The following is a 288,358-nucleotide window of genomic DNA, read 5'->3' on the forward strand; positions in this document are numbered from 1 at the left end:
ATCTAGGCTGTCAAAGTGAAATAGCAAAGGTATCAACAGTTGACTTTTTCTGGCTAAATTTTCTTCCTCTGTTGAGCAATATGGTCTGTAGACCAAAAAAAAAAAAAAAAAAAAAAATTCTGAGAGCCCCACAAGAGAGTGGCTGCCAAATACAACAAAGGTTTCCTGTGCAAATCTAGAGAGCCAGGCTTCAGTCAGCCTTGTGGCAATTGCTGGAATTTGCTTACCTCTGCATTTTGTTTCACTGGGTGTCCTTCAGGCCCACAGGGGTAACCAGTTTTAACTTTGTGAATTATGAATTTTCAATTTAGATGGAAAAAAAATGTAAATAGTGTTAGAGAAAACCATATTAGATGGTTTCAGTGAAATGTGGTTTACTTTTACTTGTGCTATTTATTACTAAGAGCCCACAAGAACAAGAAGTCTCATACTGTTGTATTTATAAACTGTTTCCATAGGCAGTGCTGCAGGTTCTTCCTGTTTTGTGTTACTTGAAGACTTGAATAAACTGGTGCAAGGTGATTTCTGGTTATCACTCTTTCATGATGTGGTCACAAGGAGTGTTTGTTCCCCTCTAGCAGACCTTCCTAGCAGGCTCTGCTGGGCAGCTACCTGGCACCAGCTGCTTCGTTGTGTCATTTTCACTGTTCTCTTCCTCGGGTACATGTGCTGATGTTGTAAGAAAGATTTCTCACCTGCTTATCCCCCACGTTGTGGGTGCGTCTCTTCTGGGTTTGTGCAGGAGCTGTGGTTGAGATACCCGTGCGTGGAAGAAACTGACATGTAAGACAAAATAGAATGGAATAAACAAGAAAGTTCATCAACAAAAATATTTTTCTCTGCAGATACTATCTGCACTTCAGTTGTAAGCTAGGCTATTTGCTGCCTGAGGAGCCCAAGGGAAATTAATGTTTTATGCTTACTTTGTCACACTTGAGATTAAACAGCCTTTCAGTGTAGGCCCTCCTTTGACCCAGGATGCCCTGATGTCAAAAACCACAGTCATGTGAAACTAAATTGGAATCATCTTGAAACAAAATCACTGAAGCTTTAATTTCCTTTTTTATTTGTGGATGCATATAGAATAATAATTTTGCTTCATAATTTCAAGCTGTAAGATAGCTTTTCACATCTATCAAGATTTTCCTTCAAATACATTTAGTCTTTTATGCTTGATTCCTAAGAGGCGTGTTAATATTAGGAACAGGGGAATGAAAAAGGACCTCCTCAAGGACAGAGGAAAAATTTTTTTCATTGCTTAATTTTTTGTCTTTGTGTGACTTTGAAAGCTAGAGGACAGCTGAGTTTTCCAGCAGCAAAAGAAGCAGGAGGCATTTATAAAAAATATAGGAGGCAGAGCAGGAGAGTCAAGACAAAGAAGCAAGGTAGTGTGAAAATAGAAATACCAAGTTTTCCTTTTAACAGTATTGAAAAGGCAGTAAGTGAACAGAGAATATATTAAGTGAGGGGACAAATCTCAGTGTGATGTTACAGCTTTCTGACTTGTTAAGCACACCAGGAATTTGTAGAAAAGAAGGAAAGACAATGTTCAAAGCTGAATGTTGTGAACTATAATTAGTTTGAAAAGGCAAGTCCCCACACTGAAACTCTCAGACTTAGCAAAGAGGAGTCTATCTCTTTGTGCCCCATATGAAAGGATCTGAGAAGACTGAGATCAGGAGACAGAAGAGATATTTATGGAATGTCAACAGCTCTCCAAGAAGCAGTTTGTACTTGTGCTTGTGGTGGAGGACCAGCAGAAGTAGAAAGGACTTAGAAGGGCATGAAACTGAATTACTTTCATTTGGCCTTTTTTTGTGGATGGTCACTAGCCCAGAGTTCTGCAAATGTGTGGAGGCAGCTGAAGGGATGTGGTACTGCTGACTGTGTGCGAAATCAGAGCTTTTCACCATCCTCTCCCACTTCATTAGCCATAAAATTACATATAGTCCCAAAGAAGAGAACTTTTAAACAGGAAAACCTGCCAGCCTGGTGTTTCACAAAATAACAAAATTAACCTATTTGTGGCAGCAAAAAGAGAGGCCTTTTTTTATCAGGGGCTTTGTATCCCTCCCAAAGGTTTTGCACTAGCAGTCTTAGTACAGCACCAAGGATGAACATCTAACTTTTCAGCTTGCACTGAATAATCACAGAATTGCGTGCAATTACACTGCAATTCCATCAAAATGGACAAATTGCTTAGGTACTTAAGGCCTGTTTAGCTTGAACAGGAGGACAGAAAGATGTTTATAGAGGTTTATTTCTATATTCTTTGTGGATGATGCAGCATGCATAGAGTGAAGTGAACTTACCTGAGGGGAGCTTGGTGATAATCTTTTTTTAGGACTTTCAACATCATACAGTCCAGAGGAAAATAGCTCTTTTGGTTTGAGGATAATTTGAAAAGCATCTGTTTTCAGATGCTTTCATTAAATCATTCCATTAGAAATGGAAGTGCTGGAAATATATTTGATGGGAATTATGCAGTGGAAAAAGAAAGCAGTTGTATTTAATCTTTAAAATAGCTTTGTACTTCAAAGAAGTTTACAAGAAAAGGTGGGCTTCTGAGCATGCCAAGCAAGTTTGAAGATCAGATTTGTAAGTGGACTTGGTAATTGCATTTTCAGTTCTGATGTAAAAGTGGCATTTTGATGAGCACTTTTATTACTCAGTTTAAATTATTGCATGTGGAACTCATTCTTGTATAAAATTAGAATTTTACCTGGAACTCATATTGCTTGAGACTAACGTAGATGTGCAATGAGATGTTACCTTGAAATGTGTTTAAATGTGATTTTAATCATGATACTGAGGCCACTCTATTCTTTGAGAGCAATTTTCATAGCTGGAGCCTTCTATTCTGACTTGCTGAATGTGAGTGAAATCATGGTGCCAGTGTCAGAACTGGAGCATTCTCCTGCAGCAGACCTGGAAAGAGGAGACAGAGACGGGTCATTAAACAGCACCTGCAGAGGGTATTGCCAAGGTCTGCAGGCAGCTGAGACCAGCATCACAGTTAATGAGGGAAAGGACAGATTTTACACTGAGAAGGTATTCTGGGTCTCTGCATCAAAAGGGTCATGTCAAATAATGCCTTGTTCTGTCATGTGGATAGAACCATCTGTCACTGGTACAGCACATGAAAACAGGCTGGGGCAAATGGTGGTTGCCTGTAGGAGCTGGGAGTGATGGATCATCAGGTGACTGTGTTGGAACAGCTGGATATGTCTGTAGCTAAAAGAGCTGCCTGGTGCTTGCATGTGTGTGGGGAGGATGGTTACAATACCTGTATTTTCCTACCCTCTCTCTCTCAAGTTACTTAGTTTAAATGCATACCTTCAACTTAAAATGCTTTAAAGAAACTAAAACTAAAAGCAGGTATGATGTTGGTAAGGTTTATTTTCTTAGGTAGCTAGGGCAGTATTTACAGAGAAGACCGGTTTGCCCAAACCTTGACAGCAGTGTTATCAGTTTGCTTTCAAAGATAAAAGGAAAAAAAAAAAGGAAAATTCAAAGAAAAATCAAAAGACGAAATTTGTGTGTTCTAAATTTGTTAAAATGCTAAATGAGGGAGATGAGAGGAGAGAAGGAAGGTGCTGGACACTCTTTGGCTATTAGGGCTAGTATGAAATTAAATTTGAAAACAAAAGAAAACAGGAGGTGGACAAATAACTTCTGTGCAGCTTTTGGGTGGTTCTGTAAGTTTTGGGTTTTTTTGGTGGAGGGTTGGGGTTTGTTTTGTTTATTGTCTTGGTTGGCTTTAGGAATCTTGGTTTCTGTTCAAGCTGTTAAAGGTATGGAGTGCTAAAGCAGGGAATCCAAGTGAGTTGGATGCCGGTTTAATTGCTCTGCAACTGACAAGAGTGTGCGACCCCTTGGCAGCTGCCCTGCCTTCTGGCAGCAGGCTGAGGGACAAGCAGGCAGAGGAACAATCTGATCAGTTTTTCCACTGAGCTAACTCCCACGCCCCTAATGTTACACACTGGTGTTTAATAAATCAGCTCTCAGAACATGAGTGGGGAGAAGTTACAATTTCTGTACAGCAGTAGAATATATGCTTAAATATACACTGTGTAGATACTGATAGCTGCTCAATAGTCACCATGGCAGGTCCTAAAGGACATTGCCATGTTTGAGCTTTGGGGAGAGTATCTCTGTGATATACATTAGGGAGTCTGCACCAGATCATCCTGGTCCATGGTGTTTATTAGTTCACCTTTGTCTACTTACACTTTCAAAATCCCTTTCTCTGCTTTCTTTGTGCCAGCTCATGCTTCTGGGTTCAGGAGTCAGCCCTGATTGAGTGAGTTTACATGAAGTCAGTTCCTAAGTCATCCTCCCCACATTCTGAGAGGTACTTTGGCATAGGAATAAGGAGTGGCTGGAGCCTAATGAGTCATACCCAGCTGTTAAGTTAAATTTATGTTGATAATAATTAAAAGTTAATTGAAAACAAAATAGTGGCATTTTTATTTTGAATGCACTGCACAGTCGACTATTTTCTAGCCATGTTTTTTAGTCCCATGGGACCTTACCATAAGTAAAGAGAAGGCTGGAAAAAACTTGCCCTTTGCTTAACCTTGCTTTAAAGTCTGTCCCCTGTCAAACAGAGGATCTGCTTTCCAGAATGTGACTCATAATTTTAAAAGAAAATAAAATACTAATTACTAGCTGAAAATGCTAATTGCTAAGATATTTGGGACAGTCTTCTATAAAATTTAAGTGAATTCCTTTTAGTTCTCTCTACACTAAGAGAAGCCTGAATTGTGTGTTTCCATTTGGCCTTTGAGAGCACAGCTGAGACTTGAAAAGATACACTTTACTTCTCCAAGACAAAACATTTTTCTTAATCACTTGTTCTGAACTGAGACCTGAGGGGCAAAATGTGTATGGTGCATAGTCAGGAGAAGGGCAAAGCCTGTAGGCCACCCTAAAGAAACCAGCTCCTCCTAGGTGTGTAGGAAAAAGATTAACTCGTTCTAGGTTGAAAGGTACAGCAGTGTTAGAAGGAAGAGTGTTCAGTAGTTCGTGGTTCTCCAGCAGTGAATTTGTTGTGGTCCTTTTGTTAGTTTGTGAATGATAATGAACTACTTGTGAATTGAAAAGAAGGACCATTCTGCTACCTGTACCTTGCAGGTAGACCTTTGACATGAACAAAACACTGGGAGTCTAGAGCTACACTGGTTAATGTGTATAGTTATCAACATGTATTCATTCTGCCAGGGGCTTTCTTACCTTCATCTGTCATTGCATATCCCACATTCTCCTGGTGGTGAAACTTACCAGTATTCTATACATAGATTACTTGAGCTTCTAAACTGTTCTTTAATATTTTCAATTTAGTTATTTTTGAGCATCAAAACAGACATTTTCTTTCCAGTGTTTACTTAGAACTGACCCTCCCAAAGAGTAAAAGAAGTATCCAGCCCATGTTATTTTTAAGGTGTTGCCTAAACTCATTCCAAAGCCAGTTCTTCATATGAAAGCAGAGACATAATTCATCTGCTGAAAAGGAATAACTTTTTTTTCAAGCTATAGCAGAAAAATCATTCCCTCATTTTGTTAGACAGCCAAGCAAATCCATGACAAGTAATTAATCCAAATAATATATCAACTTTTATTAATAAAAAAAGACTAGTTTTCCTACTCTAAGAGGTGTGACTGTAGCAGTAAGGAGAGAATTTGATTGTTGTATGTTGTATTTCTGTGGGCCTATTTCCCTTGGAATAATTCAGACACCTACAGAATGCCTTCCTACATTGAGCGGGTCAGAGCCAGCATCTTCCAAGAACTTAACATAATGCCATATCAAGTGATATTTTTAGCCACCCATCTTCCTGGGTTACATGAACCACTTATTCTGAGAACCAGATTTTAAAACTTAGGATTGCAAATAGATAAATATATATTCCTGTATGTGTTCACTTTTGGCTTTTTTGTGTTCACCTTTCCTGTAGGGGTCTGTTACTTATAAATACTGTGGATTCCCCCATGTGGCTCTTTTGACTTCATTGCACTGTACAGCAGTTAGCAATGTAAATTGTCATCCAGGCTGGACTTGCTAGCAGAGATGGTGCCACAAAAGGTAGGGAGGGGAGAAACTGCAATACTCTAGACTGGAATTTTCCATTCAGGAAAACAACAGTAGTACTACAGTAAGTGGATTAGGGAGCTAAACTGAAACAAAAGTAATTTGCATGTTGCAAACTTCAGACTAGTTCAGTTTTAAAAGCAGTTTCATTGGCTATGCTTGCAGGCACACACCCCGAATAGAATCTTTAGGAGAAGTGCCACAGGACCCTCATGGTGTTGCTTTACTTCATGTTCTACTGCCCTCTTCACAAACCATATTGCAGACTCTGTATGAGCACCAAACGTTTTACTTTTTGTAGAGAGGTTTGTGATTTTCCAACAAAATGCTGTTAACACAAATATTTTTCATTCTTGCTTCCACCTTGCTTTGGTCAGTAGTGGGATACTTACCCTACATGACTTTATGAAAATGTGGCATTTTAAAAGGGGCATGTAAGTACTAGATACCTGAACGAACAGCATTGCTTTGTATTCCTGAGATAGGAATTAAAATAAATGAAAATAGATGTGTCTTATTTTGCATTTAAGGACTTTTTTTTAGCTAATAATTAAATTATCTTTTGTTTAAGGCTCTCAGGATAAAATACAAAACACAAAATATAGTTGTGCATGTCACTATTTTCTGTCATATTTTATAGGCTGGGTGATTGAAAGGTGATATACTGGGAAAATACCAGTTTATGTTTGACCTTTGCATGTGATTGTCTCCTAGCACCTGCTGTTGGCCGAGGTTGGTGTGTTGCTAAAGTAGTATTTTACCAGGCCCCCTGTCCCCAAGGACAGGTACAGCCAGAGGTAGGAAATCGTCTGTTCTTGCTGGTTTGGATCTCTTCTGACTAATCTGCTGCTGTCACATGCATCATTCAAGTAGTTTAAAGGAAATTGCTTCTGTAGGTGGCAGTAGTGAAACAAAAGCTTTCACTACTGTCTTGACAATTATTTTTCCATAACATGTTTGAGACGAATGGGAAGAAAAGCATGTGGCAAGCTTCTACTGTAAGATAAATTAGGTTGGTATGTTTCAAAACACTTGAGAAAACTTTTGTTAGGAACTTGACTTACAGATAGGTTGATTTGTTTATACAATGAACATCAGCCATAAATATTTTGAATTTTTGTTTACAAAACCAAAGATGAGTTGATAGATTTTTCCCCCCAAGATCTCTGTTTCTTTTGATTGTTCGTTTGAACACCTTGTTCAATACACTGAACAGTCTGCCTTGAAGCTGTGTCAGTGGCTGTTTGACCTGGTAGCTGGCCATGTCCAGGTGACTGCTGCATTTTTCTTTAACCTATCACTTACTTTCACTCAACCTGGTGTACTACACATTTTGAGAAAAACCAGAGTTAACTCTGCTGATTTTTCTGCTATTTACAACTGTGTTGCTTAGCTACCGTCACCTGAGTTCAAAGCACAGTTGTCCAGGCTTCTGTATGTTTGGGCAAGATATTGACAGAAATAGCCTTAATGAATGTTTTTTTCTAGAATTCTTCTAGCAACTGCTTTTGATGACAGTTCTAGTACCATGTATATAATCTCCCTTTTTGGAAATTCTACTGACCCTATGATTTGTAAATCTGTATTTTTCTGTTCTCTGGCTTTGCTGTGACAAAGTGCAAACCCTCATGTCTATGGCATGTTTTTTTAAGTTTAGGGGGAAGAAAGCATATTCATTAAGCATTTGCCAAAGCATGCCTTTGAATAATTTCTGTTCATCTCTTCTCAATTATGTATGTGCTGTGAAATGTGTGTTTTGTGCATGAAAATGGATTATTGACAACTTGTCTTCTGATCAGTATTGTCAAGGACAAGTTTTTAAAGCTTTCTTCCGCTTGGTGCAGCATTCCACAAGAGATTCCATTTTGAAGGAACACTGAAATTTCTCCTATATTTCAGTCCCAGTTTGCCTTAATTAAGCTTTTTTTTTTTTTTTTCCCCAAGCAATGGCTTTCTCACTTTTAAATCTAGCGTTATAGTGAATTCAAACTTAGCATTTTTCTCATGCAGTTCTATTTTTTTTGGTGCAGTTTAAATGCTCCTAAACTGTGCATGCTTTGGAATCTACAGCAAAACAGAATCTCAGTTAAACAGATGCCATACATCAAAATCCATTTATAAGGTGGTGTAGCTTGCCTCTGCAATCACAAGTTTCTGGTTTGGGTAACAGCTTAAGTTCTAGGTGTGTATGTTTTTTATTTTTAATGGGTCTGCTGGAGTGGCAGCCATGACATCAGTCCAAAACAGAATTACACAGACCCTGGAAAATGCACACTTTCATTAGCCAGCAGTGAAAGAAAGAAAGAGTGTTTTAGACTGTCAGAGTTTATGCTGTGGAACAGATAAAAGGCCAAGTGTAGCAACTGCCAGTTAAATAATTTCTAAAATAAGCCAGTGGATTTTTTTTCAATTGAGAGATCAGTTTTTCCATAACTCCTCTAATCTTCTAGCTACAGTTCCTGCTTTAGAAACATTACTGCAAAGCAGAGGCAGCAATACATAATCCAAGTTTTTTGTGTTAATGTAGTTTTTATTTACATATGAATACAAATTATATGTATATAATTTATTTTTTAAAATCACACTTATTGCAGCACGAGACACTATTGTTGTCAGCCTGCCTTGGTCTGGTGAATTTATTTTTTAAGCCTCTTTAAAGAGCTTTGGGAAATCTGTGGCATCTCAGATGATGGAATCAGGTAATGAAAATGAGACTGAGGGTTGTAGAGCTGGAAATAACTTCCAAGTATTGAAGACTTGGCTTCTTGCATATCTGAAAGTACTGATGTAGGACAACTGGCAACCTCTCCCCCTCTTTCTCAGTCTGGAGCTATCTGACCTTTTTTTCAGGAATTTTGGAATATTTCTTCTTCAGTTCTAAAATTTAAATTATTTTACTGGAAAATTATCAGAAAAGCATCTTAGTTCTGTATGTGATCTGTCCTACTGTGATCTGTTCTTGTTGCTTTAGCTTCAGAATTGAGACTAAAAGTGAGCGACCAAGGCATTCAACAAAACCCTTTGCATTTGAGTTTGGAGTTGAAATTTACTTCTGTCTGAATCAGCTGTGACTTGCTCACATTTTTGTCTATGTTTACAAAGCTTAGTCCAAGCAGGATAAAAAACCAAAAACCAACATTTTTTCCTCTCACCAGCCTTTGGAACATTCTGTGCTATTTATTACAGCTCTTTCCATCCACAGTGTATTCAGTGGCAAAAGACACATTACAGCTAAAAACCTACTTCTGGCTTTGTATCCCACTTCTGGTTCCAACAAAACTCTCAATACAAACGTGAATCCCAAATTTGTCCCAGGTTTGTAAGAGATCAGGCATGTGAAAATTAGCTTAATTTAGTAATTGAGCTATTTGTTCATTTAGAACCACCCTTCAAAGATCTCTTTCAAGTCAGACTTGGGAGCTATATGTTTTAAGTCATAGCCTGCTTTCTTGGGAAGTGTAGGATTTTAGGGTCCAAGATACATTTTATGTTTTGTCTTCCTCAGTGTGTTTTTGCTGGTTAAAGAACAAGGCTATGTATGATTGTCTCTGGCTTTTGTTCTTTTCTTATTACTTTTTTTTTCCCCTCCCAAAAGAAAGCTAATTGTGCACATGTAAAAAAAATGTTTGGAGCCTGATGGACCCTGGAGTTTCCAATCTTTCAACAGTTTAAGTATTCATACATTGTAGATCTAACTTTATCAGCTTTGCCTACATACAAGCAAAACTTGTTTGGATACCTACCAGCAACTTTCCAAGACAGTAAAATCAAACAAACTTTTGAACCTCTTTAAGGGGCTGTTACAGAGCAATTTTTCTTTCTATTCTATTACCCAGTTTCTGGCTCTGTGGAGGATTCATTTTCAAACTCAAGTTGCTTTACCTTACTACTAAGGCAGATTCTCTCTGTTTCAGGGTTGCTTCACAAATCATTTGGGTAGGTTTAAGGTACAGCAAGACAAAATTTGGAAAAGCTTTGTTGCAAGGGAATGAAAAATTGAGGGATTTTCCCCCACTTAATAGGAGGTATAAAACTGCAAAAGGAGAATAAATCTGGACAAACTGTAGTAGATATTCCAGAGGTTGTCCAACTGGTTTTGATGCCTCAAATAGAAATCCAGGAAACATTTCAAACTCTTCCCAGTCAAACAAAAATACCCTGAAACTAATCTTTGAGCTTCATCGATATTCCTTGGAACTGCATTGACAAAGTACATGGCATAGCAGCTGCCACTGCTTTGTAAATCAGTAAGAACTTTATTTACCAATTGATTTCAAGCATATAAGAAATTTCCTTTCTGGATCAGTTGAAAGCATGTTCATGGGCTTATGGCTCTCCTCCTATAAATCTCTCTTTAATATGCCAGCACTAGCCTATGCTTTGCAGACATGCTTACTTTTCTTCACATATCACCTTCTCTGCTGTCTCCCTTTGCCGTGTTACAACTTTAATTCCAAGTCTGAGGATTTACTAAGCAGTTTTATTGTAGGCTTGCTGTTAACACAACTGTTCTACCCCTGCATATGATGAATCTGCAACTGAGCTCAGAGTTGCTGGCACTTTACCCAAGTCTATCAAAGGACCATTTCCTCACAAAAATAGATTTACCACCAGAATTTCTGGGGAACTGAATGCTAAACTGCCACCACAATAAATGCTTTAAGAGCAAGGAAAATAGTAGGAGACCTTTAGTACATCTTTACATCTGGTTGTGCTTATGGCCCTTTCTGAGTATGAAATAACACATAGCGCTGTCACGATAGAATTTTCCATGACAAAACCTACTGGCAAAGCTTTGGTTTCTGCTTTTGGAAATTATTACCTATTTCTATTAAGTAGGCCATTTCAGACAGATAAATTATTCACATCATTGAAATATTAATTGCAGTAAGGAATCATCTCTGGAGATGAAATGTTGTAGGAGTTCAGTTTGGAGAAGTATAGTCCAAGGAGATCAGTAATTAATAGGACTTAGGTCTGTGGCAGGGCCAAATACAAAAATGAAGACATATGAATCATATCAACAAGTATTTTCTGAACAATTAATAATATTTATTGAACTGATATATTCATTATTGAGTTCTCTATCCAGCTAATTCCCTGGAAATTGTGGAGAGGAGAGGAAGTTCTATTGTATGAAAAAGTAGAAATGCCCTGGCTATAGAAAGCTATCAAAATCTGTAGGTGCCTGTGTTGCACATTGGATTTGAGAGTCCTTACAGAAAGACACAATACCTTACAGATTCCCTCAAAACACGTTTGTGGTAACTGCTATTGTAATAGGAAGAGCTTTCTGATATCTGAAGGCCACAGAAATGTAATCCAATTCTCAAAAATCTTTCCTTTCATATTTCTAAACCAAGCCCATTTTTAACAACAATAGCTTCTAAGGAGTACCTCTGAAATATCTCTCCACCCTTAACTCATTTATCCTACATCACAGGAACCACATAGATCTCCTAATACCCAGCTGAGCAATTTTTAGTCTGAAGTCTCTTTCAAACTCTTTAAAGGATTTGAATAAAGGACCTCAAATATGTATCTAATAAAAAATTCTGTCATGGCCAAAGGAAATATCTTTTATCTGTGTTCAAATATTCTGTTCTGACCCACTTTCCTAGGCATCCATTAATTGCAGTATTTTTACAGGTGTTGAAGGGTATGACTTTATTTCAGTTTTTTGCAAGCACCAAACTGAAAACAAAGAAATAATCAACAGGCTGGTAATTAATGTGGAAATAGAAGTGGAACAGAACACTTAGGAATGTTTAATATGCTCAAAAATAATCAGGAGCTGAACTTGTCTGGCCCTCTCTTGAAATAGTCAAATTTCTGTTGTCCTTTGTGGCCCTTGTGTCTGCACATCAATGCCAGATAGCTTTGTGCTTCCTTATAATTTATAAACTACCCTTCAAGTTGGTTTTAAAGATGCTTGCTTGAATTCATGGTATTGTATTGTTCTCTCATAAAACATATAACTCCTTAACAGTAGAGGATACTACATCTATGTAACAAGAAAAATACCATATGTGGTAGAGCACAGAGTATGACACACATGGTTCAAATAAGGAAAAAAATCCATTGTTTACTAGAATTTTATAATTTGCAGCAAATGCCACATGAAACTTGGGTACTTTTTTCAGGCTGCTCTGTCAAATGTCAGGGAGAAAAGCAGGAAGAATGCATGAATTGTGGCAGAAAATCTTGTGTTACCTGTCTTACCTCTTGAAATATGCCAGAAATGTGTTTGTTTTCAGAAAGGGCAGCTGTAAAGTGGGAAGGAAGGACAGAAATTCTTTTTCTGACTGTCTAGGAAGGCAAGCTTAGGACAGCCTTAGGTATTCTGTGCATGTCACTATGTTCACATGGATGTAATAAAGCTTTCCAGGCATGGATACACTCCAGACTTTCACCCTGACCATGCAGTTTACTACTCAGTGCACCTCCTGCACAGCAGATGAGTTTTCCATTGCTATCAGCAGTGTGGTGACATGTATGTGGCCACCATCACCCCACCTATTTCATGGAAAGTAACAAGAAAAATTCTATTGCATTTCCCAAGCTACTTGAAGCAGCTGCGAGGAATTTTTAAAAATTTGATTCTCAGTAGGAAACCCCCTACCTTTTATTGTAAAAATAAAGGTGCTGTTAAAAACAAAAAAATATTTTACATTGTCAGGCATGCTGTTTGTTTGACTTCAGGGTGAGAAGCTTGCAAGGGCACCAGATTTGGTGTTGCGTGGTAATTCTGTAGATTTATATGCACTTGTAACAAACTGCCCTTGAGCAGGTGTGCATTAGAGAATGCATGGTCTGTTGAGAGAAGGTTTTGGAGGCACATCTCTGCATTTTTAGGACTTGTTTTGTGTAAGTAGCCAAAAATTGCTGCTGTTACATGGTGGCTAAGTAAGGAATCAGCAGAGATCTAGGAAACAATGTTGAGAATCTAACTTATAAGTTGTGCTGAGCCAGGTGGCTGATACAGATAGGTAGTGCAATACAGGCAGCTTCTAAGTGTATGTGGGTTGGAGTTTGGCTGTTCTTTATAATCCTCATGGTATCATAGGATGTTCCAGGCTTCCACACTTGGCTGAGGTTCCTGGGTGCCCAGAGCACAAACTGCAGGCAGAGTCATAACCTGGCTTGAGGCTTCTGTGGACACATACAAGATTGGTTTGAAAGCAGATTCCAGTCACTCCTTGGGGTCTGGGAGCTGCCTTTCTGTATGTACAGCTGGAGCTGTCTTGCTGTAAAACCCATCCAGAATGCTGAGAAATTAACAGGTGTGTGTTTTCACACGCAGTAGTGTGTGGAACAGTTGATACCAAGTGCTACATCTCAGCACTGACTTAAAATCTCATCCCAGTGAAAGCAATGGAAGAATAACAATTGCAATGTTTATATTGATATCACGCTTAACTGAAATTGGTAAAACTGCTTAAAAAATAAGCACAGTAGACTGAAGTTGGTCTCAGATTATTATTTTTCCTAGAAACTTTTTTAGTTACTACCTATGCATCTTGTTTAATAACCTGTTATTCCGAAGTCAGCTGTCCCACTGCGGAGGGAGCAGCAATCTCTGTCTTGCTTTCACAGTGCCTGGGAAAGGATTCTGGTTGACAGCAGTGGAAACTCAAACCTTTCCTTGGCCAGGCCTTCATGCCAGCAACTTCTGGGAAGGGCAAACTTTTCACTCTGGCATTGTGCCTTTGCCCAGGACCAAACCTGTCCTGGTGCAGACTGCAGTTCCTGGGGCCATCCCATGGCTGTCACCTTTCCTGGAGCTGCTGGTGAGGTGTTTGCTGCACCCGGGTGAGCGGCCAGTGCAGGGGGATCAGAGACTGCCAACTTGGTGTTCCAAGCTATGCTGGATAGGAAAGGTCCTACAAAAGCAAACATTTTGTGTAAATTGCTGTTGGTAAGAGAGCAGGCTCTTGTTTTGTAGCAAACTAAGGAGGAGATACAATATGAGTGAACAAATGTTTATCCTGGTGGAATAAACATGAATATGTATTACTGTGATGAGAAGGGCTGGGAGCAGAAAACTTGGACAGCTTCTTTTAATGGAAATTCTTCAAAGATAGCCACTTGCTGGCATTGTACACAGGAATCAATTTAGAATTCATAAAATTCTTAGCTCTTGTTGTAGAAACCTTTTTTTTTTCTAGTTGGGTTATTTGAAATCTGAAAACCATGTAGTATTAGGCTCTAATGGGCCCCAAAATTGAGAATGTTTTGGAAGTGCCCATGGGATAATGCCAACTCCTCCCTAGTCCTTACAGTTGTTTTCCAGAGACCTGGGTTTATAAGAGCATGCCAGGAAATCCCTTGTCCTCACTATGGAAAGGGTGGGAAAAGGAGAAAGAGAAGGTGTATGACTGAGAGCTCAAAGAAGTCAGAAATAACTACATTGAAGTTTTACAGTCAGACAGGGAACTATTTATTACAGAGAGACTGCCCAAATCAAAAATTGCACAATGATGGGTCCTGAATTTTTACACACACTGGCAGAAGAAAAATATAAATGTTTTATTGCAAGAATATGAAAATAAATATAAATTTGTAGTTCAATGAATTATTATTGTCATGCAATAATGTTGAGTTGTGAAATTGTAAGGAGTCCTGGTTTCCCTGTGCCTGTAGGTTGTATCATGGAACCTGATTTCTCCTTGGCCATACTTTGTAGAAGATGTAAAGATATAGAGCTCAATTAGCAGTTAGTAATGGCATAATTCAAAAAGATGATCTTTGGCACAGAGTGTGCAACTGCAATATTCTGTAGCAATCCAACCTGTAAAGCAGCCACCCCAAACTGCTGTTGGTATTGCAGGCCAGTAAATAGGAAAAAAAAAAAATCCATTCTGATTGAATAAACTGTTAGTCTAATGATGAAAATCTGGAAGTGGGACAGAAAATAAACCAAAAAGGACAGTCTTTACAATGCAATGTAACACGATTTTAAATTATAAACTGCTGTGGGGACTTTATTTGCCATTGTTTCTTGCCCAACTCTCTGCTACTGTGCTTTAATTCCCTTCCCCCAGTGATTCCTTCTGTCTTATCTATTATCTAGAGAAGGAGAGTTTCACCTTGTTTTCCACATTCTTTGCTTTACAGTTATTTTTCAAAAGTAGTACACGCTCCTTATGTAGGGCTTAGAGACGAACCATAATTTAAGTGCAATTCTTGTAGTGGCAAAAGCAGCCAGTAAAGTAAGGTGCTGTAAATTGTGTGCCTTCTATATTTGCTCCTATTTCCTTAGAGCAGAAGCTGCTGCTTGCTAGGCATCAGAGAACTGAAATGTCCTGGCATCTCCTGCAAGCAGGAAAATCACAAACCTTGGTCATGCATCTGCTGAAGTAGCTGTGGTATTTAAATAAAGGTCTTGGAACCTTAAGTAAGATGAAAACTAATCAGCAACACTTGGCACTGATCAGGCAAACTGTACTTCACTTTGTCATGCCATTGCACCTCCTTCCCTGCACGTGCACTCAAAATCCTGAGTAGTGTTTTTCCCTATGAAATACAGTCCCTTATATGGTTCTGGGATTTCAGTGGTTTTGACTGTCTCAATTATAAAATATAAAAAAAAAAAAAGGAAAAAAATAAAACTGAAGGAAAAAACACAAGCAACAACTCTGTGTTCCAAAACCTCAAGACTTCACAAAACGAGTGCTTTTCCATTCATGGAACTTGCAGAGTTTATTACTGTTTCCATGTTTTTTAAAGATGTGGGGTTACAAAAGTTATTCAAAGTGCTCTATTTGGTTGGAGGCTTGATGTGTTTCTCTCAATCGGGCTTTACTTGGGTAATCACAGATTTTTGAGGCAGTGTTAAATTGGATTTCTTAAGGTAACCTAAACCTCTTTGTCTGAAACCTTCAATTCTAGAAATACCAAAGTACAGTTTAGAGAAAATAAATAAGAAACATCTGGAAAGTCAGGATGCTGTCTGCACTGGCACAACGATGCAATAATAAAAAGCCATTTTTTTCCAAGTCTGTGCTTGCAAATAACATTATTACAAGAGTTTGCTGGCTGCAGAGTGCCTTATGGGAACAAGGACATGTTGCAAAGTATTTTGCTGTATGGAACAGCTACATTTTGGAAATAGTTCTCTGTTGGCTACTTGCATGAGAGAATAGTGAGGTTGGCTTATATTTGGGGCAGGTTTGTGCATCTCGCACAGATGTATTTGAGCTAGCAGCTGGTAGCAGAACTAAGGGCAGTGTGAAATCTTAGTTTCTTACTAGGTAAGACAGTCATACTCTATTGTAATTGGTTCTTCATAGTCTTGAAAAGTCTTATAAATACCATTGGGACCATCCTCTTTGCTGTGTCAGCCTGTCTTTGATATTTGTGGCAGTGAAAGGCTGTGGCCAGTGAGGAAATGGGCATTACGTGTGCATGTAAAGATTGCACCCCAACCCCTACCTGTGCTAGACTCATTGATCCAGATTGGGCTCCATGCTCCATTGCCTAAGGACAGTTTGTTCTGGGCAAGTAGCCAAAAAGTGCTGACACAGAGGAATTCTCCTGCCCACAAGAGAGGGCATGTAGTGGTTGTAGCTGTTAAAGCTACAACCATGTAAAGCATGTAAGCTCATGCCAGCCATAATCTAAGCTCTTGCTTTCAGAATGAAACACTTGTGCTTCTTCTAGTCTGCAAGCTCTGCTCATCCTGGCACAGATTATTTTAATACTCTTCTCACAAAAATGAGGATCTCTGTTTTAGCAGCAGCTGAAATTATCGTGATATGACGGCCAATAGCACCATTTTGGAAAAAGTGCATTACAGGAAAAATACTATTTATGTTCTCTCACTTTCTTCTCCTGGCTTTAAGTATGTTCTTGGCATTTTTATAGTTTCATTTCTTTTCCCTGTAGTCAGATTCTGCTGTGGTTTGGTGCTGAATGGGAGATGCTGATTTATCTTAGCATCAAACGAGCAGCTCTTCAGTGAGGTGTCAAGTGAAACCTTTGTCCCCATGTAAGATGGCTCTGCTGGCACCAGATGTCAGTGTTGGTCTGCGCTAACCGGGCACGGGGCCGGGCACGTCCGTGTGTCCCCCTCTGCCCCGGGGGCTGCGAGGGCCTCAACAGCCTGGGGGCTGAGAGCCTACTTGAGAGGCGCCATTGCTTGCAACTGAATTAGAGATGAGAGCTGCTTTCGGCTTAGGGATTCTTTAAAATTAAATCATTGCTGAAAATAGTGATTTGACAAATTGTATCAACAAAACAACAGCCATTTTGCTCAGTTATTATGAACTGTTGTTATATAGCCAGTTCTAGCTGTATTTTACCTCTAGCTGTTGTAACTATATTGAAAGTGCAGCCTGTGGAAATCTTGACAGATTTTGCATTTATGTTGAGCTAGTTGTTTACAGGCAAATTATTTTTACTAGACACTGATCACAAAGAGCAGACTAACATAGATGTATTAGGTTTCCCAAGATGCCTCATAACTTAAAGAAATTATTGTAAGTGAATAATAGTCCATGATGTAATGAATGGCACAAATGATGCCAACTCAACCCATTGAAGTGTGTCTATGTGGGAAAAGGAGGTTGGATAAACTAGCAAAGCAGATGTTTTGAGGCCAGTGACTGAATCAGGTTTCTGGGTCGGGTTCTGTGTTTCGCCTTTGGGAGGACTGTAGAGAATTCTTGGCTTGTTGTGATCTATGGGCTGAAAGAGCTTTTGACTTAACTTTGCCAGGGAAAAGTTACTCTGTGTAATGGAAGCAGGCTGGCTTTGCTTTTTATGGCCACAGTGATGTGAAACCTTGTGCCAGCATGTTTGGCCAGCATTGCTGGTAAAGGATGGCATTCCTACATAGGGGAGAGTCAGAGTTCAGGGTTAGGGATGCCATTTCTTGACTGACACCTTCAGTTTTGAGGGGAGTGAGCAAATTTGTTTTGAAGTCATTTTAGTGAACCAAAGTAAAATCTGTCTGGGAATTGAATTGCCTCTAGAGGTTCCTGTTCATCTCTGATCACTGAGGGGAATACAGCAAGCAGTACCTTGGGTTGTATAGATCAGCTAAGTGCTTAAGATTTAATGTGATTGATATCTTGGTGTTCAAGACATCTTGGTAAATTTTTCTACTATTGCCACTATAAAATTGATATTTTCTACTATCAGCTTATACAATTGCATTTTGCATTAGGTCCTCAGAGGAGGGAGAAGGTGAAGAAAAGCAAACCAGTAACTTCAGCTTAATAGTACTGAAAAAAGAAATCACTTTGCTAAGACAGAATACTGACTGTGAGAGAATTGGAACATTTCTCTAATTAAAAGGAATGCTGAACTAATGTTTGTATTAGAAAAAATTACTGGAAAAAAAAAAAAAGAGAACATATCTAGACCACAGAGTCAAAATAGATTAAATTTTAAGAGAACATAGGAATGAACTGGAAATTTCCTTTATTCTCCTGAGTTAGATTTGTAATAGAAATAAGAAAGTGGTCTTAGCTAGGAATGTATTTCATTCTTGTCTCTCTTTTTTCATATTACCTTGAAAAAACAGGATAATGGGTATCAAAAATAAGAGCTTCATATGCCCTAGCATACATGCTTTATATTTTTGTTGGAAAAATTCTAATTCATATTTGTGATGTAAATTAGGGTATGAATGATATGAAAAAAACCCCCAACTTTTATCCCTAATTGAGAATAGAGGGTATTCCCCAGCCTGCCAGACCCCAGGAGATGAACACAGAGCAAAAGGACATGAAGGAATGTCCTGATGATAATATAATAACAATAATCCTGATGATAATATAATAATAATACTTCAATATTTTCTTAAGTTCAAGGGAGCACTTGAACTTAAGAAAATATTGAAGTATTATCATTTGTTGTATGATGCTGACATCCTCTAAAAGGAGGTAGTGACTAACAATAGATTTTAACCTTTTATGTGAATATTTATATCAGGTCCTTTATCTGTGCTTTCTAGCAGTGAGAATTCCTACAAACTTGGGCTTTTTGGCAAATATCAAGATTTCTGTCCTTTTTGGGGGGGGAGGGAAAGTAGACCAAGGGGAGACCAAGCCCAAAAACAGGCACGGCAGAATAAGTCTGTATCGTGTTAAGGACATCATTTCATACCTTTTGCAAACTCACCTCAATGACAGCTCAATTTGTCTTAAAAGCCTGTATTTCTGCAAGGAAAGTACAAAGTGTTTTATCAGTTATAGAGGCTGCTTCTGAGATGTTAGCCTCCTACCTGTACTCCATTTCACAGTACTAATTTAATTCACTTCTAAACAGTAAAGGTGTTTTCTCTGACACTCTCTTTTCCAAATGAGTTTCTGGGTTGGAATATGCAGCTATGAGTAAGAAAGGATCTGGATATGGGTATTGTCCATTTAAAATTTGTATTTCATATACTGTTTCATAAACTATCCTGTCAAGGAAAAACCCCTTACCCCTGCCCCAAACCCCAACCCCTACCTGGGGCCATCTTTATAATTCCTTTCAACCTGTAGGTGCCTCAAATACCCAATAATATTTAGCCAGGAGATTATTTCTAATTTTACATTGCTTAGTTATTACTTTTTAGTTCTGTCTGTGATTTGCAGTCCCATTTCTTACACTCATTTCTCTCTTACACTTTCCTGTTCTCACCATAATGCTGTTACAACATAAACTTTGCCTGGTACTTCTGAGGCCTTCCACAAAATAAAATTAGGTCATCAGTTGTTCAAGTATATTCTGACAGAAGTAATTTAAAATATGTTAAAGCTGTAATAACTTGGTTAATAAATGGAAATACTGGTCTATTTTAGAAGTACCTTGAAGCAAAAAAGTAGCCACAGCATATATTATAGCTTATAATTCTTGAAGAATTACAACCTGTATTTCTAGCTGTGTAGTAAGACTGCAATTTAAATACTCTCTTTACTGAACTATTCCTGCTTGGTGGTAGTAAGACCAACTGATGCTATGGAGATGGTATGTTAATAATATTTTGAGAGACAAAGTAATATTTTGAGTACTAAAAAAAATTGTCTTTCTTTAAGGATTTTTGTCTTGATCTACTGAAAGACTGAAGAGCTTTCTTTTGTGTGGATTTTGTGTTTTATCCAGGGGAAAAAAGTTGTCATCTTCTAGTTCAGTGACACAGATCCAAATCCTATTGAAGTTTAAGAACTTTCTATCTGTTTCTGTAGTTTTTTGCATCAAGTTAGAAAAGAATATCCTTTTGACTTTCATGCAAAGTGATCTACTTGTGTCTCAGATCATAAATCTAACGAGCAGTGGAAGTCAGACAGAAGAATGCCTCTTTGTAGGCACTGAGCCATTGTCTAGGATTTTTACACACACTCTTTCTCTTCTTGTATGCAAGTAATGACTGAGCAGGACCCAGCTTTCCAGGGGGGAGGGCTGATGAATCTCTTCTTCCCCATTTTTTCCTCAGGGAGCAGATAGATCTCCTCCTTCCCCAAGCTTGCCCAGCATGGTGTCCTCCTAAGAAATTAAGAATAAGAAGAATGTTTAGCACAATTCTTTCTCACATTTCTTCCTTTAATAAGTTCTGTGCTTTATTTTCCTTGTACTGGATTTACTCCAAATTTTTCATCATGAGCTCAGAGTTTTACTTAAATCGTACATCTGTTAAATTAATCTATTTGTGTGTGGCAGACTGCTACAATGATTAATATTTCCCATCTTGGTGTAGACAGTTGATGCAAAGCACAGGACAATATATTTAAAACTGCACATTTCCAACTAGAATCCTATTAGTCATCTTTTCTAGACAAAAATGAAGGGTCATGTCTACACTCAGAGTGAGGTTAGTTTAAAAAGCAGACAGAAAATATCATGTAAAAGCTCACAGCATTTTTAGACCATGCATTGATATATGTAGCTTTAAAAAATTCCAGGATGTGAGTTTTTTCATTTCTGGAAGAAAATACAGATATTCACACTCCAGCATTACCCACAGCACTAGTCATGTTTTCCAGGTTGGCTTCCTAGATGGACTGTGGCTTCCAGTCTTATATCTCTGGGATTCCTCTTCAACTACATCAACATCTGGCACAGTGATTTAATACTGTTTTGTTATTACTTTCCCCATTTAAAATACATACACCATGAAAAATATTACAGGATGGTGACATATGTTATCATACAAAGGAAAAAGGTTGTGGCTGCAAAACATCACCTCTGCTTTAATGGTTAAACATGAAGATTTAAGTCATGGGAGGATAGACACCCTGATCATAACTTTGATTTTATTTTGTTTTTCTTACCTCTGAATAAGAACTTCCAGCAAACAGTAATCAGTGATAATCTAGGCATCTGAGTCAAGCAGAGAGAGCAGTCTGTGAAACATGGAGACACCAGGGAAGTTCTCAATCACAGCCCAGTGACCTTTAGAGGGCTGCTGTGGTCCAGCCCTCTCTTTAGCAACACTGGAAAATGCTACTGAGAGCAGAAGGTTTCAAATAAGGGAAAGTCAATCATGGTTCTTGTTCATTCTACTTAAAGATCATAAAGCAGGTAAATAACCCACGTGTTGAACAAAACTGAGTTTTGAGAATGAAAATAATGCCCAAGGTGAATTTGGGGCAGATGGGATTGTGACAAAATCAGCTGACAAAAGGTGACTTCATAGAATCACAGACTTGATCACTTTGGATTGCTTCTATAAGTCTTTAGTTTGCAGCACCCAAATTGCAGGGTTCTGTCTTCAGCCTTAAATCACTCATAAATCAAAAAATTGTCATGCAATATTTCTATTGCCTTTCTCAATTCCTCATTTAAAACTATGGCTTTTATAAATTTCATTTTATACGAGGCCTGTGCTTTATGATGTCATATAAGGTAATTTCTACAATTTCTGCCCAGTTTCTGTCAGAGTTTCCTTAACATGTAGCTCCATGTGCTGCAGATACAATTAGAGCTGCCAAAGCTGTATCTCCCTGTTACCAATGTGGCTGAGCTGCACATAAAGTCATCTTGCTGGGGATCAAAGACCAGGGGCTTTGCATGACTTACTCAGAGTCAGCTTGAACTTGGTGACTTCCAGGGATACTGGTAAATAAAATGTCTCTGCCAGGCAGATTAAATGTTTCTATTTTAGATTATGGAAGAGGAAGGTAGTAGCTAGCCAAGGTTCTGTGTTTTAGTTAATTTGCAATTTATGTAATTAAATTAAATCGTCTGGTGCCTTAGAGATAGATTTCAGAAATTGATTTAAAATTAATAAGAGAACTATTAATTCTTACATTTAACTTAGTTCAGACTGTTCTATAACCCAAAGCAAAAAGGATGGCTTATATGAAATTTTATCTTCTAAGTTTTTCATCAAGTAGTCCTACATGTCTGTCTTTTTCTCTAGTCTGAAAATGGTAGCTGGAATTCACCACTTCTGTTGGAATGAAGGAGGGGAGATGAATTCTGAGTACAGCAGTAAATGTAACTTATATTCCTTCCTAACAAGGAGTACCCACTGCCCTGTAATTCCAAGAAGGGTGTCCAAAGCTGTCTATAAACACTTAGTCATAAAATAGGAGTCCCAAACACAAAACCTTGATCTTTTCTTTGATAAGAATGCATCTGAATAAATCAATTAATAAACATATTTATTCCTCCCAAGCTCTCTTAGCAGTTATGCCATTGTAATGTCTTGCTTCCTGCTCTTCCTGCTTGCATTTTCAGAACTTTCAGTACAGTTTGACTTTCTGCTGTAGCTTCTCAAGTTTGCCAGAATTTCTGAACTGTAGTCATCTTTGTAGCTGCAATCATGGCAAAGTCTCTTGTCTTGTGCTCCCCTGAGAGTGCCTCTTATTGGGATTCTTGGAAAATAAATCAGTGACTGTTTCAGCCCACGTTCTAGCAATTGCCGACCTCTGTATCCCTTTGGATAGCTCTGAAGTGACTCACAAGTCTTGTCCAATCCTGGCTTTCTTAGCATTTTTCCATTCACTTCAGTTGCAGAACAGTGTTTTTTCCTGCACTTCAGCTCTGAGAACATCAGGGAATTCTATTTAGCATACATTCAATTAGCTGACTAAATCCGTGCCCCTTACTAGCTTCTTCACGTGGCACTTCATTTCCTTTTCCCTGCCATGAGCTTCTGAGGTCAGGCACTGAGCAAGCCAGGCAGGCATCTCCTGGCTGGCCCTTGGCTCTGTGTGACAGCAGTGTGACCTTCTTCTGGCCCTCCACAGACTGCTGCCATGCTCAGCCTGATTTTATTTACCCATTTGCACAGATTGTTTTTTGGGAAAGAAATCTGGCCACGCTGATATGTGGAACAATGTGTTGACAAAACCTTTGTGCTGCACTGTGGGAAGTTACTCATCTGTTTGCAAAAGTTCATAACCCAAGTAAAGTATGCAGCCAGGACATAAGATTTTAAAGGTACAAAAACCTACCAGGAATATGGCAGACATTAGACTGAGACTTAGTTCTCACACAGCATTTCCAGTAATAACCCTTGATTGAAAACCAGTTGCAGAAAATAATGTTCCAAAGTTCCATTACATGTACTCCCTCAGCACAGATAATGAGACCTTGGGGGCTGTGGGTTCACCATGACCAGGTTTCTGTAACTAGGAAACCATGGCATCAGTATTGGCTCCCCACATTTTGGGGAGGCAATGGATTTCAGCAATCTGCTTCTATAAGACAGCTTTGTCCAGTCCATCAACAGAGTTCTTTTCAGAGCTTCCATAAACTATCTCAGTTTACAAGACCTTGTAATTTACTCTATCAAACAGCATGATTTCTTGTGAGAAGTAAAACTGAATCTTGTAATATTTCATAAACTATGAAAATGTATAATTTTCTTTGTATTTTTCTAGTTTTGGGAATTTATCATAAGTGTCATACTTTTTCAGACAAGCAACCTGAGATTTAGAATCATGGGATGATTAAACCCAGGTTACTGGAGGTATTTATTCATCTTAAGATTCACATCAGATATCCAAGGGCAGATCTAAAAGACATTTAAACAGCCAACAAAATACTGGTTTTGAATGCTTTTTTTTCTGCTCCCTCTGAAAGACTTTATAATGTGAGCAGTGTCAATTTTAGTTTTGTTCAGGTTTTGAACACAGCATCGGTGCAGTTGTTCAGGCTGTACCAGTCCCTTGCTCTTGCACAGAACCTGCCTGGGTCAGTGTGGGTAGTCAGGCCATGCCTGGGGTTCCACTGATGTCAGGTTTGGGTTTTAGTCCTTAACTGTTTCTGGCCATAGCCCAGCCTCAGTTGTTGGGCTGTCCTGTCCATATTGCAGACACAGTCCTGTCAAATCAAGTGAGATTTAAGATCATACCATGTTCCATGTAAAACACAAAATCCATCTTTTGTGTCAAAGTTCAGCAATCACAATGATGGATTTATGGTGTGATATGAAAGGAGCAGGTGTCCTGATCTGAGTCCTGAAAATCATCTTGTATGCATAAACATGTTTATGAAACAGTCATTACAGAGGAGAAGGCTCAGTTGTTTGAAAATAAAATGTAATTTTTTAAATACAATGTTGTAACTGGGAATTTTTACCAGCAGATTTGATCTACTTGACAAGAAAGATCTATTTGGATGAAAAAGATTGAATCTGAGTAATGGAATCTTTATTCTAAAAGAGAGATTGTATGCAGTAAGTAGCAGCAGAAATATTTTGTGATTCTTATTATATTCTTAAAATATTTAAGACTCCAGCATTAGAAACTATTTTATTGAGGCTGAGTTAGTGATGCTAATACTACCAGCTTCTGGAACTGCTAGAGCTCAATTGTTAATATTAATTTGGCTTTTTTCCCCCCCTTGTCCAGTTCAAATGACCTACTTTTACTAATTTAACAAAATATTGCTCTGTGACTTCACTGAGCTGAATCCAAGGGCACTGTCCTGTCCATATTGCATATTCTGTTATTTTGGTACCTACTGTATTCTTCCAACTTTCACCTCCATGTGGTGGGTGAAAGAGAAGAGTCACTGATCTCAAGAAAAAAACAGCTCTCAAAGGTACTTAAAAATAAAGATCTGAATGTTAGATTAAAAATATAAAGCTGCATTTCATTATGACAGCCAGCATTGCATTTCATGTGTTCCACTATTAAATGGAGCTTTCTGTGCTAAACCCCACCCTTTTAAAATTTGTCCTTTTTTAAACATTAGAGGTTACTTGAGAGATTGTTTTTTTCAAATAGGGTAATGTCTTAGCAAACCTATGCCAGAAAGGTATGTCTTTTTAGGAATAATTAACTGCTGAGAAAAGACAGCTTTGAAAAGGTATAGCAACTAGTAATTGCAAAATGTTAATTAAAAAGCTGGCTTTACATCTGCAACTGATTACATTTCTGTGATTATTTTTCACAGCAGCCAAGAAATAGGTGCTTACTTGTTAGCAAAAATAAATTTTAATAACAGCTCTGAATCATCCAGGTTGCTAAGAGGTTAATTCACAAACCAGGTACTAGGTGGAGTTGAAGAAGTGTGCCAGGCACTGTAGGAGCTTTTCCACAAGCAGTCAGGAGAAACCTTCTGCAGTAGCATGCAGCTGTGTCAGCTGGGGGGCCAAGGTAGGTGAATTGTAGCCTTCACAAAGAGCTTGGGCAAGTAACCCTTGAATGTGCTGTCTTTCACTTGGGCTTCTAAATGTGCAAAATATTCAAGGAAAAACCAAAATGAACCAACTGCCAAGTGGATGAGTTGATCTCTTTGTGTTCCTGAGAAGTGATTCAGGAGGCTTCATTTTTAATGTATTTCACTTGCTTTGAAAACAGCAACAACAAAAAACCCCAACAAACCAAAATTCCACACCAAATCCTACCCTCTCCTAATCCAAAATGCCCCCACCTGAATATACACATTTGTGAACCAGATTTTTGTGATGTTTGCCCTCATAGAGCTTATTTATGACAGAGTATCTGCAGTTTGAAATCCTGCCCTCTTGTATTTTCCAGGAAAAAAAAAAGATTGATATTAACTGGAGCAGTAATAGAAATTGCTAAAACATATACTTTATACTTTGATCTTTTCGAAATAATCATAAAGAGCTTTTTTTGCAAAATTGTACTTTTTTTTTTGGTGGGATTTCTTATGTGATAGGACCTGACCACTTGGTAAAAAATTACCAAATCCTCTAGATTCCAGAAATCTAGAGGAATGTGGGTGGCGTTGCCAAGTCCAGATAGCTGAAAATATCAGTTCTGACCTTGTCTGTCTTTATTAGAACCAACAGAACTCTTCAGAGATGCCAGTTTACTGCTGTGATAAATCTTGAGGAGTGGAATTTTTATTGATTTCTATTAAAGATTTTAAGAACAGGGTCTTGCAGGCCAATTCCTGCAGTTTATGAATTAGAGATATGACACACAAAATCCCACAGGTAAATTCCCCATGCCTCTGGGGCTGGTAAAACATCCAGTATTTAGAATACTAAGGGATCAGTGGTAAAAACTATAAAATCAGTAACTAGTAGAATTTTTTTTTGTATGTGCCAGAATTTTTGGCACAAAAAATGTGACCAGTTTTTGAAGGGTTATCTAAAATATCTCTTTGAATTTCTTTCTGCAGGCCTGTGTGGTGTCACTGAACTGCATTTACCCAACAAAATTGATTTTACAGGTGGGATATTTTGGATCAAAATGACAATCCTGTTTATATAGAGTTTTGTAAGTTATATAGTCATAATTGGGCATTTTATATTAGCTGTATCTAAGAATGGTTGTGTTTTATTAATTTGGAAAACAGTAAAGCTTGCACAAGTTGTTTGCATTAACCTTTGAAGTCTGTTGTCTTAACATCTTGAATTCTGCTTTGGCTTCCTGGCTTTGAGACAGAGATGCTCTCTGGAATGATTATAGAATGGTAGCAACTACACCTGAGCCCAGCTGCTTCAGTGAATCCAGGCTTTGGTACATGGTTCTTATGGCTTCCAGAAAAACTATAATTTAAAATTGGCCAGAATGAGGAAGTCTTGTTTGTAACATCAGTCATAGTAACACACTCCTTGCAACTCCTGCCAGCTAGAAAACTTGCAGAGTTAAAATTGTATGAATTTTTCCTGTATTTCTATGAAGTAGAGCAAAGAAAATCTAAACTTTATGCTCATAAAGTTTGATATCATGTTTTTTTTGTTCCCTCTCTCTTCTCGTAGGAACTTAGTAGGCCCTTACAGCATGACAGTAAGGTACTGCAGGTTTGATGCTCTTCCATGCTGCACAGATGTGCGGGTTTTTTTCTTAGCTGTGATTCTCATCAGGTAGTTTGGATTCTTTACTAAGTTATGCAGCAGAGGAGAAAAGAGAAGAGGCTTGTGAAAAGAGAGACATCGGACTTTAAGACCAAATAATAAATGGAAAAGGAGAAGAGAAACTTTTTTATCTCCAAAGGAAAAAAAAAAGGTGGGTTTTTTTCTACATTTCTTCCATATTTGTTAGGATATAATTTGCACATTCTTTCACATAACATTTTATTGAAAAGTCATATAAAACATGATTTTTTTTTGTTTTGGGAAATTTTATTCTAAAAAAATTAAGGTTTTGCTGTTTTAACTGGATGACTTCTTTCTAAAGCACTTCTGAATTCTACTGGGTTTTATGAGGAAGACTTTCACAGCTGTATGATGAGGTATTCCCATTCAAATTCACCTGTAGTTGAACACTGAACTCCAATTCTCTGGAAACTTCCCAGAGTATATTGGGAAAGGGCTGCATGGCTCCCTGCAAGCTTGTGCAATGACTGGAACATTCCGATAGCAGCTTAATCCGTGGCTTCTAAAATCACTGTTTGTGAAAATGTTTAATAAAATGTGGTGAAGGAACTATTTTAAGAATTGCACTGATGAAAAATTATGAGAGAGCTTGTAAAGAGAGCAACAGCCAAAAAAACCTAAGCAACAACAAAATTCCAAACCAACTGAATGCTGATATCAGTGTTCTGTAGTTTAAAAAAAAAAAAAGTGTACACCCCAGACCCCCAAAAAACCCAACCCAAAACCAACTCAAACCTGAGGTTTGGTAGTGTTGTGAACCCATGATATGCTATTTTCAATGTAAAAACGCAAAGTGACTGAATCATGCATCCCCCCAGTTTAATAAACATAGAAGCCAATAGAATATACTTCCTAAAACTCTGAGTACAATTGATCTTTTTAGATTAGGATGAAAAACCAAAAATTTTGCCTGATTATTAACGGTTTTGTTTTCACAGTGGGTTAAAGTATGAACAGACTATTTCTCTGAACATCCTTGGAAAAGTGAAATTTAATATATATTCTAGAGTGTATTTTTGGGGTGAAAAAGTTTTATAAATACTCCATTCCTGTAGGACAAGAACACTGTAAAATTAGAAAGGTGGGGAGGGGAATGCAGTGGAGAGCACAATGACAAATCCCAAAGAAGCAGTGCTTCCCCACACCCCTTCTGGGCTGTGGTATGGGAACTGTTGTCACCTTGAGCTGCTAATCACTTCCTGGGTGACATTTGCTGACAACTAACTTTACAGTCATCAGAAGAAAATTTCTTAAAAGGCACTTGTAAATGACTCTAGTTCCCTTCTATATACTATGTATTAGTAATCTAACTCTCAGAGTTAAACTGGGAATGAAGTGCCTTTGATGTAATGCATTGAAAACCCATATGGGCAGTGGTCTCAGGGATTTCTGATGCCTGGCACTTTGCCCTGGCTCATGTTTCCACTCATGTTTCTAGATACTCTAGAGATGAGTAAAAGGACACTTTTCCTTCAGTCTGTAGAATGCTGATGGAGCATTGCTTTGGTATGAAAGACAAAAACTTGTCTATGAATTATGCAGTGGAAACTGTATGGGAGAAATTAATACTGTAGGTATGGCTCTCCTTCTGCTGGGTCTTGGCAGCAGTTCCAGGGTATTCCTGTGCACAAATGCTGTGTGTTACTGACAGAGGGGAAGCTTCAAGGCCCCATGCAGGTCTGGAAAATTGCTTTAGGAAAATTCAGTCATGTCAGACCAAGTAAAACAGTAATGCAGGAACCGTAACAGGAACTGCAAAAACATTTGCAGTGTCTGCCTGCCTGGTCCTCTCTTGCTCCTCTTTCGCTCCTGAGCACCTGATAGCTGTCAGAATTTCTTGGTTTTGTTTGTGCAACTGCTGCTCACATTCTGATTGACTTACTGAGGAAAGAAATTAAAAACAAAAACCTTCAGAAATTAAGATGAACAGTTCCCACAGAAAGTAAGAGTGAAGTTTAAAAGTGAGGACTGGAGAGGACTTTGACAATTCCTGTCCAGACCTCATTAATGCTTTATCTGAACTTCTGTCTGAGTTTTTGTTCAGCAGTTTGGGCAAAGATTGATTTATGACACGGGCAGTTTTCATCTAAAGCTGCACTCAAGTCATGAATGGATAGGATAGGATTTGCTTTTGTGATGGCATTATAAAAATAGCACTGTCTGGAAGCAATTTGAAGAGTACCCACAACATGAACAGCACACTATAAAGGCTTTCTGACTTATAAAATATTTTCTACGCCATCAGACTTAACTCTTCAGTGACTGTAGATGTGTAGCAGTTGACAAAATGCATAGTGATGTGATCTAGCAGGACACATGCCACAAAGGACATATAAATATTATAAAGTCAGAGGTATGGGTATTCCAAGGGTGTGAGGATAAATCATTCATCTAAGTAGCATACTGCAGATTAAATGTCCTAAATACTTGTGGGGTTTTACTAAATATTATCTAAATATCATATTTACATAGATGCATAGAATTGAAATACATGTCTATTTCATGCTTTAGATACATTTTTCATTAATATTAACTGGGTTTGCAGTCCAGAAAATATTTGGACGTAAGCTGTTGAGAAACACTGTCCCAAGGGCACTTTGTTTAGAGATAGCTTTCATGTAGGTTGGAAATGCCTTGCTGTTTATGCATAAGTGCATGCACAATATGGACATTACAGGTGGGTGTGTAAAACAGCATCTGCAAGCGGTTTGTGGCCAGCTTGAGCTGCAAACTTCAATCTGTGCCGAGGGATGTCACTTCTTGTAACAACACCGAAAAGTGTTTAGTTTGCTCTAAAACTTTGGTTTCTCAATTGCATTTTTAGTATAAATAGAAGATGTGTTTTGTCTGGAAGTAGCTGATAAGATTATTATTCTTAGCTTCATGTTGTCTGAGTTGCTCCTGAATTGAAGTCCACTGCAATTTCCCTTGTAACTCTTAAAGAAAAGCGAACCGTTGGCTTGTGTTTCTTTAAAATTTTGTGTGATCTATGCCAGCTGAGATGATGATTACTGAATATTCCAGTGGCCCCAGGCAGCTGAGGCCAGTGTCTCAGCAGTTTTCCCAAGCTAAGTCATTTTTCTCTGTGGTCAGTGAACTATGGCTTATTTCTCTTTTCCAGTGTATTTTGGACTTTAATGTACAGCTTTTTGTATTCCTTTTTTCTTAAAGAATCACGAATTGCAGTGTTACTGTGCTGAGAAAAAGAATGGCTGGTGTCCCAATAAAGGCCTGGTGGCTGAGGCAGGCAGGGCCAGTGTGAGGAAGGGAAGCTGCTGCAATGCAAGTGCTCCAGACAGTGTAGCATAGAGAGGGCTTGGATGGAGAGAAATTTATTGCATGTCTGCATAATCTACATTGAGGAGAACATCTTTCTCCATTGATATGTTGTTTTCCTGTGTGATTGGATAGATTATCTTCTCTGTCTGAAAAGCAGAAGGCAGAAAAACACAGTATATTAGAGCAAACCAGAAGTTTCAGGTTCCATGAGCAGGGAAACACATTTCTGGAGGAGCATATCTTATTGCATAACCTCTGCTTAGCAGCTAAAGGAGAAAGCAAGCACTTTCTCCAGGCTAACAACCACTCATGATGTGCCTTTTGCTCCAATCTGAGAAGCTCATGAAATAACCATTTACTTTGTACAAGTTTTCCATGTGAGCTGAAAGAGTAGCTAGGCTTTATGATTGCAGCTATTGCTTTCATCCAGTGTCAAAGCTGAGTTCCAAAAGGTCTGTGTTTAGTCTCCAATGAATGAAAAAAAAAGTTCCCTGCTCCTACTGAAAACTCATCTTTTCCAAATAGTTTCTGTGTGAAACAGAGGATCTGTCTGAGCAGTAGAGGTGGCAGCAGTTATGCTATGCTTTGGCTACAACAGGAATTTGCAGAGTTCTCTCTGTCTGGAATCCAGGCTGAACAACCCTTCACTTGACATGCCCATAAGAAGGCAGGATAACAGAGGGAAACCATGTCCCCTGTGCTCCCTGCTTAGGGATGCACATGAGCAAAGCCCCAAAGTAACAAAGCCTGAGTGAATTTCAAAGTGCTTTCCTTTTATGAAATGTTTGCTGCTTTATGTATTGGCTGTTCCTCTTTATTTATATACCACTAAACAACTTGATGGAGGATATTGAATTAGGGAAAAAAACCCCTCAATATTGATTTTTATTTTAAATTAGTTTCTAAGATTAGAAGTGCAGGCATTTTAGAATAATGATTCTTTAGAGTTTTAAAGAAATATTAATTCAGTGGGATCTTTTTTTATTTGAAAGGAGTACTGAGACTTACCATATGGTTGTGAAAATATTTTTAGGTTATTTCAATCTAAAAACCAGAATCAAAACTGCATTGTGTCCTTACTGTGCTTCATACTTGTACAGAAGCAGTTTATGAAGCTGTTGTCTTAGAGAGGTGGGAGCTTTACACAGACCTCCATCAGGTAGAAATAAGTCTGCAAAGAACAAAGCACAGGGAATCAGTCTCTGGTTGCTCAGTGCTCTTTAACAGCTTTAGCATATGACATGCAAGTTCTCCATCTGCATTTCAGAAGAGAGGGGTTGGTTGCAGCAGTGCCCTGGCCAGATTCCAGCAGGGAACTCCAGAGCTCCATCTGCCAACTCCCTCCTGCAGTTACAGATGGGTAACTCTTGCCTAAATAAAGCATCCACCCACTGCAGACTTGGTCCTGAGCACAAGTACATGCAGTATGCACAGTTTAAGTGTCTTCATGCCCATGTCTAAATAATCTTCTGGTTGTGATAACACAGTAGCTCCTCATTGTTGTGTTACATGGCATGGATGTTTGACCCCCCCCCCCCCCCCCAAATTTTCTGAAATGCCAAATGATTTTCTTTTTTCCCCCTCATTTTTGAGCATGATTTTGGCTTTAGAGAAATTTTTTTTACTCTTTATCAAGTTCAAAGCTGAGGAGGGAATCGGCAGAAATTTCTTTTGGACCAATGTCTAGAAGTATCAAGTGCAAAGTGAAGTACTATTATACAGGAGCTGGTAATCTCTGTGAGGGAAAGCAGAGAAGGCCTGGCATCTCTTAGCCTGAGGATATTGGAAGGAGGGAAACTTCTCTCTCCATCCAAAAGTAGGATTTAGGTTTTGCAGCAGACTTTGACTTTTGAAGACATGCTTCAAAGAAGCAGTCATTGTAGTTTTACCTACAGGAAATCTACATTGCTTGTCATGGACAAACCAAGATGTGTGTCTTTAGCAGGATGTGACTGAGCTTCTTTTCCAGTCCTGGATCTTGTCTTTACTTGCTCCAAACTGGCTCCTTTGAACAAGAGACAATAAGAAACTATAAACAGCCTCCCAGGAAGGAAAATGTTTGTTTTAGTGGAAGAGAAAAAGAGAAGCAGTTCAAAAGAGGCTCCTGATTTGAAAGACATTAGCAGATAGTGGCACAAGGCAGTGTTAGTTTGACATGATGAACATCCTGGGCCAACAGTTGTGTTGCCTTTTCATTTTTGCTGTCTGCAAACCAGAGAAATTAAGGCAATTTACCCTGAGCATTAGTATTATGTATATGGTATATGCATATGTTTTCTGACTCCAAAATAAGTAACAAACATCTTTATTTGATGCTGAAAGTATATTTAATATTACTGTTCAAATGTATGTTTCTACTGTTACAGAAAAATAACACTTGTAGAACCATTGCCATGCTGCTGCTTCTACATTATTTTTAGTTGGATGTGAGGGAAAATGAAGTTGCTTATCTCTAGTTTTCAATAGATTTCGTTTTCCCATTTCTCCAAGGTTTAAGAAAGCAATTGCTCTTTGGCAGTCAAATTTGCAAACAGATTTCTTTGGCATCTGTGCTTCTGGCATGGCTGTATGTTGTTAATCAATTTCACAACAGAATGAAAATAAGAAATAGGTGATGGTAATTTAATATTTCTTTGATAATAGAAGGGTTATTCAGTATGTATTTTTGTACCCTAGCCCCAGACTTGCATTAATTATTGCTAGACGCCTGCAGAATTCAATTTTTTATAAACTCTTGTCATTGTCAGAAAATGGACAGTACTTAAAAATCTGGGCATATCAGATGCAAGTACAACTTCCACAGTGATAGGATTTCACCCCTGGATTATGCTGAGAGTTCTCACTCAAGAGATCCCTCAAAGCTTAAGCAATTTCTTTTTTTTTTTCCTACTGGGAAATAAAGTTGTTTCAGGCTTATGTCAGAATCCATCCGTGTGGGTATGGAAGCAGGCAAGTTCCAAAATCACTTTAAATTAAAAAATCAGGCCACTGATAGTTTACATTCCCTGCAAGCAAAAATTTCTCAGTATCCAAATATAGCTTTAAAATACATGGCCCCAAGGAAGGATTAGTACCATCTTATGATAAATATGATGAAATAGAAGAGTCTATTTGAAGTTCCTCTGGAATTTGCCACTCCTATGTTTGCACACCTTTAGCTGCTCCTGGAGGAAAGTGAGTGAAAGGAACTTTGCTGGGATTTGTATTCGAAAACTTCTAAGAGCGAAGGAGTCTTAAATTACTCTAAAATTTATTTGGAATATGAGAATGTGAGACTATTCTCTTTTTTGTATTTTATCATATTGCTGATAAACAAAATATTGTGATATTTCAACAACAAACCCAAAAAAGCTGTCAGTCTTGTAATGCAGTAGAAGGTTTGGGGAAGTATTGAGTGAATGGTTTCTATTCTGAGTGCCTAGTAAAATGAGTGTGAAGAATACACAGATTGAATTTACATTCTGCAACAGAATTTTGTGGTGAAGTGAAGGAAAAAACATACAAGGGCTATCCTCTAAGCAACAATCACAGAGTAAAAGTATGAAAAAAAATATTTCTTAAATGTATCAGTTTAATCTCCTGGTTTTGTGAGACATAGCAGGCTGTGGATCAGGGCTCTTGGCAGAAAAACTAGTGCATTTAAAACTTAATATGAAAATACAGGAGGGCATGAGACAGGCAATGAATGTTCAGGAAGTTGTGTACTGTGGTGTTTTGGTAGATGATGGCACTGTGTGGCTCAATGGATCTTCTCCCTCCTTCATTTGGTTGATTCCTCATATCCCCAGGACTTTTGTCTGACCAATTATTGTCATGGAAATCACCAGTTGAGCAGTTCTGTAAATGGCTGGTGCCACAGGATGGTCTTTGGTACAGAGGTGGCATTTTTGTGGTTGCTAAAGCTGTTGTAGCCATAGGCACACTTAAGGGATCAGGAAGTTGTGTTTCCTTGTTAGATGCTGCCCTCAAACTTCATTCTGTTTGTATGGATTCTATATGTATGCATAAATATGTGTGTGTTGAGTGTATATGTTCATGTAGAGTGAGTGAATTTCATGAATGAAAAATTCTAATTTGGCAGCATATTAGGCAAAATGGTTGGAAATTAAGGAGATTCTGTCAGGACAGTAAGACCACAGATTTTTTTCTTTTTTTTTTTAATTTAACCAGACATAAAACTTGAGAGATATGTCATGTTGATAATACTAAAAAATAAAATTTATCTTTTATGAGAACGGACTCAGTTTGAACAGGTATAGATCAAGCTGTTAATATACTTACCCTAATTCAGAGAGACAACTTTAAAGCATGTTTCAGCCTCCAGGGCATCTTTTGATGGATAGTTATGACAGTTTATGTACTAATAACACTTGTTCACTAGAAATAATTTTGAAATCATAGATTGCCTATGTAGTAATCCCACAATTTAACTATCCATCATTGTTGGAGTCAACTACATTTGAGTCACAAGCCTACCAGTCAAAATTTTTATGTTTCTTTATGAACCCTCTGGTCCCCTTTTCTCCCCAGAATTACTTTATTTAGGCACCTAAATAATCTGACATTTATTTTAACACAGTTAGGGTAAATAATATTGGTAACTTAGAAAATCAAAGTCAAGTAATCTTGGGCAAGGTAATGAGAGATGAAAGGTCAACTGGTGTGTACAAGGTGGGTGGCTTTTACAAAATAGAGCAAATTCATTTAATAGTATAGCTTTAAAAATTCATGACCTTAAAAAATTCATTCAGGTTGTGCTGGTGTGTCCTTTGCAGTGTAGGTAAATAGGCTGCCTTTGACAGCTGCAGACACCATGATAGCATACAGGCCTCATATTTACTGTGAAAAGATTGAATAAAATTTGCAATTCTTTGACACTACTGCTACTCTTAACACTATCATAAGTGCTTCTTCCCTCTTGACTGCCTGCAGTGTTCATTTTTTACAGTGGAAAACCATGGCTGATGGTGAATCATCAGACCAGCAGCTACTGGCCTTGTCTGCAGTGATGTAAGTGGTAGTCAGATGCATGTGAAAGGTAGTCATTATCTGAAGCAATGCAGAAATTACAATATTCTAGACCAAAAAAAAAAAAAAAAAAAAATCAGCTGCCACAGTAAGAAGGTTGCATTTTGAGCAGGATACTTAAGTTACTCAGGATACTCTGAAAATTATCATAGAGTGATGGGTCATTTCTTGTTTGAAGCAGACAGGGTTGTTCATACATAAGTCTCCTGAGGAACTTCTGAGGCACTCTAGACATGATGTGTCATATTTGCCCTATAATTTTACTATCATGTGCTATATTGCTGTGCAGTTGACTTTTAAGTTGCAGTTTTAGATGTGTCCCTGATGTGTTAAGTTTAGAGTGATCTATATTTAGCAAGTGCAATGGTTTTCAAGATAGCATTGCTCAAATGTTTTTTGGCATATTATTCTGTCAAAATGCAGGGCTTGAAACAGGTTTGTGCAGAATTCAAAATTCAGTGCTTGGTGAATGGAAGTTCATTCTTAGCACCCTGAAATGGCAGCAGGTCCATGAGCGCTGAAGATTCACAGCCTGTATATTTTTAAAGAATGAAGAACAGTTGAAATGGATCACATATAAACATTTTATTGTCAGTAAGGTCCTATTATTACTTTAATTAAGATCTGTTCTGAGTCTGCTCCTCAAATGCTTTTTAGACTCAAACTAGAAATGCAAAGCACTTCAATGCACTGTTAAAAGACTTATGCTTTCTGTTGAGTCACATCCTGCTCCTTTCTTAAAGGAAATGAACACTGGAGACATTAAATTTTATGCCAGCAATGTTTAATGTGAAACACTTGGCCCTAACAGACCTCATTTTCTTGCTTATGCTGATTTTGCAGATTGGTAACTGCATTTATTCCAGTAGCACTAGTGAGATTTCATCTTGGAGAGCAAAGCTGTGTGCACAAAGGGTAAAATGCAATCTTCAAAATGCATTAACAATGGCTTTGGGAAAACTAGAGTTTTTCATTTTTTACTCTTCATGAAGAGATCCATAATTCTACACTAAGCTCCTTATGCTGGCTGGGAAAGGCAGTATGAATTCATTACTGCCTGGATAGAGAAGGGTGTTCTCAAAAGTGAGCTTGGAACAAATAATTGTAATGTAATTTTACTTTATTGCCATTGGAAATTAGGCACAACAGTTGCTGTGAAGTTCTGTAGGTGTTTTAGAGACAGAAATTAATTAAATTATATATTTTCTGTGTCTCTGCAAATTATTCTACAGAGATCTGGTTTCTTTAATGAGACAGAGCTAACAATTTTTCTATCATTAACCACACCAAAATGTCACTTTGTAAGATGACTTTAGTTAAACTCTTGAATAGTTTCATGACTGCCTTGAGTTTACAATTGACTTTGTTACATGGAGTACAATGTTATTAATAGCCAAGAGAACAGTGAGCTAACATTGTAACACAAATGTCTTGCTCAAATGGAGAATTAAAAATGGGAAATGTGAATGCTGCAGTGGTCTGTGAAGTGAGTTGTTTATGGTTGATCTGTGCTGATAAAAGTAGTCAAAAAAAAATAAAGATGGGAAGGAGAGGTGCAGTTTTAGGGAATTTGATGACGGATGCCTTGAAGGTGGAGAGGTGCTCCCTTAGTCTGGAGAATTGTAAGCACCCAGAAAAGTCTGTCCAAAAGCAGCATAGGAGAAACAATCAGCAGAGTGTGTCCAGTTTGTGGCAGCTGACAGGCAGGAGGTGACTCTGCTTTGCTTCTTTCTTTCAGCAGGACAAGGTTCTCCAGCTCCTCCAGAGAAAGGGGCTGTGCCCAGAAGTTTGTTCCAAACTTTTCATTCTGGTCATGGTACAGTATTTCCCTTTAGGTTCAGGTTTCAAACTTTTGAATCAATTTTTCAATAGTATTGAGAATTTGGACACATTTTACCAATTACTTTTACCAATTTCCTTTTTAAAGGTGTGTATGAGGTTGAGCTCTTGCCCATGTTTGCTCAGCAAAGGTATTTAATTAATAAGGCAATGAAATATGACTGCCACACCTAGTTTAAAATGTTGTAAGTACTTCTAAAGTCAAGAGGTGTGCAAGATAGAACCTATTCCAATTTGTTTTTTCACAGAATCATAGAATGGTTTGGGTTAGGAGGCCCCTTAAATGTTATCTTGTTCCAACTCCTCTGCCATGGGCAGGGACACCTTCCACTATCCCGGGTTGCTCCAAGCTCTATCTAACCTGGCCCTGAGCACTTGCAGGGGTGGGGCATCCACAGCTTCTCTGGGCAACCTGTGCCAGGGCCTCACCACCCTCACTGTAAATAATTTCTTCCTAATATCTAAGCTAAACCTGCCCTGTTTCAGTTTGAATCCATCTCCCATTGTCCTATGACTAAATGCCCTGTTTTTTTCCTATATAAAGGTGTAAACCATATTTATAAATCTTAGAAATTTACATTTCTAAACCAGCAGATTTCAAAAGGGTACCATCTGCACTGTTTCTTGAAAACATATTAAAAAGGTAAGACAAGTGAACCGTTCTTTAAAGAAAAAAGGATATTTTAGATCATCTGGGGCTGCACATATACAAAATAAGGTGGTTCTTTCCTCATCTTTTTCATTTCCTTCACTTGAACATAGTAGTGGAGAAACTTAACCACTCTGGAATACCAGACTACTTTGGTAGGAACATAAGTGATGACAAATACAGCTATTTTGGGGGTCTGAAAGCTGCTAATCCATGTAATTGTAAAAGCACATGAAACTCCATAACAGTTTTTTGTACCCTGAAATGAAGATGTCCACTTGCACTTGTCTTTGAGCCTAATCTTAAGAACTCAAGGCAGTCAGACTTCCCAAGAAAAGGGGGTACCTCAAAAATAAAGTCAAAATTTTGGCAACCCATCTAGCAATAAGTGGAATAGGCAGATTGTGCTTTCCCTGCAGTGAAAATCCAGCTGTGATCCCTGAGGATGGCAGCAGGCAGGTTTGCACTGGCCCCAGGCTAGGTCTTACCGGACATCGTTGAAGATCCACTGCATCACTGCAGCCAGAGAATCACCTGCTGCTGTCTGCTCTGAAATGCCAATACTTGGTCATTTGGAGTCTCCTGTTAGAGGGCACACGGCTGTTTCCTTTTCTTATGTGTGGCTGCACATGGGAAAAGGCATCTCTTCTATAAGTATGGGTTGGAAAAAATTCCATCAGAGAATCAAACTTGTCCAACCTGTGTTACTTGGACAAAGTTTTCCTTGGAAGCACAGATTCTTGACATAATCTGTCAGTGATGGGTACAAATCCAATTCATTTGGAGATCAGAACTGTAGAAAAGCCAGTTGGCTTCCAGGTTAAAAATAAGGTGGATTGAAGTGACAGTCTATTTAACAACAGTTAATAATAACTGGGGAACAAGATGGTCTACTGAAAAATATCTGTAAAAATACAAATTATATTAAGGTAAATAAGTACTATGTATTATAAAATCCATTACACAGATTTTCAAGAGAGAGCAATGACATCTATTTTTACAGAATTATTTTGTGTAGCAAACAACAGGACACAAATTCAGTGAAATGTCAGTATAGAAAACAGCATTGCACAATTGCTACATTTTGTATTTACATGACAGGCAGATAAATTTCTGTCTGGAAATGCCCTTCATATTTGCTGCCCTTTTTGTGTCACTCAGGTGACACATCTAGCAGAGGGACAAACATAAAAAGGAAATGTCCATAGGGAAATTCTGCACAGAAGCTGGGTGTGATGAAGGAAGAGCATTCCACATGACACCCTATTATATGATGGTGGCAGGGCTGGATTGTTCATCACTGGTTTTAAAGGGCAAGAGTTTCATCCAATTGCATTTCTCCTTTCACACTAGGATACCATGAGGTAAAACTGAGGGCTGCCTGAAAGAGTTCTGTTCACTTGCAAGGACTGAAAATCATTGAAATATGATGCAACTGAGTGGAAAGACTTCCAAAGTAAAAAGTCAGTTGCTTGTTTTATACAATTTCTCAACCTGTGTGTTCCCTGTTCACTTGAGAGCATCCACAGATGCTTGGCAGTGCAGGAAATGATGCATAAATCATTACTTCAAGGTCAGTAAATTCACTACTGGAAGTTAAATGTTGCTTGTGTTCAGAGAGAAGCAGTAAAACCTTTTAAAAAGAGGCTGAAGAATTGAAATAAAATTTGAACAAAAAGGCAAATATTCTAATATTATAAATGTGTTTCTACTTTTCTTTAATAATGGGAAATTTAAATTTTTGCATATAAGGGAACCTGTATCTTTGGCTCTTTGGTCTTCTCTGAAAATGAGAAATATCACCATTAATGTGGAAACCACTTTTTTATGTTTTATGGGAAGCTTTTACTCTCTGTGTTTCTACAGAGTGATACTTCAGGTAAAGCTGTGACATTCTGTATCTGAAATTTGACTTTTCTGCCAGCAGCCCATGTGCTCCTGGCACGGTAGCTGCTCTCTGATTCTTAACCCTTTTTCTTCTGGCTGGATCTGTTATGTAGGCTCTTGGAGGTGGAAAGGAGCAATAGCAGCACAGAGGTCTCGGTGTCTCTGTTCCCCCTGCTTACATCCCTTTCGAACAGCTGTGGTTTCCCACTCCTGTGGGAGCTGCCAGAAGGGATGTGGCATGTTCCTGCCAGGCTGGATTGGTGTTTCACTATCAGGTATTCCCTGTGAAAATGCTTTGGTGAAAATGCTTTGGTGAAATGTGTCGAAGCCCAATAAGCTTATTCAAGGAGTTTCATTTAATTCAAGTGCCTTTATTATCCCTCAGTTAGCTGCTCCTTTTGTGATGTTCATTTATTTCTGGATGGCAGAGCTGCCAGGACATGGGCACAGTCCTGGGTAAGAGCTAAAACATTGGCTCAGAGAAGGAATTAAGAATTTGCTTTTTGCTTCAGCCTTCTGTCCTTGTGTAGGACAACTACAAATTGCAGCCTCCAGAACGGGCACATCACAGCACTGCTCCCCTGCACACTGATGCAGTCTGAGATCCACAATCTGGTCATTTTTTTCAGCTTTGGGACTATGAATATTACATGGGCAAATGGATGCTTTTAGGCACACAAATGAATTTCATAACTTTCTTGTCTCTCTGATTTGTAGTTTTTTTGTACCTTTCTGCTTATTCTTTTACTTAATGTTTGTCTCAGATGTCTTCTTTACTGCCTGTGGCATTTATCTGATTAGCAAGGAATGGGGTTTGGGTGCTGATTCTTCTGGCTCCAAGTCTTCTTCCATCTCTAGCTCAAATAAAAGTGAATTGCTTCTACAAAAGTAAATGCAATAGAAGCACTGAGCAGCATTGAGGACAGGAGTAATTTTTTTAAAAAGAATGGCATGTGGCCAGGGTATTTTTTCCCTGTTTCAAGACATGTAATCAATACTGCTAGCTATCCCAAAATACTGTTTTTACATTTTGAGTTTGCCCATTTAGAAATGATACCTAATTACGTTATGTAATGAATGGTCCTAGCTCCAATTTTTCCTACTGTTGGCTTGTAATTTTAACTTTGCCTTGGGTAATTTTTTAGTGTAATGGTCTGTATTGACTTCTGGACCATCATCTTCATTTTTCTGGCAAATTCAGTATTTCAAGTTTTACACACTGGCAAACAGATGAAACTCTCATCTGTTGACATTAGCAAGCTTCAATCAAGGCATTGCCAATATTGCATCTAGATCTGTATCTTGTGGTCTGTCATGACATCCTATAATGTGGGTTTTCCAATGGTTTCCAACATGCTATCTGCAACTTTTTATATGCAGTTGTTATTGCTGTCTTTCCCTTTGCTAATTTGTTAATTTCAGATTTTTTTTTTTTGTAAATTTCAGATTTTCAGAGAATTTTATGTTAGGAGCTATCTCTACATGATAACTAAATAAATTTTAAAAGCCTGAGGATTGTTATGAACACTGACTCCATCCAAGTCAAACTTTATTGTAGCTATTGATATATGGATACTGGTATTTTCAGCTGTGGGCAGAAAACCAAAAATCCATGCCCATTTTCCTGTCTGATTTACTTACTGGTTTGTCTGTGCATGTATGTGTGTGTGTGTGTGTGTGTGAAGTTGAAATACTTTTTCCTGGACCCAAAGGCACAGGTACTGAAGCATAAGAATAAAGGATGAAGCAATTCAGGAATAAACACTGTTGCATGGGAAAATGCCATTGCACAGTGTTATAAAGAAAGTTATGGAATTGGCCCAAGTATGCAAATATTTTCTAATCTAATTTTGAGTAGGTAAAAATGTGCCATCCCCCAAATACAGAATTGTTTTTCCTATTATCTGTACTTGAAGAGGAATAGGGCCTCTTAACACATTATGTTTTCTCTCACCTTAGGCAGCTGTATGCAACCTTGTATTTAAGCAATGTAATCTTTATGCCAAGTTTAATGCTTGAAGTGCCCATGGGAATCTCTCAGCTCAGCAACAGCCTCTGTGTCATAGGTGACATGATGCATCTCAGAGTGACATGCTCATCTGGGTACACTTGAAGAATTTTCAAGTCAGATATCTTCCTCTACAAAAGTAGAAGTACAAGGCAACAGGTTTGTAATTGCTTCTGTAGCTTTCAAAAAGTATTATTTTTCTCTTATCTTTTGCATGTTGTCCAAAAGTGAATAGGTTTTAAAGTCTCATTTTTAGCCATTATTAACACCTTGCATTTTAAACCATGTTGCTTTACTGTGGAACCATCTCTTCACTGGATGTTAATAAAAAGTAATTGCAAAAGCGGAAAGCAGGATGTAGTTATCTCTCTCTCCTGTTCACTTATTCTCAGGTTTTAATTCTGTTTCACACTTTTTCTTTTCATGTAATATATGACTACCAGGTTAATTTAAAATAGGGTTTCCTTTTCTAGGCAAGTAGTAGACCATGTGTTACTTTTGAGAAATATTTTGACCATCCTTTCACAAGACTTATTATTTCTGCAAATCAAAAAGGTTACTTCTTCAGAGCTTTCTTGGAGTCAGGAATACCTTAGCCATGGAGTTAGAACCTCTTCATTTTGCATTTTAATAATTTTCCAGTTGCAATGATTGTCTGTGTTGTTTTTTCTAAACCCTACATATGTAAAAAGAAAAATTCTAATTAAATGAAAACAGACAGAAATGTGACTCATCCTTCTTGTCAGGGATTGGTTTGCAGATGTAATTTTACTTTCTATAGCCAAAACCTGAGAATGGTTATAACTAGTCAAACATGATACTGTGTTTCTGCTCAACTAAATTAAATCTCAAACTTGTGAAAAAAGTTTCAATAAGAATTATTTTCTTTCAGCCCTCCATTATTAAGTAAATTTGAGCACTCCTCAAATCAGTCCTGCATTCTTGCATGTCTCACTAGAACTTAAAAATCCAGCAGGGAATTTTGGAATAAAAGAGCAGCTTTTTTGTTCCAGTAAGAGGGATTCCTGGTGAATGACTACACAGCTATAGTAACCTCATTGTTCAGGGGAAAATGAGGTATTCCTTAGCATAATGCTGAATTTCCAATCTCCCTCTGTATTTTCTGGGGATCTTTGTTCTGAGACCAAAAAACCCTCACTTTTAACATTGCATTGCTATAGAAAGACACACAAAGTTAATTTTTGATACATTATAAATTCTTTGGTTCCAAAATGCTTTAGCTCGCAATCTCTTTGCTTGCTTTATTATTTTATTGCCTGGCTGGGAAAAAAAGACTTTAAAGTTCTTATGTGGGAGGAGGAGGGAGGGGCAAATAGATTAACATCTGAGAGAGAATTACAAAGCTGGGAAATAAAAATAGCTTTTGGGACAGCACTGTGAAGTGAGTCAGACTTTTGGTTAGGGACTCAGATGAAGCAGGGCTGTGTAAAGGAGAGAGCCAGCTGTTCAGGGATGGCCTGGTGGGAGGATGCTTGGCCATCTGATGGAAAGGGGAAATCTCAGGCATGTCTGCTGCTTGAAGAAGATGGGATTTTAAAGTCCGATGATTTATTCCATGTTTCTCAGCTCTGTTAATCTGGGCAGAATTGTGTTTCTTGGAATTTGCAGACCTTTGAATGTCCTCAGTTGGGCACTTGCATGAAGCTTGCACAGAACTGTCTTTGAAGCGGTTTTTGGCTTTTGAGCTGGTTTGAAACAGTTTTGGTTCTCTGTTTGGCTCTTCCCTAGCCCTGACCTCCTTTTAAAGCCCTAGCAGCTTTCATACCAATTTAAAGGGATGTGTTTGGAACCCTAGTGAGAGATGGAAATGGGTCCTGAGGAAACAGGACCCTGCCAAACAAGGGATCAATTGTGTCCAATCCCCAGAGCTGCTGCGTGAGCCCTTCTGGAATTTCATCATTGTGAGCAGACACCAGCAGCTCTCCTCATGGCCAGGTCTCTTTCTGAGGAGTGGGAAAGCTGAGAGAACAAGAGGCTGAGTCACATGGATGAGCCCTCCTTTGAACTGGCACATGTTGGGCTGCCAGGCTGAGTCCCTTGCTGTCCCCTGGCAGTGTGGGGACAGTGGGAGGAGCTGCACTGCTGTGAGCCACAGCTGTTGGCAGCCCCAGATCCAGTGCCCAGAGGTAAGACTAAGCTAACACAAAGCCAAAGCCAAAGAAGTTGATTAGTCTGTTGAAACATACCATGGCTTTTGCAATTTTAAATTCTAACCTGGCCTACAGTCATAAAAAGCCAGGAAAATGAGCAGTCATTCCAAAGATCTGCAGCTGTAGAAGAGTGTTTTGCTCTCAACAAATGTATAAAATGTCAGTTGAATTTAATGAGACTTACACAGGTGCATGACGACCTTGGGATTTCAAAGCATTTCATTTTTTGTTTGAGTACTAGTGATTGAATTTTCCTGCCTGGCACACAGCTGTCTTTCTTACAAAAATATTTATCCTCAGTTAGCCATTTAAACCCTTCCCCAATTCTCACAGTGGGAACAGAGGATTGCACAGATGAGGGACTGTGCTGATTTCACCTGATTTCCCCAAACAAGTTCTGTAATTACTCATTAAGTTTGAGTATACACATAATTATAAAACTGAATGTGACATTACACCCTTAGGGGAGGTCATTCCACAGAAATTCTGCATTCATCAGTTCAAATGTGAAAAAGTATTATTTACATGAGTTGTTTGCTAGCTCTTTACTTTAGAAGTACATTTGCTTTTAAAGGGATACTGCGTCACTCTTAAAGGATGTGGAAAAAGTATTCACTGGGAACATTTTCCTAGATTGTTAAATCACAAACTACTGAAGTGCCTTAGACACAAATCTTCTTTCAGACATGGAGGAAATAGGTGAACTTGTAGAATTCAGGACCAACAGAGATATCTTGGAGAAGGACTAAGTTCCACAGGCCTGGTGCAGGTCATGCATGTTTGCTGAAGAAGCAGATCGAACTTCAGTTATGTCTGTCCTCAATAATATGGATAGATTCACTTTTGAATAAAAACAGGAAAAAATATTTAGAGCATGCTTGTCAGGATAAGTATTGGGCACATATATGTTTAGAGAGGAATATTGTACACAAGCCAAGCTACGGCCTTCCAGTAGTCCCTGTGTAAATGTGAGTGAACAAAAGACAGAACTACTTTTGGTATATCCTTCTTATTGACAGTGGAGAATGATTTCCATTAAGGCTGGTAAATATCAGAGAGTTAAGTTTCAATAGCACTTGCAATAATTGTTTCTGCAGTTTCTTTGACTAATTTCTCACCATCATCAGAAAAATAGTATTTGGCTTTGAGTTTTCTGACATTGGCCAACCTCTGTGTTCAGGGCATTTAGAGCTGACTTGAATCTGACTGTGTAAATGTGACACTAAATAAAGCTTGAAAATAAACAACTGCAAACAGCCTTTAGATGAATTGAAGGATTTACTGAAGCATCCACTGTTGTAGAAACTAATGGTTCTTTGGGTACAACGCACAGAGTTTTAAAACCTTACAATAGCACTGAAAGGGGTATGCTATTGAAAGGGATCCAGCTTCATGAAAATAAAGGAATCATACTATGATTATTTAGCTGTTTTTTTATTTCCTATATAACTTTGGGTAGTGACTTTTTTTTGGAGTTTGAATACTTTAGTTCTTGCAAAAAGTACATGATTCGACCATGTTCCTGTTTGTAGAGACCTGTTCTCTGCCAAAGAAAATATTTGTCTGTGTACCACTCTAACTAAGTACTTCCTCTAGTCTATGTGTGTGTTAGGTTCAGCTTGGCCTTCTGATGGTCTCTTGGAGCCTATATATGTAAGATCGTGGGCTTTTAAAATTCCTTGTTATAGGTCTAGCAGCAAATATTCAAATAGCCACTGCAAGATTGCCATAACAACATTGTATTGGGGTCTGATATACACAGAGAGTGTAAAACCTTGTTGGTTTTTTCTACCAGAATCTATGTTTTGTTATTTTGCTGGTGACAGGTAAGTTGCTTTCATTTGCCATGGTGGGAGTCCTATTCCAGGACATGCTGTAGCAGGTCAGTGGGCTGAGTTTCTTCTAGTACTGATCCTGAAGCTGTAGTACCATGAGCTCTTTGTGATCTGTTGGTCCCTCCACCACTGGAAGTGGCTTTATTCTACAATTTGAGTGATTTTTCAGGGGCCTAAAAATTCTCCTTCATAGGAATAAATAATATTTTTAGATATCTGTGGCACTGAGGAGAGGTTAGGAGTAACTTTTCCCCCTTCCCTTCTCTTTGTATTTTCTACACATTAGAAACTTCACAAGATTATTCAGAAGGGCTTGTGTACAAGCTTCAATCTAAGATTTCAAAAAGACCAAAAAAAAATAAAAAGAGAAGCTATATTAAATAAACTGGGTCCTGAAGACTGTCTAAGCCCTAGGGATATTTGACTAAATGCTGGTGACTTTTTAAGAGTTTGCTATATCTTTGAGTTAACATCTGCATGGAGCCCTGTGGCTTCAGTGGAGCTTGTGAGATTTTTGACAATTCCTAAGGGAGTCTTGCAGGTAAGACTGGGATCATTGTCAAGTTCCTGACAGGACTTTACTTCTGACATGTGTTTGCTTTCTCTTCAGAGGGACATTGTCAGAGGCTTCCTGAATGCAAATAAATTAGGTCAAGATTTTATATTAAAATTTTCTGTATTCCTAGAGGAGTAGGGCTAGAATTTCATATAAGTCTCTTATTCTTAGGTGTAATTCTAAAAAGTATTCCAAGACACAGATGGAAAAATATGAAAATTCTTCCAGCTTCAATAAACTTGTATATGAATTGCCATTTTCTATTGCAACCTTTGCCAGTAATAATAAAAATATGTTATGAAATGATAATAGCAGATAGTTAAAACTTGCACTCTAGCTGAAGGGGATAAGGTTTTTAACACTAAGCAAAACCTCTTACTTTATCCTGCTTGAAATTATCCTTCATGTAATTTAAACTTTGCACTTCATAGCAGAATTAGTGCATTGCTAAATGTTGGAAGTATAGAGAAGAAAATGAATGAGCATTTTCATCTATGTTTTTTACCTCGTGTAGGAGATGTTTAAGTATAAGGATAAATGTAGCCAATTACAATCAAACATTTAATTTACAGTATACTAAAATCCATGGAACATCAAGTACTTGCTATTCAGGCCTCTCTTCTTCCTAAATATGTGATTGGGAGTGTGTTTTAGAGACAATATAATGGTCCCATTAAACAAACAAAGCCAAACAATCCTTCTGAAAGTACCCTGAATGATTGGTAAGTATATCATGATCAAAATGATAACACAATATGAGATATCAATAAACCAGCCTGATCACAAGAAATACAAGTAACTCATACCCTATACTTGGTTTTGTGGATGTGCTTGTGCTTGGATTAAGTAAAGAAAGCTTAGTCCAGTAAGTTTGAATATATGTGACAATTAGAAATATAAAATAGTGGACATGGAATGAAGTGGACAGAGACTACTAAAAATCTGTCTTCCTACTGCCCATGTGCAGAGTGCCCTGCAGGGCCAGGGCTGTGTCCCTGAGCAGTGGGGGCTGCATTGCATGGGTGCTTTTCTGCATGGGTGCTTTTCTGCATGGGTAATTTCCCACAGGACTGGGTTTGGTTAGGGGACCCATAGAAAGCACCTTAGCTGATGGAAATAAGCATGGTGACAGAGGTCTCTGGGGTTTGCCCTCATTTCATGCAGGGCTTTTGCACACATGGCTCAGTTTGTGTGGGCTTTGCTCTGTGTAGCAGTGGTCAGATTTGACTTGCCAGCTGAGGTGATGTGGGTGTAATTTAATGTCCCAGAAGATTTGAGGGTGAGTATATGTGACATGGTCTGGTACTTTTAAAGCACCTGAATATGAATAATTTATGCAAACTCTTGCTTTCTAACAAGAACTCTCAATCTTTTCCAGATAGCAAACAGCTATTAACTGAGGGGAAAAAGAACAGTCCAGTTACCTGCTGTGGCTGTTGCTCATCTCTGGGTACGTTTCAAACCACCCCATTGCTGGATCCAGGGTTACAAGGTGAGGTTGTGTCCATGTGCTGCAGGGCCACCAGGTTTGCGTATTTCAGCTGCTGCCAGAAATGACATAGCAAGAGGTATAAGAAGAATTTGTATAGAAGTTTTTTGCCTGCCATGAGGATCTTAGGGTAGGGGGATTTTTGGAGAAGCAAATAATTTATGCTATTGTGGAAATGGACAACCATCTTTAAGCTTTAATAACAATTTTCTAAAATGACTGAGGCTCATCTAAGCCCTTTTAAAAAGGATAAGAGGCTGATTTCCTGAACTACATCATGAAGGCAATCAGTTGAGGCAAAATAAAGCATATCAGTGGGTATGGAGAGTAGATATTCTCTTCCACAATCTGCTTCAGCCCATTAACCAGATGAAAATCCTCTTGGTAATAGGTCATAACTTAAAAATAAGCCTACCTCATAAAGAGTTCTGCATTGAAATAAAAATTTCAAAAAGTTTTCTAAAAGGGCTCAGTTTGCACATTTTTTCACAGCAAAAATTAAATGTAAACTTGATGAATTGTTTCTGAGTAAACTATGTTTTCAATTAGCATTTAATGTTGAAAGGCAGTCCAAAATGTGCTCCACACATGCATTCACAGAATCTAAGTGCAATAAGGCTCATAAAAGCTATAAAATATTGGAAAGAAGACAGCATGGAAAGGAAATTGAAAAGTAAAGCAGGCAGGATAAACCTCTTTTGCATTCTCTATTTGAACCTGCACACAGCTATACTGACATTTATTTCATGTCCTGGGCTTATAGTTCTAGTAGTGACACCAACACCCCCAGTGCTAGAATTATAAGTCTGTTACAGAAATTTTTCTTTGTTTCAGCTTTGTGTGAATGTGATGCATACATTCAAGTCTTATATCCCTGACTTACACTAATTCGGATTCCTTTTTCCCTCCTTTTTCTCCATTACATTCTTCCACTGCTGTTGCTATTCTCCTTTCTTTTATTAATTATCCATAATTTTGTCCATGTTGGCACAGTTTTTCCCTGGCTGCTTAAAAGAAAGAAATAGACCATGTCAACATGGAAGATACTAAAAATATGACAAGTTTTCCTTTTTCATGATTTTTAAAATTGCTTTTAAATTGGATTTAATGAGTACCCTAGTTTTCCATGTATCAGATCTTACCACCTGATAGAGGTAGATCCTTTTTTATAGAAGAGGACTCACTTTTAAGAAAGAAGATGGCCTTTATATAAATTCCATTTTCTTGCTAGAAGAAAAATTGTGCTCAAAAGAATCTAAAAGGATCATCTCAACTATTCTAATCTTTTAAAGCAGATGAAAGTTTATGTATTAACAGAGTGATGAAAGGATGGGTAAAAAAGGGGTAGAAGCTTCCATGGCAAGAGAATACCTTTATTCAGCAGCTGAAATATTGCTGCTAACCTCAACAGGGGCAGTCTTTCACCCCTGTGTCTACTGTTTTGAGTTGGTGTCAAAAATGCCTGCCCCAAAATTATTAAATCTGTTTCTTCTTACTAATTAAAGATATTGAATAATGTATTTTAAGAGGGTTACCTTATAGAGAGCTGAGCAATTCCAGTAAGATGCTGAGCAAGATAAGTTCCTTTTGTCAATGGAGCTGAGGCCTTTGCCAATTTTAAATGGTAAGTAAGTGGAATCAAAAGCACTTCAGCTATCCAGGACAAAAGGCAACATGTTTAAAGTTGTTTTTTTTCTGGAAAATTTAAATTTAGTTTAGGGCATTATATCACAGAGTGTGTTGAGTTGGAAGGAACCCATCATAATCATCGAGTCCAACTCATGGCCAAGAACAGCACACCCCAAGAATCCCACCATGTGCCTGAGAATGTTGTCCAAATGTGTCTGTAGATACTGAACATTCACTAAACATCTGCTAAGGTTTTTTTACATGGGAAACAATATCCTGTGTAAATGGATCCCTTCAGTCCTACTTTATAATGTGTGTGAAGTCACAGGCACTTTGTTTCATATGGATGTAGTAATAAATGTGGGGTTTTAGGGGGGAAAATATATTCCTTATTTTAGTGGCCCTTTCCCTGTGAGGGAAGACACTGCTTGGACCTGTCTCCACTTTTGGCTTGCACAGTGCCCCATCTGCTCAGGACACTCCCTTCTGCAGGCCACCCAGCGTGGCTCCCCCATAGCTCCCTGCAGGCAGCAGGCTCAGGCCCAGAGCAGCTGCTGACAAAGTCTCAGTTTGAGCTCACACCCATTCCAGTGCATTGGGTTACCTTGGGGTTTATCTTACTTGGAAACTTAGTCTGTAGAGCTTGATCAGTAACTAACTTTCCTTGGAGCATTATGTATAAATTTTTCTCTAAGACTGATTTTAACATATGTGTTCTGTGACTGGCTTGGTGATTCCAAAGTCCCTTCTGGAGCTGCTTTAGCCATTCTCCAGTCACATCTGTAGGCCAGCTCTGTTAATTGGCATGTAGTGTGTACAGGCTTTTCAGCATTTTTATTTTGCTAGGAAATCAGATATAACTTGGGAGCAATGTGTTTTGTAGGACTGCTTTCTGAACTTCTTGCTCATGTTATGGTTGGTAAGAATGTTGCTACAGTCTTAAATGTTTTATTTCCCAGGTTTCAAGTAGATGGCTCCATCAGCCTTGGATGTTCTACAAATTCAATTCTAAGGCTGAAGATCAATGCTTTAAAAATAACAGTGTAATGATAGGGAAAACAATTGGCTGGGGTATTTACTATTCTTTGGTCACAGCCTGATTGTGGCCACTGGGATGTTAGTCCATGAGACCAAAATGGAAACCATGGGCTCTTTTCTTACCCACACTGAAACAATTATAAAGACAGGAGAGCTGAACACAGGCACAGGCAGCATGCTGTGCTGATATGACTATTTTGCTTCTGGTAGTTGAGGGCACACACTCTTAGGTCCATACCTTGCACATTAATACAGGTGACTATAGGGCTCCCTCTGCATGGGATTTTAGATAAGAGCATGGGCAACGAGTTTAATTGAGCTCCACATAATCTTCCTGTTCTTTCAGTAGGGTCATTGATGCTTCTTACATTTTAAGAATAAATTCTGTATTATTTCTGAGTATGTGAAACCTGCAGAAATTTAAATTTTAAATTAAAATTCACATCTGTTTAAATAAACAGCAAGAGATACAAAACTTAAATGACCATGGATGAAATCAATACCTAAGATTTTAATCATGTCATTAGTTTACACAATTTAAACTCTCAAAGACAGATACAGTGTTTTTTTTTCCTTGAAGACATTTTTTGTTATACTAGGACACGATGACAAGTTACCAAAGAGCTCATTTTGTGCTTGAGGCTGCACTGAGCGTATTAGAGCACAGTTCAGTGGTCTGAAATCCGTGTTAAGACAAAATGGTTCTACATAGTCTTGGACATGAATTTTAAGATAGAAGAATGAAAATGAAATAATACTATTTTAAAACTGTGGATAAAGTTTTGTGGTGGTGATTAAGTAATCCTGAGCCTCAACATCTTATAACAATTCTATGCCCACAAGAGAATAGGGTTAAAAATAAACTTTCAGCCAAATTCTTTCTTTACAGTCCCATTGGTTTAAGTGATTCCCTAGGTCAGACAAATTATTATGACATATGAATATGCTTGTTGGATAGGTCTTTTTAACTCCTCTTGCAGGGACTTTCAGTCAGTGAAAAAGTTCAAAGTAAGCTATCTTACGGTCCTCAGGTAAATTAATAAATATTAGGAAAAACAGTGAAGGCCATCAGCTGGGACCTATTTGAATTACAGATTAGCATTTGCCCTTGCCACTTAAGTGGGTAGCTTGCTGTGATCCCTTTATGTTCTCACTTAATCAGTTTAAATTCTTAGGCAGACAAAAGCCAGCTTGACAATGAATATGTAATAGAGAATAACATAATGATGCTGTTTTTCCTGTTCTAGGTAAAGAATAAGTATAATTTTCAGAGGATTTCATGCAAGACTTTCCCTAATTACTTCCCTAATTAATTCCTTGATCTTTTTTGCTTAGAATAATGTTTAGTTTAATTTAATGGAGACATTCTAAAGGAAAGGCTGCCAGTGCCAATAACTTACTGAGCTTACTGGGTTTGTAGTTCCTCATAGCAAAAGCCTATTTGTGGTGACTGACATTATCCAAGACTCCTCACTAGCAGTTTTAAAGCAAAGTATCATTCTATGTTCCAAAATAAAAATAAACTGGAACAACATTACACAGGTTGAATGCAACCAAGAAAGATATCTTTTCTCTATTAGGACTTGAATTCATATATTAAACCTTCCTAGGCAAAGGTTGATGGGAATATTCTCCTACAACTGGGCAGCAGTGTTACTGGTGTAGCATTGTTTAAATCCCTACCAATACTAATTTTTTTTGTGGATGTCTCTGCAGGAAGATTATGATTTTGAGGCTGTGCAGTTTGGAATCTAGTTCATTTAAAATATGATTGAAAAATAGTGTAGTATTCCTCTGTTTTCATTCTTGCTCTTTTCTGTAGTTTCCTATTACATTTTCTCATTTTAAATAGCAGAATTTTCTCTCCTTTTACTATGTGAAAGACCTTTATAAAATAGGGAAACTGATTCCTCATGCAGTAATGGTCTTAAAAGTGCAAAGTGAACACACTTCAAAGGTAGAACTATTTTCCCCTCATATATTATTTCAGTCATGTTCATTTTAATGGTTAATTCCAAGAAAGGGCAAGCATTTTATGTGGACTATATTTTTGCTAGTTAAATATATGGTGTGGAAATTTCCTGCTTTCTTTTTTTTTTAAGCTAATGGTGTGATCGAAGAAGTTATACAAGGTGGAAATTTCAAACATCACTTACTGTGGATTTAACTGCCTACATAAAACTTGATGGCAACTCTCACATTGGCGTGAGCTCCCTTTGGTGAAACTGCTCTTCTTTTGAAAATCTTGCTTGTCTTTGAACAGATACCCTTTGAATTCAGCTAGAGTTTATTTCCAGTTTCCATGAATCCACTGATTTCATATTGATCTAAAACACTGGTACAGGCTCTCATATGAAGCAGATGGCTCACGCATTTATGTGAAGATACTTTCTATCAGCTTGGCAGGGATTAGTTTAGAACAGGAGCACTGTAACACTGTGTGTAACAGTGTGAAAGGTGAGAGAGACTCTTAAACTCCGTTGGAGGGACACTCATGGAGATTGGATTTTAATTGCTCATATGTATGCATGCTCGGATGCATCTGAAGCTGCTAATTGGGTTTTTCTGGCCTTACTTTGAGATTTTGAAGGGTTTAAGTGTGTAAATTATATTTTAATATATTTCTGTGTCCTTAAAATTACATAAGAGTATTCCCTAGCCCCATCTGTCACTCACAATGTGCTTTGACTTTTGAGTAATTTTGAATTTTATATGTGACTTTTAGGTCAGATAACTTACAGTACTGACTTACTGGCTAAAAGTAAGTAATAGCAGCAAACAGGATATTAGGGAGTATTTAGTTATATATTTTTTTCAGAGTATTGTGTCTTGACATTTCTAGGAGTGTCCTTGCTTTGGGAAACTCTCATTTCACTGAGACTTTTTAGAGCTTATCATTGAGCACACACTGCTTTTGTGTGAAGACTTTGCTATTGTGTTATTATTTCCCTTCCTGTTCTATAAATATTCTTAAAACATGAAGATTGCTCTAATGTGAAGCATGAAACACCTCTCCTGTGAAGACAGGCTGGAGGAGTTGGGGTTGTTCAACCTGGAGAAGGCTCTGGGGAGACCTCATAGTATCCTGCCAGTACCCGAGGAGGGTCTGTCAGAAAGATGGGGACACGCATTTGAGCAAGGCGTGTTGCAATTGGACAAGGGGCGATGGCTTTAAACCAAAAGAATGTAGATTCAGACAAGGTGTAAAGAAGAATTTTATGATGAGAGTGATGGAATACTGGAAAAGGAGTCCTAGAGATGTGGTGGATGCCCCACGTCGGGAAACCTTCAGTGTCAGGCTGGACAGAGCTCTGAGAAGCCTGATCTATTTGAAGATGTCCCTCCTTGTTCCAAGGGCACTTGGACTAGATGACCTATAAAGGTCTTTTACAACCTTAACTATTCTGTGATTCTATTAGAAAGTGATTTTTTAATCATGTCATGTAACTTTCATGTAACTTTTTCATCTCTTGTGAGTAATCATCCACAAATTGGTAGCTGAGGCAACCCTGAATTCAAAGTGTCTCCTGCTGGTGGAAAGAGCCTGGTTTTGTTTCCTGCTTTTCAACATTTATTCCTCTACTGAGATGGACTAGACAAAGAGGATTCAGTCCTATGACTTCCTCTAGTCTCTTTGTCTACTAAATTAGTTGTTATATGCTGTAAGCTGGATGTGTAACAATGAAGGTGGATTGGGGAAGAATCTGCTCCAGGAGTTGGGGCCCAGGATTCTCCTCTCAAGGAATTTTCTTCTTGTGTAAGTTTTCCTTGGCAAAGAAGAAAAATGAGCTCCAAAAAAGGCTTTACTAGTGAATCCATGACCTTGGGCTAATTTGCAAAATTCTACATTCCTCTGTTCGTCCAGAATCCTAAAATCTATGGAAAAAAGTGAAAAACCTTGGAGAGAAGTTGCTGCATAAATATACAGTATTATTCTGTACAATGTTGGCTTCTCCCCTATTGAGAGGAAGAAGGGAGAAGTGACACTGAGCATACTTGGAATTTTTTGTCTGCCCACTCTTGATTACTTGGTCTGACTCTATTCACAGTGGTTCTACCTGACGATTTTCTCTCACTCATATCCAATGGAATGCTATCAAATGGCTTAGACCTGGAAGTGAATTTGTTTAAATGAAAAATTATAGACTTAATGATTCCATATGAGGCTTATAATAAAACTGAAACCATCTCTAAGTGCAGAACCATGATAAAAGGAAGTATTTATAAAGGGGCATAAGGGGATGGATTCAATGTGTATCCTTTTCTATTCTATTGTTTATCTGGTTTAGTTATGTGTCATAAGTTGGTGGTGGGACCAAAGCAGAATTAGATATGAAGGGCAACTTTTAGATATCACTGTAGGAGCCTCTCCTACAGTATGCCTACTGTATCCTACAGATTCCTACTGTAGGATACAGTAGGAATCTGTAGGAGTGAAATACAGGATACAGGAGAATCTGTAGGAATCTCCTAGGAGTGAAATCACAGAAGATATCTTTGAATACCTCAGAAAAATAAAGGGTCAAGACAGCTTGGTGCAAGAGAGTAGGGAACTTTGATGTTGTTCTCTTTCAGTATTTTTATGGTCATCTCTGGTTTTGCTATTCGAGTAGGTTTGATGTAGCATTGCAGGGCTGTGCCATTTTCTGGGTTACCTTTATTCTGGGCATTCTGGCCCTTTGAAGAGACAGAAGAAAACGTCACAGGCTTTAAGATTCTGCATCACTGAGAGGTGCTAAATCATCCTGTGATTAGCCAGGGAATTTCCAATCTGTATGAATCCAGGTGAAGATGTTTACTGCGTATGGGATTGTTCTTGAGCTGAAATAGCTGAACACAGAAAACCTTCCAGCAGATGAATCTGTATTTCCCTGTAGCAGGTATAGATGACCCTATTCTTAGCTAATGAGGGGATTAGTGACTGAGCTTCCTTTCAGCAGACCATAAACACTGTGGGAAGAAAGAAATTCAACATTCTATTCCCAGTTGCAAGTGATCCACAAAAGAGAGATTTGCTTAGTGCTCATGCTAGAATGCTAATTAAGGCACATTGTTAAGGGCTAAATACTAGGCTGGGGCTTAGGTAGGTTTGTCGGGGAACAGGGGCAGAGGGTCCTGAAGAAAAGCAGGTAATAGGATAGTTTGAGCGGGCATTCTGGTATTAAAAGTGTACAGCATCTTCCGGTGATTTCCAACAGTCTTCCCAACTGGTGGGACAGTAATTGTAGAGCACGTAGGCTTTCGAGGAAAGATTATTCAGCAAAAGAATTCCTTTGAGAATGATAATTTCCCTTTGGGTGAAGAGGGCTTATTTCCAAGTTGCTGAAGAAAGCTGACTTATTTTAGCTCCGTGAGTCCCTCTCAAGGGACTGGAGTCGCGTTTGATAACACAGCGAGGCAGGGGACAGTTATCAGGGGAGAGGAGGAAATCCTCCTCTGGCGCTCTGGAAGCGATCGAGTTCCTAATAAGGGAATCGGCTCCAAATGGGGCTATACCCTCCATTTCCAGGGAGCGAGCGCTGGGTGCGGTAAAAGCAGAGCTTTCTCTTTCTGACAGCTTCTTAAAACTCTGCATTTGCTTGCTTACTAAATGGTCCTGAAAAAGCACATGCACTGCACAGCAGCAGGAAAGTATCCCGTAAGTGTGCTCGTAAAGAGAAAAGTTCAAGGAAGAGTGAAGCCAGCTCTGATTCGGTTATTTACCATCAATCAGACTGTTGCTTGGCAGGGAGTGGATGGTTAGGAGCCTGAACGAGCTGAAAAGGGGCAGGAAGAAAGTGGAGGCAGCATTCTTCCTATTTAAAGCTGCATCCCCTGAAAGGAGTGTTTGCAGACTGCGCTGGAGCTGGTGCTGAAAAGAGGGCTCGCAGACTTTGTCCTGGAACTGATGCGGAAAGGCAGAACGACTCCTCAGCTGGCTTCATGGTGCTAAAATAACCTTACGATTCTGCACTTTTTGCTGCCCAGGGAGGATACATGTCTAATATCTAGGCATGATGGCAGTCTTGGTACAAACGAGAACTTTTTTCATCCTCGCTGCTGTATTAGGCCGATTTGTAACCGTAAAAGCGCAAGAAGTGGAAGAGTATGAAGGTGGTGAGTTTCTCTCTGCCTCTGAAACAATTATCATAATCCCCCCTCTTTGCATGCAGTGTGTTTATTGTGTGATTTGGCTAGTAAGTGGAGCAGAAAACCTCTGGGATACGAGAGTAAGACTTTTGCTTTCACACGTTGAGAAGGGGGCAGAGAGGGGTTTGCGCTTTGGCTTTTTGAGCGGAAGACCGAGATTTGCGGCGCTCGCTGCGGGCACGGAGCGGGAGGGGCGGTCAAAGGCCAAGTGCTGCCGCGGGGCGCTCGGGCTGAGCCCCCGTCCCGGCGGGGCTGCGGCCGCTCGGAAGTTCCGAACAAAGGAAAGGGCTTGGGACGCGGCTGGAGGACTGCTGGGCGAGCGAGCTGGGAGAGTAAACCTCGCAGGGTGGAGTCGTTTCGCTAAACTACATCTGCTTTCTCACATTCTTTGTTTTAGAGAAATGCAGAAACGTGGATTCTCTCTTTTCTCACCCCTCCCCCTCCTCCTTTTCATTTTCCTTTCTTTCCTTCTCGGGCTCGTTTTCCCCCAGGCTCTTGCGGAGGGGCTGCCTGACGCCGAGGATGGCACAGAGCCTCCCCTCCGCCCGGGGACAGGGGCGCGGGGCAGCGGCGGCCCGGGGCGAGCTCCGTGCGAGCAGGAGCGCGGGCGGGCTGCGAGCCTCACCCGCCCCACCTGCGCTGACTGCGGCTGTTCGGCAGCCGGTCGTGTTTAGTGCCATTTCAATGCCTGCGAGAGGGACACTGATGGTCAGGAGAAGGCTGGTGACCGTACTCTTTCATCAGTCGGGATGGATGTCGTGGTCTGTGTTGATTTCCTGAAATGTGAGCAGGCTGGTGGTGGGACAGTCTGGAGCTATTGTACTCCGGAGCGTACCTCCTAGCCTTCTTATATGTAACACTGGCTCCTTTTCCAAACTATGCCCTACAAAGTCCCTTTGTAGGGCATTCCGGCACGTTGTAGGATGTACCCTAAAATGCAGTTTGCACTTATTTTATCGTGTATTTTTAAGAGTCTAATTTTTCTTGTAACTGAACCTCTCTGGTAATACGCTGGATTGCATAAGTGAGGAGGAGTCGAAGCCTGATGAATAAACCAGTGCAATATTTCTGAAACTTTTGTTCTACAAAGCAAAATGAGACTATCCTGCCCGTGCATAGCTGTGTGAGAAGTCTCATAGAGGGGGCACTTTTATATAAACTTGTGAGTGAAATTAATATACTTGCTATAAAGGGAGGCATATATTATGCATTTTTCAGTTACATGTAATACCAAACAAAACACTTGTGAAAATACTGATTTCATTTTTGGTATCCATTTAATAAAAATTATAGCTTTTTGTCTATTTTTAAAAAATTGCAAAATTTGTATGGGTTTTCTGTGGGGTTATTACATTTACTAGATTTTTGGAATTATGGAAATTATGGGATAAACCAGTATTGTAGCAACACGTTCTAGGATGTATTTCCAATGTGCTGATGGCGGAGGCCACTGAGAGGTACATGGTAAGTCAGAGAGCAGAATATGTTGTAGTAAATTAGTGACATCTGTTTACACTTACACCACTTACTCATCTTCCTGTTTGAGAATTAATAGCTTTTGTCTACTATACAGACCCTTTTCCACTGTTCATTATATTAAAAGAAAACCAAACACAGACCTGTTTTAATGTGATGTGAGGGTTGGTGCAGTGAAGATTGAAGTAGGGTGCATTCTACACATTGGTCTGGTTTAATTGCATAAGAAAGGGATTTCACCTTTCATTTAGTTCCCAACCAAAGCCTACAAATGCTGAAGAGTGGGCAGGTTTTACCCATAGTTTGTCTTGGATTTGGTATTTGTGTAGAGGTCTAACATCAGTCAACATTGTATTTTACTGCAGGTGACTTTGTCTGTAGAGCTGCTTTATTTCTCATTCACTTATGTACTACTTGAATATAGGTACTGCCAGATAAACAAATATTAGAGGTGTCTGGGAAAGCAAGAAGGGCACTTCAGGAAGCGTAGATTAGAAAAATCTATCCAGCTTTCAGAAAGGATGTAAACCAGTCTTGTACCAGTCATTTTTCATAACAATCCTAGGAAAAAATAAGGATTGAATGCTGCTTGTCAACTTTAGACAGTGGCAGAAAGAAATAGCTTTTGTGGTAGTATATTACAGAATTTATCATAAGGGGGATTTATATTGATAGATAAGTTGAATATAATAAAGCAGATAATATGGTTAAAAAACCTTAATGAAAGAATTGTAATACTTCTTACCAAACATACTGCTTAACTTTTTGTCACTTACCATTCCTGTGCTTTAAAGTAATGCCAGTTTCTTTATTAATTTTATTTTCCTCTTGAAACCCTTGGAGATTGATCTGTTCTGCTCAAGAGCACTTGGCTGGTAGTGCTACATGGTGCATGTGCTTAAAATGCATGTAAAAATGTGAAAACCAGATGCTTCCAAACCTATTACAGCAAAATTGGTCATTTTGAGACTGACTGTTTAAATGTGCCTGTTTGAAAGTTATTTATCAATAAGGTCAGTGCTGCAAAATCCTAGAAGAACTGGAAGATCCTGGTTTTAATTTCTTTGTAGAGACTTAGTTTAGTTCAGAAATGCAACAGGATCAGAAAGTGCCCAGGAGGTGACTGAAATTTTTTGCTGTTTAAGTGCTGAATACCTGAAAGCTCTGAATCTTTCATACAGAGTTTTCCATAAACTCAACAATCCTTCCTCTTTCCCTAGGGCTTGGCATAGAGGGAACTGCTATGCCAAGACTGCAGAAGCAGGTTGTGCTTCTGGGATCCTTTCCTGTCCCCTTGGGAGTGTAAAAGATTTTTAAAAGTAAATTAGAAACACACCTTTAGTGGAAAATCAGTACACTTGAATCAGATTTGAAAATGTGGGATGGGAATCACTTTGTTCAAGGAGCATTGTCTGTGCAAATTGCCTGTGGGTGTGGCAGTGGTGGTTTATTGCCACCATTTCCCATATTTCTCTTCAGTCCTATACTTACCTTTGGTTCTCATCTGTTTTTGCAATGTACCTTTGTCTGAGTTATATTTTCCTGTCCACCTCTTGTGGTGTCAACCCTCCTTCAGCTGAGATCAGTGTGAACCCTGGTATTGATTTAAAAATATCTAATTTGTGTGAACAAGGGAAAAAAAAGTCATTGTTCTCTTTAGATTAATGATCTTCTTTGCCTTTTTTGAATTCTCAAGGTCTTTCATTTTGTCTGGAAACCATGCAAGGGAGACAGGAGATTGGACTGACTTTGGAGACACAAACAGCTCAGCTGCTGGAGTGGGGGCTGTTAACTGTGTCCATTATCTTCTCACTGATACTATCTTTAGGGAGATAAGACCTTGTTACATAGCACAGTGCCCATAATGGGGCAAGTGTTGGGAATAAGATGACAAGTGGAAGTGCTCTGTAGATATGAGAAAGTAAGAGAATTATTGAGTATTTGTGCCAAATGCTTCTTTAGATTTTATGGGTCTTTCATATATGTAATCTATGTAAAGAGTCCAGCCCTAAGGAGAATGATATTGTATGTTTCTATATGAAAGAGGAAAAGCACCCCTGGTTTTACAATAGTCACGGTTTTAGTGAGGTTCTGATAATACTTAGAATTACAGAATTATTGTTTAGGTTGAAAAAGACCCTTAAGATCATTGAACCCAATTTTTGCACAGCTCTGCTTCAGCAGATTGATACTCCAGCTCAGCTTGGTGCTGTCTGTGAACTTGCTGTGATCCCCTCGTGGACATCATTGGCAAAGATGTTGAACAGGACTGGGCCCTATACTGAGCCCTGGGGAACACCCCTGGTGACCAGAGGCCAGCTGGATTAACTCCATTCATCACCAGTCTTAGGGCATGGCCCTCTAGGCAGTTTTGTGCCCATTGCACAGTGCACCCATCCAAGCCACGAGCAGCCAGTTTCTCCAGGAGAATGCCATGGAAAACAGTGACCAGAGCTTTACTAAGTTCCAGGTAGACAGCATCCCAGCCTTTTCCTCATCCTATAAGTGGGTCACCTTGTCATAAAAGATCAGGTTGGTCAAGCAAGACCTGCTTTTCATAAACCCATGCTGGCTGGGCCTGGTTATGTATATAAATGCAAATGAGAATCCCCTGGTTATGCTGTATTGATTCTTTTTTTCCCCCAAAAAGTTCCAGATCCCCAGATTATGTCTGTACCTCTGCTTTCTTAGTGAGAAAACCTGCATATGTGTGCATGTAGGCATATGTGTTTGGGGATTTAAGCATAGTAAATAATTAAAAAATAGGAATAATATAACTCTAAACAAGCAGCAAATGGGAATCTAGTATCTATTAGACAAAGTCATAAGTCTGTGGGGACTTACTCATTGAATTAGAAAATTTGGGGTTGACTTTCCTGACTGTGAAAGTGAGGGAATGATTTTCTACAAGAAGACTCCTTGAGAGGATTCCTTCTGTTCAGCCTGAGTAAAACTTTGCTCAGAATTGTGGAATACATAAAATTGAGGGTCATGTTGAACTGTCTACATTAATTTGTAGTTTTTTTGGAAAATACATTGTGATTGAAGAATAATTGCATGCTGTGTTTGTTAGTGCAGGCATTTTTTCCCCTGATGTTTACAAATATGGATTATTGCCGTAGAAACAGAATGGTCATTTCATGACTCATGTTTTAACATGCTCAGTCTTCATTTCTTAATGAGATCTTTTCATCCTTGCGATTTGTTTCAGTGTGATAATATTCTATCTACTTGATTTGTTCATGCAAAACACGCAGGATCAGTCCTGTTTAACAACAGTTAAATATAAGTTGGTTAAAAATACGTATTTTTTAACTTCCTAATGCTTTAGAAGTTTTCAGAAAAAAAGAACCTACCAAATCCCTTGACTGATGATAAATGCTCCTAGGAAACCCTGCTTAGGAGCAACTCCTGGTGTTGAAGTTGTGTTTACTATCTAGGTAAATTGTAAGTTATGATTTTTCTATGGTTAGAATTAAAAGTGGTCAGCTGGACACATAACTTGGTTTTTGGTGTTTTTTCAGAAAAGAAACAGATTCTTGTGTTGTTTCCAGCACATACATCTTGTGTGTATGTGCTGGGAAGCAGGAACTACAAGGGCAGATCTTCATGCAACAATATAATCCTTTAAAAAAACTGAGCAGATGTTCGTGGCCTGTATACAAGTATTTTTCCATATACAGAGGAAAGCAACAAACTCAGTGCCAAGAAATAACAAAGCAATAAAAAATAGTTGAAATTCCAGCTGGAGGCATGTGATCTATCATTATATGTGCACTATTTCACTTATGTTTGTCATTGTGACCCTTCACAGTTTTGTGTGTAGTCCTGATGATATAATTTTCTCAGAAATTCTTCTTAGAAAGAATAAATCAAAGTGTTATTCCAGTGAATTTCTCAGTTGGGTCAGGGAAGAGAGACTGGACTTGCACTTCAGTTTACTGTGTAGACAAATCCCCCATTCTTTATACAACCAAGAAGGCAAACCCAAGTATCCTTTAATGTAAAATGAATAAATTAATCAGATTAACTTGGAATTTCAGTTTTCGACAAAGGCTTTTTGGAGTTTGAACTTTCAGAGCACGAGGAAGGATTGTTGCACTGCCTGAAATCTCGAGCTGCAACAGACTCACCTTGTTCAACCATCCTTGAATGCCCTGGTGAGGCTGTCATGTACAGAGGGTCAGGTATGATTTGAGCTGGAAAGTAGGATGCTTTAATGCCAAGTTTAATGAAGAAAATGTATTTCTTTCCATGGTATAAAATGAGAAACCAGGAACTTTCAAGCTGGAGAAAAATGGCTCTTAACTATGACAGTCAAGTAATGCTTAGAGGAACAGAAGTATTCCAGGGGGTGGCATCATGTATTTTTTATATCTTTTATGTAATCAGTGCATTGTGTATGTACAAATAATACCATTTCTCTAGATACTTTTTTTTTGGTCATGGATTGTTCTGTGATTCTGTGCTTTTCCTAGCTTAAATTTAGAGAAATTTGAAGAGTTAGTGCTGTTCCTGAACTACAAGAAAGGATAAACCAGTGGTACTGAGTATAGGAAGTAACACAATTATTTTAATATAAATGGTTATTTTAAAATTTGATTTATAATTATGAAAACAGTAACGTGCTGGAACCTTTGAATGATAATAAAGCCTTGATGCTGTGGTAATTAAAATATCCAAACTGTTGCTTACAATTATCTCTTCTTAGTAAGCAACATACATTTTTCATAGCCTGCTGTGCTGCCTTTTATTCTGCAGTGAGAAACAATTCCATTATTCCACTATCCCACCCGCAGTTGCTGCAGAAAGGTCATGTGTTATATAAGCACGAAGACTAAGAATGATTGTCAGAGGGCCAGTGGTGGGATGTTCTCTGTTCAGGGAGCTTCTATTCATGCAGACCTTCAGGATTCTGTTTGTATCTGCTGCTGAAGGTAGGTCTTGTCTTTGGAGAGCTGTCCTGAGGTTGTTCCTTGGTCATGCTGCTGCCAGCTGAAACTTGTTTGGAGCTTTGGAGAATTTGCATTTTTCTGCAGCGCTGTGTGAGCAGTATAGCTGGGAGAGTGATATAATGAAGTTGTTTTCATACTGAAAAGCTTTCATGGTGGTTTGTGTCTTCACTACTTTTCATTTATAGCCTTTGGACTATGCAGCAGTAGCGTGGGAGGACTAAAGAATTAATTTGAATCTTTGTGCCCTTGTTCTTTGGATAATGTGGCTGAATAGAAACACAAACAGCGACTCTGATACTGCTGGCAGGAATTCAGAGCTTTGGACATGAACTCATTTAGAGTAAGAACAGAAGAGTAAGCTGTGTCCCTGAGCTCTGCTCCCTGCTGAGCAGGAGGTGTCTGGCAGAGAAGGTATACAGTAATACAGTATCTTCTCCAAGTGTTCTTTGGTCATTAAGTGCTTGCCATGCTGACCACCTGAAGTGCAGGATTATGGGCATAATGGCAGTGTGGTGTAGGAAGAGACTGAGGGAGAAAAAGAAGAGTCATCCCCGAACTGTTCGGGTTGGAAGGGGCCTTGAAGCCCATTCGGTTTCACCCCCTGCCATGGGCAGGGACACTTTCCACTACACCAGCTTGTTCCAAGCCCCATCCAGCCTGGCCTAGGACACTTCCATGGATGGGACAGCCACAGCTTCTCTTAGCAACCTGTTCCAGTGCTTCATCCAACACACAGGAGAGAATTTCTTTCTAGTATCTAATCTAAACCTGCCTTCTGCCAATTTGTGAGTTTGTCCTGTCCCAGTTGCTCCAAGATTATTGCTTCACATTAAAATGATAGTGAAAATACAGCTAGAAGCCAGAAGGAAACTGTCCCTTGTTTGAGGAGAACTGTCTCAGGCCAGCTGTATTATCATAGGTACTCAGAGGTTATGCTGAGGGAGCATTTTGTTTAAAGCAGATCTCTCTCTTTCAAGAAATCATAGGCAAGCTTGATTGATATTAAATCACTTTCTAGTCTGAAATATCATGTTTCCTGTCAGGAAACATTGCAGTAGATCAAGAAAAAATATTTAAGGAAAAAATTTAAGCAGAAGCAGCAAACAGAAGCTGTTTTACACTCAGATTTTCACAAATACTCTCTTTACAGGGTTCTATCAAATCTTCAGATCTAATAAAAATGTGCTGAATTGCCACAGTGATTGCTATCCTAGGACAGTTATTTATGACTAATTTTCTGTCTACTTTAAAGTAGGAGTTATTTCCTTCAGCTGGAGTGTCTCATTTTCCAAATACTGAGGATGATTTAGTCATCTTTAAGCCATCTATGCAATTTCAGAAAAATCAAGTTACCCTGAATCTAGTTCATCCAGATTATGAATTATAATTATTGTTGACAAGTGATATAATCAATAAACCAAAAGTTTTGGGTTTTTTAAACCAAGTATGATCTCTTTTTGGCTTTCTTGCTTATATCAGCAATGAGCCTCTTACCAAGAGGAAAGATATCATTGAGTAGCTGGGTTATCTCACTTCTCAAAGGCTCCTGGAGGCTTCCTGAAATTCTTCTGAATAATCCTCAGCTTTCTGAATAAAGCTCTGAGAATAGAAGAGGAAGAGAAACAAAAGGCAGGAACTTCCAGAGGGGGGTTGGGAGTATCATGGGGCTTGGACCTCTCGAGGAGCCTGCAGCTCCATACAACCGAGGGGTCATTGCCCTGTTGTGACTTTGGGCTGTGGAAAAGGGATGGAAATAGCCTGCATTTTCTACTCCTTCATAGTGGAAAAAGTGCAAAGGCAAAAAATGTTATCTCTTTTCCTCTGTATTAATTTTCCATTGGAGTGACTTCTTTTACCCTTAAAATTCCCACACCAGCGCACATAATGCGTGCATTGAAAAACTGTTGGTTTCTAATACTAAAAAGATTTCACATGCTGGGAAGAGAACACAATCCTAAGAACTTTAGAACTCTCTGGAATCAGGAGTGTTGTGATCTGTAAGGATCTCCAGTATATATGCTTACATCTTTAAAGAAAATAACATGTTTGTAACTTACAGCACGGTAAAGTGGTTAGATATATGGTGTGTTAGATTTTTGTAGGGCATTTTACATATGTATGTAAGCATGGTGTCTTTCCACTGTATAGGAAGTACAGTGCAAGGCAGATGCACCTCACTGGTGAAAGTAATGGAGGATGATTTCCAGACATTTAATGCTTGCTTTGGCAAGAGGCAGAAAGGACTGGAACACACATTGGTGGCAGCAAAGGCAGGGAAGAACCTGATGTCAGAGGCCCTGAGACTGGTGACAAGCAGAGCAGAACATGGGAAATGGAGCCATGTGGGGAAGGAGGAGCCAACACGACAGTATGGCTACTGTCACCACACTGAATCTTGGAATTATAGTGGTGCCTGGCAGAGTGCTGGGAGCCTACTTCAAAAATTAGGACTGAGGTTAGACAAGTTATTCTTTACCCTTTTTTTTTTTTCTTTTCTCTGATGATAGAAAATTCCATCTAAACCTGGACACTGAGCTTGAATAACTTTGGCATGCTTTGATTTTATATTTTCTCTGTAAAGTGCAGGGCCTTCCTATGAATTTGTGCAGTGCAGAGCACAAAGCATCCTTGATATCAAATGGAGCCTTAGGGTACTACTGCAATATACATACTGAGTCATTGTGCTAATAATACATTTCTAGAATGGCATGGATTTTCATGTTGAATAGCTGGCTGGTTTCAGAAGTGGAATCTGGCTCCTCAGCAAAGAAGTCTCTGGCTAGTGAATCACCTGCTTGCTGTAAGCTTTCAGCAGGCACCTCTCTGGGGCTGGCTGTCCTTTGTAGTGTACACGCCAACACTGCAGCCTTACCACATTTTAGCAAAAACACTCACACTTCTTTTGGTTTGTTGTTTTTTGGAGAGGAGACCAAGGTGAGATGATGGGGAGAGAAGAACTAAATTTTGATCTCTATAGGCTGTGCATGTTTGCCCTTATGAAGAGTGCCAGGGCCAACCATGTGAAAGGCACTGCTTTAATGTTAGTGATATCATTCTTGTGGTTTTTAAAATGAGGGTGTGGAGCACTTAGTTCTTGGGGTTGGCTTTTATTTTCCCCTCCAGCTGTTCTCTGTTTCTTTGAGCCTTTTCTGGTTTCCTAGGAAACCTCTGCAGTATGGAATTTATCTATTTTACAGGCAGTTTATTTTTTTGTGTTTGAATTTAATGAACATGGAAAGTAAATATTTGGTAATTTAAATAATTTCCCTTTCAGGAGAGTAGTTTAGAGCCTAACTTGAGGCACATGAGTTGTCTTATTTATTGTAATGAGACAACTTCTACCTTTATTTTTTCTCCGTAATGAATGAAAAATTTAATTGTTTCAGTTTTTCTTTTAAAAGAGGGCAACAAGCTTCAGAATCTTTTAAACTGAAGTAAGATTTGATTGGGTGAAATGATGCAGCAGTGAGTTATCTTAAATAGAATAGCTATCTTAAATAACTTTTATCAGTAATACTGACATTTTTGCACAAACTCACGTGATTTGGCTTCCTGTCATCAGTAAACATCAGTACAGAACCACAGCCCAGTTTCTGGTTTCACCAGAAACCAAGGGAATCTCAATGGTTTTGGTTTGAGTTTGCTTTATGCTCAAATCTGACATATTAAAAGTTCTTGCATAATCTCAGATATACATGTACAGAAGAACATGGAAGTTAAGGCTTTTGGGGTTCTCAGGATAATCTGTGTGCCTAATAATGCTTAAAAAAATAGATGACGAAGCTGCAGGAAATTCAGTAAAGGCTTAAGTTTGGGACAGACTTCAGCATGCCTTAGTCTGGAGAGTGACTTGGCATTTGGTGCTTCTAACATCCTGATCTCTAGCTCTGTCTGGAAGAATGCTTTGGGACCCCTAGGCTGGAGTGATGATAGCAGAAGGGAATGTGACTCTGCCTGGAAAGGGGATGCTCCTATGGTCCTGTTTTCTAACAGGATACAGATGTGGCTTAGTCTGAGTCCTATAAATGTGAGTGAGTGTTGACTCAATGCCATGAGAGGAAACTTTCTGGTCTGACAGTACTCTGCCTTTCTTTTACTGAGGCTGGAAATCACACCTGAGCAATTCCTGACATGAAATTTCAAAATGCCAGGGAAGAGAGCACGACTCTGCTGCTGCTGCTCTTCATGACTGCATCCACATCCCTGCATTCAAAGCCCAAGTTACATCATTGGTGCTACCTGCCAAGTAGATTTCCCTTGAGAAAAGGAGTAAGGCATTCTGCCTGGGCTGCCTTTTTTTTTTTTTTTTCTTTTAAGTCTACTTACCCTATTGGTTAAATGTTTAAACTTCTGAAAAGGAGTCTGCAAACATAGCTGAAATACAGCACTGCTTTTCAGCTAAAGCTGGTCTGTGGGCTGAAATATGAGTTGGAGTGAATGCATGCACTCTTAAATAGTATTGTTACCCAGACTTAGTATGCACCAATAGTCAAATTAGCTGGGGTGGCCTTAGGAAGAAGGAGTATAGTTTGGAAATGTGTAGCTTCATCAAATGATGCCCTCTGGGTTCTGCTCTTGGACACAGCTGGGAGACACTGTGTAGCACTTACTGTAGGTATGTATAGGCTGTGCTGAGCCCATGTTTAAAGACCTTTACCCAGTTTGTCCTTTGGTTTCCACACTCACACAAGGAAAAAAGGTCTGGCTTAATGGATGCCTGTTATCTGCCAGCATAATCATATAAATCTGAGTCTGGCTAGGATTAATGGAGTGGTTCATCTTCTGACTTTCAGTTGTCTACTTTGAAAGGACAGATCTGGGGCTGCTTTTGCAAAAGGATATGCTTCTCTAAAGTTAGTTTTTTGTTTGTCACAACTGCCACCTTATGCTTCCAGGCACCAAAATCAAAAAATCAGAATTATTCTTTTACCCCAATGTGGATTTTATTTCTTCACGAGATTGCTAAATAAGTCTTATTCTTGTGTGCATGTACTTTCTCTCTCACTTTCTTTTTTTTTTTTTTTTTTCCCTTAAAACTCCTCCCTTCCGGAGGCTGAGAGACTGAAATTCCTTCTTGAAGTTTGCATGACTTAGAAAATTCTAAGTAACTTGTTTATACAATGGAATGCAGCTCACAATGAGATGTAAATGCCAGCACACTGATCCTCTGGCTTTTGCTTTTGTCTTGAATTATAACTATTTCTTGAAATGGCAGAGTGAGCTTTAGGACATTTTGTCAGAATCAGGCAAGACAAATAGCTAATTATTATGACCCCTTTTGATATCTAACAAACTGTGAAGTTTGAAGCTAGATCTTGCTTTGGCCTGGTTCTTTATGTGTTTGTCTCAGGAGGCACAAGGCAAGATTTTTTCACAGGGTGGTGTAAGTTTGGGGGGATGGGCATAATTTTTTTGTTTTTCTCCTTCCTCCTGGAGTTATTTAGCATAAGGAAGATGAAGATTTGACAAGGGATTTCAGAGCTAATGCAGAAGAATCTTCTCTTTCCCTTTCTTTGTCCTGTTAAAACAATGCTTCTTTTACTGCATGCCTTGCTCTGAGAAGACATCAACAAATGGTATAAGACAAGCCAGGCTAAGGCAAGTTTGGTAAGAAAAAATTGCAGATGGTTCTGGCTGACAGTAGTCTCTGTCACACTGAAAAGCTTATCTTCAGTTTTTATTAGGAGTAGAATGACAATGTTTCAGGAATACAGATATGAAAAAGAAAAAAACATCTGCTGTGTAACTTGTAGGTTATTACAGAGACAGTTACAGCAATTATATTTTTGTGCAATGCAGCACAATATCTTCAGGCATCTAAAATGTTTCTTTCAAATCTTAATGAACTAAGCATAGCCCCTGACCCTAAGGGTGATGTAGGCGTGTGCCATTCTCTGCTATACATTTTTGTAGCCCAGTAGGAGATTTGAGGCTGCAAGAAATTGCAGATCTAAATATTATCCCTAATGATAGATGTACTACTAAAAAACACAATATATCTCCTCAAAATACTTTTTTTTGCTGTTCTAGCTTACACTGCTTTTCTTGTTGGTTGGTGTTTTTTTTTAAATTTTAGATTCCCATTCAGTGAGAAACTTGTGGGAGGCTGCAACCAGACTGATCTAGTTTTGGAAATGACATTGTCTTCATGCAAAGTGCCTGAAGGGTAATCTTCTCCTTTTAGTCCAACTAAATGCATAATGAGTTCTCCAGTACCTGTGTTAGCACACTCAGAGCTCTACAAGGAAGAGTCTGACGTGCTTGCAAATTGCAGGCTTTTGTAGCCTGTGAAATTTCTGGCATGTCATATGTGACTAAGGCTCATGGCATGTGTTGCACCAGGGCTTTGGACTGTGTTTACTCAGAGAAGCTTTCTGCAGAAAGAAATTGAAGTAGTATGGATTCTAATGTGGACTGTTTGGTTAGGGCATGAATATTCCTTTTGTAATAAAAAGGAAAAATTTGATGATGCCTTGAACAGGCTGATCTATATATTATGCAGTCTGCATAAGAGTATAAAAACAGAACAGAGAGCAGAAAAAAGCCTGAAACATATTGCAGCTCTTTTTGATCCAAAGCCGACTTTGCATTTCTGATTAAGGAGTATTCTGAGTCATTGGGCATTTGAATTCTCTATTTTCTGAACATGTGAATAGTTCAGCAATTACCTGAAATTAATCAGCTGTTGTGTAGGAAAGCTTCCCACTCAGATTAAGGTGTTACCTATGTTCATAAGAAGTTAATATTAGGGAAGATGGTACCAGGAAATCAGGTGCTTTTGAGGCCTGATTGAAAGGGAGTACATTTGTAAAGCCAGTTCTGGAGCCTGTGTGAAGCATAGCCTGGTTCCTGTGTAGTGCACTTCTGAGGCAGTATTATAAGCTCTTCTGGCTTGACACGAAAATGGCAGGAATATTCAAGTGTGTAGTTCAGTTGCAGGAGGATGTTTTGCAAAAGACTGTTAAGACATTTTTGTGTGCTGTCCTGTTTGAAAGGAGATGCTTCTGTAACCAGGTGGATGATTGACAGCAGGGCTATTCTGTGCTTTCAGTGTTTGTTTCCAGGTGTGCACCTGGGATTTAATCTATTGCCCTGGAGAGATTCTCAAGGGTAATTATGTTCTGAACAAAGCAGTCACAGGTTTGGTACCTTAGCAATTGGCACTTCTGTCTCTGTACCTTTAGCACTGGGCTCCTCGGAGTGTGTTCTTTTCAGAGACAGCTTGGCAATGATCAATGAGGCCTTTTTCCATATTGACCTCAAACTGTTCTCAATCACATAAATCCAGGCAGCCATAGTGATGAGGTGCACACAGAAAATTAATGGAGGGACTTTATAGAGCTTACAGTGCAGTTAGGTTGAAATTACATAGCAGTTATGGGAAATGCATGGTTAGTTATGCCTTCCCTCATGCTGTGCCTTCCCTCAATTCTGTGCCATGAAAGAAACATGGATCATTCACTCCAAATTTATTTTTGTTGTAGATATTTTCTTTGAGGGTAAAAAGGGAGAACTAGTTTCTTTAATATGTATCAATTCCCATTAGTGAAACAAACAGAAAACCAGTGCTTGACTGCTGATCTTAATTATGATTCCAAGTTGATTCCTACTTTGGAAAAACAGAATAAACATGTACACTTTCATTGTTTGCCTTTATAGATCAGCATGAAGGTAAGAAAATGATTAATTTCAAGTTAATGTTTTGAACAGTGAAGTTTTATTTTCACAGCCAAGGAGATTGTGAAGTGGAAATTTGATTCTGATATGCTTGGCACTGAACTACTAACCTTAGATATTTTACATGTAGTAAAAATACTATTCACTGAAATAGTTTGAAGGAGAACCACCTGTGCATATTTCGTGTATAACTGAGATGATAAACACTTTATTTGAATCTGATATTTACAGGTTTATTTGTACAAGAGAAATTTTGGCTGAGAAAATGATGAGTGAAACTTTTTTTTTTATTTTTATCATGCAGCTCCCAGGTTTTATTTGTTCACATGTTTTTTATTGTTTCACATGTTTTATTTGTTTTTCCTCTGGTCTGCAGTATGTAGTGTAAATTCAGAGTTTGATAGACAATGGTCTTTGGAAAATTGCTTGGAAATTTCTACCTTTCACTAGAAGAGGTTGGGCCTGCTGTCAGTGCTGAGAGCCAGGAGCTGATCCTGAGGTGACATCCAGGCTGCCACTGTGTGTGATGAGCCTGCTCCCTTCTTTTAGGCTGGTACCTTTAAATTCCAAGCCAATCTTTGTAATTCCTGAATTTGACACAGAACCAGTGAAATAAGGGCAAGACACTATTTATTTACTTCAACTTTCACGAAGGAGGCCTATCCAGGCTCCAGGCAACCTGCCATCAATTATTCATAGACTTCATAACAAAAAAGGCAAAAAAGCAGTAAACCATACCCACGTTTGCCAACTGCCTTAGCTTAGGGGTAATGAAATCATCCAGCCCTGTGCATTCTCTTAGCCCTCTAACTCTGCTCCTATCAAGCATTTGTTCCAGAGACAAGCTATGTCTCTGTTGGAGTTAAAAATGTACATTTTAATATATTCCAACAGATCATGAAATTTCCTAGTTTAGAAAGCTGGCTGGGCCAAGCTCCTCTTCTATAGACTATAATTTCCTTTCTGAAGAGTGAAGGAGCATCTGGACCTCCTCAGTCCCCAGCACAGAGCTCGTCCACGTCAGCAAACTGGAGCTCCAGTGCGGCTGCCCAGGGTCAGCTGTGGGCTGCCTGGAATCTCCTTATTAAACAAGCCCAGAGTTTTGGATCTGGACCAAGCCCCTAGAACTGATCATGCTGGGACATTTGAAAAGTCCTGTTTCAATACCAGAACTGACTTGCAAAAGGTCATTGATGCATGCTGCAGACATTTCCCTGTGTGCTCCAAGTCTCAGATTTCGAGTGCAAAATCTTATCCGAGCATAACTATGATTAAAAACCCAATTAATGGAGGGGGTCTGCTTTCATTCATTTCTCCAGTGGGCAAGGGAATAGACTGTGTTTTTTTCATGATCTGAAACTGTTAGTGTAAGATTGTCTTGGTTTCTTTAGAAATATTTGTTTAGAACTTATATTCTTAGCCACTGATACTTGATAGAAATTTTCCAGCAATTAAACTTCAGTCAAAGGCCATACTTGAATTGTGGTAACATAAAGTTCTAATTTGGCATTAATGGTAGATTATTAATTTCAGGGAGAGGCCGGTGTGATATTTAATTTTGGTCCTGGTTCTGTCTCCATGGTTCTTTCTAGATGACTGTTCTGACTTCGCTAAGGGAAAATAACACTAACATTATTTTTGGCACTAAACCCAAGGATTGTTGGCTCCTGCCATGCTTGGGTAGATGGAGATATACAAATGGGATCCTCAGTACACATTAGTCAGGGAGATTGGAACAAGATGCTTCCATGGGACAGCAATTGTCTCTGGACCTGATTGCCTCAAGAAACCCCAACTCCAAACCCCACACTAAAATCCCAACCCAGCACCAGTCTGGGTTTTCTGGGTTTCAAGGTGCTGTGTTGGCAGCCAAGTCCCACCCAGGATGTCTCTGAAAGGCTTGTTTGAGCAGTGCTGAACCAAGGTCACATCTGCCATGGATTCTCTGGGGTTGGTTTTCAACACCAAATAATTTTGCAGTATATTTTTCCCTTGGTTGCGATTTCATACGTAGGTTACTAATGCATGATAAAAATGTACTGTCAAATCAGATCATTTGACTTACTCTCCTGACATTTCTGTTTGGAAGAGGCAGATCTTGGAAAAGGTCTTCATCTGGTGTAAATTACAGTGCTACTGTTACTTCAGTGGAACAATTTATGCAAGCTAAAATAATCCAGAGACCAGGTGTGCCCCATGTTGTGTGTTTTACCCCATTGGCTTTAAAATACAATGTATTAATGACTGATGAATCCTATTGTGGTATTTCTTGTGGTGTGTGTAGCTTATGCTGATCATAGTTAGCAGTCATACAATGAAATTCTTATCCTTACTCAGCTTAGCTTGCATGTAAAGGACATGCATGAATTTGGAAATATTTCCTAACCTCCAGGCTGTAATTTGGGGTTAGGAGAAACTCCCACAATGCACACACACTTCTAAACTGGAAAAACAACTGAAAATGTAAGAAGCTGTTGTTGGCTGCTTTCTGGGTTCTCATCCAACACAGCCCTGAAAAGCCTGAATTAAGGTTTGGATTAGGGCCTCGTTCAGTTGTTGTGATGTTGTTACTGAGATTCACAGTTCTTTTTCCTAATTGGAGAACATGAAGAATAGCTTTTCTTCCCTCCTGGATGAGAAGCTGGGTGCTGGTATGCCTTTGTATTGAGTGATCAGTGGATCCCATTTCAGGTACCATGTGATGTTGTACAGGAAGGAAGCAGACAGGTTTGAGTGTGTTAATTCCTGCTCAGAAGTAGTTAACTTCGTGTTTTCACTGATGCCATTGTAAATGTCATAAAAGAGGAGCAGATCTTTTTGCCTGGTCCCTCAGGAGTTGGGCAAGTCCTCATTAGGACTGCAAGTGTTGCCTCAGATTCTGTGATACCAGTAAAACTGCTAATAGTACTACCTAAACCTAACTGTAAGAGGCTTGTTTGTCTCCTCCTGACTGAAATATTTTGTTATTTAAATAAAGCATTGGGATATCATCAAACTTGTGGTCCACTGAAATGGATAAAATTAGGCAAATTATGTCCCTGTTGCTCTTTTCTGTATATTAAGTCAGGGAGAAAAGCAACTGATAAGATTAATATCCAGATAAACGAACATTTGAAGTTCTTGAGATCATGTAATCTCCTGGAAATATAGAAGTGTCCTGATTGCTACAGAGCTTTTCTTAATAGACTGGGGAAAATGCTGAAGTGTGTGTGAACAAATCTGTGTATGCATATGTGGGGCAAAAGTAACAAAAGCACTGACTATGTTGATGAATGAATATTAGAGTGTATCACATAAAAAGAAAAGCAAGGCTTTGTGAATGTTGTCATAGTGAGATATTATTTATTCCCCCCCATTTCTATGGAAATGTTTAGGAATAACTTAGGCTTTAAAATTTATTTCTCTTTCAGTCAAACTGTATTTCCGAAAAAAGAGGCAGAGAATAGTATAAAACAAATTTAACTTGTTCTGAAAAATTAAACTTTTTATGTCAACAAATTGAATTACTAGACAAAAATGTGCTTAGAAGTCAGGCTTTTTACACTGGGAGAATTTCATAACTGATGTCCCTGTATAAGTAGTCCTTAATACAGTGAGATAAGCACCCCCCATCTCTTCCACAGCATCTGTAACTGCTGTCCCTAGAGCCAGGAAGATCTCTGTCCTTGCTGGAGCACTACCATGGATGTTTCCAGTGTGCTGACTTGATTCAAAAATTATGTAAACAAGAAAAATGGACATGAAGCCAAAGAATTCACAAGCTGTGAAACTCAGGTGGGGGAAGAGTTGAGCCCCATGTTGAGAGGAGACATTTGTTGTTTCACTGGTTCCTTTCTTTGCAGCATCACACAGCAGCACTGGATTGCTGGGGAGAACTGGGAGGAAATAGAGGGAGGAAAGGAAAGTATACCTTTCTTTCAGCCTTGTGCTAAATCAGCACAGATTTCAATTAAAACTTAGGGATTTTCTGTTTTTTAAAGACCTTCAGTTTCTGTGCTACTTAGTGTTCTCTGGAATTGTCCCAGAACTTAGTAAGCAATGTGGTTGAATTTAAGTCGTTGTTTAATATTGTGTATTGGTTAATAATATGCCTTGTGTTCCAGAATGAAAATAATCAAGTAAACATACATTAAAAAAAAAATGGCCTGACATGCTTTTGTATTTAATGACTAATTATAATGGGATGAGATATATTTCTTTGTTTCTCTAAATAACTCTCTTCCCTCCTTTTTCCCCCCAGCTGATAAGCATAGTTTGGGAAAATGGAAGGATGAAATATGACACTGACATCAGATTTCTAAAATTCCCTTCTGACAAGCATTTTCTATACTTACATTAGATCCTGACAGAAGTGCAATCAAAATATTTTGTAGCCAGTGCAGAAAGGCAGGAAATACTGTTAATCTTTGTGGGCTGGGGTGTTTATTTTTATAGCTATGGATTAAAGCTCTCTCCTGTAGTTGGCAGGAGAACTTATTTGATAATGCTTAGTAATTTGGCATCACGTTGGTTTCCATAATCTCCTTTCCATGTATAACACTGCAGCTGTTTCTTTTCCAGTGATCCAGGTATTGCACTCTGAGGTACCTGAGATGAAACCCTTGTTCTGTGTGAGCAAGTATCTCTCCTGTGGGTGTAATGGTGGCAAGCCCTTTAAAAAATGACTTTCTGTATGTTTATAAATGAGTTAAAATTGTAGCTCTTCATTTGGAAACATTTCTGACTGTAAGTATGTTTTTCACTCCAGTGTATGGCATAAACACTGCAGGTTCTGGCCTATATTTCTGGACAGTCAACATAAATGCTTAATTAAAACAATAACAAAAGTTGTGTTATCACATTGTGAGGGCTCTTTGGTTGTGATGAAAGTAGTGTACGTAACTGTGTGTAGCAGTTGATCCTCTTTTCATGGGACAAATGTTTAATGTGGAGAAATAATTTTTCTCTTAGTTATGGAGGGGACTAATGACAAAATTTGTAATGTAGAAAAAATAAGCAGAAGTTACTATGTAGTGTTTGAGAGTAAAATCTGTTCAAAAAATGCACCTAGAAAGTTAAAAAACCCACCTGGGGAATGACTGTGCATGAGAATGGGGGTTTCCACCTAGAGTAAACTTCAGCACCTTTGAGGCAGCCAGAAGCCATTTTTTCATTTGAAACAACCCTGCCAGAGGATGGAATGTCCTTGCCAAAGTATTCCTGTGAGGAAAGGTACCCAAACCTGGGAACTGGACAGCTTTGTTTGTGTTTGATATCGCTCGTGAGATGAAACCAGACTGAAGTGGTGCCTTTGCTTGGCTGTTGTCCTCTGTCAGGATCAAAATGTAGTTTGTTCAGGGTGACAAAATAGGACATGCAGTATATTACAGAGACTTTTGGCTGTGAAGAGCAGGGATTAATCACTTTCTAGTAAAACTGAATAAAACCCCTCCAGATATTTGTGGAGCAGCTCAGAAAAAACCAGATTTTTCTTTTTTTTTCCAGTGGATGAAAGGTAGGTGATTGAATGTATCCTTTCAGTACCAGTGTTGTTAATGTTGCATGTGATGTGCCTGTATTTCTAAATAAAAGATACCTCTTTTAAAAAAACCCTCTAAAATACTTAAAAAAAATTAGCAAAATATACTCAGCAAATTTAACTTCTTGTCCTTCAAAATCAGGTGAAATTAAGTGCAGTCCTCTTGAGTGCTTTTAAGACATGACCAGAGAGGTAGATAAAATACAGTATTGCTCCTGTAAAATTCTGGGAACAAATTTTTTTCCAGGAAACAGAACTACGTGACTTTTCACAATGTGTGATTAGGCAAGCAATGGTGAAATGATTGCAGAATATTACACAGAATATCTTGTGTTAGACAGGACCTGCCAGGATGTGGAGTCCAACTCCCATCATAACATTAACCAAAATCATCATTATTATTATTATGGAGAAGCAAGTAAACTGAGCAATAGTTTTCAGTCTGATATTGAAAATGCTTTCAAATTATATAAAAGCTATTAATTTAGATAAATCAGGTGTTAAATAGACTCTAGCTAAAAAGAAATTGAATTTATCTTTCCAGCTTAGTGCAGACTAAGGTCAAATTTCTGCAAAGTGACCTCTAGTTGGCCTGCCAAAAAAAAAAAAAAAAAAAAAAGAGGAAGGAATGTACTTGATGAGTAGCTGTCCTCCAGTATCACAGGGTGAATGGGCCTACTATTTTGGAGAGGTAAAGATTTCAGTGTTCTAAATTGGGAGACATGTAGGCCTGAATTTTTGAAAGAAGCAATTTATTTGCCCTTTTTACTTCAGGTCGAGTGGTGGTTGTGCATCATTTCATTAGAAAACAATAATAAAAGAAGTCTTTCCAGCTGAACAACCACAAACAAGGGACAAATACTTTCAAGTGCTACACATTCCTCAACTATAATATAGGAGCAAAGTAATATTATATAACCTAAGGGGGTTTTTTTGAAACTTCAAAGTATTTAATATCCTTTGATGGAAATAATTACATTTCAAAATATTTTATGTAAATTAAATGTCATCTTTGAATTGCTGTTTCATGGTACAATGGAAAAAGATCTTATGTTATAAATTTATTAAATAATTTTCTTTAATATTAATCATAACTGAAAAGGTGGCATGCTCAAATCACATCTGTACATTTGAAATACTTTAGAATGTATACATAATAGATGCAGGCTACAGATTTTTTTCGATACAGGTACAGAATCCTGATCTTAGGAGGAGATTGTACAGGACACTTCATAAAGTCTGTCTTTTCTGAATTCATTCAATGAACAGAAAAGGAAATCATCAGGAAAAAATAAATTTCAAATGACTTATGTTTGTATTGAGTACTGTTTCAATGAGAACAATTAGCATGAGTAGTTTTTAGGCAGGGTGTGTGCAAATTGTATCCCTGATTCCATTATTTTTCATGCTACATCAAATGTTTTAAGGACTTCAGAATTAGCCAAGATACTCTGCCTTTTCTCTGTAAGGCATGACATACCAGCAAAATATTTACAACTTCATTAAAATTTACAGCAAATGGTTCATGTTAATTATGCAAAATAATATCTGGTAAATGATTTTCATGTTCATAATATAAGTAAAAACTAATTATGGTTTAAGGCTCTAAATAGTTTTGCAACTGGAGGATTACCTAATGATTGTATTTGGATTCAAATATCAGGTTTTTGCAAAGCCAGACGTGTGCAAGCTGAAACTGGAATGGAGTCAAACCAAGACACAGGTTATTCTACACATAGTAAAAATCCCCCAGTCCTGTGAGTAGGTTATTCAAAAGTAGCATGAAGCTTGCAGACCAGTGCCAGCTACAATCTGAACATCCCAGCATGACCCAGCCTGCTGGTGAAGCCATGTGACAGCCTGCTGGATGCACACACACTTTAAAAAGTAGTATTTGTTATCTGCTAGGCCTACTTAGAGGTTGTCCACACCTTGGTATCCAAAGTAACACCAGAGGACCCATATCTAAGCAACTGAATCAAGACAAATATATTGATGAATGTGTTTAAATAGGTATTTGTGTCTACTTTGCACTTGGAGTAATATTCAGACATTTTTTTTGGCTAGTGCAAACCTGCAGTTATTTTTTGGAGGGTAATTCATAGCCACATTTAAATTACTAATTCATGTAATGTAGTATTTTGGATCTTATAAAATGCCAAGAATTTTTTGAGTGAAACATATTTTACCTGTACTTTTGATTTGAATGTAAAATTGGATAACTGATAAAGATGATGTGATTACAGAGTAAAACCAGCACACACATGGAGAGTCACCTGTGCCAAGTCTGTATCAAGAGGGTAACAGTGAACCAGTTGGAAGTTGCATAGCAGGTCATGAGAAATGCAGCCCACTGCAAGGTTCTCAGTGACACACAGGCATCGAGGGAAGTCAGGGATGCATCAGGAGAACTAGGTAAGGAATCCAGAGCAGGAGCAGGAATGAGGGCTCAGGAGGGCTCCTCAGCTCAGCTGTGGGAGGATGTATGTCAAGCAGAAAGTAAACCCAATAGCTTTCCCTTATATAAATAGCATAAATAAATATCTGATATGTCAGGATTTCAGTTTGAGGAAGATTGGTTGTGAGTAGTGCAGACCTGCCAGAACCTGACACTAAACATGCGACCGGCAGCAGGCCAGGACTCATCATTAAGCTTTTTCTGTTCTCATGACCTGGAAAGGATTTTACAGCAAAATACCTGAGCTCCATTTTATTTATAATTGAGTTGTTTTCCACAAGGTGGGAAGGTAAACTAAGTTCAAACTGCTTGATAATGCAGAAAACCAATGTCCCCTTCAGTGTTTTTGGATCAATGCATATGATGAATGCCTGATGCTGGCTAAATGGGAATTTATTAGCTGTGGGTTGCTTTACATTATTTTGTGTGACTCTGCAGATGGTTTGTGGGAGGAGGACATAGGAGCAAAGGTAGGATTTGGAAAATTATCAGATGCACCTGATATGTATATTGCTGATGTTAGGCTTTTATTGAAAACTGGGGAAATGCATGTGCAGTTAATTAAAACTTGGTTACTAACAAAGCATGGAAATGGAAAACTAGAACTAAACAAAAAGAAAGAACATTCTGATTCTGATAATAGTAGATGAGGTAAGTGTCATGAAACTAAAATACAGATAACGCTGTGTCGCTCATTAAGATCTTCAACTCTATGAAAAGTTAGCTGCTAAAGTCTAAACAATGCCTGAATAGTACATTTGGTGCCAGAGATGACATTATTAAGCTTGTATTTTTTTGTTCAAAAGACTGCAACCTCTCAGAAACAATAGATTAAATGCAGCCAAAATGGGAGGATGTTTTCTGTTTATATGCAGGGGAGATTTGCAGACAGATATGTGCAGTTCTTGCACTGAGTGCTCTGTATGAAATCTGTGTTTAAGTCTGACAGCAGCAGAGCAGGCCAATGTGTCTGCTGCTCCCTGGGGCTTGTTCACACGTGCAGTCAGGTACCAGCAGTGTTCTGTGCAAGGGCTGTGCACTGGGGATCTCTCGCTGCCAGCAGCACCTATGGAAGGGATTGGTTACCCTTTGCTTGGTGCGTTTTTTTCTAGCACAGACCGTGTCAGTGGGTTGGTCTGCAGCTGTGGGAACATAGCAAAGGTCTCTTTTTCAGAAGATCAAGACAAACCAAAAAAGAGCTTCTCTGAATGATAGGAATTACAGAATTAAGGGTTCAGTTTTGACAAGGGACAATTTATAATTCAGAAACATCTTAATGTCACCTTAGCAGAACCTGTCTATGATTTTGCCTGGCATTTGTAAAGTTGAAATTACCTTTTTCTTGAATTCAGCTTTGGGTGGGACCCCACTGGATTTAAGGTAAAAGGTGCCAGTGTATGGTTATCTGGGAATCTATTTTTCCTTAATATATTGATTTGTAGATTGATAATCTTCTCTGATTCTGTGTGTCTAAAACAGAAAAATCAGGAATAAACCTGCGTGGTAATGAGGCTGATTTTATAGATGTCTTCTGTCCATTTAGCTTCAGCTGCCTAAAACTGCAGTGCTTTAATGGTTAGCAGGTACACTGATAATTAAATAATTAAATATCATGTTTATTGAGAATCAACACCAAAGGTGCTTCTGGCTTCATATCAGCCACCAAAATGAGAGTTTGTGCATTCTAAAGGAATCTGTGAACTGTTTCAATATTATCAGATGAAATATATTTGAAAACTGATTTTGTGCCAAAGTGAACGAAAAGATGGCTTTGTCCTCAGTGCCAAGAAGATGTGTTTTCACCACCAGATAATTAATGTGCATTTACTCATGCCAGTGTGGAAAACCAGCCTGGATTTTGCTGTAAGGTAACTGTGTGAGATAGAGTTACTCCAGTGGTGGTTGGCCTTGTCTCCATTGGGATTTTACTGTGCACTTTCTAATGCTAGTTCTTCCACGGTGAAAAAAAGTCCAACAAAGGAAAAACTAAAATAGCTGTTTTGCACTCATTCTAAGAAACCAAATTTATATTTATAAAGATATTTTTTCATAGTAATAGTTATCTTAGTCTATATTTATTCTTTTCCAAGGAACTGCAATCATACTAGGCAAGAACATGAATAGGGCAGGACTGAAACCTGGAAGCCCAGATAGCAAGGGAGAGAGTGCCAGGTATTTCTTTCCTTTCTGGAAGGACAATAGAGAAGTTTAGTGGATGGTGAAGGAATGTTTTAGGGAATGAATGGAACTGAAATTCAACGGACAGAACATGCTGTGATTTGGTAAGAAAGGGGATGCAGTCCTGACTACACACTTCTAAAATAAATGCTGGAACAGAAATGTGTCAGTATTTCCAATGCAAAACCTTATGAAATCATGAGTCATATGAAAAAAAAATTAAAGTAATATTAGGTTTTAGTTGTCTTCATCACTGGTTTAGGTTTTTAATTGTCCCTCCGTGCCTTTTTTTCTTTTTTCTAAAGTTACTTTGTGTTTAAAGATTTTCTTTGCATGCTTGGGGCTAAAATTCTCTTTCTTTTAATGAAAGATTAAATCCTCATAAATTATATGACCCACGACCTAGAGTTTTAAGAGAAGCACTGTGTATCTTCAGTCTCATCATCAAATCATGAGAGGAGGTACAGTAATGTATCCACTATATCTTACTCCTTGGTACTGACACATGTAATTATGTTTGGATGATATGCAAGGGGAAAATCGGTAGAATTCACATTAAAAAGCAATTTAATAATGGAATAGTTTATAATTATCTTTATTATTGCCATCATGAGAAATATGTGCTACTCATGACCAGCAGAGAAATAGATGCCTTCCTGTATAATGGTGAAAACCATGTATGTTAGCCTAGTCAGTGCTTATAATTTATTGTCTTTCTGTAAATCAAAGTTTATTTTAAAACTTTTGCCTTTTAGTTTTAATTTACACTTTATTTGTCATTTTGAATTATGCAGAGATATATATTTACTCAAAATAGGAAGGAATTAGAACATATAATTCAAGTATTTGATATATCTGGAAATATCTAACCAAACTAAACCTTGGTGTTACACCATACAACATGGTGTAAAGTTTCTAAATGCTTTTTTGTACCCTTGCTTTTAAAAATTTCCAAAGCTGTTCACTATGTGTAAGAAAAGATGATACTGACCTGACTTCAGAGGTAAATGACAACTAAAAAATAGGGTTCAAGAGTGTAAAAATAACCAGCCTGAAACACTCTCCAAAAAAGCTGTTTTGGACTGCACTGTACCTTAATTTTTGTGTATGTGAGAAAGAAAGAGATGCTCTAATGGATTTTTGTCTAACTGAACACTAGGAAATTATTCTCAGGTTTGAAGCTCCTGTAAGTAAGCATTGCAATAATGATTTCTGAGTGTAATTGATAAAACCTGCCATTCTTTATGTAACAATTAAATCCACACATAAGTAGGGGTTTGATATTGATTTGTCTCAAAGGGCTTGGAAGTTTTCAAGGGTTGAACGCAGTGGTTGATGGTGTTGGGCTTCTTGAATGCTCTTCTGGTTTTGGTTATGTGAAATAATGTGTCAGCAGAGGGGAAACTGTGTAGTGGTCTCTAAACCAGTATAAAGAGACACAGTTATTACAACTGTGTGCATCTATCCCCTTTCATTATCACTGCTACCAATATATTGATTTGTGCCCTAGTGCAAGCTGTGTGTAAATTCTATATTGGTTACACACACACACACACATATATATATATCTTGCTGTTATAAGCCAGAAAAATGGGAGGGAGCTGATGTGATCTTCAGTTGTGCTGTTTCATCATCTCTAGGGGGAAGAATTATTTGCATAGGAAAGTGCTCTTCATAAAGACCTAGTGCGTTAGCAAGGGACCTTTTGTGGGAATTTTGCCACCATAGACCCATTGTTGTGAGTAAGCTCTGTGGCTAGTAACATGTATGATTCTGTGTCAGTGAGTGCTAGGTGTCAGAAAAGGTAGCCATTTTACATATGAAGAAAGTTTTTAGAAATGAAAACCTGAAGCAGTTGAAATTTAACAGGCAGGAAACCAGGGGGCTTTGCTTTACTGGAAGGAAAATGCTCCACAAGTACCTGCTCTGCATTTCCCAGACACACTGTGTGGTGAACATGCAGTCACCACACTGAATGTACTTCATTAAAGGCTTGTTGGAGCTGCTGGTGTGTTCATACTCTAGCATTCCTACAGCTCTCTGGAATTTTTGTGCATTTACTATGATGTTCCATTTGCTTTATGAAGTAGATGTTGGCTAATGCCATGCCATGAAAATGGTGTACTCTCACCACCCAGTTGGTACTGCCTGCTGCCCATGATCTGCATTGCCCATATACTCCCCTTTGGTGATGTTGCTTGAGACTAAAAAAAATCAGTGCCAAGCAAGCAACTGACTTAGGGCTCAGCCCAGTGGTGCATCTCTGCTGGGTTCTGCTTTTCTCTTGCCATGAATGGCACCACTTCAGGTGCTATTGACTAGACCAGGCTTTTTCTTTATTTTGAACAAGCCAGGGTAACAGCCTGAAATAGAGAAGAAAAAATGCACAAGCAGTGATTTGTTGAGTGTAAATGGGAAGGGAAACAAACCCTGGCCAAGGGCTGAAAATGAATCTCATCAAGCTAACCTGGGCCTTCAGACTGATTTGTATTCCACGTTTTCTGGATTTAATCTGCTTTGGGATTTAGGAGATATTTTTAAAAAATGGAATAGTTTTCTGAACTCTGGAAGACTGAAGCTATTTCCGTTTGAAATGGCCTTCCTGGCTATATCTCACTTTCCCATATGTACTAAAATACTGGAAAATGTGCTGTAGTTCTTTTGTAGTCATAAAGACACATGAAATGTAGATTTTTTTCCCCCCCATGCTTGGGTTAGTAATTATCACTCTCAGGAATTTTCCCTTATCACTCTTTCATATTTATTTAGTTCTTCAAGTACAAAATATATGGGAACTGCAGGGGGCAAGGGTGCAGTGACTGCAAGAAAGTAAACCCACAGATATTTGCTATGAGCTACTGATCCCTGGGATAATGGCTTTTCAGCAGTTTTTAGTATGTAGGTCCTGAAAAATGTTGGGAGTGCAGTGTACTGCAGAGCATTTTAAATCTGCAAATAGCACATTGCCTTTTCCTCTGGCTTTCTTTAAAGCGAGAGGCTGAGGTGCATCTCCTGTATGCATCTCAGTTCCCTGTTGCAAAAAGGGGACATTTCCACAATCCTGGCTGGTTTCTTTGCTTTTATGCCCTGGGTTTTTTTGGGAAGGAGTGTCAGAGGCTGACTTAGACGTGAAGTCTTATGTCATCTGGTCAGGGTCCAGGTTTGCAATGTCAGGACACCTGGTTTTAGCCAGGACACCCAGCTGCATTTGCATTTTATGCACTTCATACACAGCTGTAGTTATCTTAGGGGACCTCTGTACATTAATAAGGCATACATGAAACCCATTTGGAAATATATTTAAGGAACTATTTAAATAATTTGTGTTTAAATGTATTTTTCCTGTTTCCTATGTAATTTAATGTGTATATTTAATATGCTCTGGGTTTGATAAGCAAACAGTTATATTTGCTTGTAGTTCACAGAGCTATATGAATGATTTTGTGAATTTAAGTTTTGTAGACACATTTTTAAGACTGTAAATGTTGCAATGGAAAAGAGATTGGAAAGACATTTGCTTGGTTTTATGAAGAAATGTATTTGGATTGAGTATTGCTAGAAATTGGTGGCCATGATAGCAACACCAGCCAAACACAGGAAAAAAGAAGTCTTTTCCAGGAGTCCCCCCCAATCCACTTTTGTTGTCTTTCCTGTTGGGAAGTTTTCTGTCTTTGATGCCTCTTTGTATTGCTACACTTGGATAAATAGAAATTAGATAGGATAAAAGAATTATTTACAGTAATATAATATATTCCAAATACAAATTTATTGATGCCTTCTGTCAAATTAGATTGAATTTTTTAAAAATACAGCCCTACCATCCTGATTTTGTCCTGCCCCCCTATATTATTATGGTGTTTCTTTTTTTAACTGGTCAGAACATGAACAAAATGTCTGTTAAATACAGTAAGTTGAATCTGGTACATTTCCAGACTGGTGTCTTTGAAAGACAGAAGGAAATTTAATGCATATAAATCCATAAAAAATTCAGAATGAATGAAATCCCAGAGTGATCGTGTCTGTTTTCCATTTATTATATATGCTATCCTGCACAAAGCAGGATATTATAAAATAATGTAATGCATAAGTCATGAAGAAAAATTTTAATTCATGGAAAGAAAAAAGAAAACTCTGGCTCACGTTCCTTGAAGTCACAAAATCCCAAACAGAACCTTCACCTGAGGACAGCAATGTACATTGTAACCTTGTTTTATGGTGGTACTTCAAGTGAAAAAGTTTGTAGAAGAGATTCTGCATATCCTGCCATGTATGTGTCTTTTGGTAAACAGATAAATAATCCACCGTGTCAGTAATTTAGATTTTGTCTTGTCAACAGTTATTATTATTATGGGTTGTTAAAAAATTCTGGTTTAGAATCAAATCTGTATTTTAAGAATTTCTTTGTAAATGTGAGATAATTCTTGGTTTAGCTTAAAATAGGAAGAGAAGAAGAAATCTTGTGTTACTTTATGCTGTTTACCATTACTGACAGATCTATGAAAGCACTTTTTAAAAGCAGTTGAGGCCATTTCCTAACAAATAAAATAGATCTTGAGCAATGTGCTTGTTAGGTGCAGGGGTTTATCTGATTCAGCTGCTTCAGGTTTCCAGACCATCCAGCAATGGAAAGGGGTGCAACAGGGTCGAGTCTCCTGTTCCCTGAAGTATTGACTGGAGTCTTAGGGATGAAATACTGGAATCACAGCCTGGCTGTGATTAGCAGCCAGTGCCAGAAGATAAGTAAATAGCAGCAAGACATATTTCTCCTCACAATATGAGACAGAACACTTAAAAGGCAGAGCTGCTAGTAAGCTCTAAATAGAAGAGTCTAGAAAATAAATTCCTGCAGCATCGTTTTGATTTTCACTACGTCTCAGAGCTTTGAAGTTGTTCTGGCAAGTGATGATTGGTTTGTTGTTGTTGGATATCTCAGCATGTATTCATTATGCTTACAACAGACATGAAGATTGCAAATAAATGGAGTAAACCATTTAAAGTATGCTATGTGCTGTAGACAGAGGAAATTTGAGGAATGCGTTTAATTTTTAAGCCCTCACCACCTGTTTGCAGTACAAAAAAAAAACTGATAGGTGCTGCCTCCTTTTTGACCCTAAGTTATGGGTAACTTCTGTGGAGGTATTCCTGTAACAGAAAAGTTGCTTATGTCATGGGGTAAGTGTTTTTCAAAGTGGTATTTCAAGCTCCTTCACACACACACAGACACACACACACACATAGCTGTTGTTTGCTGTAGTCAACTTCTTAAATTTTACTCTAAATAATTTGTTAATGGTAGTCGAATTTTTCCAGATGTATTTATTACACTTGATGATGGGGCAACTGAAGCAATCTAAATTTACAGAGAGAGCTAGGAAAATGGACTAAAAATTGAAAGAGAAAATCAAAGATGGAGCATCAGTAATGGTCTGCAGAGGGAAATTTTCATGTGTGTTAAGGTGAAGAGCTGATGCAGAAGATTGGTGTGTACTGGAACTTCAGGTTGCAAAACTTTGATCAGTGTTTTTTTTAGATAAAGTTCTTTGATCAGTGTTAAACCAGAGTTCTTCCTCTGGGTATTCTGAAGTGTTCACCATGAGAAGCTGCAGTATGAGTGGGTGGATCTGGCAGGAAACTACCACTTTCAGCCTGGAAAAATGATCTCCTGTGGCATAAAAATAGATATAAAATGTTGCACAGAAGCTCTTTTGTCTCTTGGGTTTGGCAAGCTTTCTGTGAGGATGGAAATTTATGTGAAAGTGCTTATTTGAAGGTATATATCAGAGGTTTACCAGTCATCCACTGAAGGAAAATGAAAGAATCGCTGTACAGGTGGTTTTGAACCACTTGGGATTTGAGAGCCAAGAAATACATCTGCAATAATTGAATAGAAATCTAAAGGTGTTAATTGAGTTAATCTTACCTGAAACAAACACAATTATGGTATTTTAAACTAGTTTAAGTCTAGTTACTTTTCAGAAATGCTTTGTTAGAAGAATCAGTTTTAAAGCTTTTAGAACAGCTCTTCATGAAGAATGAGAGAAACATTGAAGGATAATTAAGGCAGATTTTAAGGTTTGATTTAGAAAGGGACTTGTCTGTTATTGCAGCACAGGCAATGGTGCATTGATTTCAGAGCACAATATGCTTTGCTTGGTATATTGAAGAAGTCATTAGTTACCTCTCATTCTTGTCAAGTTGCTTTTGGATTGTTTTGTGAGATCTGACATTCCCAGTGGGTCTTTGTAGCCACAGGTCAATGTTTTGGTTTCTGCATTTTATGAAAGGAGATGTCAGTATTTCAGTTGTATTGACTCATGCTGTTGAGATGAAGGCATCCTGCAGAGCATATGCTGACAATCTAAGAAATGTCAGTTTTGTTGAAAATACCCAGTTTACGTGTATGAAAGCTTTTACATACCAAAGTGGCAATAAGCATCTCTGTTAGGGAAAAAGTAACCAGTCTGATGTAGTGATTAGAGACTAGTTATTTCATAAAGCTTAGTGTGCTGACTCTCCAAGGTGTTCCATTGGCCTGGGTATCCAGGCAGCTCCCAAAGGAGCTGCTGGGGCAGCCTGGAACTCAGCATCCTGCTGGCTATGTGCCATTCCAGCCTTGCTCTGGGATTTGTGCTGGAACTACCCCAGGCTTGAGCTCACCCTGCAAGCAGAGCACAGGTGTGTTTGGAGATGTCCATGGAGAAACTGCATCTGCCTGGGCAGGCAGATTCTCCTCCACAGATCTCAAATACCCACCTGCTGCTCTCAAATTGACTCAGCAGGAGATGGAATTTATCACTTAGGGCTGCTTTGCTAGGCACTGCAAATTAGGCTCAGGCTGGATATCCCATGTTGCCCTGTGTGCTAAGAAATTTGTTCAAATCACTGGTTATGAAAATGCTCAGGAATGACTCTTTTCAACATCCCCAAACCTTACCTGGATTTCAAATCCTGGACCATGTATTCTCACAGGCCATTGTGATTAAGTGAGGAAGCTTTGCTTCCCTCTTTTATTATCTGTGGTGGCATCTTTGGCATTGAGCTCACATGATTTCCTGTTTGTGAAGATGGGAAAGTTCCTGCCTCTTGAAAGGAGCATTATAACACAGGTGTGTTAAGGCTGAACCTCGTGCTGTTTGAATAACTGCTTAGTGTCTGTGCTATGTATTGTGACTTCAGGTTGGAACTGGAGTTTCAAAAGGCAAACATGGAACAAACATTGCTCAGTTCTATAGATGGTAAAATAGATAAAAAAAAAATATATACATACACTGTGAATACAAAAGGTTGGGGGTCCTTGTCTATTTACTACTTTTAAACATAAGTGGTCAGTCAGTGTTGAAGAGGGAATTTCATCACTATGAAGTGATGTTCACTATATGAACATCATATCACAGTATGATGTTCATCTGTAAGCCATGGGATTCATCCCAGAACTTTTCTCCTGTATTTAAATAATAATTCTTCCTAAGTATTGGAGTGAACTACTTATTCCATAGCAATAAAGGATCCTATAAAATTATATAGTTTGGCGTAAAAACAAATCATGTTGTCCAAATGTAAATATGGGTATGTATAAACCAGAAATTTCTGTAGCAGTTTGTTAAATTTCTGAAGTATTAGTCACTGGGTTCTTGCATTTGGAGGTGGAAGTAATTGTTAGACCATCCATTATCTGACCCTTTTATCTCATACTTCATTCCCTCTCACCACTTTACCCTTGAGCTCATTATTCTGTGTTTTTATTGATTACATCTCTATTGAAAAATGTAGTGTACCTCATTATCCTAGTTCTTCCAGAATTGTTAAAGGTACCTTTTAGTTGTTTGGTGGCTCCTCACCTATCTAGCTGGAGAATGTGGTCTCTCAGGGAGGTTCTTGTGGACACTTGGCTCCCATCTGTGCTTCTGGATAATGTCAGTGGGGTCTAGTATGTCTGGTGTGGTCTAATGTTGTGTCTGTTTGCATGCTGGAAGTCTTGGGGGTCTCAGAGATGCAGAATGAAGGGTCTTGTCTGGTATCCCCACTCTCATTTCCTAACAAGACAGAATCTTTATTATTCTTTAGTGCCTCAGTGCTAAAGCTCAGCAGTGATTTCTGTTGCTTACAGTTTGAAATTTTCACATTAAATCAATATTCACATTGACTTGAAACTTTATCTTATGATTGTTTGAGAGTGTTTTGAAGGCTGACTACAATGTGGTTATTCTCTAATAGTGGCCAGGGATCATGGATCCCATTATAACTTGGGAGGTTGCACTGCCTCTTACAGTGAGATTTAGTGGTTGGGCTTCAGTGATATTTACCTGGATCTGTGGAAAGGCCTCAGAGATCAGCTCTAGTACAGATAACTTCCTTTCCAGTCCTGGAACTGCTGCTAAACCAACTGTGATAAGGCATGAGTCTCAAGTAAATTACATTATGAATAATAAGAAAACACACTAAGAAATTATACAGAATTTAAATCATTTTTGAGACAAATAATTTAATATGTTCAGAATCCAATTGGTATGCTGAGCTCTAATTGCATATCTAATATTATTTCTTTAAAAATGAGCAGTGACTGGACTACTAACATAATAGTTAAGAAAAAATTAGGGTAGCAGCATAAATTGAGATATTGCTTGAATTATATCTTGAAATGTAATTACTAAGTGCTGTGTAGTCATTATGGAGAATGTGGTTTCTCCAGATGTACCTGAGAGCACACAGAAGTGGTCTATACCAAACCAAAGCTTCCAATTCATTTGAATGGTTATATAATAAAATCAATAAATGGTGGTGTCTAAGAATTATTTTTATGGTGTAATAATTTCAGTTTGATCATTTTCAAGCATTATTATCAAATGATATCTTGTTTTACATATAGAGATTGTGTATTTTCAGATGATCGAATAGAAACTAACAAGTGCAGGTATTTCTGGGTTTTGTACTCAAACCTAAGAATACTGTCTTTTTGCCTGTTTCAATGGCCAGACACTCAGCAGCTGGCCAAGGTTATTTCTTAGGATGGACATTTCTTATTTATGATTAGTCCTTTATTAGTGCCACAACTGTATCTCACTCAGCAGTCACCTTTCTGATTTGTTGGCAAGATCCTATGAAGTACAACAGGCAGCCTGTGAGCTCTGTGCTTTTGTAAGTTGTTATATTTGATTTATAGACTGTATGGAGTGTCAACTGCACTGCTCTGCTTAATATCAAGAGTATAAGGGGCCCTGAAACAACAAGGCTGTTTATATTCCTCAAGTGTTGATATCCAAGGAATGCCTCAGAGTGAGGTTTGCATTGAACACTATATATTTGTAACTTTGTTAAAATGCTGCAGCCAAACATGTGGAACTTGGAAGTATATACCTTGCATTGTTCTTCTAGTAAGGTTATTTTGCATCCCAGAACCTTTTTGATGCAGCTCTGTTGAGTAACAATCTTCTAAAATATGACTGGATAATTCACAAAAATGAAGGTATAGTTCATAGTACCAAAAGAAGTCAATGTTTTGGCATAATATATTTCAAGAACTAAGTAGTCAGACTGACTTCTGGTATTTGCTCCTGATTGGAAAAAAAAATATCAGAAAACCAGCAAATTGCACTGTTCCAGTTTAAATGACTAGATTTCTAGTAGATGGTGAGTATTGAATTAAAACCAAATCAGAGTGATTTCTATGTAATATCAGCTTTATCGGGTGTGCACAGTGGGGTGCTTCTGAGCTTGAAAGTAAGTTTCTCCCTGTTTGTCCTACAGCACCTCCACAGGGAAGATTCTCCACACACCCCAAACCAAACACAAATTTATACCAATTTCTTGGGTTTGCATTTAGGGATCAGAATTGCAGAGGAGGCTGCACCCCTGCTGAAATGTCACAGAGCTATATTGGTCATTCACTCAAATTTTTAAAAAAAAAAAAAGCCCAGCCAAACCCAAAAAACAACAGTCTTCAATTTTATGAAAATTGCCTCTTGGGGGAATTTCTCTGTCAAAACCCCCATGTATGTAATTTGCATAATATATAATTTAATTTTTATATATCTATATAAAGCTCTTACCTAGCTTTAGGTGGGTGCAACCTTTGTTGCACTTTGTACATTTTCATGGTTACATATGAGAGTAACTGCAGTAGCTCATGGCATCTGATACAAATTTAATCTGTCATGTTGACAGTGTTTATTATTCATTTTCAGTGCCTACAACAGTAAGAAAACCAAAACAGCCCCACCAACCACAAATAAACCCTGTCAAAAATTCCCCTGTCAACCAGTGAGCATATTCCATGTCAAGAAAGGGTTTGTGATCCAAATATAGGAGGAAATTCAAATACTCCAAAGTTTCTAGCAGAAGAGAGCTAGTCAATGTGAATTGTAATCATACAAGGAGGAGCTTGATCCAAAAACATTTTTGTAATTGTTAAATTCAGGGTGTATAAACTATGACATTAAATTCTGTGTTGGATCTAGAACACTGTTAAGAGGCACATTGTTATTTTTTACATATGTCTTCAAAATAATTGATTTTCAATAGATAAAGTTAGTGAAAATACATTAAATTATCTCAGGTAATCATCAGTTCTAGATCAAAGCACTCAATGCTTTTGGGAAGGACAAAGCTGAACTAACATTTTCCAAAATGTATCTGAGTATGACTTGTTAGCTTGGGTTTTATTTCAGCAGTAATGAAACCTGTGCTGGCTCATCCATTCGACAGAGATTTTTACTGAGATTTTTTTAGGACTAACCCAAATAGCTGTCTTATCTCTGTTATGTTTGGTTTCTAGCAGGTCTTGTCCTTGGTTGAGGACTACTCTTATAAATCTATATAGTATCTGCATCTCTGGGCATAGATGGCACTGTGTTTGTGCATCTTGGACAGGACAGGGTTGTTGTGGGTTGGGGCTCTGTGTCAGTGAGGTCACTGCAGCAGTGCCTGAGCAGCCACCCGAGCCAGTTGAGGTACAGCCCTGCCCAGCCACTCCTTTCTGTCAGAAATACCCTCACACCCTCTCCCAGGCTGTCCCCCAAAACACCTCCCTCTCTCTTTTCCAATGCTAGCTCAAGGATAGCTCTTCCTCTGCTTTTTCCAGGTTATTCCTGGGATTTTATCTTGCTTATTGAGGTAGAAATGTTGTCTGCCAGCTGGAAACTGCTGGAAACAGGGAGGCCTTTTATGGAAATGCTGACACAACTTTATCTATAGCATAGCAATGCAAACCATCTGTTTCCAATAAGATGCTTATTATCTTTTCTTGTCAAACTTATCACTACAAAAATATTTTGCTCCCTTAAATATAAAGGAGTGCAGTTATGGACATGATAAGGAAGAACTTTATAAAGGATGGTTTTCCCTTTTGATACTGATTTATGTGTGTTTATTTCATTGCCAGAGACAAAAAGCCATATTCCTTTTATATTCTCCCAGTTCATCTGTTTGGTAGTTTTTCAGGGATACAACACAGATGACCACACGTGTGTCTTATTCTGTGGCTTTTAAAATCGCTGCAATTTATTGTTTAAAAACTGATGCACAGGTGACTGTGCTGAAGGGCAGTGGCAAACAGTGGGGGAGTCTGTCAGTAGGAATGTTGATCCATTAACCTCAGTGCAACTCTAGCTCTTCACACAAATTCTCTGTATTTAGTGTGTGAGAATTTGTATGGTCTTCTCTTTTGCTCACTTAATACAGTCCTGTCCTGTGTTTTATCATGTGTAAAAGTAAGATTCATGACAACAGGTGGAGGTTAGGAGAGCACAGTCTTTGAAGAATTTTACTTTAAACATTGAATAAGGCCCTGGTGAATAGAAGTAGAGAAGAATTAATTCGTATGATGATTCCAACTCAGTGCTGAAGGCCTGCTGCTTCTGGGTGGTCTATGAGTATCAAATTGTTTTTTTTACATTCATCTCCTACGTGTTGCAACATTGCTGAAAGCCTGAACTCTCACATGAAGTTTTGAAAGGAGCCAGGCAGCAAGCCCTCTCCCAAGGAGGTGTTCGTTGTGTCATCACGTCGCATTTCCATCATTGCTCTCCTTAAGGCAGAAGTTAGTTACTTTGTACCTGAGGGCTGGTGAAAAGCTGTTTTGGAGTACTGGCTGTTCATTGAGTGTTTGGGAGGTCTGGGTGAAGTGCACAGGTGAGGCAGCTCTGCCTGGGATGAGAGACAGAGCTCGGTCTCACTGCACATATCATACAATCTGGCTCCTTGCTCCGATCTTGCCTCGGTGTTGGTGCAGATCAGTTGTGTCTCTCATGTGTTGTAGCTCCACTGTGGGACACTCCTCCCTCAGAGTGCTCTGTCTTGAGCACTGGTGTGCATCTTTAGTGGGCTGAAATTGTCACTTAAGCCCTGTAGTGCATTTTATTTGAGAAAACTTGACTATAACAACCCTTTCACGAATTTGATTCCAAGCCTACCAGCCTGGTAGGATTAGTGATAATATAATATTGTAATGACATGTTTAGCCTGATTTGCAGAAAAGATTGTTGGCAGTAGCTGCATGAGGCTGTGTTAGCCCAGACCACCAGTGGAGAACGAGTTAGTGAGGCAGGGCACTGGCAGTATTGCATTTCTTCACTAGTGTAAATAAATCTAGCAATAGGACACTGTGTTCTGGAGATTGTCAGACCTCTTTATGGATAAATGCCAGCTTTTTCTAATCCTTTGGGAACTGTCCAATAGGTAGGTATCTCTGTGAAAAACAGCTCCTGAGCAAGGGAATGAAAGTCAAAATCTTCAGCTGGTGTTAACTGGAGCAGCTACAGATTTCTCAGAGCTGGCTCTTCCAATTAGCTGTGAGTGCACCATATTTCCAGCCTTTTTCTTCAAGAGAAATGAGTAGTTCTGGTGGTACCCTTGGTAAAGTTCTAAAGGAGCTAAAAGATCAGATCTGTTTCAAAAGCTCTGCTAAATCTGAAGTATAACATCCTTGACTGATTAATTGAATTGCAGTACCAGGTAGAAGAAAACACATTAATTTGCAGAGATGTTCCAGTCTTAATTTACAATAAAAAGCAAGTAGTGACCCAGGCAATAAAGCCAGCACTTAAAGGACTTGAACATAAATATCTTACAGGCTTTGAAGAGCCAAGATAATGGTCTCACTTCTGTCCTTCGATGATAGCAAGCATTGGTCTTTACTGTTACCTAGAGTGTATTCCAACGTGTTCAGTGCTTTGCTGAACTGGATTCATATTTCTAAATTCACAGTAAAAAGCAGTCAAATGATTGTCTATTTAAGGTGTGGTGGTGTACTTGCTTCAGAATTATCAATACCTAAGAAGTCTTGTCGAGCAGCTCTCGAATAGGGAATTGTAATGTTAAAGTGCCTTCTCAGTACAACACTCAGATGTGGGAGGTGGTGAAGTAAGGCAAATATATGGGTTTTCCTTAGGGAAAAGGTTTCAAAGAAAAAAATTGGGGCTTGAATGGAAAAGTGGAAGTGGAAGGGTTTTGTGGTTCAGAAAATGAAAATATGTAGGAACCTAAACAGATAGGAAATGAGGGTACTTTTTGAGGAAAAATAAGACTTTCAAAGACTCTGATGAGCTCGTGATAAGCTTGAGTTTATCTGAACCAAGCAAAACATTATTTGAGCTTCCCCAGGAAATGATTTGAAAAATGCTGCAGAGATTTGGTGAAGGGACTTGCATTATGTTTGTATGCCAAACTGCTGTTTCTATCACAGTATATTGTTTTAATGCAAAGCCAGCAATAATTCCCTGTGCAAACAGAGCCCACAGGGCCCTAAAGTGGACCTTTATGTTCTTTATGAAAGTCCTGAACTGTAAGGTTCAAACAAGTGATTGGGCTGTTGTTATTTGTTGTTCGTATTGCAGTTTTCAATGCTGTGTGAAAGATGCAATTTGAGATGTATTTCTTGTACCACAGATAATCACTTCTAAAAATCCCCTGCATTAGAGAGAAGAAAAAAACAAACTGTGCTGAAAGGTGTTTATAAGGAGTTGATGTGATGCATCATGTGCCTCTAAATGCAACACAATGATGCTTTACATGGGATTAAAGCCCACTGATATTAATAAGTGTCTTTTGATGCCATTGGCTATGTCCCCAAAGGTTTATCATTTAATAGCACTGAAGACTAAAGGAAAAAAAAAAAAGCTGGTTTTCAGCTGGCTTTCTGCCAAATTCTTTCTTGAAACCTCTTCCCTAAGGAAAAAGTATATATTTGTTTTACTTCTATCATGTAAGTTTGAAGATGGCTAAACTGAGACACTTCCACTGTTAAACTGAGTCAAAGGTGTTGTGCAGGATTCCTGGCTTCCAGCTGGTGATTTCCACTTCAGAGCCCAATGTCTGGTTGGAGGCCAGTTTTATGTCAGGGTTCCCTGTATGGATTATGCTGACTACTGAGTGCAGTGAAGGCCAAGTTTTGGTACCAGCAATGGGGCATAGTCACATTAGAGTGCCCACATACTCTGGATTGTTCCCTAGAAGTGATCTCTAGCCTAATGCTTAAGTTGCATCCCTTAAAAATGAGTGCTTCTCTCAACCGCACATAGATTTCTATTCTTTTATAGAAATGCTTTATTTTCTCTTTTGTATTTCATGCATTTACATCAACCTAATTTCAGGTCCTAGCTTTGCTTCAGGAGCTAAGTGGTGCAACAAGATGTCTGAATTCAGAACGCTTTGCTTTTGAAAAAAAATGTTATTGTAACTTGGATGCTGCCTCCTTGAGCTTTTAAAGGTTCATATCAAAGAAATAGTAGGGTAAAATTAAAAAGATCTGAAAAATGATGAAGTAGTTTTGAAAGGAGGAAGTAAGGGAAATACTAAATAGATTAAGTTCAAAGCAAACAGTAGCTGGAGGTGATGACAGCTGTTTTGTTTTAAACTAGGCATCCCTACTTGAATTTTAATTAATTCCAAACTTTTTAGTATGGATTGTTTGCCTGAAAAAGTTCATAATGCTTGTTCCCTGAAGTATGGAACGATGTCCAATGATTAGGAGCAGGAGAGCCTGCAGAAAAGCCTTTCATTTCCTCTGTCCCAGAAACCATAATCCTGCAGCAGAGCTAAGTAATGGCTGGTATGTATCCATTTATCACTGCTATGCATCTAAATGACAGGGTGGATAGTATGTCTTCTTTGCTGACCTTTTTCTTTTTTTTTTTAAACATTTGTATGGACCAAGAATTGGGACAGTACCAATGACAAGTTAAAAATTAAATGGAAACAAAAATATGTAATTTTATCCAGTGCGTCATACCATAAAACAGAGTCTCCAGGTGGCAAAGATACCTGTAATTCTTCTTTCATGGGATTTTTCTTACAAAGTTAATGTTGCCATTTTCCACTGTTACATCAAGGCAAAGAAAGAAATCGGATTTTACTTAAAATTCTGTCTTAAATGTAACGAAGTTAAGCAGCATTCTGAAAATGGAATGAGGACGTTCTTCACCTGACCTAGCTCTGTTCTTCTTCCAGTGGGGTTTAAAGTATACGTTGGTCTGCAAATATGAGTCTACTTGAAGTCATCCTTGTTGCATTGTACAATCACCAGGCTGTGCTAGAGGGGAAGCTGCTCTAAAATAACTGAGTTTTCCCTTGCCAGCCTGGATGAGTTGGGGCAACCTTGAAAGGTCTCATGACTCAGAAATGATGAAAACGATGGAATTGGGTCAGGTCAGTGAAAACATTTTTCCGCAGCGTGACTTAGATTTTTTTTTTTACAAGGCTTTTATTGGTGTAAGGTTCCCTCTAGCAAATCCCAGTGGGTTTTTTTTGACTGAAATAGGTGATTTCAAACATCCCGAGAATGAAAGAAAAGGTTTTCAAGTTATGTAGCTAATAAAAGGACTGTCCTTGTTATTTCAGTAATGAAATGCTCTCCAACAAAAAATACCCTCAAAAAACCCATAACCCACATTGTAGAAAAATTCCTGAGCAATGCTGTCTTGCTTTTATATTCAGTCTTAAGTTTTTTTTATCCCAAACCTTTATTGAAATGAGCTGAGCCCTACTCACTTGTTACTAACGTTGTTCCTTTTACACACTGAAAGGAGCAAACTGCCTATTGCTTCTATATCTGTAAGTAATAAATAAGTTTAACTCTCTCTTTGGCATGAGACACATCCAAATCTCTGTGTCTTCCTCACGTGTGTGATTATCGGCAGGATTACGCTTGAAAACTCTAAAGGTTCTCCTTTAGACCCTCCCTCCCTGATGCTGTGCTGAAAGCAGCCATGGTGCCCCGAGGGCTGCCAAAGTCTGTTCCATGTCAACTTGGAACCAGAAGTTGCTGACTGAGCTGTCTGAACTGTGGTAAAGGTAATGGTGGCAGGAAAGAAACAAGAGGCTTTGTTCTTGAAATTTTTGCAGATTTTTTGCTTACCATTCTTCTTTTTTACTTTCTTAGAGTCCCAGAATTTCAGCAAATGAGTGGCTTTGCTGTACAAACAGCATATTATGAGTACAGCTTTCCAGCAATACCTTCCTACTCCACCCAGACACTGGGTAGTTTTCACTTCAGTTTGAAATGCTGAGCCTGTTGGAATGCAAGGATTTTTAATTATGGAACTGAGTTTTCTTGCTAATTACAAATCTTTATTTTTAGTTGAAAAAGAGGGTGATATTAGCCAGCAAGGATGCATTTAGGGGATTACAGGAGTCCATTTTGCAAACCACAATGTAGAATAGCTTTGTGGAAAAGGCAGCGTGTAATGATAGGTTGCTATTCAACTTTGATGTGTGTGGCTTCAAAGAATGAGGGTGTTTGGGCAGCAGCAAGTGCTTCTCTTAGATATAATAAGAAAAGACATCCATATGCATTTCCTGTGACTTCAAAAGAGCTAAATCCTGCAAAACAAGGAAGGCAAACCAGTTATTCTGCAGTTCATTGCTCTTTTACCAGTTAGACTCTGAGTGTTAGAGCAGACATGGAACTGGAACAGTGGAACTTGTAAGATTTGGAATAGATGGGTGCAGAGAGGAGCAGACAGAGCTAGGGGCTATTTATTTCATGCATTTTCCCCTTACCATTGAATTGGTGAAATCTCATTGCCTTCTATGAGATGATTGGCTTGGTGCACAAGTGAAACCAGTGTTTACTTTTGGTTCAGCAGCACTTCTGACACCATCTCCCATAGCATCCATAGAAAACTTGGGAAATACTCAGTATGGTACTGAACAGGTGGATAACAAGGTGAATGATGAACTGGTGAGACTATTGAGCTCACAGAGTAATGGCTGGCAATTCTGAGTCCAGCTAGTGGCTAGATCATGGTGACATTCCTCAGGGATCAGTGCTGGGAACAGCAAGAGATGGTTATTTTGGAACCTGGCTGAAGCAGTGCAATCTTACCCTGCATGGCTTGTTCCTTGGGCCATAGGTTTCTGGCTGACTGCACAGCCAGGGAGGCTTCTTGTGAATTGTCCCTAGATTTACTGCAGGATTCCAAAGGGGCTGTGAATGGAAATGGTGTCTTACTGATAATGGCACAGGAAGTAGCTGAGAGAATTTTCTTCACAGCCAAAATGCATTATTTTTACTAAATCACAGCAGTCCAAGTCTGGCTTTTGGAAAGATAAAAATCAAACATTTATGGATTCCAGAAAGGGAGCCAAAATAGACTGTAGAATAATATTACATTTTTTCTGTAATCTTGCTATTTTAGACTTAAGTTTAGAAATATTATGTGTAGTTCCTTATGTCCTGATCACATTTGCTTAAATTTCCAGTAGCAGCAATTTGGGCAGGATTTCCAGTGTTGGGGTGTGTTTGCTTTTAGAAGGTTTCAACTTCTTACATTTTGGGAAACGTGCTAATTTGCAGGTTTAGTTTTGTTTTAGTTTTAAAGACAATCCCTGCATTGCTGAACTTGTGCGTGTTCAGCAGTGCCAAGCCCAGGCCCTGCCTCCACTGCCTGAAAGGTGTTTGCTGTGCGTTCTCTTTGTAGAGCTCCCCACCAAAAGAATCTGATGTTTCTGTGGGACCAGCCTGTCTTCATGCAAATGAGGTGATTCCTCTTAAAAATGTCATCCCTTAGTCAAGAATGTGCTCCAACATTTTGCTTATAAAACAGAATGATCTCTGTTGCCTCAAGCCTCTTTTGAGATAATAAACATAATGATTGCCCATGATAAGCACTTTGTTTAGGCTTTTTCCACACTGAGTCAGCAGTAGCTGAACTGACTTTAATCACCTTGCATGACAAAGTCCAAGCAGAGCATTTGTGACCGTGTGAGCTCCAGCAGAGACCAGGGACCCTGCTACCAACTTTGCCTTTTGACTGATTTGCTCCAACTGCTGAAATCTGCTGTAGTGTTTTCTCAGGCATGCCCTGAATGCCTCTCCATGACAGTCTCTGTGCAGCCTTGGACATTTGGAAGTAATTTTATTTCCCACTGTATGCTGGTGGCTTGAATGTGGTCATCTGAGAGTATTTGTATAAGCACTGCTGGCATATCAGGTACTTCAGCTCCCTCCTTCACCCTGTTCTCCTGCAGGCACCCAGCAATGTGTCCAGCCAGCTTACTTGTAAACTGAAGTACAAACAGAGAAAAACAAAGTTAAACATCTTTACATCTACCCTTGTTCATGGGATAACTCTAATGAGTTTCTTTAACTGAGTGCTTTTGAAAGAGACACGTCCAAGACTGGGATAACCAAAAGGAAAGGACCAGTCTGACTAAACTTTGAGCAAGTTTACTTTCTGCAAGTTAAACTTTGCTTCTGCACAGTTTCCTGCCTTGTCTAGAGTGTGTACAAGGGTTGAGTCTTGTTCAGCAGCTCAGGACCAGTGAGGTTAAGTTGCAGATAAAACACCATGACTTGCTTTTAGGGAATTGAATAGTATGATAAACATTGGATAGTGCTGTGGGACTGGTGAGAGAAAGCCTTTTCACTGGAAGGGATCCCAGTATTTTCTGCCTTTATATTCAGCATGTGTTGGATCTTGTAATAAAAGCATTGTTCTTGGTTGTTCTGTGTTGGAAATGAAAGTTATCCATAAAAAGGCATGCAAAATTTTTCTTTGCCCTGACTGAGACATAAGTTCATGAACCAGTGAGAAAAAAGAGAAATAGGGACCAAACCAATTGTAGGGTAATATAGATTCCATCCAAGTCAGTGTATAAGCAGTTGCATACGTCAGATATTGATTTATAATTAATTTGGGGGTTTTAAACTGTATCCTAAGCATAGTTTTTCCTACTCAGTTTCCCCCATGCAGTCAAAATTGAAATCACAATGCTGAGTGGAAAACAGATTTATTTATTTATTTATTTAGGCATAATTTCCTGGAAGAAACAAACCCCAGCTGCCAGGTCACACTAAGAGAGCCTTTTACCTGAGACATTATTTCTTCTCCCAAGTCAGGGTATATTGTTCTGCTGTTGCTTTCTGTTTATGGACTGCTGTTTACAGCTTGAAAGCTGGGTTTTCTTATTTAGTGAATATCTGAGGGGGAATTCCCTCCCAGCCAGAAGCAATTGGCCAGATGCAATGGCTTTAGGAAGGCTTAATTGATGGTCACAATTAATTAAGTCTCTTCTTGGGAACTGACTTGCACCTTGATGCTTCACAGTATTTATTCATACTTAATGGTATTTGTGGCCTCTGCAGAAAAAGCAGTTGAGCCTGTAATTTTCCAGCTGAAAATACAAATTTTAAAATTATCTACTTAAATTATTATTTAAGAGAATACCCTGGAACTTTTCTACTTCTGAAGTCTTTCAGCTCCTTGTCTAGAGAGTTGACCTCCTCAATCACATTGAAACTCACTTGGACTCTAAGGCATTCAACACCTTTTATTCTGTGGAATGCTGTTAAAAAGGCTTATTAATTGTCTGCTTTGCAAATTATCCCCTAGGATTTTTTTAAAGCAGGAACATTGGACGATGGATTAACCCTCCCCCACCTCTTTTCCTAAGAAAAAGTTCTGATGAAATCTGGTTTCCTACAGGTTTGTGTTTTAAACTTTGTGCCTATGTACACTCTATAAGTATAATGGATTTGTTCATACCCACTTTTTTACAAGGGAGGTGGGCATTAATTTGGAACTCCCTTCTCTTTCTAAATGCTTATGTGCACAAAATTGGCTAAAATGTGCATCAATTCAGTCTTTTATTAGTAAAGTATTCCAGGTTGATCCTCATGTATGTAACTGTAAAACACTTATATTAATTTTCTCTGTTAATCATTATTAACAAGAATTGTTTCTGTGCAACAAATGCAAAATAAATTTTGCATTTGTCAGCACCTCTGAAAACTATCTGATTTTCAGAATAATTGGTGTTTATATTATAATTTCCAAGTCACAGTAATTATATATATTAGTATTATAAATGATATATATTAGTATTATAAAAGATAATACTTGATTACTACTCAGAAAAAAATCAGAAAAAAAAAAGAAAAAAAGTATGATTCTTATTGGAGTAAATGGTTTTTCCCATTGATTTAATGGGGTCTGGATCAAGCCCTACATTATTGCTGCAGCAGGCTGACAGTCATCAAACATTATGAAGCCCAAGCTCCTCTTGTCCCTGTCCTAGCAGTCTGTACACATGCACAGCAGTATATCTGCAGAAGGGTTGCTAGCAGGTATCATCTTTTATTTTGATTTACTTCTGCACCTCTGCTTTGTGAGTCAGCAGGATTAACTTTTGTAATTCATATTTCAAAACTCAGCTTTTCTTTTTCTAGCTTTTTAAACTTTAAAACCACTGTGTATCTGTGTAATCTTATATTTCCTTATGCTTTTCATAAACTAGCATGAGGATGACAAAGAGAGGATGAGAAGACCCCTGTGCAAGCAGTTTTATTTCCAATCCTTTTTCATTAAATAACTGTACTCCTTCTGTTCCAGTCTTTTTATGTTAAACAATGCAAAAGAATTGGACTTTGGTTACACTATGCATCCAGAAGCCCCTCCTAGCAGAAGAAAGCCTAAAACTGGCAGACTGCTTTCAGTGCCAGTCATCATCTTTTTTGCTTTTGTTAGACTGTGTTCTCTACCACTGTAGGTCTGTCAGCCTCTAGATTCCTTTAATTAGCACATTTGGTAGGACCCAGTAAAAATGTGATGAAATGGAGCTGCTTTGATGCCAAATTCTTTTCTTTTCCTTGTCATTTCATCTATGACTCAATGCTGTTCATGTCTGCAGAAAACACTCATATAAGCAGGTTTTGCTCGGGCCATTTATTTTTTTCAAGTAGATCACTGAAAGATGTATTCCTGTCCTTCATACACCTGCCATCACCTCAGCTGAGGTGGTGGTGGTTCACTGCTTCTACTTTTTATGGTGCACATTTTTGTGGGGTCATTTTCCCTCTTTCTTTGTGTCTTTCTGTCTGTCTTTCTTTCTATTTGTTCTGCTTGGTTCCATGTCCAGGCCTTACTTTCCTTTTTCCACTGCAAGCTGGGAACCAGGAATCAGTGAAAGCAATATGGCCACAATAATGTGAAGTAAGTAGCCTTAAACAACAAATGAAGCAGCAGTAAATTTTCAGGTGTTGCTTTCAAAATGATGTGGTGAAAAATTGAAATGATTTCATATGCTGTCTTTTAAAAGCCTTGTCCTGCTGTTGGCTTGAGAATTAACCTTGAGAGAGATGTGCTTGAAATGAAAACAAGCTCAGCACAAGCAGCCCAGAGCAGAGGAAACCTTACACACCTGGTCTGTGCACGACCTTTCACACTTGCTTGTGATGACTGATGGACACTGACAGCCATCTAGTGGCTGGGGTGGCATGTGGGGCCCCTGTCCCCTTCCTCCCTCCCAGTAATTAGTACAGCTTCAGTGGTGACACCAAACTGGATATGGCAGTGCCTGGTGTGATTTTACTTCCAAGCTGCTGATGCTAGCTTCTGTGTCTGAGGATCTGGTAAATTAGCTGTAACTGACAGTTTGACTGCTGATAAATTAGGTCTTTAAAGTTAAACCATATTCCAACACATATAGCAGAAAAAATTTTTGCATTTTATGTACTTTGCATTGAAATCTTCTTTCTGAAGGTTGGTTGTTGTGTAAGCTCATGGATGAATGAGTCCTTAAATGTATCATTGGCTATCTCTCCTACTCTGCTTTTCATATTTGCAGACTGCTTTGAGACTCAGTGGGTTTGAATCTTGTCAGGTCTTCAGTCAGGTCCAATACCAACTAGAGTTGTACTTTTTTGTTGGTAAGAAAGGAATTGGTTAATGGCCTAGCAGATTCTTTTGCCTCATTAAAAATTTCCAAAGCTGCTTCTCAAGCCACTCAGCACCTCATGTTACAGCTATAGAGGTAGAAAGAACATGTGATATATAAAGAGTTTGTAACTTGGTTTCTGTGATTAAAACAAACCTGCAAATTTGCAAGGCAGAGAGGAAATGGTAGAATGGTTTCCTTTGCTGCCTTTGCTGCTCTGGGTGTAGCTGGATAACATGCCTGCAGTTCAGGCCTGGGAATAGAACGTCAAAATGTTCTTGTGAAAGGAGCTGGCTTTGAAACAGCTGCCCTTTCCAGGTTACTCTTTCAGTGTAGTGCAGTCACAGCAGAAAACAACCCCTAGGAGCACCAGATGTAATCAAAAGAAGTAGCGTTGTGTTTTCTGACAATATTACGTGGTGGTAGGTTTTTTCTTTTGGATTTGGCTTGTTTTTTGGATCTTTTTTTCTTTTTAAGTGCCATCATATCTACAATCTGATAGGGAAGCAGACTTCTTAGTAGCTTTCAGAAGTTGGTATGTGCTATTCCCCCTGCCTTCGTCTGCCTCTTTCCCAGCCACTGAGCAGGACCCAGGCAGAAGCTAGTCACCATCTGGCTCAGCTCTGATTTGCCAAAGCAGTTGCTATGTGGTTTATTTGAAGTTATGACAGAAGACTGACTTTGGGCTCAATAACTTAGAAATTTCATTTATGCAAACTGTTGCTCTTTTAGACAGCAACATATCACTGTGGGTGATATGTTAAAGAAGACATAGACCATATGCCAGACATCTGGGGGGAAAAGGCTAAATATGTCAGACAGTGCATTATGTCATGCTCACAAGGGAGAAATGAGAAGAGTGGTTTCCAAAATATGATCAGCAGTTTGGAAAATGATTCTCACAGTGTCATAAATGGACTGTGCAGCACACTTGGTTGATGTCTTTACTTCACACTGAAAACATTTCCTCCTGGGCTTCTGCAGCACCTCTTCGAGTCATTTAGTCTGTTGGTGTGATAAAGCAATTGAAGAGGAGCTGACCTGGTGAAAATTTCAAATTGAGTTTGTGTTAAAAAGCTGTTGGTGATGGCAGGCAACAGTTAATGACACATCTGCTCCCTTTCTTCAAGCTTTGACTTTGATGGAGTAACTGGGCTTGAGATGAGGCACGAAGCTGAAATTCCAAATCTGCTTGTATTTATTACTTTGTAATTTTCTATTTACATCTGGTTTAAATTAGGACAGAAATGTATAGAACAGTGAAATTGCCTTTGTGCTTAGAGCTGTTAATTTTTACACTAGGAACAGGTGTGCTTAAGCAAACAATGGTTATGATCTTTGATTAGGCAGATGTGTCCTGTGTATATAACTTACTCTACTCCCAGTCTTGTATCAGTTAGAAATTAGATGTGTTTGGGAACTTTCAGTAGTGGTTTTAACTGGATTGTCCAATTTCAAAGATATTTTGGATAGGAGGGATTTCTGTGGTCAGATGGAGCTCCCACCCATGTAAGATCAGTCTTCTCTGCAGCATCTCAGGGATCGGGACAATAATTTTTGGACTGTGAGTGACAGCTTTGCCATGTGTGACTCAGACACTGTCTTGGCACTGGGATTCTTGGTTTACAAGATGTGACACGTGGTCTGTGGACAGCCTGGGGATGGTTCTTTGGTTTTGCAGCTGCTTGCTCCTTTAGGGGATGAGATATTCATTAAGACAAAATGAAAAAGTCCTTCCTTGCTGCTAGGGCATTCTGTGAAATGTTGGATACACCAGCAAAACTTTCTGCTTGTTTTTTGAACTCTTTCTCAGGCATATTTTAACTTTAGGAGAAGATACTGAGATATACTCAGCTCATGATTAAAAAAAAAAAAAACGCAAACATATCCAGTGTGTTTGGGAAAACAAAGGCAAAGACTTACATATGGTAAAATAGTACAGGTGTCAGTGTGACTGTGTGAATAAGTAAATAGAGAGGATGTATGCATATAGTCAGTCCACACTGGTCCTGTATAAAATAGTGACAAAGGATGGTCTTTCATATATGGTTAAAATATATAATAGGTATTTTGTATATAGTTAAGATATATCCATGGCAGTATTGTGTGTGTGCTGGGTTAATCATGTGGGGCCATGACCAGCTGGATTATAAAAGCTCAACATAAATGATGTGAGGAGCCTCATGTTACTCAGCTGGAGACCCTGCTGCAAGTACCACTGCAGTGGGTGCTGCTCTTGGCTCTGGACAGAGGCTGGCTGTCCTGTTTGGAAGATTTGATTCTCCATGCTGGTATTTCCCCATACCTGTAAAAAAACCTCACCCAACAAATGGGATGGTCTTTTTTCTTTCCCCCAGCTGCTGCTGGGTCTGTTGAGCCCTGTCCCATCTGGCTGTGTAGGCCAGCAGGGAGCAGGCAGCATGAGCTGCTCCAGACAGAAGTCACAGGTTCTTGTCCCCAGTCAGACCTCTGCAATGAGCTGTGCTCAGCACTTACACAGAGCAGGGAATTGGCAGGAGCTCCTCAGGGCAGAGGTGACACCCCACTGAGCAGAGTGACATCCAAATACTCATGAGGCAAAGTTCCTTTGATAGTGTGGGGAAATTTTTTACTTCTTTCTGATCAAGAAAGAAGGCGATAAAAGAAGAAAGACACATCTCTTAAAAGTCCTTAACATCAGCTTTAGCTTTGCTGGTACGTTGTTTTTTTCTGTGTATGTAATACTGCTTCTTATCTCCAGATGTGCTTTTTCCTTGTCCAGTCCCATTCCTTTGATTTCATGGTTGGAAATGTGTTGTATATTCTCTCCTCTGTCCCAGGAGAAGATGGTGAAGAAATAGCCTGCACTCAGAATGGACAGATGTACCTGAACAGGGATATTTGGAAGCCCTCACCGTGCCAAATCTGTGTCTGTGACAATGGAGCTATTCTTTGCGATGAAATCCAGTGCCAGGATCTGCTGGAGTGTGAGAACCCCCAGGTGCCCCCGGGAGAGTGCTGTCCTGTGTGTCCCCACACACCACGGGACTTTGACCCCACCATAGGTAAGAGCCTTTTCTAGTTTGAGAGGAGAGGCAGCCCAGAGAACTAGGAACCTGGTGATACTGAAGTTCCTAAAGCTATTTTTATGGTGAAAATTTAAGTCTGAAAATAGCATATACTTGGCAGCTATCATCCCTCTTGGGCTGCCCCATAGCCAACTCAGAACAGTTTGCTTTGGACTGTGAGTCTCATATAAGCCCAAATGGCTTTAGAGCTAAAAGATTGATCTGAATCTGTCTTGATATTTTGAGGAGGTTGAATTCTGGCTTCTTTTTGTGGTTCATCTGAAACTGAAAGATAAGTATAAACAATAAACATATTAAGATATATAGATATTGAATACATAACTATATATAATAAGTGCATTCTTTCAAATGCTCAATTCAGGGCCCCTCTAATAAATGTAAACTCAGTTAGTGTAAAATGTTTCCCCAGAATGAAAACATCCTTTTGTGAGATATAAAAGAAGCATGAAGTATTATTGACTCCCTATTTGCATATTTTCTATTATATACCTTAAAGATTAAGTCTTTTCTTCCTGAAGAGACTTGGATAAATGAATCTCCCCTCAATTTTCCTAAAAGAAATTTTTTCACCTTGCAATTAAAGCTACATAATACTGTGTATTGAATTATTAGAGCTACATTCAATGCATAATAATTAATTTCTTCAGGAGATATAATTGCTTAAAATTGAACAAAGCTTAATATTGAACAAAGTAGAGATAAAGACAAAAGCAGGGACTTGTGTAATTGAGCAGTGGAGCAAGATGTGGTGAGCATGAATAAATAGATGGTGCATCCTGCTCTGTTTTAGGAGGCATTGGGCCAACACCAGCAGGGTACACCCAGCAAATATAAAAGCAGTATGGATACATTCCCAAATGCCTTATTGTTATTCGAGGCATTTATAAAATATTCTTCTGAAGGATTTTTGTGGGCAGTGGGTGGGGCTATATGGCTCTGAATGCACACCCATGGTAGTGCAGATGCTTTCTACAAAAATAAAAAAAAGGCCAAAAATCCCTCTGTGCACTCTGTCTTGAAAAATACTATGAAAAATACTAGTGAAAAATGCTATGTAATATGTTGTGGATCCATCAAGAGTTATTGTTGGAGTCAGTAATAGAGCTTCTCTTGACTTCCTGTCATTTGTTAGGCCAGCATCTGACAATCCCCCACAAGATACTCTGCTTTCCCAAAGTGTTTTTTGTTGCTCTGTGCAATGAGGAAAAAGGCAGAGAATTAGAGAACATTTTTGCACAGTGTTGTGATTCCTCACACCTGAACCAGGGAGTGTGTGTGTCCCTGGGAACTCTCCCAGCTCCCTGTAGGTAATGCACCATCCCTCTGCATCCAGGATCAGGGATGGCTCTAGCTGCAATGCCTTCACTCAGCTCTTGCTGTATTCTGTCTCTCAGAGTAAAACCACTAATTTCTTCTCTTTTCTTCTTTTGTCCTTTCTCTTAGGTAGAGGAAGAAAGGTAAGATTTCCTTTACTTTTTTTGTAAGGTATATCTACCATTAAAAGACTGCCATGCATCTCCTTGAAGCATAACACAAAAGGTACACATAATCTCTGTTAGAAACATGCAGCTCTTTCTCTTGGCCTTCCTTGGTGGCTAGGAAGATTTCAGTCCACATGAAAAGAACGTTGGGAGGTAGGCAGAAAACCTGATCATAATATGAGAATCCCCTGGCTGAAAATCCCTGGTGTCTACATCAAAGGAATTCCAGTTGGAGTAGTTTGGTGGTGTCACCTCTAGCAGTGCCACAGGCTGAAGGAAGGGACCCTTGTGTCAGTAGATGCTGATCTGTAAAAGCTTGCAGCTGGTTTTTGTGCTGAGGCTGAGCTGCCCAGTGGGTAGGAGGTGGCACTGCAGTCCAGTGTCCTTGCCCAGAGCCACAGTTCTGTGGGCAGCTTCTCTCATTATGTACAATTAAACAGAGGGAAGACTTGCTCTTACAGAAGAAATGAAAAGGCATTCCCATAAATAGACTTTTAAGATAGGAAACAACTGCAAGAAATAATTGAAATAACTTTTCATTTATGGAAATAAATGCACTGTACCCACCTTATTATTTATTACTTGATAAGCAAGGCAGGAATTTTTTTATCTTGGCAAAGTCCTCTAATTTTCTGTAAAAAAGCAGTTACCACCAGTAGGTCTAAACCCAGTTATTTGATGTAATCATTGTCAACACATTCAGCTCAAGGAAAAGTCAATTGTCAATTGCAGTTGTCCTTCACTCTGAAGCTCTGTGATATCACTGTATCATAACCTGCCCTAGGCTGCAGATGGATTTCTATATCCATGGATTTGATGATATGTATTTTAATTTATTATCTTGAAGAAATGGAATCTAAAGGCTGCTCTAGGCTCTGTATTTCACATGAATCAAATCATCCAACAACTGAGCTCCAATGTACTTTCTAGCACTTTCTAGCAGTTCTAACAGAAAAGTTTCATTTTTTTTAGTTTAATTCTTCTTTCAGACAGTATGTTATGCTGCTAGTGGATAATGTTAATTTATGGCCTTCATTTAATCAGTGTCCACAGTCATTAAAATAACATGGATTATTTGTCACAGGTACTTTAATTTAGTCTTGTTGTATTTTTAAGGAAGCCTTACATTTATCACAGTCACAGGGATGGTATTGCTGAAACTGGTACTGGTAATTGTACTTACACTTCTTTTCTGGCCTCTGATGTTTTGGTATCTTTTTCCTACAGGGACAAAAAGGAGAACCTGGAATAGTGCCACCTGTAAGTCACTATTTTCTTCATCCATCAGCACACCCTAGAAGTGCACATTTTAGTGCTTTAAAGCAGAATTGCAGTAATGAAGTAAATACAACAAAACCATACAGCCTAGGAGTGAAAGGAGTGGAATTAAGTATGCTGTTTCACATATATAACATTGGAAATTCCTGTTATTTGTTAGTTCTTCTTCCTTAATCTTTATTTTTATGGTTAGACTTTTGTAGAAGTGTAATGGTAAGTTACTATCTAGAAAGGGGTGAAATATCATTTCATTACCTATTTATTCCTTTCTACTGTGAAGACAGATTTAAATAATCAATAATTTGAGCTTAAAAATTGTAATTCACTTACTTATTTAATCTTTTTTAGAGGAGCAGTGATACTTCTAAGATTTTACTCACATTTCTAATAATAATACTCCAAACTGGAAAAAGATAACTAGTGCAAATTATATTTACTACATTTTTTCCCCCTTTCCCTAAAAAGCCTTTTAACTTACCTGGTACTTTAATGTCGTGCCTTGCTATTTGCTTTTCAGTACCTGATTTTCTGTAGGGCAGTCAGGACAGGTACAGCCATGACGTGTGGTGACTTTAATTTCTGTTCCCTGCTCTAGGTTTCGGGCATACGAGGCCGCCCGGGACCAGCCGTGAGTACTTTTTGATCTTCTGCTTCTCTGATGAGGCATCTGCCACTGCCTGCCAGGCCTGCTTTGTGTTGGGAGGGGGATGTGAAGGAGGATTCTTGATTCTTCCACGCCTCAGTGGGTGCTGTCTGCAGAGCCACTGGCTCTGAGGAGGCCAGAAGATGATGGGATGTATTTACCAGTGTCAGGTCAGCCCCATGCCTGGAGTGAATGGATGTGTGCTTGTAGCACGTGGACATCTGAGGCCCTTCGTGCTGGGTGGGTGCTGGAGAATGCCTCTCCAGCAGGGACCAGGCAGGAGCAGGAGGAGCTGCAGGATGCTCTGTGCTGTGGCTGAGCACAGAGCAGTCCTGGCCTAGCAGGGAGGGTGTCTCAAACCCAGCATTCAGAAACCCTTTGCTGGATTAACCTATGGAGCACATGAGAGATGAAGATTTTGTAGATCTCTTCCTCATGGTTCTACTCCCTTCAGGCAATGTCCAGTTAGAAGAAATATTGAATACTTGGTTATTATAATTGTTGTCTTCATGATGATGTAGAAGAAATCCCACAAATTAATTTTCAAATAAGCTTTGGATTTCATATTTTCAGTAGGTAGTTTAAAAGAGACTTAATATTTCTTGTCTTTCTTTTAGGGACCTCCAGGCTCACAAGGTCCACGAGGAGAACGAGGACCAAAGGGAAGACCTGTAAGTTATTAAGTATCTCAGAAATAAAGTACCTGAAGCAACCTCAAAAGATTAAATGGCTTTAAACTGTCTCTATGTCTTCTAGAGTTACCAAAACTGTCCTCGTATTTTCCAGGAATCAGGTAACAAAGAGCAAAACATTTGTGCTTCATCATTGCCGGGGTAGATTGAAACCTGAATATTTTGAGAAATGGACAGAGCTTTAGCAGTAATTCCACCACAGCCATACTTTCTCAACAAACATTCTCAGACAGAACTAGACCATCACATTCCCTTGATTAGAACTCTATGGCTGTTTGCTGGTGACTGCTGTGCAGCAGAAGCAGTGTGAGCTGCGTGGCTCAGAGCACTGCAGAAGAGACAAAGCTCAGAAGTTAGCAGGAGTTAATATGTGACTACATTTGTTGGTATGCTGGTGAATAATGTAACCAGGATTGCTCAGTGGAAATAAAGACTTCATAAGGGAATTTTGGTGTCTGCATGTGGAGAACCACAGAAAGGCCAAAAAGGAGTGCTTGAAAATACCCCAGATGACATGTTCCTTTTCAAAAAGCTAGGTTGGAGAGCAGAAGCTGCTAAAAGCAGATTTGAGAGTAGAATCATTGTAATTTCAATGTGGATATTTTGCTACCCCTCAGGAGAGAGCAAGCCAATACTGAGGTTAGGCACAGACTAACCCAGACTGCCTTGCCCTGTTTCCAGTGTGTGCCTGTTGTCTGTAGGTGGTGACGACATTGTTAAAGCAGTGCAGGAAGTGTGCAGCCTCTTTGAGATGCTTGCCAAGCCACTGCTGCTCTTCAGATCTCCAGAAGACATTTGTCAGAAGAATGAGTATCAAAATGCTTAATAGAACTCTGGGAGTCCTTGTGCAGTTTTGGGGTGCACAGAGGAATCTTGACTTGTGTTTTCTGAATGAGGCTGTGTCTGAAGTGCTTTCCTAATGTGCAGTATTGCCAATGAGGTGCTAAATAAATTCTGATTCTCTGACAGGCATCTCTTGTGTCTTTACAGAGTGGTGGCCACAAGCACCTAAAATCCCAAAAGGCTGGGATTTGAGTCATTTTGACACAGGTTATTATTCTACTTTCAAGGAATAGCACAGGATTGAGGAGCAGTCAGTTTCTTTGCAAAAGTTCCGTCAGAGGTTCTGATGAGCTTTGTGTATGCCAGAGTCTGAGTCTGAGACCAAGAGCACCGAGACACAGTGACTGCTAGTGCAGGGGGTTTATTTTTACTTGTGGAAAAGAAATGTTAGCTCACACCTGCAGTTTATATTATGAAAATAAAACCCCTCATGGAGCAGATAATCTTGTACAGACTGCTCTTGTAAAATTAATCTGGTTAAATACATTACTGACTGGGGCCATTACTAATGCACTAAGAACATTTCCAAGCTGTTTATTTATTTCTTCAGATTATTTTTTGTTGTTCTTTAAAGTCAGGCTCTGCTGACTAGTGAGCAGAAAGAACTCAACCTTGCTATGGATCTCCACCTTTTACAAAAGCAGGACCCTTGGATGTAAAATGGATTCAGGAATATTAGCATACTTTTTACACCAGATTCTTTGTTAGTGTAACAGTGAGACACAGCTGGGGAATAGTATGGCTGCATTTTCAGAGTGCATCTAGGGAGGGGGAGTTTTGGACCATGATGACATTTCAGTTGTTAACAAATGGTCTTTTGAGGACAGAAAATAAACTTGGACATCCTCAGAACCATTCATATGTTTCTCTTTCCATGTGGATTTACACTCAATTTTACTTGCAGTAGCAGTTTAAGTAAATAGAAATTTGGGAGTGTCCTACCGTGAGCTGCTTTTTCCTTTTATTTTATTATAAGCAAAACCTTTAATTGCTTCCTGACCTGCCGCAGCAGTGGGCCAGAATGAGAAAATTGTGTTTAAAGGGTGCCACCTCGTGGCATTTCTGAGAATGTTTTTCCTTTTTCCTCTTCGTTCTTTTTTTTTTAATTTTTTAAAATTTTCTAAAAAAAAAACCTTATTGACTTTGAACTGATGAAAGAAAACAAAAGGGATTTTTTTTCAATACATATAAACATATAAATTCTGTAAAATAAGTAAATTGTAATCAATATTTTATTAAAACCCTACCAGATTGGTTATATACCACTAGCTACCTACAGATAGAAACATGCATTTTGATGACTTTTTGGTAATGAAGTATGCAGTTGCATTTTTGCTCTTGAAGCTTCTTGAATTTTGGTGACTAAAAAGTAGGTGGTTTTCTAAGAATAATTTTAAAAAGGCCCTTTTCTCTATTAGATTTTGTTAAGGTGTCTTGTGTGGGTATTGAAAATTGGCAAAGACTTTGCCAATTTCTTTATAGCCACCTGTGGGGTTTTTTTTTTTTTTTTCCCCTCTATTGCTTAGCTTTGTTTTACTTTTTGCTTTGAGAACAAACAAATAAGCTATCTCATTCTTTTCCTCCTGGGGACAGTAAGCACTTTTAGGTTTTGCAGTGTGTGCTTGTGTTTATAATAGATAGATTTAAGAATGAAGTTTTGTGCTGAAACCTTCTGCTTCCATCCAACATGCACAGACCTTCTCATGTGTGTATATTCAACGCTCCTCCTGTGAGCCATACTAGTTCAAACCATACCAGACAGAAATTCCACTGTAATGTGCTGCAGACACAGCCCTCACCTCATGGAAATCCTGGCAATCTGATTGTTAATTGTGTTTGAAAAGATGGCTCAGTGAGCCAGGCTTCCAAAAGTCTATGTTTAAGGATCCTTAACATGGAAGAGCTCATTCCATAGTCTAAAACTTTTCCTTGCCTTATTCTAATGAAGAAAAATAGTAACGAGCACTTTAAAGTCTTTATTTATGATTGAAGCCTGTCTGTATTGGCCCCATTACTACTAATTTTGTTCCACTAATGTTTTATTGGTTGCCACCATATTTAATTTTAGTTCTTATACAAGTTAAATTGAGTGCAGTTTAGGAATTAAAAGTGGGAGATACATTAAAATGAGAGCCACAGGATGGGCTCTAACCTCTTCTCTAAATACTAGCTAGAGGTGACTTCAACACCAGGTAACCTTCCCTGCATTTCTGGCATTATAACTGTGTTGAGAATTCAACAGTACTATAAACTGGCTAAACCATCAATGATGTCAAGTAGGCTTTAAAAATCCAGCATTACTCTAGAGTTCCCTAAGCCTCAGTGCATATTTACACTTACCTGAGCTGTACTCATTTTAGAAGGGAGTTAACTTAATTCTATACAATGTGCAAAGCCGAAGAGTTTTTCAGTAATGTAAGAGTTTTTCAGTATACTCTAGTATGGAATGATAGGGAGCCTGAGTTTCTTAAAAAGCCTGTGATAGAAATTACTGCAGTTTACTTAAGTGTTGGATTCATGATAAATTTCAGTCAGTGCTTCTGATCTGAAGGTGGGAGCAGAGCTTTAGGGATGTTGTTTGTTTGAAGATCTTTCTGTAAAAATGCAGATTTATCCCAAAGAGGCAGGTTTTTGCCAGTTACAATGATTTCAGTGAATACCTCTGCACTCTGCTGGCAATCCTGATTTTCTTTGTAGGGTCCTCGTGGTCCTCAAGGGATTGATGGGGAACCTGGTATCCCTGGCCAGCCTGGTGACCCTGGTCCTCCAGGGCATCCCACTCACCCAGGACCAGATGGAATAAGCAGGGTAAGTTTACATTTACTCTAGCTCAAAGTGGAGTGTTGGACCAGGTCCACATGCTATAAACAGTGACTTTTGTTCCGTGGCCATGGAATGCTGTGCCCACACTTCCTGTCTCCCAGTCACGAGGGCCAGCAGCCAGTGACACTGCACATTCTGCCAAAACCTGGGACAAGTTCAATGTGAGAAACCTGGGAAAGGATGCACCTTTCACAGCAGATTTTAGCACCTAGCAAAGCCAAACTGCCTTAATCTAGAACCCCCACAAGGGTTCTTTTACTGCCCTAATCTAGAGCCACCACAAGGGTTCTTTTACTGCCCTAATCTAGAACCACCACAAGGGTTCTTTTACTTCCACCAGCCAAGGGATCTGAGAAATAGTACAGAGGAAATGAGTGCACCAAATTAGGAATATAGAAAAGTGGAAATTAAGATAAATGAATTAGAAATCAATAATGAAAGAAACTAAAATTTGGTGACAATACTTCTTGCTGGAAGTATTCAGACAAACACTGAGAAGATTGAGAAATTGTTTGTGAAAGCAATGCTAACCAGCCTCATAGATACAGACGAGGTATTCTGCAAAACTTTTTTCTCCTCCTCCTTCTATTGGATACTAATTATGGTTAATAATTAAATATTTGAATTTGTCAAGTGTATTCAGTTACACATTTATTGCTGTTTTGACACCTGTTATGATTTCTCATTCCATTGTTCCTGAGATGTTACTGAAAACAATAGTTACAGTGACAAAAATCTGCAGTATTCATGTTAGGCCAATAGCTTGCAACTTTGGGCAGCATTTCATGGCCTAGACACATTTCCCAACAGTTCTGAATCCAGCAGACTCAGCCCAAGTAAATATCTGCAGCACACAGGAATCTCTTAGAATCACAGAAGCACCATAAAGGATGCTAGCCTGTTATCCTGCATAGAATTCCACAGAAAATATGGAAGAAAGGTGTGGCTGGAAATCTAAGACATTTTTTGTTTCTATTCCTGTCTCTGACCTCAGGCAATCTCCAGCCTTTAGAAAATGTGTTTGGGCACCAATCTAATGGGGAGCTAACTGTAAATGTTGAGAGATTTGAATCTATGGTAGAGCTGTTGCCTGTTCTCAGCCCCTGTAAGCTCTGGCCTGCTGTGAATGAAGCTCAGGCTCTGAATGAAGCAAAATAAAACTCTTGATTTCAACTACTTGCTTGCATAAGAAGGAGGACACTGAAGGTTCTCCCTTCTCTAGCTCATTGGTCTCTGTTAATTGATAAGAGCAGCAGTGGCTTTCAGCTTTGCTGGATAAGGACAAGATGCTTAAAAATTCTAATTTGTCATCATGAAATCAATTACATTTCTATTCATCTTAAGATATTTCTGAACATAAAGCATAAGTGAAAAAAAAGGAATCCTTAGAAGACATGAAGGAATATGGCAGTTTTGGTCAAGATTTGTAAGTCATGAAAAAACTTAATTAATTTAGTGGGAGGCTTTCCTCTTTTTCTGGTCATTTTATACTTGTTTAATATTAAAGGAGAAATAGAATAATAAACATATAATGTATTCACGTGGTCTTTGAAGCTTTAAACACCTCAAATTTACAGGAGAGACAAATTTTGATTTAGTGTTTAAACCAAGGATTGAGCTGTTACCACTGCAAAAGCAAGGTAAATGTGAAGATGTGATTGCACGGATTTTTGCCTTACAAACAAAGCTAAATCACCCATCTTATTTTTCCAGCCCTTTTCAGCTCAGATGGCAGGACTGGATGAGAAGTCTGGACTTGGTAGTCAGATGGGACTGATGCCTGGTGCAGTGGTAAGACCACATTAGCCCTGTACTGTAAGAGAGGCTAGAAGTGGAGTGCATGTCCCAAAACCCAAAAGGGAATTCATCCTCTACAGCTTCCTGTGCCTCTTGAACTTGGATGCACAGTATATTCTAGCAGAGTTTTGCACAGTACCTGGGGGAAAAAGTGTTTTTCTGTTAAATGATAGCTTCTTCTCCCACCTCTGTCTCTCCTGAAATATAGCAGCTACTAACAGTAAGGGACAGGAGAAAAACCAGCTCCTCTTGAGTCACTGCAAAGTGACTGAAAGTTGTCAGGTGTAACACAAAGCAGAATAAACAAATATGTGACTTCTTTTCACATGTGACATCAAATCAGGGACTTTTTGGTAGTAATTAAAAAAATTACTTTCAAAACCAGCTCTTAACTCAAATCTATACTTTGTTGTTTCAAGACAGATTTCCTGTTTCTCCAGTGGGCCCAGTTTTTTCACTGGCATCTCTCACTATGTAGATATGCCCTTTACTTTACTGGGGACTTAATGGTAACACTGCCATTTTCTGCTGTCTGTGAGAGCTGTTTCACCACCCTAAGTTTTCTCTTCTGGAACTTCTGGGGTTGTTTCTTAGAAATATTTCTCTTCACATTTGATATCTTGGAAATAATGTTTCCTTCTTTGCTGATGTTTTTAACATCCATTCTGAAGGAAACTATCCTTTAGTGATTGTACTGCCCATGAGTTTGCCCACCTGAATCTTATCCAAGTCCCTACTAGTAGCCTTCAAAATCAATTCCAATGCCATATGAAAGGTTCTAAAGATAATTTAACACTTTATCTTAGGACTAACTATTGCAGTGATTTCTTCAAAGAACTTTATGATGAATGTCTCTCTTCAGTGAATTTGCTTTCTGAACATAAAATGATTTGTTCCACAAGTCTGTCCTACTTTGTTGCTTTCATTGTTTTGCTTAATCCTTTCACTCAGTTTTTCTCAAGGTGTTGCATCTCTTGTACTGCCTCTTCTCTTATCATTCTCAAATATGATTAAATTTAATGTTAATATATCTGTGGACTTACACTAAGTCAGCTAAAGTCAGTTGACACTTGCTCTTTGTTATGTCGTATGACATTCTTTTTTCATTCCTTTGTAAACTGGGTAACTGACAGCTGAAAGAATGTTTTGTTTCTAATGTTCAGCTTTTTTTTTTTAATAGCCCATTGCTAACAATTCTACATTTGCTTTTTAAAAATTATTAAAAAAATTATTGAATTTTAAAAGACATAGGTCTCGAATTTCTATCAAAATGAATGATTTTCTGTCATAGATAGTTTTGTATCCAAGATAATTACTTTCAAATAAGATGATATTTTGTGTTAAAAGTTACAATTAGGTTTGAGATTGTTCCTAAAAGTACCATGGCACTGTCTAAGGGACAATCTGAGTTTTGTGTAACTAACCACAATGATTTGGAAAGCCCTTTTAGTGGTTTGTATGATACATTTAAACACATCCTTTCATTACTGCTTTTTAGCTTGACTGAGGACAAGAAGATTCATTTATTTTGTCATTGATTCCATTAGGAGAGTCATCTGAGTAATGACATTCCCTTCAAGTGAAGACTATTCCCCTCAACTCTTATTTTGTTACTACATTTTTTTCATGGAGCTGGACAGACAGTTTGGTTATTGTGATTCCAGAGACTATGAGGTTGGAGGAAGCAGCCAAGTCCATATTTTCAGCTGCTAATGAAATTACACTCCTGTGGCTTTTGGACTTTGAAGATTTCATTCAACATCTGTTTGTGTTTCATAATGCCAGTTTTCTGAGTTAGAAACCGTTCAGACTGTAGAAATGCTGGTGGTCACTATCAGGCCATTTTGCCCTTTGTAGGGTGAATCTTACTTGGGAAAGGTTGTTTTCTAGTGTGTAACAAGTTGTGTGTTCAACAGGGTCCAGTGGGTCCGAGAGGTCCTCAGGGTCTCCAAGGAAAACAAGTGAGTGCTTCACCTGAGGGGATTAAATTGGCCAGAGCTGAGAGCAGAGCTCATGGTGAGAGGGGTCTGTGCATCTCTGGGGCAGTGTCCATCCTCAGTGACTTGTGGCCAAGTGCACCTTCATCCAGAAGGGAATTTAAACAAGGGCTCTGCTCCAGATGGACTCTGTGCTCAGGAATTGGTTCCAAAAGAACAGTTTATTAGAGCTTTAACAGGGTTTTAACCCAACTCATTTTTTAATGAGTGAGCAGCAATGAAAATGGAGACTGTTCTTGTTTCAGTATTGGCATGGTGTTAAGTTTCCAGTGGGGTTTGTGCATGGCACAGGATTTATCTACAGCTTGAGGGGTTTTACTCATACTCAACTTTCACTCCTATGGAAATGTGAACTGGTTCTGAATTAGAATCCAGACTCTCAGCCATAGGCTGTGATTTTCCTGGTCATGGATTTTAAATTATATCCTTATAATTGCTTTTGGAATTTGTAACTTGTAATCTGTATGGTTAATTTTAGGGTGGTGCTGGTCCCACAGGCCCACCTGGTGAACCTGGAGATCCAGGACCTATGGTAAGATCAGTAAATGCAAACATTTCTAAAACAGAATTGCAAATATGCTATAGTTTTTAATTTCAGAACAGAATTTTTGTCATGTTGTTTCAGCTGAAACTATTAAGTCACTTCAGTGAAGAGTTGTGGTGTTCTAAGCATGTTGTCATGGATCAGTGAATTTGAGTTGTTTTGAATGTGAATAGCAAGGATTATATTAGAAATGATCATTCTCACTTTTCCAGCACAGGCCTGAGAATGGTTAGGCACTGGTAAAACCATACTTGATAGTGTAACTTACACAAAGGATGATGAAAGTTTTTTTTTTGAGGCAACTGAATGATTCAAAAGTAAAAGCAAGAGCCAGAAATTTGAAGCAAACAGCAACTGTGATTTTTAATGTTTTGTGTTTTTTTTCCTAAAGAATCCATCCTGTATTTTCTTATAATACAATGCAGGTTTTCTAGGGTCAGGATGGTTAGAAAGAGCACCACAAAAGTGAGCAAATGTGCATAAAATCTTTCTTTTTCTACATCTGTTTTTGTAAAACCAGACTTTAAAATGGAGTAAATAGATATTTAAGTGATGGCTAAACTGACTTCTCAACAAATATATTAATTTCTTAGGGGCCAGTTGGTTCTCGTGGACCAGAGGGACCTCCAGGCAAACCTGGTGAAGATGTAAGTTTGTTATTCTTTGTATCTTGTTTTATTTTTAATAAAACAAACATTGGCCTCTGTGAGGCAGTGACTAACCAGCAGATGTGCCTGTTCTAACTCCTATTGTCTGCTTTCCTTTGTAATTGTACTCCTCATTAAATCCAGCATCTCAGCTGTGAATCTTGGCAACCACTTCCCAACCCCTCCTTTCTTTTTCTTACATGTCATCATCATCCCTAAAGTCTAGCACCATCTCTACTTCTTGCTTCAGGAAGTTCTTAACTGAGATAATCTTTCTTGAAATCAAACTTAAAAATAAATCATAGGGAGTCACTTGGAAGATCTCCTCTCTTTTGTGTTTGCATGTTAGGTTGGAAGAGCTGTAATGGCAGCACACATGTGTGTCTGGATAAGGTTTTTACATTTAATTTATTTTAAAAATGATAATTGTTTATGTTCCTAACTGATTTTTTTCCTTATTCATGCATGCATACATATATATGTAAAATGTATGTTTTATATATATTACATGGGTATATATGTACTGCTCAACAGTAGCCCAAGATCTTACTAGTGGGTGATTATTAGTTGTTTGCAAATCACACTAAATCCATCTGAACTGAAGTTATAACTTGGAAATTAGTTAGAAAACTGCAGATGCCATTTTAGTATAGAAATTAATTGTGTAACAGCTATGTTCCCATTAAATTGTACAAGGATTTTTAAGAATCCTTGGCAACAGTTAACTCTCAGTGCAGGGAAGTAAAACCTTGACACTGCTCTAAGAACCCCATTTCCATTGTGTGGGTATCTTTAATTGTATTTGTGAAGCACTTTGCCTTCTTTCTGACTTGAAACTATTCTCTGAAGCCTATCATATTCCTTTATCCTGGTGTCCTGGGTTTATTTGAACTGATTGGTGCATGGAAAACAATATTTGGCTCAGAAGAGCTTTGATTCATCTTCAAAAGATACTTGTTGGTTTCACCATATTGTTTTTCCTATTGCAATACACAGAAAATAGTCAGTGTCTTAGAATGAAATTATACATGTATTAAAACATTTAAACAGAAGGAGAGTCACAAGCTGCAATGCAGGTAGTTTTAAATTGCTGTTCCAGTGGGAAATAAGAGCAATTTGATGTTCTGTGTGAAGATGACAGAAGGTTGACTCATTAATTCCCAGGAAAAGCAGGAGACAGCACCATCTCCTGATGACTGGGATACATTGTGGGCTCAGCCTTAATTTTTCCCAGGTCTTGGTTAAAAACCTTTTGTGAGTTAATGTGTCTAATGCACATTTGCTAGGCATATATGCAGTTGATTTATTTCACTGACATTGTTACAGCCAAGAGAGGCTGCATAATACTGATGTGAATGTCCTCATTTGTTTGAGTGGAAGAATGATAGAAAAAGTCCATTTTCAAATCTCCTATTTTAATGTGTTCCTTTTCTTTTCTCTTCCCTTAGGGTGAACCTGGCAGACCAGGACAAGCCGGTGAGCCTGGATTTCCAGGATCTCCAGTAAGAGCATGATTATTTAAATTTTAGCAAAATATTCATATGTCATCATATGACTCTGGTTACTTATTGCTTCATACTGATGTGATCAGTATTGCTTTTAATTATGAGCACAAATTCTGCCATTCAGGATCTGAAGTCCCTGTCTTAGCTCACTCCTAGGCTCCAGGCTGGTGTTTGCTTTGTTGCTGGGAGGATAGCTGTCGTTATCTGAGATTTCAGTTCTAAATTCATATTGCCAATATTCTGGCACAAGGCACTTCTGTTTGCCTTTCCAGAGAAACTTGGTAGGAAGCTAAGTGCAAGAGAGCTTTGGTTTAATTCCTAAATGTGTTTTGGTAGCAGTTGTTTATCATGTTCCTGGACTGACATATTCTGAAAGAACAGGTTCAGTTTGCAGGTCTGAATTTCTAGCTCATTTTAAGTGTTTGCTCTGAATTTTGATCTCAGCTTAATTAATGATTGTCCATATTAACGCTCAAAACTTGACCTGCCACTCATCTTATTATGTTACTTTTGCTGAAATTTGAATTTTAATCACACAACAATATAAATGATAAAGCTTTTAATGCCAGTGAAAATGTGTGTAATGCTGAGAATAACTTCAAGGCTTGTATCATCTGTGAGCTGCTCAAATGCTGTTCCTCATATGAGGAAGGTGAAGCAGTGTCAGCAATGTTAGTATTGCTGCTGCCCTTATCCCCATTAGTTTATCTGCAGAATCAGGATTATATTTGTTCTTTTTTCTTTTTCCTACCTAGGGCCCTCGAGGCTTTCCTGGTGCTCCTGGTCTCCCAGGTCTCAAGGGTCACCGGGTAAGAGACAAGGTTTTCCCTCTGATGTAGATGATATTTCCTGGCAGTTTCAGAATGAAGATTTTTCTTTGTATCTGTGCAGAATTTGCCTACACTACAGATAAGGCAGCTGTAGCTGAAATACTGGCATTTGGGAGAGAGGGCCTTGCAGAAAATCAGTGCTAGTCCCTTTTAAGCTGACCCTTGTGTTACATGCTCCAGTGCTTTTTTTACTCTATTTCAAATGTTCTGGGAATCTGGAAGGAGCTTTCATGAGCCCTGCCAAGCTTCAGGAGGCGCAAACCTGACAGTTCTCTCACTTTGTTGGCAAGTCTTGCATTAGGGTGGGGAACTTGAGAGGTGGATATGTTTGCAACATGGAGTGATTACAAATTACAAAGTTTTCTGGCCAGAATTTTACTGCAGGGAGGAATAAATTGGTTTCCTATGGCTCAGAGCCTCCTCCTTGTTGTTTTAGGATTTTTTTAAAAACTTTTTTGTTTTAAAAAGGAAACCAAATCCAGGGAAATGTACCTTGTACAAATGGTTTCCATTTAGGAAATGTTTAAAAACTTTATTCCATCTGTTTTTTTCTTCTTGATTTTTTTTTCTTTTCTTACTCTTAGCACCTCAGATCCGTTCTTTATACTTTAATATCAAGTTACTTTAACAATAATAGTGGGACTGCCCTCTGTGTGTACAAATATAAACACAATTTCTTTGTATTTTTATAACTTACAGGGATTGAAAGGACTTGATGGTCCAAAAGGTGAAATTGGAGCTGCTGGAGCTAAGGTATTTTTATGGCCAAAACAAACAAATGATTAAGCATGTTTTGTGTAATACCAAAATCCTGAAAGGCAGGAGATCTTTTGAACAGAGCTCTGTACCCTCTCTGACCTTTATATGGGGGATAGAATTCAAAGGTGCCAGTCCCAGCTGCAGCTGGGGCTGCTTTAGGCCTGTGAGGGATCTCTGGGTGAGCTGAGTGCCCCATTTGTGACATGTGTGTAACACTGGGGAGCAGAGTCTGTTTACAAAGGGCCCATGCACATCTTGCAGTCCTCCCCTTGGACAGCTCATGGTTCCTGTTGGCTCTATGGGACCACGTTGAACATTTTTTAATATAATCAAATAAAACAATGCATAACTAAAACCTGACTCTCCTCTTTTAAATTGTGATAGATTGGCTTAAAAGAAACAGGCATTGGAGAGGGGATGTATTGTAATCAAACAGACTATTTTATTAGTTTATTCTCAGAATTTTTGATCTCCATTGGCTCTGCACCACTCTTAAAACTTCAGATCAAAGTAGTGGTAACACAGGATAGCCAGCTGGAGCCAGTTCCTTTCAAGATAGGTTAAAAGATGTTTTAAAAGAGAAGAGAACACTTTTTTTCAGGCTTTTCCACTTTCATCAGTGCTGATGCTGAAACATTTTTGGCCTGGCATAGCTGATAATTGAATGTGGGAGAGAACTATTACTTTAGATTAAAAACATAGTAAATGAAGTGAATCTTCCAAAATCTAAAGTTTAAATGGGAGATAAGTGGTTAAGGAGAGTTTCTGTAAGAAAATATTTCTTTCCCAAGATTGCCTACCACTTTCTGTGGCGGCAACAACAGCACAGTCTTGGTAGAGACCACATAAGCATGGCATTTCCATCAGAGTGGGGAGCAGTGTCCTTGCCAGGTGTGATGCACACAGCTACCTGTGAAATCTGCCCCTGAGCTCCAACATAAGCACAGAGGGCAGGGCTGAGATGTGACTCCATTTTCCTTTCACCCATTTCTGTAATCATGTCATTTCTTTTCCTAGGGAGAGTCCGGACCGACCGGAGCCATGGGTCCCACAGGTCCCCTAGTGAGTGTCACATGCACTGGGTGCTGCAGAAGTGATTGCAAACACTGCTGCCAGTGGGAATTGCAGGGCTTTGGCATCTGCATTTGAGCTCCTGGAGCTGAACTTTCCCTTCATGAAGGCTTGTTTTCTGGTACTCTGGTAGTGAGTTTGGTCTACTGTAAGCTGTTCTTCCCCTCCATTCACATACATAGGTAATAATGATAAGTCAGAAGGCTCAGCAGAGGTTTGGCTCCAGGTGTGGTGATCCCAACTCTTGTAAGTGTAGGGTGATAGATTTTTCTTTTTTACATGTTGATGCCTCATATGGAGTGATTTCAACATGAGAAATACTGGCCTGGGTGGTCTGAGGTAGAACTGGAGTAATTTAGACCAGGAATGAACTGGCTGAGAAAACCAGAGGACAGAGGGGTTTGGAGGTTACAGTGAGAGTAAGTATGCATGACCTGGAAGTGAAATGGAGAAACTTTTTTTTAGAGTAATTTTCATTCACATGTGGTTTTGGACAGCTGAATATGCATGAGTAGTGTTACATGACAAAAATTGACTCTCAGCAGTGCTCCTGGAAGTAAAGCCTCTTTCTGATATCAGATAATGGCATCTCTCTGTGAAACACTATATTGTGTGCAAAATGTAATATTCCTGAAGTGGAATCTAATTTTGAATGAGATTTAGTGAAAAAAGTTGCATTATTGTCACTGGTAAGTATATAAAGAATTCATTCTAATGTGTTTGAAACTGGAAATACTGTTGGAATGGAAAAACAGAAATTATAGTTTATTAAATTTCCACTGGGCAAGCCTGTGAAGCTGTAACGATTTTTATGAGCTGCTACTTCTTCTCTGCTATAGGACAAGATAAATTACTCCTGCAGGGTGAAAAAACCAACCCTTTTTTTATTCTGACATGATGACCTCCTGAATAATGCACTTTTTGTTCTTTCTTCAAGGGACCTAGGGGAATGCCAGGAGAGAGAGGACGAATTGGACCACAGGGTGCCCCTGTAAGTAGAATCTTCCTTCTCTCTTGTAATTCCTCTCTTGTTAACTTAAATTTAAATCCCTGACCCTGAAAGTATTAGTTCATGTCACTTGCTAGTCACTTATGTCGTGTATCCTGCTACGGGGCTGAACAGTTCTGTGGGGTGACATCTGTACTATGCATTTTAAAAGTTAAAAGCAGTTTTAAAATGAGTTACTCTGCTCTGGTAACTTCTCATAGCAGAGCTGCCCATGAGTCCAAACACCCTCACAGCACAATTTTCTGGGATATAAAAATGTCTTCTATGTTTCTGTTGGATTTTTTTGTGAGAGATTCTTTTCAGCAAAAATTACTGAACTGGAAATGTTTCAATCTTGTCTGGAAAAAGGTTTAAAATGAAAGTTAAGATTAAGTCTTTCAATTCAGATTTTAATTTAGATGAAATTTAAAAATTTAATTTCAGATAGTAATGCTTTCTTCTTAAAAATATTTTGATTTTCAGTAAAAAGAGGGATTATACTTGACATGAGATCATATTTGAATTAGAACTTTCATCCTGCTGCTTTTATATCCAGTGTCAAGTTTTGTTTTTCTGGCATTTTTCCCCATGACTTTTATATGATCCACTTGTGTCATGTGCCCCATACAATGACACTCTCAAAATATTGTCCTTTCTGAAAATAGAGAAATCCATTGACTCAAATGGGAGCATAATTTCTTCCAGAATTTTTCCATGCCAGTGTTTGGAGGAATGTGCAATCCATCATCATTTCAGTCACCTTAGTATATATAGTTTTATCACAAATGCTGACAATAAATAATTAAAAAATAGGTAGGTTCTTACAAATACCCTTTGTTTTCTATTTTCCTGTCTAGGGTGGACGTGGCCAGCATGGTATGCCTGGGAAGCCAGGCCCAATGGTAAGTGATTGATTCTCAACCTCCAGCTTTTTCACTCTATATTTCCACTTGCCTTTTGACACTACCAAAAAAAAAAAAAGAAAAAAAGTTGGCAGTTGCTGGTATCAGTTAAGGGCATCTGGAATTAATTATCAAAGAATGATTCCTTATTCTACTCATTTTAATTTTAGTGCTGCCCTCTGCAAAATTTTCCTCTGCAGTTTACTTCATCTAAAGGTTTTGATTTGCAGAGGAGTTGGCCGTAGCCTCTCCTGGGGAGATGATGCTCTGCTGCTCTTATGGAGCCCATATGGTGGGGAGGAAAGTGCCCCAAGTGCATGCACTGCAATCTCAAGCAGTTCATAATTGCATGATAGCACATGAGGCTTCTTGTCAGCAAGAAGAAAGACACTCACTGATAGCACAACTTGCTCCCTGCAGTTGTTCCATTACCAGATGTGTAAAAGGGTCTTTTAATTAGGGACAGTCACTTTTTGAACTGCAGAACAGAGGCCTGTGTCTGAAAGCCTGCCAAGCTGAGAAAGCCTGGCTTGCTGGGCTGTTGAAGTTCTCCCACCATGGCAGCAGGGCTGCAAAGGAAGACATGGCTGTTTACCCTCTGACTGGCAGTGTAGCAATGTTGGTTTTGAGCCTTCAGTCCAATCTCTCTGCATTTGCAAAGTACATTTGTGTGAATTCACATCAGTCAGGGATGTTTCTCACATACAATTAATTTTGTGTTGCTTTTGCATGTGAAAACTGGTGATGGTTTTGTACTATTTGTGCAAGGCCAAGTTCCACTTTAAAAATGTGGTATTTATGTTTGCTTTTTTTCCTGAAAGCTTCTACCCATTGATGTAGTCAGCCTTTACCATTTTGTGATCAGCTTAGAAAAAACCAAAAACCAACAACCAAAACAAACATCCCAAAAGCACTGCACAAAAAAAAAAAACCCTCAAAACACTAAACCACACCTGCTTGCAGTTAGAATTTCATTTTGTGCATACTCTTTATTTACTTGAAAATGTTCTGAGAAAAGTTCATTTACCTGTGTCATCTTAATGAACAGACTTTTATCAAACACTGCATTAAGAAATAATTAACTGTAATAGAAGCTCAAAAGATGAGTGTAAGTGTCTAAAAGCTACAAAACTCAGTTATTTAGTGTATTGTGAAGAAAAGATAAATTAGGAGAAATTTTCAAACAAAAAAAAAAAATCAGTATTTAAAACAAACTATAAAGTTAAAAGAAGCTGGGTGGCAAGCTGTGAGGTTTTACATGAAGCTTGTAATTTTTCTTTGTCATAAAATGTGAGCTCAGCTTCACTGGACATGAGAAGTGGTTGGCTAATATTTTTGGAAAATCCCATCAAGTGTCCCAAGGGAGATACTCGTCCTTGGTGCACGTGTTTCTCACTGGAGAAAGCTGTAATGAAATGTGCTGTTATTTGGGTCAGTGCAGTGGTACAGCTTAATCCTGGAGCTCTTCCTGCAACAAGAGAGAGATTTGGCAGACATTATTTGTGATCCAATAAACTGGGACATAGGTTTTCAAAAACATACTTGGTGAGCTGTTGCATCAGTTCTGTAGAAGTCCAGTCAAGGTCACGGCAGAAATGTTGTCTGTAATTAATGCTCAGTGGGACAGATTGTTCTGATTAAGTTTGTCAGAAGAGCTTTATTACATAGAACATATTTTCTCAACATGAATCACATTTTACAAAAAGACAGAAAATCAGGAAAAGAGAGGAATTATCTGGGAGGAGTGTTGCAGTGAGTATTAATAACCACTGTGTGCCCTCCCAAGCCTTTGGAATGCAGTAGAAAGTTCTCTTGAATGTCTTGTACAGCTCAAGAGACATTATGGAAATGGAAACGTCTTTGTCTCTCTAGCCCTGAAATTTTGATAAAAGGTCTGTGTTTTACAGCTTTCAAATAAATTTGCCTGTGAGTTTAGGAGTCTTAATTCCCATAATTGTTCACTTAAATTGTGTGCATTGCAATTCAGGCATTAATAGCTGAATCAAGAGCTGTAGCTTTGCTGAAGTCATCAAACACATTATTAAGTTACTAGCACCATAATTCCATAAAATGTATATGTATCTCTTAAAAACCTGATTTTTAGAGTTATTCTGGTTCTGTTATTAACAAATGTTTTATGACTAAAAAATACAGGTAATTCTGGAGCCACATTTACCCAGTGATGAGATACTAATCTGTGTGATCTAAACCACTGAATTACAGCTTTGTGTCTGTCTTTTCTAGGGACCACTTGGTATTACTGGATCTCCAGGTTTTCCTGGTATTCCTGGCATAAAGGTAAAAAAAGATCAAAGTGTCTTTTTAAAATATATGACAACCCACAACTAAAAATGTGTGCTAGACTGCACAGAGCTCAGGCTGATGTGTACAGATCCCCAGGAGCTGCTGTGAAATCAGTCTTAATCAAGACCTTCAGACAGAATATAAAACCCAAAGCCAAATGAAGCAATTGCAATTCACCACTGTTAGGATACTTTGCTTTCCTTTTTGCTCATGTCAGGGGGTGATTATAGGATGACTGCCACACTGTGCTTCAGGAATCTGGTTCAGAATATTCAAAGAATTGCAAGATACATTTCTAGAAGTGAGGTTGTGAGGCGAGTCGAAGACAGTATTGAGGCAGGACCTTCTATTGCTGAAACTTCTAGTTTTGGCCAAGAACACTTTTTGGGATGATCTAGACTGGTAAGGGGTTAATGCCTGAACCCCAACAGAGATGTGCAGTTCCTCACAACAGAGAAAATTGCAGGTACTACCTTGTGGCACATCCCTCTCTTGCTTTGCAAGAAAGTGCTCTTTTTTTTTCTTTTTTTTTTCTTTCTTCTTTGCCTTGAGGCCAACGTCTTCAGAGATAGAAAAGACAACTCAAACAGCTTCCTTATGCTTCTTATACATGCCCTAATTCAGCTGCTCTTCTTTGTCCCTTTACACTCCTAAAACATGATAAGAAATTGTTATACAAGAAGAAACTCTCAATTGGTCAGGTCGCCAAGATCAGCAGATGTTTTTGTGTTGTTGTGAAGCTGGCAAGATTCATGACAGTGTTTGGAAATAAGTATTAATAACAGTATCAACTTAATCATAGAGTCATAGAATAGCAGGTTACAAGGGGACCTCTAGGATCATCTGCTCCAACCTTTCTTGGAGAAAGCACAGTCTAGACAAGAGGAGTGTACAGTTAAATGATAGCCCTTGTACTGCATGTCATAAAATGTTTTAGTATGGCTCAGCATGATTTTACCCAAGGAAACGTTTAAAAAAGCTGTCACATGATGAATCACTTAGAGCTTCTGAAAAGGAGAAGTTTCCTTCCAGTTTGATCATCAGATGATGTAAAATTGTAAAACTGGAATAGTTGAACTCATAAAAGCTCAGCAGATTATACCACGAAGATGTAGACTTGTTTTATGAAGATGTGATGTTAATAGCCATCAGTTCCAAAAGGCGTATTTACTATATAAAATTAAAATTCAAAGAATATGCTGGGAGGAATTTTTTATCATCCAGTCTAATCTTTCAGGAATTTGATTTTTAATGTAGTTTCTGTAATAGTGAGTTCATCTGTGCTGTGCAAAAAAACCCCAAAAAACAAACCAAAACAACCAATCCCAGATGTGTTGCCTTGCTGTTAATGAAGGTAGAAAAAAGTTGTAAAATTACAGACACATGGTGGGATTTTAGAGAGACAGGTCTGTTCTTGATCTTATTTGGACTCCTGGATAGTGCTGCTTTTCTGCAAAGTTTCCTTGTGTTGAATACATTGAGAAAAAATCTTGTCTATACTTTTAATGTTCACATTCACCTAGAAGTAATAGAAGCAAAATTAGGTGAGAAAAATTTCATTTTAAGGATAATGAACTATTGCAAACATGAATTGTGTTTCTCTTATAAGCTCAGTATTCCTCTTGAATTACTTTATAGTGCTGCACTTTAGAGCAAAATGATCTGAAGTTGTTTTCTCATGTGGAATCCTAGGGTGAAGCAGGTCCAACAGGTCCTCGAGGTCCTGAAGGTCCTCAAGGGCAAAGAGGTGAAACGGGTCCTCAGGGCCCAGCTGGGTCACAAGGTCTTCCTGTAAGTACATTGAATTGAGCTCCTCAGTGCGTGCTCAGCTTGTTTGTGCATTTTCACCTTTTTAAGGGAGCTTTTAGTGCCTCACCTGACCAGAGAATTTTGCTCAAATTACCTTCTTTCCCAAGGAAAAGAGGTCTCATTCATTTGTTTTATGCTAATTTTATCGACAGTGACTATTTGTTATTTATTACAAGTTGGAAAACTGAAAGTTGCACAATCTCAATACAGTCTCAATCCTTAAAGCAGTTTAAAAGTTAAGCTTAAACATAAGATCTTCAGCATTAAAAATCACATGAACTTGCATGCTTCTTTGCTCTTATTAACATTTGCATATGTTGCTACATTTATTTTACAGCCTTTATTTTCTGGTCTTGTAAAGTGGATAAAATAACTATCTTCTGCTTTTGTGATTGATGCCCATCTCATTAAAATGACTTTTAATGATTGGTACCTTATCTTTAGGGTGCTGAAGGGACAGATGGTTCCCCTGGTGCAAAGGGCCCTACTGTAAGTAATCATATTTCCTGCTGAAGAAATTGTGTAAGTTAATTTCTTTTATTTCCTTCTTTTGATTGTGTTTCCTTGCTGTTTGTACTTGTAGGGATCTCCAGGCACTGGAGGCCCCCCTGGATTGTCAGGCCCCCCTGGTTCCCCAGGACCACAGGGCAGCACTGGCCCCCCCGGGATTCGAGGCCAGCCGGTAACGGGGTCTTTGTCCCTTTGGGAATTGTCGTGCCTGGCATGTGTCACTTCATGGAACTGAAGCAGGGATTTGCAGTGGGCTTCCTTTAAATTCAGCAGTAGCATTCTCAGATCCTGTGAATCTGCTGTGTATCCAAAATATCACTACTTCTTTGAAAAAGAAGTGTGTCTTTATAAACCTGGGAAAAGAGATTTATTTAAGTTTTTGTCTTGATAACATAATAATAAACAAGCATAATAAGGGTAAAGACAAACCATTATAAGCATCATATTATACTGCCTACAATTAGTGACTAAACTAGGAAATGTTTGTTTCATGGCATGATACAAAGTGATGAAGTGGTTTATGCAGACTTTTAACTTTACTGCTGCTGTTCATGTGTTTGTTTTCAGGGAGACCCTGGTGTCCCAGGTTTCAAGGGAGAAGCAGGACCCAAAGGTGAACCTGTAAGTCTCCATATGCTTTTTAAGATGAAGAGGAAACACAAAGGCTTATAACCATGTAACTTTTGGGAGAAAACCAACTCTGCAGATTTTGAGTTTGTTTATCAACCGCTCTTCAGCTTTTCTTTCTCACCAGTTAAATAATCATGTATTAACTGACAAAAATATAGAGGTGAAGTAGTAGTTTCTTTACCACTGCCTTCTCCTTTGAAAATTTCTATCAGTATCACTGAATTTTGACTCCTTTGCAGCTTGACAAAATACAAGTTATTGTGGGTGATTATAAGCAGCAGTGTCCAGCCCAACTGCAGAATTACAGTTTTTTAGCTTATAAACATTGTAAAAGAGAAAAGCAGATGCTGAAAAGCTGTTATTTTTAACTGATCCAAGACCTAACTATTTTCTTCTCCTTTATTTGGAAAAAATGTTTATAGTGTACAGAAGACAGTCTGTTTCAATATGCCTGAGAAATGGTGAGCTTAACGATGTTTTGTAAAATAACATTTTATTCTCACTAGGGCCCACAAGGTCCCCAGGGTCCCATTGGCCCCATAGGTGAAGAAGGGAAAAGAGGTCCTCGAGGTGATCCAGGGTCTGTAGGTCCACCGGGTCCTGTTGGAGAGAGGGTAAGAAATCTAGAGGAATAAAATGTCTTAAGAGATGCACTGCTAAGCTGAAAAACCTTTTGACCTACCCATGGGTGTTCTTACAGCTTGATTGTGCATGTAGTCAAACCTTACTTTCCTAGCAGTAGTTACTGCTGTGTGTTATTTTTTCATGCTGGATTCTTTTCTGTGGAGACTCAGTGCCTAGGAGAGTATAGTAGGAGAAAGGATGGAGATAGGACAAGCTCATTGCAGACTTTTTCCTACACCTGCACAACTGCTCATCTTGGCTTTCAATGAGACTGGTCACACAGAAGGAGCTGTCCAGCATGCGTGAATGAGACACTGGTGCTTTTACCATTCTTAAGTCATAACCCCACCCTCCACTCCCCAAGTTAAAGTACTGAAGTAAGAAAATTGTAAGGAAATGAGCTGAATCATCAATCCATAAATCTGGTCCTTCATTTGTAATAAGCTATGCAAAAATTAAGATAATTGTCTCATATCTACTGCTTTTCCTAGGGTGCTCCTGGTAACCGTGGTTTCCCAGGTTCTGATGGATTGCCTGGACCAAAGGTAAATTAAAGTGTCCATCTTTTACTGTGTAGTTTGTTAAATCTTCATACATCCAGACTTATAAAAAGGAAACAGGGCAAGCAGGCAGATCCAATTTACAAATGCTAAAGGGGCTCTGAAGGTTTTGAGACAAAAATTTTTTAGGAAAAGTCACTTTGAGTTCCCATGATGTTCAACTTTGCTTGATTGTCCTTGGCTTAAAACTCCCTTGTTTTGAAATGTGCACAATAAGGGATTGACCTGTTCTACTCCTGTATTGCTTTATGTATTGCTTTGTAGGAGGGGGCTGTGTGAAACATTGCCTATTCTTAGTGTGTGGTGTGATTTTCTAGACTTGTCCCTTAAAAAAGATGGCTTTATCTGGCTTTCCTAGCTGTTCTAACACTTCCAGGGAAGTGACTGACATAGGTATTTGTCCAGTACTTCTGTAAATTCCTACCTTCTTGGTAAAAATACAGGGATTCTAAAATGCTCATATAAGCTTGCTTTAAGGAAGAGAAACTTTTAAGTAATAATTTTGGAGAGAAAAAATAATAATTAGGAAACTAATAATAGTAAAAGTATTAATGATTTGTTTGCAAAAATAGGTCCTTAATAGAAGATATTGTTTTATTTCACCTGCTCCTCTGTCAGTGCTGCAGCTGTTAACTAGTGGCTCACTGGTGTCTTTCTAGGGAGCCCAAGGAGAGCGTGGTCCAGCAGGATCTTCTGGACCTAAAGGAGGACAGGGAGATCCTGGACGTCCTGGTGAGCCTGGCCTTCCAGGTGCAAGGGTAAGGGACTGCTAGCAGTGCCCTATAAACTGTGGTACCTTTCATTTTCCAAAGGCAGCAGTGAAGGTTGGGGAATTCAGAAGCTGTTATGCAAGGACAGAGTGGTTTCAGTGGGGCTAAAGGCCAAAAGAGCTGTCTTTATTTCCTGCTGAGGGCTGGAAGCACAGGTTTTTTCTTAGAAAAAGGAGAAATAGCCCTGATTGAGAACAGCTGATGCAAAGGAAGGGCGTGTGTTTGTAAAGCACAGTTGCCACAGGTAACATGGATTGAAGACCAACCTTCATTAAATTGGTGATTGATAACATAGAAGATTGAGTGGTGCATATCACCTAGAGATTTTTTTTCAGGAAAATTACTGGAGGACAATTCAAAATATCAGAAAAAAGGGATAAAGGGAGCAGTAAAATGTGATATAGATTATGGCAGAAATTAAGATGAGCCTGTGAGAAGCTCAAGAGGTGTAAAGCAAGAAAGAATAGGAAGAAGAAAAATCAAAGACAGAGAGGGATGAAACTGTGAAGTGAATAAAAGATGAAGACCTTTGACATGGAGAAGTTTGTGCTATAGCAGTAATCAAGCATTTCTTTGGGATTTTTTTATGTTTCTTGATTGTTATAGAATTACAGACCTAACATCAATACTATTCCTGCTTTTAGGGTTTGACAGGAAATCCAGGTGTTCAGGGCCCTGAAGGAAAACTTGGCCCCTTGGTAAGTGACACAAATTAGTCTTTTCAGTTAATGTCACAGTAATTCAAAGGTCCCATCTCACTGAAATTGCTTTTATTAACATGAGTTTTCTTTATTAAGGCTCATCTTCTCTTTTGATAGTTCACTTTACATTCCTAACTTCAAAATTAGTACCAATAGCATTTGTTTAGTTTTTTCTCTATCACAGTGTCTCTTGCTTACCTGCTGCTGCATCACTGTTAAATGTTTGAACTAAATATTTTCCTAGTTGTTGCTTTAAGGACACAATAAATTATTTGCACGTGATTCAGTTCTAATAATTGCATAGCATTTGGTGAAATCCAGCAGCATGGCTATTGTTATGTCTGCTGTAAAGACATTTTGACTGATAAGTGAAGCCCCAAGCCAGGTTAATGTTATATTCTTTATATATACAAGCATTTTCTTGGGATTAATAAATTCATATGAATAAATATATTTCGAGTTTAATGTGGAAAATGCTTTATCTCTGCAGGGTGCTCCTGGGGAAGATGGACGTCCAGGTCCAGCAGGTTCCATAGGAGTCAGAGGTCAGCCAGGCAGCATGGGCCTTCCTGGGCCAAAGGGTAGCAGTGTGAGTATGGCAATCTCTTTTTGACTTTCACCATTTTTGTAAATTTTATGGGTGAAAAATATCTAAACCTGGTGATTTTTATTTCTGCAATTTAGGGTGATCCTGGAAAGCCTGGAGAAGCAGGCAATGCAGGAGTCCCAGGACAGAGAGTGAGTGTGGCTGTTATTTGCAGTGATTATAGAAAATGGTGCTTTTCTGTTAGGTGTGTTCACTACACAAGATTTTTTCCCCTATTTTAATGTAGGGAGCCCCTGGCAAAGATGGTGAAGTTGGCCCTTCTGGTCCTGTTGGCCCACCAGTAAGTCAGTTTTTACCTCTCTGCCTGCCTGCCTGGTACTCCATCTACTCACTTGTCCTTTGGCTTCTATTCTTATCAACCTTCATGACAGTTGCTGATTCCAAGCAAAAAATTCCAAGAGCATTTCAAGAAAAATTGTCCTAGAAAAATTTTCAGCTTTGTATTAAAATATATATATTAGTAGTCTAATTCCTTTTACTAACCATTACAAAAAATTGTGAAAGGAGTAAGAAATTATCATAGTTGATTTTCCCATCTTTCTTTGTTTTAATGGGACTGAGTGTTTTCCTGTTACCAGAGAACCTTTAGGGGAAGGATTTTAAAGAAATGATACACTCTTATTACATCTTTTGTGTAGTCCATCTTGTCCTGGGATCAGTAAAAATGTATAGCAAATAAATACCTAATTGAAAATATGCATATTCAGAGAAAAGAAAAAATTTTGGAGCCTGCCTATATTCCTCTTATGTTTACTTATTACTTCTCTTTGTGTAGGGTCTGGCAGGAGAAAGAGGAGAACAAGGCCCTCCAGGTCCTACAGGGTTTCAGGTATATGCATCCCTTTTTTTTTTTTTTAAATTAAAAAATGAACAGCCAAGTCTTTATCAACTTAAACTGGAGAAATTCAATCAAGTGATGCATTATATAACTTCAGAACTAAGGCAAGGATGTTCAGAGTAAATAATGATCCATGACTTTCATATCAGCTGTGCACTAAACCAAACTGGCAAAGGCTTAAACACCAGCTCTGTATCCCTTAAGAGGACCTTTGATGTCAGTCAGTTTAAATTTGAAAATTTTCTGAAAAGTTCCAAATATGTAGCAAAATAATTGCCATGATAATGAAGTATTAATTAAATCAATATCTGTTTATAGAGAACTTTACTTCTAGGGCTGAGACATCCTGCAAATGTTAAGGAAGGGCTGCTGTCTGATTTAGAGAGGGGGGAACACTTGGGTGCAATATTCATGTAACTCTTTCCCTTGGGAATCTCTGAGAGTGTGCTCTTGTACTGAGTGTACTGCAACATTCATGATCTTGGTATCCTAGTTAAGTCTGGATTTACATAACTTTCTATCATGTTAGTGATCATTTTTACTTTTTACAGGGCTTGCCTGGGCCACCAGGTCCTCCAGGTGAGGGAGGAAAGCCAGGTGATCAGGTAATGTATGTGTAACATAACATCAAAAATAATACAATTCATAAAATAGTTTCATGTTTTCTTCTCTCTCTAATTGAATTTCCCACTCTGTTTCAAAATACTTCCTGATTGATGTAGTCAGCAAGCTGTCTAAGAACTGCTTTGGCATAAAATAATGATGAGAATCTGTGTTCTTGGACTGAGCTGCACTATCACCTCTTGTCATTGACAGATAGGACTTAGAGCTGGCCATCTACATTCACAATACTTTGGAAATAGAAATGTTTGTCTCTAATTAACATTACTATAAAGTTTTGAATAATGATTTCATTCCGATGGTGAATTTTGTTCTTAGGGTGTGCCTGGAGATCCTGGAGCTGTTGGTCCGTTGGGCCCCAGGGTAAGTGTTTTCTTTCAGAGTTTAAATATTCATACCAGTTCTCTGAGGTTGGAAGTTGATGCATGACATGGACTTTACCAGCTAAAGTCAGTATTTGACCTTTCTCCCCACCAACAAAATGAACAAAATGGTTTTAAATATGGATATGTTTTAAGATAGTTTCAGTAAAATCTACCACCTTTAATGATTTTGTAGCTTCTGAAGTGGTGTTGAGTACTAGCTGCTAATTTGGTTTATGCTGGGAATTGAGAGTTTTTAGTTTGCTGAGCAACATATTTTCCCCATATGTAATGGCAAAAGCATAAAGATAGTTTTTGTTTAATCAGTTCTCCTAGAATTTGTTCACAGGCTATACTGCACTTAGGGTGTTTTTAGGATTTTGTCCACCAGAATTCTTCCCTGCCTTGTAAATAAATGATAATCTTCTGTTTTGAAGGGAGAACGTGGTAATCCAGGGGAAAGGGGAGAACCAGGTGCCTCAGGACTCCAGGGTGAAAAGGGTATGGCTGGAGGCCATGGTCCTGATGGCCCAAAGGTAAACTGAGTAGAGATTTGCCTTGCTGCAGTGATGGGATGAATAATTTTGTTCATTTGCATGAACATGAGAGAGGTTTTTAATTATAAACATGAAAAGCATCTCTGTTGTATAAGGAAGGATACACAATTCCATTTATAACAATATTAAAAATTTGCAATGTACTTAAATGTTGAGAATTCACAGAACTGGGCAAAGCCATTTCTGAACTGCAGAAAACCTTCTAGCAATGTTGTAAGAGCCATGCCAGTTTACACAAAGACACCTGGCAGGGCTAAGCAGTTAAATGAAAACTCTGAAAGCTTCATGCCTGCATGCATGTACCTGCTGTGGATGTGACTGGGCCAGCAAAGTCAGGTGAGGCAGGGAGTGCCTCTAGTCATGTGAGAGCTGTAATAGACATGAGCATCTCTGCCCCTGGAAACTTCTACCTGTACCTAGGTTCTATACTAAACCTATGTGACATCCAGGTCAAGGCAAAAAATTCTCAGGCTTTTTTTTTTTTTTTGGTCTGTTTTCTTGTCCAGTATGCACTGATTAAATACTAATGTTTTAGAAGAACCTACAGTATTGCAGTTGAACTTCCTGAGTAACACAATGGAAAAAGTATTTGGATGTGAATAAAGTCCAAATTTCAGATAAAATTATTACTTAAAAATGTACCCCAGAGACTTCAACACAGGCACAACATGTTCTGCAGCCAGGAGACAAAGATGCTTCTCAGATGAATAGGCAACAACTTGTTTTTTGTTCCAGGGAAGCCCAGGCCCTAGTGGGACACCTGGAGATCCAGGACCACCAGGCCTTCAGGGCATGCCTGGAGAGAGAGGGATTGCTGGAACACCTGGCCCTAAGGGTGATAGAGTAAGTGTGTTCATTGCTGTCCCCCTGAGCAGCATGACCTGTCCCTTAGCACTGCAGTTATTCCAGGGTATGACCTGCTCAGCAGCCAGTGCCATAACTGGGACCTTCTGGGTGTTTTCCACAGGGCGGAGTAGGTGAGAAAGGTGCTGAAGGTACAGCTGGCAACGATGGGGCACGAGTGAGTACATCTGTCCTTCTCTTCAGACCTGCTCTTCACACACAGTTGGTGTGCTGTGCCAGGGGACTCAGCTTGTGGAGTTAAACACTGTGCAGTGTTATCATGGGATGTCATACATTTACAGTCATTACCTCACCCTCCAAGTCTTCAAGATTTTTAAGACTGCTGTGCACAATGTTTTGGGGTGTTCCAAGCCCCTATTTGGTATCATCAATAATGCAAGTTAAGAGCTCAATGGAAAGGATTCACAGTTCATTTGGGATTAGTCTAAGTTGACTCTAGTAAAAAATATGAACAAATGAGCAGGCAGAGATGAAAAGGCAAAAAGCAAACCTTCCAGATCTCAGACTTGGACTAAGACTCCTTCTCCTTGTCTCCATCGAGTTGCCCACAATCTGTCCTAAATTTCACAGGTGAAAATTCCTGCCAATGTACTAAGCTTCACATAAGCAGTAAGTTGCTGGCACTTCTAGAAAGTTTTGAATCTCCATTGCATTAATAAGGTCTCTAGTCTGCTGAAGATGTGTTCAAGACACATTGCACACACTCTGCTACACAGACCAACTGTCCCATAATCTCAATTGCACTGGGCTTTCTTTGTATGCACTGACCATTTTTCCTTCCCAGATGTTGAGTTACTTTTTACATGAATTGAGACTATAGCTGAGATTCTTGGGTTGTGAAAACCAGTTGGAGTACTAGCTGCTAAGCATTTGGAAATATGAGGTACAGTCAAAATACAGGGATCCTCTCTGGACTACATTTATTGTTAAAGAGGAAAATTTTTTTCAGAAATCCTACTTTACAGAAGCTCTAATATAGTTATCATCTGTGAGCTGGAATTGGTTATTTAAATCAAGCATTATCCAAAGATACAGAGCAATTCTTAGTCATTGTAGGTGATCTTTAGAGCTTATGGTAGTTAATGAACAGGTGAAGTAATGGTGAGCTGAAGGATCATTATGTGGAGTTGGTGATTTTGGATGGAGAGTTTGCAACCTATTTGCCTGCCTTAGGAAGAGATAAAGGACATTTTTGAGTAGTTTGTAAGATCTAAATGAATCTTCAGAAAAAATGATGGATACTTTAAAATTAATTTAAAAAGTTAAATACTAACATAAAAGAAACAGAGTACTGTGTAAGTGGGGAAAAAGGACTTGATTCCTTTCTGAGAGAGTAAAATAAAGCTGGGTTTGTTTTTTTATATCATTTGCCTTATTAACGAATACTGCATAAGGCAGATGATGAACTTAGAGAGGAAAGAGAGAATGTAGGAAAGCAGATCTTTTGTGGGGAGTTTGGGCATTGGGAGAGGAAATGCAAGTCAATTTTAGATTAAAGAAGAAAAAAGAAGTTTCCAGAGATAAGGTAGAATTCAAAGGAATGAAAAAGGGAATGGTTATATATGAGAAGTTTTAAACTGTCTTTTTTTGGAGCATCACTTTTCTAACTTTCTATTGTCTTAATTTATTTAAAAGGGTCTCCCTGGTCCAATAGGCCCAATGGGTCCAGCAGGTCCCACTGGTGAAAAGGTAAACAGGCTCCTTTCCTTACTGAAGTTTCTTAATATTATCAGACTTCATTAGCATTTTAGTGACCAAACAAGTTAGTTACTTGGGAAATAAAGTTCTTTCATTTTATTTTAAGGGTGAACCAGGTCCTCGAGGTCTAGTTGGTCCTCCTGGTTCTCGTGGAAACCCTGTGAGTAAACATGTTTTTTTTTTTTTTTTTTTGTCTGATATAAGTTAACAATACCTAATGCTGATCCAAACTCCAGGCATTTTTCTTATTTGCTGATATATTTTCTCCTTTTCCTTTCCCTTTCTCTGTAGCCAAGTGTGAAGTTCTTTTTGCTGTGCACTTGCAAAAGTATTACCAGATTTTCTTCCTGTGACCTATACTTGTTTTAGGGCAAACTTTATAGAGTCACCCTCACTTACCTCACTCCTGAAACGATGCCACCAGCTGTAATTGTGTCAATGTTTTTAAAAGCATGCCCCTAGCAGATACCACTGCACATAAACAAATATTCAATGGGCAAAGCACAGTGGTAATCCTTAGTTCATCCAGTTATGTAACTCTTGTCATCTTCCATCTATTAGTGATTTGAAGTATTTTAAGGGTTGACTTCATTTAGGGAATTAAAGGCTCAGCCCTTCTAGATCCTTCATACTGCTTGAAATTGATTATGTCCCTGTCATAAATCAGAACACTCCTATTTCCAGTATAACTTGGAGCAGCTTCCACCCTTTAAGGGAGTGCTGGAGTTGGCAGCCTTCAGCTACTTCTTTTCCAAGCAAATGTTGGGTGGAAAGCTCAGTCAAAGCCTGTTGTGACCTTATAGAAGAGTACAACTTTGAACTACTGTGTTTTTTCCTCAGTGTGGTTGGAGTGGCAGGTTGAATGCAGTGTGTGCTCTTTGACCATTCCTGGAAGGGGTGGGTTGTAGCCAGAATTTCTCCCAATGCTGTTTTAATACTCACGTGTGCCTTCCATCTCTGAATTCTGAAAGCTCAATATAGTCTCAAACATGTGGCAGCTTTTAACATCAGAGCTAACATCCTTTATTTTATGATTGAAAGATCATTTGGTTCTGATTAATAGAACAAAAGTGTAAGGACACCTATGACAGTAAATAGTTAACATCCTTTCTGGTATATTGAACTGTAACTGATACTATCTGTAGAAAGATGATAGTTAAATTTCAATTTTTCTGCCCAGGGTTCCCGAGGAGAAAATGGCCCGACTGGCGCTGTTGGTTTTGCTGGCCCCCCGGTATGTGTTTTGGAACACTGCTGAGTTTCCTTTCCTCATGCTTTGACACACTTCATTTCCTTCATTATGAATCATATTGTGGTGTTCTGGATCAGGAGTCACATTTTTGCTGCAAAAGGAGCTGTTTCTTTCTCCCATCAGTATATCAATGGAAGGAAAGGGCCAGTAAGCATCCTAGACAGTTGAAAAGTGGCTTTCTTAAGATTATGTAATTGCTCACCAGATTTCATATTTTCATTAGTATGTTATGTTGCTCCTTTGAGATTAAAATGAGGGAAGTTAAAATGTGTCTACTGAAGGTAGCAAAGATTTCTGCCATGAGTAGTGAAGGCTGGAACGAGGTGATGGACCAGATGGACTGGAATACCCTAAGCTTTCCCACAGCCTAAGTATGCTATTTCAGGATCCCTTTCACAGTCTTGCACCTGCTTCCCTTGATGGGAAAAAAATCCTTGAAAAGGCAATGTTTGTTTTGTAGCTGCTGAAGAAAATAGATAATCTAAAGAGAAGAAAAATGTGAGCTAGATAAGTAAAATATTTAAAATGGAAATACTGGCTTCACAGAATGTTTAGAAAATGTCACGTGTGATCTTCTAAAGACCATGCTGAATTGTTAAACAAATACAATGTTTTCTGGACTGATTTTTACCCCTGGTATTTTTATTTTTACCCTTTTAAAAATTCTCTACAGAATTATTTTGTTAGGAAAGATTCGGTGTTGCCTGCCCTGATGTTTGTTCCAAATAATTTTTCTTATAGGGCCCTGATGGTCAACCTGGTGTGAAAGGTGAACCTGGAGAACCTGGGCAGAAAGGAGATGCTGGATCTCCAGGACCACAGGGTCTTGCTGGGTCTCATGGTCCCCCAGTAAGTACAAATAAAATCCTCTCAGAACCAGTGACTTAGGCTGATCTTGTTTACTAAAAGAGTCCTGGGTGTTCACTGTCCCTCTCTTTCTCCTTTCCTTGTAGGGCCCTCCAGGTGTTCCTGGTCTGAAAGGTGGTAGAGGAACTCAGGGTCCACCTGTAAGTGATATTCTGTGTTGAGACCTGGCTGCAGATAATCCAATACAGAAGTTTTATGTGATATTTGTATTATTACTTGTCTCAGCTTGTTTTTCAGTATGTAAATACAATTTGCTCAATAATTCAGCCAAGAACATTTGAGGGAACTAGTGCTGTGTTTCTTTTGATAAAGATGGCATTAAAAAGGAGGTTTTTTTTAGGGTGCTACTGGATTCCCAGGATCTGCTGGAAGAGTTGGGCCTCCAGGACCTACTGTAAGTTAATTATCATTTTCCTTGTAGGTATGTTTTATAAAATGGTCACCAACAATCTGAAGGTTAAATAAAGCAAGAAAGGTGAACCAGTGTTTATGGCCTGATGCTATTGAAGAGAACAGTTTGTCAGCACTGCCTTCTGTGACTGATTGTTTGCATCATTAAATAAATCTCATTAGCCTTCAGCTTGGTCCAATGCCTGATAATGATCCAAAGCTTTCCATTGGGTTAAGTAGGCTTTCAAATTACTGCTCAAATTGCTCCAATGACTGGAGTGCTTGGAGGAATAAAAAGCCTCAACTTATACTTTCCTCTGTATTTTACTTTTTGTCCTTTTAGTGGTGACTGAAATTACGACAGTTTTTGGAAAAGAAAGAGCCTCTACTGGGCTCTCTCATTGGTGGAGATACTCATAAGTTCCATTAAAATAAATTCAAACCCTCAAACACAAAATCTCTTCTGTTCAAACATTTTCAAAAACACTATATAAAATACTAGCTGTGGATCAAATTGAGAGTTGACCACACAGAGAACTGTGTCATGCTTCATATGCCTTTTAATGCTATGATGAAAAAAACAACTTGCAGTCATTGTACGGTTATCAAATGTGAAGTTTATGGAAAACTTAATATACATGTGAAGTCTTTTAAAAGTATTTGAGAAATGAACAAAGGTCTGTTGAAACACTAATTTGTACCATGGAAATGAAAAGTTTGGATGTGGACTTTAGCTTGATGATATTAGAAAGAATGGGCAAAGGTGAGTTTTCTAGCAGTGGTTATATACTTGACGTGAAAGAAAAACACAAAAAAGAGACGCAAAATGAAAAGTCTTTTAAATGAGAGAGTTTGGAATTGAAAATTGGGGGGGACATGGATGGAACTTGGACATAATTTGATATTTATTTCATTTATTTGATCATAAAAGAGATGATGATAGCTTTTAGCTCATTCACATTTGTTAGCCTCAGAGCACACATTTATAGTTAATTGAAACACAATGCTTAGAATTTTATTGTCCTGGTCAGAAAAGGGCCCAATGTAATGAAGTGTTTTCATTTTTTTAGGGAGCCCCAGGGCCTGCTGGGCCTATTGGTGAACCAGGAAAAGAAGGTCCCCCAGGTCTTCGTGGTGATCCTGGTTCTCATGGCCGTGTGGGAGATCGAGGGCCAGCTGGGCCTCCTGGTGGCCCTGGGGACAAGGGTGACCCAGGGGATGATGGGCAGCCGGTACGTCCCTCGACCGTCCCTCCGCCAGCTCCAGGCTCTCTCTCACTGTTTGTCACTGCTGACGTGACAGTGACATCGCTTTCTTTTCTGTGCATTTCAGGGCCCAGATGGCCCCCCTGGCCCTGCAGGAACTACTGGTCAAAGAGGAATTGTTGGAATGCCAGGACAGCGAGGGGAGAGAGGCATGCCTGGGCTGCCAGGGCCTGCAGTAAGTGACCGCCAGGACACGTGCCACCAGCCTGGGAATTTCTGTGTGGGATTTGCAGTCTACTGCTCCTTAGCATGAGAAGAAAGCTGGAAAACTCCAGCTGCAGGAGTGAATAGAGAGAGAATAGGAAAGAACTTCATCTCATTCAAATGCATGAGGTGGAAGGTTTACTTCCTTTTTGTTTCTGCCATAATGGAAAGTCTGAACCTGAATTAAGAGTAAGTGAGTAATAGCATAAGGCTTTTGTCCAAAATGTTCTTATTTGACTTAAACTTGATCCCTGGAAAAAAAACAACCCCACACTCTCATTTAGGTACCCAAATGTCACTTGAACGTGAGTAAATACTCTGCAAGCATTGTTTCATAAATTGTGAACTACAACCTTCCAAATTGTCACTTGAGCTCTCTTTGCATTCGTGTAGGATTTATAGATATTTGTTAGATGGCATAAGGATCCAGTAGATCAAGCAATTAAATAGTATTAAATCCATTAGTAAAAGGATAGATACGAAGGATCTGTCATTACCACTGGATCCATGAAATCACTTTATAGGTAAAGTTCACCAGAAATTTTTCCAGGCTAACAAGGTTTGTTGGTGTTGAGACAGAAAAGTCATGTTAATTATTTCAAACTTCATTATATTTTTCTGAAATCTAAAACACCATACCTGTTGCAGATAATGACATCAGACTTACTGATTTATCAGTAACTTCTTAAAAATACAAAGTATATTAAATACGTATTCAAATTATGTAAGAACCTTTTCTTTATATATCAGGATTTTTTTTTCATTTCAGTCTGGCAGTAGTAGTTTGGCAGGCAGCAGGTTTTTAGTGCTTTCTTTGTTTTGGGATTAAAATTTTAATATGATATTTGTCATCTTTTTTTAGGGTACTCCAGGAAAGCAAGGTCCCACAGGGCCACCTGGTGACAAAGGTCCCCCAGGACCTATTGGCCAGTCAGGTGCCACTGGGCCTGTAGGTGAAGCTGGTCCAGAAGTAAGTATTACAGCATTGTAGCATGCAAGAAAAGACATGGTCATCCTCCTTGACTTGAAGCTAGAGGTGGAGAACAACTTTCTAATTCTTCTAGAAATGCAGGATTACGTAGTTATTCAATAGCTATATTTTTATTCCATAACCCCAGGGACCTGCTGGTAATGATGGTACTCCTGGACGAGATGGAGCCGTAGGAGAACGTGTAAGAATATATTCTTTTCCTAATTTTCTTCCACAAACTTCCATTTTATTCTTGACTTATTGTAGATTTTCTTTTCATTCAGTTAACCTGATGGAGAGTTTGCTCTAAAAGTGTATCCCAGCTTTGAATATAATACCTCTCAAAGCTGAGGATGCCTGGCTAAGAGGCTAAGAACATCTGCTTCCACAAACTCAGACTTGAGTTCTTGCAGCAGGAATATCTTTGTAGGTTGTAATTGCTCAAAAATAGACTGGCTCTGCTACAGGTTTGTTGCATTGGTCTAGACCAGTCCTCTTTAGATAAACAGCTGAAATTCTGCTTTGCAGGGTGATCGTGGTGAACCTGGCCCTGCAGGCTTACCGGGATCTCCAGGAGGTCCAGGAACTCCGGGTCCTGTTGGCCCTCCAGGAGATGCAGGTCAAAGAGGTGAAACTGTAAGTGATGCTTTTTTTAAAAAATACTTTGTATATCAAAAACTATTGTGTATGGTTTTCATGCATTACCTCACATTCTTTCTGTATGCAACCTTTGTAGGGTTCTCGAGGTCCCATGGGTCCCCCAGGCCGTGCAGGAAAGAGAGGTTTGCCTGTAAGTTGCCCATGGTCACTGTGGTTTTGTCTGAGATTCCACTGAGGAAAGTGTGTGAGGAATTCAGCCCAAGTGAGAATGCCCAGCAGGGCTTCACCTGTGCTCTGGCTGCAAGTGGGTGCAGGTAGTTCTGAGCTGCAAAGCTGCACAGATATGGGTATTTGTATTTGGATCCTCCAGCAGTGCTTTGGAAGCCTCTTTATTTGGAGCATGTTGCTGTCTGGATAATGGAAGGATCTGAGTTAGCAAATGGCTGGAATCTGGTCTAAATAAGGGGTGAGGAGATGGATACTCAACAAAAAGGGATGTTTTTAGATAAAAATGGCAGAAATACAAAATCACCTGTTCCCATTAAAAAAAGCCTTAATTCAACTCATGAGCTTCCAACTTCAATCTGAAAAGGAATATAAACAAAAGTCTTCTTTTTTATGTTACATAAGTCTTTTACAATCCAAGCCTGGAACAGAAAATTAATTGCAAACTTGGGAAATTCAAAACAATGTTGTCCTGTCCCTAAGCAGATGTCATTTGAGAGACAGTAAAGTTTATTGAGTAGTTAGTGATAATGATGCCATAGATAAACTATTTGGAATCTGGCATTGAGAAATTTAGCATGTAATTTGGGCTGAGAAATATAGAATTGAAAACAGCAGCCACGTTTTGCAATGATTCTTGAATTAGTGTAAGAAGTTTCTAATTATCAAAACTAACTAGGAGATTGTGACAGTAATAAGAACAAGGTATTTGTGCTGCCTGGATGTTGTTGTCTGTAGTTAGGGAGTGTAACTTCAGTTGCACTTTAATCATAGTGAAGGTGAAAGAAGCTGTGAGAAGTAAAGATGCAGCCTGGATGATTTAATACTGAAAATGTGCTTTATCATAATGAGTCTGTGAGAGATCCTTAATAATTCAATCTCTAACAAAAATCATCTGCCATATAGAGTAAAGTGAAGAAATACATCGATATTTAAAAAACTGGTTTTCTAATTATTTATTATCATTAGTACAATTCCTTGGGTTTTTTTACTGTATTATGTAGCTAAGTAGAGTAATTTGCTGCAACTGTATTTAAGCACAGCAGCTTTCTGTAATTATTTACTTATTCTTTGGTAAAAAATTAAGACTCTTGGAGCTGCCTCAACATCATCATCTTTTCCATCTTTAAAAGGGAAGGAGTTCTGAGTCCAGTGTCTAAAATCAAATGAGGGAGTTTTGAGGTTACAGTGTTTTCCCCATTTCAGAATTTTACATTTCATCACTGATATTTACAGGGTCCCCAAGGACCTCGTGGTGACAAAGGTGACAATGGAGATCGAGGTGACAGGGGCCAGAAAGGACACAGGGGTTTTACTGGACTTCAAGGCCTTCCTGGCCCTCCTGTAAGTTATTCTGCTTTTACCATAATTTATTTGCTTGGTACTTAAATGGTGTATCAAGAACACAGCTATTTAAAGTGGAAAAAAAAGCAAACTAGTTATTTTTTCCCCACGAGGTGTTTGAGTGGCCTGGTGTCTGTACTTGTTAATATTTGTAATGCAATTTTAAAATACTGTTGCATGATAAGGTAAAGCTGTTGTTGCAAGATGTGTGTTCTATTCTTGTTCCCTGTGCAAGGCCAATCCCTTACAGTTAATGACCTGTCATCACAAGATGGTCACAAAAGCTGGTAGTTTGAGATAAGCAATTTAGAGTGTAAAATGCTTTTTGGCAGTGTTGGAATTCATTAGAGTCAAGAAATCCAGTGCAAAATCCCAAAAGGGCTGTGAGAGCATCTCTTGCTAATATTTTCAAGAACTTTGTGATTTTGTTGTCAATTGAATGGAAATATCATGGAAAACTTGCTTTTTTTTTAAACATTGATTCATTTTTAACATTATTTATTATGGTGCTGTGCAAACACTGGAAGTTTCAACACGCAGGAAGAGCAGCAACAAAGAGAGCATAACACCCAAATCATCTTTCACTTGGTGATAAAGCTGTCATTTACTCTCTGTAAGCCACTCTGACTATAAATACCTTGAATCCTGGGCTTTTCTAGAGAAACAGCTTTACAGCCAAGCACCAGTAAATTTTATTCAGTTACTAAAGGATTAACCCAAAGGTACCACCTATTGTTTATGTACCTTTTAATCCTATTCATACCAAATTGTGTGAATCACACACTAATGCCTTAAAACTAAAATTATATGCTCTAAATGGCACAATGATATAATATTTTCTTCTGTTTAGGGTCCAGTTGGTGAACAGGGCAGTCCTGGCATTCCAGGCCCATTTGGTCCTCGGGTGAGTATAACTTTTCAGGTTTTTCTTGCTTGGGGTTTGTTTCTTTTTCTTGCTCAGATGTCTATTTCTGCATCACTTGTATTTCAATGACTTTTATTGACTTTGATATCATATGGTCATTACCCTAATATCTTTTGCTGAGACATCACCTTTTTTAACATAGTAAAGCTTTGTCATGAGTGTAGTTTTTTTGTAGATAAAAATGTCAGAATGGCTGCAGGGCTGCAGTCTCTTTTTATAGACATTTTTGCTGCAGCTGATACAAAGCCATGCATGTGGCAGCTCTGCCACTCATCCCCCATGCGTGTCATTTACTCAAAATAAAGGAGAAATACTGTCCCTTGGGAACATCCAAGGGAGGCATCTACATCTACCTCTGAGCCTGCATCTGAGGGTGCACAGAAGCTACTCCAGTCTGCACAGCATCTGGAACTGATCTCACTTAAATGGGATCAGTTAAGGAAAAAGATATACATCTGAGCCAAGTTATATTATCTGAGGTGATTCACTTGAGAAGAGCAGCTTCTAAAATGCCTTCTTATTTTTACAGAAGAAGAAAAATGGTGATTTTTAAAAGTTTGGCAAAAGGCACAAGTAATCAGATTGGTTCCTGACAAGATACTGCTTATAATGGGTTGTTTTGTAAAACTTTGTTATTAAATGCTAAAATACATTCCATCTGTCTCCTATGTTTTCTAGGGTCCTCCAGGTCCAGTTGGTCCTTCTGGAAAAGATGGAAGTCCTGGTCCACTCGGGCCAATTGGGCCTCCTGGTGTTAGAGGGACTGTGGGAGAAGCTGGACCTGAGGTAAATTAATGGGAATATGGGGGGGAAAGGTTATCTTTAAAAAGTCAGATTCTTTTTTATAGTCCATCACATTATTTTCTTGAACATCTATGAGCTCAAGACAAATGATAAAATATGGTAGTTTCTCCAACAAACATCCAGGGTAACTGTATTGAAAGGGTTTATTTCTTACTCATTTTCATCTTCTGAAGCTGGGATGATCCCAGCCTCATCCACCTGTGCTCTCCTTAGGCTGAGCTGGAGTAGTTCTGTGGATGGCTTACTGGATCCACCTGGATCTGTGGTCCAGCATGGCTGTTTGGGCACTTGGGTCCTAAACCCTCAGGTCCAAGCAGAGGCCAGCAGTAGCTCAAAGGTGACAGTCCCCCAGGGTGAGCACAGCCACCTGCCTGACTGCCAGCACCCTCCTCCACTGGGCCACATGCTAGGGAGATCCTTCACTCCAAATCAACTGCCCAAACTCTAACACTGAGCCCAGCTGACCTTTGTGCTGGGCTGAGGTTTACAGACACCAAACCATGAGCAGATTCACTACTGATGAAAACTGACCAGTTTGGAAAGAGTCCTAAACCTTGCTGAATGCCCCAGGCACATTCCACATGCACCAATTCAAAATACTCAAAAAAGGTAGTTAAACTACTTGAAAGAAGATAAATTTTAAAAAATTAGAGAATTTGAGAAAAGAGTGATCTGGGTGGTTATGTGGAGAATTAAAAAATTTATATTGCTTATTTTGTGGAAGGGGTAGAACAAAATAATTGGCAAGAAAAGGAAGGCAGTTTTTGCTGACTTTCTGTCTGGTAAGACATGGTGCTCCCTGTGTTTCTCATGTGCTAATATTCTGCCTATTTCATTTGAATTTCTGCTAATTATCAGTATCTCCACTTCTGCCAAGACACCAAAACCTGTATGAAAGGCCTATGACAGAGCATAAGAATATAATATGTCGCTATCAACTGTGTAATGAAACCAAACAAGAAATATCACATTCCAATATTTTTAGTTTTGCTTTCCATGGGGGCTTGCATGCAGCTGTAAGTTGGAACTAAAAAGCAAGAAAAAAAGGTTGAGATTTCACTTTTCAGACCCAGTGTGTGTTAGTTTGGGTGTGTACTCTGTATCTGCATTTGGAGCACTAGTTGTGAGTTCTGAAGTAATGACTCTCAAAGGAAAGGCCAGTTCTGATCCACCACCTGGTTCAGCAGAGCATCAAAATTCACCTAGAGGTACATTACAGACTTTGTGCTGCCAGAGAAGGGCTAGCAGGGTGAGATATGTTTATTAACAGATATCTTCTCATGTGTCCTGGTTCATGGTGACAGAAGGACCTCACAACCCACCATTTGGGAAAATTTACATAGTCAGGAAAACACCTGCTCTACCAAGTAAGGATGATGTGGATTCTGTCCCATAGAAAGACCAGAGTTCTGTGGCCAGAGAGCTGAGCACTGTGATGGATAAATATAAAGATGTTTCTAGTGCTAAATTTTCCATCCAGGAAAATGATCCAGAGGCAATTTCTGGAAAGCAGGAATTTTAAGAAATAAAGTTGTTAGGCAGGGATCTGAACAAGGAGGGACAGGTTTAACAAAGGAAATGAGGGCATTCCTTGGAGACTTTTTCCGGCTATTAATTTTAAAATCAGGAGTAAGAAAAAGTCGAGCAAGGCATTAAGGCAATCAGAGAGGACATGGTGCAGAGTGATTACATACCTCACACGCAGTTCTTTGAAAGGTGAATACCTTATATCTGAATTATTCCCTGTGCTTTAGAGTGACTGGCCCTGAAGTTTTGGGGTTTTTTTTTGGTGGCAGGCTTTGCTGTCATTGAGCATAGTATTTACTCTACTGGACCTCTGTTGCCTTCTTGTTTTGAACCTTAGGGCCCACCAGGTGAGCCTGGTCCTCCTGGCCCTCCAGGGCCCCCAGGCCACCTCACCGCTGCCCTCGGTGACATCATGGGACACTATGACGATGCCATGGCGGATCCACTCCCAGAGTTCACTGAAGATGAGGCAGCCCCTGATGACCACAACAAAACAGACCCAGGAGTCCACGCCACGCTGAAGTCGCTGAGCAGCCAGATCGAGACCATGCGCAGCCCCGACGGCTCCAGGAAGCACCCGGCACGCACCTGCGACGACCTGAAGCTGTGCCACCCCTCCAAGAGGAGCGGTGCGTGTCCACTCCTCTGCCCTGGGCCCTCTGCCCCACGTCCAGCACGGCCTTGGGCACCGCTTTGCACCGCTGCAACATCATTCTGCTTATGTCTTCCCAGCTGTTTCATAAATCTTTGTGATAGAACAGAGTCGCCTTTTATGTCCTTTGCAGGTGAATATTGGATTGATCCTAACCAAGGATGTGTTGAAGATGCTATAAAAGTGTACTGCAACATGGAAACTGGGGAGACCTGCATTTCTGCCAACCCATCCAGTGTGCCCCGCAAAACATGGTGGGCCAGCAAGTCCTCTGACTTAAAGCCTGTTTGGTATGGCCTTGATATGAACAGGGGATCCCAGGTAAATAAATACAGTCACTCTTAGGAATGGGCTTCTGTGGAGCTTGCTGCCGTGTGGGTTGGAACTTCTTCTTCTGCTATGAGCAGGTTCTGCTACAGTCACAACATTATACCTGTTGATTGAGTGGCTTATAGTCAATTGATTGTTAGTATCATATAATAAATGTAGGAAATAGCTGGGAAAAAACAATGCAAGTGCATCTAATGCAGGATTGGCTAAAGCAGACCACTGCTGGACAAAATCATCAACTTCTCTATCAGTCTTTTACTAAATCTTTGTCTTGTCCTTAAACAACTGTACTTCTACCCTGACACATAATCCAGATCCCTGCTGTTTTAATTGAATTCTAATCTTCCTTTCAGAAAACTCTATACTGCTAAAAATTATGAAAATTACTTTATAAATTTGTTTAAAATGAAAGTATGATTGTTATCATATGATCAGGTTGATCCATGATGAATCCATCAGTCTCTAGGCAGATAAAATTTCACTCACCTTTCTGCTGGGTTCTTCCTCTGTGGTAGCTTCTAAGATTAGGCTTAATGATCCTGACAAATAACAGAAGTTTACCCTATGGAAAGTATATAATTTATTAACTAGTTTTTGCCACTTTTTTCCCTAGTTTATCAAAAGTACAGAAAATATCTTCAAAGGCTATTTCATAGATCATTATTATTTTTAAGTTCAGTATTTGGTGCATGAAAGATAATGCTGTTATCAACTGGATTACTGAAAACAGTTCAGAACATTACCAGCTGAGAACAGATGTGATATTGTTTGCTTTTTTGAGATGCTTTCACTTATTACTAAATTCAGGAAGTCTTGTCATGACCTAACACATCCCAGTTGATGTTTAGCTGCCTGCAGAGCTACCCAGAGAGGTTTGTAAGGCAGTTGCTCTTTGAAGGAGCAAATTATCTTCAGGAACACCAAAAAAGAATGTATCAATATTTTTGAAACACTGTTAGATTTGGTGACTAATAGTATGAGCCATGTAATAGTCAAACACACTTCTTATGGATTCTAAATAATAAATGTGTCCACGATTATTAAACAGGGGTACCACACTTTATACATTAGGACAGTACCAATGAATAAGTTTTTCTCTTCACTGGTTTCAGTGAAATGTATAAATTTTTAGTAATTCTTGACTGTTGGTTAGATGTTGCAATGATTCATAAAGCATGAATAAAATGGAACCTGCATGAACAGGGTAAAAAAAAAACCTCAGGAATTTTAGAATTTGTCTTACTGGTAGAAAAATTGCTTGTTTTTTTAGAAACAATGACACTTTGTGAAACATTTGTCAAACTCGTGTGCCAATTGATTAGTTTATAAGGCCTGTATGCAAACTTTGGTTATAAGGCCCATGTAATGAAACTTTGTTTGTGCTGTTTCTAAATACAATACAAACCCTACAGGAAAAAAGTTAATAAAATGGCAATATATCAGGTTCATTGTAAAAGAATTTTCTGTGCTTGATGTTTCTTACCTGCTTCAAGGTTAATCTAATGCATTATTCCATATGTAAGAATCCCTTTCAGAAATGAGGCAGAATTCATTCCAAAGCTTGGCCTATCTGTGGAGGCCAAACTTCCTCTGACTTGTGCAGTTGCAGAGAATTATGATCAAAATTCTCCAAAATTCTCCCTGTTACAGAATGTCTAAATTTATTTGTCCTCAACTGGCAGCAAATTACACAAGAAAGAAGCCACCATTAGATTTTATGTAATAGGGCTCCTAGTAGTCATGTCTGAAAGATGACAATAATGGCAGATGTTTCTAAATTCACCAACTCCTAATTTCAGCATCCTGTTAATTGACCTATTTCTTTATCTCCAAAGTTTGTGTACGGGGATACAGCTGTCACTCAGATGACATTCCTGCGCCTGCTGTCCAAGGAAGCTTCCCAGAACATCACCTACCTTTGCAAAAACAGTGTTGGCTACCTGGATGAGCAGACAAAGAACCTGAAAAAAGCTGTGATTCTGAAAGGGGCCAATGACCTGGAGATCAAGGCAGAGGGAAACAGCCGCTTCAGATACACTGTCCTGCACGACAGCTGCTCTGTACGTTTGGGGGCTTTGCCCAAAGGACTTTTGTACCTTTTCACTTCTCTCTTGAATTAGAGAAAACACCCACTCAAGGAAGTAATTAAAATTCTGCAGGATTTTGTAATGAATTGTAGACATAACTGATCAAACAGGGATCTTGCTCTAATTCTAGCTTCACTTAATGAAAGTCTGCACTATTTAGTGGCTATTTGCAAATTCTTTCTTAGTGAGCATACTGAGATACATATCTTGGCATTTTGCATTTCCCAGTACTTGTTTAGCTCTGAGCTGAGTGCAGTCATACAAACTGGTGAGATAACCACAAACTTTTGTCTGCCAGAGGGGCAGGATTATTGCAGCACTACTGTGGAGGAAAATCACTGAGCTGGAAAGGAAAACTCTCCGTAAAATTTCATGATGGGCACAGAAACCAGAAAGTAGTAGATTTTTCAGAAACTTGGCAGTTTCAGCCAAGACCAACAGATTGGCAAATATTCCTAAATCTAGTCCTGCACCTAAAAAAAGTTAAGTACTCTCTGTGCTTTAAAGTAAGCCCACAATTACGGGTGAAGGCACACATTATGAACATGTAGAGAAGACTTTCATAGCATAAGAGAAAATTCAGCCCTGATGTGTCAGTCTGGTAGATCTGCTCATTAGAGACATTTCAAAATAGCCCAGGTTATGTTGTGCAGTGCAGACAGCGTCGCTCAGTGTTACTCAGCAGAGGGGCAGAGAGTACCCCCTCCTGAGCAATCAGACAACTGACTCACCAGTTGCACTTCAGGCTGGTTTTAACAGAGCCCTGGCCTCATTTTTAATTTTTCCCCCCTTCTTTTCCCTCTAGAAACGTAATGGGAACGTGGGCAAGACTGTGTTTGAGTACAGGACGCAGAACGTGGCGCGCTTACCCATCATCGATATTGCACCGGTGGACATTGGCAGCAGCGAGCAGGAATTTGGAATTGAAATTGGGCCAGTTTGCTTTGTGTGAGAGCAAGGGGGGAATATAACACACTACCCAGCAACAGCAGCAGTTAAACATGAACTTAGACTGATTGAAGTTAATCCTGAGACTCTTGAAGTAATGGCTGATATTGGATCAGCATTGTATATACAGCTCTTTCTAAATGCCCGGCCTCCTTTTGAATATTTATTTTACTTACAAACCTTCTGTTTTCAATGATTGAAACCAACTGTTTAGTACAATTTTAAGAGGATTGATGACAACCTTCTAAAAGTAATATGAATCCTTTTCCTTGGTTTTGTTTGAAATTATTTTGACATTTCCAGGTATTCAAAATCAATAGATTTAATGTGGAGCTATGTAAAAGCTCTAATGATTATTTCTTTTGCTTTGATGTGTACTGAATAACAGAAAAGTAGAGCACTTTTGTGAACTGTTGGCTGTATTTCAATCATACCTGCTCCCTCTACCCCAGTCTGTGTTCCTGTGGTTGCCATTCACAGAAATATGTGTCTTTTGTAAAAGAAAATCTCTTCAGACAAGACCATCTTAATTTGGCATTGTTTTTCTTGCACTTTGCTATGTAAGTCTGCTCAGAAGAGTGATCCATAGCCATGGTTAATTTATGAAGTAAAAATATTACTGGGGTAAATATGAGTTTTCATTAGGGGTGTCCCATATCCTTAAGGCTAGATTTCACTCTTCACAATGTATCGGTGGAATTCAATTAAATTATCCTTAATCTTCAAAATATGTCTTAACCCCAATACTTGTTGATTTTCCAATATTTGCCCATCTAAGAAGCCATTACATATCAAATTATTCAGATGTCTTATATATGGTGCCAATTTGTGTGTGTTGCAGACCATTCATATGTATACCAGACCAGTTGCTAATAAAGTTTAGAAATTTCTTGGTTTTAGCTGACATCCAGACATGCATCACCAGTCATTTGACTTGCTGGCCTTGAGTTGTCAAGGCAGAAAAGTTCCATCATTTCTTAGCATGAGCTACCTCATCTCTGGAAGTTGGGATGCAATTAATATTCCTGGTTTTCTTTTAGGTATTAAAAGGTGCTATGCTTCTGTTGTTATTTCAAGATAGGAGATAGGCAGGGCAAAAAAAAAAAAAAGGCAACAAAGTGATGGTGCTAAATGACTCTCTAGAAGGCTGATGAAATAAAGATGCCTACTGTCAATGTCATGTTCAGAGCTTAGCTGTTAGGCTTGCAGTGTTTGAGAGAACAATGTTACAGTGCATTTATTTGTTGGTCATTCAGTATATAGAATGTTTTGTACCTCCAACATGCTTTATTTTGTAAAGTATGTGGGTACAAACTTACTTAGGTTTTTTGTTTCTTTACTGCGTCTGTGCTCTCCACGTTTTTTTGTTTGTTCCATAAAAAAAAAAAATAAACAGCTGGGGCTCTCCCTAAAGAAAGTCATGCACATAGCTTTATTCATGTATCTTTGCAAAGCATTTAATTAAATACATGCTTCTTGCTATGTAAGTGGTTTCCTTATTGTAAAACTCCTCCCAGTGTGTTCATTCCATATCAGTTCATTCCCAGGAAATTAAAAATAGAAGTACTTAATTGTTGTTTGGTTGCTGTTTGCATAAGTCATTGGCCAGGCATTGTGAAATATTTTGAAGACAGGAGTATAGGACTATTGTAAAGTACCTTCTGTGTCAGTTTTTACAGATAGGTGTCAGCTGTATGAAGGAAATCAGCAGGCCTAGGAAATACACATAGATCATATTGTTTGAGACTCCAGAGAGAATTTTTATCAAGAGTGAAATGTGATTTGGCCAGTTCTTAGTGGCAAGGGAGTTAACAGTGAGAGGAGCCAGTTTCTGGACCAGACATAAAGCTGCGTTTGTAGTGAAGCAGGCAAGAACTTCCCTTTCCCCCTTCTGAAGGGGCAGGGGCTTTGCAGGTTTCTAGGTTGTCCAAATGTGTTTCCCTGCAGGGCAGGTAAGGGCTGGGAAGTTGATAGGTTCATGCTGATGTTATCTGTTTGCTTTTACTGCCCATGCAGGAACCAGGAACTTTATGATTTCTTTCTTACTGGCATGAAATAATTTCTATAAATATGTGACTCAGGGGTTAATTTACCATGCTGGCTCCTAGAAGACTTTTAGATAACCTTAATTTCAAGCTTCAGAGTAAAGGCTTGCTGCAGTATGTTCAAGCAAAGGTGACTGTGTTCATATCTCTATAGCACATTTCTCCAAATGCATAAAATTAATAACATTTGGAGGATAGGTTTGTTTGTAATTAGTTTTAATCTCTAATTTTAATCAAGTATTATAACCCATGTTTAGTATAAGTAGTTTGTAAGGTTTATGAAGGAGAAGATTAATTGTTTATGAAAAATACCTTTTCCTTTCAAGGGTCTCTTTGCATCTCTATCTCCATATGAAGTGTGCAGTATTTCCCCAGCCAGGTGCTTTGAGCACTGAAAAAGAGCTGTAACTAGAGAGCTGCTAAAAAGCTGTAACTGGAGAGCCATCTGAGGTGATATTCTTTAAAAAGCAGGGCTGGAGAAGCACTAAAGGAAAGTCTGCTCTGAAGAGCAAGCTCTCAGGTAGTTAGCTTGATTTATTAAATTATGGATATTGATCTACTACTGATATCCAACTGTGACAGACAAAGGCTCTCTAACAGTTTAAAGTTAAAAGTGCATGTTTATTGTGGGATAGCTCCCAAACACACACTCCAATTTACAGGTGATTACAGAGTCCTTTTATCTATACAAGTACTGAATACCCAAAATACAAATGCATATTCATAACTCTGGTACATCCCATTCCCTGCTCCGTATGGTAATTAGTTCAAAAACTATTAAGCATGGGTAATTTGTTCCTTGAAATGGGTCCGTGGTCCCTTTCATGGGGAAGGGTCCCAAAATGAGGAAGTAAATGAAGTCTTCCTCATTCTGACCTTTCTACCTTTCAATGCAAATATGACAAATGAACCCTTGGTAGAGCTTCCATTCCCTGTCTTCAATTGGTTTCAGAACAGAGGAGGCCTACAATTGTCTTATGTTCCTAAAGGCTATTTATCAGTTTCTAATTCTTCATTAAAAACCCAGCTAACCAAACATTGTGCTGACAAGCAATCAATTATTAGTTAACTACTAACTCTTAACTTCATCAGGGCCTGCTTTTTTATTCTGATTAACTCTAATAAAGCTTATCTCTACCTAAGATCTCAGTTCCTCTAAAATCTCTTATTCTTTAATGTCTCAAGCTGAGGAATCTCTAATGCAAGTGTTGGCCATGCTTTTCTCTTCTCTTGACTCTGTTTAGAGCATACATAGACATTGCACCTCTCTCCCTGCTTTTGCATTCCTCACAGTATTGTGGAATCATATGAGGAGGGAAAAGACCAAAAAAGTGTGTGTTTGGGGGGCATTTTCTTATCCAGGCAGCATGGCATAGCATCATGTAATACATTTTAAATTTTGTGAATGAGCTAATAATTTGTAGTTTATGAAGTAGCATTAAGTAAATGTCAGCTATAACATTTAGTGAAGTTCTGTCTTAGTGACAAATAGCTTCAAGAATGGTAGAAAAAAGGCACTTCAGAGTGATTCAAATAATGTAGAGTGATTACAATAATACAGTATCAGACATTGCATTTAAATTAAATTTGAGTTACAAGAATTGGTTCTGTTTTCTTTAACTAACCTGTCCTCAGGGAGAAACAAATCCCAGGACTACCAGCATAGGCAGAAACCTTCTCTTGGTTTCTCAAAAGCAGTAGTGCAACATTTGTTTGGCAACCATTCATTAGAAACTCATCTAGAAACTGAATTCCCAAACTGCTTCCCTGCCTTCTGCTAGCTTCCTTGTGGCTATGACAAATAATCAGCTCGAAGTTTTCAGCAGTAAAAAGGTTCTGGAGAGCACCAGCAGTACCACATACAGGAGAATGTAGCAAGCAACACAGAAATGTAACAGAGAAAATGTTTCTAGCATTACAGCTAGAAACAACACAGCCAAAGCCCACAAAACAGCAAGAAAATGGAAGATTTTTCTTCCCTGCGAAGGCAAGGAAAGAGTCTAAAAACAGTTTAAGAGGAAAAGGAACCATTTTTCTTATTGCTATAGAATAAGAGCCCCTATGGCTTTCTTCTGTCTCCTATAACTGCCTGAGACTGAGCATAGTAATTGAGCTGGTAAACACTCACATGACCTATGGATATTTTAATTACTTTTTCAGGAAATGCAGGCTCTGCTGAAGGTTTAATACTCACTGGGCAGTTTTTTCTCACTGAGAGAGGATTCCAGAAAGAATAAAACAATTGCAAAAGGAAAAGCAAAACTAAATGGAAATGTAGAAATGCTAATGAAGGAATAAAATTCCCTGCAAGTATGCAAATATCACAGAGAAAAAAAGGCAAACATTAGAGCATTAGATGGCTTCAAAAATCATGAGAAAAGGTAAAACTAAATCAGCAGTTCAATAGCTGAAATAGAAATGCCTTAGAAGCTGTAGACCCATAGACCCATTTTAATGTGAATTTGCTGCTCATTCCTGTGAGGCAATTACTGGGCAATATCTTCAGAATCAGTAAAAGAGAAAAAAGCAGTTTATGCTTTTTCTAAAAGCCAGAAGAGAGAGGGCACAATATGAGAGCCAATGGCCTGTGCAGAGTTCAGGAAAACCCGAGCAGAGTGGTGCAAATATCAGAACTGAGAAGTTTTAAGGTATTGCACAGCACCAGAGCTTGATTGCTGATTTGTCTGCTGTGCTCTCAGCATTACATGTTTTATCCTATGCTGAGAGAAGGTCTGGAAAAGTACAAAGGTATCGGGCAACACTGGTTTGGGCAGGATGCTAAAGAGTCCATGCTTAACTCCCTCCCCCGTGTTTGTTTTGTGCACATTCCCATTTCCTTGCTGGTAGAGTTAGAAGCCATCTTTCTATAGGCTCTGGCTTGAGTTTTGTTAAGTTCTCAATATCAGAGAGTTTCTGTTCTAGTTTCTGACACTATCAAATGTTTCTGTTGCAAAATTAGTAATTTGTTCCTTGATTGAGATACTGCTGTCCATCCTCCAGAAAATGCTGCAGCCTTATTCAGGGATGTTTGTGCAGAGAAAAAGAAAAAAACAACCAAGAAAATTCACATCTGCCAAAGCACCACGGAACTGATTTTTGGCCTCAGTCAACTGAGGGAAAAGAATCTGATACAAACCCAACAAAGTATAACAAAAGAACTTAACTACAATTCTACAAATCCAGTGAATTATTTCTGCATTTTTGGTATGGTATGATCTTCCCTGCCACAAAGGAACATGACAATGACAGAAGATGGTGATGACTGCAGGAGCCATCACTGTAATTCAGGAGCTTCTGCCCTCTGAGGAACAAGCTGTGTGATTCCACACAAAAATCAGAGAAAGTCTGAGCATTTCCTTCTGCCATATTGCTGGGGTTTAGCCCAGCCCCTAAACACCAGACAGGCACTTGCCTACTCCTCAGTGCCCTCCGTGGGGCAGGGAGGAGAATTGGGGCTGTATGGGGTTTGGCTGTCCCTCTCTGCCCCCACACACGCCCAGGATGGTTCTTTGCACGCTGGGCCTCAAAGGAGGAGTCTGGACTCTGGCTTTTTGGTTCTTCAGAATTGTTTATTATTTCTTATCTACAAAGTTCCTTCTCTGCCCGACCTGGATCCGACCAGCAGGGCAGCCAAAGGCACTCTGAGCGCCCACGAGGGGGTCATGTCTTTTTATAGTAAAAACTACATACATCACATTTACCTGTCATCCCCAATACCTGTCACCCTTGTCACCACGTGCACCTGCACCACAGACCAATCCACAAGTGCCAACATCACCACAGAAGATGGATGACAAGAAGAAGAAAGAAGAGCCTTGTGACACACCCTGATTCCTCCATCTTGTCTCCATAACCCCCCTGTACCAAAACCCCAAAATCTGTCTCTCACCCTATAATTATGTCTTCCCTTCACCATTCACACCCGAGTGACTCTCACAGGTTTCATCTCCTCATACACAGGTGGCACATCCCTAGATGGATCAAAATCAAGCCACCAAGTGCTTTTGGCAACATTCCAAGACTCCCGAGCCACCCCCCCCCCCCCCCCCCCAAGGGTTCTCTTGGTAGCTCTGGACATCAGGAGTGATGTGCTGAGCTCCCACAGGGCTGTAAAGAAAATACAAGATTAATTGGATGACAGAAAAGGAAAAGAAAATAATGATGATAACAAAAGAATTCACAGATACAAAACAGTTGCATAGAATGCAGCTGCTCACCCCCAGTGAGCTACAGCCAGCCATTCCTGAGCAGTGGCCCCTGGCCAGCTTCCAGCACAGATTTAGGTGTGAGGATGACTCCATATGGTCTGGAATGTCCCTAGGATCAGCTGCCCTGGCTGTCCCCTCCCAGTTCCCTGTGCTCCCCCAGCCTCCTGGCTGGCAGGGCCTCAATGTAAGAACTGCTCAGCAGCAGCAGCAAGATTGTCATCCCAAATCCAAGGCAGCACTGGGAAGAAAATTAACTCTGTTGCAGCTGACAAATATCAAGTCAGCCATTTCCTGCTAGGAATTTGATCCCTGCTTTACAGATGCACCCAAACTGAGAAGAGGAGTGAGCAGACTTTTCCAGGTACCTGGAGATGTTATAACATGTTGGAGATGCTATAACAAATACAGTGAAGCTGAAATACAAGTTGCAATAGGAATATTCACAAAACCCCACATAAAGCATCTCCAGTGCCTCCAGGAGTGACCTTTCAATGGCTGCCTTCTCAGTGGATGTGGACTCAGCAACAAAACTTAAACTTTAATCTAGAGGTGTCCATGGCTAAGAGGTATGCTGAAGGGAGAAAAAGTTTGGATAAGCACAGATTTTCCAGATAAAACTGCAGGATTAAAAATAAAAAAAGAAAAAAAGAGTATAAGCTCCTCTCAGAAGGAGCCAGCTCAAGCCAGAGGGGCTGCTCTGATGGGGAGGCAGCAGTGTGGGTTACAGTCAGTATTTCTAGACAAGACTCTAGGGTGAAGCTATTGCAGGATGAAGAGCACTTGGGAAGACAAGACCCACCAGGATTTTGTTCTGGTGGACTTCATCCATCCTGGAACAGCAATCCCACAGTGCAGTGTGAGCTAGTTTTTGCTCCCTCCCAAAAAACTGGTAGGCAAAAACATAGAAAGCATCTCTTCATCTCCCAAATCCTAAAACCTGCAAATATCTTTCTTTTCTAGTACTTTCAATAGAAGTATCTACAGATTTTTTTTTATGATCATAACAAGATATAATTGAGGACATCTGATTACAACCTCAAGTTTAATTAAAATGTTAGATCATGATAAAAAATTTCATACACTACTGTAGCTTAAGATTTTTGCAACATTATTTATCTCACTAAATTTCCAGAAGAGGCACTTGGTTTAGAGTTTGCCAGACCCAGCTTCTTTTCTGGTGCAAAGAACTGGATATTTCACTGAGCCATCAGGCTTTTGGTCTTGGTTGAAATGAGTATGAAATCTGAATTATTAAGACACATATTCTAATTTAATGACTACAGTAATGCTGTCTTACTACCATAAATAATAAGCAGTCCTCCAAAAGAGCACCTTCTCCAGTCTGTATGAATAACATGCACCTGACAAGCAATAATGGACCTTAGATTTTCCTAGTGAAGTTATCAGGACAGCCATAGCATGGCAAAGTGTTGGGAGAACTTTCTCCTTTACTAACTCAAAATTCCTGTAAACAGCTCTTCCTCCAGGTTACTCTCTGCAAGTGGAGGCTTAATACTATTTAGCTGAAACTACAACAAAAGAGGGGTTGCAAATTGCACCCAATGCTTATTTAAAAGTTGATTTATTTTGTTTTAGGAGGGAAATTGTTTGACAATTTGCCAGCTTCCAGAAGAAATTCCTAGCAGCTGCTCAAATCCAGAAACCATCATGAGCCCACTCTATGCTGCTTTATCCTTGCCTGGCTTCAGGTGACAAATGACTGCGGGGAGAGGGGCCTTGGGGCAGGGTTTGCAGCAGCTGGCAGCCTTGGTGGCCAGGGAGAAGCCTTGCCTGTCTCCCAGGGGAAGCTGAGGGTGTTCCCCATTGAGTTACAGTGTTTACAATTTGGTTGCCTAGGGCCTAATCAGGTAGCAAAGCTTTTCACTTAGACAAGGGCTGGCTGGATTCTTGTCACATTCTAGAGGGATTTTTTTTACAAGTAATTTTTGTAAAAAAGAACAAAGTGGGATGTTGTAGTAGTATCTGTGCCACAGACCGTGGGATATCCACGCTGGAGGAAAGGCTCTGGTGTCCTACAATAGAGCTGCACCCTCAGATGACAACTTGCAGTTAACTGGAAAGGCAAAATCCAAGGTAATATCAAAGGTAAAATTAGTGATATTTTAAAGTCATTGGTATGTCCTGAAAAACTCCTTGAGGAAGGGCTTTTTCCTCTTGTTTCTTTTCTTCTCTCAGAGAGCCATGGGACTATGGTGCTGTGAAGTAAATGAGATCAGCTGGTGTAACAGAATGAGGAGCTGTAGATCAGACATTTCTTGTATCAGTCTTATCACTGTGTGGGCAGCTTCTTTCCTTGTTTTTTCCTGCCTCTCATTCAGCTTCATGCCTTTCTTTCAACTATGTGGACTATAATATTTTCTTCTTTTCTCCAGGGCACCTTGAAATTGAAATGCTTGAAAGCAGGCGTTGGTGTTTCATCCAGACCAGTTTATACTGAGCAGTGCTGGGGGCTTAAAGTGTAAGGAAGGCAAACAGGGAATTCATGGCTTCAGTCCTCCAAGGGTGAGAGGGTTTGCTCAACCCACAGTTTTGGATCTGTGCACCTCAGTTTTAGACTAACCAGGAAGAAAAGTTTTATTTTTATGGGTTTTCCCTCTATGGAGGCAAGTAAAAAGTCTAAAGATGGATTAAGAGCAAAACACTACTATTTTTTCTCCTACTGTAGGGTGTGGGCCCCTGGGTTTCTTTGCTCCCCTTTAGCTGCTTGTAACTGAGCATTGCAGCTATTAGACTCATAATCTGTGGATGTTTTAATTAATTTTTTCAGGAACATGAGCCTATACTGGAGTTTAATATTCACAAGGCAGTTGGTCTTGCTGAGAGAGGATTCCAGGAAGACAGAGGATAAAGCAGTTGCAAAAGGAAAAATAAAACTAAATGAAAATATAGGAAATGCTAATGAAGGAAAAAAGATTCCATGCAAATATGCAAATATTACAGGAAAAACAAGGTAAAAATGATAGTTAGACAATGTAGGTATTATAGTTTAAAAATCATGACAAAGGGTAACAAACAGCAATTCAATGGCTGAAAATGATAGCAAAATATAGAGTTAAATAAATAAATATAATAAAATATATATAGTAAAAAATATAAAGTGCATAGTAAATATGAAAATATATAGTAAATATATAGTAAAAACATATAGTAAACTTTATAAAAATAATAAAATGATAGACAATGTTGGTATTATAGTTTAAAAATCATAATTTTCATGGCTGAAAATTATTGTAAGATATATAGTACAAAATATAAATAAAATAGATAAAGTACAAAGTAAATATATAGTAAAAATATATAGTAAAATATATAAATATAGTAAAAATACATAGTAAAATATATAAATATAATAAAATGATAGACAATGTTGGTATTATAGTTTAAAAATCATGACAAAGGGTAACAGCCAGCAATTCAAAGGCTGAAATAGAAAATGCCAGAGAACCTGGGAATCCATAGATGTTGTTTTCCAAATGCTGTGCTTATGCTAGAAAGAAATGTATACTCTTGGATTATTGTGTCCAGTGCACCACAGTTTGCTTGCTGGGAGCTGAAAGGTTTTGTTTTAGGCTGTGATTTCAGTCAGAGTTCAGAATATCCACAAGGAGCCTGTTTGGGCAGAATTGCTAGCTGATTACTGGAACATTTAGACTGGTTTTAGCCTGACTATTTCACCTGCTGTCATGCTATTCAGACATTCAGCCTATGTAAAAATCAGAGGTTCTTAATGTATGAAATAACTATGAAAGAAAGAAGCTTCTTAATGTATAAAATAACTATGAAAGAAACATGAAGAGTGTGATGAATCACAGCTGAGAATCACCTGTGTTAAACCCTGCCCCAAAGGAGAACTTGGTGCACAAAGGGAACACTCAAACAGCAGACCAGCTTTCTTGAGAAGCTGTTGTCAATTCTGTGAGGAATTGGACAATATCTTTAGGAAGAGCAAAAGAAATTTCCTTTTTCAACAAGCCAATGAAGAGGACACTGAGTGAAGATGAGTCACAGGTGTTTATAATTTGTTTACAAGTAGGGTCTAATTAGATAGCAAGGCCCTTCTGTTGGAGAAGGGTTTGCTGGATTGCTGCCGTGGTTTGCAGTGTTTTAAACATAATCTCAATTTAAAAAGTTCAGAAAGAAGATGTTGGAATAGTCCCCATGCCATGGACTCCAACAGAAGATAAAGCTCTGGTGTCCTGAAAATGAGCTGCACCTTCGTTTCAAGGCAACAATGAAACCTAAATGAGTGCTTTAGGTTTGATTTGCACTCTTGGTATGATTCAGGCAACTTTTTGTGGCAGGGCTAAGTTTATTTGCATGTTTGGGGGCAGTTTGCTAAAAAATGAAGGCTTTTATATCAAGTAAATATTTTGTGTTGGTCTTGGTTATTTCTTTGTGTTTTCTACAAATGTTCCAGAAAATCAACTTTCATTAGGAGAAATTATTAATGGAAGGCTTGATGAGTGTGTGTGCTTTAGGAATCAGCCCCCAAAGCCTGAGTTTTAAGTTTGAATCATTGTTCCCAGCCATCCACCCAGCCTCAGCAGCACTGGGGGTTGCAAAGGCTGTTTTCCTCTGCCATGGCAATTAAGAACAGGTGTTTCTAATGCATTTTCCCACCAGCCAGCATTCCTACCAGCTGTTTTTATTAAACTCCAATCAAAGGCTTCCTACCATGTAATTGATGCTAGATTAATATTATTTTGTACATATAACTTGCATTTCCATAGACAGTAGTTTATTTTCACCATCAAATGAGGAGGTTTCCTGCAAGAGCCAGAGCCTTTTATGAATTGTTGGCACTGCTGTTATATGTTGCAGTAAGTACAGTCATGTCTGTGCTGATGCTGCATTTGTGCTGTTAGGGCCTCCCCAGAGCCTCACTGTTTTCCTTCTGTGTGAGCATGTCCAAATTTGCAGTGCCAAAGCAGGGCAGTGTCTTGGCTCAGTCCCAAATCTGGTGGGATCTCTTAAAAAACAGCATTTCTTTGTTCATTTCTTTTTTCCTGCTTGAGCTAATCAGAAAGTATTCTCTGAGATTGCATAATCCATATTGTCACAGAGAATTTTTAAGAATTGTTTTTTTAAATCCCTAGTTTTTGTTATCTGATCTTGTTCTAGAATATCTTTAATGGTCCTGGGCTGTGCAATAATGATGTAGGGACAGGCTCTGCCCTTGCTCCATGGGAAAGGCTGAGTGGCATTTTCAGCATTTGACTGTGGGAGAGCTTTCCTGGCCTGGGCTCTGTGGTGCTGTTTACTTCTTTCTTCTGGCCTCAAGCTTAGGCACTGCCAAGCTACTGTTGCTCCATAAATGTTACTGTGGTCACTATTGCTCCTTAAATTTTTGCTAAGATCTGGGGATGACTGAGCTTACAGCTCCATTGGCCATAAAAAGCTTTGTCAAACTGCTGGTGCTTCTGGCCTGCCCTGTGGGAGCCTTAAGCCCTTTATTTAAGCTGCCCCCTGAAAGGCTGGCAGCCTGTGACTGCCTGGTTATTCAGACTGAGGCAGGTTGCCTGGATTAGGGAAGGTTAAGATCTTCTATTTTCTCCAAAATGACCTGCCTTAGTGCATGGGTCCTGCTTTGGGTGATGCTGTCACATCTGAATCCCTGCTGACAGAGAAGCTCCCTGTGCTTGAAAATGTGAGCCACTGGATGGAGAGAAGTAGAAAGAGCAAGAAAGAGAAATTTTCATACTAGTACAGCATAAACTGCATCCCTTAGAAGTATGAGATTTCCTTCAAACAGAGGGACTGATCTTTGAAAAATCATGGTGATACCAGAGCTGTATCCTGCCTTGTTCATTTGTTTGGACAAAGGTACAAAAGGGAAAAATTAAAAAAGAAGTCAGTTTTATGAAACAACAAGAAATTTTATTAAGATATTTTATTATGTGTCTCTGTAAGGAATAGACCAACAACCATATAAAAGCTTACAAAGATGGTTAACCTTCAACACTATCAATGTGTTAATGTGACAGAAGAAATTCACAATTTTGCATCTTTATTGACTTTTACAGAGTGAAGGGAGAAAATCCTCAACTACGACATGCCAATGGCGATCTTTGACAGGAGACATTTGCAATTGCTTTAAATCTTTTAACTTTTTGGTTTTTTGAGCAAGCCAATAACCCTGACTTGCAGAGTTAGGAGTGAAAAATACATTAGCACCATCATATTAGTCTTTTACACTTCCCTAATTTTAGTGGTCTTGACCAGCAATGACAGGAAAGTAGAGAAGCACCTTTGACAACAGAATACAATCCAACAATAAAATTATGGTGACTACTGACATTAAGGTATTAAACTCTTAAGATAAACTGTACCTTTCAAAGCTAATCAGTACAGAAATAAACAATTTTGTACCAAATGAATCCCCGGAACTGACCACTGGGTCCAATGCTTTTTGATTGAATTGACTGATTTTTGGTTTGACTCATCAGACACATCCCAGTTTCTGTCCATGTTGAGGTAGTTGAAACAGGGAGGTCGTTCTAGCTTTATGGACTGCATCTTGCAAAAGGGGTAAACTTTGGTACTGGGAGCAATCAGTGCTTTGTAAATTGGCTAACATTCAACTAATAGAACACAGTGTTGTTTTAGTAAGTGTTGAAGTTTCATTATAGCACCACGGAGACATGTTCTGAAGATGGAATTCGGTAAAAAAAAATAGAGCAAAAAAAAGCATTTTTACTGTATTTTGTGTAATAGCAAAAAAAAAACCCAAAAAAAACCAAAAAACCAAACCCTTGATATCAAATTAGTTTTTCCCCCAGAAATTTTGTTAATAAATAACTGGGATACAGATGGGCACCTGTACTAGCTGACAAGGCTGAAACAAAGGAGCACAGTTGGAGTGTGAATCTCTTTGCTGGGGTTTCAGAAAAAGCAGGATCTTGGATTTATAAGAAGCAGACTGGGCCAATGTCCACGCCAAATTCCTGATCAGGACCACCAATATCCAATGGTGCAATATCAACCACCGGCAACCTCATGGTCTTGCGCGTCCTGTATTCGAAAACTGTCTTACCCCACTCACCAGTGTGTTTCTGTGAAGTTAACCAGAAAAGAAAAAGTTGTTAGAGACTTGAGTGCTGGCCTACGTGGCAGTCATCCCACAGGTTATCAGATTTCAGGTTTCCTATTTCTGTAATAGCAAACCCTCTCAGGCTGTTGAGGACTGGTTGCTGTCTCTGTGGAAATGACCCCAGGAGGAAGAACTCATGGACAGTGTTAGAGTTGTCCGTTTGCTACTGAAAAGGCTGCAGGTGCTGTCAGACCAGCATGCTCAGGGATGTTCCTGCTCCCCTCCACTACTTTCTGCTGCAGGGAAGCAGTGTTGGATCTGCAAAATGACTGTGTTTGCCCCTTCCCATAAACACAGCCCATGGCTTCAACCAGCCAGCCTTGGTTTGGTGTGACTAGTTCTAGAGTTGACAGGGGATGGATCCAAACTTGGTGACTGTGACTTCCTTGACATTGACTCTAAAGCGAGGAGATACCTATAAAGCACAGATTTTAATGGAAGTGCACCTCACTTCCTACAGTTGCTACAGGAATTGCACTTCTGGTGTACAGAATCTAGGTTCCCCCTGCTAGCTTTAGCTGTGTCCTTCCCTTAACCAGGCCATGCAAAGCTCTCTCTTCCTTTATTATGGATCTAATCCTCTAGAGGGAATAATTTATTAACTACAGCACTAAATTCCTGTTTACTTACAGTGCAGCCATCTTCCAGAACAGCATATGTGAATTTGCTGTTTCCTTCAGCCTTGATCTCACTTTCTGTAGAGCTCATGAGTTTCAGAGCTTTTTTAACATTCCCACTGTCGTGGTCCATGTAGGCAATGCTGTTCTTGCAGTGGTAGGTGATGTTCTGGGAGGCACGGCTGGAGAGGATGCGCAGGAAGGCCAGCTGAACTTCGGAGACATCCTCTGGGAGCTCAGGGTCTCCATAGCTGAACTGCAGAGTACCAACACAGGCAAGAGTGTTTGCTCAATCATGTCTAGGCTCAGGATTTTTTCACATAAAAATTGTCTCATTCAGTTTAATTTCAGAATTATTTTTAGTGTCTTGTATACGTTTTAGCATGCCCAGTCTGGGCTGTTGACTGTGCTCATTTCTCACCTGGAAGCCTCCGTTCATAGACTCTCCAAACCAAACGTGTTTCTTTCCACTGTTTCCACTGGTCCACCAGTTTTTCCTTGGCACAGTCCTGGGGTTAGCATTGAGGCAGGTCTCACCAGTTTCCATATTGCAGTAGACTTTAATAGCATCCATCTTGCAGCCTTGGTTAGGATCAACCCAGTACTCTCCTAGAGAAAAGGGAAAATGTTAAGGGGTTTAATATATAAGGAGAAGAACCTGACTGCAAGGTGGTAAACCTTATTTCTATGAGAGATTTCTGAGCCAAATCAGGAAATTTACTAATTTTGACAGAAGAGATGCCACAGAAAATAAGATGATATAAAAAGATACTGAGTTCATGTGAATTCTGTAAAGGGAATGTAATTTGGAATAAATTTAGAATTTGTAATGTTTTTCTTTTTCCCCTAAAATGGTTTAAACATATGTTCACTTCTAAGGACACAATGAATGGAGTTGAAGTCAAATATATATTCTGTGTAAAAGCATAGTTAATTATGTTTATCATCTTTTTTATGACATTTATTTGAAAAAAAAGTCAAATTTTTATGGAATATATCTGCATTTAAATTCTGAAGTTAGGAAAACCAGAAAACCAAAACAATGCCCAAGACCTGCTACTGCTGGTGAAAATAGAATCTAAGCATACCACTCTTGAGCTCGGGATGGCAGAATTTCAGGTCTCGGCAGTTGCGAGCTGGATTCTTCCGTGACCCATCAGGACTAATGATGTTTTCAATCTGGTTGTTAATTGATTTCATTGAAGAGATGATGTCACCCAGACTGATATCATTTTCCTTGGGCTCATCTCGGTATTCATACCCATAGGAAAGTAGACCTTTCTCACCAGCACCCAGGGCAGCTGCACCACCGCCACAACATGGGCCAGGAGGTCCAGCAGGACCAGGAAGACCAGGCTGCCCTGGTGGACCCTAAAGAAAGAGTAAACAGATTAAAACTAAAAGTCTGTGTGGGCCCTGGTCTTAAAAAAATGACAGTTCTTACACAGATATGAAGTTTACTTATTCATTAATTAAACACATGTATAAACATCTGTTTAATAGATTTTCCAGGCCTTTATTTTCTTAAAATTGTATTTTTTCCCCCTCATTTTGTCAAGTTTGACCATCTTTATGTCTGAGCTTTGAAAAGGAACCCTCTCCACTTAAATCCAGAGAATGACCATTTCTTGGCTTTATCAGGTAACTGTGATAGTGACACTTTGCAGCTCTGGCCTCTCCAGATCAGTCCAGGAGCTCCATTCCATGGCTTCCCAGACCCAAAGGGAAACTGAGAGGAGGAGATTCCGTTGTATGCAGAAAAGTTGGTGATCAGCTGAGACCCAACACAGCACCCAGTGCATCAATAGTTACACCAAACTGCAAATGAGCTGCATGGCTTTGGATTTAGCCTTGGCAACTAGGTAACCTCCTGCCACAAATCTTGTCCATGAAATCGAGAGTTCCTGAGGGAGCTATTTAGAGTTGAGCATCCTCTGTTTCATGAATATTCCCAAAGATTTGCTTGTGTGAGTTTGCACCATTTACTTACGGCAGGGCCACTTTCGCCTCGGGTACCACGGGGGCCAGGAGGACCAATTGGACCTGGGTAGCCACTGGTACCATCTTTTCCAGGTGGCCCAGCTGGGCCTGGGGGACCCTAGAACAATGAACACAAATAATATGGTCAAAATAGTTCATCAGAAAATTCAGAAATACTTATTGAGGTGTTTCAAATATTTCTGTATGATTTATCAGGTGCTTTTTATTTCTTCAGCTGATGTCTGTTAAGATGGCCACTTAAAATTTATGTCTGTATCTATGTTTACATTAACTAAACAGTCTGAATTTTCCTTGCAGTTAGTCTGAGTAAGGAGCTTTTCTTACCCTTGCACCTGAAGCTCCTGGACCTCCAATTGCACCTTGTGGACCCAGGGGACCCTATAAAAAAAGGAAAAGTCAGTCATACAACTCCTGGTAATGCAACTACCAGCATGTGCCTTAAATAAAGACATTGAAAATGTCTTCAAGTTCATACAAAACACATCCTTATAACAAGGCTATGTCAGATATGAGAGTAAGTGGCCATTCTTTAATTAGAAAAAATATTGAATGTCCTCTTACATGTTTTCATATAGAGATGTGCTATCCAAAATACAAGAAAACCAATTGACACCAATGAGCTTTGGATGAACCCTAATATTCATAAAAATACATAGCCATAGCCAAAGCGCTGGAGTTTTAATACTATTACCAGTAATGTTATTGAAATAATTTGATAAACATTCATGATTTCAAATACATTTACAGATTTGTTTCGCGTGTGCAGTGCAAAGAACTTAGCCATTTGTTTAAAAGTTCTCTATCATCAAATGAGAATTTATCATTTTTTTCCCTCATTTGATAAGTTAGACTTCAGGTTCTATTGTCTTGTTGAATAGGTTGGTACTGGTGCCATCTTTGGTGTGTTAATTGAGTGAGCTTTGGTTTCTCGATTCTCACTTGTATCATTATGGGTATTTGTAGATTTTTTTAGAATAAATCCCTTCTTAAGCCTTTACTGGTCATAAATATCTATGGCATGCCTGTCCATTCTTGCCCTTCAATTCTCTTTGCTATGGTTAAATGGTGATGCATGCTTATGTACAGTAGTTTACAATTTCCTGCCCATTTTGCCCCAGTATTATTTTCTATAAAAGATACATGGCAGAAGAGAGGTATTTGGACTCTGAGTAGCTTTAGTTGTCTGTCTAGGATAGATTTCTAACAGACATAGGCATTCCAACCCCTACCTCTTTCTTTCCTAATTAAATCAGGAATAGCCTGATTATATGATAAATTAATATATAAGAAGTTTTTATGGAAAGGGTTATAGTAAACCCATCTTTACTTTCTAACAGCTTCTTCCAGATCTTTAATTTTGCTTATGTCAGGTTGATTCAGTGATTCTGGATTTTGAAACATCTGACAATCAAATTTAAATAGATTCCCATCAAATTAGCCAAGGTTAATTAGGTACCTGCAGCCTAAACACAGAAACTAAGATCAGCTGTAATTCCCAATCCAATGCAAAATACTCACAGGAGGACCAGGGAGACCAGGGGTACCAGGAAACCCTCTGTGACCCTTTATGCCATTGCTGCCTCGTTCACCAGGTTCACCTTTATCACCACGAGGACCTTGAGGACCCTGTAAAAGTAGATTTACAATAAAAGGAAGATAGAAGGAGATAAGTGCATTGCCCATATAACAGGAAATAGTGAATGGATGACATCACAAATACTTTAGAAATTACTTACGGCAGGACCACGAGCACCAGCAGGACCAGTAGAGCCAGGAGGGCCAGGTGGACCCTGTGACATGGTAAGAATGAGAAGGTGTGGATCACTTGGAACTGCTTAGCCCACCTCTTTATTTCCAGATCAGCTGTATGTTCACACCCAGCAGGTGTTGGGAAACAAGGGGAAGCTCCACACACACTAGAATCAGCAAGAATCCTGGCCAGGCCATTTTTGTACCAATGTCAGCCTTTCTCAGCTGCCTGTGGGTGCTGATCTGCACACAGGCACTACAGCCCTTCTCCCCTCTCTCAGTGAGGTGCTCAGCGTGCTGGTGTCAGCACTCCTGAGAAATAACTTGAGGGCTTCCAGAGTTACTCCCTTAGTTTAAATAAATAACACATTGCTTGTGCTGCATGAGCACCAGATGGGATGGAAATTAGGACAGGGCCTGGTGGGATGATGTGCTTTTTGGCGTCCTACAGGGTACATGAATTTTGAGCTTAATTTCTAAAAGTTGTCAGAACATAAATTCTGAGATGTCTTTCCCCTGCATATTCTTGTAGAACTGGTCCTTGATGTCAAGAAACTCTGACAGTAACAAACTCTTCAAAACTTTGTCTCTATTCCTGCATGAAATGGACTTTGCATAGGAAGGGTATGAAAATAAGCAGTAACCCATTCACTTGGTCTTACCTGAAATCCTCTTTCACCAGATTTTCCAGGTGCACCAGCATTACCTGCAGGTCCAGGGTGACCAGGGGGTCCTGGAGGGCCAGGGGAGCCACTTTCACCACGGTCACCCTGCAGATAGTAAGGGGTAATAAATACCATGTTTTATAGGATTCAATATAAGGAGTATAGCACAGGAGGTTCAAGGAACAAATTACATAGCATATAGATTACATATGTTGCCGTGTAGTTCATGTGTCATTTATTGGGCAGTCTAAGGATACTGGTGATTTCTTACTTTGCCTCCTGGGGATCCATCACGTCCAGGCAAGCCATCAGAGCCAGGGTTACCCTGCAAAACAGAGTGGCACAGTTTGTTCACAAACTGCATGACCAGTAGACAGCTTGTTTCCCAGTAAGCTTGAACAATGCTCATCCAAGAAAGAGTTTTCAAGAGAGAAGAGTTCCTGGAGGTAGAGTGGTTCCTAAAAGACCTGTAAGACCTGCATTATTTTGTAGGCAGCACCGTCCCAAGCGAGACAGATGATGTCTGCAGGCAGAGAAGGGGATGGCAGGGAAGGAGGCTACATCTTACAGGAGGGCAGAATCTGCCCAGGCCCCTGCCTTGTGAACCTTAAAGCAGATTTGCCCCCAGAAGCTCCCATTGGTAAGTCACAAGGTAGCAGGGAAATTCCATCCACTCACATCTCTGCCAGGCTCTCCAGGTAAGCCTCTTTGTCCAATAGGACCTTGGGGACCAGGAGCACCGCGTTCTCCTGGGATACCATTGGTGCCTGGTTTGCCATCTTCACCCTGAACAAAAAGGGAAAGGATTCCATTGCAGATAATGTTCTTAGGAGAAACCAGTGCATTTTGCATCTTATTAATTATGCAGGGATTTTGAAGGAGACCTAATGAAGTGATGGGCCAATGTGTCTTTCCTGGTTGTGAATACACAAAACAAGAGATAAAAACTTGGCAAAACTGATTTCTTTTCATTGCTGGCAATATTCATGCAAGGCCATTGAATGTTCCTCATTAACTGACAACTAAGAAATAATAAACAGGTATGTCTCTTATGTGCCCAAAAACAGTGGCCAAAATGGTTAACCAAAAAATGCTGGTCTATTACTTTATTAGTGATAAAATACAAACCAAGCCACTTCCCATGTTTTCTGGAGGGAGTGGAGAGGTACTTTTCTGTTTGGGTCATAGTATTTAAGCAAGAAACATATTGAGAATTAAGCAAGGGTAAACAACTAGTAGAAGGTGAGACTATGACTTGGATCTTGTACCCGGGAGAGGTTACAGCTTCCTCCTCCTCATGACCCTCCCAAAGTGTGTGAAGTGGGTAATATACTCCTAGATATATAATATATATAATATAATCTGAAAGACAACCTTGCATCCCACAGCAGCTGGATACCAGACATTTTAAAGCCCAATCTTTTGCATTTAAACCCAAATAACTGTAAATTCTCTCATCTCTGGACTAGAAAACCTTAAACCCTCCAACACCCTCAATGCATTCATTACTTTTTATGTCTCTAAGCTATTTTTAGCACTATTTGCCTCTCTAGGCTAATTTTAGCAGCTGGGTTGGGGCTGTGTCAGGGTTGAGGCTGTAGCTGCAGTGGAGGGCTCTCACCTTGGCCCCTGCCATCCCGGGGGGGCCGCTGGGGCCACGCAGGCCCGGCAGACCCGTGTTCCCCCGGCCGCCAACGATGCCTTGAGGACCTGGCTCACCGGGAGCCCCCTGTTTGAGAAAAGGTCACTGCAGTCAGTGGGAGCATCTTTAACATTCCATAGGTGGATGCTTGATCTGGACAGACATAATCCCTGTCTCCTGGTGGAACAGTCCCTGGCTGAAGGGACACTTACCCTTTCTCCTCGGGCTCCTGGGGGCCCTTTTTCTCCTGGTGCGCCCGGCTCACCTCGGATTCCAGCAGGTCCTGGACCTCCAGGAGCACCAGAACTACCAGGGGGTCCAGGAGGCCCATCCTTGCCTGCAGGGCCTGCGTTACCAGGGGGACCTGGACTACCCTGTAAGGAGGGTTAAGAAGGAAAGCGTGAGCTGCACACATGCACTGGCATTGGTCTCATGGAGGCCAGCCAGACCTGGGTCATTGCCTGAGGGCAGATTCAGGGTCCAGCCCTGTGCACCCAAATCGGATCTGGGGTTGTAACAGAATCCTCTCATGTATCCCTTTCACAGCTGGCCTTTTTTATCCCTGCTGTCTGGACGTACACCTGCACATTTTGGATGCCCAGTGCCTGTAATGCATCCAACACAGGGTACACATTCCTTACTCATGGCTCTACCACAGAAACTGGAAATAGCCGCAGGCCCTTCTGCTTTCTTGAATCACTCCTGCCATATGCCTTTAATATGGTGTCTTGGACATGTGCAGAATGAAATGGCTTTCATTACAGTCTCAGCTGAGCCAATGAATGGAAAGAATTGCATTGACTTCAATGGTACCCTAATTAAAATCCTACTTTCTATTCCATACCATAAGGAGGGTAAACTCTTTTTTGCAGATTTTTTTCTTGAAGTTCAACCATCATATTAAGAATGTGTAATATATTAATATATGTCTAAATGTATCCACAAAGTAAGACTACAAGAAAAGGGGGATAAACCAACTTACATTGTTACCAGGGGGACCAGGTAGACCACGAGCACCAGGGAAACCAGCAGCACCCTAGAGGAGACCAATACTTTTAGTTGTTATTTTCTGAAAACTGGAAAAACAGGAACAAATTGATTTTTACACACCTGCTGTGTTTAAATTATAGTCATGTTTTGTTTGAAACCTGAATTAAATGTCCTGATATGGAACAAAAAAGTAAATTTTTTTTATTTTTTTTTTTTTTTTTGGTAAGAGGAGGTCACATACTCTCCTCAAACTTGAGTTAATGGGATTTGAGATAGACAGTTGGCAAAGATGGCAAGTAAATTTAAAAATTGTTGAGATAAGCCATTGTAGAGCTTTGGGTCATTGTGTCAAAAGCTATTTTGGCACCTTACATTAAAATCAATGTAATCCAGATCACTAAAGACTTCTACTTTAATTACTCCTTCTAGAACACTTTAAATATTCTTGAACTGCCAATACTATAGTCATTGAAGTTCTTATTTTTCATTTAGGTCACGTTTGTTGTAATAAATAGAGGCATTTAGCAGAGGCTAAATTGGAGAGATACTCACAGGCCCTCCAGGAGATCCACGGTCTCCTTTTATTCCCTGGGGACCCGGTGGACCCTGCATGGAAGGAAGTAGATAAAGCAAAGGATTTGATAAAGATTAAAATTATAGGAAGTGCCATTAAGTTTCAGGCAGTTCATCTCCTTGCACTTGGGCCCACTGAGGCTGAGGGAGGGCTGAAGAAACCTCTCTATAGCTACAAGGAACAGCAAACACTTACTGGGGCACCAGGACCGCCCTGTGGACCAGCTGCTCCAGGGGGTCCAGCCTCTCCTCTCAGACCAGGGGGGCCTCTTTCTCCTTTCCCACCAGGTTCCCCATTTTGGCCCTGTAGAAAAATTATAGTGTTATATTACCACTCAAAAAAGCAGATGATACTGTGGCAAGAAATGCTATCCAAGGAGTTTAAATATTAAATTAAGTGTGAATGCAGTTGAAGTCTACTGCCCTACCAGTGCAGGAGGGGAAGGACAAAGCCATGTTCTCTATGTGTGCCTGAGCAGTGCAGGAAGAGTAGTGCAGACACTTACTGGGGCTCCAGGGAAGCCAGCAGGCCCAGGAAGACCTTGTTCTCCTCGTTCACCCTGTGGAAAACCACATGTCAGCAATGGAAGATGTTAGAAAGATAAACTTCATGTTAAAAGTTAGAGCATCCTGCTGTTAAGGCTGCTGAAGTTTCTTTGTCTTACCAGCCCTTCGGAGAAAAAACCCCAAACATCTGATCCAAAACAACTTTTGCTCCAAAGTACTAAACACAACTGCACAGGAATTAACTGATAATTGTCTAAAATGTGGTAAACTTAACTCAGCTACACCTGTATGAACCCTGAGTGTTCAACTGAGATCCCAGTGTCTTAAATATAAAAAAAAAAAAAGGCAAAAAAAGGGTATTTTTGAAAGTTTACTTAACTTTAAATCAAGATGGACATGACTGTTGCTCACACTCCTGCCTTGCCCTGTCACTGCAGCCCTCTGACCCCTTTGCACTGTTAAAAGCCCTGATTTTCTGAGGCCTTTAGTACTTATAAGTCCCAAGAGTCAACAGGAGCTGAATGTGCTTGGTTTACATGTGGCCCAAGCCACATGTATTGCTGATAGGCTTGGTGCAGCACTGATACCTAGAGCAGGCAAGAGGAGCTGTGGTGAAGCTACACAGGAAGAAAAGTGCTGTCACTTACAGGACCTCCACGGGAACCCATCGGGCCAGGGGCACCTGCTGGGCCAGTCTCTCCCTGCAGGGAACAAGGATGGTCATGGGGTGTTTGTCTTCCCCTGAGACAGCCACCCCTGGCACTCTTTACAGTACAAACCCCATGGTGAGGATGCTTTACCTTATCTCCAGGCGGGCCAGCAGGACCAGGAGGGCCAATGGGACCTACATTGCCCTAAGCAATTGGAAAAAGAGAAAATTATGTATCTTGTATCAAAATATCACAATGTTAACTCTTCTGTTTTGATCAATAGGGTTTGTGTTTCAGTGTCAGCAAATTTTCAAAGATACTTAAATGAAGCAAGTGTACAGTGCCAAAGTGCATTTGCACACGATGTGTTAGAATGATGCTCTGAAATCATACAATTTTGCAGTGTGAGAGATCTACAACTGAGTGATTCCTTTTTTTTTTTCCCACCATCCAAACCTAATCCAAAACCACCTGAAATGAATAGGTCTCTTTCCCTGGTATACAATAAAAGTGATGTGTCACCCTAATTTTCAGTTGGATAGTTGATCCACATTTCTTCAGCATCTCCTGGCTAGCTCCCTGACTTATTTATTTTTTGAAAATTTAATGTGTACCTTATGGTCAGAAATATTTTTTTTATATTTCCTCCAACTCAACCAAGCTGCATTTGTGTATTTGTCATCACTCATTACTTTCATGTATATACTGCCTGCAGGTAGTGATTTGATAGACATATATATTTCAAGTGTCTATTTTATGTGTATTTGCTATATAGATGTATAAATATATCACATTTAGTAACCTGTAGGAATATTCCATATGAGAATATTTACTATGCATGTCTTTTTGTGATTCATTACAACATCAGTCAGATAGATTTTCTCTTTCTCTCTAAAACATGGTTTCTTTCCCTCTAAAACATTGTCCCAGTCAACTACCATCTTTCTTCAACAATTCCATTACATTTACCCAAGGAGTGGTAATCTCAGAAAACAGTATTAGGGCTAATTTAGTTTACAAACCCAGTTCTGCACTGCTGGAATGAAACACAATGAGATTACAACTGTTGCTGTTGTAGATAGTATTATTCACTGTGAGGTTACTCCTGTTCTAAGAGCTGTCTGTGTAAAGGTGATGAATAAACTGTTGGATGTTTAAATACTCACTCTCTCTCCTCTTGCACCAGGAAGGCCGTCAGCACCTTTACCACCAGGTTCTCCCTGGGAAGTTTGAGACATAAAACCATGAGCAAATAAGGAAGCATGAGGAGGTGAGCCTAAATTGGGGGAAGGATCTCATACTGAGGGTCTCTCAATAGCCAGGTTTCCTTAATGAAACTGGGGATGATATTTTGCCCAGTATTCAGCATCAGATGTTACATTCTTTGATGAGGAAAAAACCCAAATTGATTCAAAATCAAGTCCAGGCCAAATTGCCTTCCCATGGTATGAACTATTCTCATCATTAATTAGATTCATTAGAACTGTTTTGATGTTCCCATCCCCCAAGAGACCCAGTGCAGCAAAATATCTAGCATGTATTAAACTGAGGGAAAAATCCCATATTTTTCAACATCTAGAACCCACATCCCACTGCTAAATCAACAGTGCTGCTACACAGTCTGCACCTCTGAAATCAGGCCAAAGTGAAGACATGGACAAACCCAGGGCCTTGTGGGACACTAACATTAAATCCACATAAAATCAAAAGTGTGTGTGTGTTACCCTCTCCCCTTTTGGTCCAGGGCTCCCAGAAGCTCCTCTTTCTCCTGGCATTCCTTGTAAGCCAGGCAGTCCTGTGCCTCCAGGGGGACCAGGTGGGCCAGGAGGACCCTAAGGTGTAACAAAAAATAATTAGAAAAAACAAAATTAACCCAAATGGTAGCAGAACAGCAGTAAAGGAAGACATTCTGTGGGTACCTTGGCACCTTCTGTGCCAGCAGGACCTGGTCCACCTCTTGTTCCAGGAGGTCCTGGAGGTCCTTGTGCACCACGCTCTCCTGGGATACCATTTTCACCCTGCGATAAAAAATGGGTTATTCTTTGTTTTCAGGCTCATATTTTGTTAATTCATTTATGTCATGACAAAAATTGCTTTATTATTTACCTTAGGGCCTGGGAATCCAGGTCCTCCAATGTCACCTTTTGGCCCCTAGTTATGAGAAAATGAATGTAAGTTAGCCATGAACTTTACTTAGTACATCTGCACTGTGGTTTGCACTGTGGTGGCACTCCTCTATTATTCCCCCAAATCAGACTTTTCTGTTCTGAGGAGAGCAGAGAGCTGTCTGAATTTGAAAACATAATTTAGCAAGAACTTCTCATTAGTTTTTTGTTAGTTGAAAAAAAAAGGAATTGCTACTTACTGGTTCTCCAGGCTTTCCATTCTCTCCAGCTGGTCCTGGTCCACCAGGCAATCCCTATATGAAGAAACAGCATTATCCATGGTACACATATAAGTTATGCCTTTTCCATCTTCAGATTTTTGATTTTGACACAAAGATGTGTGGCCAACTCACTCCTTGTAACTTTTGTCAAGTGGTTAATCTGTTATATTCTATTATATTCAAAATATGATGACATCTGGCACTCCAATATAAATGTTCGGATATCTTTTTTTTTTTTTTTGTGGGTTTGTGTTAGTCTATTAAAAAGAATCAGAAAACAAGAAAACAATAAGCACACAGCACCTGGAGGCCAGGTGGGCCTGCTGGTCCTGGTTCTCCTCTCTCTCCAGAAGCACCCTAGAATCAAACAAATGAGGAAGAAAATCCATGAACTTGCCTGAGAACACTTCAACAATCAAACACCTCCTCACCACCTCTAATCTACACCTCCTTTTTGTGACCTGATGCTGACATTGCACAAGCTCACAGACCAATGTATGTTGGTGTTGTGGTATTTGCTCTTTTCAATCCAACTCTTAGATATGATCCAGCAGACACATTTTAACTTGATAGGAGTTTGAAATGCCATAAACATTAAAGGGAGCAACAATACACTTCTGCTTGAAAAGACAAAGAGCTCTAAATTTTCATTTCAATCTACACCAAGTATACCTGACTCGAGTTTCTCCCACTAAAGTTTTGAATATTCATTCATTAAAACAATGGCAAAGAAGAGCTCTTTTATTTGTCTTCATAAAAGGAGATTTTTTCATATCATTAAAAATATTTTCTTTCTGCTAAATTCCCAGTGTCTGTCTGTAGCTGCCAGACCCCAGATCATTGCCTCAGATGGGCCCACCACACTTACAGTAGGTCCTGGAGGACCTGGGAGGCCAACATCACCATTCTTCCCAGCAAGACCCTATTCAAAAACAAAATTGGGCTATGGTTAGAGAGTGATACCACTTTTGTAAGACTCATCAAGTTATTATTAATACTGTGTCATTATTAAACAAAATATTAGCAAAACTTACAGGCGGTCCAGGCGGTCCACCAGGGCCTCTTTCTCCATTCTTGCCTGGTGCACCCTTACAAAAGAGAAAGGCCACATTTGAAATACTTGTTTCTGGTCAGTGGACAATTGTCTAAAGCAGCAGCGTGAGACAGCCCCACTATGGAGCAATTTAGTTTAACATTTGACCCATCAAGCATCAGCACAGAAGAGGAGAAATCCCACTCACCTCATTGCCCTTGGGACCAGGGAAACCCATCACACCTGGCTGGCCACGTGGGCCTGGAGGGCCAGGTGGGCCAGAGCGTCCAGATTCACCCTGATTGCCCTGGGATAAGCAAAAAGAAAGGAAGATGTAGCATCTGTGAGGTGAAATAAAGCAATTCCTAGGACTCATTCAACCTTGAGTGAGGGGGAGACACTGTTCAAAATTCATTATGAGTTCTGTACTGCAACTGTGGCCCATCTACTCTGTATTTTACACAGTGCCAAATGACAGAGTTTGCAGGCTGTTCTTGCAATGATGCAGCATAAAAAGTGCTCTGGTAGTTAAAGCAAGCAGAGAGGAGGGAATTAATCTGGCTGTGATAACAACCTGTCATGTGGATGCTGTGGGATGGGGGTAGGGTTGGGTCAGCAGGAGGACTGGGATAAAATATTTGCACAATGTACTCACGGGAGGGCCGGGCTTCCCATCGCTTCCAGGGCTTCCTGGAATTCCGGGCAAGCCCTGCAAATTGAAGGAAAAAAAGAGTGTTATACTTCAGTTTAAAATGCACATTATGAAGTTTCAGTTAATAAATATTTATATATAAAATCTGTTGCTTCCTATCATCCTCTTCAATAAAGATTAAAAGTTTTTCTATTTCCCTTAGCCTGTGAAGGGGAAAAATTGGAGAAAGCAAACAAATTCTGTCATTATGGGTTTATTGTTTTTCCTGAGAGTTGCATATAAGCAAGACATGAGACATTATTCAACTAGCACAAAAATTTTCTTTCATTATATTGGAAGAAAACTATATTTAGATGGAAAAAAAAAGAAATTAAACAATTCTGTCTACACACCTCTACCTGAAAGCAACACAATGTGCAACACTTTTTCATTAACTTGTTTAAATTTCTAAATATTATTTTTGGTGTATCCTTGCCAAGAAAATCTTGTTTAGCTCCTAGAGGCCTGCAGTTGGGCTTTTGAATGTCAATATATTTATTGTTAGGAGTTGTTAATTCTTACTAGAGCTCCTAGAATGTTGTTCCATGTACACTGAGATGTTGTCTGCACAATAGGCCATCTCTGAAATCGTACTGATATGTACTGTAACAACTGACCAACAGCTTATTTGCTATAATTAAAAATAAGCCAAAAATATAATACTCATGTATCTTGAAATACTTAAATTAATTTCTAATTTAATTTTTAAAGTCTATTTACATAATAACTGAAATAGAAACATATTTAAATAAAACCCCATAATATCTAACGTTAGAATTTGCTGAAATGTTAAGAGCTAGTGCAGAAAATCACCCAATGCTGGCTCATATTCAAGGCATTTCTCATGGCAGGGCCTGGCATGCTCTGAGAGCCTCCCAAAGCCTCCTGACTCTGTCGTGGCAGTGTCCTGGGAACTCCCTGTGACTCTGCTCTGTTACCTGTCCCACCATGAATGCATGCTACCACTGCCTAAAGGAACTCATAGAAAGGATTTCTGCTGGACTGCTCTACCACATCAGCTCAGGTGAGTCATCTCTAGCAGAGTTTATCCCATTTTCCCAGAGATGTCCTGCCTTACTCTCATTCCAGGAAGACCTGGGCCTCCATCTTGCCCACGCTCTCCTGCAGGGCCGCTGGGGCCGGGGGGACCTGGGCTGCCACGCTCACCAGCAGGACCCTGGAAAGAGACGTGGAGATTCACAGAGAGGGAATCAGCATTGCATAGAATCTGAGAGTGTCCATCCAAATTCACATGGATTCTCCAAAAGTTTGGAGGACTCTTTCGGAGGAAGATTTTTACCTTTTCGCCTGGAAGTCCATTGCTACCAGGTAGGCCACGGAAACCAGGGGATCCCTGCCAGATAAAAAACAAGCTATGGATCATAGGCAGTATGACACAGGTAATAGCAACTCGGTTTTCTTCTAAACTATTTGCCATTAGACAGCATAACGAAAATTAATGAAAAAAAAAGATCAAAGTGGCATTTCGCTGTAGCAAAAAGGACTGCAGACTATTTTGTCTTTGATTGCAGTGTTCCTGTTGAAATTATAGCCTGTCCTCCTTTTTTTTTAGATGGTCCTGCATCATTATTATATATCATGAGTTTTCTAAAGTACTATAGAAACCAAAAATCACATTCAGTATTGACAATTGTTTTCCTCTAATTCAATACTGAGAAGAGCTCTGTTGTTTTAATATTTATTTGCTACTATCTTTATAAAAGAAATTTGAATTAAAATTTTCATTTTGCAGCCCCCTTTATATGTTTAGTATGATTAATTAGTTCATTATGCATCTTTGGTTTCCTCATAACTTCAGCAAATATTGCATTCAATTATTAAGTTAGGACTTACAAATAGATCAGCACATTTTCCTTTGTTTCTGATGGGAATAGAAATCTAAAATTTGTAACGTTGCTATTGATTTTCAATAAAAAAATTAGTAGATTTCTCTGAGAGAATTATTAAATTTTTGGAAAATTATTATACTAGCCAAAAAACCTGTTTGCAGTTGAAATATTATAACATAGACAATACTGTTATTGATATTGAAGATGTATTAGCAAAAGAGATGTTGATATAAAGATATATCTTGAATGTAGAAGAATTTACATCAATTTCACTTTCTAGAGCAGAAATTCTTTTGATTGTTGATTGTTGCTAACTGAGAAGTAATTTTGAAATTTTGATTATTTGTTCTCCTTGGGGTTCTCATAGTTTATGATTGTTTCTCAGCAAAAATCTTTTGGTAAAACTTCCAGATGTATAAGATCACTGCTTCTTCTATACCAAAACCAGAAAGAAATTATTTTTTTTCCAACTGAGATAGATCCAAGAGCTGCAATTCAGAGGAGAAACTAGATAAGAATTCTCCCCAGTTTTGTAACCCAGTTTCAAATCTGGAATTTACTGAGGAGATATATGGAGCCAAATATTCCCTGGAAGCGGTTTGAACGTCATAATTTTTTGTCTCTGTCTTGGCTCAAGAGCTTGTGTACCACAGCTCACCCTTTCTCCAGGGGTACCAGGTACTCCGTTCTGCCCGGGTTCTCCGTTTGCACCTCTCTTCCCTTCCTCACCAGGAGGCCCAGGAGCACCTGGGGTGCCATTTTCACCCTGGCAACAACAGAAACCCAAGCCCATCAGTGAGTTAGAAGTCTCCAAAAAACCAAACAGATTTTGTATGAGGAAAGATTCAGGGTTCAGGCTTCCTTGAAAAAAGTCTCTGGACACATTTTGAAATCACTTACGCGCTCGCCTTTTGGGCCTGGATCTCCTTTTGCACCATCCTTACCAGGGTCTCCCTAAAAAGTAGAAAATTCCATTAAAATTATGGGTTGCAGATGGGCATCATTCTGGAGCTACTAGAATGCAGTAGTGAAATACTAGGAAGTAGACATGATATTTCAAATTATTGACTCCTTTTTTTATTTATCATTTTGCAAAGGAGTCAGCATGCGCTGGCTGAACCTGTAAATGAAAGCCATGGGACTCCTTAAAAATGCAGTAAAGGAAAGAAGTGATACAATCTTAAACACCATTGAGTAAATTTTGATGTCTGTTCCTGAGCTATTTCAGACATCATTGAGTCTTTTGTTCAAAGTCCCTGAATATTTTCTCTGACAGAGAGCTATATGTGGCGTAAGGCTGTAAGAAAAGGGCCTGCTGGGGTAAGTGACAGTGAAAGACCAGGGACAGCTCATGGGGTTTAGTGGACTGTGGACTCAGCACTTGGGAATTAAAACAAAACAACAGATTTTGTCTGATGTAGCCAATTTACACAAGCAGTCTCTTTGTTGTATCTGAATTGGTAGATAAATTAGGAAAGCAAATAGATATTATCACCATATTTATGTATAATCATGTATAGCAGTATAGCAGTATCTATATATGAAACAAAACTGCTATTTATGTATAGCAGTACCTATATATGAAACAAAATATTATATATTTATAAAAATAATTGCCTATTTTCATTATAAAAGAATTTATTAGACTATTTCAAGAAGATCAATGGGGTTTTTTTTAATGTTATCAGCCTTAGTTCCACCATATTTGTTGGTACAACCAGTGTAAAGACCATCAGTAACTCACCGGACTCCCTTTTGCCCCAGGGTTTCCACTTGCACCTGGAGGACCTGGAAGACCACGGCCTCCTGGCAGACCAGGAGCACCAGGAATGCCAGAAGGTCCCTGCAGAGAGAGAACAGAGATGAAGAGAGAGTAGCATTGGTGGACTCTACCCAGTCCAAACAGTGACCCTCACCAACAGAGTGCAGCAATGGCAGAGATGTGGAAAGTACCCACCATTTCACCCTTGTTGCCAGGGCTTCCAGCTCTTCCAGGAGGGCCCTGGAAAAACAAATTTGACAGAGTAACCAATGCTGCTAACCCAGGACCAGAGCAAAGGGCTCTGTGAAGAGCAGGTGACACAGCATCTCTCAGGTCCCAAGTGCTACTGATGTACCTGAGGCCCAGGTGGCCCAGCATGACCCTGAGGACCAGGTTCTCCCCTCTCTCCAGGACTACCACTAGCACCAGCAGGACCAGGAGGACCAGCTTCACCCTATGGAAAAAAACAGTAAAATGAGAAAATGAAGGGATTTTAGTCATCTCCAGGGCAATCAGCATTAAATTAATGGTTTCTACCACTTAGTGGTATTTTGTTGTGGGCATTCGTGAAGATGATGAGGATTGGGTTTGTCTCATGCTGCATAGAGCACATCTGTTCTAGGCTTGCAAACAGTGTAATAGCAGCCAGGAAAAGGAGGGCTCATAAAATAATGATGTAGAGTGACATCAGCTGTGTAACTAGAGAAAGGACCAAATCCCATGTAGTTATGTGTCTTTAGTTGAATACCTTAAAACCTGGAGAGCCTGGAAATCCTGCGGTTCCGGGGGGACCTGGGGGACCCTTAAAAGTGAAAGAAATACTGTTAATGCAAAAGGTAAAAGCCATATGGAATTAATCTTAAACTAAAAAAAGGAGTCTGATTATGAGATTTTTCTCTGAGTAAGGAAACACCTGGAAAATAGCAAATATAAATTATGCTGTAAAAGATGAGATTTGGCTAGTCCTAAAATATCACACCTACATCTTAGCTACCCTGAATTATACATGTTCAGCTGAATTTCTGTGTTTTAAATTTAAAAACATGAAATCTATCATTAGGGAGATTAAGTTATAAAAAACTTTCAAAATTTGTTCTAATTATAAAAAAAGAAGAAGAAAAGAAAGCCAATACAGCTGTTACACACCCAAGTGGACATGCTCAGGTTTCTAGGCAGATGGAAAAGAAAAATATTTGCCAACTCCAGACAGCAGAATAATTTATTTGATAAGATCATTCAAAATTTGATCTTCATGAGGTGCAGCAATTCCATCCATCTATATGTTCTCTGAGAATAATCTGGGTTTGGATTTTTGCATTTTCTGATTTACAGTGTAAGAGCTCTCCTATTGCCCTTTAGGTACATTAACGAACACAATGAAATATACACAATGGAAACACAGTGAAATATAATGCTCATTCTTGAATAAGCGCACCCCAATTTTGAGTTTGCTGGCACTGCAGAACATCTGCTAGAAGTAATTAGACTAAAGAAACACAAATACTGAGAGTCAAAGTTGCCTTACAGGTGGGCCTGCTGCTCCTGGAGATCCGTCTTTGCCATGGGCACCCTACAGACAGAAGTGAGGTATTAGGTACAGAGCACCACCCTGGACACAGAACCACATCCTTTCATGTACATAACTCAGGGACCATATTTTTGTGTCTGTTCTTTCCCACTTAGTTGACTAAGACTGAAGGATTCCTTAAATGAGAAATTCCAAAGTAATAATTAACTAAATATTTTGTGAAGGAATAGTCAACACTTTACGTGACTTGCACTGTGACAGGAAGATGTAAAAATACATTCCTATTAAATTTCTTAAGGAAATAACAGCTACATTCACATTGTCTGTGTGAATAAGTAAGATTGCAACAGATGTGTATTTCAAAGTAACAGTTACTTCTGATTCACATAAAAGACTAAATTTCACTCCAAAAACCTGATGAACACTGATGACTTAAACCCCATTGCCTGTCTTGTAGCCATATTAGACCAGACCCTCTGCTCAGGTTATGCAGTGTCTGCACAAACAAGGGGCTGGCTGTAAACTGCTTTGCTGCTCGTGTTGAATGCTCTGAACTAAGAATTCCTTCAGAGCAAAGGGATGTACCTACCCTCTAACCTGTCAAAGGGGAATTTTATTATTTCCCACAAGTTACTTCTGAGATTGCATTTTTTCCCTCTCTGTACTGTCCCCTGCCACTCTCTGCTTCCACTCCTCCTCCCTGCTTCTTTGCCAAATGTGAGTTTATGCTGAAACACTGAACTCTTCCTCAATGTGTAACCTATTCATTGCAAAAAGCAAAACAGGAAATAAGATGGTAAATGTGTTGTGGGTTAGAAGTGTTACATCTTTAATTGGGAACTGAAAAGATTTCATGAGATTTTTTTCAGATGCTATATAGTTTTTTACTCCTTTGCATTAAAACTGCTTTAAGGAAGTAGGGAATTCTCAACATATTGAATCCAAATATGTGCTGCCTCTGGATAGGAACAATGTCTGCAATTACTTACAGGGCCACCAGGATTCCCAGGTCTTCCCCTTTCTCCAGCTGGACCCCTTGGTCCCTAGAAAATATTGTAAAAATGAATATGTTAAATGGCTTCTAAAATCAGATGGCTGAGCAAAGAGACATTGCTCTTATTTATGTAGCTCACTATTGTCCACTGCAGGTGGTAGAATAATTAAAGTAAAAAGGATGAGGAACAACTCAGATAACATTTAAACATTCCAGGATGCACATATTTACCGGCTGGCCTGGTGCTCCATTTACTCCAGGAAGACCAGTTTCACCCTGTTACAGAGAGAAAAAAAAATGAACTTTGGTGAGAACATTTTTTGGTTTATTCAAGGGGAAGAGCCACAGAAAAAAGCCCAATTTGTTATCCCTTTCTATGGGGTGCTGGGTGTTCTCAGCATGAACTGAGAGCTGAGAAGTGTAAACAAGTGTCAAATCAAAATTTAAACAGGAAATAAAAATCAGAAAGATTCAGCTTTCAAAATACTATGCATGAAAGTCAGATGACCAAGACTTGGCCCTTCATTTTGGTATCTCATGTTTATTATGGCTGGAAAATAGGGACATGATGTGGTTCTGAATGTCTAACTCCTTTGGAATGATTAATATTCTTTTCATGGAGGTATTAAATGGATTTCTTTAATGCTTATTGTATTTTTATAATTGTTTAAGATGCAAAGCACAGCTATACAACAAAAAATGGGGTCATTACTCTACCTACTTAGAAAGATGACATTCTAGATTTTTACCTTTGGACCAGGAGCACCACTGTCACCTTTGGCACCATCTTTTCCATCAAAACCCTGTGGGAAAGTAAAACCATATCTGTGAATTGTATTCCTCCTGCATTTTGGAAAACTTGATTCCTCTCGGCAAAATATTAAGCCCCCAAAAGGGGCATATTTTCAGTAATGAGTGCTATCAGCTGTTGGAATCCTTCTTGGCATTAGGGATGGAGCTTGACAACTGAGGCAACCAGAAAAAACTTGAATCTTTGTTATGGAAGTTCAGATGACATTGTGCAGAAATTAACTTTAATTCTGTGATTCAGTCTTGGAAATGATGACTGGAAGATCACAACTGTGTAACACCATCATTCAAGGAGAGTAACAGAGTCAGTTATAATCAATATACTCAATACTTACTCGTTGGCCTTTCATCCCAGGCATCCCAGGCATTCCAGGGTGTCCTTTGTGACCCTAAACACATAAATATAGGAAGATTAATAAATCATGTACTTCTGTATGAAGAACACAAGCCAATGTTCACTGTGTGTCATGTTCATCTGACTAACTTGATGTGGGAAAACAAAAAATATGATTAGAAGACAATTGTTATGGGAGATTTTCCATACCGGTAATCCAGGGATTCCACGATCTCCATTCCTGCCTGGTCTTCCTGGTTCTCCCTGTCGAAAGAAAATACATTTTTTTAGTATTTTGTTATTGCTTGACTTACTGGCAAAGCACCAGTTGAAGTAGAACAAGGTGAGTTGGAGTAAGGAGGTGAAACTTCCACCAAAGACAGTGGTGGTCTCGCAAATCCTCTCAGGGCGACAGTTCATTCTGTCATTGCCTTCTAGAAAATAACTGCCAGAATTGATAAATTCAGCCTTTAACAAGATTCTAGTTAATTTCTAAGCTACTTCAAGACAACCTTTAACAAGAGATGATGGCATAAAACTTATTTTTCTCAGTAAACACTCAAAATGGACACAAGCTGTAGATGTTTGCACCTTGGCTGGTGCTCCATCTGTTCAGGACACCCACTGTGACACAGACAATGGTATCAATGGCTGTAAGCCCCATAGTAAGATTTTAAGGGAGCAGAAAGCTACCACTACTGTTTGATTTTCTTTATGACTGCTAATTTATTTTGCACCAAATAAATTGCATGTTTCATGATTATGTTCTTTTTTTTTTAATCAATCAAATTGCCTGCTTAAACGGAACCTTTTATGGAATGGACAATCAGACCTTATGTAAGGCAAATTTGCTTTCTTGAAGACGTTGTCAAATGGAGAAATAGGGAGATGCTAAAAATTCTCAAATGCAATAATATCAATGTCCTCTGTTGTCTTGCAACCTAATGAACTTTTTTCTTCCTATTTATTAATAATGGGATGAATAATGGTGAACTTACATCTTTTCCTGGTGGACCAACTGGGCCTATCATTCCAACAGGGCCTGGAGGTCCCTGTAGAAAAGTAATTAATATTAACTACAATAATAATAAATATTAAGTCTTCTTCAAGCTAAAAATGCATTAGCCATCATAAATACTTTTACATTTGACATGCATCATAATGAACAAAATTTCCATATACTGCAGAGGTGACACAGGTTCATGCTTTTCTGGTCATGTCTAACATACACAGTGACACTGAATGGGTACATACGGGAGGGCCAGGTTGTCCTGGTTCTCCAGGGGAGCCCTGGTATCCAGCAGAGCCCTGGAATGCAGCAAAAAACTCAGTCAGGATGTGAACAGCTACATGCATCATTCCATGGTGCAGTTATAGTTTATATAATTATATATTTTATATAATTTCCCATAATTGTAAGGAAAACTGTAGTCAGATCAGTCAACAAAGGACCAAAGGTGAAATTACCAGAAACAGGTAGAACATGCCTCCATGAAAACGGAATTAATCTGCTCCTCTAAAAGGAGATGGATGTTGAAAAACTCAGACCCTTGGTGTGTTCACTGAATGTGTATCCCACTTTCCTTTACCTCCTGTTAATATTTTGCGTGGATAGACATTTGGGAATGTCAGCAGGATGTCAGGCAGTGGCATGTCTTCAAATAATGTTAACTGACATGCCATGGACTTGCAAAGATCTCAAGGGGTACACAAGAATTTAAGCCAGCATTGCATATTGACTTCAGCTCTTTAGTCTTGGTGATGGTACAGCCCAAGATGACATTTATACATAAAAGTCTTGAGCATAATATCCAGATTTAACAGTCGAAAAGGTGCTTAATGTTTGTGACAGAGAAAAGGAGGAGCTCATGTAAAAGAATACAAGATGATTACAAGAAGATTAATGTTACTTACAGGGGGACCTGCATGACCAGGTGGGCCAGGGGGGCCACTGGGGCCAGGGGGTCCTGGAAAGCCACTCTACAGCATAGATTAAAAAACAGCAGTTACATTACTGTAATATAGCTATGAAGCTTAATATAGTTGCAATAGCCATCAATAACTGTGAAATAAACTTTTACATAATTAGTTCAGAGAAAAATTGTCGGTGATCTGCACTTGTTGCAGTAAAAAGGAAGCAGCAGTATATTCACACAGTGCTGAAGAAATTTATTGTCTAGTTGCCCCTTCAGAAAAGGCTTCACGGGGTTGTTCCTTGCAGGCTTGGCTAACATACTCTCAAGGAATTTTCAGAGCTGCAACTTCTCATTTTTGAGTCACCACTGCCCTTCTCTAGACCCGAGAGGGATGCTCAGAACTCTGCTTTTCAGCTGCCTGAAGGGGGAGAATAGAAAGTAGAACTGAATTTCTCTTAGACAGAGAAAATGAGTGTCAGCTTCTCTGCCATATAAGTGATTTTAATTAGCCAGACACTAGAGATTCCCCATGACCTAGAGATACACTGAATTAAGGCTGTACTTTTGTTATAGTCAGTAAGGCAAACATTTTCACCAGTGAAATATTTTCTGAGCTCTAACAGTACTAAGCCATAAGAAAGAAATGAGGTCTGAACTAATCAAAACCTCAATATTTCTACTTCTTGTAGCAACAACCACAAAAGCATTTGATACTGCAAAACAGAAAACACAAGTTAGCACAGTGGTCTACTGCAACTATAGGGGGTTCTTTAAAAGAAAGCTTTTGTTAAATTAAACTCTTCATGTGTTTCCTACAGCCAAAAGAATCAGATATATGGATGATAGGAGGATCACTGTGTGCTGCAGTACTGGCAGAATATTTCATAGTTAATATTGCACCGAATGTGTTTCACAAGATAGTGACATATTGTGTCAGAAAAGGTCATGTATTACAGTTGTGTCAGAAAAGGTCATGTATTACAATTTCATGAACCTAATTTTCATAATACAAGATTATCAGTATTGCTGTACTATGCTGGCTTATGTAGGACAGTACACTACTATACCACAAAAAAAGTATTAGTTCACAGTTGTCTTTTGTCTAAAAACGTGTGCCATGTATATTTGCTCTTTTCTAGGAGAGAAGCACAGCAAGAGGCAGAGCTGTGAGGGTTTGGGAAATGGGGTTGCCTCTGATGTGAATACAATGAGCAGTCCCTGTTAATTGCTAGCACTCATTTGATACAAGGTCACTATAGATCCAACCAGAATTAAAGCCATCAACTCATCAACAGCAATCAATCAATTAGACATATGGCTATAAACAAATGAGAGATAATCGTTTTCAAGTTACACACTGAGGAGACAAACTGATAGTTAGGGTGGGCTTGCTGCTAGAACCTCCAGACTTTGAACAGATGAGCATCCTCCAGTTAGAGAATGTGCACTGGTGGAAAGAGACAAAGACAATATGTGGAGGTTACATGGGCAAGGGAAGAGGAACTGTGATGTAAAGCACAAAATCAGTCTACAAGTGGTGTAAAGCCATGGGAATGCAGCAATGGAGAGATGTGTGATTGAGGAAATACCAGGCATGGTAACTACACACAGCGAATGTTGGTGCCATATTTTATTGTTTTGCTAATATTCCAAATTATTTCAGTTTGGATATTAATTCATTAGTAGTATTTAAATTAAATTTTATAAATTTATAAAATAATAAAGAAGTTATTCTATGTAATGAAAATTATAAATGTTATTTAGCTCTAGTGATTTCAGCCACATCTGCCTTTAACTGCTGGTACTTGTTTTGAGGTCACATAGGCTATGATGCAATATAAAAGCCCTTATGACCTGAAAATATACAGACAAACCTGAAAATGTTCTAGGGTGCTCAATAAAGTAGTTTGGCTGGTTTTTTTAACCTGAGTCCAGGAGTCAGAGCACAAGGAATCATTAATCACTTCCAGGGAAAGAGCCAAAATAGAGAGGAGTTAACCACAGTTGTTAATTGAAGGTGCCTCTGTTATATCTGCCTGGTTCATCACATCCCATATTAAGACACCAAGTAGCAGAATGTAGATGGCATGACAGCTGTGGGTGAAAACTGTGAGGAGTGGATATGAGTCAATGCATAAACAGGGACAAAAATGGATGGTTGAAGAAAAATGCATGGATGATCATACTGGCAAATGAAGGAGAAATAGATTAAAATGAAGGGGAGAAAATAATGACTATATTTCAGGAAAAAGAGCTGTTGTGACTAGTAAACCTTATTTCACAAAATGATCCAATGGAATTCCTCTCCTCTCTTCCCTCCATTTTCTTGGAACTGCCTTACTATGCTGCAAGATGTGATACCCAAACCATGTTATGCAGAATTGGGCTGTAAATAGTGATTATGCTCAATGAAGCACAGCCAATTTCCAGTAGCAGCAATTGACCACACCCTCTCTGTAGCAGATGCCTGAATCAAGAACACTTCATGTTGAATATCTCTAAATCCCAGTGCCTAAAAGGAGAATAATGAGGTGCCATTCAGATTTATATTACACATGAAACATAGCTCAGGTACAACTCTGTGAGGCAGTCCATGCTTTTTCTCACTTAAAAACCTGAAAATCTGGACCAGGTCTAGCAGGCAGATACAGCATCCTTAGTACACAGTCTGAGTAGCTGTGGGTAAAAAAATGGTAATTGTAAAAAGAAAAAGTGAAAATATTTTGAGTTTTGGAATAAACAAAGTTTATAAGAAGGATTTACTCACTTGTTATCAGGCAAGTTTGAATTGTGGAAAAGTTAGCATGTGTGGAATATCATACTCAGTAAAGACAAATGATACTGAGTGGGTGAAGGAAGATTAAAGGCAGTGGAAGAAGTAAAAACTGTTGGAAGGAAGGGAAGAAATTAGTGGAAGAATATCAAGTAGATAAACGAATAATGTACATGAGACAGAAAAGGAAAAATATTTAGGTAGTGTAAGAAGGTGAATCACAGAAAGAGATCAGGAAAAGGAAGGTAAGAAACTGGAGAAAGAAAGTGAAAAATAAAAAAATCCAGATAATCTATAGCTACTTTCTAGAACAGTGGTGCTGAACAAACTGGTGGCTTACATCACATTCAACTTGCAGGCAATAATTAAATGAAAACTTATATTGCTAGATTAAAATCAGGATACATACACATCCAAGGTATAATCTATGAGCAGAAAATGTGTTCTTTAAAAAGAAAAAAGGACAGAAAAAAAGCTTTATCATCTTACAATGGGTTGTGGGTACCCGATACCAGCTCCACCAGCCTTCACATCATAGGAGTCATACTGTGGAGAAAAACTCTGTAAAAGAAATAGAGAAAAAAAGAAAGAGAAAAAAATAAAAAAATAAACAAAAAGAAACAAAAAGAAAAAAAAGAAAAAAAAAGAAAAAATGTGATTGCTACAAACAAAATAAGCATTTTTTTTACAGTGGTATGGCAAATGCATGGAAATAACTCATTTGTATCTGCTGAGTAGTACTAGCTTGACCTATACCTGCCATATATTTACATAAGAGAAGCCCAGCCAGTGTCTTCTTTCTGAGGTCATGGTGAGTGACATTGGCTCCCCAGGCTGGGCACATCTATTTTTCTTCTTGACAGCTGAGCCTTAGCTGAACCACAAAATTACCTTTCTCTCTGCTTTTACTCTGGTTTGACTTCTTCTTAGCTTCTTTCCCCAGTTTCTCTGTTTCTTTTCTGTGGGACTTAGTTGTCACTCAAGGAAGTTGATGAAATATTTTTTGTTGCTCTAAAGAGCACAGCTGTTTATTATTATTATTATTATTATTATTATTATTATTATTATTATTATTATTATTATTATTTCCTGGTTTCTTTTACCTGTGCCCAATGAATGACTCATTTCACATGAGGAGACAGTCAAATGATGTGGCATTAGTGCAGTGATCCATTATTGGCCCACAGGTGGTTAAGCAGGAAGGGTTGAACACGCGCAGTGTTCTGCCTGTTTCCCCAAACCACGGTGGATCCAGCTCCTGCACTGACCAGGTGCAGGACTCCTGTGCTCCTGTCAGGATCCAACAGCACATCTTTGATGCACTGTTGGAATGGGAGGTTAATTCAGCCTGTTCTCCTCTCCAGTGTTTTCCTCTCCAAACCCCGAACCAGTGTCACTGGTGCCCACTGGGACTGGTAAACTGATCCACAGCTCAGTCCTGCAGAGGCAATCCCTTTCAGGATTAAATAAAAATGAGACATCTTTCCTCAGTTTCTGGCTTACCTGGGAGTGGGAAGCGTATATGGAAGTTATAAATCACTGGCCTGTATTCAAAAGTAGCAATGACTTGAACATCCAATTTTTATCAGCTTTGTGCTAAAGAAGTTCCACCTGGTAAACCTGGGCTTGGTGGCCTGCATGGATGACAATGTCACCCTGTAACAAAGCACTGCCTGGGCCTCAGTGCTAATTAACTTCAGTTACCATCAGCTCTCTCACTGTGTGTGCCCAGCTCTTCTGAAAGGACTTCAGTGAGCCAGAAATAAAGAGGCACCATGACAAACAGTACTTGCATGGCACTCCCCTGCCAGCAGAGGAGCAGTGCTGCAGGCTAGTCTTGTTGGAATGTTCTGTTACTAAACATGAATTGATGAACTATATGTAAGCAGACTTCCTGAACTGTTAAGCTTATGAGTAAATCCTCCATCACAGTCTTTCTGATCAGATTATTTCTGAGTTACCAAATTCCTCCAGCAGATCTGCCCCCAAAAGTTTTAAAAAATAAGGTAAGACAGAGATTTGATTGCACTCCACAGAAATTTTATGGACAAACCCCCAAAACAACAGTGAAACCCCGCCTACCACCCATCTCTGTTTTCCAAAGGCACAAGTGGGATGGATGCCACCAAAAGCAAAGCACCTGGGAAGGTGCAGGGGACAGGTGCCTACAGAATTGCTTTGCATGGCTATAAGCACCAAGGTAGAAGCTGAACATAACAATGACTTACACCTCCGCTTATACTGGGACATGACTGGCAGATTCCAGGGGGCCCAGGAGCTCCAGGGCTCCCTGGCTGTCCTGGTGGGCCAGGGGGACCATTTCTGCCTGGAATTCCAGGAGAACCCTGCAAAGACACAAACAGAGCAGTTACAGATGCTGTCATTTGCCTCCAACTGCAAGGACATTGAAGGGCAAACCTTTCCATTTGTAACAAAGCTGTGTGTCTGTGGTGGAAACCTCTCCTAAACAAGGCCACAACCAAATATTCAGGAAACACAAACAAAATTCACACATGGAAACACTTGGTGTATGGAGCCTTATTACAACTGATATATCATGAAACACATCAGAAATATTTAGCAGTTCAGTTCCTGAATCTGAAATTACTGCTAGTAGAGTCTGAAAGATTTTTTTTTCCTCCTTCTGTAAAGAAATATAACAAAATCTAACAAATGTGATACACAGAATTTGGACTAAACTCTGTGTTCTTTCAGTTTAAATTTTTGAGAGTGTTGTTGAAGTTAAAGTTCTACTTCAAAAACACTATACGGTACAGTCTTGCTGCAGACAGTTCAGGCACCAATGAAAGCAGAATATCTTGGCAACTTGAATGGGATATATAGCACTAGAGGAATGGAGTCTTGATTTTGTTTGTTTCCTTGGAGAAAAAAAAAAAACCAAAACTGCACTTACAGGGTCTCCCTTGGGACCTCGGCTGACTACTCCAGGGGTCTACCAAAAAAAAAAAAAAAGAAAGGTAATTAAATAAAAAAATAGAATCAAAATAAAACATGAAAATTGCACACATAAACAAGAGCAAAATGCTTAAACATTTGATACAGTTTTCTCTCATGAATTCCATTAATGCTTATTCGGTATATTTAAAAGCTGTAGGGTTTTTGTTAATCTACTATTGCTTGGATCATTCATAGAATTACACCTCCCCTAGAGGCAAGAACATGGCACTAATGAAGTCAGTACAGCTTTGCCATTGAGTGCAATGGGGACAGGATTCCACTGTGGAATGCTGTGATAGTTTTCTTGTGTCCTTCTCACTCCAGCATATGTAGTGTGATGAGCTAATTTTAAATTCTCAGATCTACTGCTGCAATTTACTTATTTTTCAATTATTAATTCAGTTACAAGGTACTACCTGGATTTTCAGTTTTTGTGTTCAGCTGCTACCTCCAGTAGCAAAGAATATTCAGCTGAAACAATCTTGGATCTTTCAAGATGGCATTTCCCTATACATCACCCAAGGTCATCAGAACAGCTTCCAATGGCCTGAACAAACTCCTACATCAAAGAGAGAGGCTGGGGGAAGAGTTCACATGTTCTTCGTTTTCAGGAACTCCAGAACTGAAGAGTCTCTAAACAAATAGAGGGAGGTGTACTCGAATCTTCAGCATGCTTGTCTAAACCACTCATTTCCACCTCTCAACACGTTCAGTGAAATAGCTCAGGGGACCCTGGGAGCAGTGGAGGACTGCTAGTGAGTTGCAAATAAGACTAGGTGACATATCTATGTGTGACATATCTCTGTGTGACATTCCATGTGTAAACAGATGTGCTGTAGAGCTGCAGAAATGCATCTTCTCTCTCTTCCTCACATCTCTTTCACTCTCTTATTTTCTAGATAAGGATTTTTTATGTGTCTGTGGCAACCTAGGTACTTGAACAGAACCTCATGGATCTTTAACACTGGTGAAATGTTCAGATAAGCTGAAAGCTCAGTATAGCTGGCTCACTCACTGAAAGACTTAGGCAGGGGGCTTGGCATGTACTAACATTCTCGATTTTCCTGAGGCTAAGTTACTGCAACTGGTTTGTATAATGTTGGTGTCTATAAGAAGATGGTGATAAATTAGCTATGTACAGTATAATCACCTTTCCTTTACAGAAGATTAAGTCAGCAACAAGCCTGCAAAAGGAAAATCACTCTGTGATGATGTAGAATTGAGTTGATAAGAAATGCAGACTCAGAGATGCTATGAAAGTTCTCTAATTTTCTTTGACTCTCTGTTGGCATTATTTTCATGGATATAGATTGAGGATGAAGTCAAAAATAAGGTGTTTGCATTATTCCTATGCTTTTCCATAAACTGAAAAGTGTAATGCCTAGTTGCTGCCCTCTGTCCCTTTCTACTATTTTGTTGCCCATTGTCTACATAAAACTGAGTTGGAAGACTTAATATTATCAGCTGCATTGTCCATCCTAAGTATTTGCCTAAATTCAGAAAGTGGCATTGAAAAGAAAAGCATTTAAGAACATTTAAGCCAAAATGAATTGAGGTTGATGTGCATCAAGAAGGCAGCAGCACCAAAGCAACAACAGTGAGACTAAACTTACTCTTGGAGGTGGCGTTGTTGTTTGTGGACAAACTGGACAGCACTCTCCAAAAGGGATCTCTGGGTTGGGGCAGTCCAGCTCCTGATCATCACAGATGATGTCATCGCACAGAACAGATCCCGAGTCGCACACGCAGATTTGGCACGGCTCTGGTTTCCAAACATCCCTGTCAGCATAAGCCTGCCCAAGATGGGTACATCCTGTGACTGGAAAGAGAGACACAATTGTGTTGGATATTATTTCAAATGTGTTTTCCAAATTGCAAATGAGTAACATGAAAGCTGTTGGATAGTTTGTTTAGTTTCCTGGTTCATGCATGCAAAGTAAAAGGCTAAATGCTGCTCTGCACTGGGGGATCTGTTACATTAATTGCAGAGTCTGCTCTGAGTTTATAAACAGACATCAGTGGAAACCTCCTGGAGCTGAGCCAAAGCCCAATTAAATCTCCGATAATCTTCTGTCTTGAGTAATTTTAGTGTCTGACAGAATTACTGTCTAATTAACAATCGAATTCTCTGCTGCAGCTAAGGAGTAAATGTGCCTAAGCTCTCCAGCAAGAGTGCCACTGGCCCCACGGTGCCAACAGGAGCACTTGCACATGGATGTGGGATAAGCCATCTGTCCAGCACCAACCCCTGTCTCCAGCATCTTGCATTAACAGCTGCCACCAAGGGGCTTCAGAGAGTTTTTTGAAAGCCAGCGTATGTGACAGATCTGAAAGAACGCTCACATTAATTGCCCAAATGGCTTGCAATTATTGCATCAGCTTGCCTGCTCAAATGTTACAAGTGTCTTTTTTTCAGAAAAAAAGATTGTTCATCTGTAATATTCATGGCTTTGTGAATTCCTTCCAGCAGCTGTTTTACTGATCAAACTTGTTATAGACTATGAATATGAAAAGACTGGCAAAAACTGCCTTGACACATTACATTTTGGGTTGGTATTTTCTTAGAAAAACACAATCCAGAAAGCCAGGTCATTTAAGAACCCAATATAAAATAACGCTAAGAGCATCTAATTTGAGTTTTACAAGCTCATTTTAAGTTTTGTAGATGTTATTAGAAGTCTTATATTGCAAATATAAGTATCACTGAAAGTCATGAATAATTTTAAAAGATTTTTTTCATGTATAATTAAAAATAATTCAGTTTATAAAAACGGCATTCTGGAGAAAGAGCTATTTTTGTGCCTACATCATTCTTAAAACTTTAATATGAGGATAATTTATCTACTATACACCACCCTTCAAAAAGAAAAACAAAAGGACAAAAGATGTAATTCAAATCTCTGACATTAAAGTTGCCACTGGCTCCAGGCAGAAATTCTGAATATCATCAAATTGTAATGGCTACAATTATCTAGTTGGAGACTGAGCCCAAATTTATTGCATTTTGTTCCTATGGGTTATGCTGTCCCCTTTTTTTTTCCCCTCCCTGCATCTTTAATCTCTGTTTTTATCTTTCCACCACTGCATTAGCACCCTGGTCTCTTTTTCTCCTTTTTCTTCCTCTCCATATTTGTGGGTGTGCATTCCCATTCCATACCAATGTTCTTTGGCAATGTGCACACTTAGATGTGTTTCCTCTCTTCTCATGCTTCCTCTGCATTTCATCTTTCCCATAACACATAACTTCCCTTTTCATCTGCAAATCCTTTCATTTTGTACCCCTGAGCAGTTCCCCTTTTTATTGCCATGTACTCAACTGAGCTTAGTTTGCCCCTGCTCCCTTCCCACTTCCTCACTCATTTGGTTTTCCCTGCTCACACAGACCTGAGATTTTCCTCTATTTCACCATGAATTCGTTACCTCCTGTGAGCTCTGGAAGAGCAATGGGGAAAACAATTATTGCTCCCTGAGGGGAGAGTCAGAGTGCAGATCTTGGGGCAGAGCACTCCATGGGACAGGAGGGTTTACTTTCCCAGTTTCAATCCTACTACAGGCTGTCCATGTCCATGCACACCATCTTGTGCTATTTTTGCACTTTAATTCTAAAAGAAGCAAACAGAAAAATGTTGACTTGTTAAGGCTGGCACTCCTTATGGTTAAGAGTTGATTTTGACCACTGTCTTGATTAGAGCAACAAAGCTTAAAAAAAAAAAAAAAAAAAAAAAGCCTTTCTTTGCCTGATATCAAGCTGGGATCCAGTATTTTACCTTCCTTTGACAACACAAAAAAATCTTAACATGAAAAACCTTCCAATGGCATGTGAAAACTCATTCCCCTCAGACATTCTCTATCACTTAGAAGCTCAGATTTTCCTTTTCTGCCCCTTTTGGGCCACTCTAGAAACTTCATATTCTGCACAAGAGAGATGGAGAAGAGCTGCCCATTTCCAGGACAGCCTCTTCCCCACACCCACATGTCACAGGGTTATGGCATCAGAGGATGCTTCTTCAAAGTACACTGCCTAACAATGTGTACCTTTGAAAGGGTCTAGACCTCCTTCCTTAATCTGCCAAGCTAGAGCTAGTTTCTCAAAATGTTCCTTGGCTTCCCAGTTCTCACCCCACAAAACCATATCCATGGATCCCAGGGAAATAAGCTGATTCTCTGCTTAGTTAGGTGCTGACTGCTTCTGGAAGAAACATCTTCCTCCTTTTCACAAACCAGGATCTGGCTGGGGGCATTTAGGGAAAAAACAGGCTGCCCAGTCTTGACAAGGTCAATGGCAAATGTTTCCTGACAAACAGGAAGGCTGAAACGTAGAAGTGAAGGATTATGAATGAAATCTTTATAGCCTCAGAAGTGACTCAAGAGAAGAACCAAATCATAGAGTGGCTCATTGCACATGTGGAGCCCTGGAAAGCTGTGTGCTGTGGGAGACAGAGCCTCAGCAGAGCTGCTGGGCAGGTTAGAGCCTGTAAGGCATCCTGCAGGAGTGGTTGGATGCACCCTGGAGAGCATGGATGGGCAAGATCCACATCACCCAGAGCAATGGACTACTCAGCTGTCACTCTGCTGGAGCACCTACCAGCTCCACAGGTTACAATGCTCTTTTCATTTGTAACCATGATAAGGAAGGGGAGAAACTCTTCTTTTCTAGGGCAAGTCATAATTGTTAAATAAAAATACAATTGTACGGACCTAAAAGAACCTAATACTGTTACTGTTTGCACTTGTATATACAGTTATATGAATTGCAGGCACATATTGAGAGATGTATAACATACACACTTTTCTGTACCCAGAAGATGTGTTTGATAATTGCAATATTCTGATTTTCAGCTTTTTCATCACTTTCTAAGCCTTTCAAAAACACATATTTTTTAAACTATGTGTTTAAAACAAGGGCCTTATTTACTAGGAAATTAATATACAAGGATTTGAACATTCCTACATAAATGTTTTCATAATTCTTATTTCTTTTTCATTGATTTGTTTTGTTGGTTTTTTTTTTTTTTTTCAGAAATGTGATCTTGCTGCCTTACAGCAAAGAGCACAGCTCCAATGAGGAGCAGAAAAAGGCCATCTTTCCCCTGTTTCTGCTCTGCTAGTTAATAAAGATTCTGTTTCCAAGACACAAGCAGTCTTTCCTCAGTGCCCAATATTTCACATTGTGAATACTTACCTGCCATATATTATCCAAAAATATAAATAAAATCCACGGAATTTTAATAATATGTCACAACGCCTGATAATTTTACATTAATGAGGAAATAAAGGAGATTGCTCTGCATTTTTACAAGCTTGTCATTCACTTATGCTACAGTAGATGGCATTATTTAACAGGAAGATGACAAAAACTTGAAGCCATATGGATATAATGATATTCATATTTGCTTCTAACTTTCTGGACATTGTTAAATGAATTAAGAAATACACTAGGGGAGCTGCAATGAAAACTGCAAGGGCCTTTGGCAGAATGAAAGTATTAAATAGATTTCCAAAGGAAAACTTACATCTGGGAAGACTTAGGGTGTTAAAGACACCCCCTCTGTGCTCAGATGTAGATCTGTGTGTCAGCATGTTATGACATAATGCATTTTGCATTGCTCACAAAGATTAACTGTTAGCTCCAAAATCCTTTGGAAAGCTGATTTGTGCTAAAGCACTGGTGAGTAACGTGTAGGAATAATGAGGTTATAAAAAAGCTGACTTGTCTGCTTCTAGACTTGTGGTATAACAGCCACACACTTGCTTTAGCCAGCTTTTCTGATTGATTCCTACATATACCCATTAGCCTGAGACTTAAGAAACATTAGATCTCAACAGTATTTGTCTATGGCAATGCACAATCTGATTCTTCCTCCCAAAGCCCTAAATATGATGGCTGTACAGCACCTCACATCTGTGGCACTTACTGCAATGCTTTGTTGGAAGCCCTGTCAATCTCTAGTGCACTGTTATAAAAGTTTAGTATTTTAAAGCCTGAATTAATTTGAAATTGTGCTGTTTACCGAGCACTCATGTTATAGGTTTTGCTGTGTGTAGCACTTCCCTGGGCCAGCCCAAACACTGAATAAAATAAAAAAAGACAAGACAATATTTTTGTATGTTGGTTTTGAATTATTTCCCATTCTAGGAAGACTGGCAGCTGTCCATAAGCAGACCAATATTGAAAGCTGAAAGGAAAATCACAATTCAGTTCCAAAGGACCTGTAAGTGGGGTACATAGAAGAGCCCACATGTGTGCAAGGGAAAACACAGATGGCCATTGTCATATGGCCTGAAAGATGACAGATGTCATATGGAACATAATCTCAGTCCCAGTGAGGTGAAGGGGAATTTGTTATCACATGAGAATCTGACCTGCTCTGTAGTTGGTTTTGGCTTTGCATTTGTGCAAGTACCATGATCACGACTTAACCACAATTTCATGGCAAAAGGAAAAAATTTCCTAATAGTATTTTCAAAACCACAGGCTTTTCCACTTTGAACAAAGGCAATGTCCAGCTATTGCATTAGCAGCAGACTCACATATGCCATTTACAGAGATGTGACTAAAGAGTTAGAAATTATAAAACATCTTGAACTTGTCTGGTTCTGCCTCAGAGAGGGCAATAGTCCACACAGGGGTGACTCACGATCCTCCAGCAGCTGCCTGATGATGGCCTGGGAAGCAAAACTGAGGAGCTTTGGTCTGTGAGAATCTGATCACAAACACAATGAGTCGAACAAACAACTTCTGCTGTATTTAAAGGGAATCTGGAAAAGGCTAAAGCACCAAGATGCAGAAGGCCTTGCCTCTAACTTTGCCAGAATCCAAAGCCTGACGAAGTTAAGAAGAGCATTTGTGTTACTTCTTTAACTGTACAAAACCCATGCTTCCTCACCCTGACCTAGTTTTGGTCATTTCCTCTGCAGGATGAGTACAATTCAAAAATTGTTTTACATTTCTTCTGTAGTAAATACATCTGTTAACTGCATACCCCAGCACTGTCTGATACATTGTTTAAGAAAAGCACAAACCAGAAGGAAGATACGTTGTCTATTTTCAATACAAACACAATCATTCTCCCCTACTGGAGTAGGTGGAGGAATCCACCCCAGCCTGTGCAGCAATGCTGCTTTCCATTTCCTGAGCAGAAAAGAATACCACAGCATCTACCTCGAGGCAAATGGTTTGGGCTCTCTGTCTGGTATTAGGATGATGTTTACAAGAAACCCAAACACACTCATTCCATCCTATCGTTAGTAATGGAAACAGGCAGGCTCATAATGAATGAATAGGCTGCAGGAGCAGGGATGGCCTGGTTTGTTGGCATGTCCAGTCAGTGTTGAGTACTCGAAAGGGCTCAAACCCTGTCTGGGTCACAAGAGTCAGGAAAAGAGGTGGAAAAAACAAGAAGAAATGGTTTAATCAGTTGGGTTTTTTTCAACTGCCAAGGCCTTCAAACATTCTCTCAGCTGGAATTGTCTTAAACAGCTAATTAATTGAATCCATTTCACACAGTGCATGAGGACATAAGGCCAATTTAGGTATCCATACATATTAGGATACTTTCAGGTTTAATAGCAATGATGAAATATTTTGTAAGGCTTGTCCACATGTGATTGGAGACAATGAAACCTCCCTTTATTAAACACCTAAATGCAGACTTAAGCACCCAAACACCTAAATGTTGACCCAGAGTGGGTCAACCATAAAAATCCATTGGTGCCCTGTGAGCTGTAGAAGGAAGAGCTGCTATCAGGTGGAATGGAAAAAGAGAATGGTTCACAGACTTCCCAAGTTCCACACCAAAAAGGACAGCTACATCCTGCGCTTTCAGAATGAAACTGAAGCTTTCTTACTTCTAGGGATGCTTGTCTGCCAAGAAAGCTGGCGTTGGAACAGTTCTGCTGCTGCACTTGTCCCAGTTTTGCCCTTTTCTCAGATGCAGAGTAAGAAAGAGAAAGCTGCTTAAAAGAATGCTGGTTAAGCACAATACTGTACTTGTCTGTCAGAGGTGTTGCAGGATGGAGTCATGTGCTGTTTCACTGGCAATGTACAAAGGAATCTGGATCCTCAGGTGAAGGATTCTTGTGTCACACAGCCAAACTGCCCTTGCTTTGAGACCCACCCAGTCTGTATGTCATTACAAAATAAATAAGAAGAAAGCAGGCCTGCACTGGTACAAACAAGTGCTTGCATTTTAAACAGCTCATTCCCTGTTCCTTTCATTCCTCTTTATATGCTGCAAATGCCACAACCTTTCTGCAGCCTTTAAAAACTTTAAGAAATATCAGGATTAGAATATATCCTAAGCATATTTTTTACCAAGTAAAACACAAAATGCCTCTATTTCCCCTGCAGATTATTGATTTCTTTTCTAATCTTTCAAAGTGTGATTTAAAGCAACCTCTAATTTTTCTGTTTTAACTTCAGAGGTTTAGGTTTCACAATTTGCTCTACTTGGGCACACTTGCTGACACCCTGGAATGATGTTCTTCATACAACTTCCAAAGCTCACCCTGCCATGGCAGTGCTGCAAGGAAATCGTGGCCAGAGATATCCCACCCGAGATGTTACACAACAGCCTCCCTGCTTCAGCTGGTGTCTGGCACGAGAAACCATGGCAAAAGAGCTGGCTTGTTTCAAAACTGGTAATAAGCAAACAAAGTGCAGGGTGGTTTCTCTGCTATTTAGTTGGGGAGGGTTGTTTTTGGGCAGAACTGTCATTTCAAGCTGAGTCATACAAGGGGCAGGATAGAGCAGACTGCTCTATATCTATCACCTTGCTACTTTCTTGGGGCTGCCCAGAGAAATGTTGACTGTCTGTTCCTTAACTCATAAAAGTCATTTTGAGGAAAAACTTCTGCAGTATTCAAGAGACAGTTTTACCCTTTTTGTTCTTAGCTATTCCTTGACAACATCACAGGCCAAATTGCTTTTTGCAAGGGAGGAAGATATTCCTGAATAACCATCTGTATTGAGATGTTACTCTGGGATTTCCTCTCCAGTTTCCCCTCTCAACAGGCTGACTGTGACTCTGCTTCTGTCTTTTTAGTAGAGATCAACCTCTTTTTGCCATAAGCTGTGGAATTCAGATAATTCCTCCCTGATTAAGGGTAACCACTGCCTGATCAGAACCTCCCTCAATTTTACTGGGCTTTGAATCAGACCTAAAAGTTGTTAGCTTCTAATCATTCTGGTGGTAACTGAAGCTCTTCAGTGCCTGACAGATCAAATCTTTTACTAAAGGTAACATTAGCATTATAGCAGGACACAAAGTAAGAAGACATTTCACCATAATTCAGTGCAAAGCCTTTTAGAGGGACCATAGCATCATCTTCAGCTACTCTTCAATTACTGGTAAAATGCCTATGAGATTTCTCCATCCCCTCTGTTCTTACATTACAATATTTTTTGGCACATCACATTTTGTGCCATGTGGTGCCATGCTAAAAATAAGGAACAGGCTGCAAGAACTTCATTTGTGTCTATTTAGTTGTAGTGCTGGCATAAATTCTACAACTACTCTGCCGAAATATGATTTTAATGTGCTTCTTATCATTAGAGTGAATGACAACAAATTCTTACATAAAGACTTGCGCCTTAAACTAAGCAAAAATGGACATAAATTGAAGGTCCAATATGATTTCTGATGATTTAATGGATTTATTAGTTTCTTTAAACATGTATTCTGCTCATTCCTCAGGCAGTTGATGAAGACTTCTAGAGTCAGAGTTATGTTAGCTTTGAACACTTGACCACTTCCAATCGTATTCCATAAGAAGCTGGCCTAACATAGTTCTAAAGAAAAGTAATAGTTCAAGCCTAACATTACTAGGATCAATTAATGGGAAAAAATTACTAAAATACAGTGCAAGATTTTGCTAAACTTTAAAAAAAAATAAGTCAGCCCCAAGGTGTAGCTCAAAGACATACTTCTGCATTCCTGATTTTAGCTAGGCCCAGGCAGAGTTTATAACATTAAAGGGTTCTTTGAGACATTTCTTGAATAGGTCTGCCCTGGGAAGAATAATGAAAAAACTGGAAAAGTCATTGAGGCACAGGTTTCCCAGATTCTACAACCACTTTGTCAGATCCAAAACATCATGAGAGAGAGGTTCAGCTTTTGATCTGATAAGAGAAATGGAATGAGTGCAAATTGATAATTGCTGAAGTTTGGTCCACATAGAATCTCATTTGAAACACTGAGCTATAACTCCTAAATTAATGATGCTTTAAGCTTCTGGCATGATAAAACCTAAACACTGTGTGGGGAAAAATGTATGACTTTTGTTTTGCATTGTCTAAATTTGTAATTAAAACTATTTTTGGCAGGTAATTAAAATTTCAAGTGGGACATGATCCTCTCTTTCCCCTCAGCTCTGTGAGAGAGTGAACAGATTTATGCAATGCTGTTTCTGTGGTTTGCCTTGGAAGAGATCAGCCTGATTCAATGCTTCTCTCCTGAGGCTGAAGCAGATGGGAAATGTTACAATGGCAGTATAATACATGTAGTAATATCATTTATATTTTCAGATACCTTGGACAAAGTCACCCCAGTGTAACTCCACAGCCATAATGGATTTACATCTGAGATGAGTAAAGCAGCAGGGGGGCAAATTCTGCGCTGGCCTAAGTCCCTGCACAATTTTATTGGTTTCCCTGTAATTTCAGAAGTTGGAAGTAAATGAAGGATTTGGTTCTTGCATTTCATATTCCAGCGAAGGATTAAAGTGCTCTGGCATACTGTCTAAAGAAAAGAATCATATCTTTGGCTGCCAATAAATTAAGGGTATTTGTAATTCAGGAGGTTGTGGTAGGGTTCTGAATGCAAAGAGCATCATTAACCTAGATTCATCTGCAAAACAGTTTGTATTCATTCACTCCTTATTCCAGTTTGTACTAATTCACCCCACATCCATTTTGGACAGTTTGTTGGATATGGATGGCAGTATTTGAAATTCTTCTTAATCTGCCTCATAGAGGATATTAAATGGCTATTTGTACACTGGATACAATGCTCTTATTGTCAACCTCCTAGGGCTACTAAAGTAAGTATTGTGAGGGTTTTCTCAGGGTACCAAAGACAACTTAATTTTGGAGACACTTTTAAATATCAAGTTCTATGACTGGCCATTTTTCAAGCACAAAGACCTACGGATCTTCCTAACTAATTCCCTTGTGAGGTGAAAATTCACACTTTTGGTGCAGTGAAGAGCCTGCAAGCAGAGAGCTGGCTTTTTATTAATATCAGAGGTCAGCAGCTTTGCTACTGAAGTGGCTGCCTGAGGCCTGGCACACATTTAGCTCTCCCTGCTCTGTGCAGGAATAACCCCAGCTGGCACAGGGTGAGAATAAACAGCACCACATAGCCCAGGAGGGCTGAAACATCTGCAGCAGACACAACCTGATCCAGCACAGTTTATCTGCTGCAGCCCTTAAAAGGTAGAAGTGGAAGAGCCAGAGCCAGAGAACACCTGATAAATAAAAAGGCTCTGCACAATTCACTTTTTTTGATTCTTCACTGAAAGACATTTACAGCAATATTTCTCTCTTCAGCTGCTCAGAAATAATCAGTTGGACAAGAAAACCTCTCCTCTTTCTTCCCCCCACTCCTCCATATTAATGCTATTCTGTTCATACAGAAAAGAGGGAGCTACAAAGAGGACCACCCTGCCAACAGCTGAGCCACCAACAGCCTTAGAATATTGTGCAAAGAATCTTCAAAATGTCTGAGCAGATTTCAATTACTCTTTTCAACGATTTGCAATTCCCACTACGCAGCCTATTGTTTGCTTTCACTAGGACATTCCTCTCTTAAACAGCTGGCACAGAATGACTCTGTAGGGAAACAAGCAAACACCATACAGTAGATTAAAAGACAAAACCAGAGAAGCTGTAGGTTTGTTTTTTATTTTTTAAGAGGCTCTCATGAACATAAAAGTGTTTCCAAGAAAATATGAATCCTATTTTTGCTGCTTATAGCTGAAGGAAAGCATGGGGGATGTAGTTTATTCTTCTTTGATGCTCAGCATGGCAATTACAGTGAACATCAAAGGAACAATGAGCGATGCTTCCCATATTTCCCATTAACTCTGTTCGGATGAGCAATTGTTTCTGTCTCATCTCTTTGGAAAAATAAGATGCATTTTGTTCTTGCTTATTTTCCTAAAAGAAAATGGAAAGAAGGAAAAGAGAAGAAGCAGCACAAAGGGAAAGAAGAGAGAAAAAAAGATGTTAAAAGGCTGCAGACAGCATTCTAATGCACCCACTGGTCACTGGGCGTGAACTGCAGGGAGCTTCAGTGGGAACTGATTATGTCCAGGAGTCTTCCAAGAACTGCCAGAGCTGAATTGCTGTGGGAAGTATTTTCCAGACAGAGATCACCCTTTCATATCTACTGCTGCAAAACCTGCCTGGGTTGTTCCTGTGATTCTGCTGCCCTTTGCCAGGCTGGAGTTGGGAATAAAGGGGTGCCTGAGGCTGCCCAAGCAGCCCAAGAAAGGTTTGCACTCAGAAGGAAAGGTTTCACCTGGTGGGAGAGCAGAGGCAACTGCTCTCATCCCTCCCAGGTGGGATGCACAGTGACTTGAATGAGCAGCAGAAAGGGATGTGTCTCAAGTGGTTATGGATAACTTTGCATTTTGTTGAAGGCCAAACTCTGCTAAAGTCTTAAATCTACAAGTCACATCTCTCATTTCTTGACAGTCATTTGGGTGCCCTTTTAGCTGTAGGAGAAGGCCTAGGCTCTCAAAACAAAAAACCACATTCAGCCTTGAAATACATATATTTTCATTACCCTCACATTCTTCCTGTTCAAAGTCCTGTGCATACTTTCTCCTTCCTGGCAGACATCTCTTCATGGAGTACTTGTGTGAATCAAAGCAAGACAAAAATGTGCAGACATTGTTAAAGGAGGTACCATTTGCATTCTCATTCTGCTAGTTCATGTTTAAATGAAGGATTTGACATAAATGGGGGAAAATGGAAGTAGTCTCTGAGCTAATCTGAAAGGAATCTCCTCTGCTAAACTAAACAAAGCCAGAAGTCCCAGAGCTGAAGTTTATCCAAACTAAAGCCAACAAACGGTTGTTGTTGGAGGAGGTTATATCATGTTTTCCATTGTCATGTTGACATGAAACAGGCAGAGGCTTCCACTTTGCAAACTCAGACACAAGATTGGCTCTGAAGTAAAAATAAATAAAGAGAAGCAGTGGTTGGAAGTAGGTTAAGTTTCCTCTAATCAAAATTCAAAGAACCCTTCCTATAAAAGAGAAGATGAGAAAAAATAATGACTGCTTGAAAATATAAATGAAAAATACAATGTACTATACCTATATGTGAAAGATGAGCTACTCTACAGCAAATGGTGGATCTCATTCCTCCTTGCATACTTCCAGCATTTAAGATAGGGTTAGCAGACCTCCCCCGTCTCTCTTGTAGTTACAGAAGAGAATTTCTGATTCCAGTAATTCCTAATTTTTTACTTGGAGGCTCTCTTTTGATTAACCATAGTCAGAAGCAATGCAAGGTTAATATTTGAATTTTTTTTTTTAATACAGTCTCAAAGCCATGTGAGAAATATTAATAGCATGGCCACCACGTATAAATATGTAAATCTTATTTCCCTGAAACAAAGTCCGACTGTGTTGAATGGAGAAAAATCAGGAAATTCTGTGGGAATTCCTTACAGAATTTTCCAGTGACAAAACATCTCTTGTCAAGGAAGCCACAGAGAGGACAGAAAGGAAAGCTTCATGACCCCTGTGCATCAAAAGATTCAGTAGAAGAAAATCCCTAGAGAAATAACTGTCCTGCATCAGTCACCAAGGCTGTGGGAAGCCACCAGCAGTGGGCCACCACAAAGCACCTCTGCCACAGAGACACCACTGCTGTGACAAGCATGGCCCCAGAGAGCCAGCCCTCCAGGAGGAATCCACAGTATCCCCTGGGTTGCAGGTGGGCAGCACACTGAGGACCAGGGCTGCAGCATGCTCTGCACCCAGCCATGCTGCCCTCAACAGCTGACCTGAAGTTACAGAGGTAAAATAACACTTCTTGCACCCATTCTGGAGTAGGAATCACATCTGTGCCCAGACCTCCTTCTGTACAAGGTGCATCACCATGGATATTTAGAAGCAGGGATAGGCTGGCAAAGTATTGCAGCAGGTAAATGAAAACACAGAAATTTTTGTTCTGTTTAGGGTTGAAGGTTATTTATCATCTGCCAAAACCCAAAATCAGAATGTCTCAAAATTATAGACAATTGGTGGTAGATGCTGAACTCTAAACCATGTTAAAGTCATGTAATCTACAATTTACCAGGCCACAACATGGAGAATGGGCTAACAGTATTGAATCAGAACAAATTTTATTACACCTTTCTCAAGTCTGTTTTATTTTTTTGGGTGCTGCCAATAATAAATTGAACTGTGCTCCATCATATCAAACTGCAATGGTGTAGGACCCTAATCCAGTTACTTTAGGACCATAAAACCCCCTATTTGCTAACAACATATCTTTGCCATTGCCAACAATTTTCCTTTTCTTAACTGAGATCTTTTGCCCAGTTTCTTAAACAAGCATGACTAAAGGATATCATAATCTGGAGTTTTATGCTATGACCATTGCACTAATATCTAATTCTGTGATCTTTCACAAGTTATTACTCCAAACCAACAAATGAAATCTTGCAACTTTTACAGCAGCTGTGGCTTGTGCTCTTCAGCAGACTAGGAACCTAGCACAGAAAATCAAGAGCGATACAGTGCTCCAGGTGCCCGCTAGCCTGGGGAAGTCCACTTTGTTATGGTTTGCCCTTCCTGGTAGGCTGAACCTTTCAGCTCTGAAGATGTTGCTTTTAACCCCAAATGCTAAATGCTGCTCTGCATCATTTCCATTACCAGCCCTCAGTATGCTGTCCCAATTAGGAGGGCAGGTATGTCCCATTTGCTGCAGATTTCTGATTAAAACAAAGTGTGAACAACACTAGCACTTAACTGGGACAATGAATAATGGAACAGTGTCAGTCTGGTTTCTCAGCTGGAACAAAAAGTGGTGGTAATTTTTTTTTTTTTTTTTTTTTTTTGAGCAGCATTAATTACAACTCTCCCCCAGCTGTTGTGTGAGACTGGCATCAGCAGAGTTTGCAAGTGACACCTGGCTGCTTATTTCAAACCTCAACACTTTGTCAGAAGCTGGAAGAGGAAATATGATCTGCTTGTAATCTGCAGCACTAAGGGGAGAGCAAGCATAATGACTCTGAGCGAGGCATCAACAGTGAGGTTTGTGCCAGCAACAACACCCTTCTACCTCTGCCTCTTCCCCCTACAATAAAGCAGTGGATGTTCCAACTCTACCCCCTCTTTCAGAAAAATCAGTCTGTGTAGATTTGGTGATTTGGTCTCAAGTCAAAAACAAATCTGGAAAATAATGAAAGGGTTATATAATAGTCTCATTTTCCTAAGGCTAATGTGTTCCAGGGGTGTGTGATATAAAATGTGTTTATGAAATTTGTCATATTTCCAAGAACATATACATATAATGTTTGGAGGGGGTGGATTCCCCAGGCTTTCATTTAGCATGATTTTTCCAGACCAGAAAGGAATGTTTCAATTTTCCTAAGCATAACCCTGTCTGCTGTGTGCCTGGTAAAAAAATAGCTAGAAAAAAATGAAAGAAGAGGAGCAGACCCCAGATATTTAATTCCTTTGCACAGTCCAGGTTACTTATGATGGTTAATTATCTCTTGGCACACAGATGGGCATCATCTGGTTTTACTGTCAAAATTCTGGAGGGAAACCTTTCTGAGTTACCAAAACCTTTGAGGAGAGATAGTTCTGTTGTTAGCACTACCCTTAAACTGGAAATTCATCAACAAAGAGCACATGCGTGCAGTGTTCCATACAGCTAACTGCTAAACATGACAGTCTGGCAGTCTCACAAATAAACTATATCTGCACAGTACCCATCCACTTCACACGCTATCCAACCCTTCCCAGCTAAGAAAAAAAGAAAGCAAAATGGCCAAATCAGCTGTTTACAATTTTTCTTAAAATACCATTATTTTCTCTGGGATCAGAAATAGGTGCTCAGCAGGAAAAGTCATTTGCACGCTGCCTCCTGAAACCTACATGTAATGGTTGTATATCATTTTAAAACTGCAATTTGCAACTGCAAGTAGTAGAAAGGTCAGTAAGTCTTGTCAGAGAGATTTTAGCATTCAGCCATTACCTCAGAAATGAGTTTCCTGACCAAACATCCAAGATAATACTTGCATTACAAGGAAAACACTAAATTACCTTAGAGCAAAAAATTACGTGGAATAATACTGAAGGGTTTCAGGCATTGCTGTCCCACTGCTTTCAGAGCAGTAGAGTTTTCCTAATGACCTCAGCGAAGTTCCTCAAGGACTGGGGTGTACCTATGAGAAGTGTCCTGCTCTGGCTCACTGAAGTGTCCTTTAAGCACCACAGATACAACTGAGACAGGCCCAAATCCATCTGACTTCCCTTTTGGCACTGATGTGAGGGCACTGTGGATGTGCTTCCTTTGTAGGCAGTGGAAACTGCCAAATACCTCCAGCCTGGCTAGCTAAAACTCATTCTGTCTTCTGGAAGTAGCTGTCATGATTGTCTCTACAAACTCAAAATAAATGGGATGAATGCAGGCTGCCAGGCTTAGCAAATGCTTTCACAGCTTCGGTGGAGAATGGATTCCTTTCCTGAAGAAGCATTCTAATATCTTACACTTTTTAATAGTTTAATATGCAGGATGTAAAGGTGCCTTCAAAGGGTGGAACCCAATGTACATTGCTGGACTCTGAATCATCTGTCATGTCCAGAAGTCCTGGCTTCGTGTCCTGTCAGCCATCAGGGGGCATCTTATCTTGAACATGGGCAGGGCTGGAAAGCCCTGACACACATCAGAAGACCTGGATTGTGTCAAGGTGATTTCACCTCCAGGCTAAAAACATCCTGGTGGGTTACAAGGACATACAGCCTCTGAGTTCACAGAATATTTCTTGTTGCACTGTATCCTGATCCCAAGCTCTAGAAGAGGTTTAGCCTGAGGCTATACTCAAATCTCCATTCCAAGCTATTACAGCAAGACAAAGAAACACATAGCCCAGGGGTACATCTGACTACCCTAGGTTCAGTGTATACTGAGCAGTTTCCTTAATATCTTGCCAAGTCTTGTCTCCTGGCAGGCTTTCCTAAGGAAAATTTTATATTGACTTACATTTGATACTAACCATATAAACATTTTTCTTGACAAGAGAGAGCATTTCAGCATGTCTGGAAATTCTCTTTTTGGTGTTGGAAAATTTGGTTTCTCAGTCCATTCCCTGCCCTGCACATGAATTAGTGATATGAATAATCAACTCCTTCAATTATTATTTTCTGTGAGAAAAGCATATTCAAATGTGTGGAAAGAAGCATTCTAAAGTGAGGAGAGAATCCAGTTTTTAAGGGATAACTAGTGATTTATCAGAATCTCTGTGTAACCTCATCCCTGTAACTAGTGTGGAAGTTAGCCCAGTAAGGAAATGTTACAACCCCATGAAACAGGAATGTGGCAGAGAAATGAGAATACTCATTCACACTTCATTTGTGTATTGTTCTTCTACCCAAAATTTGCCATTTATTGAGTCAAATATATATTGCACCTCAGAAATGTCCAGGGATATGACTAGAGTGAGGGAAGGAGACCTGGCACTCAGGAGGGGTTTGTTTATGGAGGGAAATAAAATTGATGCTCCTTCTCTTTATATTGGATTGTGCCTTAGTGCTTGTCCCTCTGATCATAGACACAGGTATATAAAAGAACACTTACTGCATGGTAAATAGAAACAATATATATATTGTCTGCTGCTGTAAGCAGAGAAAACTCACAACACACATTTGCTCCAATTTTATAATTACTGCTTTTTATAATCTTTACAGAAGATTTTTGGAGAGAGAGTTTGTATACAGCAAGGCAGAAACAGAAAAGGATCAGCCCCCAGTAAATCCTGTTTACTCTCTACAGAATATATGCATTGATTATTTGTTTGGGTTTTTTTTAATAGACTTAGGCTTAGGCTGTGCTAGGTGAGGGTACTGGTGCTGCAGAGGCTGTTGCCTGCTTTGCTCACGCACAGATCCTCCTGAGCTCCAAGTGCTCAGTGCCAGCAGGCTGCTCCTGGTGGAGTCACCCACCCCTCGGCAGAGGTCCCTGTCCAGGTATGGTGAGGCAGATGGGTTTGCCATGAACTGGCTCAAGTAATTGTTTTCTTGATGTGTGACATACAGAGTAGTGTAGGGTATGATTTTAAAGGCATTTGGCTTTTCTTCAGATCACTACAGTTTCTTTGGCTGCTGCTTACTGAGTCAATTGTAAGGTTATTCCTTGCCTCTCTGTAGGAATAAATAAATTGCTGATCTTTCATATTTATGGGAAAGGAAAGTGTTTTATCTTAAGGAAGGACTGGTTTACAATATCTGACAAGCAGGAACTGAGCACATCCAAAAAAGGTTAGCTGTACTTGTGGAATGTCATCTGTTTAACTTAAATACTCATACCACACTTATCTTCACTCTAGGTTAAATTCTTGTATACAAAGTACTTCTCTCCCCTCTGAATTCCATGTTCAGTTGGTTTTCAGTGTTCTTGCTCTCTGTAAACATGCACACACACATTCACATGGACTTACACACACCATCAACTGCTAATCAGTCTCGTGAAGGGCTGAAACAGCCTGCAGATGCCTGATTCAAACTACTGCAGCTGAGGGAATTAATTTACCCTCCTGTTCTATGTCAAAGTAAAAATTCTGTAAGCTGACATATTTTCATACATCACTCTTAAAAACTCCTTCAATAAAAGCATTCAGAATTTTAAGGCTTTTTTTTCTGCACTCAAATTGTTGAAAGAAACCCCCACGCTGCCAGTGTAAGACAAACAAGTACAAAGGAGAAGTCCAAATAAAATAGCTGGAAGCAAAGACTTATTCCTTGTGAAAAAAAAACTTCCAGGCAGCACGGAACTAACAGTTATAATGTTATTCCAAGAGTTAAAAGAAATAGCTTAGAATCTCCTCAGTGTCTGTAGCAGGAAAACAAGTTAGAACAAGAACAAATGCAGCCAAGGCAGACAGCACTGTACAGTCCTTCTAACTTTAAAGAAAGCAAAGCAAAGAAAAACCTTTGGGATGATACTGCAAATCCCTGCAGGTTTCAGCTTCACCCTTAAACATCTGACTGCTGAATTAGTGAAGGAAAAGTGCTCTGGTGAGGTTCGTGCATACACACTTCTGACAAGCTATTAAAGTTATTGGTAAAAATAAAAATAAAATAAAAACATGAAATCATAAGAAGCTTGAATTACTCACCGACTTGTTGTGCCAAAATAACTGAGGGTTGAAACACGGCAAGAATGAGCAAAGTTACTTTTTGCACAGAGCTCATCGTGTCTAAATATTAGACATGAGACTCTCTGTGCAAAAATAAAAATGGGGGGGGGAAGAAAAAAATCTGTTCAAAATAGCAACATCGGTTGTTCCCTGCCCTTCCAGCACCGGGCCATGTACAGAACTCAGCCACAAGCATTCCCCAGCTTTGGCCTTAAATAGGAAAAAAATTGGCTTACTTTTCTTTTCCACCCCCTTTACTGAAACATGAGAAGAAGACCCATCCCCTAACAGTAAATGAATGATTAATATTTCTCTTGGCTTTACAGAAGACTAAAGTCAACTAAACAAGATACACAGCACATCTGGAACTTTTGTGTGAGTATGAAATGCACGCTGACACTGTATATGAGCAGTTAGTGTGCACTCCATGTGACATACATGCACGTGAAAAAACAGCCCCATGCCAAAGCACCCGGGGTAAAGCATTTTCTCATGGTAATTAGGAGTCAATGGGTAAAACCCCAAGAGGATTTTTAGTTCTTAGTGCTCCCTAACAAAGATAAAAGGTAACTGGAGGTGTAGCTGCACAGACTGAAAGAATCCCAGAAGTGGAGGAGCAAACCTGGGTATTTCTGCTAATGTGCAATCAGAGTTAATGAAAGGAAGTTCTGAAAATCATGCTTCTGTTCCAGGGCTTTTCTCACCATTTCCACCTCACAATGTGATTTTGTGTTACCTGAGGAGAAAGCAGACATTGAAAAAATTATGAAGAGAACAAGATTGCAAATCACAAGCATCAATCTCTCAAACTTAGTCTTTTCAAGTAATTCAGTTTGATGCTGTCATTACAACATTTGAAAGGAATGCAGAATTTTTTTTTGTCTGTTTGCTTCTCAAACAAGAAGGTAGGACTGAAAAAAAAAAAAAGAAGAAAAGAAATCTTGAAACTACTAATGCCTTTTAAACTAGTTATTTATTCCACACAAAACTTCACTGAGAATAAGATCAGAACACACAAACTTGTTTTCCAAATCAGGTGGTTTGAGCAGGTTTTGTTATGAGTCTAGTTTTGCTGGGAATGTAGCCTTAAAAGACCTCAGAGCAAATGCAGAAAGCTGCCACAGTGGACATCTCTGCTCAAACAATGATCAAACCAATGGCTGCTCTCAGTCAATCAATCTGATCCAGGTCATGTCCTGCAGAAGTGCTCATTCATTTGTTCTCAAGTGGTGCTGAGATTACAGTGACCCAGGGAGCCAAAAAAGGGGCCCACATCTCCTATTTTGTGCCTCACTAAATAAGAACAGCCTGAAGTTTCATCTGATAGGTACTGGATCTCATTGCAAAACCTATTTGTCTGAAATAAATTTGCACTTAAACTGAAACACCTTCTTCTGCTGGGGTCACCTGAGGTGGGGCAGGTTGAAGCAAGTGTGAAGAGGTCTTGAATAATCTGATGTCACTTTTAACATATCCTGAGCATTCCTTCTGGATCTCAAATGTTTATAAGGTATGAATGCCTTGATACATTCCAAAGGAATTACACACCACATTTTTTTCCCTGGATCTCCCAATACTCCATGCTGTCTCTGTTGCATTGGCAGAAATATTTCCTGCAGGTTTGGGTTTTTATATCTAGGATTATATCACTTAACAGGTTAGGTTATTTGGTTTATAGCATTCAAGGAGCTACAATCAACAAACAGATAACCAGCTTCTGTTGAGCCATCCTAGAATATAATACAACAGGCTTCACATTTTTTTGCAAGGTTCTGGAGTTAGGCTCAGAACATAAGACAGAACAAGAAATAAATCCAAGAACCTGGATTTGTTTGTCTCTCTTCAATAGAAATGTACAAACAGATCAAACCCTGGATAAAACCCATTCTCAGCTATAGGAGAGTGAAACTGAATTAACTGTTCTCAAGATTGCATTCAGGTCAATTTTCTTTAACAATGTCTGTGTGTTTGCCACAGTGATTGTTTAATTTTAATGAGGCCTAATCACTGTTATTTGATAAGCGTTCACATTTGAGGAAAAATAATTCATTCAGGGTCTCTGACTTAAAGACACTTTCAGATTGAGAACTGCATTTCTTTTAGCCCATTTGACCACAATAAACATTTCTTTAAATTTCTTAAATCTAAGCTTTTAAAAATAGAACACCCTTGGTGACTCCCTTATTTTCACTGATGCTTGCCTTCAGTTTTTACACTACAACACTTGCCTGAGTAAAATTTAAATTCTAACTTTTCTGGATTGTCCACCTTAAATATGATGCTATTCTATGGCTAGATTATGAACCCAAATTTAACCCTAACACCTACTATTTGCCATAGGAGTATCAACATGTGTGCTTAAATTTGTACAGAAATGAATCCTGGGGTTTCTGTATAGAAGCATAAACCATATCTTTGATGATTACATCCCACAAAAACCATAACCCTCATGTGGGTTCTGCAGTGTATTTGCTGTGGTTCAAGGACCAATGCACATCAATGCCCAGCTACATAAAAATTCCTCATCAGTGTTACCTTCACATAATAGTCGTTGTAGAATTGATTTCATAACTCTAGTGTAAAACTGTCTGGCAATTGCTACTTACTGTCACAAATCAATTCCTTTTGAGTGGCACTCACCATTTTACTTACAAGGCCTGAAGAAGCTGTGGCACAGCAACATTCCTTGAACATCCTCTGCACACTTTGTGTTCAAAAATTTCCTTTTCACACATCCTCTGCACAGAAACAGCCCCCTTAAAAAACAGGTTCTTGAGTCTTGCAGGAAATTTTGGATTATTTAGGAGGTAGCTCTTGATAAATACTCATCTTACGAGGGGTGCAATGTCTAGGCATCTGGACTCCAGCCTTGATGGAGGAACCTGAAACAATTGCTTGTAAAAGTTATTGAATGTATTTGTGCTCTATGGTAGATAGCATAAAAGATGTGTAGATCAAAACTGTTGACTCCCTCTTCAGAAGATGCTGGAATTTTCCTGCAATCTGGGATTCCTTGTGCCTGTTTGAGTATTGTGGTTAGTGACATTCTGCCTAAGAAAGACAAATGAGAGATTTGCTTTTACATATTTATCAAGTGACTTCTTGTCCACCCTGCCAAAAGTTCAGTCCTTCAGTAAGTAAATTATATAAATGTTGCTTTAAAAGTTCCTGAAGTTCTGGCCTGTAGAATCAGTTGGTAAATATTCCTTGTTTCTGAGAGCTTCATCTGAACTGAGAACCATCCAATTTTGCTATTACAGTTACTCCTATGCCAGCAACAAGATAGTTTGTGTTTTTTTTTTTTTTTGTTCTGCGTGGATTTCAATGCTACTAAAGAATCTCCAAATTTTAAAAGGAGTGTACAGTTTCACATCAATAAAGCACTGTGAATGGTGCAAATAGTGACAGAAAGCACAGTGGGGGAAAGAACTCATAAGAAAAACTGAGTCTAGAGCCACTAAACAAAGAAAACCCCAAAACATAGCCACATACTTCTCACCCATTCCTGTTTGTGAGCTAGAAGCAATGCAAACTATGACTGATGCCCTAATGGAGTATTACAGGAATGAAGGCAGCCAAAGAAATGATATGGTTTCATTCTTCTCCCATCTTTCTATCTTCACTGAAATTTTATCCTAAGACAATGGGAAATCAAGTTTTGAGACCCAGCCTCTTGTTCTCACGTCCTCTTTTTTCAGCTTTGCACATTCTCAAGGTTTCCACAAACTAAAATTCTCTTTTTTTTCCAAAGTCCTGTGCAGATTAAATAAAATCCCTCATCTGAGTCATGTTGGGAACCAACTGTGTTACAGCACAGCTGTGAAGGCTCTTAAGGCCGAGCCAACATTATGACTGCATACGGGTGAAGCAGAGACAGCACCCACAGCATTTCTCTTCCCAGCAGGAGGGACAGAAGCCAAAGCAGTTTAATGACCTCTGGGTGTACCGAGTGCTGGGGAATTTGACATCCATGGCCAGGGCGGGGTTTCTCCCTACTGAGCACGTACCTTCTCCTGTCACCAGGGGTGGAATCCCTCAATTCAGGCCTCTGGCTCCACGCCTTTGTGAGGATGCTCCTCCTTTTCACCGAGGTGGCAAAATTATTTTGAAAGGAATCCTTTCCTCTCGTCTGTGATCCAGATTTCCACTTGGCAACTGAAAAAACCCCAGATCTTCACTTCTTAAAGAAATAGCATAGTCCTGTGCACCTAAGGAAGTATTTGATGAAACAGCTACTAGATTTTCTGTCAGGAGAGTGTCTCATAAAGGCTTTTGTGCTCTGCAGCTTGTGGTTGTTGGACATCAACAACCACAAGCAGAAAATATTTCTAAATTTAGGAAAAAACTCGGTTCTGAATTTGTATGTATGCTTAATTTTATACAATCACAAAAAAAATAGTATCTTGATATATCTCTAAGTAACAACAAATGTGTTAAATTCATCAGAAGAACAGTCCAAGAACGAATTATCTTAAAAAGAAGGATATCCTTTCCACCTCAGAAAGGGTGTAGAAAGTGGAGGTCTATCATGCAAATCATTCCCTCTTGTTGGCTCTGCCCAAATCACCATTGCTCCAGACAGCACATGTGGGTCCCAGAAGTGCCCAGGTTTATTGTACTTCAGCTATTGGTTCCTATGGCACCTCACCATCAAAAGGTTCCAGGCTTCAGCAATAGCAACCCAGAAGATTTTAGGAGCACTTTGTTTGGTCATCCCTTTTAAATTAAAAAAAAAAAAACCAACAAAAACAAACAAAAAACCAAACCAATAACTTTAAGATATGGCAAATATCTTTTTGAAAGCGTTGTTCCACATTTTTCTGTTTGTTGATTTATTGTTTTTCTAATGAGGGAATAAATAATCTTGTTTGACTTTACAAAAGAATAACAAAAGGCCATTCATGACTCATCCATTAGAAAAAACAGAAAAGAGAAGAACAGAGGATTAAGTGTTTTAACTCTTGATCTGTTCAATATTAATGGCCTGGGAAGCAAAAAAAAAAATTACTAAGGTAAAAAAAAAGGAAATCTTGAAAAAACCACAAACTTTTCTAAATGCAGGCCACTGGAGATGTATAAGAAGGTCAGAGACCATTGCAATATAAGAGTCTTCCACTTAAAGTGAAATCCCAGTTTGAAAAAAGAAAAGAAATAGCAGTCTTCAGGAATAGTCAGTGCAGTTTTGATGGTATGAGGCAGGTATGACGTTCTCGGCTGGACTGTAAGTGTTCCACATGTCCCAAAGTGCACTCTGAATTCCCTCAAAGGAGAAGCAGCATCCAGCTGCTTTTCTGGAAAGAGAGGAAGTGCACCACGCTGGGGCCAGCTCATGCTGGTGGGTGGACAGTCCAGAGGGTTGACTGCAAGAATTCTCTCGGCGTGTATTTGATGGGATTTTTTCTGATCTGTGATCTTCTCACATTCTTCTCCCTGCTGTTAACTCCAGTATCCTGTCACAGAGCCCACTATACCTCTGCTGTTGGAAACTGCTGTCAATTATGAATTTATGTAATGCATGGGGCAACAACTTGGGAGCCTAATTTGGATATATGGGTTGATCTGTTCTGCTTTTCAAAGGCAGTTTTTAAAACACCTTTCCTTTCAAGATGAATCCTGTCCTAAGACAATTACATCACCACCTGGTTTTTGAGAGTCTCAAAGTCTGTACCAACATCAATTATAATGGCATATAAAGAAGATATTGAAGAAATATAAATAGGTATGTAGCTATGCTACTGATTTGAACTGATTTTATGGTTAAGCTTTATTTGGGCTTGCAGGTTTTATCTTAATATTACAGAACACAAAACCCTACTTCAAGCAGATCACTTCTATGTCAGTAGAACTGGCTGGGCTATGACAGGAAAGGGGGGGAAATTTTTCTTAGATACACTGAGTAAAAAAATACCACAACCCCACACCCAACCTGCCCCCAAAGTAGTAACAAGCAAGTTGTGGTAGGCTCTGGTGGCCAAGTTCAATAGTTAGGAAGAATCATCTGGAGAACCAAACGAAAATACCAAACATTCCTTCATTTTCATCCCTGCAGACTCTGTGCTATGAAGAGTGGTAATAACATAATTATGTTAAAATTTTTACTTGAAACCCTTATGTAAATTAGATTCAAATGTTTCTGTGAATCAGAAAATTGTTATGCCTCATTCCAGATCCACTTGCTCTTTGTTTCTTAAAGACAAGGAATGTTTTTTATCTCCTTTCATAAAAATTGTGTCTCATGGAAAATAGAAATAAATATGAGAAACACGCTTTTTAATTGGAACAATACAATTTTTTTTCCATTAAGCAGCTTTGAGGTGTGAAATCCTCTTACTCCTAATGTAAGAATTTATTCTTCTCAGCACATCATTTTCTACACAGATGGAAAATTCAGGAAAGGTGTCTCCTCCAATTAATTAAATCCTTATTTGAATGGTATTAAATGTCTTTTTTTTTTTTTTTAATGGCAGAACAGTGAGTAGGCTGCTATGATTGCAATGAAAAACAACACTTTTAGGCCAGCATTGTGATTACAGAATAGTGTAGTCATGATTTTGAGAGGAAAGAATTGAGAACATGCCTTAAATGAAGACACATCCCTCCCAACCTTCCCAGACCAGCTGAACCCCTGTCCTCAAAGAGATACTCCACCTAACTCTTCCTAGAAATCAGTCAAGCTCCAGGACCCACACCAGTGAAGAAGTCTTGCATGCAAAAAATAAAAAGAAGGAGCAGTAGAAAGAATCTCCTGGTGAATGCCACTATGCCTGATGAGTAATAATTGCAGGGTTAGATATTTGGTGTGGGTGACTCTTTCCTGATGTTTACAGCAATGGCAGCATTCAGCCACTTCAGCTGGCATCACAGGAGAGAAGCAGAGTCTTGACTGCAAAGAGATTCCCTGGTGGAAAGAGAGGACTACACAAATCCCCCTTCTACAGGGCAATTCTGCATCTCACCAGCCTGGGAAGAGTGCCAGTACCCTGCCACCCACCCTGCATCTCCCCCAGTGGCTTCTGCTCTTTCCCAAGGCCAGGAGAACACACAGCTCTTGGGAATGCACGAAGCAAGCAGACACATACACAGGACTGAAAGTCTGACCCGTTGTTACAGACATCTCAGGTTCTTTGCACGACAGAGAATTAAGCCTGTTTCCATTCCCAGAACTCCTAGTGCTGGTTTTGATTTAGGAATTGCACTTCCTAATTTCTAGAGGCCAGGAGGTCAGGGTTGTTATTGTACTATGTTTCCCATAAGCTGCCCTCCTGTGAGTCTCCATGCTTTGCCATTTTGAACTAAACCACTGCATAACATGAATTTTCCAGCTCCCAAGGTACCACCCATGACCATTTTCACTACTCAGAAAGGAAAGATTTTCCTTTGGAAGAGCAATGAAATTTCAAGTAACTAACTGCTTCACATATTTACCATCTACAGAGGTCTGAGAACTTTATCAAGTGCCATCCTTATGTTAATCAAATGGGAAACTACAACATAAGGATGAGAAAATATTTTTTAAAAAGACATACATGAGCAGGATAAGCATGAGCACTGGTCCTGATCCAGTGCCACATTTAGTGAAGAACAGTTTATGAAGATTGTCAGGTACTTCAAACTCTATCCTCACCAGCCAGATGACACTCAGCATTATTCCTCAGAAATATTACTGGCATTCCCATCAAACTCTTGGTACTTTTGGAAACAGAATTGTGCCACCAGGGAATGAAACAGTGAATCACACTGCAAATTGTTTTGTCCTCTGCCACTGTTCAGGTAGTGCAGATCCCCAGATTCAGCTCTTCTATACTTTTGGCTGAACTTCTGAAGGCAAAAAAGGCATTTATTAAATACAGGCATAGCATAGGACAAATTTCTGAGGATGTATTTAATCAATATTCTTATAATGGTTAACATTCCTAAAGCCTTGCATGTGTACAAGCTACAGAGAACTGCCCTGCTGTTGAGGTTCATGTTCCAAGTTAAATTGGGCATTTTAGTACAAAATGTATCAATGAACTTACCAATTTTACTCACTGATACAAAAAATATCAATACAAATGATAAATTACTTTCTGCCCCATGCCTGTTCTTCTCAGCAAGTGCAATTCTTTCTGTTTTTGTGATTTGCAAAGACTGTTCTACGGAAACAACAGAGAAGGCCAGAACATGCATGATGCTTTCCATCAGTGTCTGTTCTAATGCTTTTTAGAGCCTGGGCCAGCCTCAGGATAAAGTTTTACAGCAGCCTTCTGCAGGTGCGTGCATGCACGTTAGCTGGGTGTGACACAAACCAGGAGCCCTGCATGTTATTGCGTATGAAAAACATATTGACAAGAGTACTTGGTTGTTCCACATTGCAAAAGAGAATAAAAGATCCTTCCCTTTGAATAGCCCTGCAGCTCCCTCTTACACACCTTTAGCAGGCAGAGCAGAGCAGTGCCTGGCTCTGGAAACTCAGGGCTGCTGTGTCTGTGCAGGAAGGCCCAGCAGCACCTTGAAGCTTTAGTGGGAAAAGGAGCAGCAAATTTGCCACATGTTGTAGGTTGTCACATGATATAGTGTGTAATATTTAACAGTCACCTCCTGCTGTAAAATAGTGAAAAGCCTGTGTGCAGTATGCCACTGTTGAGATTAAGGACAAGGGAAGATCATGGAAAGGTTTATGAACTTCTAGTGGGATAGATCCTCTCTGTCCTCAAAGTCAGAGCTGCTTTCTGTGTAAGCAGTTGCTGTTGAGCAGATTCCCCTCCTGCCACATCTGGCTGCCACAGGTATCATGCTCTTCAACAAAAACAAGAGTAAGGGCATACATCCTCAAGAAACATCAAGGGAATGAAAGCTGCACAATATATTTGGTGAGAAGATGCAACATTTATGGTGTATGAAATAAAAATTGGTGCCATGTGATGTTATCACCAAAAAAAATTTGAGTGTCAGGACCTCCATTTAAAATAAAGTCTCACAAATTATGTCATAGGAAAGCCTGAGTTTCCCTAACCCCTCAGTGCAGATGATATTGTGATAGAAAGAAGACACTAGTACAAGATGTATGTGTTCAGGGCAAATTAATGGCACCACCATTTTAGTGTATTTGTGAATTTTACCTCAGACTTCTAATAAAGATGGATGAACATAGAGCACGCAAAATTTCAGCAATGGATTTTTTTCATAAAATGTTTTCATTAAATGAAATGAATAAAATGTTATGTAGGTGAAAAAAAACCAACACATATTTAAACCAAACATTTCCTATATGCTACCGGGGGGGGGGGGGGGGAGGGGTCTTTTTAATTATTTTTTTAAAAACCTTTTCAAAGTTTCAATAAGGGGCCTTTTCAGAGTTCATCTTTAAACCCTTATTGAAACATTGTTTTCAAACAAATGACCTTCACGAAAATTCACCTCATCAGTATATTTGAAAAGCTACAAAACTGCCAGGAGCAATGCTTAAGTATTCATAAGATGCTTTTAATGTGAAAGTACACAAGAAGGGTGGACTGCAATTTCTGCTAAGCAAAGAGTAAAAAAATAATTAAAACCATAAGAATTCAGGGAATTTGACCTTGAATAACTTATAGTTATCAATCTAACAATGTGCACTACTTTTTCTTTGGAGCCAGTGCTTTTTTATTTTGGAATACAATGAGCAAGGAATCTTAAATCTGTTCGTGCAGAGCTAATGACCCCTCCAAAGAGAAAAAATCTATTAATTCTTCCCAGAAATTTCTGCATCTGGCTCTTTCTGGAATTGATATTGAAGTATGGCATTCTGATATGTTTCAAGCAGAAAGGAAACTTTGAAAATTCTGTTTAAAAGAAATCAGAATTCCAAAATATATAGATGCTCATTATGCAAGTGTTAAAATAGATAGGAAACGTATTTATAGACAAACCAAGGTATTTTTAATGAACTGAGTAGTGGAAAGAAAGCATAAACAAGCAAGAATTTTTCTCTATTTTCTGTTTCTGTGGAAGTGTCAGGCAAAAATGGCAAGTGAAAGAAATTCTTTCGCTGTAGAGTTATTTCTACCACTTCAGCAATGGGTGTGGGAAACAATGTTAGTTATTAACACATAAGTCAGACACTTGAATATGTGAAACACCATAGGAATATCACAACTTTATCATGCCAATACTAAGACACTTCCCACCCTCCGTATCATTGAAGTACTTTTGATTTCCCAAGAGTTACACTAACCATCTCTAGGCTGGCTTGATCTCCTTGGGAATCCAGGCTCAAATGCATCTTGAACTGTGCCTTGATGAGCACAAAGGAAAAGATTTTTTAAAAAATACTATCAATTTGTCTGGAGAGAACAGCTACTAGGAGGTAGGAGTAGGACCCCAGTACATATTGTCTTATTTACAAGAGAAATCTGTGAGCATCTGCAGGTCTCAAGGCTCCTGGGTGGTGGATCTACCTGCCATTTTTTACCTGCTACATTCTCTTTTAGAGCTTCTGATCTAGTTCTCATTGCACTTACACATCATTTAGTTAACTAAGAGCACTGGGATCATCTGGAGTCCAGTTGGACAAAAGGAAAAACCCTGACAAATGAGACTGAAGAGGAGCTATTCAGACCTGTGGCAGCTGAAGAGCCTGCTCTCCAAAGCCCTCACCATTGTCCCCAGGGAGACATAAAGCAGCCCCACAGCCAGCCAGCAAGGCACAAGCAGAACACTCTGCTTCCACTACTTGGCTGACCCTGCAGGCTCTCAGTTATCTTCAGGGAATCAAGAGCTAGAAGCTGCTTGCTCTTTTAACATTTCTGAGTTTCACAGTCATCACACTAATGATTTTGTTGTAAACTACTTAACACAATAAAAATTTAAGGAAAGCTAAATCGGTGCTTCTTTGTGTGCTGCAATTTCACTGCAAGTAGGTTTGAGGCATAAACAGAGAACTTTTCCCCAAAGAGTTTACAGTATTTCTCTTTTTGTTTTGCCTTGACAATTACATCAAATTTAAATTACTTACTCAAGTTTCATGCTTTTAGCATTAATTTCAGATATAAGAAATGCTTGTGGTTTTCAAGACAGATGTACTGTAAAATGGTCTGCACATATGTGATATTGTAAAATGAGTGTTGTAAATTGTTCCTTTGCAGATTGTTATAAATATTTTGGATATTTTCACCAGTGATCTTTAGCCAGCTCTATTTCTATGAAAGCATGTTTTTCTGCCATGGGTAACCATCTAACCTCTGCTAACTGGGCAGTTCTGCATTTTTGATCTCCCTTCAAACCGAACTAATCTTAAACCACCAAAAGAGTCACCTGTCTAGACAGGTGACTAAAAACTTACAGAGTGTCAGCTGTTCAAGGAGGGAACTCTCAAGGTGTGTAGGATGGGTGTTGTTGGAGTGAGCAGGAAAAGGGATGCTGGCATTCTGAGAGAGTGGGGCTTTGGGAGGAACCAGACCAAGCAGTTTCACAGGCAAGAGGTTGACATTTGAGCCACAGACTCTGTGAATGGAGAAAACTGGAACATCAGAGCACACGAGGACAGAGCAGAAATGCAGAAAGGCTGACACCTCAGCCCTGCCAGCCCTCCTGGAGCTTTTTGCTCCATCAGTGCCTCTGTGGGAGCGTGCTGGAGGAGCTCTGGTCCTGTCTGCTGCCTCCAAAGTCATGAGGCAAAGCCAGCAACAACAGAACAGCATATTTTCCTGACATGACAACCTCCACCCATTGAACTGAACCAGAGTCAAGACATTTTGGCACGTTAATAAATAAAATGTATTCTGTCTGAAATAAGTTAATATAAGGACTGATGCATCTGTGCTCCAGAATGCACTCTGGAATGAGATAACCCAAGAACAAAAACACTTTATGCACTTCACCTTTACTCTTTGCCACTTAATCCATACAGAAGCTTTGAGATTTGTGAATTTTGAGTTTCAAGAAATTATCTTAATAAAAGGACCTGGCAAATCATGAGTAGTTTTTAATTACATTGATTTTTAGAATGATAAAATGACATATTTGAGTTTCAGGCAAATCTTATTTTCTTAACTCACAGGGCAATAACAGTTATACTTTCCTCCAGATCATGTGAGCCTTTTAATATACTTTTATGGTTTTAGCATAGTCTCTTGGACCAGAATTAAAAAAAAAAATTAAACTGCATCTACCTGAACCCATAATTCCATATCTGAAAACAAAGTCTCCCTCTGTTTTCCTAATGACACAAACCATCCTTTTTTTAAAAGTCCAACTTCTTTAAGGGGTAACTTGCCTTTCTGCCTTTAAGAGTATTTTTATACTTCATACACTTGAAATAAATATAGTTTTATATAATTTATTTTATTATAAACTGCCCTTGCTTTCCCAAGATTTGGCCTGTTTCATGAGATGACTGCCTTGGAAAGCATATTTGGATGGCCAAGTTATTTTCACAGTTGCTAGCTATCCTTCCCCCATTTCTGTGTACTTTGGAAAGGACAGGGCCTGGACAGAGTCACAGCTATGAGAGTTTGAAGAGCAAAAGAACCACCCACAGAATAAGCAGCCATTTTGGATATTGCTGCAGCAGAAGCAGAGAGGTATTGATCTGCCTGCCAACCTTTTACCAATCCAGCCTTGTAAGCAAGTTTCTGCCATGTCTGCCATGTGATCTTCTCACGTGTTTATTTAAAAGCTGCTTTGATTTTTTTCTTTAAATTTATGGTAAATAAATTGACTACGTGCTGCCCAGAGATTCCTTTTCTAGGGTGTGCAGTTTTTTTCAACATTTGTTAATAAATTTATCAAAAGCAGAAATACTGTGTGTAAACTCAGAGATTATTCTAACTCACCCAAATAAAGTGGTATATTTGGTGCTGCAGACATAGGTACATGCAGTAACACAGAGAGACCTTTATGTCCTACTATAAATGGACCCCAGTTTCTCTGAAAACCTAAAATTAATATGTTGATTAATTGGTTACTGAGCAGTAACATCAGGGTGAAAGCAGGTTAGGAATTTGCATTAGATGGAAATATTTTTGTCTCCTCAGCTTTGAAAATCCCTCTGATGATCAGAATACACAAAACTAAAGACTAATTGCATTAAGGAGTGTTTGCAAAAGATGTTACTCATTTCTCTGGAACGTTTGGATTGCAGATCCTTGGTCCTGGCCACATCTGTCTTTTCCATTTTGGACTGAGTTTTACACCTCTGCCCTCTTCATTATCCTGCACTTCTATTTCCATCTTCACCAGTCTTATTTTGTATTTTTTATTCAGATAACTCAAGGAGAAATGCAACAGATGAAAAAAAAGTACAATATTACCAATCCACCATTTCCTGCAGCCTTTTCAATAAAAATATCCCTGGTATTTTTGAATTAGAAAATTTCAGACTATTGCTGGCCGAACTTTCTCAGTGAATTAAAATATCCAGGTGATTGGATCCCTAGATTGCATCTGCAAAATTAGTTTCTCTCTCTGCTGGCAAATAGGAAATTATTATTTTGTTTACTATGCTTAAACATTTCTTTTCTTCCCCGAAACACTCATAGTAGTATCTGGACATAAAGTTAGTCCTAACTCCTCAGTTTTTGGTTTCACACTTCATCACTTTGGTCTTTACTAATACTATAATCCTCAACTGGCCAAACATCTCTTTTCTTACAAAACATTCCACTGTCTTCCTCTTCAGAGCTATTTATCAAATGTCCTTCCAGTACCTTCACCTTGCTCATTAAAAAACACTTTACAGGCTTTTTTTTTTTTTTTGTCCCCTAGCTTCTGTAAAATGAAGCAAAGGAGCAATTTTGAGACACAACTTTTTCTGTGTGTCTACAAAAATTCCCACTAATGCTCCTTTCTTTTGTGGAAGTCTTAATGGCAGAGAAGCACAAAAATTTTACAAATATACAAAAGCTCTCACAGAAGCTAAGACACTGGTCTTAAAGCATTTTTATTCTTTTCTGGGAAAAGTGAAAAATATTTTCTTCCTGACCTCTGTACTAAATATTAAATATTTTGTAATTATACAGAGAACCTCCTTTACTTTCCAAATTGCCATCTACAGAAAGCATGATCAGAGCCTCTGTATGGTCAGGAAAACTGTAGACTGCATCAAAGAAAATGATGTACAGCTTATAAAGTCCCATGAAAATTGATACATATGGAAAGTTTGCTGTAAATTAAGTTGGGAAGACATATGTAGAGAAAAATTTGAATCTTCAATGTTGTGTTTATCTGATACTGAGGCTTCAGTGTTTACTTTGCATCAGTCTGTGTTTACAGTGGGTTTGTGGACATTAGATTAGATAGCAATGAGATGTGTAAAAGCCTGGGAAAAAATGAACAGCTGACTTCTAGTTCCAGAAAACATATAAACTGTCAGTAACTTTGGATACCATAATGACCAATAAGTACATGTTATTAAGTAAGCTTCATATATTTCAGCTTCTGAGTGTGGGGTTTTTTTGTGGTTTTGGGGTTTTTTTTCAGTTATAGGGTGTTTTTTTTTAAAGCAATCATATCCAGAAGACCTCTTGGTCTTTTCCCCAAGGCCAATAAAAAAAAGACTAGAATTTTCAATTTGATGTTCTAAATTTATGTCCATTCTCAAATATATAAAGAAGACATTTTTATCATAATAACCAATATATTAGCAGAACAAAGTTCAAGATTACTTGATTCAGTCGAATGATTAGAACAAAGTCTCCTGATTTCTGGGTACATCTTTCAAGGTAAACACAGTATTTTGAAATGAATACCTCTTGGTTCCTGTTGTCAAATCCATTTCCCTTGCTCTCATGAAGACCTAACAATCAGGGCAAGCTGGAATTAAATGTAAGGACAATGTAACAGTTTGTGGAACTTCTCTGTTTATGTAAGTTATAAACAATTCCTTGTACAAGGTATAGTTCAGCATAAACATCCTAAGACATTTAAGGTGTTTTCTAACCATGTGTAGAAAATATGTTCACCTCCGTAGCTTTATACAATATTTCTTTTATGGTGGTTTGTGGGGGTTATTTTGCTGTTTGCTTTTCAAGGCTTTTTCAATAGTTAAAGAGACCTGAAATAAAAGATAAAATGTTAATAGGACAATATGTGGCCCTGTGTTCCCTACAGGAAATAGATTTTGTGGATAACCAGCAAAACTTAGAGAAGAGCAGTTTCTAAGGTCTTGTATCCTCAGTCTTGAATCAAGAAGAGGAATCTCCAAAGAGAGCCTGAACAGTTATTTAGAGGACTAGCAGCATTTTCTACTGCTTGAAACAGAACAGTGGCAGTTTCTTTTCAAGTGCCTTAAAAGAAGGAAAGAGGAAAGAACAGGCCCTGGAGATCTATGCAGATGTTAATATACCAAGGCATTTGTGTTTCCTCCACAACTTTGTAGGCACAGCAACAGAAATTTAGGACCTACTATGTACATCCAACCATGAAGAGACATTTTTCTTTGGTTATCCAGAAACCTTATGCCCAAAAGGATTTTAAGTAGCAAACTCACTTTTATGGTAGCTCTGATAGATCTTCTGAGGATGCTTAATTACCTTGGACTTTGCTACATTGATGAAAGGTGTTTTGGAACTTAGTTTTGAGGACTAAACCTCATGAAGATTCCACTGACAGGATCAAAGTAATTGTAAATCAGTTAAAATCTGAGAAACATCAGGCCTTCTGCAGAGAAAGAGCTGAATCAGGAGTGAGATAGCATGGGAGATGGCCCTCAGAGCCTCATCATAACAATGTTTGACTTCTGTAAGACATGAAAAGATTTGCCTGAGAATGTTGTCAATAAAGGCAGAGCTCTGCTTAAAAAAGGAAAAAAAACAAACCAAAAAACAGAAGAGAGACAAAAGTTTGTGTTTCTGGGCAATTCAAATTGTCTATCTTACCCTACACTCTGTTCCGATACCTAGACCTATGGAAGTTCTGATGCAAATGGATCTGATAAACAATTAAAGAATGAGCTTCAAAAGTTGCTTTTTTTCAGTTCCAATGTAATTTATAGCCAAAATTGCTGGTCGTGGTCCTAGCATGAAAGGAGAATATGCAAAATCTCCAAGTCCTTATGGTAACTGAGATGAACAAGGCATGCCGAATCTGCAAATGAGAGCCTTTCTCCACCAAATTTTTTGACTAAGCTGATAAATCCTGCTTCCCTTTGTACATGGCACAAAAGGCAGTAGGCAGAGAATAAAATTTAATCAAAAATTAAATTTAAAAATTAAAAAGAGAAATAAAAACTGCAGTGCACAATCTTGCCCTGGCAGATGTATAAACTGCGTGACCTAAAACGCCCTTTCCCCTGCTAGTGTCCAAGATTTTGTGAGCTTTGTGAGAGAGTATTTTTTTATTAAAAAAGCCAACTGAAGATGAGTTTCCTTGGAAAAGGAACAATTTTTTGTAAAAGAGAGGAATAATTCTCCATGCAGGCTTGTGAGCTGTTGACACAGCATTTGACAGCATCCAGGGCAGCAGAGAGCTTCTCTACAGGCAGGCCAGAGCAGAGAGCTGTTTTGACAACATCTTTTAGCAAACCTAGTGTTTCCCCCATATGCTAAAATAGGATTCCTACAACCTGCTTCCACTTTCTACTGCTTATGCAGCTCTTGAAATATGAACTGAATATAAAGGTGCAGCACTCAGAAGTCTGATCAACCCTCAAAGAAAAGAGCTACAACTACCAGGTCATGCTAGAGCTCATTCTGTACAACATTTCACTGAAAGGGATTGAATACATTACTAGGCATTACCATTTACAGCTCCTCAGTGATAGTTTTTCCCCTCAATACTGTAAAGCAAAAGTCTACATGCTGCTGGCAAGGACAGCAATCTTCACCAGAGACAATGAATGGTTTCCTTTCTGGTTTTTTAGATGCCTGTGTAAAGCCAGTGTTGTCAGATGGAGCTGTTGTGCAGCTGTGAGCTGCTACAGAGGATGTAAATGCACAGTGTGCAGGTGCTCTCTGGACAGACTGAGAGTGGGGCTTCCACACCCTATACCATGAAGGAAGCTGCTGCTGCTGCTCAGTTTGGCAAGAAACAAAACAACTTGAAAGACATCTAAAAGATATTGAGAAATCAAGATTCAGAGTTTCAGAGTAATAGGATTGCATTACAAACTCATGTATCCTATAAATATAAACAGTTAAATTAAGGCTGCTCTTGATGAATTTAGGGCAACATGATGCGGTCTTAAAGGATTGTAGGTCCTAGACCACATGTTTTCTTAGGAGATGTGGGATGCTGCCTAAGGGAAAACTTATTTCCTGACAGCGTGGGTAGCATTAGGTTTTATATTGAACCTTTTGTAAAGTTCTGTGTTGCAGAAGCCAGGAAAAAAAAAATTACAACTCAACTTTGCTAGATAACTCCCTGAATTTTGTTAATTTCTTTGAATGATTCTTCACAAGGATTGTTAAGGAATTCTAGTAGGACTTTGGATATTTGGGTTTTACTAAATGTATGTTTTACACCAGAAACAACCTCAGCATTCATTTATGATCCCTTAGGGTATGAGAGTTGCTTATAAAATTATACAGATACTCACCCTTTGTAGTCCAAGAATGAGGAATGAAAAGTAAATAGACATTGCTACAAATTATTACACATGGCTCTGATTTTTTTCCAAGTCTCTATGACAGGATAAAAAAGACATGAACTAATCTAATGGGTGATAATGTAAAGCATTAAACAGAGTATCAGAAGCAACAGAAAATGAAAGATGATACCTTGTGTCACTTCTGATGCTTGACTGCATGCAGGATTACAGTACATATGGGTATTAAGCAACGCTAAACCAGAGGTGAAGTTGAAAAGATAACTTGACAATGGGAGAAAAGAATACATAACCCAAAGGGAACATCAGACTTTGCAAAACCCATTGCCTTAAAAAACAGATGTTGCCCCAACTTGGTACTAAATAGCCATAAGGTTTATCTAAAGATCAAAAGAAATGAACCTGATATTAAAATGCAGACCTGATTGAAATAACAAAAAACAGTCAAGCCGGTGTCTTCTCCTCATGCAGATTAGAAAGAAGTTTTATAGCAAAATGTAGTTAATTACAAAAACACTTAATTAAAAAAAGTAGAAAAGTGAAAAAGTAGAACAGGATTCTTAACTAACTCAGAAAACAAATGGCACAAGACCTATGATAAGCTTACTACCAGCGCAACTACTTTTTGGAGCAGGGTCACACTACTGTGAAAATTGCAGCTTTCCACATTCTCAACTGCACACCATTTAGCCAAAGAGTTTGTTAGAAGCAAAGAAAGCAAATAAGGCAAACCATCATTAGCTCTTTAGACTTGTACAGCAAGAAAAAGGATATGAAACGGGTCTATTTGGTAAATTGAAAGAACAGGATGAAAATCTTTTCTGAATTACAGACTTTGGAATGAACAAAAATATCATACTGTGCATATTTATGTGGTCTGTGTCCCACTCTCTCTTTTTCCATAACAGAATTCTCTGCAGGCAAACTGCTTCATATCTGCACTGGAGACAAATTCATCATTAAAAATTACTCTCCTCTTTTCTCTAAGAGAAACCATTTCAATTTTATTCTATTTCTTACATATTTTGATTTCTGGAAATTCCTGTAACTGTGAAAAACTGTACTATGCTATTCCTGCCTAAGTCCACAGGTAACTGTAGCATTTTAAATACTCTGGCCTTGCTCTTGTCACCATTAACACGATGGACATAAAGCCCTACAAGACATATGAACTTAGTGCATATTTTATTCCTGCAATCATAGATACACACTGACTACATCATATACTTATATATGCTATACAGCATAAAAATAATTTCCTTTATTCCCTCCATATTTCCCTCCCATTATTCCCTGAAATAATCTGTTGTGGTGAGACTTTGATTTGAGCTGTAAGAACTCAATAATGAAAGGGACTGTTTTACTGTGCTTCAGACAGACATCCAGAATATTGACTGCTTTATGTTATAACAACTATTCATTATTTATTTGTATTTTCATGTAGTCCTAGAGTTGCCCAGTGAGATTTTTAGTACTTGTAAATTTTAATAAGCCACTGATAACAGATGCCTGGATATTTATAAGGGAAAGCACCTGATTCATACATATTTATAGCTACTTAGGATTAACACATTTAGGATCACCACTCTAAGTGTGGCCTTATTTCATGAAGTAGAAAAGGAATCCAAGTCACAAGCAAGAAAACTGTCCCTCTCCTATGCAAAACATCTTTGTAAATTTGGGGTGTGCTATGTCCAGCTCAAAGGAACATAACTGCAATTATGTTAAGAGATGGTTCTACAGAAGTATCAGGCAGTTGCTATTTAGCACTGCATTAATCAGTCTGGCAGCTGGGTCACTACTCCTCACCCCACCTTCTTTCCTTCATTGAAGGTGTTACACGGTCAGAAACATAATTTACTTCACTTTTCACTGTCCTTTTATTGATGAACCACTGTGCATCAGGGAGTTTGCTGCAAAATGTGGTATGCATCACTTACTTAGAAAAAGAACATTATTTTCCCTATACTGGATCAGACTAAAGGCCCTTCTAGACTCAAATTCTAGTCTGACCAGTGATCAACTGCAGATTCCTCAGGAGGAGTCTTAGAGCAGGACCATTAGAAACTGATACTCTCCCAGAGTAAAACTGCTTCTAGCCATTTACAGCTAAGGGATTTCCTAAGCAACAAGCAGTGTTTCTGTTTTAATGTCTTCCAAATGTGATTTTGCCCTTTTTTTTGGGTTTATTTTCCTTGCAAGTTCTCTGGGAAAATTCTGAACCGAAAGAAACAGCATTCAGAGCATCCCATGGCAAAGCCCAGGGCCTTGGCAGTTTGAATTTCATTGTATTGTGTGAAGAAATAATCCTTTTGTGTAGTTTGTTATTGGCATTTGCCAGTTTCATTCAGTGCCCTCTAGCTCAAGGCAGCACAGAATCATTCCTCATTTATCTCTTTCATTCTTCTCATTATTTCATAAACCACTCAAAGTCTTTCTCCAGTATTTGCATTTGAGGCTGGGGAGCATTGGTCAAATTGTTGTTCCGTAACCAAATTGTGATCTCAAAACCTCCTCTGCCAGCTGAGAGACAAAGGCATGGAATTGCTCTGAGCTCAGACACATGGACCTGGAAAGAAACAGAATGTGGTCCTTCCCATCTTTCCCACAAAAGAGTTTGGCTTGTCACAAGTATGGTCACTGTTTTGTTGAAATAAGAATGATCATTGTGCCAGGAACACGAATTACCCTCTGACTTCTAAGATAAACTTAGAACTTACTGAAAGTAACAGGGGCAGCTGGGCAAGAAATAAGCAGAGAAGGACCAGAATATTTCATGCAGAGTATACCTGTACTTGTTTTCAGTATCACAGAATTTTTTTTAGTTGCTCTTTGTCACTTTTGTTTTGAGCATTGTTTTTTATTAATCTTTAACAATTGTAATACAAGACTGTATGACTTTAAAGATCACATGACTGCTTGAAGATGTTGCATAAACAGAATGAATTTGGAAAATATCACTAGAATGTCCAGAATATTTTATTTTGCAAAATTTACTGTTTTGGTTTTGGTTGTTGGGAATAATTGGGCTGAAAAGGAATCAGCTCCCACATTCAGCAGACTATACCAAAACACAAACAATAATTTTCTAAGAAAACCTATCAAGAAACAAAGCTATTGCAGGCTGTGTATTTCAACATCATATAACAATTTCTTTCACTTTGTTCTTTCGAAATGCTTCCTCATTCACTTTCTTGCTCAAAATTTAAATTTCAGTGGAGTCATAAGCTAAAACTTAAGCAAACTTCATTCATACTGCACACAGCTGGCACATCATCCCTTTTGTCTGTGCACTGCCTCAGCTGTAATATATCCTTTAAAAAACTGTGTTCATAAACAGATATGGACCTTTCAGGTCCAAACCTTATCTGCTTCAACTCAGTTGTCCCTTTCAGGCTCAGCTGCATAAGGTGGCTGCTTTCTGAGAGATTTCAACAACTTATTGACACTTAATGCAAAAAATGTTGGACAATTTTAAGTAAGTAGCGAATAATCCCAGGCTTTAAAAGATGATTTATCACAAACAGGTCAGCCGTCAACACCTTACCTGCATTTTTCTACATTTGGCCAATTAGAAACTAGTATATTATATATATTTTATATATATATATATATATATAAAAATATATATATAATATATATATAGTATATTAGTATATATTATATTACATATACAGTATATTAGTATAAATTAGTAGAAAGAATAAGAATTTCAAAATGCTGAATGAATAATGAGGCTCAGATATCAGGCAGCAAATGGATTTGCTTAATTGCAACTTAAAGACTAAGAGGTGTGTAACTGTAGAATTGCTTGTTCTTCCAAGGTTAGTCCCCAAAAGGGCAAATTTGTTTACATAAACCAACGCTCCTCCATTTTTTATTGAGATCACCTACAGGAAATGCTTATTCTCCTCAAAACTGGAAAATGAGATTGGAATTTCTTTATGGCTGAAATTAGGAAAAAATGCCATAGGAGTCTAATGGATTACAGAAGATGTGATCCTTGGCTTCTGAAATTGTAAATAAAAGACTATGTTACTGTAAAAATGTTGCAGGAAAGAAAATACACAGGGGTCCTGTGCAGGCAAGGCGTCATAACAGCAAATTTATAGTTTCAAATGTCTTAAACAGGAAGTTTGTTTGCAAGAGGAAATCTTCAAAATTATCATCTATCTATTACATGACAATTAAGAGCCTATTTCCACAGGATGTAGTGGCAGCCTTAATAATAACGTCAAAATAATTTAAAAAAATAAACTGTATCTTTATTCTATATGAGCTACAGGAATATAATGTTAACAAGAAAGAAAAAAAGGTCTCTGTCTAATTATATGCAAAAATTTTCTGTGTAATCTTTCAAGAGAATAATCTTTACTCACATTTTTTGACCTTGAATTCAGTTCCTCAGGTCTTGCATCTGAATTTTTCTCTCCTCTGTCCTCAGATTAACATACCAGGGAAGCTGCACATACCTTGTTTGAGTTTGTCTTCTTTAGCTTTTGTATATTTCCCCCTAATTCTGTAAAAGCAAGAACGATAGTATGTTTACACAGGGTCCTAGCTCAGCAAAGCTTTTGCACTTAATACTAAATATCTGAATAATCCCAGTTAAATCAGGAGAATATTTCATAGAAGTGCTGCATATGGTCTAAAGCTGTGCCTTCTGGATTTTCATGCAATGTGTTTCAGATAAATTTAACATAACCTATTAGGTTAAAAGTAATGTTCTAAATTAAATACTCTAAATTGAATGTTTATTGAATGTTTATTATGAGCATCTCCATGCAAAGAAAAAATGCGTACTGAAAGAACGGTCATATCATGTACTATATTTTGTTAGATGTATCAGTGACAAAACCTGCAGGAAGAATCAGTCTCCAGGAATACTCTGCTTTTTGTGTGCAGAGAGCAGCAATGCTGGACTACAAGACAGATTATCAAGACAGTTATCCCTTTGAGCTCCTGCAGACATTGTTCTCTGGGTATTACACAATCAGCAGCAAAATACCAGCACACAGTCTAACCAGTAAAAGTTGTCCTTTCTTATTATTATTCTTCAGGGTGCATCCCAATGACACTAAAAAAGGAGGCAAAGGAAAGGACTGCAAGAACTATCACAGAATCCTGGAGTATCCTGAGCGGGAAAAGATCCACAAGGATCATCAAAATTCAACTCCAGTCCCTGCAAGAATCTCTCCATATTGTAATTGATTAATTCATAACTGTCTATGCTGTTATTTACAAAAAAGAACAAAAAAAAAAAAATGGTGTAAAAGTCTTGAGGATTTTCCCTGGTGTTCCAGACTGGTAAGCACTTGAATGAGAAAAAAAAGCTGTGGCAAAAAGGAAGTAAAACCCTACAGATTTCTGAATGGTAAATTCAGAAAGGAATTTATCTGGAGGGAGAAGTTTGTATATAGTAGGAAAAAAAAATTATCTCTCCATTTAGTCCAAGGTGTTTGGAAAATATGTTTTGTGAAGGCCAAAATGCAGAGACCAGAAAGACTGATCAGAAAGGTCAGTCATGAGCAGCAGCAAGAGTTCCATCTGAGAGCCTCCTGTTTTGGAGGACTCATTGCTTCTCTCTCTCCCCACCACAGTCTTTTAAGTCAAACTGTCAGCTGCATGGCTGCCATCCATACATTCTGGCTTCGTAGGAACACGGACTGCTGACTTGCCAGAGACGTGAGCTGAAGTGTGGGAAGGTTTGTGTCTTATAAAATGGTTCAGCTGTGCCAGAGAAAAGTAATAGCCAAAAACCAGAGGAGTCAGTGTTTCTTAAAATGAATAAAGCAGGGAAATACCTGCTGGAGAGGCCAAGAGCCCCTGATAGCCTCATTCATGCAGCACTGCAAGGCTGGGATATGAGCAGCTCTAGCCACAGCACTGGTGATCCAAGAAAGCTACTATCCTCATTTTCTGTTGGGTGCTTTTGACTATTATGCAATCCAGATAACAGCTTAAATTAATGAACTCAAAAGTAAAATTTAAAAATTATTTGGAAACTTGGCAGCATCACTAGTCTTCTATGTTTTCTAAGAGGCCAAAGAGGAAAGGCTGGAACTGCCATCACGATCTTACACCAATTTTCAGTGTGCCTTCACTGTAGTATCTCAAAGCAGACACATTGGTAATTCTTACTGTAGTATCTCAAAGCATATAATTCTAAACACCTGTGTTAGGACTAGAAGAATGGAAGAACCAGATTTTAAGTGGGATACCTGTGCTAACCAAAATGTCAGGCAAAACAATAAACATAGATGCTACAGCTTCCTCTCAGTTGTGTGCTTTGTTCCTAGCAAACTCTAAACTGAAAACTGTAAAACTAATTGGGATGTTGTCAATAGAACTCATAAAATACTAATGAAACAAGTCAAATTTAAGGCAATCTTTTGTTTCATTTGGTCCATCAAAAGTTAGTCTGAACTATCTTAGATTTCCGAGAGAAAAATCTTTCAGAACAGTATTCTGAACATAGGGAGTAAAGGATTACTTTAAGGAAATAACAGGTCTAAAGAAAGAAAACTGAGGTAAAGATAGAGTGAAGGAAAAGATACCAGGAAGTTTGAACCATTCAGAAGACTTCTTTCTTTTTCCACTAAAGACTTCAGCAAGTCAGTCTTTTACATCGGTAATGGATGGGGCATCTGTTACTTTTTGGCCAAGCATATATGACATCAGGACAGCAGAAAGCAAGCAGAGACATTTAGAGGAAACAGAACTAAAAATGCTTACAAAATATTTATCCAAGCATGGAATAGCAACACTGTGGAATAAATAAATAAAACACATCTCTTCTGTATTTTGTTAAGTGATGACTGGATCATAGAGAAGCATGCATAGAGGATGTCTTTAACATTTATAAACTGGCATAAAGAATTTAATTGTGAATGGAGTTTTGTCATGAAAGTACAAAAATTACAGCATCATTGTTTTGATTCAGTTACAAAATAGTCAACTGCCCAATGAAACTCTGTTAGAAGTCCAATTTCACCTTTTTTATAATGTATCTTCACAGATGATCAAACCCAGGGCAAAACTGAATAAGCTTTGTTGTGCGACAAGATAAAGAAAATAACAATAGGATAAAAAAATAAAAATCTTATTTCCACTCACACCCTTATCCAAGATATGGAGCTAACTTCCAGTGGTGAAGGATGAATGCAGCATCCAGTTCAGCCTGACAGCCAGCAGTTCTTAGTGGCTTGAACTGAATCATGGTCTACTGTAAAAGTATGGAATGGCTACAAGAATCTGTCTCAGTTTAGAGAGAAATGGAATACCTGAACATCTTCCCTAACCTGAGCAGAGCCAAACGTCTGCCCACAAATCCTTACCCCTGCATGGATTTCCACTGACATCACTGGGCTGTGGAGGTAATTGTCTGTGCAACCAGATTTATCTGCAGGTTATGGGCCAGAGTTCGTGTCTACGAGGCTGTCTGGTTTGCTATATTCATCTGGGAGACCTTTTAGTGCTGGAATTAAACTTCACTGCTCAGCCCCTAGAAATTTTCCCTTCTCGTTCTTCTCCAACTGAATTTTTGGATGGAAAATGTCAAAGAGAAAAAGATCTTCTCAAAGTCATACTTTGTGAGGTAAGACTTTGGTCTTATCTGATGCCTGCTGAAATGTTGCTATGTGTATAAAAAGACAGTTCCATGAACAAAAATAACTAAATTCAGATTTAAACTTCAAAGAAAATATGGAAGAGTGATGATAAATTCTACAAATACTCATTCAATACTCATTTAACAAAAGTGGCTTCATCACTTTTGTTAAAAGGTCTCCCTGAAAAAAAATTCTAGTCCTATTGTTCCTTCCTGTGTTTCCAGCAAAGCAGTAAATCAGGATGAATTGAAAAGTTAGTTAGAGAAGCCCAAGATATTTGATAGCATTTGCAGAGATTTGGCTCATGCTTAAATTATATACTGTATTTAAGAAAGAGAGATCCATGCCATGATACACAATAATTTTAAGCAGCATAAGGGGAGAGAAGGTATTTTAAGAAAATCATTAATTATGATTGTCATAAACTTGGAAAACAGTTTCCTAAATGACAAAATAATACTTCAAGAAACCTTGTCTTTCATTTCTGCTGAAAAACTCCACAATGAAAAAAACCCCTATTAAAAGCCACTCTTCAGGGTGGCTTACTTCTATTACTTACAGAGTGTGCTAATGAGAGAAAAGAGACTAGAAACATTTGGCTTTGAAGATCTGAGCAGTTTTACATTCCCGAGCATCTTGCCTATGATTTTAGAGGCTAGAAGACTTCCCAAGGGTTTGCTCTGAACACTTAATTTCTCCTGTAGTGGAATATCACCAAGGAGTGTTTCTGTTTTCTCATTATGAGTATGATGATTTTTAGTAAGTAAGAAGAGAGTGATAAAAATTATTGCTGCATTTTTTAGGGAGACAAGGAAAAAATGCCAAGCAATGATTAGAATCCTGTACTGTCCATGCAGCACAGATCCCTTTAACAAATACCTTGGTCAATCCAAAGGTATACTTGCCTGAATGCTACAAAAATTCTAGCATTCATGGATACCCTGACTGACTCTACCCTGTCTCTCAAGAATTGTGCTGTGCAGACCACTTGGAAGCAGGAAGGGCTACTGTGCAAGATATGAAGCTTTCCTCTTGTTGATTGAGCAAACAGTACTTACACTTCTTCTGGCTCTGGAGCCCACCCAGAGCAGTCTGGGTGTGTAACTTTGAAGGTTCATGCCCTAGTAGCTCTCTTCTTCTGGCACATGCCTGGGTGACTGCTATTCTGCAAGTGCTGCTCTTCCTGTCTCACTCCCATCTGGCCAACAAGTTACAGAGACTCAGATTGCCAGATTACAATTGTGTGCTGTGAAAGTGTGGTTTTTACATTTAGGTTGCTTGGCCCAATATTTCTGTCATTCTCCAGTCACAATAATGGTGAAAGTTTGAACAAAACAGAGAACAGAAGTGATGGTTATCCTTGGCTGATGTAAGAGCTTTCCTGTGCTTCTGCAACGGTCACTTTTATTGGCAAAAAAGGCAATAAAAGTTGCAGTGACTGGGAAATCACATGTAGAGGTACACATAAGCCACAGGATTCACACTTAGGTTATATTTCAGTTCCTTACCATACAAATTTGAGAATGTTTAACTCTGTGACTCAGCTCATGGTGAAGGAGAGGAGAACCAAGACTTTCAGTTCACTAGGCAGAACTCCTTGTAAAGGTGAAAATGAAGGGGCCAATCTATTCTCCTTTGCAGTAAAGAGACTTAATGAGAATTACAGTGGTGCTGAGCAGGAAGGCATTGTGAAGGCTGAAATCTATCTCTTGCACACTGTTCCCACTCACATGGAAGAACAAAACTGCCCCACAACATCAGATCTGACATAACTATGTTGTCATGAAGAAACACATCAAAGCAGCAGCTGTAGCTTCAGCCTGGTTTCTCCTCATGCTCTCTTCTGATGTACACTGAGGGGTTGTGGGGGTGACTGAATGCAGAAAAATATGAAATGCTAAGAGAAATGTGTGGTATTTATTTAGGATATTCTAAGTGATGGAACCCCAGACTATTCTTTTGTTGCCACAGATGCCTATTTTCACTCAAATATTTCTAAATTAGTTGCTTTGTCTTTGCCATCTTCCATCTTGCTTCAGAGGAATTTCATGGGGCCTACCTAGACCCAACACAAATCAAGAAGCCTCATTTCAAAGTGTCATTGAAATATTAAGCAAGGCTGACTACTGAAAGAAAGTACAGTTGTCAGTGTATATTATAAAAAACCCAACCAAACATGACAGATTCTCTGAGAAAATTTTAAATTGGGTTTGAGTGGATATAAGCTCAGAGTACTTAAGACGTTATTCGATCAAATTCGGCCACCCAAGGAAGAGTGAAATACTGAAAGGATGTGAAACAAAGTCCTTTTATTCCTTTCTCAACTAATTATCAAGAAAAGATAGGCTAATACAGACCAGATGCATGCATCTGTTCAAATGCTAGAAGCAATGGCTTCTACGACATTGAGAAGCTAAATAAGAGAGAAGCTTGATCTCAGTGTTCAAATACATGAACTATACACGCCAAAAATTCAGAGTGTTGAACAAAATGACTGAGAAAAATTTTGATTCTAAACATCATATGGTGTAAATAGACAAGAGAAAGAGAAGAAATGAAGAAAAGTGCAGAGGAGGAAAGGTAACCAAGATACTTAGAAACTCAGAAACTGCGAGAAATAAAGGCAATGGCCTAAATTAAATGGTAGTTTTGCCTGGTTTACATCTGACATTATAAACCCTTACGTAATATTGAATCATGCTTAAATCTAGTAAAATTAACTTTTTGTTCCAAGTAGAAAGCTATGGAATACTTAAATGTAAACAAATTAGAAATATTTCTGATTTATTAAAAGAATGAGTCTTGGTGTCCCATATGGCAGCATTGAAACATGTCTTTTCCACAGAGAGTCCTCATTTCAAGGGGAACAAATAATGGATCGACCTAAAGAGATTTAAATCAGTATTTGTTCCAGGAACAGAGACAAGAATTTTTTTTGTGTGCCCCTGAAGAGCTCTTTTCCAAGCTAATGCATAAAAATAAGTGTTTTGTTTTTTTTCCTTTTCTTGCAACTTGACTTACCTAACACACTTTAGAACAAAAAATATTCGGGTAAAAATCAAAAACCAAAAAAACCCCAACAAGAAAATAACCCCAAACACCAAAACCCCCCCCAGAAATAGAAAATGAATTGCTTGAAGGAAATGAATTGATGCTGGAACTCAGGTGAAATAACATAAGCTACAAAGGAACAAAGAAGTCACTACTCTCACTCTGGAAAACTCTCTGTGAAATTGTTTGTATCTTGAAGTAGAAAATCATGTCCTAGAAATTTCGGATCTTGTTTTAACATAAATTTTACATCAAACACTCATAAACTATTTCACTGGATTTCATTAGTGTCCATTGAAATTATGAGGCCAATATTGGGCAAACAGCACAGTGTAAAAACGAAATTTGTCTAAGAGCTTGACAGCTGCAGCAAAGACAGTATGATTGAGTTTGGATGGAAGTATCACTTCAAAAAGAACTGTGTTCCAATACATATGGATTACATCAATATTTATTGTAAAGCAAACAAATTTTCAGAGATCCAAATATTGTTGCAAAGCCATATCTTTTATTAAGACTGATTTGGGCTATTGCCATTTTAAATGCCAGACAGGTGGATCTTAACAATTTTAGTGCTTTTATCTTAATGTTTTATATAACTTAAGGTAACATTGCACTTAAAGTTTTCTATAAACTTAACGTTTTCTGTAAGTGTTTCATATACACATTACTTCTTCTTATCCACTATGTAAAGAGAATTACAAATAGAAAAAACATTTTTCTTCAAATGAATGTTATTCTCTCAGCAAAGGAGTCTTCCTACTTGCACAAATGGTAAAATTGTGGAGACTCCAGCAGGACTAAAGCAAGAGCTTTTGGTATGTAGAGAAAAGCACTGGAAAGGCCCCAGGCAGCCAATGGTGAAAGCGTCTCCCTAGGGAAACAAAGGCACGAGTCCTTTCAGGCTGATAAGGAAGTGGAAAGCTCATCTGCAACACTCTACCTAACACACCAGAGCCTTCCCTAGAGCTTTTAAAAATAAACCTGCATAAACAAAAGTCAAAGGAGCTCCCTAACAGAATGTACGTGTAGTCCTGCACATGTATTCAACATAGTGGCAGGCAATTCTTCTGGTCTTGTTTAAACAACGACAACTATTACAGCTTTAAAGCTCCCAGCTTCCTAAGAACGTGGTATATGTGCTCCTAGAGCACACACTGTGCTGGGGCTGCCTTGTGTTTAGTTGTTCAGCTGTCTAGTCCTTGGAGCAAAATCAAGTCTGGGTAAAAAACAGGCTCTGAGCTATCCAGATAAAGGCAGTTCTGGACATGCAAGGAAGCAATGCATAAGGTACATAAGGAACTGTAATACCAAGTAAGACAATTCCTAGGTGAAAACTGGCAGCTCCTTTCACTCTTCCATTCATTTTTTCTTTTCTTTTTTTAAATAGAGTTTTGGCCTCAGAAGACTGCCTTTACCCAGATCTTTCTTCTCACCAATGTTTGTGCTAAGCTAGTTAAGATGATACTTAAATTCTGAGGTATTTGACCCTGAGCCATCAGCATAGTCATTGGAGCAACTCTTGAGGAAAGTCTAGCACCAAGGCAAGGAGCAGCAGTTTGAATCCCTGGCACTATTTCTGTTTTGCCTATATGGTAAAGGTTTGGTGCCCTGTGATCCTGCTATCCAGCAGAATTCAGTACCCCAAAGTCTTCCAGCTTCCTCCTGACAGCAGCAGGCTAGGTTCTGAGCAACTCTTCCTAATAAGTATTTACTTTCCTATTTCAAACAAAACTTTTATCTTTTAACCTGAGCCCTGGAAAATTAATTGAATCCCCATTTGTTACATGGTCACACAGGTTTACAACATTTTTGCATGCTTCTAAAATTGTCTTCTAAAGTGTGCCTGCAGTTTTAAAACTAGTACTTATATATGGGCATATGCAATACACAGCCAAAAGGGATAGAGCAGCTTACATTTATGAGATGACATTTTAGAAATTTTGATGTGCTATTATTATATTACTCTGAAAGAAATCTTGTGCACACTCAACTAACTTTATGCAACTGGACCACATAAACAGCCTAAAGTCCTTTGTCATGCTTAAAGTTTATTCATATTGTGAGCTGACCTCACAGAGAAATTCAAAATCAGAAAGATTTAGAGAGTTTTGAACAGCCCTCATATAAATCACACAAGCCTCTCAAACTCTGTAAAAAGCAGTGCTTGTTCAGGAAGCTAAAGTGTTTATTTAAAGCTGCATGTACATACATGAAAAATTCAGACCATATTAAATACCCTATTTCATATCCTGCTTTGCTAATCAGTTGTCTATCTTGGATAAAAATAACTGTTGATTTAGTGGTTGAACTTTGCTTAAGACATTCCAGGCTGAAGCTAATACCACAAATAATACAAAATATGAAAGATAAAATAAGCAGACTTGAAAAAAAAGTGCTCAAGACTTTGCATTTTCTTCTCAAAATTAGTCACGCAGAAAGTGGTCTGATTCTTGAACCATGTTTTCCCTACTCCTAGCCAAATCAACAATTTGCATTATTCCTAGGGTTCAGCATGTGAAGCAGAGCACACAGATGTATGCCTGTCAGCTTTTCCAGTGCAACACACAAATATTTTCCTTCCACAGAACTAGGTCCTTGACTCAGTGTCTTAGCAAGCAGACGTTATTCATTATAACACAACACAGATGTAATTCAGATTTTATTTACATTACTTTCATTCAATGAGTCAAGCTGCATGTTTAGATGAGCAGAATTCCATGCCCATAATATGTTTTATGGAAAAGAATGGAAAATTACTGAGGTTTTTTAAGGGTTACAGAGATGGCTTTTGTAGCATGCCTAGTCTAACTGCACATCATTTGAAGACCCTAAGAATGCTGTTTGTATGTACTTCTAACAGCACTGTGGCATATAGATCATAACGTTGGACATAAAAGTGTGTTACCCCACGCAACCTTTGCTATCATTATGCAAACAACAAGGCTATTTACTTTCCCTTGCCTCAAGACCATTGAATTGTCTGGGTGGGAAATTATTTTGGCTTTGCTTCTCTTGCCAAAGGCTTATAATAATGATGGATAAAATAAAAACAAGAGCAGAATTAGTAGTGAAATTATAAAGGATAAAATCTAAATCAATTTTTGTTTTGTTAGGTAAAATTCCTTACAGCCAGCAGAAGACTGGGTTTAGCAATGTTTGTATTACCCTGTGTAACTTCTACAGCCCAACCATCATATAGTGGGTTTAAGGTATTTCTAGCCATGACTTTGAATAAAACTGGAACTTCATCTCTATTAAAGTCAAAGTAAACACCACCCCAGCCCTCTGCTCTTATTTGGGTTTGATTCAATCTGCCTTTAATCAAGGTCTCCTTCAGCTAAAAGAGCTTAAGCAAAGTTGGAAAGTCTGAATCAATTCATGAGGATTTGTGCCTAACATGACATCAGGACGTAACATAAAATGATTCACTTTCAGTGAATTTTAGAACATTTATGTGCTTCCACTTGCAAGTATGAGAATCGACATTCCTATAATCAAAGATATAAGAGGAATAGGGTTGGAAAAAGACGTTCCAAAACAGTTCTGAGAAGACAGAGTACAGAACCCAGCATCAGCATTAAGATGTGCACAGCTGGGAGCAGTGTGAGGCACAGCTGTTCCAGAAGGACTCATTGCTTCTTGGACATCAGCTAAAGCTCCCTGAGCCTCGAGGCTCAAGGTCCTGGATATCAACTGTAAAACAGCAACCACCACGGATGGTTAAGGCTATCTGAGAGGCTATGTGGTATGAAAGACCCTTAATACTTCCAGCAAGGAATTTGGAGGTATCTTAAGCTGTTCTGCATCTCTCAAAAGCAGCTGCTTGCTCTCCACCTCCTGCTTCTCCTGAAGGTGCCAGGCCTGACTCTAAGCTGCCCCCAAAGCATTTTCCCACCCTGCAGCACATCAGGGCTCCCAGAGAGGTCCCTGTGAGATAGGTACAAAACCATGGCAAAGTCCTCTATCATTTGAGACAAACTGCCTTTTTCATTCTATTCCATACAATACAGATTCATGGAATTTCAGGAGGGGATGCAGGCCCAGAACAATTCCATACATGCCACAGCACTAAATTTTACTGGTCTGAAGCACAAAATAGATTTTTTTTGGGGTGAGGACCAGGCAGTGTCAAATGTTCTCCTGTACACCAGGCACCTCTCAAACTCAGTAACAATTGTGTAGCTGCTAACAATTGTATAGTAACTATTGTGTAGCTGTGACCCTGAGGTCAACTATTTCCACCTAAGTACCAAAGTTACTTCCTTTAAACCAAGGGGAATGATTTTCAATCTCCTTATGCCAAGGACAATAGCTGAAAGCTAAAAAAATTGAGTGGCTGTCCAAAATTGTTCTGAAGAGTGAAAACCTGCCACAGGCTATCACCTTCAACTATGAACAAATGTGAGCAATGTGTACAATGTGCCAGATGTTCCCATCAGGTCTTCCAGGTGAGGGAAAGACAGGATTTAACCAAGTGTTACACCTGGAGGCTGTAGATGCTGTGAATCATCTCAAGTATATCATGTGCCAGAAATGGGAAGGATCAGTATCATTCCCAGGAGAGATTTGGGTGGCTCATCCTATCAGAAAGGATGTGGAAAGTGTGAAATAAAATGGTAATTATTTCGGAGAGATAGTAACTCAGATGTGGGGAATCACCTGAGTTACAAATCCATATTTCATTACAACTATAGGCCAGTGAACAATATAGGAAACTTCCTACAGAAACCCAGCTCGTAAGTGTAAGTGAATGAATAAAATAACCAACTGAAATTCCCTGAGATTCACAATAAAATAGGCCAATCAGTGAATTTATTACTACTATTAAAAAATATCATTAAAGAGATCTTATACCACTTTTCTGTTACAGGCACCCTATTCTACTTTCTCTGCCTATTTTAACAGTGTTAATATTGAAAGTTCTGATTATCTAAACATAGATAGTCATAATAAGATGCTAGAACTGATTTCATGAAGTCCTTACATTTTGTCTTAAGTAAGCAAAAGGAAATTAACTCCACAAGACATAGGATTTTTGCATTAAATTTCTGTATTTAAATAATGCTCAACACAGTGACTGTCCAAGCTGCAGACAGTGTAATGAACAATTTGGTCACATATAGCTAGTTTAGTGTAATAAAAACAAATCCTTCACAACAAAACCCTGTGCTAATGCCCCTGAGGAGATCAAATAGACTATCAATCCCACCTCCACTTGTATCTTAAAATTCATATAAATACTCAGAAATTGAGAAGTTAACAAAGAACATCCATAACTGGTAAGACCTGCCTAGATCAGCCCTGAGTCTTTGCATAAAATTTGCTATCTTTGAAATAATTAGAAAAGAAAACTTAAGAGCTACATTTTCACAGACTAAAGTGTAACCTCTCAACACTCAAGGTTATTTTCAGAGAAAAGATTTGATGTAAGGTTATTCTTCAGTCTTCCCTGGCAGATATTTTATAACGTAAGCTTATAATCCAGCCTTAAGGATTGGCAAGCAAATGTTAAATATGCTGTTACCTTTTGAGGTTTAACTTATAAGGCCCAGTAGAAAGAATTTTTTCTTCCTTCAGAACTGTTTACCTCTCATCAGACATCCTTGGCAAACACGAAAAAGTGATCGCAGAAGTTCCAAACCTAGATTGTCTTTACTTCTCCTTCTGCAACTAATCAGTCTATGGATGAGTCATAAACTGTAGGGGATCCTCTGTCACTCCAGAAATCTGCATGTCCTGGAATGTCTTTGGAGTTTTTTAATTATAAAAATTAACCAAGTTAAAGATTTCTGTATTTACTGAACTATTGTGAGTTAAGTGGTAGCCATCTGCCTTTTTGTGGGAGGTTGTCTGTTCATTCATTCATGAAGAAAACTCTCCCTCTTGTTGTACTCTTGCAGAAGCTGTATTTTTGGCCAATGGGTCACAGCAAAACTCTATATTCAAGATACAAAAAAATCCCAGGGAAAAACAGGTTTCCATCATACAATAAAACTTCTGTAACAGATCAGAGCTCCAACTTTTCTGACTTCCACCTCCCATACTTGTTGGTGTCACTTGCTTCCAAGAAAAGCATAAAGAATTCTTGCAGAGCAGCTACAGAATAACAGACCACCAAATTAATCTCTCCTCTTGATTTGACACTGCCAAAGCTTTGTTTATAAACAACTTTATATAATTCCTTCCAAACCTTGTTTCTTCTTGTGCTGTATTGTAAATGTTTTGATAGCTGTAATTTATTTCCAAGACTATCAATTAAAGTCTGTGAAAAGTTTATCATCCTTCAGTAGGTTTTTTCCTGAAATTTTAAGAAGAATATTTTGGTAAGCAAATAAAACGTATAAATTCAGCATATTTAAAACTGTCTATGATAAAATGCCATTAGTAGCCCTTCCTGCATTCCATGCATATATAACTGAACAGAATGGAAGTGGGTGCTCAATTTCCATTGTGAACACTGCCTGTTACTACATTTAACAGAGTAATTAATTCACTAAGAGCCTACTTTCATTAATTTATATATAATCAATCTTTACATGTGTTTTTAGAATGCTTAGAGCATTAACAGTTTAACAGTAAAAAGGGAAAAATATGAATATTTTTATTTTTTTCTGCACATATCAGATGATTCTCTGTAATAACATAACATAACATTAAACAACCCATTAAAAGTCACAGGTATCCTTCTTTCAACTGCTTCTCTTCTATTGCAATGATCAGAGCAAACATGTTGGTTTACCTCCACTATAGTTATCTACCTCAGTTGTATTTCCACTGCCTTCAGTGGGCACTCTAAAGAGGGTTCTGTCCTGCCACTTACACTGAAGACGTGGGGCTCCTTGATGTAGTTTTTTAACCTATTTATATGCAAAACTTCTTATTTTCTCAGTTGTAACACTCTTTTACATTGCCTTTGTGGAGAAGAGTAAGTAAATTTGGTATACAGGCATGCCAAACACCATGAAATATGATGAAAGAAAATTAAGTTATTTCAAATTCCCCTGCATTAAATACAGAATTAAACTTATGTACCAAATGAAGGGATAAAAAAAATTAATTAGTTACAGAGTTCAATTGTGAATATCTACATTTCCATGTAAACTGAAGCACACGCTGACTCAGCTAATGTACTTTTTGGAGTATCATCCAAAAGAATTGATTAAAGTTATCAGAATTACACACCTGCATCTTTCAAACAGACTCCTTTACCAAAAAGTTGTACCATTCATCTTGTCAGAGAAATGTTTGGGCCCAGGACTCTCACAGCAAGCAGATAATTGATACTTGACAAAAAGGAAAGGATGTAATATTCACAGCAGAACATCCTCTCACAGAGCTGCAGACCTCAAAGGGAAAGTATCTTGAGCTCCTGATCTTGAGTCTGATCTGAATGAGCCTCACTGCTTAAAATTGTTAGAAGCTGAAAAACATATGGAGAGAGATTAAAGAGACACTGTGGACTGAGAACTTGACATTTTTGCAGGCTGTATTGCAAACCTTTACTATTTTAAGGTAAAAACTAATTAAATTTTTGGTGGGTTTTCCTTCATTCAGAAAGAAATCTGAAGAATCTGAAGTAGTTAGAGATAGAGATGGGTATGAAGTGAAGAGGGTGACTCACTGCTATGGCATAGTGGTTAGCATATGTCATTTTGGAGCTCTGAAGATCCTAGAGACAGGAATCTGAGGGCTACTTGGCTTTTCCTTCAACATAAACAGATGGGATACAATACAACACGCTTGGATTTACTCTTGCTAAATCACAGTTTCTCTCTTTAGAAATCTTTTTCCATTGGATGACAGTCTTCTTTCTGCTCACACGCTTTGGTCTTTCTTTTCTTAGGTTGGTTAATTGAATTTTTTTTAAATTAATTTTTTTTTCTGTCAAGTTCCCCTCTTTTTCTGCATTAGTACTAAAATGCTTTAAACAATCTCCTTATCTTCTAACATGGTCTCTACTTATTCCAACATTTTTTTTGCTATGCTCCTTAGGTTAAAATGAAGTTTTAAGGAAAGAGTTTAGAAAAGCAAGGAATATACAAAGGAACCCACCAGAAACAAAGAGTCCCACTTTAATCATGGTACCCACAGAAGCCAAGAGAATACAACAGTGGAGACTGGAGAGGAACAAGTTCCATTCCTTTTTCTCCCCAGGGATTCTTAGAGGTTCTACATTTGAGATGTCCCTTCTCTTATCTTCTAAAGTTTAACATTCACACCCTCTTCTCAATCTCTCAAAACACTCCTATTGCATAAAAAACAATTGAATATTCCTCATTTAAAACTTATGCCAAAGCTTTCATCTGCATGCTGTGGTTTTCCCCTTGTTTCCCTGTACTTCAGAATAAAACATCTCCTTTACACAAGTGTGAACAGAACTTAGGTGGCCTGCCAGAAAAATTTTAAGTTAAGTAGGTTTGGATACAGTAGTAAAAAGGAAAAAGCACTCATAATATCTTGGTGATTGCTTTCTTTATTCTTTAGTGAACTACTTCTCCTTCATATCCAAAGAATACCTTTTTATCCACATAATTTTCTGTAAGCTATGATTGCTGGCACAGTAGATCCTGAGAACTTTCTTTAAAAGGAAAGCAGATGAATTCTGAACAGTGTTTTTGCTTTGCCATGTGACATAGAAATTGTTTTTCTCAAGAATTCTAAGATACTATTTTAATGATTAAACAATAAAATCCTGCATTTAAAAAAAAATTATTCATTTTATTAAGCATTCTTGATAGTCTCCAAATTTACCCAAAAAAATCCCTGGGGTCCCTGATAGAATTTTTGAAATGATTTTTATCCAATGGTTACACAAAATGACTGAAAGTTAAACCCAAACATGAAGGTGGAATCCATCACCCACACTGGCCAGTGGGTCACTTCCATAGACCTCAGGAAAGTATGATATGGTCTAGAAACTGGCTTTTTAGGAAAAAAAAATTAGCTTATGAGAAGATTAGTTAGATTTTAGAATAAAATAAATGGATAGAAGCGATAAATTCCTCTTCTAAAAAGGCAGATATTCTCCTTTACATGTGCATGCTTCTTCGTGAAAATGTTTAAATACATTTCTATTAAGAAATTATGGCCCCAGTGAAGCACTAGACTAGATGTAAAAGAAAAACTGAGTCCTTATGGACAGATAAATGTTTATATTGCAGAAGAGCTGCATGTCTGGTACAGTAGTATTTCCTTATCAGGTTGGGATATTGCTAAATTAATGTTTCATTTTGGGGTTTTTTATCCCCTCCCATGTCCCCTCCTTCTTGTCTTTGTCTTTTATAAACTGTAGGTACATTTCCCATTTTAAGATCATGTTAAGTCACCCAAAACTGACAGGACTTAAGCATAACTATTCTATATAAGTACACCTTCAAAATAATTCTAAATATATCTAATTTTACATATAAAAAATAGTGCCATTGCTCATAGCATTAATGTTTTACAGAAGAACCTTTCAAGTGAAGTAGATTTTTACAATTAACATGTATTAATAGGAACAATTATGCTCCCTAAACTCTTTTGGGGAACAGCCCCTAGTGGAAAGTAAGAATTAGAATGCATGAATGTATTAAACAAGTATTCCCATTTAACCTTGTTTTGCTCTACCTATTTTAGGATTTATCTCTTTTTATAGCTGTTTAAAAATAAGCACTGTTGTATTGCACTAAATAGTTTATTTAGTTGTTTTTGTTGCACTGGTGATGGGCAATTTCTACCGGGCATGTTGGGTCAAGTAGATGGGTTTTCCCCCTCCCTCTTTACATGGTCTCCCCCTCACATCCCCCCCTGTTACACACACCGGGTCTGCCCCATAGGTAATTTGCCCCTCACCAATGGCATCCCATTGGCTCCGGTCCTCTCTCCCCCACCCCCGCCCCCATCCCCTAGGGTATAAAACCTCCTGTGTGAGAGTTCCCTGTGCTCTTTTCTACCTGGGTGACCCCATCACCTGTGTCTTGCACCAAGCCAATAAACAAGATACTTGCACCCACGTGGAGAAGAGCGCCTCTCGTCTTTTACTTTCATCTATGCGGGTCTGTGTGGGCTAGAGTCTGAGCCAGCCGGATTGGACTCATGTAAGGCCCAGGAAAACCTCGGATTACCGCAAAGCACCGCTTGTTTACTCTAATGGAGAAAAATAGAGCAACCAGTAGACTAAAACAAAGATAATAAAAAAGGCTGGAGAGTTTGTATTTAAAAGTGTAACTGTGGCATGCCAACATCTGTAGAGTTGGTTTTTCTTTTCCAAATTCCAACTGGCTGTGCTGGAGAAACATATCAATGGAGCATCTTGCAGAGGATTACTCAGAGCCATGGAAATCACACCAGGTAGGACAGGACTACAAACTATCCATTCGATCTTCGCACTCAGGATATCTACTCGTGTCTATCATATTATCTACTTATGTATCAATTTATTGTTGCTTCTTATACTTGCAGAGATTTCTGTGATTCAGGCTGCCCAGTAGACAGCTGGGATTTAATTTTTCTTTTTCTTCACTTAATTTCTAAGCATCACTGGCTGCATTCTCATAAGCTTTTGTGATTAGAGGGACCAAGATTGGTCTCCGGTTTTGCCAAAGTACTCAGATTTCTTTCTTTACACATAAATTGGTTTTTTTGGCCCCCTCTTTCCATCCAAGGCTGTTATAGACCACTTACACTCTAAAATGTTACACTGTAGTCTCCTAATGAAAAATTTAATGCTCTGTGATTATTACTGTCATTTTATTTTACTAGTTAGGCTTTTTTTTTGGTAGCAATTTGCAACTGTGAGCATGAGAAGATTTCTGCATATCCAAATGTCTGCAGAAAATAAGAGGACAATCTGAGGGGTGGAAGGCCTGAATTCCAAAGACAAGTACCACAACAAATAAAATGGGTACAGGGGTTGTAAACATCTCATTTTCCCCTGGTTCATGCCTGCACAGCCCTTATGTATAATGCTAATCTGAACCATGCTAATGCATATGTGTTTGTTAGACCAGCCCTTTGGAAAAATGCAACTTTCCTAATGGTCTGTTATCTGAAATGAGCTCACCACAAAAATACTTCAGCTGCTTTTAGCTTAGGGAGGAATGGCCAGAGCATGGCTTTTAAAGATAGTTCTGAAAAGATGACTGATTATCACCAGCACCAATCTTTATTTTTAGTTGGATTAAATGAGTTTCTACTTGCTTCCATCTCTTCCTCAGTTCAAAACTCTTTTTCACTTAAGGTCTGGTACTTTCCACAGTTATCAGAGATCCATTACATTTGCATTATTTTTCCTTTCTTGCGAGCCAAATAAATGGGCATTTGGACTCATTCTAATATAATATCTCCCCCAGCTCTCATTTATGAATCTTTTTCAGAAGACCTGTGTATGTTTGCTTGAAATCCTTATTTTCTCCTGAACTCCCATTAGACTTTCCCTCAGGTCAACGTAGCATAATTCTCATTTTTGTCAAAGCTATGCCAGTTTGATCATCCTTTAAAAAATTCATGTTGCTGTAAATTCTTTGATCATTTTTACAAACTTTGATAGTGGTAAATTTTGAAAACCTAACCCATTCCACCACTTTTGTACTCTGACATTTGATGAACTTGCATAAGACATTTCTACAGATTGTATTTCCAATGTTCCCATTTAGTATAAAGATTATCATTCTAGTATTAGTTAGTTATTCATCTGCTTTCCCTTGACTCTGTGTCTCCCCTCAGCAGTGTCTTATTCTACTCTTACAGAAAGGTGGTGAGGCCTGCCAAAGTCTGAATGAGAGGGCAATGACATTAGCCTTCTACATTTATGGTTCTTTGGGAAAATTGAAAATTTCTATTTATTTTAATCACAGCTGATTAATTCTGATTTGGGATCAAAGAGCTAAACTGAGTGACACAGACACACAGAGAAGACATGAATCTGCAGGCACCTGTATCCATCTGACTGCCTGTCCTGATCATGGCTGCATGGTCATGCTGCCTCTCAACTCTCTGCATACTTGCTGACAAGGCGTGAGTCTTTCTTGACTTAGTTCAGTGTGCAACCAGCTTGGGAGAAATCTCAGAGAAGGGATTTCTTGGAAATCAGGATGAGAATAGAAGCTCAGCAGCCAAGAGTCAGGCTGACCTAGTTTTACAAACCTTGCATTTTACATGTGAAGAGGCTGTGTGAGGTCAGCCCTGTGCTGTCAGCTGGAAGTAAAGCATCATCAATCCACAAAGTGAACAGATCTTTTGGGTGCTCCATGTCTAGCTCTATATAAAACCAAAATGACTCTGTTTAAGTCACTCATAGTTTTTAATTTTTATTTCCTAACCTAATATGTTCTGCATCCCATAAATAGTGTTTCTACCATTTATAATGTGTTGTAACAGAACTCTGCAGAAAGAATTTTAAGCAAGAGTAGATTTTGCTGCCTGTGGTATTTTGCAATCTCATTGTGTTGCTTCTTAGCAGCATATGCGTTATGTAAAGAATGCATTTGTGCATCTTATGCTTCCTTTTTGGAAGATATTACAAGCAGACAGTGGATACAAAAGGCACTCTCTCTTGACCAGGGAGCTAATTATTATAGATAGACTACTGGAGGAAGCCAAATTCAGGGCTGGATTATTCTCAGCAGTACTTGAACTCACTTTTTTTTTCTTTCATTCTTTAAATATCTCAAATGACAAACCTTCCGTCACTTTCTGTTGATTATTCCACCATCACTAAAAGAACCCAAACCAGTGCTCTAAAAGGCTACAAAAATCAGAAGTTCTTGATTTTATCTTGAGATCAAATAACTTATTATGGATGATCACAACACTTCCATAGCAGCCATTTTATTCTTCAAGCCACCATGAAAGAATTTTCAAATTTTGGGGTTGGGCTAACCTTGTGCAATTTAAAAGTTGAGCCCATTTCTCCTATTGTCATCCTTTTGACAAAGGAAGCATAGTAATGGTGTGATAACTCCAAGGAAGCAATCAAGAAAGCACAGTAGAATTTTTCCAAAGAAGTACAAACCAAACTAATCTGAAAATTAAGCTAATTTAAATTAAAGAAATTTTTCTTCCATGCAGCTTGTTATGGTAGAGGGTCACTTTTTTGGTAAAAAAATTCCTTGTGCATAAATACCAGGTTTGTCAAGCATCTCCAATCTACAAAGATCTACACCATAAAAATGCAAAATGAACTCAATGAACATCAGACATGTATATTTCATTTTCTTGACAGTTTTTCAAATTATTTGTTCCTACTGATCTTCTCAAAGAACAAGCAAGCTTTTTAAAAACAAAAGCCTGTTTTGACTCTGAGATTATGTCTTTTATCAAGTTAAAACAAAACAACAAAAAGCTCCCAATGTCCTCAGCTAAAGTCAGGTTTAAAGGCCAGTTCAAAACACATTTCCCTCTGCGGTGCTCCTCACACTGATGCTTTAGTTTCTAAGGGCTGTCTGGAGCTATTTTCTCCTGTTTCAGACTATGTCTGTGTGGCATTTGCTTTGCATTTTGAAGAGAGGCCTGACTAAAGCCAAAGAAAAATCTGCGAGAACAGTTCCAGCAATGCACAGCAGTACTGTGCTGCCCTTTGCCAAACTGAAGCCAGCTGTGCTGACCACTGGAGAACATTTGCAGGCTGAACTCTGCTCTGGGGAAGTAACCACACTCTTCCCACCTGTGCTAGGACAAAATGCAGGAGTGAGCAAGGGGCTCGCTGCACACCCTCATCCAGTGTCACCCAGGTCACAGCTCTGCCTGCTTCCCTTGCAGAGCTGCAGAGGGGGCAGCTCCCACAGGGAGTGGTGAGGAAAACCTCTCCACGACATGGTGTGAATGCAGTGAAGTTTTATGGAGCTTCCTTTGCAAAGGTCAGGCAGCTGTGCTCACATCCACTCCTTCCCTTAGTTAGGGCTTATTTTTACTTTTTTTGATGAGCTATACGAGTGACTTATAATATCAGTTTTCAGCTTACAGTCAAAGGAGGATAATTCAAAGAGCAGCTGCCAGCAGTTTTACTTCATACTAGCCCACCCCTAATCACTTTGTCATACCAATCTGCAAGAAATGTTTCTGCCAAGAGCTTCAGGCCCAAACCTGTTGGCTTAAGCTACTTCAAAAGTGATTTACACTTGTTTTTACACAATGGCTTCTGCAAAAAATTGTGCTTCCTAACATGATTGCTCTTTGAAAACATATTCCAGCCTGCATCACCTTTGCACTGAGTTTCAATGGATTGATTAATAGGTGGCAAGTGATGCCTGGCCACAGCAGCCAATAGCTGTGCAGAGCTGCAAGTTAAACTTGAAGGGTCTTGTTTCACAGAGTTTTAACCATCAGCCAACATTCTCAGAAGCTCTCATTTACAAAAATTAGAATTATCCATATAGCACTGCAGTTTCTTAAACACTCTTAACTCCTTATGCCAAGGATATTTTCCTGATGAGGTAGCAGTGGAAAACAATGCATTTATGATGCTGATGCAGAAGTACAGATACTGCCCTGCTCACAAACACAGACACACCTCAGACCATACTAGTAACATCATCTTGATCACATCTGCACCTGGTGTATCACCACACTGTTCCACTTTTAGAAGTTTGTACAGTTCTAGCTATTTAAGTAGAAATCATCCAAAATGAAACTCTTTCAAACTAGTATGGAAGCATAATAAGGAACAATCTTGGACAAAATGCTTCTTTCATGTCTGAAAACAAAGCAAAGAAGAGGAATAATGCTTATTTGTCGCCCTGATTTTCTAGGATTTTCTAAGCCTTCTGATGTTTACCTCTTTGTGGAGAACTTTATCACACACTGTCTGGAGATAACACATTGTTTTGCATTCCTTTATGGAGGAGGAGAGACTTGATGGACTGTTGGTTTGCCCAGTGGCATTGGAGAGGTGGCACTGTCACCCTCCAATCCACTGTCACTTTTGGAAAACTATAAATGTTGGAGTCAGAAAAAAAACTTCCCTTTTTGTTCTTCACCTTGGAGCAGCGGTGTGCGTCTGGTTTTTTCGTGTTCGATAGCGACAGCCCTTGAAAGCCTTTCATGTCACCAAACTAAGGCAAGAAGTGTGGAAATTTAGCAGGACATGGCCTAACACATTTTGCTTTTCTTGTGAAAACCTACCAAAGCTTGCTGAACACAGAAATAATTAAAACACTAAACCTGCACATGTTTATTAGGGTTTGCTTCACTGTCATTACTCCAGAGACTCCATCTGTCCTGGAATCTGGCCAAGGATCCAATAGGGATTCTCTGCAACCGGTCTCTGCAAAGTCATGGTGCTGAAATGAAGATTTTTCAATCCCGTATTTTCAGTTATTCATACTAGCCATTGAAGTGCTGTTCCAAATAATTGTTATAATCCTTGTTAAACTGTTATCAACACCTCTGCAGGCAACACGGTGCCCAGCATGGCCTGATTGATCTGAATCTGTGCAAAGCCTCATGAAGAGGGTTCCCATGTGCTTGAAAGTCCCTGTTGCAGCAAGAAAACATGAACTACTTAAAACATAAGTGTGGCCCTTGATGGTTCTGTGCTCTCTTCTTCAGGAAAGTATGGGAAGATTTACAGGGACCATCTGGACCTAGTTTTGCTCTTATCAAGCAGCAGAGGCTTGTGGGCTCTTTTTTCTTTCTTTCTTTGCAGTTGTCTCTGAGTGACTCATCCACTAATGTTGTTTAGCCACAGCTTTTTGTCTTTGCCAGAATGTGTTTCCATTGAGCAGTGCATGAATGGGGGGGAGTGGGACGGAAGAAGTGCTTAATTACATCTCCAGCTTTGTATGTTTTCTGCAACAAGCCTCACTGTTTTAATAACAGTTATATCAAAAAACCTTCATTTAGCTTTTCTAAGTAATATTTGCCCAAGTTTCAAAAGCCATGGAAATAATTCAGGAAATACAGAAATGGGTCAGGAGAGAATTCGGTCAAGCAAAGTTACATAAGTAAAAGGGACTCCACCTTACTGAGAATTTTCTTGGGGGAGAATTCATTAGCAAAAAGGGATAGATAAATTTTGAAATTCCAATGCCTTGATGAGGTCACCCTCGATGAGAGTCACAGGAAGAAGGTTTTGGATGAAAATGCACAGGAAGGGAAGAGGAATTAAAAAATTAAATAAAAAGTGAACAAGTTAAAGGTGGAAGACATTTACTCAGTAGAAAATACTAAATATTGCATTAATGGAAAAAGTTTCCCATCCTCACACATAGGAAGTCAAAATGGCTCATCATCTATGGATCATCAAATTTCAGTCACTTCTCAAAGAAGAAGCATCTCCATAGTAATTAAAAAATATTTTTTGCAAAAATAACAGTACAGACCTTGAAGATGGAAACAGATATTAAGGCAATTTATACTGTATCTCATATACAACCTACATAAAAGGCTAGAAACCTACTTTAACATACTCTAAATGGTTATTAAAATTATGAATAACAGTTACTGATATCAACTACCACTATGCAGAACATTGCAAAGGAGGCAAAGTTTGAAGCGCTTGAGAATTTTCTTCGTGAGAGATGCAGAAACCATAATTCCTACAATGTATCAGTTTGCTTTGCCCTGAAAATGGGGCCATTCATGCGCAGAGACACGATGTAGCATCCTCAGCAGAGGTTTACTCAAGGTAAATCCCACACCTACCTTCCCCGTATGCAGTGGGAGTACAGATGGGTATAGATGCAATGTTTGACCACACAGATAGAGCAGCAAACTACTCAGTGAGCATGTGAGTAATTCAACACAGCTGAACAGTTGATCCAAATCCTCTATTATTTGCATTTAAAAGATAATTAATAAAAAGCCCATAGGACACAGTACCAGATTTTTCTTGTCAAGCTTGACAGCAAACACAAGTCAATGCTACCTTGCCAAGATGTCCCAAACTACCTGATTGTTTCAGTTGCCGAAGCTGACATGAATAAAAGACATAATTTATGGGAGCTGCTGCTTACCAACCTCCTTAAGATCAAATTGCGTACGATGCGAACCTAATTTTCCTTTTTTGCTGTGTTTTCACACATGCACAACACACCACAAAAAATCCAAACCAACCAGTCAACCAACCAAAAAAAAAAACAACAACCAAAAAAACCCAACAAAAAACATGCCTGGATATTTTGCAGAAGTCATGGAATTGTTTTGGACAAAACTGGAATTAAGTCAGCCATTTGATTCAGAAGCTTGAAAATTAACATATTTCTGAACAATTTGCACTACTGTCACCATACCATTTATGTTGTGATACAAAACTGATATGTTACCACACTCTGCAGGGTAAAGAAGAATTCTTTTAAGCCAGATATCCCTGTGGTTGGCTCTTTTGTGCTTCTAAAGGGAGTTACCAACTAACAGATGGCAATAATTTAATAACAGGCATGTGACTGGGTAGATAAAAGGAACTGGCTGTATCTGCAGCTGAGAAAGGATCCTGTGAAACAACAAATTCTGTGCCTGGCAAAGGCTCTGCCCTGCACCCGCCATGCTTGCCTGGCTGTCCCTGCTGCCAATCACTTTGTGCCATCACCAGAACCTCATTTAGCTTGGTGTGTACTGGGGATATGTATTGGAAACTCTTGGAGAGCTGACTGTTCCTCTTGGCAAACTTTTTGCTACCACTACCCCCGAAATGTGAAACACACTGTAAAAACTATTTACACACATACAGGATTGGTGGGACTAAACTGATCGCTCTGCTGGGAGCAGGTCTGAGAGCACAGTTTTGGAGACAAGAGCTTTACTGGTGACCACACCTCTGGGAACTGCAAAGCAGTCTGCACAGTAAAGTGTTATTCAGGAGAAGGGTTGCATTTTTTGAGATAATAAGGTATCTTTAAATTAACTAGGACTTAACAGGGCTCCCTGACACTGGAAGGGTTAGAACCCTTGCTTGGTGTAGCAGCTGCTCCTAGGAATGACTTGTTATTCTCTATCAGCTGCGTGATGACTCTGCCCGGGTCACAGCACACGTTTTTTTAATCCAAAGACTGGCCTAGTACACTGCAGCTGGCTTGAGAACACTTCATCTTCTACTGCAATCGCAGAGAAGGAAAATTGTCCTCACTTTGGCTGATGCCTGTAAAACATTTGTTCCAGATAACTTCCCTTGCTTGGATAAAAAATTGTGCTTCGCTTTTACAAAATTTGTTTAGAAATGTACAAAATTTGTCCGGCAAAACCACAATGTCCTGCAGCTCTGTTTGTACACAGCATCAAATTGAGGCCTCCCTTGTTTTGGGACATGGATATGCAGGCATGGACAGGCTGCATGAGGGTCCACAGATGCACAGACTTCACCTTAGGCATTGTCAGGAGATAAAACTTCAGCTACTGCCATGGTGAAAAAGCACAAATAGATAGTATTGCTCAGCCACTGTGGTGGCCAAATCTGCAGAGATGGGTGAATTGTTTTAGTTTCCCTGTTTCCATAATTCATCTTTTCTACTTCTGATGTCTCCCTCCATATTTTTCTGGATTTCATTTTTTTAGTTATTATATATACTGTTGTTCTGTAGAAAGATTATTATTAGACATGCTATCATTATAAACTCCTATATTTAAGTATAATTTTAAATTACCCATACCTACATAGCCTTTTAAAAATTGTACATGTAATACGCAAACTTTTTTAAAAATTTGTTTCCCTGCCTTTGGCTGCTTTGTAAGGAATATTTGTCAGTATTTTTTGACATGAAGTGTTACACTGAGGCAACTTTTTCCTTTTAGAAAATGTTATTTTCAGACAGGTTTTGATCATATTCTATAGATGAGGTTTATATAACTACACTATTCATTTTAGAGGTAGATAAACAGAAAGTTGAAGCTCACTTTGTCTACCCATGCCAGATATAGTAGTAAAATATTTTATATGTACATACAACCGACATGTTTTTGACAGAATGGTTCCTCAAAGAAGGAGAACCTTGGCCTTTGAGCAAGAGCTACATTAAGGGGTTCCAGAGATTTTCTTTTCACTGATTGACTCATTAGAAAATCACCACTCCATCTGACTGACAAGGCAGTATAAAGGGAGCTCTATTTTTTAAAAAAAATCTAACATAACCTCTTCCAAAAAAGTGTACTAAATAATTTAAGTCCCAATAACAAATAACAGTACTTTACGTCCCTCTCTCTATATATTCCTGATGAGAACCACTGCAAAGTCTCTTGCATCTGAAACACAAAATCCATCTGCTTTCAGTGCTGCTGCTGACTCACCATGAAATGGCTCCCAAGAGGAACAGCTGTAACACAGGGAATCAGGAATGGGCAGGACAATCAGGAGAGATCACAGTTGGGATGGGATTGCTGTACTCCGTGTACTCTCACATTGAAAGGAAGACAATGTTTTACTAGCTGCAAGCACCTTGCCAGCAGATCCTTTGTAACATTTTGGGGCACTGCTTAGGAACTACTTGACTACAAAGCTTAATCTCACAGGCATAAATCCTAAGGCCTCAGGCAAGTATTTGCTGGTTTTGGCAAATTTGTAGTGGTTTGAAACAAGACATTCACAAAAAAGCCTTCTGAGGTTCAGAACGTGTTTAAAAATGCAACCAGCTGATCAGTTGGCAAGTGTCCTCTCTGCACAGGCTGTTCTGACAGATGAAAGTCAGCCACTGTGCCAAATCCCACCCAAGGCATGTCCTGCAAAGGTGTTCCATCCTCCCTCTGTGTTCTCAGGCATCCCTTGAAAACCATCATTTGGTGTCTGCACAAAACAGAAAGGCTCCAGTTGCATCAGTCTTCAATAACCTCTCCGTTATACAAGAATATTGGAGAAAAAAAAAGTTAAATTCTGCTGTTTTTAAACACATTTTTAATGGTTATCAGCACATGCTTAAATCTGCTCATTGTAGTCAAACATAAGAAATCACATGTAAGAAATGTCTTTGTCTATTATTTATGCTTATCATTCCCACAGTGATGAAATTCTGCAGACCTTCAATTATTGGGCTAGATCCAATTGAGGAAAATCATAACCAGCAGACTGTTATCACCAGAGATGGTCTCTTCACGTTGTTACTCCCTGCAGAGGGTGCAGCATCAGGTTCATTCTGGTGGATATAAGTACCTTCTCCTGTGGTCCAACGCCCAGCCCAGTGAAGAAACAGACATAAAATCTATTTGTGCATTTTATGTAGGGATGCAGATTTCATGGCTTAGGAGGAACAAAGGTTTTTTGGAGGTAAAGTAGCTTTAAATTTATATTTAATCCCTCAAGAATTTCAAAATTCAGAAATACCTACCACTTAGTTCCAAAACTGGATGTTTAAAAATAGGAATAAAAATTAATTACATCCTCATCTAAGAAGAAAATTCATAAATATACACATTTTCCTCTCTAACTTTGTCCATCTTTAGGACTCCAGTGTGGCATTGTTCACAGGGGTCTTAGGATGAGAGAAGAGACGAGAATCTTGACTCCATGTTTCAGAAGGCTTAGTTTATTATTTTATGATGTATAATATATTAAAACTATACTAAAAGAATAGAAGAAAGGATTTCTGCAGAAGGCTAAGCTAAGAATAGAAAAGGAATGAATAACAAAGGCTTGTCTTTGACCGAGACAGTCTGGACAGGTGGACTGTGAATTAGAAACAACCAGCTGAGACCAATCACAGATCCCCCTGTTGCATTCCACAGCAGCAGATAATAATTATTTACAGTTTGTTCCTGAGGCCTCTCAGCTTCTCAGGAGGGAAAAATCCTAAGGAAAGGATTTATCTTAGAGCATGTCGGTGACAATCCAGGTCGTTAGATTAGTTAGGACCACATTGTTGTGGTTTGAAAATGTACAAGAACAGGTCTTAGAAGAAAAAGAGGGTGATAACATAGGAGACTTGATAATACTATACCAACTTCTGAGAGCTTTACAGAAAAACAAACTTAAGTGCAGAGTCCTAGATGAGTAAAATTTGCTGCTGGCACCGACAGAACACAAGAAGTGAGACAACAATACCATCCTGAAGATCTCACAGCATGGATTCATACAACTGAGCATTCCAGTGTAAGTGAACAATATCAGGTTGGAAAAAATACTGCAATGTCCAATCTGCACAAATCTGAGACACAGAAACAACTCAAATCTCCCCAAATATTTAAATTCTATTTTTTTCCTCCATGACTCTTCTGTTTTGTTCCTTGGAGAATGTATCCCCTACAGTAACTGTACAATTAGAAGGTGTTCTCAAGAACTTTTGGAAAACTGTGTTCATTTTAAAAAAAAAGGAATACAATAAAGTTACCACATTGCAGACAACCCATTACATCAAAAGGGAACGTCTGAAGCAAGAAGCTGAATTCCCTAAAGAGTTACTGGAAAACACACAAGCCATCTGCCCATTTCGGATGTGAAAGGGTTTGCAGCCCTTTCCACTGCCAGAAAGGGAGTATCTGACTGAACGAATGAGGTGTTCCCTAGCAAAGACAACCACAGTTAATCACTAAAATATTTTCCTGACTATGAAATAATAATGTGGTTTTAAAGTATCCAACTGATAATGGTAATAACAGCTATTAGGAATATGCATGTTTTTCATGGGAACAAGCAGAATAATTCTGCATAGATCTTTAATTTCATGGCACAGATATCTATACCCATATCTATCTATCTATCTATCTATCTATCTATCTATCTATCTATCTATCTATCTATCTATCTATATCAGCTTCACAGAAATACATCAACATTACTTGAATTTTTTTGAAAAATTATCCATATTTAAGGTTCTGTAAGCTCCCAAGAAAATGTCAAAAGGTATCTTGACTGGGCAAAAATCTTTCTACAGCAAGGTTTGAGCATTTAGAATGTGCTGCCTTCAGACACAGAAGGCATAAGCTGCTAATAGCAATTTAGCCTTTTACACATCAATACCATCACAGTTGTATCTTGGTATTCCTCTCTGTGTCATCCTTGCCATTTGTCTGTTGTTCCATTCCTTTTCTGTCCCCAAAGTCTGACTTGGCCCTAATGGTTTTAGTGAGACCTTTGCCACTGAATTTAGTAACCACCTGGTTTTTCTCTTTAAAATCTTTAAGAATTTTCGCAACACCTTTTAGTACTACTGTTTCTGATAACTTTTACTGCCCATCTTACATTTTCCATTCCCAGGATCATAATTCTGGTGAAATCAAGGAGTCTTCCTCCTTTCTCTTTCCCTGTATACTGTACATATACTTCAATCTTCACGCATTTCTCACTGCCTTCACTCTGTCAATCTCTGCCCATTTATAGACACCTTTCTTTCTGATTAGAGATAATTTTTCTCTGTCTCACTGAAAGGCTTTGCAGAATGTCCAAGATGCAACTATTAACTTGTTTTTCTGTCTCAAAATTGCTGACATATGTCTTTGCCTTAATCAGCCTCCCTATGTGTTTTAGATTCAGAGTTAAGCTTCTTCTGCTTGTTTACAGAGCAGGTGGAACATGCTGCTTTTTCATCACAGCATTTACTAAATCCTTACATTAATCTAGCAATTTACAATTCCAGGTTGTTTACATTTCACATTAAACACCTTATTTCACTTTTTTCAGAAGACTTTATTGGTTTTGCTTAATCTGGTCTTTATTTTGGCAGCTCTTCTATAAAAACTTCTATAAAAACAAGGTACTGTGAGATTTTGCTTGGTTTTGACTGTGACTCTACAGTTCAGCATCCCATTGGGTGCATTCATAGGAATTATTACAGCATTGCTCATGAGCTTTATTCTCTTAAATATAACCCCCTTTACTGAGATAACATGCTGTTCTTTTACCAAGTTTTAATTATGCACCCCTTAGGCTTTATTTCTGACTGCTGAAAATTACCTGTCTGATAAATACTGGAAGTATACAGGAAAAAAGATAACATGTAAGTCTTGTTTCTTTCCCCCATTTTATTTCTCACATTCAATCTCTTGGGGAATACTGGGATTTCTTTCTATATATGTTGCTTCTATTCAGCCCATTATGACTTCATCTCTCTATGAAGCCCATAGGAATAGTTGGTCTATCTTCCCAGTAAAACCCTGGGCTTTGAAGTCTTGAACTTGGCTTTTATTTTAGGCCTGCAGAACATCATCTCACATTTATACAAACAAATTCAAAATGTTTACCATCTTGGCAGCTGTTCCTTCTGAATGGCTATTGCCAGAACGGGTGACTTAAATTTATATTAAAAAATTAAAAAAAAAAATTAAAATAACTAAAGATGAAGTTGCTTTTTCCCCAGTGCTTGACTAATTTGTAGCTGCTTTATTTCTTGACCAAAACCATAGTTAGCTTGATGTTAAAGGCAACACTTCTACAGAAGATTAAATTGGATATTTTCAACACAACTGGAGCTAGGCAAATGACTCTTGACTCTTCCTAAGAAACACAGGAAAAGGAGGAACCACATACTCAGTACTTCCAGCATGGAACTGACTAACGAGCCAAACTACAGCTTATTAAACCATTTCAAGCAAAAAATTGGTGGAAATAATTAGTGATGGAATTTATAAAAGTCCCTGCAAGCTACACTCATAAAGAAAATACTGTGCCACTAAGTCATTGACAAAAGAGATCCAGAGAACCTGCTCCCATTAATTAACAAATATTAGAAAAATACCTAAGTCTTGTAACAGCTTGATATTTACATAACAGCCTTGATATTTACATAACAGCCTTGATAATTTCTGGCCTCATGCTGGAAAAATTCCTTATCGAAAAATTCCTTAAATTGTGATCATGTTATCCCCATTTCCCAGCACACTGGGGGTGTTTTCAGAGCCAGTATGGTAAGGGAATATCAAAGAAAAATAATATTAATTGCAGTAAGCACTGTCAGCAACAAGATCCAATACAAAAGCCCTATAATTGCATCAACAGAATGCTGTATCTGACTGAAGACCACCTGGCAGCAGCATCACTTGGCAGCAGACAGCTTCTGGCCAAAGCTGCTGGCCAAAGCCAGGCTCTGACAGCCACTTCAAGCAAAGGAAAAGGGTTCATGTCTGTATTTGCTTATATTGCCTTCCCAGTGCCTACCACAGCAAGCCTTATATATGTGTTTTACATCTGTGAACTACTCTGGTCTCATTTCTCTGTGGAGAGCTTTCAAAAAAGGCCAGAATATGCAAAATGCTATTTGACTGGGTATGTAAACCCATGCTGTGTGGCATCTCAGTAAGGAGACCTGCAGTTTTCTGCAAACAACAGCGTCAGTGTTGATTTCAAAGGATGTCTATACTGAATGTGGTTTCTTCTATTTGACTAGTTGTGTCTCTATCTTTGTCTGACCTCTGATGTATGACCGACATTTAGAATCAGTAGGCAGCAAGTTTAGGACCAATTGTCCTTTCAATAATACTACCAAAATCATTTTTTCTCCCCAAAAAACATATACCAAAGCTTATATACAATTCATAATACTTGGCTATGCATAAACTTGATCAGTATTGCAAAGCAACAGGGAAAAAAGGATAAAATGAAATATTAAGAGCAAAGGTTTCACAAATGTATAGAGAGTGACACAAGCTGTTTGTTATTTGAAATAACCTCATTTTGCACTGGTCATTAAGACTGGTTAATGTGGGCATTGAATGACTGCAGCATAATAGTGTCAAACACTTCAAGGACTATAAAGAATTTCTCAGGGTCTTCTAAAAGAAATTTTCTCATGATCTTTTGAAAGAACATCTGGACTTGCTTATGCAGACATGTTCAGGAAAGACTCAATTAGCTATGTGAAGCTAATGAGCACCAATTAAAGCATATTCAAAATCCAAATAGGATCATCTGCAAGGGGATTTAAGATGCTACAGCTCATGATCACTAATCCTCCACCAATCACTGAGTCATCTTTAGCTGTCCTAAATATTTCCCCACAAAGCAGCTACACTAAAACTTTGTATTCCTCCACTGGATTCTACTGATTTCTGCAAAACAAGAGCTAAATTCTCCCAAATTGCACTATTCAAACCACAGAATTTCACTTTTTACACTGGAAAGAATTACTCTTCCCCACATTGTACATGGAAGATGACTCACCAAAAGTCTGCATAACACTATCCAAAAGTGGCAAGACCATGTTTTATTGTTGCACTAATACAGCTGGTCCTGATCCACATCAGAACCATTTAACATCTTCTCCAGCCAAGCTAAATTTCCAAAACAGGGGGTAAAACAGCATTTACTTATATGAAACAACTGTTTAACAAAAGAAAAATACACATCCAAACCCACCCAAACACCAAGCTTTTTGGCATGCATTTTATGGCTTTAAGAACATTTTTTTTCCATGCATTTCTCAGCACAACAATCCCAACAAACAGGGATCAACAGGCTCCACTGAAATATACTGACTTTCAATCACTTATTTTTGAAAAAAATTCTTTTGTGTTACAGATACAAGCATGTTCCACAAAATTTGGACTAAATGCCAGTCCTAATGAATAAAATGCATCTCACAGGTGATAGACTTCTGTGTTCAGGAAAGAAAAAACAAACATGATGGCTTCAAGAACTCACTATCCACAAAAAGTAAATGAAGAGAACTCTGAGTTGTTAGTTGCTTCTGTATTTTCTATTGTATTCTCAGTCAGCCAATGTACCTTTTATTCCTCCATTTAATATATCCCTTGTTTGTATTCTTTTTATCAAAACTTGTGTCAAAACCAATGCTTTATATAACAATGCTAAAGTTTGAGAAAAGAGGGACGAATAAGGTACCTTTCTAAATTACATGAGATTTTTGAAATGGCTGCTTATGCCTCCTCACAGGAGAAATGCACATTCTGTGAGCAGCAGCCTGACTAACCAGATATAGAAAAATGTAAACCATCAACAGGCAGCATTGTGTCTCCATATGGATTGGTATAGGGCATACCAACAGACTGAATATTTGACACAAAAAATGACAAAAGTAATAAAAACCCCCACATTGTTTCCAGAGCTGCTGCATGGTTTTTCCCAGCATGATGGCAATGCTACAAAAGATGGCTTTTTTTTAAACAGCATGACTAAAGGGTTTCAGAGTTTTGTACTAGACACAAACCTAAAATAAATTTCCAAACCTAGACTATTACTCTTGCATATTGAAATGGAAAAGCAATTGCTCCAACAGACACCTTCAGTCTTACCAGACTGACCTCAGTAGTATGTGAGATTCAAAATTCATTTGAGAGAATATTTAAAACACATACTGGAAAATGTGGTAGAGTGAAACAAAGACCTCAAAATCATATATGGCATCAGATGAAGCGGGTTTCTTTCATAAGACAGATGGTACTCAAAAGCAAAGGAAATTAAATAATCTCTTTGTAGATTCTGCTTAAGTGTTCAATATTGTGTCACCCTGTATGTGCTTGTTGTCCTGGATTTCAGATATAAACAAGTTCTGAGAAGGGAAGTTTGGCTAAATGTGATGTAACTACTGTTGCTGTTGAAGGGAAAAATAGGACTCCCTAAATGATTACTTATGAGGCACATTTTTATGATGTTTACACCAAGCAAGCTATGGAGCTCAACAAGTTAAAGTGGGGAGTATTTTCAGCAAATATGCAGGAAAGTGACCTATCAAATTTGATATCTGAACAACAGATAGGATAGAAATGGGACCAGGCTAAGTATAAGGAAATGTAGACCTATGCACCTCACAAATAATCAGTACAATCTAATTAGTGAAAATCATAAAAGGATTAAAACCTGGATGCAATAGAAATCACAGTAGGAAGATGAACTATCAATACCATAGAGCTGGAAACTGCTGCTAATATTGAGCAGGTAGAGTGTGGATTGTTTTTGTTTAAGAAAGGTAAGAACAGACAAAAATATTTTTAGAATTACAGAAAAACACTATCTTACACAGTGAAACAAAATGTTACCTGTTCCACCTGATAAAATAAATACTAGAACAGGTGTGATTGCCATCTAGAAGTTTATCAAATGCATTAAATGGCATGGAAAAAAGAGTAAAACTACAGCTGTTTAAAGCAGTTTTTAGCTATAACAAGAGAAAATAGGTGCAAATTTCGATGAACAACTTAAGAGTGAGAATTCATGAAGATTTATAATCATTGAGAGGGTAGGGAGGTTTGATCCATTTAGGAATTATTTAATCCACTTTATTCATAGTAGCTGAATGAAAACATCAGGCTGCAATTGCTGACTGAGACCTTCTCCAATCCTGTTCTACATGTAAACAGCTACATGTAGGAGTGCACCATTTTAAAACAAAGACATGAATTTTCAAACTGGGAAGATGTCCCAGGTACAGGAAAAAGGAAGATACATAGCTGAAAACTTATCTGCTTGATCAGGAAAAATCTTTCCATTCTTATTTCAGTGTTGGCAGATGCTCAAGGCTTGTGACTCTCATGCTCTGGATTACTTTGCTAAAACATTCTGGCTACCTCTAGCAGCTGAATGTCCAAATAAAAAGGCTGAACTCGTATCAGAGCTCCTGATGATGGTCAGGAGTAAGCTCTGAAAAAACATCTTAATGTTTACAAATTTTCACACAATTAATGTCTTCTAGGTCTGCATTGGTGAAATGCCAAAATTGCAGTGTTTCTTGTTTGTAGTTACAAGAAGGTGAGCTTTTTAGTTTCTAGAAGTGTTCATTCTTACTGGTTTCAGCTCAAAAATCCTGTGCTTTTATGACTAGTTGAATAACAAAAAGATATTATTGCTGGTTCACAAAATGACAAACAATTAACTTAGGGCAAAGTATATTGAAAAGCAAGGGTTTGATTTTATCTTCAGGAGTCTGAAGAAATTCTAGGTCATTATGCTGAATATTGTTTGCCAGATTCTATGTTATTATATATAACTCTTGTTATGATGAAGTCAATAAACTCCTCTTTGCTTTCACTAACCAAAGAGCTAATCATCGCACTATAATAAAAGAAAGATTAATAAATAAAATTATAGAACATCAAGTTGCTTTTTCAGAGTAAAGAATTCATATTTACTCTGTTCCTGACTCAAAAATCTCTCCCCACTTTCTTTCTCATGGTCTTAATTGCCTATCCTCTTTATTTTTAGCCTTTTATTATTTTCATCTTTGTCTACATGGGAAATCTGAAGATTTTGTGTCTTGGATTATGAGTGAAAACCAAACACAAATTTCATAATGAGGCAGAATTCCACAGTGCCATAAATGGAAATCAAAATGGCCAAACATATCCATTAACAAAACAGCAATTCCCCAAGCACTAAGTGCTGACTTAATTCTCCCCCTTCTGAAATCTCTAGAGAACACTGACATCTCCAAAACTGCAACCAGCCCATAGGAACTGCTTCTATTTTAAAACTTTACACTGAAAGAAAACACACAGGTGTCTGATCTTTCTGTGTTTATCCTGTGGCATTGGAATATTGTTTTCTGTTTCCTTACATGCTCTTTTACTCTTTAAGGCTAAGTTTTTAAGAGCTTCTCTAATTCTAAACCTCAACATGAATTTTCATTACTTAGAACTCAGTGGCTGACATTATATTAGCCTTGTTACTGTTTCTTAAATATTTCAGAGAAACTCAGATTCTGTCTTAAGGGGGGGAAAAAAAAAAAAGGTATTTGCTGTTCTGGTTCCACAACTTTTTCCAGTAACACTGGCATCAACTGCAGAGTTTTAGGCTAGCTTTCAGTTGGAATTGCAGGTATCTCTCTTCACTGAATGTCCTACAAACATACACAGTACATTTCTAACAAATACTGTGATGCCACACTGCTTTATAGAAGGAATGAATTATTGACAATTTCTGCATTGGATTGAATCACTAAGTACTCAGCCATTTTAGGAAATATTTACACTAATAATCAGTCACAGTCTAAGAAAAGGGTAATGATGATGTAGGTATCTCCCAGAGTGGTACGTGCTCTGTGGCACTGCTCAGTCAAGGTAACTCATTTTATGCCTTCTTCCTGTTACAAGAGGTGTGAAAGCTATGACCACATTCACTTCATTTAAAAGTATTCCTTCTCAACATTCTGATCTTTTGACAATCCTAAAAAAATTGACTAACCTAACCAAAAGAAACTTGATAAGGATCAGTGCTGCCAGAAAGTGAAATTCCTGAAGCAGGTAAAGAAGCATACTAACATTTGGTACTCATGGAAGTGGTGCCTCTGCCTTGTTTGGACTAAACCTGAGTTCAAATAGCCAGAGGAGTAATGATTAAAGAGGTGATGGCCAGGAAGTGGCAGTGATAGCCCAACATAACAAAGATTTTCAGCATACTTTTCTTAAGGCTAATTCACTCAGTTCATGCCTTAAAAACTCTCCTGATTTGGGAACTTTATGTAAGTTTTGTGCAAGACTCTCAAAACTGCATTGGTGAGTGAAAACACTAACTAGGAGTGGAAGATGAGCATTTATCATGACTGTCAATTGAAGAGGCAAAACTGACAGCCAGAAACTGAGGCCTTGATTTATGGTGACAGTCTTGCAGAGAAAACAAGAAGGAACTTTAGACAGACCAGCCTTTCCTGGTCTCTTTGCTTCCAAAACACAATTAGTTTTGGTTCCTTAGAGTCATGGTACCCAAGAGTCCAAGTTTTGGTGCACACAAACTTACTAAAGTGTAAAATGTACCAGAGAAAGTTACTATAGAGGTTTTATGACAGCTAGAGTCTAGACTATGGTTTGTTCCAAAATTAGGGTTACAAGACTTGAAACAAACCAAATGTTTGATGTGATGGAATGCAATATACTCAAAGTGATTGCACCATTCCTTATTTATTGGCTCTCTCTAAACTAATAATATGCAATTAGCTAATTCTATAAACAATCATTCAGAAAGTACTTCATGTGAGGACAGCATTCATGTATCATTTATGCATTATTAAGCCATTAATGGAAAAGACAGCATTACTACTCTCGTGCAGCTGTTGGTGGATGCCACATCAACAAATACATGACTGAAGGTTCAGAGCACTAGAATGCGTTTGCCTCAGAACAGGGAGAGGGGTAAGGCTGGAGAACTTCTCATCACCATTAGGTAAAAAACAGCTGTACACTGCTGGGCTCCTGGAGCAGTTATGTATGAGCACAACCATTATTTTCTGAGAGAAAAACCTGGGCTACTGATCCACAACCTTATTTTCATATAACACTTATCTACAAGAGTAAGTTCCTTTATTATTTAGGCTATTGTACATATTCCAGAATCTTTTGGGGCTTCCTGTAGGTCTACCAACAAGCATTTCTTGAACCTTCCAATAGGGTAGAGAAGGATACTATTACGCAATTCAGAAATGGTAGACTGGAGTATTAACATGGATAAACTAAAGCCTAAACAGGATTCACAGAGTTTGTAATTGTTGTATTTTTGGTAGTACTACTCATGTGATCATGGATAGACATTAATCAGGGTGCTGTGTCCACACTGACACAAGAGTTGCAAGTTGCCCGTGTTTTTAACATCTGAAATTAAAAATCTGACACTAAAATGAAACCATGAAATGCTAATACTTCTTAAATCAAGACTTCTTCTCAAGGTCTATTTACTATTTTCACCATAAAAGTATTCTCCATTGTTTGCAAGGGACAAAGAATACCTTGCAATAACCATGTCAAGGACAAAGCAAATCCATCCTGCAAAAAGATCCAAAGTAACCCAGTGTATGAGGATGAAATCCTTGCAACACAGAGGATTACTTTTGGACATTATGAGAGAACTTTTTGATCAACTTCAGCCCTGCAACCCATTTAAAATTAAATGTAATTTAAAATAAGTCTTTAAAAAAAAAAATCTATGTGTAAGTATTCTATTGACTTCTAGAGCAGGAGTATTAAGAGTTGTCATGAAATAAACAGAAAATTTCTTCTAATCTCTATTTTTAAGCAGACTGATTTAAAAAATACAGTATTTTCCAAGAACATCACTTCTTATAACTATGTTTTCTTTAGATCTTCTGTATCCTTCTGTATTTTTACAGCATCACTTCTCTTTATACAAAACCAAGCAGTGTGAAGTTACCTCCCTGGATACAACATTTTGCCTTATATCTACTGCTGTCAGCTTCTGTGCTTACACAAATTCATGACTCCCATTCTTTGCATTAGAATTTTCTCAGCAGTTAAAACATAAAAATTCTATGCTCTGAGTTACTGTAGTGGAAGAATTCATATTTTCACAGGTAGCTCACCTAAGTAATTTCAGAGAAATGCACACATAAGGGGAGCTTATATCACATTACATGTTCTAGCATGATAATACCTGGTCATGTATTCCTTATCACTCACATGCTTACTTTGATAGATGCTGAATAAAATGGATTAATGCTGGTTATGCTCTTATAGTGTGTGCCTAGAATGAAGCCATCAAAATAAATTAGTTCCTTTTGTGATTTTCTAGGTTAAATTGATGTTGTAATACCTTGAAATCCCTAGTATTTAATATTTTTTCAAGACTATAGTCTACCTGTTCTACATAAATGGTATCAGCAAAGAAGTGGTAAAATACATTTCACATATCTGAACTACCAGAAAATTCCAAAATGCAAGGTTTTTCACAGCTTAAATTTAGTCTTGCCCAAGAAAAAAAAAGGTAACCAGGATGGTTCTATTTCCCAGTCTGAATACACTGTGAAACTAGGTACTGTAAAAACCAGAGGGTTTTCCTCCATGATTTTTGAGTCCAGTTTTGCTATTGAGATTATTTTGTCAGCTGTGAAGTGTTAAAGCCAGACAGCAAAACTCACAAGAACTGTGCTGAAGAAAGCTTGAGTCAGTTTTGTAAACATATCCTTTGAACTAAGGAATTATTTGTAACATGCTATTATCAATTACCTCATCAATATTAAAACCCTTGGAAGAGAAAAGCTGAATTTTGGACTGATGTGGCTGATGTCTCTCCCTCCTCATCTGACCTGAGGAAGTGGAAAGGGCATCTCAGTGATGGATGGGGTAGTGCAAATGAGAGCTGAAGACAATGGCAGAGGATGGCATGGAGCTGGCATTGAATATGATGGGAGATTGGCACCTGGCAGCCTAATGACCCAGACTATTATACTTTGGAGTTACTGAAGAGAGAGTTTCCAAACGTAAGAGAAATGCATCAGATCTTTACCAGGACATGTTCATTTTTTATTTCTGTGGGCCTAGCTCAGATGAATTTATTCTGGATAAATAGCACTTGATGGCCCAAAAAATCTTTCCAAGAAATATTTGTAGCAGTACTTAGTACTATTCATCATGAAAAGAGTGACCCTTCTACAAAAAAAAAAAAAAAAAAAAAAAAAAAAAAAAAAAAAAAAAAGAGGAAGAAGAAAGATCTTGTGGAAGGTCTTTAATTCTCTGAGGTAAACACAACCACATGAATTTTTAGAATGGGAAAAACAACACTTACACATGGCTGGTAGCTTTCTGAACAGACTTACAAGTTTCTCTGGCAGTTTTGAAGGCCATCTTGTGGCCATGGCATTTTGTTGTTGGGCCTCAGAATTGTCTTTACAGAGGGACAAATTCTTATTTCTCAGGTCTATCAGTTAATACTAATGCCATGGAAGACATCAGCCTGACCACAATAAAGTGAGGTAAAAATCAAACTTTATACTCCCACTAAAGATGCACAGTCATCCTGCTTATGTTAAAATTTAAAAGAATAGATTTATTTTTAAATAGGGTTTTGATTATACATAAGTGGAAGGCTTCAAAGCAGGAGGGATTCACCAGGAGGGATTCTCCCAACTGCTGGCTGCTTTGCAAAGCTAGGTGCCAATTCTGGAGCACTCAGTAAAGCAGCCCAGCACTGCTGGTTAATTGGGCATCCAGGTGCCCAGTGAGGCAGTGCTCAGTAAATATGGTGAAGCACCTGATGAAGCAGCCTTGTCATTTGAGCTGCCTCAAGAAAGGACTCAAAGGACTTTATTCAAATCCTCACCTTTTCCTGGGTTGCATGCACAGCCCCACAGAAGCCAACAGGAATTTGCTAAGGGAAGTGGTGGTGGTCAGGGGAGGGACAGGCACCAAAAAAACTGAGGCAACAAGGAAAAAGTACTGAAAGGAGTGAAATGATATTGAGAAATGTTCACCAGAACACTCCTAAAAAAACAACAGACTGCAACCATCCTAATCCAGACTTCATACAAAAGATTTTGAAGAATTTTAGACATACACTGAGATAAACTTTCATCACAGAACCATCAGGATATTTCCATTACTGCAGGAACACAAATACTCATTTTTAATCGAAGAACAATAATGTTTTTTTATATACTGTGACAGACCTATTGTTTTCTTTCTAGACTCTAATGCCAAAATATTAATTTAATCTGACTACTTATATATTTTGAACATTTTTTCACATACTACATGAAACAATAAATTGTTGAAGGTCCACATTAAATCACCTGTAATGTCTCATTTTGTTTTATAAAAGCTGATCTTGACAAGAGAGAAATTTCAGCTTATTCAATGTAGCCTATATACTTTTTGGAAACAACAGGTGTTGGAATTTGTTTCTTATTATGAGTCTCTGATTCTGAGCCTCCTAGTCATGAATTACTTTTTTGGTGACTAAAGAAAATGATACTATGAATTGTAAAAACCCTAAAAATTTCTAAAAGAATAATTTATTACTTTATATTATCAGTTTTTAGTGTTACAGAATCTAGTACATCAGGACAGTGACTAAGGGGTCCCTGGTATTGCAATAGGACTAATATTGATACACTGTTGGCTGACTTTTTCAAAGTCAACTTTGAAACAAAAATAACTTTAGAAAACAAATTTTTAACATTTTAACAATTCTAACATGGAAATAATATACTTTTAGTTTTGGGGTTGCTGAAAGAAGTAAGTTTAACATTAAAGGCCATCTTCCTCAGAGCTTAATGAAGGGTGTATTAATGGGGGACCTTATTTTGCAGTGACAGCACATGGAAATGGAAAAGACACTTTTTCATTTCAATCCCAGACCAAGTCACTGGACAAAAGCACCTCTTCTTGGAAAGCTGGATCTCACAGAAACCTGGCAAACCTACTATGCCTGCACCCTCTTAGAGCCTCTCCCCTCTTGCCAGAAGACACTGGCTGTACTTTGTCTGCATCCACAGCAGCTCTGAGGCTGGCTTCTGCCACATCCTAAGAGAGCTTCTATTTGTGTCCTCAAAAGTGAACCACAAACTTTGGGCAGTAGCAGCATCTCCACAGTGGAACATATGAGAGGCACCTCTGATGAAATCACATTGCAATATATTTATAAATTCACCGAGATTAATTGAAAATGGATGTTGGGTAGCAGAAAAAAGGGAGAAAAAAGTTAATTGTCACCTGGAAGTGATTTACAAAACTGCACTTGGTAACAAAATCAAGATTTCCCAAACATGTAAACATTTCTCTGGGAGCTGCTGAAGTCATAGATTACATTTTTTCAATTTTTTTTGGGCAGTCAGGAGAAAGAAAGCTGGTAATTCTTGAATCACCACGGAATATAAAGTACTTTGTCTTGGCCACCAACCTGCTGTGCAGGTAACCTACAAACTGCTTTGAGCAGGAACTCTCCAGGATGCACAATTCTTCACTACACAGGCAATTTCTCATTATTGAAAACAGATTATTCTCCCTTTGAGGTACAGTGTTTTACAGTTTTTGAGCACACTTGTATTTTAAGAAGCAAGAAATGCCCAAGCAAGATGGAAGCTCCCCAAGGCAGAATGTTGCTTGTTTATGCCAACAAGAAATGTATTTCAGCATGAGAAGTAAAGGCAGAAGCTGCATAATTCTGAACTGTCAGCAATATTTTTAGATTTTCCTCAAACTAACCTGTTCCATACACTGTGTGGAAGCAATTTTATTGCAACTGCACTAAGAAATCACTTTCATGACTTTCAGCTGTTGTAATAGTGAAAGAGATATTTTAACAGCTGGTTTAAAGCTGGTCCTTAATATAGAGAATAGTGTTAAATAGAAGAGGGCAGCTTTTTAGAAGTTGAAGGTGGTGTGATCATGACCACTGGAACATTGGTGTCTCTGACTTGTCTCTAAACCCCAGCATGAGAAACCATGCCTTTGTTATTTCCACTTTTGCTTGAAGTCTCATTTTGTTTTCAATTTTTTTCACAATTTTTAGTCGTAAGACTGTAAGAAGGTAGCTATACTCTGGGCAAGATGGTTGAAACTCATAAAAAAAAAGTTTATTAGTGTGTGCAAATGCCTTTGGGGAATACTCGTGAGGAAACAGTTCTGCAACACTTAATAAAGAAAAGCTGAAATTGCAGTGGAACTGATTGCTACAGTGTTCAAACCAGGATACAAAGGACCATGGTTTGCAGCCATGTAGTTCTGGCAGTCGGGGAGAAGCATTATTTGTGGGACTATGTGAAAATAGTCCCCCTTCTTTCTCTAAAAGCAACAATAAAAAGCCTACCCTGGCTACTCAGTCTTTCATCCTTATTAAAGAGTTGGAGCCCTAAGTACTCAGATTTATGTACCAGGTGTCAAAGCTTAAAACCACCACAGTTTCCTCACAGCACATATATTTTTGCTGTCTTGCCGTACTGAATGTGGTTAGGAGGGAGTTAATTTTCTTCAGGACAGTCTGTAGGGTGCTGGGTTTGACTTTTGTGACCAAACCAATGTTGTTGACAGCATATCAGTGTTTCAATAATAGCTGAAGAGCTTCTGCACAGCTTTGCTGCACCAGTGGGTAAGTTGAGGGTGAGCAACACGCTGTGTTCAGTGTCCTGCTTCATTACCTGTATCCTTTTGTGACTTCAACTGCATCATATAAGCAAAGTTTTATTTACTTAAATGCAACAGGGACATGGTAAAGAAAAAACCTAAACCTATAATCAATGTAGCTAAACTGGCAAGGCACTTGAACAAGCAGTAATTTCCATTTTCATATAATTTCTTGCCATGAAGGAAACCCAAAGGAAATCTTCTATCACCATAAACAAAACACTTTTTCATCGTTGATGGTGCCTTACTTTTCCTGGCTAAATGCATCCTGTCCAGCTATGACTGCTATATCAACACCCCTATGGAAGGCATTCTAACAGCCTTCATTCTGGTTATCCCCTCCAGCCTTACAGCATCCCCACAGGTCCTTACAGAGCTCAAATCACACCTAACCATATGTAGATACACTACATTGTCTCCTTTGCACTGCTATCCATGAGTGCTTCACAAGAAAGGGCTTGGTGGATAAAAGGGAGCTGCAGTGTGGATCTGTGAGTGGATGCCATGCAGGTCCACCTCTGCACATGGCTAGGCACAAGAGCTAGCAGCCACGACTCAAATTTACTGCTCTTAGGCAGCAAATGCCTTGCAAAGAGGCTTTATGGCTTGCCCTTCTTCGTTAGAGACAGGCTAATACAATTTCTTTGGAAAGGTTTTGGCTAAGGGCACTACTATGAGCCTGTTTTGATAATATTTTTATAGGCACTCTACCAGATAAATTACACAGCTGAGAAAACCCCAATTGGTTTCATACAAACTCTGAACTTGAGCAGAAGAGCACATGGTCTACTTAGCTACTCCAAATTCCTTCCTAAATCAAGATTAAGGGGTAAGGATTATGATAATAGAGGATAAGCTACCCACATAGAAAAGTCCCCCTGAAAAAGGAAATCTATTCAAGCCTTCGTTTAGGACCAGCAGGTCTGATTTAAGGTAGAGCTTTCAGATAAGCTGACTTTGGAAAAGGTCCTACAGAGATTTAGCAGGGCCTGTTATCAGATGTGTGGCTGTTCTAAAAACTACTGCTCGTGGCTTTGCTCAATTTTATACCATTTTGAGCTGAAATAACCTGAAGCAGGAGAGATGCACCCCCAGATGATTTGCACTCTCCACTTTATGTTCTAGCTGCACGTCCCCTCAACAACTTTGTACAGAATCCACTGCTAATAAAACCTCCTAAAATGTTAAAGAACAATGCTCTCTACACTATGATTACAATTTGATATGAGAAACTCAGTGCTATTCATGAATTCCAGGATTCACTTTGCTTTACATTTCCACACTATAATTTAAAGGAAAAAACCCCAACATAATCTCTGTAACTGTCCATGAAATCCCATGAAAATGTTTATAGTTCATACCTGAAGTCTTGTAACTGAAATCAAGAGATCTGTTTTTCAGGTTACCTAAACATATAGTACCTGGATTGGAATAACATCCAGTCCTTAAGGGATGACATATTTACTGCTGTTTGTGCAGTATCTTTCATTTTCTTAACATTGAGTGACTTTAAAGGGAAATTGGTGAAAAAATATATGTAGCAAACAAGATAGGAAAAACGCTGAAGACACAAACAGGATTTAGTTCTTTCCAAGAATATTTTGAATGACTCTGTTACCAGAGCACTTGGTATTCCAGAAAGCAAGAAATAGGAAGTGGGAGGTAATTTTTAGGAAGCTGAGTCTGTTTTCTCCCTATTGTTTGGGTAGTTCTAGGCACTAAAAACATTCATTTTGTTGAGCTGAACTATTTTTACTCAGGATGCTAAATTTTATAGCCCAAAGTAGGAGCTTCCGAATGCACTCTGAGTTTTTCAGTTATTTTAGCATTGCAAGCTACTTTTGATAGCTTTGGGAGAAGGTATGAAGACAGAATGGCAGGGAGCCTTTATTAAAACTATATTTTTGTCCTCTTTATGTAATTTTTCTTTTTACTTATACAAGTACTCTTGTAACATTTATGAGAACATCCATGATTTTTCCTTTGGCACAGCTGGAAGTTTTTTGAATCTTTTTATCACTTTTTAAAACAAAACCAGAGACTATATAAAAATTTAGTTATGAAGAATTTTATGCAGGACATTACCAAGTCAAGGAATTTTCATTGTGGGATATTGCAAACTTCTAATGTAGAAGATATCTTAAATTAGCCTGAAACACAGGCCATGGTACAATGAATTTTCAATCAAATGCAGCACTACAAGTCAAACCTAAACCTAGACAACAGTGAGGGTCCACAACAGACATACAAATGCAGATGAGGCAAATGCCATGTAAGTGCCATGTAAGTGATTGAATCAGGACTGAGAGTTAACAAATCATTCTCTTCCAGCATAGCTGTATTTTTCATTCTCATAAAATACTGGTCCTTTTTTTCTAATGTTCTAAGACACACACAGGTGCAAGAATACACAGAAAAAAACCCAAGAATTTGAGAATCACAGGAAAGAGGCAAGTACAGGTGGGAAAAATATTGCTAGTCAGCTTTAAAGCAGAAGTAAATGGGTGCATTTTACCACCTGAATCACTTAAGTGTCTGTAACATGAAGTAATTCTTACCAAGATTTTTGAATAGGAAAGGGAACTGTAAACTGTAGGTTGATTGAAAATTCCTGGAAGAACTTACCACTATTTTTATCCTGAAATTACATGCTACCTTTTCCTGGAAATTGCCACCTATAATTAAATCACTATAGATTATCTTGAAAACTTGAGCCCATGTCAATTGGCTTTTACTTAGCTGATATTCATTAGTTAAGCTGTTTTATCCTCAGAGAATTCCCTTTCAGAGGATGGGATAAGAAGAGAATGGTAAATGACAGGCAATAACATGGAGCACTTGTAAAAGGCAATAAAAAAGCCCTTGGTAAGAACCTCAGCTGCTTAGCTGAGTGTTTGCCCAGAGCTTATGGGTATTCTATAGCAATCTGGAAAGTCTTGCTAAAACCATAAAATTTAGTGGTTTTTTACTTCAATTTTGACAGAAGATGCAGAAGTTCCCCTTTGAACTCAGCACACCGGACTATTCACAGTCAGAGGGGGGTAGAGGAGTTCATTCCCTTGTGTGTATTTTTTTAACAGATTATCTTTTCAGTGGTTTCTCACTTCTGTGAATGAAAATAAAGGCAGGTGCCAGCTCAGGTCACACCATTCAGTGCTCACTTGTCTGCTAATTCTGGAAGGACACGTGGCTCAACTTGCTCTAGAGGTCATTAAGTTTTGAGTGAGGGTTTAGTTGAATATTCACCCACTCTGATGGGTTGCTTGTCTTGCAAGAATGCATTCTGCTGGCATTGTTTGGATTATTAATTTCCACATTTAAAATGTGTCATTTGAAAGTTAGCAAGAATTTCCTGTAGAAAAACAGCCATCTCTCTTTATTTCCAGATGATTTAGAGTGTGCTGGCATGTGTCATTTGGCAGTGAAAGCAGGCAACATGGGACAGGAGGGGAAAACAATTCTTTTAGTAAAACTGCTGATTTTGACAGAGTTTAATTTCTCCTTTCTTGGGCAGGAAATATTTAATGAAAGCAAGAAAAATGGCACTGAGGCATTTGCTATCTAGAAATAATATTTTTTGTTCTACCCTATCATCTTTGCTTACTTTGGATTGTTTTTTTTTTTTTTTCCTCACTGATTGGATTCTGTAAACAAGAAAATTCCATAAGCAAGATAGGAGATGAGAGACTAACACAACTCCTCCTTCCCTCTGAAACTTTTATTTTATTAAATTGTTCTCTATCACACCTATAGTTTGCTATGATGGGAAACTTTTTTTATTTTTGAAGGGTGGATGCAGGGCAAAAATCAGTATTTGGGTTGATAACCCTGCCTTTCACACCTAAAGGATTCTGTGCTGTCAAAAGGACAAAGAAATTACCGTCCTTCCACTGAATATTGGAAGACATTCAGTTTGAAATTGTGTGGGATGATCAGAGATTAAAACCCCAACTTTGGGACACGGGAATGGGGAAAGGAACATTGTTCCACTGGTCACACACCTTGTTTGTTCTAGGCTACAATTACTCTATTCTATTAATGCATTACTGCAGCCACTAAGGTGACACAGACAGCATTAGAAACAGAAACCAATGGAGAAGACTCTGGCACCTGGAAATTACTACTACTGTAAATAGAAAAATTGAAATAAGACCTAACTGTTTATGAAAGTTTTCACAGGATACCTGCAACTGTGTTGCAAGGTAAGGGCAGTGCAGCCACAGAAATACAGATCTTTTGCTACCTATTAATTAATGAATTCCCATTAACTAACTTCATTTATTCATTAGCCCTGAATAGCAGAATCTGCTGAAGCATAAAGCTCCAAAAAATATTTGGTGTTGGTTTTCCCCTGCCCTGGAGAAATGCCATCCTCTTATCCAGCAAAGCAGACCAAAGTGTGAAAACTGTACTTTTTCCATACCTAAATGCACATGGATATTTTTCCTGCTGTGAAATAGCATCAGAAGAGCAATACAATATTTCATATCCTGCAAATATTCCCTATTAAAGAGGATATGAAATGGATTCCTGGATTTGTATGAAGGAGGAAGCATAACTGTGGAACATACCACAACATCAGTCAGAAAGATTTCTGTCTTCAGGGGCTAATAAACTCAGTGAAGTAGTGAAATAATCAAGTACTGGTTAAGTGGGAAATTAATGTACACAGACCTCCTTCCCCTGTCATTGCCTTTAGTGAAAACATGAGACGGTTTAGCTGCAACACATAGAAAATTAACTTCTGGTGGTGCAATGAAGCACATCCATGCCATCCTTATCCTAATACCCAAATATACCTAACAAGGTTATGTACAGTTCAATACCTATTAGTAAGCCAGATAAAAATTGATTTCTTTGAGCCTGCTAAGAGTACAATGATTGCAGGCTTCTCCTGTAATGTTCCTTCTCTCTTTTCTATACTGTAGAGAGCATTCACACCCCTTCCTATATGTTCTGTATATTTTTTACTATAGGTTCAGTATTCCATTTTGGTCAGAACATACCCATGGCAACCCTGCTCTTCTGACCATCCCATAAAATTGTTCAGAAATGGTCAAAGCTTTGTCAGGGCAAGAATTTGGTTTTTGGAAAAAAGTTCAGTACTAAGCCAGTACTTGTTAAAAAGAAATAAGATTAAAAAAAGAAAAAAAATTGGCTTCAGAAAGATGTACTAAGTTTCCTGAGCTGCTGATTCATCTTGGTGGAGCTTCACGCATGTGTTTTGAGCTCCAAAAACATCTTCCCTGTGTATACAAGCCCTGGCCAAAGGCATTACAGAATACAAATTTCAGCTGACAGCATCTAGAATTCTTTTGCAAGCATGAAACCCTGCACTGAAGAAACAGCACTGCAAAATTGACACAGACTGTGTGCTGTGTCCACAATGCAAAGAGAAGTCTATGCTGTGAAAACATAAGAAGAACTTTGTCTCCCACAGTTTTGTGCCACTTTGGGGCATCAAGACCACCTGCTCTAACAAGATTTTCCTGAAGCTGCCTCTGGAAAATTCCTGCAATATCCCACTGCTATGCCACAACCCCAGGGGCAAAGAAAGGCTTAGTATAGTGTGTTCAGACTGTCTGAAATGACCAGATGGTTTTTGGAGAATGTTCCCTGTTATACATGGAAGAGCCAACCCAAAGTTGTATCGATGTATGTAAAGTAAAAGCAGAGCTCAGCTAGGCCCAGCTCTAGGAACTGGCAGTGACTCTCCTCTCCAGTTTACCCTGGAATAAGCAGGTATTTACTGCTGTCAAGATCTCAGCCCTAGTACCTCTTTTTCAACTGCTTTTTCAGTTCTGTAGATTGAAGAGCAACCTCACTTAAATACATAATTGAATGAAACATGGAGCATAGAAAACCAAAAAAGCCTGCAACACTGACAATAAAGAGCACTTATGAAGAAAAGGTTACACTTATGAAGAATTTTGTCACTTAGGGACCTCGCACAGTTCACCTTACACTGCCTAATGCTACAGTAAGGACAAAAAATTACATTTATGTAACCGTGCCTTGGTGATGGAAAGAGCAACTTTAGAAATGTCATGTCTAGGAAATTACCCATAGCACACCCAGTTATCTATTGGAGAGACAGGTTAGGTCACTGCAGTATTTAATGAAGTAAAAATCTCAGATTAACCCCACATTTTAAGGACAACATTAAGATGTAACATTTCAGCAGTAAAATAGCTTTCCTGTGATTAAAATGAACACTTCTAAATAGCTTAGGCCATTATTATGGGTGTTTTATAAAATGTCACAGTTTTCAGTGACTTTATACTTGGTCAATAGATCTTTTGACTGTAAAAGAGGTTTGCAGCTGGAAAATTAGTGTGTCTCATTCTTAGAAGCAAAAATCACTTATTCCATTATCTAGGCTACAGGTTGGGGCCAGACCCAGAAGATGTTTGCATTTGAATGACTGTACACATAAAAAGAGAGTTCCTGACAAGTCTGTCTGCCCACAGCTAAGCCATGCATTGAGAGCAGTGTTTTATAAGGGAAAACTAGGTACCAGCACTAAAAAGCAGCACAGCAAAAGAATGAAGTAAGGATCTTTTATTCCATTGCTTCCTTAATCATCCCAGCACCAGGCTGTGGATTTAGCATGAAGATGACTAAAGAGATGGAATATACGAGGGCAAGGGAGGCTGGCTTTAAGAAAATATTCCTAAGAGTCATGGACAATCAAGAGATACCTACTAAATATTTATATTCATGTCTGATTCAATTGGAATCTTAGCATTTAATTACTTGATTAAATTTAAAATGGTCAGTCTCTCTTCACATTCTACTTTCTCATCTGATAACTGTAATTTTTATTATTCACAATGGTTCAGTCAAATTACTCCCTGTTTCCACGACATCAAACCACATTCATGTGGAGTACAGAATATTTTCATCTTAAAATCTAAGTGCCATATGCTAGCAGTCTGTCAGCTGAACCAAGAGCAGGGGAAGTTATGTGGGCATAACTGCACTGCAGTGGAGATATCCTCTACTTTTTCCAATTCAAACAGGTGATTCAAAATAAACCCCCAAGCAACCAACACCCCATGCCCCAAGCAATAACAAAAAAGCTATGTGTGTTAAAATTGTATTTTGTCCCAGTTCTTACATTTTACAAAAAGACCTCAAAGTAGTAAAATCCATACTCCACACAACACATGGCAAATCTTGGAGATTTACTGTTGAGGGTTCAGTAGTCTCCTGTTTGTTTTCCTTTAATATCTACCAACCTCTTCCCAAGATATAACACCAGTTACAGAAACTATTTTCCTTATATTCTGATGATCTGATATTTCAGGAATAGGACAGCACTACAACACCTTCTTTAGCGTCTTTAGAACAATTCTGACTTTTTTTTGGATATAATTTGACTTTTTTGCATATTCTATAGCTCTTATTCTCTTACTACTTCCCCCTGAAATAAGATATGGCATTCCTGTTCATTGTTATCATGCATACATAATTAGCTCTAAATAATTTCTCAGTCTAAAACAACACAGAAACTCAGAGTATAAAGAAAAAAAATTGGAATTTTAGTATGCCTTCCAGTTTTATCAGCAAGCAAAAAATCAAACTTTTCTACTCTAAATGCCACCCTTTAGTCAACTGAAAAGAAGGGATAACTGTATATAAGTAATTTTTGAATCCTACCTTTCAATGATATCAAAAGTGCAAACCACTATTTTGCCACAGACTAGTGTAAGCTTATAAAACACTTTAGGGATATTAAAACAAAATTGACATTTTTTAGTCTTGTTTTTCCAAGTGATATATGCAATCTATGACTTAGTTTGGCATTTTCATATGACTAACTCAGCTAGAATGTTACGTGAACATAGTATTTTATATTTAATTTCTCCTAGCTAAAGAAGCTGCATCTTTTTTGTACAAGTTCTTCGTTTTTTTGGTTTTTTTTTTTTTGGTTTTTTTTTTTTTTTTTTTTTGGCTGCATTATTGTCACTATATCTAAGAATACTTCATTACTTGGATTGCCGACATATAACCTTCTGTCCCTTGGCTATTTTCCTTGTTAGGAAATACCTTGCAAAGACATCTGTGCTCATGGCATTTGCTTTAGACATCTGATCCATAAGGATAAATTCAGATTTTGCAACTTCTTAGTGGATGATGGTAACAGTCTTATCTTTTTTTTCCTTATTGCAGTGGGCAAAATTATTATTCTTTTAGTGTTGCAATCAACAGACAGAAAAAATGCAGCTCCAGAAAGATGTGAATTTAGAGTTGATTTAAATGGAAAATAAGTCAACTTTTCACTCCTCTGCATTTTCCATTGCTGTATTTCTGCTGTGTGGAGACTGGAAATCTTTCTTTGTAAAGCAGAACAGAGTAACACTTACTAAATTTACTGTGCCAGCAAGACAATTCCCTGTGTGATGTTTAACTCATGCCTAAACATCAACAGACAAAACCATTTTTTTCAAGAGTTTACCATGAGCTGGATGTAACCTGTACCCTAAAGTGAGTTTTTCCCCTGCTGAAGAAACACAGGCAGGGTATTGCTACACAGAGCAATTTCTTTCGCTAAAAGAAAATTTCTTTACCTAAAAAAAATCCCCAAACCACATTGTGTCCCCTCAATGCTTTAAATTTTTTTTAGTGTTGCAGGAAAAGAATGGAAATGCATAGAAAATGCCTTTAATTAATAGTGTTATAGTGCCTATTTTTCAAGTGATAGAAGGGTTTCACCAAAAGCAAATGACAGTGCATTTAGGTGTTGTTATGAAATATGACATAAGGAATTATGTAAAACAGACTTGGCATGATACAGAAGAAAAAGATGTGTATTTATATATCACTGCTTATTGCATGCAATAAAGAAGAGGGAGATTTTAATTAAAAATAGACATTACACTACTGCTGTCAAACAATTCACAGAAAATTTAAGTCTTATTAATTTAGTACTTTGCTAAAAGAACATTGCAGGAAAATAAGTTAAAAACAAATATCCCAAACTGTTAGAGTATTTAATGCAAGATAATTCATGCAGCTGGACCAGTTCATATATTAATCTTATGTCATTTGGCCTAGAAATTGAATTACCTCACTTCTTGGAGATCCACAGCATACTGGAGGTCAAGGACAGGCAGAGTTTTTGACCTGGCTTGCTGCAAAGTTATGTAAAAGATTGATGTCAGGTTTAGACTCCATTGAAAAAGTGTATTTACCAACAAAGTCTTAAATAAAGGCAGAAACCCTGAAGTACAAAACGGCCTACAGCAATGATCTTCAGAACTGCAAGATCTTCAGAAACTGAAGAGGATCACATGAACACTGCCTTAAGAGTACACTAAAGTTTTCCCTTCAAAATACTGTTGCCTAAAATATTGGACATTAATTTTATTTAACATTAATTTTATTTAACATACTCCAACAGTGTTGAGAGCCAGCCTCACACTGGTTCATAACTGTGCTGGAAAACAAACGAAAGACACCTAAACTGACAAACACAGCAGCACCACTTGCACCCTGGCTCAATCAACTAGAGGTAGCAATCATATTTCCTGCAGGTTTATGTCACTGTTAGTGAAGGAGGTTGGACATGGGGAAGAATTTTTTCACAGAAGGAGTGATTAGATATTGGAATGGGTTGCCCAGGGAGGTGGTGGAGTCACTTTCCCTGGAGGTGTTTAAGGAAAGCTTGGATGTGGCACTGAGTGTCCTGGTCACACTGACAAGGTTGTGACTGGTAAGAGGTTGAAGTCAATGATCTCAAAGGTATTATCCAGCCTAGCTGGTTCTGTGATGCAGTGAGAAAAGTGGAATTTCCTAGGAATTAATTACCATGTAAAGATCCTCCAAACTGCAATACGATTGTGTGACTTGGTTGATTTGCAGAAAGCTTGCTATAGAAATGTCAGGCCAGAGGATTTGGCTGTGAAGCTCTATTTGTCTTTTGAACTCCATATAAAATTTCAGAAGAGCACCTTTGAAAAGATGCTTTCATAGGCCTCTCTTTTTCATATTAGGTTGATTTGCTCTGGTACGCATTACATTTAAAACCTAAACAAATAAAACTTCTGCTGTGTGTTTGGGAGGGAGCTGCTGCACCAAAGTGGTTTGTAGCCAAGAGAGCAATAAATACCACTGTGTGGCCAAACACTGCTGTGATGAGGACAAAAACGAACCCCTGGATTCAAAGGCTTCTGTAAGTGCATGCAATCTGAAGCATGTCCAGAGTGTGAACAAGTCAGCACTACAGCAGGTCAGAGTGGGAAGCATATTCCTCTGACAGGGACCTTGGTGGACTCCCATGAAAGGCCTGCTGGCAGTCATCTGGTTTTATACAGGAGGTCTTCCTTGGAATGAGAGAGCAGAGGGCCCTGTGCAAAGAGCAAACTGTGTAACAAAGAAAGTGGTGACTCAGAG

At 38.8% G+C, this 288,358-nt stretch overlaps 2 protein-coding genes across 3 annotated transcripts; one reads left to right on the forward strand and one right to left on the reverse strand.

Annotated features, from left to right (window-relative positions):
• Nucleotides 1-56,344: 56,344 nt before the first annotated feature.
• Nucleotides 56,345-154,561, forward strand: COL5A2 (collagen type V alpha 2 chain). 2 transcript variants are annotated; one of them, XM_059853459.1, is made up of 54 exons: nt 56,345-56,830; nt 106,097-106,321; nt 107,789-107,802; nt 109,054-109,086; nt 109,700-109,732; nt 110,365-110,418; nt 113,980-114,090; nt 115,819-115,896; nt 117,819-117,863; nt 118,378-118,431; nt 119,037-119,090; nt 120,539-120,592; nt 121,351-121,404; nt 122,125-122,178; nt 123,202-123,246; nt 124,193-124,246; nt 125,101-125,145; nt 127,390-127,443; nt 129,142-129,240; nt 129,703-129,747; nt 129,842-129,940; nt 130,336-130,389; nt 130,905-131,012; nt 131,514-131,567; nt 132,242-132,340; nt 132,997-133,050; nt 133,544-133,642; nt 133,738-133,791; nt 133,887-133,940; nt 134,436-134,489; nt 135,050-135,103; nt 135,438-135,482; nt 135,919-136,017; nt 136,774-136,881; nt 137,006-137,059; nt 138,538-138,591; nt 138,707-138,760; nt 139,781-139,834; nt 140,594-140,701; nt 140,806-140,859; nt 141,060-141,113; nt 142,180-142,341; nt 142,442-142,549; nt 143,441-143,548; nt 143,697-143,750; nt 144,077-144,184; nt 144,285-144,338; nt 145,610-145,717; nt 146,568-146,621; nt 147,321-147,428; nt 149,311-149,602; nt 149,759-149,946; nt 151,791-152,015; nt 152,848-154,561. In XM_059853459.1, exons 1-54 carry the CDS (start codon nt 56,731-56,733, stop codon nt 152,992-152,994), a joined length of 4,488 nt encoding a protein of 1,495 aa, XP_059709442.1. In that variant the 5' UTR covers nt 56,345-56,730; the 3' UTR covers nt 152,995-154,561. The 2 variants fall into 2 exon arrangements, with proteins under 2 accessions (XP_059709442.1, XP_059709441.1); XM_059853458.1 differs by having other exon boundaries at nt 56,347-56,833.
• A 10,558-nt stretch (nt 154,562-165,119) lies between these two features.
• Nucleotides 165,120-214,417, reverse strand: COL3A1 (collagen type III alpha 1 chain). The gene is made up of 51 exons (XM_059853460.1): nt 214,145-214,417; nt 196,397-196,602; nt 194,740-194,778; nt 194,054-194,170; nt 192,315-192,386; nt 189,051-189,116; nt 188,391-188,444; nt 188,135-188,188; nt 187,347-187,400; nt 187,138-187,191; nt 186,742-186,795; nt 186,224-186,268; nt 185,988-186,041; nt 184,996-185,040; nt 184,219-184,272; nt 183,826-183,924; nt 183,666-183,710; nt 183,453-183,551; nt 182,609-182,662; nt 182,367-182,474; nt 181,159-181,212; nt 180,937-181,035; nt 179,823-179,876; nt 179,376-179,474; nt 179,169-179,222; nt 179,003-179,056; nt 178,438-178,491; nt 178,114-178,167; nt 177,855-177,899; nt 177,668-177,766; nt 177,473-177,580; nt 176,915-176,968; nt 175,899-175,952; nt 175,746-175,799; nt 175,098-175,151; nt 174,788-174,895; nt 174,571-174,624; nt 174,011-174,064; nt 173,241-173,402; nt 173,008-173,115; nt 172,065-172,172; nt 171,658-171,711; nt 171,384-171,491; nt 170,709-170,762; nt 170,491-170,598; nt 169,297-169,350; nt 168,962-169,069; nt 168,060-168,342; nt 167,393-167,580; nt 166,985-167,227; nt 165,120-166,316 (listed from the first exon to the last, which is right to left on the reverse strand). The coding sequence occupies exons 1-51, from the start codon at nt 214,218-214,220 to the stop codon at nt 166,170-166,172; spliced, it is 4,380 nt and encodes a 1,459-aa protein (XP_059709443.1). The 5' UTR covers nt 214,221-214,417; the 3' UTR covers nt 165,120-166,169.
• Nucleotides 214,418-288,358: the final 73,941 nt, after the last annotated feature.

This window comes from Haemorhous mexicanus, chromosome 8 (genome assembly GCF_027477595.1).
Source record: "Haemorhous mexicanus isolate bHaeMex1 chromosome 8, bHaeMex1.pri, whole genome shotgun sequence".
Lineage (NCBI taxonomy): Eukaryota > Metazoa > Chordata > Aves > Passeriformes > Fringillidae > Haemorhous > Haemorhous mexicanus.

Excerpts from the sequence above, each read along its gene's own strand:
- COL5A2 (XM_059853458.1), top strand. The coding sequence starts at position 56,731 with ATGATGGCAGTCTTGGTACAAACGAGAACTTTTTTCATCCTCGCTGCT. Across the intron at positions 119,091-120,538 it reads CAGGCAAACCTGGTGAAGAT|GGTGAACCTGGCAGACCAGG; the intron begins GTAAGTTTGTTA and ends CTCTTCCCTTAG. Across the intron at positions 133,941-134,435 it reads CTGGTCCTGTTGGCCCACCA|GGTCTGGCAGGAGAAAGAGG; the intron begins GTAAGTCAGTTT and ends CTCTTTGTGTAG.
- COL3A1 (XM_059853460.1), bottom strand. The coding sequence starts at position 214,220 with ATGAGCTCTGTGCAAAAAGTAACTTTGCTCATTCTTGCCGTGTTTCAA. Across the intron at positions 185,041-185,987 it reads CTGGGAATCCTGGTGGCCCT|GGTGCCCATGGCAAAGACGG; the intron begins GTAAGTAATTGC and ends TTCTGTCTGTAG. Across the intron at positions 167,228-167,392 it reads CTATGAACGGAGGCTTCCAG|TTCAGCTATGGAGACCCTGA; the intron begins GTGAGAAATGAG and ends GGTACTCTGCAG.